Here is a 288,358-nt window from a genome sequence, read left to right on the forward strand (position 1 = left end):
ATACCAAAGGCCCAAAACTGGATAGTACAGCGATTTGACCCGTGGAACTGCGAAACCTCACTGGGATGTCGGGCCTACACAAGACTATTTTCAACAGATATATTTTTGTGTCACAACAGTCAGGAGACACTACTGTTTTTCTTTACGGAAAAAACTACCAAAAGCTGAATAATAGAGATTTTTAACCATGGGATGGCAAAACCACAGTTATTGTTTACTGGGGTATACCACACTTTTTTAAATAGAGATATTTGCGGCTGAACAGTGAGCGACACACTCAAACTGCTTTTTTTTAGATACCAAAGGCCCACAACTGGATAGTACAGCGATATGACCTATGGAACTGCGAAACCACACTGGGATGTCGGTCCTACACAAGACTATTTTCAACAGATATATTTTTGTGTCACAACAGTCAGGAGACACTACTGTTTTTCTTTACGGAAAAAACTACCAAAAGCTGAATAATAGAGATTTTTTTAGCGTGGGATGGCAAAACTACAGTTATTGTTTACTGGGGTATACCACACTTTTTTAAATAGAGATATTTGCGGCTGGACAGTGAGCGACACACTCAAACTGCTTTTTTTTTAGATACCAAAGGCCCAAAACTGGATAGTACAGCGATTTGACCCGTGGAACTGCGAAACCACACTGGGATGTCTGGCCTACACAAGACTATTTTCAACAGATATATTTTTGTGTCACAACAGTCAGGAGACACTACTGCTTTTCTTTACGGAAAAAACTACCAAAAGCTGAATAATAGAGATTTTTTAGCGTGGGATGGCAAAACTACAGTTATTGTTTACTGGGGTATACCACACTTTTTTAAATAGAGATGTTTGCGGCTGAACAGTGAGCGACACACTCAAACTGCTTTTTTTTTAGATACCAAAGGCACAAAACTGGATAGTACAGCGATTTGACCCGTGGAACTGCGCAACCACACTGGGATGTCGGGCCTACACAAGACTATTTTCAACAGATATATTTTTGTGTCACAACAGTCAGGAGACACTACTGTTTTTCTTTATGGAAAAAACTACCAAAAGCTGAATAATAGTGATTTTTTACCGTGGGATGGCAAAACCACAGTTATTGTTTACTGGGGTATACCACACTTGTTTAAATAGAGATATTTGCGGCTGAACAGTGAGCGTCACACTCAAACTGCTTTTTTTTTAGATACCAAAGGCCCAAAACTGAATACTACAGCGATTTTACCCGTGGAACTGCGAAACCACACTGGGATGTCGGGCCTAAACAAGACTATTTTCAACAGATATATTTTTGTGTCACAACAGTCAGGAGACACTACTGTTTTTCTTTACGGAAAAAACTACCAAAAGCTGAATAATAGAGATTTTTTTACCGTGGGATGGCAAAACCACAGTTATTGTTTACTGGGGTATACCACACTTTTTTAAATAGAGATATTTGCTGCTGAACAGTGAGCGACACACTCAAACTGCATTTTTTTAGATACCAAAGGCCCAAAACTGGATAGTACAGTGATTTGACCCGTGGAACTGTGAAACCACACTGGGATGTCGGGCCTACACAAGACTATTTTCAACAGATATATTTTTGTGTCACAACAGTCAGGAGACACTACTGTTTTTCTTTACGGAAAAAACTACCAAAAGCTGAATAATAGAGATTTTTTACCGTGGGATGGCAAAACCACAGTTATTTTTTACTGGGGTATACCACACTTTTTTAAATAGATATATTTGCGTCTGAACAGTGAGCGACACACTCAAACTGCTTTTTTTTTTAGATACCAAAGGCCCAAAACTGGATAGTACAGCGATTTGACCCGTGGAACTGCGAAACCACACTGGGATGTCGGGCCTACACAAGACAATTTTCAACAGATATATTTTTGTGTCACAACAGTCAGGAGACACTACTGTTTTTCCTTACGGAAAAAACTACCAAGAGCTGAATAATAGAGATTTTTTAGCGTGGGATGGCAAAACCACAGTTATTGTTTACTGGGGTATACCACACTTTTTTAAATAGAGATATTTGCGGCTGAACAGTGTAGCGTCACACTCAAACTGCTTTTTTTTTTAGGTACCAAAGGCCCAAAACTGAATACTACAGCGATTTGACCCGTGGAACTGCGAAACCACACTGGGATGTCTGGCCTACACAAGACTATTTTCAACAGATATATTTTTGTGTCACAACAGTCAGGAGACACTACTGTTTTTCTTTACGGAAAAAACTACCAAAAGCTGAATAATAGAGATTTTTTAGCCTGGGATGGCAAAACCACAGTTATTGTTTACTGGGGTATACCACACTTTTTTAAATAGAGATATTTGCGGCTGAACAGTGAGCGACACACTCAAACTGCTTTTTTTTAGATACCAAAGGCCCAAAACTGGATAGTACAGCGATTTGACCCGTGGATCTGCGAAACCACACTGGGATGTCGGGCCTACACAAGACTATTTTCAACAGATATATTTTTGTGTCACAACTGTCAGGAGACACTACTGTTTTTCTTTACGGAAAAAACTACCAAAAGCTGAATAATAGAGATTTTTTAGCATGGGATGGCAAAACCACAGTTATTGTTTACTGGGGTATACCACACTTTTTTAAATAGAGATATTTGCGGCTGAACAGTGAGCGACACACTCAAACTGCTTTTTTTTTTGATAACAAAGGCCCAAAACTGGATAGTACAGCGATTTGACCCGTGGAACTGCGAAACCACACTGGGATGTCGGGCCTACACAAGACAATTTTCAACAGATATATTTTTGTGTCACAACAGTCAGGAGACACTACTGTTTTTCCTTACGGAAAAAACTACCAAAAGCTGAATAATAGAGATTTTTTAGCGTGGGATGGCAAAACCACAGTTATTGTTTACTGGGGTATACCACACTTTTTTAAATAGAGATATTTGCGGCTGAACAGTGTAGCGTCACACTCAAACTGCTTTTTTTTTTAGGTACCAAAGGCCCAAAACTGAATACTACAGCGATTTGACCCGTGGAACTGCGAAACCACACTGGGATGTCGGGCCTAAACAAGACTATTTTCAACAGATATATTTTTGTGTCACAACAGTCAGGAGACACTACTGTTTTTCTTTACGGAAAAAACTACCAAAAGCTGAATAATAGAGATTTTTTTACCGTGGGATGGCAAAACCACAGTTATTGTTTACTGGGGTATACTACACTTTTTTAAATAGAGATATTTGCGGCTGAACAGTGAGCGACACACTCAAACTGCTTTTTTTTTAGATACCAAAGTCCCAAAACTGGATAGTACAGCGATTTGACCCGTGGAACTGCGAAGCCACACTGGGATGTTGGGCCTACACAAGACTATTTTCAACAGATACATTTTTGTGTCACAACAGTCAGGAGACACTACTGTTTGTCTTTACGGAAAAAACTACCAAAAGCTGAATAATAGAGATTTTTTAGCGTGGGATGGCAAAACCACAGTTATTGTTTACTGGGGTATACCACACTTTTTTAAATAGAGATATTTGCGGCTGAACAGTGAGCGACACACTCAAACTGCTTTTTTTTAGATACCAAAGGCCCACAACTGGATAGTACAGCGATATGACCCATGGAACTGCGAAACCACACTGGGATGTCGGTCCTACACAAGACTATTTTCAACAGATATATTTTTGTGTCACAACAGTCAGGAGACACTACTGTTTTTCTTTACGGAAAAAACTACCAAAAGCTGAATAATAGAGATTTTTTTAGCGTGGGATGGCAAAACTACAGTTATTGTTTACTGGGGTATACCACACTTTTTTAAATAGAGATATTTGCGGCTGGACAGTGAGCGACACACTCAAACTGCTTTTTTTTTAGATACCAAAGGCCCAAAACTGGATAGTACAGCGATTTGACCCGTGGAACTGCGAAACCACACTGGGATGTCTGGCCTACACAAGACTATTTTCAACAGATATATTTTTGTGTCACAACAGTCAGGAGACACTACTGTTTTTCTTTACGGAAAAAACTACCAAAAGCTGAATAAACTAACACACATAATCCCTTAAGGCCAGAAAACAGGGATTAATTGGAGACACAACACAATTGAAAGGTAAAAAAACATATTTTATTAATCAATTCATTAAAATTAGTGTACTTACACACATATATTTAAAAATTAAGCAGGAAAATGAATTTATCAGCAAAGCGGGGAACGCCCCCTGGAAGAAGCGTGGCGAAACGGCGTCGTCGGGGTGCAGCAGCAGGAACTGTGGGTCATAGGTTCTCTCTCCTTTTGGCGATAGGTAATGTCTCCTTGCTTTTTATGCCTTACTATGGTCCCGGTGTTTTGCCGGTTTTGAATCCACATGATTGTGGGCTTTCTATTAACTAGGACCTTCATGTTGGCAATATATCTGTCAAAAGGGTGGACTATATCATTTCTATTCATATTGATATGATTGTGGGCTTTCCAATAACTTTCCATTAACTAGGACCTTAATGTTGGCAATATATTCATTAAAAGGGTGGACTATATCAATAGGTAGTTTTATTCATACTGACCGATCAATAAGCATATGTGGTAACTTTATGTGCAATACTATAAACTCTGATGAACATACACTGGGCACTAGCACTTTATATATACTAGTCCATTATTTTGGGCTATAGAATAATATCCTATTTTTGAATATATATCTCTAGTTTGCCTGTTTAATATTACTAGCCCTTGCCTGGAGATCTATATATATATATATATTGAGTGCTAGCACTTTGTGTATTTTGGTCCAACATTTGGGCTGTAGAAGGATACCTTTAATATCTTTGAATATATGTCTTTAGTCTGCCTAGCCTATATAGCTAGCCTTTGGTTTGAGACCCACATATTTGTCCCTGCTTTGCTGATAAATTCATTTTCCTGCTTAATTTTTAAATATATGTGTGTAAGTACACTAATTTTAATGAATTGTTTAATAAAATATGTTTTTTTACCTTTCAATTGTGTTGTGTCTCCAATTAATCCCTGTTTTCTGGCCTTAAGGGATTATGTGTGTTAGTATATTAATTGTTTGGAGTGACTATATTCATTTTGTGACAGATGTTGGTCAAAAGCTGAATAATAGAGATTTTTTAGTGTGGGATGGCAAAACTACAGTTATTGTTTACTGGGGTATACCACACTTTTTTAAATAGAGATGTTTGCGGCTGAACAGTGAGCGACACACTCAAACTGCTTTTTTTTTAGATACCAAAGGCACAAAACTGGATAGTACAGCGATTTGACCCGTGGAACTGCGCAACCACACTGGGATGTCGGGCCTACACAAGACTATTTTCAACAGATATATTTTTGTGTCACAACAGTCAGGAGACACTACTGTTTTTCTTTATGGAAAAAACTACCAAAAGCTGAATAATAGTGATTTTTTACCGTGGGATGGCAAAACCACAGTTATTGTTTACTGGGGTATACCACACTTGTTTAAATAGAGATATTTGCGGCTGAACAGTGAGCGTCACACTCAAACTGCTTTTTTTTTAGATACCAAAGGCCCAAAACTGAATACTACAGCGATTTGACCCGTGGAACTGCGAAACCACACTGGGATGTCGGGGATAAACAAGACTATTTTCAACAGATATATTTTTGTGTCACAACAGTCAGGAGACACTACTGTTTTTCTTTACGGAAAAAACTACCAAAAGCTGAATAATAGAGATTTTTTTACCGTGGGATGGCAAAACCACAGTTATTGTTTACTGGGGTATACCACACTTTTTTAAATAGAGATATTTGCTGCTGAACAGTGAGCGACACACTCAAACTGCATTTTTTTAGATACCAAAGGCCCAAAACTGGATAGTACAGTGATTTGACCCGTGGAACTGTGAAACCACACTGGGATGTCGGGCCTACACAAGACTATTTTCAACAGATATATTTTTGTGTCACAACAGTCAGGAGACACTACTGTTTTTCTTTACGGAAAAAACTACCAAAAGCTGAATAATAGAGATTTTTTACCGTGGGATGGCAAAACCACAGTTATTTTTTACTGGGGTATACCACACTTTTTTAAATAGATATATTTGCGTCTGAACAGTGAGCGACACACTCAAACTGCTTTTTTTTTTAGATACCAAAGGCCCAAAACTGGATAGTACAGCGATTTGACCCATGGAACTGCGAAACCTCACTGGGATGTCGGGCCTACACAAGACTATTTTCAACAGATATATTTTTGTGTCACAACAGTCAGGAGACACTACTGTTTTTCTTTATGGAAAAAACTACCAAAAGCTGAATAATAGAGATTTTTAACCATGGGATGGCAAAACCACAGTTATTGTTTACTGGGGTATACCACACTTTTTTAAATAGAGATATTTGCGGCTGAACAGTGAGCGACACACTCAAACTGCTTTTTTTTTAGATACCAAAGGCCCAAAACTGGATAGTACAGCGATTTGACCCATGGAACTGCGAAACCACACTGGGATGTCGGTCCTACACAAGACTATTTTCAACAGATATATTTTTGTGTCACAACAGTCAGGAGACACTACTGTTTGTCTTTACGGAAAAAACTACCAAAAGCTGAATAATAGAGATTTTCAAGCCTGGGATGGCAAAACCACAGTTATTGTTTACTGGGGTATACCACACTTTTTTAAATAGAGATATTTGCGGCTGAACAGTGAGCGACACACTCAAACTGCTTTTTTTTAGATACCAAAGGCCAAAAACTGGATAGTACAGCGATTTGACCCGTGGAACTGCGAAACCACACTGGGATGTCGGGCCTACACAAGACTATTTTCAACAGATATATTTTTGTGTCACAACAGTCAGGAGACACTACTGTTTTTCTTTACGGAAAAAACTACCAAAAGCTGAATAATAGAGATTTTTTAGCATGGGATGGCAAAACCACAGTTATTGTTTACTGGGGTATACCACACTTTTTTAAATAGAGATATTTGCGGCTGAACAGTGAGCGACACACTCAAACTGCTTTTTTTTTAGATACCAAAGGCCCAAAACTGGATAGTACAGCGATTTGACCCGTGGAACTGCGAAACCACACTAGGATGTCGGGCCTACACAAGACTATTTTCAACAGATATATTTTTGTGTCACAACAGTCAGGAGACACTACTGTTTTTCTTTACGGAAAAAACTACCAAAAGCTGAATAATAGAGATTTTTTAGCGTGGGATGGCAAAACCACAGTTATTGTTTACTGGGGTATACCACACTTTTTTAAATAGAGATATTTGCGGCTTAACAGTGAGCGACACACTCAAACTGCTTTTTTTTTAGATAACAAAGGCCCAAAACTGGATAGTACAGCGATTTGACCCATGGAACTGCAAAACCACACTGGGATGTCGGTCCTACACAAGACTATTTTCAACAGATATATTTTTGTGTCACAACAGTCAGGAGACACTACTGTTTTTCTTTACGGAAAAAACTACCAAAAGCTGAATAATAGAGATTTTTTTAGCGTGGGATGGCAAAACTACAGTTATTGTTTACTGGGGTATACCACACTTTTTTAAATAGAGATGTTTGCGGCTGAACAGTGAGCGACACACTCAAACTGCTTTTTTTTTAGATACCAAAGGCACAAAACTGGATAGTACAGCGATTTGACCCGTGGAACTGCGAAACCACACTGGGATGTCGGGCCTACACAAGACTATTTTCAACAGATATATTTTTGTGTCACAACAGTCAGGAGACACAACTGTTTTTCTTTACGGAAAAAACTTCCAAAAGCTGAATAATAGAGATTTTTTACCGTGGGATGGCAAAACCACAGTTATTGTTTACTGGGGTATACCACACTTTGTTAAATAGATATATTTGCGGCTGAACAGTGAGCGACACACTCAAACTGCTTCTTTTTTTAGATACCAAAGGCCTAAAACTGGATAATACAGCGATTTGACCCTTGGAACTGCGAAACCACACTGGGATGTCGGGCCTACACAAGACTATTTTCAGCAGATATATTTTTGTGTCACAACAGTCAGGAGACACTACTGTTTTTCTTTACGGAAAAAACTACCAAAACCTGAATAATAGAGATTTTTTAGCGTGGGATGGCAAAACTACAGTTATTGTTTACTGGGGTATACCACACTTTTTTAAATAGAGATGTTTGCGGCTGAACAGTGAGCGACACACTCAAACTGCTTTTTTTTTAGATACCAAAGGCACAAAACTGGATAGTACAGCGATTTGACCCGTGGAACTGCGAAACCACACTGGGATGTCGTGCCTACACAAGACTATTTTCAACAGATATATTTTTGTGTCACAACAGTCAGGAGACACTACTGTTTTTCTTTATGGAAAAAACTCACAAAAGCTGAATAATAGAGATTTTTAACCATGGGATGGCAAAACCACAGTTATTGTTTACTGGGGTATACCACACTTTTTTAAATAGAGATATTTGCGACTGAACAGTGAGCGACACACTCAAACTGCTTTTTTTTTAGATACCAAAGGCCCAAAACTGGATAGTACAGCGATTTGACCCGTGGAACTGCGAAACCACACTGGGATGTCTGGCCTACACAAGACTATTTTCAACAGATATATTTTTGTGTCACAACAGTCAGGAGACACTACTGTTTTTCTTTACGGAAAAAACTACCAAAAGCTGAATAATAGAGATTTTTTAGCGTGGGATGGCAAAACTACAGTTATTGTTTACTGGGGTATACCACACTTTTTTAAATAGAGATGTTTGCGGCTGAACAGTGAGCGACACACTCAAACTGCTTTTTTTTTAGATACCAAAGGCACAAAACTGGATAGTACAGCGATTTGACCCGTGGAACTGCGAAACCACACTGGGATGTCGTGCCTACACAAGACTATTTTCAACAGATATATTTTTGTGTCACAACAGTCAGGAGACACTACTGTTTTTCTTTATGGAAAAAACTAACAAAAGCTGAATAATAGAGATTTTTAACCATGGGATGGCAAAACCACAGTTATTGTTTACTGGGGTATACCACACTTTTTTAAATAGAGATATTTGCGACTGAACAGTGAGCGACACACTCAAACTGCTTTTTTTTTAGATACCAAAGGCCCAAAACTGGATAGTACAGCGATTTGACCCGTGGAACTGCGAAACCACACTGGGATTTCAGGCCTACACAAGACTATTTTCAACAGATATATTTTTGTGTCACAACAGTCAGGAGACACTCCTGTTTTTCTTTAAGGAAAAAAACTACCAAAAGCTGAATAATAGAGATTTTTTACCATGGGATGGCAAAACCACAGTTATTGTTTACTGGGGAATACCACACTTTTTTAAATAGAGATATTTTCGGCTGAACAGTGAGCGACATAGTCAAACTGCTTTTTTTTTAGATACCAAAGGCCCAAAACTGGATAGTACAGTGATTTGACCCGTGGAACTGCGCAACCACACTGGGATGTCGGGCCTACACAAGACTATTTTCAACAGATATATTTTTGTGTCACAACAGTCAGGAGACACAACTGTTTTTCTTTACGGAAAAAACTTCCAAAAGCTGAATAATAGAGATTTTTTACCGTGGGATGGCAAAACCACAGTTATTGTTTACTGGGGTATACCACACTTTGTTAAATAGATATATTTGCGGCTGAACAGTGAGCGACACACTCAAACTGCTTTTTTTTTAGATACCAAAGGCCTAAAACTGGATAATACAGCGATTTGACCCTTGGAACTGCGAAACCACACTGGGATGTCGGGCCTACACAAGACTATCTTCAACAGATATATTTTTGTGTCACAACAGTCAGGAGACACTACTGTTTTTCTTTAAGGAAAAAAACTACCAAAAGCTGAATAATAGAGATTTTTTATCGTGGGATGGCAAAACCACAGTTATTGTTTACTGGGGTATACCACACTTTTTTAAATAGAGATATTTGCGGCTGAATAGTGAGCGACACACTCAAACTGCTTTTTTTTTAGATACTAAAGGCCCAAAAGTGGATAGTACAGCGATTTGACCCATGGAACTGCAAAACCACACTGGGATGTCGGGCCTACACAAGACTATTTTCAACAGATATATTTTTGTGTCACAACAGTCAGGAGACACTACTGTTTTTCTTTACGGAAAAAACTACCAAAAGCTGAATAATAGAGATTTTTTACCATGGGATGGCAAAACCACAGTTATTGTTTACTGGGGTATACCACACTTTTTTAAGTAGAGATATTTGCGGCTGAACAGTGAGCGACACACTCAAACTGCTTTTTTTTTAGATACCAAAGGCCCAAAACTGGATAGTACAGCGATTTGACCCGTGGAACTGCGAAACCACACTGGGATGTCGGGCCTACACAAGACGATTTTCAACAGATATATTTTTGTGTCACAACAGTCAGGAGATACTCCTGTTTTTCTTTAAGGAAAAAAACTACCAAAAGCTGAATAATAGAGATTTTTTACCGTGGGATGGCAAAACCACAGTTATTGTTTACTGGGGTATACCACACTTTTTTAAATAGAGATATTTGCGGCTGAACAGTGAGCGACACACTCAAACTGCTTTTTTTTTAGATACCAAAGGCCCAAAACTGGATAGTACAGCGATTTGACCCGTGGAACTGCGAAACCACACTGGGATGTCGGGCCTACACAAGACAATTTTCTACAGATATATTTTTGTGTCACAACAGTCAGAAGACAATATTGTTTTTCTTTACGGAAAAAACTACCAAAAGCTGAATAATAGAGATTTTTTACCGTGGGGTGGCAAAACCACAGTTATTGTTTACTGGGGTATACCACACTTTTTTAAATAGAGATATTTTCGGCTGAACAGTGAGCGACACACTCAAACTGCTTTTTTTTTAGATAACAAAGGCCCAAAACTGGATAGTACAGCGATTTGACCCATGGAACTGCAAAACCACACTGGGATGTCGGGCCTACACAAGACTATTTTCAACAGATATATTTTTGTGTCACAACAGTCAGGAGACACTACTGTTTTTCTTTACGGAAAAAACTACCAAAAGCTGAATAATAGAGATTTTTTTAGCGTGGGATGGCAAAACTACAGTTATTGTTTACTGGGGTATACCACACTTTTTTAAATAGAGATATTTGCGGCTGAACAGTGAGCGACACACTCAAACTGCTTTTTTTTTAGATACCAAAGGCCTAAAACTGGATAATACAGCGATTTGACCCTTGGAACTGCGAAACCACACTGGGATGTCGGGCCTACACAAGACTATCTTCAACAGATATATTTTTGTGTCACAACAGTCAGGAGACACTACTGTTTTTCTTTAAGGAAAAAAACTACCAAAAGCTGAATAATAGAGATTTTTTACCGTGGGATGGCAAAACCACAGTTATTGTTTACTGGGGTATACCACACTTTTTTAAATAGAGATATTTGCGGCTGAATAGTGAGCGACACACTCAAACTGCTTTTTTTTTAGATACTAAAGGCCCAAAAGTGGATAGTACAGCGATTTGACCCATGGAACTGCAAAACCACACTGGGATGTCGGGCCTACACAAGACTATTTTCAACAGATATATTTTTGTGTCACAACAGTCAGGAGACACTACTGTTTTTCTTTACGGAAAAAACTACCAAAAGCTGAATAATAGAGATTTTTTACCATGGGATGGCAAAACCACAGTTATTGTTTACTGGGGTATACCACACTTTTTTAAGTAGAGATATTTGCGGCTGAACAGTGAGCGACACACTCAAACTGCTTTTTTTTTAGATACCAAAGGCCCAAAACTGGATAGTACAGCGATTTGACCCGTGGAACTGAGAAACCACACTGGGATGTCGGGCCTAGACAAGACGATTTTCAACAGATATATTTTTGTGTCACAACAGTCAGGAGATACTCCTGTTTTTCTTTAAGGAAAAAAACTACCAAAAGCTGAATAATAGAGATTTTTTACCGTGGGATGGCAAAACCACAGTTATTGTTTACTGGGGTATACCACACTTTTTTAAATAGAGATATTTGCGGCTGAACAGTGAGCGACACACTCAAACTGCTTTTTTTTTAGATACCAAAGGCCCAAAACTGGATAGTACAGCGATTTGACCCGTGGAACTGCGAAACCACACTGGGATGTCGGGCCTACACAAGACAATTTTCAACAGATATATTTTTGTGTCACAACAGTCAGAAGACAATATTGTTTTTCTTTACGGAAAAAACTACCAAAAGCTGAATAATAGAGATTTTTTACCGTGGGGTGGCAAAACCACAGTTATTGTTTACTGGGGTATACCACACTTTTTTAAATAGAGATATTTTCGGCTGAACAGTGAGCGACACACTCAAACTGCTTTTTTTTTAGATAACAAAGGCCCAAAACTGGATAGTACAGCGATTTGACCCATGGAACTGCAAAACCACACTGGGATGTCGGGCCTACACAAGACTATTTTCAACAGATATATTTTTGTGTCACAACAGTCAGGAGACACTACTGTTTTTCTTTACGGAAAAAACTACCAAAAGCTGAATAATAGAGATTTTTTACCATGGGATGGCAAAACCACAGTTATTGTTTACTGGGGTATACCACACTTTTTTAAGTAGAGATATTTGCGGCTGAACAGTGAGCGACACACTCAAACTGCTTTTTTTTTAGATACCAAAGGCCCAAAACTGGATAGTACAGCGATTTGACCCGTGGAACTGCGAAACCACACTGGGATGTCGGGCCTACACAAGACGATTTTCAACAGATATATTTTTGTGTCACAACAGTCAGGAGATACTCCTGTTTTTCTTTAAGGAAAAAAACTACCAAAAGCTGAATAATAGAGATTTTTTACCGTGGGATGGCAAAACCACAGTTATTGTTTACTGGGGTATACCACACTTTGTTAAATAGATATATTTGCGGCTGAACAGTGAGCGACACACTCAAACTGCTTTTTTTTTAGATACCAAAGGCCTAAAACTGGATAATACAGCGATTTGACCCTTGGAACTGCGAAACCACACTGGGATGTCGGGCCTACACAAGACTATTTTCAGCAGATATATTTTTGTGTCACAACAGTCAGGAGACACTACTGTTTTTCTTTACGGAAAAAACTACCAAAACCTGAATAATAGAGATTTTTTAGCGTGGGATGGCAAAACTACAGTTATTGTTTACTGGGGTATACCACACTTTTTTAAATAGAGATGTTTGCGGCTGAACAGTGAGCGACACACTCAAACTGCTTTTTTTTTAGATACCAAAGGCACAAAACTGGATAGTACAGCGATTTGACCCGTGGAACTGCGAAACCACACTGGGATGTCGTGCCTACACAAGACTATTTTCAACAGATATATTTTTGTGTCACAACAGTCAGGAGACACTACTGTTTTTCTTTATGGAAAAAACTCACAAAAGCTGAATAATAGAGATTTTTAACCATGGGATGGCAAAACCACAGTTATTGTTTACTGGGGTATACCACACTTTTTTAAATAGAGATATTTGCGACTGAACAGTGAGCGACACACTCAAACTGCTTTTTTTTTAGATACCAAAGGCCCAAAACTGGATAGTACAGCGATTTGACCCGTGGAACTGCGAAACCACACTGGGATGTCTGGCCTACACAAGACTATTTTCAACAGATATATTTTTGTGTCACAACAGTCAGGAGACACTACTGTTTTTCTTTACGGAAAAAACTACCAAAAGCTGAATAATAGAGATTTTTTAGCGTGGGATGGCAAAACTACAGTTATTGTTTACTGGGGTATACCACACTTTTTTAAATAGAGATGTTTGCGGCTGAACAGTGAGCGACACACTCAAACTGCTTTTTTTTTAGATACCAAAGGCACAAAACTGGATAGTACAGCGATTTGACCCGTGGAACTGCGAAACCACACTGGGATGTCGTGCCTACACAAGACTATTTTCAACAGATATATTTTTGTGTCACAACAGTCAGGAGACACTACTGTTTTTCTTTATGGAAAAAACTAACAAAAGCTGAATAATAGAGATTTTTAACCATGGGATGGCAAAACCACAGTTATTGTTTACTGGGGTATACCACACTTTTTTAAATAGAGATATTTGCGACTGAACAGTGAGCGACACACTCAAACTGCTTTTTTTTTAGATACCAAAGGCCCAAAACTGGATAGTACAGCGATTTGACCCGTGGAACTGCGAAACCACACTGGGATTTCAGGCCTACACAAGACTATTTTCAACAGATATATTTTTGTGTCACAACAGTCAGGAGACACTCCTGTTTTTCTTTAAGGAAAAAAACTACCAAAAGCTGAATAATAGAGATTTTTTACCATGGGATGGCAAAACCACAGTTATTGTTTACTGGGGAATACCACACTTTTTTAAATAGAGATATTTTCGGCTGAACAGTGAGCGACATAGTCAAACTGCTTTTTTTTTAGATACCAAAGGCCCAAAACTGGATAGTACAGTGATTTGACCCGTGGAACTGCGCAACCACACTGGGATGTCGGGCCTACACAAGACTATTTTCAACAGATATATTTTTGTGTCACAACAGTCAGGAGACACAACTGTTTTTCTTTACGGAAAAAACTTCCAAAAGCTGAATAATAGAGATTTTTTACCGTGGGATGGCAAAACCACAGTTATTGTTTACTGGGGTATACCACACTTTGTTAAATAGATATATTTGCGGCTGAACAGTGAGCGACACACTCAAACTGCTTTTTTTTTAGATACCAAAGGCCTAAAACTGGATAATACAGCGATTTGACCCTTGGAACTGCGAAACCACACTGGGATGTCGGGCCTACACAAGACTATCTTCAACAGATATATTTTTGTGTCACAACAGTCAGGAGACACTACTGTTTTTCTTTAAGGAAAAAAACTACCAAAAGCTGAATAATAGAGATTTTTTACCGTGGGATGGCAAAACCACAGTTATTGTTTACTGGGGTATACCACACTTTTTTAAATAGAGATATTTGCGGCTGAATAGTGAGCGACACACTCAAACTGCTTTTTTTTTAGATACTAAAGGCCCAAAAGTGGATAGTACAGCGATTTGACCCATGGAACTGCAAAACCACACTGGGATGTCGGGCCTACACAAGACTATTTTCAACAGATATATTTTTGTGTCACAACAGTCAGGAGACACTACTGTTTTTCTTTACGGAAAAAACTACCAAAAGCTGAATAATAGAGATTTTTTACCATGGGATGGCAAAACCACAGTTATTGTTTACTGGGGTATACCACACGTTTTTAAGTAGAGATATTTGCGGCTGAACAGTGAGCGACACACTCAAACTGCTTTTTTTTTAGATACCAAAGGCCCAAAACTGGATAGTACAGCGATTTGACCCGTGGAACTGCGAAACCACACTGGGATGTCGGGCCTACACAAGACGATTTTCAACAGATATATTTTTGTGTCACAACAGTCAGGAGATACTCCTGTTTTTCTTTAAGGAAAAAAACTACCAAAAGCTGAATAATAGAGATTTTTTACCGTGGGATGGCAAAACCACAGTTATTGTTTACTGGGGTATACCACACTTTTTTAAATAGAGATATTTGCGGCTGAACAGTGAGCGACACACTCAAACTGCTTTTTTTTTAGATACCAAAGGCCCAAAACTGGATAGTACAGCGATTTGACCCGTGGAACTGCGAAACCACACTGGGATGTCGGGCCTACACAAGACAATTTTCAACAGATATATTTTTGTGTCACAACAGTCAGAAGACAATATTGTTTTTCTTTACGGAAAAAACTACCAAAAGCTGAATAATAGAGATTTTTTACCGTGGGGTGGCAAAACCACAGTTATTGTTTACTGGGGTATACCACACTTTTTTAAATAGAGATATTTTCGGCTGAACAGTGAGCGACACACTCAAACTGCTTTTTTTTTAGATAACAAAGGCCCAAAACTGGATAGTACAGCGATTTGACCCATGGAACTGCAAAACCACACTGGGATGTCGGGCCTACACAAGACTATTTTCAACAGATATATTTTTGTGTCACAACAGTCAGGAGACACTACTGTTTTTCTTTACGGAAAAAACTACCAAAAGCTGAATAATAGAGATTTTTTTAGCGTGGGATGGCAAAACTACAGTTATTGTTTACTGGGGTATACCACACTTTTTTAAATAGAGATATTTGCGGCTGAACAGTGAGCGACACACTCAAACTGCTTTTTTTTTAGATACCAAAGGCCTAAAACTGGATAATACAGCGATTTGACCCTTGGAACTGCGAAACCACACTGGGATGTCGGGCCTACACAAGACTATCTTCAACAGATATATTTTTGTGTCACAACAGTCAGGAGACACTACTGTTTTTCTTTAAGGAAAAAAACTACCAAAAGCTGAATAATAGAGATTTTTTACCGTGGGATGGCAAAACCACAGTTATTGTTTACTGGGGTATACCACACTTTTTTAAATAGAGATATTTGCGGCTGAATAGTGAGCGACACACTCAAACTGCTTTTTTTTTAGATACTAAAGGCCCAAAAGTGGATAGTACAGCGATTTGACCCATGGAACTGCAAAACCACACTGGGATGTCGGGCCTACACAAGACTATTTTCAACAGATATATTTTTGTGTCACAACAGTCAGGAGACACTACTGTTTTTCTTTACGGAAAAAACTACCAAAAGCTGAATAATAGAGATTTTTTACCATGGGATGGCAAAACCACAGTTATTGTTTACTGGGGTATACCACACTTTTTTAAGTAGAGATATTTGCGGCTGAACAGTGAGCGACACACTCAAACTGCTTTTTTTTTAGATACCAAAGGCCCAAAACTGGATAGTACAGCGATTTGACCCGTGGAACTGCGAAACCACACTGGGATGTCGGGCCTACACAAGACGATTTTGAACAGATATATTTTTGTGTCACAACAGTCAGGAGATACTCCTGTTTTTCTTTAAGGAAAAAAACTACCAAAAGCTGAATAATAGAGATTTTTTACCGTGGGATGGCAAAACCACAGTTATTGTTTACTGGGGTATACCACACTTTTTTAAATAGAGATATTTGCGGCTGAACAGTGAGCGACACACTCAAACTGCTTTTTTTTTAGATACCAAAGGCCCAAAACTGGATAGTACAGCGATTTGACCCGTGGAACTGCGAAACCACACTGGGATGTCGGGCCTACACAAGACAATTTTCAACAGATATATTTTTGTGTCACAACAGTCAGGAGACACTACTGTTTTTCTTTATGGAAAAAACTAACAAAAGCTGAATAATAGAGATTTTTAACCATGGGATGGCAAAACCACAGTTATTGTTTACTGGGGTATACCACACTTTTTTAAATAGAGATATTTGCGACTGAACAGTGAGCGACACACTCAAACTGCTTTTTTTTTAGATACCAAAGGCCCAAAACTGGATAGTACAGCGATTTGACCCGTGGAACTGCGAAACCACACTGGGATTTCAGGCCTACACAAGACTATTTTCAACAGATATATTTTTGTGTCACAACAGTCAGGAGACACTCCTGTTTTTCTTTAAGGAAAAAAACTACCAAAAGCTGAATAATAGAGATTTTTTACCATGGGATGGCAAAACCACAGTTATTGTTTACTGGGGAATACCACACTTTTTTAAATAGAGATATTTTCGGCTGAACAGTGAGCGACATAGTCAAACTGCTTTTTTTTTAGATACCAAAGGCCCAAAACTGGATAGTACAGTGATTTGACCCGTGGAACTGCGCAACCACACTGGGATGTCGGGCCTACACAAGACTATTTTCAACAGATATATTTTTGTGTCACAACAGTCAGGAGACACAACTGTTTTTCTTTACGGAAAAAACTTCCAAAAGCTGAATAATAGAGATTTTTTACCGTGGGATGGCAAAACCACAGTTATTGTTTACTGGGGTATACCACACTTTGTTAAATAGATATATTTGCGGCTGAACAGTGAGCGACACACTCAAACTGCTTTTTTTTTAGATACCAAAGGCCTAAAACTGGATAATACAGCGATTTGACCCTTGGAACTGCGAAACCACACTGGGATGTCGGGCCTACACAAGACTATCTTCAACAGATATATTTTTGTGTCACAACAGTCAGGAGACACTACTGTTTTTCTTTAAGGAAAAAAACTACCAAAAGCTGAATAATAGAGATTTTTTACCGTGGGATGGCAAAACCACAGTTATTGTTTACTGGGGTATACCACACTTTTTTAAATAGAGATATTTGCGGCTGAATAGTGAGCGACACACTCAAACTGCTTTTTTTTTAGATACTAAAGGCCCAAAAGTGGATAGTACAGCGATTTGACCCATGGAACTGCAAAACCACACTGGGATGTCGGGCCTACACAAGACTATTTTCAACAGATATATTTTTGTGTCACAACAGTCAGGAGACACTACTGTTTTTCTTTACGGAAAAAACTACCAAAAGCTGAATAATAGAGATTTTTTACCATGGGATGGCAAAACCACAGTTATTGTTTACTGGGGTATACCACACTTTTTTAAGTAGAGATATTTGCGGCTGAACAGTGAGCGACACACTCAAACTGCTTTTTTTTTAGATACCAAAGGCCCAAAACTGGATAGTACAGCGATTTGACCCGTGGAACTGCGAAACCACACTGGGATGTCGGGCCTACACAAGACGATTTTCAACAGATATATTTTTGTGTCACAACAGTCAGGCGATACTCCTGTTTTTCTTTAAGGAAAAAAACTACCAAAAGCTGAATAATAGAGATTTTTTACCGTGGGATGGCAAAACCACAGTTATTGTTTACTGGGGTATACCACACTTTTTTAAATAGAGATATTTGCGGCTGAACAGTGAGCGACACACTCAAACTGCTTTTTTTTTAGATACCAAAGGCCCAAAACTGGATAGTACAGCGATTTGACCCGTGGAACTGCGAAACCACACTGGGATGTCGGGCCTACACAAGACAATTTTCAACAGATATATTTTTGTGTCACAACAGTCAGAAGACAATATTGTTTTTCTTTACGGAAAAAACTACCAAAAGCTGAATAATAGAGATTTTTTACCGTGGGGTGGCAAAACCACAGTTATTGTTTACTGGGGTATACCACACTTTTTTAAATAGAGATATTTTCGGCTGAACAGTGAGCGACACACTCAAACTGCTTTTTTTTTAGATAACAAAGGCCCAAAACTGGATAGTACAGCGATTTGACCCATGGAACTGCAAAACCACACTGGGATGTCGGGCCTACACAAGACTATTTTCAACAGATATATTTTTGTGTCACAACAGTCAGGAGACACTACTGTTTTTCTTTACGGAAAAAACTACCAAAAGCTGAATAATAGAGATTTTTTTAGCGTGGGATGGCAAAACTACAGTTATTGTTTACTGGGGTATACCACACTTTTTTAAATAGAGATATTTGCGGCTGAACAGTGAGCGACACACTCAAACTGCTTTTTTTTTAGATACCAAAGGCCTAAAACTGGATAATACAGCGATTTGACCCTTGGAACTGCGAAACCACACTGGGATGTCGGGCCTACACAAGACTATCTTCAACAGATATATTTTTGTGTCACAACAGTCAGGAGACACTACTGTTTTTCTTTAAGGAAAAAAACTACCAAAAGCTGAATAATAGAGATTTTTTACCGTGGGATGGCAAAACCACAGTTATTGTTTACTGGGGTATACCACACTTTTTTAAATAGAGATATTTGCGGCTGAATAGTGAGCGACACACTCAAACTGCTTTTTTTTTAGATACTAAAGGCCCAAAAGTGGATAGTACAGCGATTTGACCCATGGAACTGCAAAACCACACTGGGATGTCGGGCCTACACAAGACTATTTTCAACAGATATATTTTTGTGTCACAACAGTCAGGAGACACTACTGTTTTTCTTTACGGAAAAAACTACCAAAAGCTGAATAATAGAGATTTTTTACCATGGGATGGCAAAACCACAGTTATTGTTTACTGGGGTATACCACACTTTTTTAAGTAGAGATATTTGCGGCTGAACAGTGAGCGACACACTCAAACTGCTTTTTTTTTAGATACCAAAGGCCCAAAACTGGATAGTACAGCGATTTGACCCGTGGAACTGCGAAACCACACTGGGATGTCGGGCCTACACAAGACGATTTTCAACAGATATATTTTTGTGTCACAACAGTCAGGAGATACTCCTGTTTTTCTTTAAGGAAAAAAACTACCAAAAGCTGAATAATAGAGATTTTTTACCGTGGGATGGCAAAACCACAGTTATTGTTTACTGGGGTATACCACACTTTTTTAAATAGAGATATTTGCGGCTGAACAGTGAGCGACACACTCAAACTGCTTTTTTTTTAGATACCAAAGGCCCAAAACTGGATAGTACAGCGATTTGACCCGTGGAACTGCGAAACCACACTGGGATGTCGGGCCTACACAAGACAATTTTCAACAGATATATTTTTGTGTCACAACAGTCAGAAGACAATATTGTTTTTCTTTACGGAAAAAACTACCAAAAGCTGAATAATAGAGATTTTTTACCGTGGGGTGGCAAAACCACAGTTATTGTTTACTGGGGTATACCACACTTTTTTAAATAGAGATATTTTCGGCTGAACAGTGAGCGACACACTCAAACTGCTTTTTTTTTAGATAACAAAGGCCCAAAACTGGATAGTACAGCGATTTGACCCATGGAACTGCAAAACCACACTGGGATGTCGGGCCTACACAAGACTATTTTCAACAGATATATTTTTGTGTCACAACAGTCAGGAGACACTACTGTTTTTCTTTACGGAAAAAACTACCAAAAGCTGAATAATAGAGATTTTTTACCATGGGATGGCAAAACCACAGTTATTGTTTACTGGGGTATACCACACTTTTTTAAGTAGAGATATTTGCGGCTGAACAGTGAGCGACACACTCAAACTGCTTTTTTTTTAGATACCAAAGGCCCAAAACTGGATAGTACAGCGATTTGACCCGTGGAACTGCGAAACCACACTGGGATGTCGGGCCTACACAAGACGATTTTCAACAGATATATTTTTGTGTCACAACAGTCAGGAGATACTCCTGTTTTTCTTTAAGGAAAAAAACTACCAAAAGCTGAATAATAGAGATTTTTTACCGTGGGATGGCAAAACCACAGTTATTGTTTACTGGGGTATACCACACTTTTTTAAATAGAGATATTTGCGGCTGAACAGTGAGCGACACACTCAAACTGCTTTTTTTTTAGATACCAAAGGCCCAAAACTGGATAGTACAGCGATTTGACCCGTGGAACTGCGAAACCACACTGGGATGTCGGGCCTACACAAGACAATTTTCAACAGATATATTTTTGTGTCACAACAGTCAGAAGACAATATTGTTTTTCTTTACGGAAAAAACTACCAAAAGCTGAATAATAGAGATTTTTTACCGTGGGGTGGCAAAACCACAGTTATTGTTTACTGGGGTATACCACACTTTTTTAAATAGAGATATTTTCGGCTGAACAGTGAGCGACACACTCAAACTGCTTTTTTTTTAGATAACAAAGGCCCAAAACTGGATAGTACAGCGATTTGACCCATGGAACTGCAAAACCACACTGGGATGTCGGGCCTACACAAGACTATTTTCAACAGATATATTTTTGTGTCACAACAGTCAGGAGACACTACTGTTTTTCTTTACGGAAAAAACTACCAAAAGCTGAATAATAGAGATTTTTTTAGCGTGGGATGGCAAAACTACAGTTATTGTTTACTGGGGTATACCACACTTTTTTAAATAGAGATATTTGCGGCTGAACAGTGAGCGACACACTCAAACTGCTTTTTTTTTAGATAACAAAGGCCCAAAACTGGATAGTACAGCGATTTGACCCGTGGAACTGCGAAACCACACTGGGATGTCTGGCCTACACAAGACTATTTTCAACAGATATATTTTTGTGTCACAACAGTCAGGAGACACTACTGTTTTTCTTTACGGAAAAAACTACCAAAAGCTGAATAATAGAGATTTTTTAGCGTGGGATGGCAAAACTACAGTTATTGTTTACTGGGGTATACCACACTTTTTTAAATAGAGATGTTTGCGGCTGAACAGTGAGCGACACACTCAAACTGCTTTTTTTTTAGATACCAAAGGCACAAAACTGGATAGTACAGCGATTTGACCCGTGGAACTGCGAAACCACACTGGGATGTCGGGCCTACACAAGACTATTTTCAACAGATATATTTTTGTGTCACAACAGTCAGGAGACACTACTGTTTTTCTTTATGGAAAAAACTAACAAAAGCTGAATAATAGAGATTTTTAACCATGGGATGGCAAAACCACAGTTATTGTTTACTGGGGTATACCACACTTTTTTAAATAGAGATATTTGCGACTGAACAGTGAGCGACACACTCAAACTGCTTTTTTTTTAGATACCAAAGGCCCAAAACTGGATAGTACAGCGATTTGACCCGTGGAACTGCGAAACCACACTGGGATGTCTGGCCTACACAAGACTATTTTCAACAGATATATTTTTGTGTCACAACAGTCAGGAGACACTACTGTTTTTCTTTACGGAAAAAACTACCAAAAGCTGAATAATAGAGATTTTTTACCGTGGGATGGCAAAACCACAGTTATTGTTTACTGGGGTATACCACACTTTTTTAAATAGAGATATTTGCGGCTGAATAATGAGCGACACACTCAAACTGCTTTTTTTTTAGATACCAAAGGCCCAAAACTGGATAGTACAGCGATTTGACCCGTGGAACTGCGAAACCACACTGGGATTTCAGGCCTACACAAGACTATTTTCAACAGATATATTTTTGTGTCACAACAGTCAGGAGACACTCCTGTTTTTCTTTAAGGAAAAAAACTACCAAAAGCTGAATAATAGAGATTTTTTACCGTGGGATGGCAAAACCACAGTTATTGTTTACTGGGGTATACCACACTTTGTTAAATAGATATATTTGCGGCTGAACAGTGAGCGACACACTCAAACTGCTTTTTTTTTAGATACCAAAGGCCCAAAACTGGATAGTACAGTGATTTGACCCGTGGAACTGCGCAACCACACTGGGATGTCGGGCCTACACAAGACTATTTTCAACAGATATATTTTTGTGTCACAACAGTCAGGAGACACAACTGTTTTTCTTTACGGAAAAAACTTCCAAAAGCTGAATAATAGAGATTTTTTACCGTGGGATGGCAAAACCACAGTTATTGTTTACTGGGGTATACCACACTTTGTTAAATAGATATATTTGCGGCTGAACAGTGAGCGACACACTCAAACTGCTTTTTTTTTAGATACCAAAGGCCTAAAACTGGATAATACAGCGATTTGACCCTTGGAACTGCGAAACCACACTGGGATGTCGGGCCTACACAAGACTATCTTCAACAGATATATTTTTGTGTCCAACAGTCAGGAGACACTACTGTTTTTCTTTAAGGAAAAAAACTACCAAAAGCTGAATAATAGAGATTTTTTTAGCGTGGGATGGCAAAACTACAGTTATTGTTTACTGGGGTATACCACACTTTTTTAAATAGAGATATTTGCGGCTGAACAGTGAGCGACACACTCAAACTGCTTTTTTTTTAGATAACAAAGGCCCAAAACTGGACAGTACAGCGATTTGACCCGTGGAACTGCGAAACCACACTGGGATGTCTGGCCTACACAAGACTATTTTCAGCAGATATATTTTTGTGTCACAACAGTCAGGAGACACTACTGTTTTGCTTTACGGAAAAAACTACCAAAAGCTGAATAATAGAGATTTTTTAGCGTGGGATGGCAAAACTACAGTTATTGTTTACTGGGGTATACCACACTTTTTTAAATAGAGATGTTTGCGGCTGAACAGTGAGCGACACACTCAAACTGCTTTTTTTTTAGATACCAAAGGCCCAAAACTGGATAGTACAGCGATTTGACCCGTGGAACTGCGAAACCACACTGGGATGTCTGGCCTACACAAGACTATTTTCAACAGATATATTTTTGTGTCACAACAGTCAGGAGACACTACTGTTTTTCTTTACGGAAAAAACTACCAAAAGCTGAATAATAGAGATTTTTTACCGTGGGATGGCAAAACCACAATTATTGTTTACTGGGGTATACCACACTTTTTTAAATAGAGATATTTGCGGCTGAATAGTGAGCGACACACTCAAACTGCTTTTTTTTTAGATACCAAAGGCCCAAAACTGGATAGTACAGCGATTTGACCCGTGGAACTGCGAAACCACACTGGGATTTCAGGCCTACACAAGACTATTTTCAACAGATATATTTTTGTGTCACAACAGTCAGGAGACACTACTGTTTTTCTTTACGGAAAAAACTACCAAAAGCTGAATAATAGAGATTTTTTACCGTGGGATGGCAAAACCACAGTTATTGTTTACTGGGGTATACCACACTTTTTTAAATAGAGATATTTGCGGCTGAATAGTGAGCGACACACTCAAACTGCTTTTTTTTTAGATACCAAAGGCCCAAAACTGGATAGTACAGCGATTTGACCCGTGGAACTGCGAAACCACACTGGGATTTCAGGCCTACACAAGACTATTTTCAACAGATATATTTTTGTGTCACAACAGTCAGGAGACACTCCTGTTTTTCTTTAAGGAAAAAAACTACCAAAAGCTGAATAATAGAGATTTTTTACCGTGGGATGGCAGAACCACAGTTATTGTTTACTGGGGAATACCACACTTTTTTAAATAGAGATATTTTCGGCTGAACAGTGAGCGACACACTCAAACTGCTTTTTTTTTAGATACCAAAGGCCCAAAACTGGATAGTACAGTGATTTGACCCGTGGAACTGCGCAACCACACTGGGATGTCAGGACTACACAAGACTATTTTCAACAGATATATTTTTGTGTCACAACAGTCAGGAGACACAACTGTTTTTCTTTATGGAAAAAACTTCCAAAAGCTGAATAATAGAGATTTTTTACCGTGGGATGGCAAAACCACAGTTATTGTTTACTGGGGTATACCACACTTTGTTAAATAGATATATTTGCGGCTGAACAGTGAGCGACACACTCAAACTGCTTTTTTTTTAGATACCAAAGGCCTAAAACTGGATAATACAGCGATTTGACCCTTGGAACTGCGAAACCACACTGGGATGTCGGGCCTACACAAGACTATCTTCAACAGATATATTTTTGTGTCACAACAGTCAGGAGACACTACTGTTTTTCTTTAAGGAAAAAAACTACCAAAAGCTGAATAATAGAGATTTTTTACCGTGGGATGGCAAAACCACAGTTATTGTTTACTGGGGTATACCACACTTTTTTAAATAGAGATATTTGCGGCTGAATAGTGAGCGACACACTGAAACTGCTTTTTTTTTAGATACTAAAGGCCCAAAACTGGATAGTACAGCGATTTGACCCATGGAACTGGAAAACCACACTGGGATGTCGGGCCTACACAAGACTATTTTCAACAGATATATTTTTGTGTCACAACAGTCAGGAGACACTACTGTTTTTCTTTACTGAAAAAACTACCAAAAGCTGAATAATAGAGATTTTTTACCGTGGGATGGCAAAACCACAGTTATTGTTTACTGGGGTATACCACACTTTTTTAAGTAGAGATATTTGCGGCTGAACAGTGAGCGACACACTCAAACTGCTTTTTTTTTAGATACCAAAGGCCCAAAACTGGATAGTACAGCGATTTGACCCGTGGAACTGTGAAACCACACTGGGATTTCAGGCCTACACAAGACTATTTTCAACAGATATATTTTTGTGTCACAACAGTCAGGAGACACTCCTGTTTTTCTTTAAGGAAAAAAACTACCAAAAGCTGAATAATAGAGATTTTTTACCGTGGGATGGCAAAACCACAGTTATTGTTTACTGGGGAATACCACACTTTTTTAAATAGAGATATTTTCGGCTGAACAGTGAGCGACACACTCAAACTGCTTTTTTTTTAGATACCAAAGGCCCAAAACTGGATAGTACAGTGATTTGACCCGTGGAACTGCGCAACCACACTGGGATGTCGGACCTACACAAGACTATTTTCAACAGATATATTTTTGTGTCACAACAGTCAGGAGACACAACTGTTTTTCTTTACGGAAAAAACTTCCAAAAGCTGAATAATAGAGATTTTTTACCGTGGGATGGCAAAACCACAGTTATTGTTTACTGGGGTATACCACACTTTGTTAAATAGATATATTTGCGGCTGAACAGTGAGCGACACACTCAAACTGCTTTTTTTTTAGATACCAAAGGCCTAAAACTGGATAATACAGCGATTTGACCCTTGGAACTGCGAAACCACACTGGGATGTCGGGCCTACACAAGACTATCTTCAACAGATATATTTTTGTGTCCAACAGTCAGGAGACACTACTGTTTTTCTTTAAGGAAAAAAACTACCAAAAGCTGAATAATAGAGATTTTTTAGCGTGGGATGGCAAAACCACAGTTATTGTTTACTGGGGTATACCACACTTTTTTAAATAGAGATATTTGCGGCTGAACAGTGAGCGACACACTCAAACTGCTTTTTTTTTAGATAACAAAGGCCCAAAACTGGATAGTACAGCGATTTGACCCATGGAACTGCAAAACCACACTGGGATGTCGGGCCTACACAAGACTATTTTCAACAGATATATTTTTGTGTCACAACAGTCAGGAGACACAACTGTTTTTCTTTACCGAAAAAACTACCAAAAGCTGAATAATAGAGATTTTTTTAGCGTGGGATGGCAAAACTACAGTTATTGTTTACTGGGGTATACCACACTTTTTTAAATAGAGATGTTTGCTTCTGAACAGTGAGCGACACACTCAAACTGCTTTTTTTTTAGATACCAAAGGCCCAAAACTGGATAGTACAGCGATTTGACCCGTGGAACTGCGAAACCACACTGGGATGTCTGGCCTACACAAGACTATTTTCAACAGATATATTTTTGTGTCACAACAGTCAGGAGACACTACTGTTTTTCTTTAAGGAAAAAAACTACCAAAAGCTGAATAATAGAGATTTTTTACCGTGGGATAGCAAAACCACAGTTATTGTTTACTGGGGTATACCACACTTTTTTAAATAGAGATATTTGCGGCTGAACAGTGAGCGACACACTCAAACTGCTTTTTTTTTAGATACCAAAGACCCAAAACTGGATAGTACAGCGATTTGACCCGTGGAACTGCGAAACCACACTGGGATGTCGGGCCTACACAAGACTATTTTCAACAGATATATTTTTGTGTCACAACAGTCAGGAGACACTACTGTTTTTCTTTACGGAAAAAACTACCAAAAGCTGAATAATAGAGATTTTTTACCGTGGGATGGCAAAACCACAGTTATTGTTTACTGGGGTATACCACACTTTTTTAAATAGAGATATTTGCGGCTGAATAGTGAGCGACACACTCAAACTGCTTTTTTTTTAGATACCAAAGGCCCAAAACTGGATAGTACAGCGATTTGACCCGTGGAACTGCGAAACCACACTGGGATTTCAGGCCTACACAAGACTATTTTCAACAGATATATTTTTGTGTCACAACAGTCAGGAGACACTACTGTTTTTCTTTAAGGAAAAAAACTACCAAAAGCTGAATAATAGAGATTTTTTAGCGTGGGATGGCAAAACCACAGTTATTGTTTACTGGGGTATACCACACTTTTTTAAATAGAGATATTTGCGGCTGAACAGTGAGCGACACACTCAAACTGCTTTTTTTTTAGATAACAAAGGCCCAAAACTGGATAGTGCAGCGATTTGACCCATGGAACTGCAAAACCACACTGGGATGTCGGGCCTACACAAGACTATTTTCAACAGATATATTTTTGTGTCACAACAGTCAGGAGACACAACTGTTTTTCTTTACCGAAAAAACTACCAAAAGCTGAATAATAGAGATTTTTTTAGCGTGGGATGGCAAAACTACAGTTATTGTTTACTGGGGTATACCACACTTTTTTAAATAGAGATGTTTGCGGCTGAACAGTGAGCGACACACTCAAACTGCTTTTTTTTTAGATACCAAAGGCCCAAAACTGGATAGTACAGCGATTTGACCCGTGGAACTGCGAAACCACACTGGGATGTCTGGCCTACACAAGACTATTTTCAACAGATATATTTTTGTGTCACAACAGTCAGGAGACACTACTGTTTTTCTTTAAGGAAAAAAACTACCAAAAGCTGAATAATAGAGATTTTTTACCGTGGGATAGCAAAACCACAGTTATTGTTTACTGGGGTATACCACACTTTTTTAAATAGAGATATTTGCGGCTGAACAGTGAGCGACACACTCAAACTGCTTTTTTTTTAGATACCAAAGACCCAAAACTGGATAGTACAGCGATTTGACCCGTGGAACTGCGAAACCACACTGGGATGTCGGGCCTACACAAGACTATTTTCAACAGATATATTTTTGTGTCACAACAGTCAGGAGACACTACTGTTTTTCTTTACGGAAAAAACTACCAAAAGCTGAATAATAGAGATTTTTTACCGTGGGATGGCAAAACCACAGTTATTGTTTACTGGGGTATACCACACTTTTTTAAATAGAGATATTTGCGGCTGAATAGTGAGCGACACACTCAAACTGCTTTTTTTTTAGATACCAAAGGCCCAAAACTGGATAGTACAGCGATTTGACCCGTGGAACTGCGAAACTACACTGGGATTTCAGGCCTACACAAGACTATTTTCAACAGATATATTTTTGTGTCACAACAGTCAGGAGACACTCCTGTTTTTCTTTAAGGAAAAAAACTACCAAAAGCTGAATAATAGAGATTTTTTACCGTGGGATGGCAAAACCACAGTTATTGTTTACTGGGGAATACCACACTTTTTTAAATAGAGATATTTTCGGCTGAACAGTGAGCGACACACTCAAACTGCTTTTTTTTTAGATACCAAAGGCCCAAAACTGGATAGTACAGTGATTTGACCCGTGGAACTGCGCAACCACACTGGGATGTCAGGCCTACACAAGACTATTTTCAACAGATATATTTTTGTGTCACAACAGTCAGGAGACACAACTGTTTTTCTTTATGGAAAAAACTTCCAAAAGCTGAATAATAGAGATTTTTTACCGTGGGATGGCAAAACCACAGTTATTGTTTACTGGGGTATACCACACTTTGTTAAATAGATATATTTGCGGCTGAACAGTGAGCGACACACTCAAACTGCTTTTTTTTTAGATACCAAAGGCCTAAAACTGGATAATACAGCGATTTGACCCTTGGAACTGCGAAACCACACTGGGATGTCGGGCCTACACAAGACTATCTTCAACAGATATATTTTTGTGTCACAACAGTCAGGAGACACTACTGTTTTTCTTTAAGGAAAAAAACTACCAAAAGCTGAATAATAGAGATTTTTTACCGTGGGATGGCAAAACCACAGTTATTGTTTACTGGGGTATACCACACTTTTTTAAATAGAGATATTTGCGGCTGAATAGTGAGCGACACACTGAAACTGCTTTTTTTTTAGATACTAAAGGCCCAAAACTGGATAGTACAGCGATTTGACCCATGGAACTGGAAAACCACACTGGGATGTCGGGCCTACACAAGACTATTTTCAACAGATATATTTTTGTGTCACAACAGTCAGGAGACACTACTGTTTTTCTTTACTGAAAAAACTACCAAAAGCTGAATAATAGAGATTTTTTACCGTGGGATGGCAAAACCACAGTTATTGTTTACTGGGGTATACCACACTTTTTTAAGTAGAGATATTTGCGGCTGAACAGTGAGCGACACACTCAAACTGCTTTTTTTTTAGATACCAAAGGCCCAAAACTGGATAGTACAGCGATTTGACCCGTGGAACTGCGAAACCACACTGGGATTTCAGGCCTACACAAGACTATTTTCAACAGATATATTTTTGTGTCACAACAGTCAGGAGACACTCCTGTTTTTCTTTAAGGAAAAAAACTACCAAAAGCTGAATAATAGAGATTTTTTACCGTGGGATGGCAAAACCACAGTTATTGTTTACTGGGGAATACCACACTTTTTTAAATAGAGATATTTTCGGCTGAACAGTGAGCGACACACTCAAACTGCTTTTTTTTTAGATACCAAAGGCCCAAAACTGGATAGTACAGTGATTTGACCCGTGGAACTGCGCAACCACACTGGGATGTCGGGCCTACACAAGACTATTTTCAACAGATATATTTTTGTGTCACAACAGTCAGGAGACACAACTGTTTTTCTTTACGGAAAAAACTTCCAAAAGCTGAATAATAGAGATTTTTTACCGTGGGATGGCAAAACCACAGTTATTGTTTACTGGGGTATACCACACTTTGTTAAATAGATATATTTGCGGCTGAACAGTGAGCGACACACTCAAACTGCTTTTTTTTTAGATACCAAAGGCCTAAAACTGGATAATACAGCGATTTGACCCTTGGAACTGCGAAACCACACTGGGATGTCGGGCCTACACAAGACTATCTTCAACAGATATATTTTTGTGTCCAACAGTCAGGAGACACTACTGTTTTTCTTTAAGGAAAAAAACTACCAAAAGCTGAATAATAGAGATTTTTTAGCGTGGGATGGCAAAACCACAGTTATTGTTTACTGGGGTATACCACACTTTTTTAAATAGAGATATTTGCGGCTGAACAGTGAGCGACACACTCAAACTGCTTTTTTTTTAGATAACAAAGGCCCAAAACTGGATAGTACAGCGATTTGACCCATGGAACTGCAAAACCACACTGGGATGTCGGGCCTACACAAGACTATTTTCAACAGATATATTTTTGTGTCACAACAGTCAGGAGACACTACTGTTTTTCTTTACGGAAAAAACTACCAAAAGCTGAATAATAGAGATTTTTTTAGCGTGGGATGGCAAAACTACAGTTATTGTTTACTGGGGTATACCACACTTTTTTAAATAGAGATATTTGCGGCTGAACAGTGAGCGACACACTCAAACTGCTTTTTTTTTAGATAACAAAGGCCCAAAACTGGACAGTACAGCGATTTGACCCGTGGAACTGCGAAACCACACTGGGATGTCTGGCCTACACAAGACTATTTTCAGCAGATATATTTTTGTGTCACAACAGTCAGGAGACACTACTGTTTTGCTTTACGGAAAAAACTACCAAAAGCTGAATAATAGAGATTTTTTAGCGTGGGATTGCAAAACTACAGTTATTGTTTACTGGGGTATACCACACTTTTTTAAATAGAGATGTTTGCGGCTGAACAGTGAGCGACACACTCAAACTGCTTTTTTTTTAGATACCAAAGGCCCAAAACTGGATAGTACAGCGATTTGACCCGTGGAACTGCGAAACCACACTGGGATGTCTGGCCTACACAAGACTATTTTCAACAGATATATTTTTGTGTCACAACAGTCAGGAGACACTACTGTTTTTCTTTAAGGAAAAAAACTACCAAAAGCTGAATAATAGAGATTTTTTACCGTGGGATAGCAAAACCACAGTTATTGTTTACTGGGGTATACCACACTTTTTTAAATAGAGATATTTGCGGCTGAACAGTGAGCGACACACTCAAACTGCTTTTTTTTTAGATACCAAAGACCCAAAACTGGATAGTACAGCGATTTGACCCGTGGAACTGCGAAACCACACTGGGATGTCGGGCCTACACAAGACAATTTTCAACAGATATATTTTTGTGTCACAACAGTCAGAAGACAATATTGTTTTTCTTTACGGAAAAAACTACCAAAAGCTGAATAATAGAGATTTTTTACCGTGGGGTGGCAAAACCACAGTTATTGTTTACTGGGGTATACCACACTTTTTTAAATAGAGATATTTTCGGCTGAACAGTGAGCGACACACTCAAACTGCTTTTTTTTTAGATACCAAAGGCCCAAAACTGGATAGTACAGCGATTTGACCCGTGGAACTGCGCAACCACACTGGGATGTCGGGCCTACACAAGACTATTTTCAACAGATATATTTTTGTGTCACAACAGTCAGGAGACACTACTGTTTTTCTTTACGGAAAAAACTACCAAAAGCTGAATAATAGAGATTTTTTAGCGTGGGATGGCAAAACCACAGTTATTGTTTACTGGGGTATACCACACTTTTTTAAATAGAGATATTTGCGGCTGAACAGTGAGCGACACACTCAAACTGCTTTTTTTTAGATACCAAAGGCCAAAAACTGGATAGTACAGCGATTTAACCCGTGGAACTGTGAAACCACACTGGGATGTCGGGCCTACACAAGACTATTTTCAACAGATATATTTTTGTGCCACAACAGTCAGGAGACAATACTGTTTTTCTTTACGGAAAAAACTACCAAAAGCTGAATAATAGAGATTGTTTAGCGTAGGATGGCAAAACTACAGTTATTGTTACTGGGGTATACCACACTTTTTTAAATAGAGATGTTTGCGGCTGAACAGTGAGCGAAACACTCAAACTGCTTTTTTTTTAGATACCAAAGGCACAAAACTGGATAGTACAGCGATTTGACCCGTGGAACTGCGAAACCACACTGGGATGTCGGGCCTACACAAGACTATTTTCAACAGATATATTTTTGTGTCACAACAGTCAGGAGACACTACTGTTTTTCTTTACGGAAAAAACTACCAAAAGCTGAATAATAGAGATTTTTAACCATGGGATGGCAAAACCACAGTTATTGTTTACTGGGGTATACCACACTTTTTTAAATAGAGATATTTGCGACTGAACAGTGAGCGACACACTCAAACTGCTTTTTTTTTAGATATCAAAGGCCCAAAACTGAATAGTACAGCGATTTGACCCGTGGAACTGCGAAACCACACTGGGATGTCTGGCCTACACAAGACTATTTTCAACAGATATATTTTTGTGTCACAACAGTCAGGAGACACTACTGTTTTTCTTTATGGAAAAAACTACCAAAAGCTGAATAATAGAGATTTTTTAACGTGGGATGGCAAAACCACAGTTATTGTTTACTGGGGTATACCACACTTTTTTAAATAGAGATATTTGCGGCTGAATAGTGAGCGACACACTCAAACTGCTTTTTTTTTAGATACCAAAGGCCCAAAACTGGATAGTACAGCGATTTGACCCGTGGAACTGCGAAACCACACTGGGATTTCAGGCCTACACAAGACTATTTTCAACAGATATATTTTTGTGTCACAACAGTCAGGAGACACTCCTGTTTTTCTTTAAGGAAAAAAACTACCAAAAGCTGAATAATAGAGATTTTTTACCGTGGGATGGCAAAACCACAGTTATTGTTTACTGGGGTATACCACACTTTTTTAAATAGAGATATTTTCGGCTGAACAGTGAGAGACACACTCAAACTGCTTTTTTTTTAGATACCAAAGGCCCAAAACTGGATAGTACAGCGATTTGACCCGTGGAACTGCGAAACCACACTGGGATGACGGGCCTACACAAGACGATTTTCAACAGATATATTTTTGTGTCACAACAGTCAGGAGATACTCCTGTTTTTCTTTAAGGAAAAAAACTACCAAAAGCTGAATAATAGAGATTTTTTACCGTGGGATGGCAAAACCACAGTTATTGTTTACTGGGGTATACCACACTTTTTTAAATAGAGATATTTGCGGCTAAACAGTGAGCGACACACTCAAACTGCTTTTTTTTTAGATACCAAAGGCCCAAAACTGGATAGTACAGCGATTTGACCCGTGGAACTGCGAAACCACACTGGGATGTCGGGCCTACACAAACAATTTTCAACAGATATATTTTTGTGTCACAACAGTCAGAAGACAATATTGTTTTTCTTTACGGAAAAAACTACCAAAAGCTGAATAATAGAGATTTTTTACCGTGGGGTGGCAAAACCACAGTTATTGTTTACTGGGGTATACCACACTTTTTTAAATAGAGATATTTTCGGCTGAACAGTGAGCGACACACTCAAACTGCTTTTTTTTTAGATACCAAAGGCCCAAAACTGGATAGTACAGCGATTTGACGCGTGGAACTGCGCAACCACACTGGGATGTCGGGCCTACACAAGACTATTTTCAACAGATATATTTTTGTGTCACAACAGTCAGGAGACACTACTGTTTTTCTTTACGGAAAAAACTTCCAAAAGCTGAATAATAGAGATTTTTTACCGTGGGATGGCAAAACCACAGTTATTGTTTAATGGGGTATACCATACTTTGTTAAATAGATATATTTGCGGCTGAACAGTGTGCGACACACTCAAACTGCTTTTTTTTTAGATACCAAAGGCCCAAAACTGGATAATACAGCGATTTGACCCGTGGAACTGCGAAACCACACTGGGATGTCTGGCCTACACAAGACTATTTTCAACAGATATATTTTTGTGTCACAACAGTCAGGAGACACTACTGTTTTTCTTTACGGAAAAAACTACCAAAAGCTGAATAATAGAGATTTTTTAGCGTGGGATGGCAAAACCACAGTTATTGTTTACTGGGGTATACCACACTTTTTTAAATAGAGATATTTGCGGCTGAACAGTGAGCGACACACTCAAACTGCTTTTTTTTTAGATAACAAAGGCCCAAAACTGGATAGTACAGCGATTTGACCCATGGAACTGCAAAACCACACTGGGTTGTCGGGCCTACACAAGACTATTTTCAACAGATATATTTTTGTGTCACAACAGTCAGGAGACACTACTGTTTTTCTTTACGGAAAAAACTACCAAAAGCTGAATAATAGAGATTTTTTAGCATGGGATGGCAAAACCACAGTTATTGTTTACTGGGGTATACCACACTTTTTTAAATAGAGATAATTGCGGCTGAACAGTGAGCGACACACTCAAACTGCTTTTTTTTAGATACCAAAGGCCCAAAACTGGATAGTACAGCGATTTGACCCGTGGAACTGCGAAACCACACTGGGATGTCGGGCCTACACCAGACAATTTTCAACAGATATATTTTTGTGTCACAACAGTCAGGAGACACTATTGTTTTTCTTTATGGAAAAAACTACCAAAAGCTGAATAATAGAGATTTTTTAGCGTGGGATGGCAAAACCACAGTTATTGTTTACTGGGGTATACCACACTTTTTTAAATAGAGATATATGCAGCTGCACAGTGAGCGACACACTCAAACTGCTTTTTTTTTAGATAACAAAGGCCCAAAACTGGATAGTACAGCGATTTGACCCATGGAACTGCAAAACCACACTGGGATGTCGGGCCTACACAAGACTATTTTCAACATATATATTTTTGTGTCACAATAGTCAGGAGACACTACTGTTTTTCTTTACGGAAAAAAATACCCAAAGCTGAATAATAGAGATTTTTTTAGCGTGGGATGGCAAAACTACAGTTATTGTTTACTGGGGTATACCACACTTTTTTAAATAGAGATATTTGCGGCTGAACAGTGAGCGACACACTCAAACTGCTTTTTTTTTAGATACCAAAGGCCCAAAACTGGATAGTACAGCGATTTGACCCGTGGAACTGCGAAAGCACACTGGGATATTGGGCCTACACAAGACTATTTTCAACAGATATATTTTTGTGTCACAACAGTCAGGAGACACTACTGTTTTTCTTTACGGAAAAAACTACCAAAAGCTGAATAATAGAGATTTTTTAGCGTTGGATGGCAAAACCACAGTTATTGTTTACTGGGGTATACCACACTTTTTTAAATAGAGATGTTTGCGGCTGAACAGTGAGCGACACACTCAAACTGCTTTTTTTTTAGATACCAAAGGCACAAAACTGGATAGTACAGCGATTTGACCCGTGGAACTGCGAAACCACACTGGGATGTCGGGCCTACACAAGACTATTTTCAACAGATATATTTTTGTGTCACAACAGTCAGGAGACACTACTGTTTTTCTTTACGGAAAAAACTACCAAAAGCTGAATAATAGAGATTTTTTACCGTGGGATGGCAAAACCACAGTTATTGTTTACTGGGGTATACCACACTTTTTTAAATAGAGATATTTGCGGCTGAATAGTGAGCGACACACTCAAACTGCTTTTTTTTTAGATACCAAAGGCCCAAAACTGGATAGTACAGCGATTTGACCCGTGGAACTGCGAAACCACACTGGGATTTCAGGCCTACACAAGACTATTTTTAACAGATATATTTTTGTGTCACAACAGTCAGGAGACACTCCTGTTTTTCTTTAAGGAAAAAAACTACCAAAAGCTGAATAATAGAGATTTTTTACCGTGGGATGGCAAAACCACAGTTATTGTTTACTGGGGTATACCACACTTTTTTAAATAGAGATATTTTCGGCTGAACAGTGAGCGACACACTCAAACTGCTTTTTTTTAAGATACCAAAGGCCCAAAACTGGATAGTACAGTGATTTGACCCGTGAAACTGCGCAACCACACTGGGATGTCGGGCCTACACAAGACTATTTTCAACAGATATATTTTTGTGTCACAACAGTCAGGAGACACTACTGTTTTTCTTTACGGAAAAAACTTCCAAAAGCTGAATAATAGAGATTTTTTACCGTGGGATGGCAAAACCACAGTTATTGTTTACTGGGGTATACCACACTTTTTTAAATAGAGATATTTGCGGCTAAACAGTGAGCGACACACTCAAACTGCTTTTTTTTTAGATACCAAAGGCCCAAAACTGGATAGTACAGCGATTTGACCCGTGGAACTGCGAAACCACACTGGGATGTCGGGCCTACACAAACAATTTTCAACAGATATATTTTTGTGTCACAACAGTCAGAAGACAATATTGTTTTTCTTTACGGAAAAAACTACCAAAAGCTGAATAATAGAGATTTTTTACCGTGGGGTGGCAAAACCACAGTTATTGTTTACTGGGGTATACCACACTTTTTTAAATAGAGATATTTTCGGCTGAACAGTGAGCGACACACTCAAACTGCTTTTTTTTTAGATACCAAAGGCCCAAAACTGGATAGTACAGCGATTTGACGCGTGGAACTGCGCAACCACACTGGGATGTCGGGCCTACACAAGACTATTTTCAACAGATATATTTTTGTGTCACAACAGTCAGGAGACACTACTGTTTTTCTTTACGGAAAAAACTTCCAAAAGCTGAATAATAGAGATTTTTTACCGTGGGATGGCAAAACCACAGTTATTGTTTAATGGGGTATACCATACTTTGTTAAATAGATATATTTGCGGCTGAACAGTGTGCGACACACTCAAACTGCCTTTTTTTTAGATACCAAAGGCCCAAAACTGGATAATACAGCGATTTGACCCGTGGAACTGCGAAACCACACTGGGATGTCTGGCCTACACAAGACTATTTTCAACAGATATATTTTTGTGTCACAACAGTCAGGAGACACTACTGTTTTTCTTTACGGAAAAAACTACCAAAAGCTGAATAATAGAGATTTTTTAGCGTGGGATGGCAAAACCACAGTTATTGTTTACTGGGGTATACCACACTTTTTTAAATAGAGATATTTGCGGCTGAACAGTGAGCGACACACTCAAACTGCTTTTTTTTTAGATGACAAAGGCCCAAAACTGGATAGTACAGCGATTTGACCCATGGAACTGCAAAACCACACTGGGTTGTCGGGCCTACACAAGACTATTTTCAACAGATATATTTTTGTGTCACAACAGTCAGGAGACACTACTGTTTTTCTTTACGGAAAAAACTACCAAAAGCTGAATAATAGAGATTTTTCAGCATGGGATGGCAAAACCACAGTTATTGTTTACTGGGGTATACCACACTTTTTTAAATAGAGATAATTGCGGCTGAACAGTGAGCGACACACTCAAACTGCTTTTTTTTAGATACCAAAGGCCCAAAACTGGATAGTACAGCGATTTGACCCGTGGAACTGCGAAACCACACTGGGATGTCGGGCCTACACCAGACAATTTTCAACAGATATATTTTTGTGTCACAACAGTCAGGAGACACTATTGTTTTTCTTTATGGAAAAAACTACCAAAAGCTGAATAATAGAGATTTTTTAGCGTGGGATGGCAAAACCACAGTTATTGTTTACTGGGGTATACCACACTTTTTTAAATAGAGATATATGCAGCTGCACAGTGAGCGACACACTCAAACTGCTTTTTTTTTAGATAACAAAGGCCCAAAACTGGATAGTACAGCGATTTGACCCATGGAACTGCAAAACCACACTGGGATGTCGGGCCTACACAAGACTATTTTCAACATATATATTTTTGTGTCACAATAGTCAGGAGACACTACTGTTTTTCTTTACGGAAAAAAATACCCAAAGCTGAATAATAGAGATTTTTTTAGCGTGGGATGGCAAAACTACAGTTATTGTTTACTGGGGTATACCACACTTTTTTAAATAGAGATATTTGCGGCTGAACAGTGAGCGACACACTCAAACTGCTTTTTTTTTAGATACCAAAGGCCCAAAACTGGATAGTACAGCGATTTGACCCGTGGAACTGCGAAAGCACACTGGGATATTGGGCCTACACAAGACTATTTTCAACAGATATATTTTTGTGTCACAACAGTCAGGAGACACTACTGTTTTTCTTTACGGAAAAAACTACCAAAAGCTGAATAATAGAGATTTTTTAGCGTTGGATGGCAAAACCACAGTTATTGTTTACTGGGGTATACCACACTTTTTTAAATAGAGATGTTTGCGGCTGAACAGTGAGCGACACACTCAAACTGCTTTTTTTTTAGATACCAAAGGCACAAAACTGGATAGTACAGCGATTTGACCCGTGGAACTGCGAAACCACACTGGGATGTCGGGCCTACACAAGACTATTTTCAACAGATATATTTTTGTGTCACAACAGTCAGGAGACACTACTGTTTTTCTTTACGGAAAAAACTACCAAAAGCTGAATAATAGAGATTTTTTACCGTGGGATGGCAAAACCACAGTTATTGTTTACTGGGGTATACCACACTTTTTTAAATAGAGATATTTGCGGCTGAATAGTGAGCGACACACTCAAACTGCTTTTTTTTTAGATACCAAAGGCCCAAAACTGGATAGTACAGCGATTTGACCCGTGGAACTGCGAAACCACACTGGGATTTCAGGCCTACACAAGACTATTTTCAACAGATATATTTTTGTGTCACAACAGTCAGGAGACACTCCTGTTTTTCTTTAAGGAAAAAAACTACCAAAAGCTGAATAATAGAGATTTTTTACCGTGGGATGGCAAAACCACAGTTATTGTTTACTGGGGTATACCACACTTTTTTAAATAGAGATATTTTCGGCTGAACAGTGAGCGACACACTCAAACTGCTTTTTTTTAAGATACCAAAGGCCCAAAACTGGATAGTACAGTGATTTGACCCGTGAAACTGCGCAACCACACTGGGATGTCGGGCCTACACAAGACTATTTTCAACAGATATATTTTTGTGTCACAACAGTCAGGAGACACTACTGTTTTTCTTTACGGAAAAAACTTCCAAAAGCTGAATAATAGAGATTTTTACCGTGGGATGGCAAAACCACAGTTATTGTTTACTGGGGTATACCACACTTTGTTAAATAGATATATTTGCGGCTGAACAGTGAGCGGCACACTCAAACTGCTTTTTTTTTAGATACCGAAGGCCCAAAACTGGATAATACAGCGATTTGACCCTTGGAACTGCGAAACCACACTGGGATGTCGGGCCTACACAAGACTATCTTCAACAGATATATTTTTGTGTCACAACAGTCAGGAGACACTACTGTTTTTCTTTAAGGAAAAAAACTACCAAAAGCTGAATAATAGAGATTTTTTACCGTGGGATGGCAAAACCACAGTTATTGTTTACTGGGGTATACCACACTTTTTTAAATAGAGATATTTGCGGCTGAACAGTGAGCGACACACTCAAACTGCTTTTTTTTTAGATACTAAAGGCCCAAAACTGGATAGTACAGCGATTTGACCCATGGAACTGCAAAACCACACTGGGATGTCGGGCCTACACAAGACTATTTTCAACAGATATATTTTTGTGTCACAACAGTCAGGAGACACTACTGTTTTTCTTTATGGAAAAAACTAACAAAAGCTGAATAATAGAGATTTTTTACCGTGGGATGGCAAAACCACAGTTATTGTTTACTGGGGTATACCACACTTTTTTAAATAGAGATATTTGCGGCTGAACAGTGAGCGACACACTCAAACTGCTTTTTTTTTAGATACCAAAGGCCCAAAACTGGATAGTACAGCGATTTGACCCGTGGAACTGCGAAACCACACTGGGATGACGGGCCTACACAAGACGATTTTCAACAGATATATTTTTGTGTCACAACAGTCAGGAGATACTCCTGTTTTTCTTTAAGGAAAAAAACTACCAAAAGCTGAATAATAGAGATTTTTTACCGTGGGATGGCAAAACCACAGTTATTGTTTACTGGGGTATACCACACTTTTTTAAATAGAGATATTTGCGGCTAAACAGTGAGCGACACACTCAAACTGCTTTTTTTTTAGATACCAAAGGCCCAAAACTGGATAGTACAGCGATTTGACCCGTGGAACTGCGAAACCACACTGGGATGTCGGGCCTACACAAACAATTTTCAACAGATATATTTTTGTGTCACAACAGTCAGAAGACAATATTGTTTTTCTTTACGGAAAAAACTACCAAAAGCTGAATAATAGAGATTTTTTACCGTGGGGTGGCAAAACCACAGTTATTGTTTACTGGGGTATACCACACTTTTTTAAATAGAGATATTTTCGGCTGAACAGTGAGCGACACACTCAAACTGCTTTTTTTTTAGATACCAAAGGCCCAAAACTGGATAGTACAGCGATTTGACGCGTGGAACTGCGCAACCACACTGGGATGTCGGGCCTACACAAGACTATTTTCAACAGATATATTTTTGTGTCACAACAGTCAGGAGACACTACTGTTTTTCTTTACGGAAAAAACTTCCAAAAGCTGAATAATAGAGATTTTTTACCGTGGGATGGCAAAACCACAGTTATTGTTTAATGGGGTATACCATACTTTGTTAAATAGATATATTTGCGGCTGAACAGTGTGCGACACACTCAAACTGCTTTTTTTTTAGATACCAAAGGCCCAAAACTGGATAATACAGCGATTTGACCCGTGGAACTGCGAAACCACACTGGGATGTCTGGCCTACACAAGACTATTTTCAACAGATATATTTTTGTGTCACAACAGTCAGGAGACACTACTGTTTTTCTTTACGGAAAAAACTACCAAAAGCTGAATAATAGAGATTTTTTAGCGTGGGATGGCAAAACCACAGTTATTGTTTACTGGGGTATACCACACTTTTTTAAATAGAGATATTTGCGGCTGAACAGTGAGCGACACACTCAAACTGCTTTTTTTTTAGATAACAAAGGCCCAAAACTGGATAGTACAGCGATTTGACCCATGGAACTGCGAAACCACACTGGGATGTCGGGCCTACACAAGACTATTTTCAACAGATATATTTTTGTGTCACAACAGTCAGGAGACACTACTGTTTTTCTTTACGGAAAAAACTACCAAAAGCTGAATAATAGAGATTTTTTACCGTGGGATGGCAAAACCACAGTTATTGTTTACTGGGGTATACCACACTTTTTTAAATAGAGATATTTGCGGCTGAATAGTGAGCGACACACTCAAACTGCTTTTTTTTTAGATACCAAAGGCCCAAAACTGGATAGTACAGCGATTTGACCCGTGGAACTGCGAAACCACACTGGGATTTCAGGCCTACACAAGACTATTTTCAACAGATATATTTTTGTGTCACAACAGTCAGGAGACACTCCTGTTTTTCTTTAAGGAAAAAAACTACCAAAAGCTGAATAATAGAGATTTTTTACCGTGGGATGGCAAAACCACAGTTATTGTTTACTGGGGTATACCACACTTTTTTAAATAGAGATATTTTCGGCTGAACAGTGAGCGACACACTCAAACTGCTTTTTTTTAAGATACCAAAGGCCCAAAACTGGATAGTACAGTGATTTGACCCGTGAAACTGCGCAACCACACTGGGATGTCGGGCCTACACAAGACTATTTTCAACAGATATATTTTTGTGTCACAACAGTCAGGAGACACTACTGTTTTTCTTTACGGAAAAAACTTCCAAAAGCTGAATAATAGAGATTTTTACCATGGGATGGCAAAACCACAGTTATTGTTTACTGGGGTATACCACACTTTGTTAAATAGATATATTTGCGGCTGAACAGTGAGCGGCACACTCAAACTGCTTTTTTTTTAGATACCGAAGGCCCAAAACTGGATAATACAGCGATTTGACCCTTGGAACTGCGAAACCACACTGGGATGTCGGGCCTACACAAGACTATCTTCAACAGATATATTTTTGTGTCACAACAGTCAGGAGACACTACTGTTTTTCTTTAAGGAAAAAAACTACCAAAAGCTGAATAATAGAGATTTTTTACCGTGGGATGGCAAAACCACAGTTATTGTTTACTGGGGTATACCACACTTTTTTAAATAGAGATATTTGCGGCTGAACAGTGAGCGACACACTCAAACTGCTTTTTTTTTAGATACCGAAGGCCCAAAACTGGATAATACAGCGATTTGACCCTTGGAACTGCGAAACCACACTGGGATGTCGGGCCTACACAAGACTATCTTCAACAGATATATTTTTGTGTCACAACAGTCAGGAGACACTACTGTTTTTCTTTAAGGAAAAAAACTACCAAAAGCTGAATAATAGAGATTTTTTACCGTGGGATGGCAAAACCACAGTTATTGTTTACTGGGGTATACCACACTTTTTTAAATAGAGATATTTGCGGCTGAACAGTGAGCGACACACTCAAACTGCTTTTTTTTTAGATACTAAAGGCCCAAAACTGGATAGTACAGCGATTTGACCCATGGAACTGCAAAACCACACTGGGATGTCGGGCCTACACAAGACTATTTTCAACAGATATATTTTTGTGTCACAACAGTCAGGAGACACTACTGTTTTTCTTTATGGAAAAAACTACCAAAAGCTGAATAATAGAGATTTTTTACCGTGGGATGGCAAAACCACAGTTATTGTTTACTGGGGTATACCACACTTTTTTAAGTAGAGATATTTGCGGCTGAACAGTGAGCGACACACTCAAACTGCTTTTTTTTTAGATACCAAAGGCCCAAAACTGGATAGTACAGCGATTTGACCCGTGGAACTGCGAAACCACACTGGGATGACGGGCCTACACAAGACGATTTTCAACAGATATATTTTTGTGTCACAACAGTCAGGAGATACTCCTGTTTTTCTTTAAGGAAAAAAACTACCAAAAGCTGAATAATAGAGATTTTTTACCGTGGGATGGCAAAACCACAGTTATTGTTTACTGGGGTATACCACACTTTTTTAAATAGAGATATTTGCGGCTAAACAGTGAGCGACACACTCAAACTGCTTTTTTTTTAGATACCAAAGGCCCAAAACTGGATAGTACAGCGATTTGACCCGTGGAACTGCGAAACCACACTGGGATGTCGGGCCTACACAAACAATTTTCAACAGATATATTTTTGTGTCACAACAGTCAGAAGACAATATTGTTTTTCTTTACGGAAAAAACTACCAAAAGCTGAATAATAGAGATTTTTTACCGTGGGGTGGCAAAACCACAGTTATTGTTTACTGGGGTATACCACACTTTTTTAAATAGAGATATTTTCGGCTGAACAGTGAGCGACACACTCAAACTGCTTTTTTTTTAGATACCAAAGGCCCAAAACTGGATAGTACAGCGATTTGACGCGTGGAACTGCGCAACCACACTGGGATGTCGGGCCTACACAAGACTATTTTCAACAGATATATTTTTGTGTCACAACAGTCAGGAGACACTACTGTTTTTCTTTACGGAAAAAACTTCCAAAAGCTGAATAATAGAGATTTTTTACCGTGGGATGGCAAAACCACAGTTATTGTTTAATGGGGTATACCATACTTTGTTAAATAGATATATTTGCGGCTGAACAGTGTGCGACACACTCAAACTGCTTTTTTTTTAGATACCAAAGGCCCAAAACTGGATAATACAGCGATTTGACCCGTGGAATTGCGAAACCACACTGGGATGTCTGGCCTACACAAGACTATTTTCAACAGATATATTTTTGTGTCACAACAGTCAGGAGACACTACTGTTTTTCTTTACGGAAAAAACTACCAAAAGCTGAATAATAGAGATTTTTTAGCGTGGGATGGCAAAACCACAGTTATTGTTTACTGGGGTATACCACACTTTTTTAAATAGAGATATTTGCGGCTGAACAGTGAGCGACACACTCAAACTGCTTTTTTTTTAGATAACAAAGGCCCAAAACTGGATAGTACAGCGATTTGACCCATGGAACTGCAAAACCACACTGGGTTGTCGGGCCTACACAAGACTATTTTCAACAGATATATTTTTGTGTCACAACAGTCAGGAGACACTACTGTTTTTCTTTACGGAAAAAACTACCAAAAGCTGAATAATAGAGATTTTTTAGCATGGGATGGCAAAACCACAGTTATTGTTTACTGGGGTATACCACACTTTTTTAAATAGAGATAATTGCGGCTGAACAGTGAGCGACACACTCAAACTGCTTTTTTTTAGATACCAAAGGCCCAAAACTGGATAGTACAGCGATTTGACCCGTGGAACTGCGAAACCACACTGGGATGTCGGGCCTACACCAGACAATTTTCAACAGATATATTTTTGTGTCACAACCGTCAGGAGACACTATTGTTTTTCTTTATGGAAAAAACTACCAAAAGCTGAATAATAGAGATTTTTTAGCGTGGGATGGCAAAACCACAGTTATTGTTTACTGGGGTATACCACACTTTTTTAAATAGAGATATATGCAGCTGCACAGTGAGCGACACACTCAAACTGCTTTTTTTTTAGATAACAAAGGCCTAAAACTGGATAGTACAGCGATTTGACCCATGGAACTGCAAAACCACACTGGGATATCGGGCCTACACAAGACTATTTTCAACATATATATTTTTGTGTCACAATAGTCAGGAGACACTACTGTTTTTCTTTACGGAAAAAAATACCCAAAGCTGAATAATAGAGATTTTTTTAGCGTGGGATGGCAAAACTACAGTTATTGTTTACTGGGGTATACCACACTTTTTTAAATAGAGATATTTGCGGCTGAACAGTGAGCGACACACTCAAACTGCTTTTTTTTTAGATACCAAAGGCCCAAAACTGGATAGTACAGCGATTTGACCCGTGGAACTGCGAAAGCACACTGGGATATTGGGCCTACACAAGACTATTTTCAACAGATATATTTTTGTGTCACAACAGTCAGGAGACACTACTGTTTTTCTTTACGGAAAAAACTACCAAAAGCTGAATAATAGAGATTTTTTAGCGTTGGATGGCAAAACCACAGTTATTGTTTACTGGGGTATACCACACTTTTTTAAATAGAGATGTTTGCGGCTGAACAGTGAGCGACACACTCAAACTGCTTTTTTTTTAGATACCAAAGGCACAAAACTGGATAGTACAGCGATTTGACCCGTGGAACTGCGAAACCACACTGGGATGTCGGGCCTACACAAGACTATTTTCAACAGATATATTTTTGTGTCACAACAGTCAGGAGACACTACTGTTTTTCTTTACGGAAAAAACTACCAAAAGCTGAATAATAGAGATTTTTTACCGTGGGATGGCAAAACCACAGTTATTGTTTACTGGGGTATACCACACTTTTTTAAATAGAGATATTTGCGGCTGAATAGTGAGCGACACACTCAAACTGCTTTTTTTTTAGATACCAAAGGCCCAAAACTGGATAGTACAGCGATTTGACCCGTGGAACTGCGAAACCACACTGGGATTTCAGGCCTACACAAGACTATTTTCAACAGATATATTTTTGTGTCACAACAGTCAGGAGACACTCCTGTTTTTCTTTAAGGAAAAAAACTACCAAAAGCTGAATAATAGAGATTTTTTACCGTGGGATGGCAAAACCACAGTTATTGTTTACTGGGGTATACCACACTTTTTTAAATAGAGATATTTTCGGCTGAACAGTGAGCGACACACTCAAACTGCTTTTTTTTAAGATACCAAAGGCCCAAAACTGGATAGTACAGTGATTTGACCCGTGAAACTGCGCAACCACACTGGGATGTCGGGCCTACACAAGACTATTTTCAACAGATATATTTTTGTGTCACAACAGTCAGGAGACACTACTGTTTTTCTTTACGGAAAAAACTTCCAAAAGCTGAATAATAGAGATTTTTACCATGGGATGGCAAAACCACAGTTATTGTTTACTGGGGTATACCACACTTTGTTAAATAGATATATTTGCGGCTGAACAGTGAGCGGCACACTCAAACTGCTTTTTTTTTAGATACCGAAGGCCCAAAACTGGATAATACAGCGATTTGACCCTTGGAACTGCGAAACCACACTGGGATGTCGGGCCTACACAAGACTATCTTCAACAGATATATTTTTGTGTCACAACAGTCAGGAGACACTACTGTTTTTCTTTAAGGAAAAAAACTACCAAAAGCTGAATAATAGAGATTTTTTACCGTGGGATGGCAAAACCACAGTTATTGTTTACTGGGGTATACCACACTTTTTTAAATAGAGATATTTGCGGCTGAACAGTGAGCGACACACTCAAACTGCTTTTTTTTTAGATACCGAAGGCCCAAAACTGGATAATACAGCGATTTGACCCTTGGAACTGCGAAACCACACTGGGATGTCGGGCCTACACAAGACTATCTTCAACAGATATATTTTTGTGTCACAACAGTCAGGAGACACTACTGTTTTTCTTTAAGGAAAAAAACTACCAAAAGCTGAATAATAGAGATTTTTTACCGTGGGATGGCAAAACCACAGTTATTGTTTACTGGGGTATACCACACTTTTTTAAATAGAGATATTTGCGGCTGAACAGTGAGCGACACACTCAAACTGCTTTTTTTTTAGATACTAAAGGCCCAAAACTGGATAGTACAGCGATTTGACCCATGGAACTGCAAAACCACACTGGGATGTCGGGCCTACACAAGACTATTTTCAACAGATATATTTTTGTGTCACAACAGTCAGGAGACACTACTGTTTTTCTTTATGGAAAAAACTACCAAAAGCTGAATAATAGAGATTTTTTACCGTGGGATGGCAAAACCACAGTTATTGTTTACTGGGGTATACCACACTTTTTTAAGTAGAGATATTTGCGGCTGAACAGTGAGCGACACACTCAAACTGCTTTTTTTTTAGATACCAAAGGCCCAAAACTGGATAGTACAGCGATTTGACCCGTGGAACTGCGAAACCACACTGGGATGACGGGCCTACACAAGACGATTTTCAACAGATATATTTTTGTGTCACAACAGTCAGGAGATACTCCTGTTTTTCTTTAAGGAAAAAAACTACCAAAAGCTGAATAATAGAGATTTTTTACCGTGGGATGGCAAAACCACAGTTATTGTTTACTGGGGTATACCACACTTTTTTAAATAGAGATATTTGCGGCTAAACAGTGAGCGACACACTCAAACTGCTTTTTTTTTAGATACCAAAGGCCCAAAACTGGATAGTACAGCGATTTGACCCGTGGAACTGCGAAACCACACTGGGATGTCGGGCCTACACAAACAATTTTCAACAGATATATTTTTGTGTCACAACAGTCAGAAGACAATATTGTTTTTCTTTACGGAAAAAACTACCAAAAGCTGAATAATAGAGATTTTTTACCGTGGGGTGGCAAAACCACAGTTATTGTTTACTGGGGTATACCACACTTTTTTAAATAGAGATATTTTCGGCTGAACAGTGAGCGACACACTCAAACTGCTTTTTTTTTAGATACCAAAGGCCCAAAACTGGATAGTACAGCGATTTGACGCGTGGAACTGCGCAACCACACTGGGATGTCGGGCCTACACAAGACTATTTTCAACAGATATATTTTTGTGTCACAACAGTCAGGAGACACTACTGTTTTTCTTTACGGAAAAAACTTCCAAAAGCTGAATAATAGAGATTTTTTACCGTGGGATGGCAAAACCACAGTTATTGTTTAATGGGGTATACCATACTTTGTTAAATAGATATATTTGCGGCTGAACAGTGAGCGACACACTCAAACTGCTTTTTTTTTAGATACCAAAGGCCCAAAACTGGATAATACAGCGATTTGACCCGTGGAACTGCGAAACCACACTGGGATGTCTGGCCTACACAAGACTATTTTCAACAGATATATTTTTGTGTCACAACAGTCAGGAGACACTACTGTTTTTCTTTACGGAAAAAACTACCAAAAGCTGAATAATAGAGATTTTTTAACGTGGGATGGCAAAACCACAGTTATTGTTTACTGGGGTATACCACACTTTTTTAAATAGAGATATTTGCGGCTGAATAGTGAGCGACACACTCAAACTGCTTTTTTTTTAGATACCAAAGGCCCAAAACTGGATAGTACAGCGATTTGACCCGTGGAACTGCAAAACCACACTGGGATTTCAGGCCTACACAAGACTATTTTCAACAGATATATTTTTGTGTCACAACAGTCAGGAGACACTCCTGTTTTTCTTTAAGGAAAAAAACTACCAAAAGCTGAATAATAGAGATTTTTTACCGTGGGATGGCAAAACCACAGTTATTGTTTACTGGGGTATACCACACTTTTTTAAATAGAGATATTTTCGGCTGAACAGTGAGCGACACACTCAAACTGCTTTTTTTTTAGATACCAAAGGCCCAAAACTGGATAGTACAGCGATTTGACCCGTGGAACTGCGCAACCACACTGGGATGTCGGGCCTACACAAGACTATTTTCAACAGATATATTTTTGTGTCACAACAGTCAGGAGACACTACTGTTTTTCTTTACGGAAAAAACTACCAAAAGCTGAATAATAGAGATTTTTTAGCGTGGGATGGCAAAACCACAGTTATTGTTTACTGGGGTACACCACACTTTTTTAAATAGAGATATTTGCGGCTGAACAGTGAGCGACACACTCAAACTGCTTTTTTTTAGATACCAAAGGCCAAAAACTGGATAGTACAGTGATTTGACCCGTGGAACTGCGAAACCACACTGGGATGTCGGGCCTACACAAGACTATTTTCAACAGATATATTTTTGTGTCACAACAGTCAGGAGACACTACTGTTTTTCTTTACGGAAAAAACTACCAAAAGCTGAATAATAGAGATTTTTTAGCGTGGGATGGCAAAACCACAGTTATTGTTTACTGGGGTATACCACACTTTTTTAAATAGAGATATTTGCGGCTGAACAGTGAGCGACACACTCAAACTGCTTTTTTTTTAGATAACAAAGGCCCAAAACTGGATAGTACAGCGATTTGACCCGTGGAACTGCGAAACCACACTGGGATGTCTGGCCTACACCAGACAATTTTCAACAGATATATTTTTGTGTCACAACAGTCAGGAGACACTATTGTTTTTCTTTATGGAAAAAACTACCAAAAGCTGAATAATAGAGATTTTTTAGCGTGGGATGGCAAAACCACAGTTATTGTTTACTGGGGTATACCACACTTTTTTAAATAGAGATATATGCAGCTGCACAGTGAGCGACACACTCAAACTGCTTTTTTTTTAGATAACAAAGGCCCAAAACTGGATAGTACAGCGATTTGACCCATGGAACTGCAAAACCACACTGGGATGTCGGGCCTACACAAGACTATTTTCAACATATATATTTTTGTGTCACAATAGTCAGGAGACACTACTGTTTTTCTTTACGGAAAAAAATACCCAAAGCTGAATAATAGAGATTTTTTTAGCGTGGGATGGCAAAACTACAGTTATTGTTTACTGGGGTATACCACACTTTTTTAAATAGAGATATTTGCGGCTGAACAGTGAGCGACACACTCAAACTGCTTTTTTTTTAGATACCAAAGGCCCAAAACTGGATAGTACAGCGATTTGACCCGTGGAACTGCGAAAGCACACTGGGATATTGGGCCTACACAAGACTATTTTCAACAGATATATTTTTGTGTCACAACAGTCAGGAGACACTACTGTTTTTCTTTACGGAAAAAACTACCAAAAGCTGAATAATAGAGATTTTTTAGCGTTGGATGGCAAAACAACAGTTATTGTTTACTGGGGTATACCACACTTTTTTAAATAGAGATGTTTGCGGCTGAACAGTGAGCGACACACTCAAACTGCTTTTTTTTTAGATACCAAAGGCACAAAACTGGATAGTACAGCGATTTGACCCGTGGAACTGCGAAACCACACTGGGATGTCGGGCCTACACAAGACTATTTTCAACAGATATATTTTTGTGTCACAACAGTCAGGAGACACTACTGTTTTTCTTTACGGAAAAAACTACCAAAAGCTGAATAATAGAGATTTTTTACCGTGGGATGGCAAAACCACAGTTATTGTTTACTGGGGTATACCACACTTTTTTAAATAGAGATATTTGCGGCTGAATAGTGAGCGACACACTCAAACTGCTTTTTTTTTAGATACCAAAGGCCCAAAACTGGATAGTACAGCGATTTGACCCGTGGAACTGCGAAACCACACTGGGATTTCAGGCCTACACAAGACTATTTTCAACAGATATATTTTTGTGTCACAACAGTCAGGAGACACTCCTGTTTTTCTTTAAGGAAAAAAACTACCAAAAGCTGAATAATAGAGATTTTTTACCGTGGGATGGCAAAACCACAGTTATTGTTTACTGGGGTATACCACACTTTTTTAAATAGAGATATTTTCGGCTGAACAGTGAGCGACACGCTCAAACTGCTTTTTTTTAAGATACCAAAGGCCCAAAACTGGATAGTACAGTGATTTGACCCGTGAAACTGCGCAACCACACTGGGATGTCGGGCCTACACAAGACTATTTTCAACAGATATATTTTTGTGTCACAACAGTCAGGAGACACTACTGTTTTTCTTTACGGAAAAAACTTCCAAAAGCTGAATAATAGAGATTTTTACCGTGGGATGGCAAAACCACAGTTATTGTTTACTGGGGTATACCACACTTTGTTAAATAGATATATTTGCGGCTGAACAGTGAGCGGCACACTCAAACTGCTTTTTTTTTAGATACCGAAGGCCCAAAACTGGATAATACAGCGATTTGACCCTTGGAACTGCGAAACCACACTGGGATGTCGGGCCTACACAAGACTATCTTCAACAGATATATTTTTGTGTCACAACAGTCAGGAGACACTACTGTTTTTCTTTAAGGAAAAAAACTACCAAAAGCTGAATAATAGAGATTTTTTACCGTGGGATGGCAAAACCACAGTTATTGTTTACTGGGGTATACCACACTTATTTAAATAGAGATATTTGCGGCTGAACAGTGAGCGACACACTCAAACTGCTTTTTTTTTAGATACTAAAGGCCCAAAACTGGATAGTACAGCGATTTGACCCATGGAACTGCAAAACCACACTGGGATGTCGGGCCTACACAAGACTATTTTCAACAGATATATTTTTGTGTCACAACAGTCAGGAGACACTACTGTTTTTCTTTATGGAAAAAACTACCAAAAGCTGAATAATAGAGATTTTTTACCGTGGGATGGCAAAACCACAGTTATTGTTTACTGGGGTATACCACACTTTTTTAAGTAGAGATATTTGCGGCTGAACAGTGAGCGACACACTCAAACTGCTTTTTTTTTAGATACCAAAGGCCCAAAACTGGATAGTACAGCGATTTGACCCGTGGAACTGCGAAACCACACTGGGATGTCGGGCCTACAGAAGACGATTTTCAACAGATATATTTTTGTGTCACAACAGTCAGGATATACTCCTGTTTTTCTTTAAGGAAAAAAACTACCAAAAGCTGAATAATAGAGATTTTTTACCGTGGGATGGCAAAACCACAGTTATTGTTTACTGGGGTATACCACACTTTTTTAAATAGAGATATTTGCGGCTAAACAGTGAGCGACACACTCAAACTGCTTTTTTTTTAGATACCAAAGGCCCAAAACTGGATAGTACAGCGATTTGACCCGTGGAACTGCGAAACCACACTGGGATGTCGGGCCTACACAAACAATTTTCAACAGATATATTTTTGTGTCACAACAGTCAGAAGACAATATTGTTTTTCTTTACGGAAAAAACTACCAAAAGCTGAATAATAGAGATTTTTTACCGTGAGGTGGCAAAACCACAGTTATTGTTTACTGGGGTATACCACACTTTTTTAAATAGAGATATTTTCGGCTGAACAGTGAGCGACACACTCAAACTGCTTTTTTTTAAGATACCAAAGGCCCAAAACTGGATAGTACAGTGATTTGACCCGTGAAACTGCGCAACCACACTGGGATGTCGGGCCTACACAAGACTATTTTCAACAGATATATTTTTGTGTCACAACAGTCAGGAGACACTACTGTTTTTCTTTACGGAAAAAACTTCCAAAAGCTGAATAATAGAGATTTTTACCATGGGATGGCAAAACCACAGTTATTGTTTACTGGGGTATACCACACTTTGTTAAATAGATATATTTGCGGCTGAACAGTGAGCGGCACACTCAAACTGCTTTTTTTTTAGATACCGAAGGCCCAAAACTGGATAATACAGCGATTTGACCCTTGGAACTGCGAAACCACACTGGGATGTCGGGCCTACACAAGACTATCTTCAACAGATATATTTTTGTGTCACAACAGTCAGGAGACACTACTGTTTTTCTTTAAGGAAAAAAACTACCAAAAGCTGAATAATAGAGATTTTTTACCGTGGGATGGCAAAACCACAGTTATTGTTTACTGGGGTATACCACACTTTTTTAAATAGAGATATTTGCGGCTGAACAGTGAGCGACACACTCAAACTGCTTTTTTTTTAGATACCGAAGGCCCAAAACTGGATAATACAGCGATTTGACCCTTGGAACTGCGAAACCACACTGGGATGTCGGGCCTACACAAGACTATCTTCAACAGATATATTTTTGTGTCACAACAGTCAGGAGACACTACTGTTTTTCTTTAAGGAAAAAAACTACCAAAAGCTGAATAATAGAGATTTTTTACCGTGGGATGGCAAAACCACAGTTATTGTTTACTGGGGTATACCACACTTTTTTAAATAGAGATATTTGCGGCTGAACAGTGAGCGACACACTCAAACTGCTTTTTTTTTAGATACTAAAGGCCCAAAACTGGATAGTACAGCGATTTGACCCATGGAACTGCAAAACCACACTGGGATGTCGGGCCTACACAAGACTATTTTCAACAGATATATTTTTGTGTCACAACAGTCAGGAGACACTACTGTTTTTCTTTATGGAAAAAACTACCAAAAGCTGAATAATAGAGATTTTTTACCGTGGGATGGCAAAACCACAGTTATTGTTTACTGGGGTATACCACACTTTTTTAAGTAGAGATATTTGCGGCTGAACAGTGAGCGACACACTCAAACTGCTTTTTTTTTAGATACCAAAGGCCCAAAACTGGATAGTACAGCGATTTGACCCGTGGAACTGCGAAACCACACTGGGATGACGGGCCTACACAAGACGATTTTCAACAGATATATTTTTGTGTCACAACAGTCAGGAGATACTCCTGTTTTTCTTTAAGGAAAAAAACTACCAAAAGCTGAATAATAGAGATTTTTTACCGTGGGATGGCAAAACCACAGTTATTGTTTACTGGGGTATACCACACTTTTTTAAATAGAGATATTTGCGGCTAAACAGTGAGCGACACACTCAAACTGCTTTTTTTTTAGATACCAAAGGCCCAAAACTGGATAGTACAGCGATTTGACCCGTGGAACTGCGAAACCACACTGGGATGTCGGGCCTACACAAACAATTTTCAACAGATATATTTTTGTGTCACAACAGTCAGAAGACAATATTGTTTTTCTTTACGGAAAAAACTACCAAAAGCTGAATAATAGAGATTTTTTACCGTGGGGTGGCAAAACCACAGTTATTGTTTACTGGGGTATACCACACTTTTTTAAATAGAGATATTTTCGGCTGAACAGTGAGCGACACACTCAAACTGCTTTTTTTTTAGATACCAAAGGCCCAAAACTGGATAGTACAGCGATTTGACGCGTGGAACTGCGCAACCACACTGGGATGTCGGGCCTACACAAGACTATTTTCAACAGATATATTTTTGTGTCACAACAGTCAGGAGACACTACTGTTTTTCTTTACGGAAAAAACTTCCAAAAGCTGAATAATAGAGATTTTTTACCGTGGGATGGCAAAACCACAGTTATTGTTTAATGGGGTATACCATACTTTGTTAAATAGATATATTTGCGGCTGAACAGTGAGCGACACACTCAAACTGCTTTTTTTTTAGATACCAAAGGCCCAAAACTGGATAATACAGCGATTTGACCCGTGGAACTGCGAAACCACACTGGGATGTCTGGCCTACACAAGACTATTTTCAACAGATATATTTTTGTGTCACAACAGTCAGGAGACACTACTGTTTTTCTTTACGGAAAAAACTACCAAAAGCTGAATAATAGAGATTTTTTAACGTGGGATGGCAAAACCACAGTTATTGTTTACTGGGGTATACCACACTTTTTTAAATAGAGATATTTGCGGCTGAATAGTGAGCGACACACTCAAACTGCTTTTTTTTTAGATACCAAAGGCCCAAAACTGGATAGTACAGCGATTTGACCCGTGGAACTGCAAAACCACACTGGGATTTCAGGCCTACACAAGACTATTTTCAACAGATATATTTTTGTGTCACAACAGTCAGGAGACACTCCTGTTTTTCTTTAAGGAAAAAAACTACCAAAAGCTGAATAATAGAGATTTTTTACCGTGGGATGGCAAAACCACAGTTATTGTTTACTGGGGTATACCACACTTTTTTAAATAGAGATATTTTCGGCTGAACAGTGAGCGACACACTCAAACTGCTTTTTTTTTAGATACCAAAGGCCCAAAACTGGATAGTACAGCGATTTGACCCGTGGAACTGCGCAACCACACTGGGATGTCGGGCCTACACAAGACTATTTTCAACAGATATATTTTTGTGTCACAACAGTCAGGAGACACTACTGTTTTTCTTTACGGAAAAAACTACCAAAAGCTGAATAATAGAGATTTTTTAGCGTGGGATGGCAAAACCACAGTTATTGTTTACTGGGGTACACCACACTTTTTTAAATAGAGATATTTGCGGCTGAACAGTGAGCGACACACTCAAACTGCTTTTTTTTAGATACCAAAGGCCAAAAACTGGATAGTACAGTGATTTGACCCGTGGAACTGCGAAACCACACTGGGATGTCGGGCCTACACAAGACTATTTTCAACAGATATATTTTTGTGTCACAACAGTCAGGAGACACTACTGTTTTTCTTTACGGAAAAAACTACCAAAAGCTGAATAATAGAGATTTTTTAGCGTGGGATGGCAAAACCACAGTTATTGTTTACTGGGGTATACCACACTTTTTTAAATAGAGATATTTGCGGCTGAACAGTGAGCGACACACTCAAACTGCTTTTTTTTTAGATAACAAAGGCCCAAAACTGGATAGTACAGCGATTTGACCCGTGGAACTGCGAAACCACACTGGGATGTCTGGCCTACACCAGACAATTTTCAACAGATATATTTTTGTGTCACAACAGTCAGGAGACACTATTGTTTTTCTTTATGGAAAAAACTACCAAAAGCTGAATAATAGAGATTTTTTAGCGTGGGATGGCAAAACCACAGTTATTGTTTACTGGGGTATACCACACTTTTTTAAATAGAGATATATGCAGCTGCACAGTGAGCGACACACTCAAACTGCTTTTTTTTTAGATAACAAAGGCCCAAAACTGGATAGTACAGCGATTTGACCCATGGAACTGCAAAACCACACTGGGATGTCGGGCCTACACAAGACTATTTTCAACATATATATTTTTGTGTCACAATAGTCAGGAGACACTACTGTTTTTCTTTACGGAAAAAAATACCCAAAGCTGAATAATAGAGATTTTTTTAGCGTGGGATGGCAAAACTACAGTTATTGTTTACTGGGGTATACCACACTTTTTTAAATAGAGATATTTGCGGCTGAACAGTGAGCGACACACTCAAACTGCTTTTTTTTTAGATACCAAAGGCCCAAAACTGGATAGTACAGCGATTTGACCCGTGGAACTGCGAAAGCACACTGGGATATTGGGCCTACACAAGACTATTTTCAACAGATATATTTTTGTGTCACAACAGTCAGGAGACACTACTGTTTTTCTTTACGGAAAAAACTACCAAAAGCTGAATAATAGAGATTTTTTAGCGTTGGATGGCAAAACAACAGTTATTGTTTACTGGGGTATACCACACTTTTTTAAATAGAGATGTTTGCGGCTGAACAGTAAGCGACACACTCAAACTGCTTTTTTTTTAGATACCAAAGGCACAAAACTGGATAGTACAGCGATTTGACCCGTGGAACTGCGAAACCACACTGGGATGTCGGGCCTACACAAGACTATTTTCAACAGATATATTTTTGTGTCACAACAGTCAGGAGACACTACTGTTTTTCTTTACGGAAAAAACTACCAAAAGCTGAATAATAGAGATTTTTTACCGTGGGATGGCAAAACCACAGTTATTGTTTACTGGGGTATACCACACTTTTTTAAATAGAGATATTTGCGGCTGAATAGTGAGCGACACACTCAAACTGCTTTTTTTTTAGATACCAAAGGCCCAAAACTGGATAGTACAGCGATTTGACCCGTGGAACTGCGAAACCACACTGGGATTTCAGGCCTACACAAGACTATTTTCAACAGATATATTTTTGTGTCACAACAGTCAGGAGACACTCCTGTTTTTCTTTAAGGAAAAAAACTACCAAAAGCTGAATAATAGAGTTTTTTTACCGTGGGATGGCAAAACCACAGTTATTGTTTACTGGGGTATACCACACTTTTTTAAATAGAGATATTTTCGGCTGAACAGTGAGCGACACGCTCAAACTGCTTTTTTTTAAGATACCAAAGGCCCAAAACTGGATAGTACAGTGATTTGACCCGTGAAACTGCGCAACCACACTGGGATGTCGGGCCTACACAAGACTATTTTCAACAGATATATTTTTGTGTCACAACAGTCAGGAGACACTACTGTTTTTCTTTACGGAAAAAACTTCCAAAAGCTGAATAATAGAGATTTTTACCGTGGGATGGCAAAACCACAGTTATTGTTTACTGGGGTATACCACACTTTGTTAAATAGATATATTTGCGGCTGAACAGTGAGCGGCACACTCAAACTGCTTTTTTTTTAGATACCGAAGGCCCAAAACTGGATAATACAGCGATTTGACCCTTGGAACTGCGAAACCACACTGGGATGTCGGGCCTACACAAGACTATCTTCAACAGATATATTTTTGTGTCACAACAGTCAGGAGACACTACTGTTTTTCTTTAAGGAAAAAAACTACCAAAAGCTGAATAATAGAGATTTTTTACCGTGGGATGGCAAAACCACAGTTATTGTTTACTGGGGTATACCACACTTATTTAAATAGAGATATTTGCGGCTGAACAGTGAGCGACACACTCAAACTGCTTTTTTTTTAGATACTAAAGGCCCAAAACTGGATAGTACAGCGATTTGACCCATGGAACTGCAAAACCACACTGGGATGTCGGGCCTACACAAGACTATTTTCAACAGATATATTTTTGTGTCACAACAGTCAGGAGACACTACTGTTTTTCTTTATGGAAAAAACTACCAAAAGCTGAATAATAGAGATTTTTTACCGTGGGATGGCAAAACCACAGTTATTGTTTACTGGGGTATACCACACTTTTTTAAGTAGAGATATTTGCGGCTGAACAGTGAGCGACACACTCAAACTGCTTTTTTTTTAGATACCAAAGGCCCAAAACTGGATAGTACAGCGATTTGACCCGTGGAACTGCGAAACCACACTGGGATATCGGGCCTACACAAGACGATTTTCAACAGATATATTTTTGTGTCACAACAGTCAGGAGATACTCCTGTTTTTCTTTAAGGAAAAAAACTACCAAAAGCTGAATAATAGAGATTTTTTACCGTGGGATGGCAAAACCACAGTTATTGTTTACTGGGGTATACCACACTTTTTTAAATAGAGATATTTGCGGCTAAACAGTGAGCGACACACTCAAACTGCTTTTTTTTTAGATACCAAAGGCCCAAAACTGGATAGTACAGCGATTTGACCCGTGGAACTGCGAAACCACACTGGGATGTCGGGCCTACACAAACAATTTTCAACAGATATATTTTTGTGTCACAACAGTCAGAAGACAATATTGTTTTTCTTTACGGAAAAAACTACCAAAAGCTGAATAATAGAGATTTTTTACCGTGAGGTGGCAAAACCACAGTTATTGTTTACTGGGGTATACCACACTTTTTTAAATAGAGATATTTTCGGCTGAACAGTGAGCGACACACTCAAACTGCTTTTTTTTTAGATACCAAAGGCCCAAAACTGGATAGTACAGCGATTTGACGCGTGGAACTGCGCAACCACACTGGGATGTCGGGCCTACACAAGACTATTTTCAACAGATATATTTTTGTGTCACAACAGTCAGGAGACACTACTGTTTTTCTTTACGGAAAAAACTTCCAAAAGCTGAATAATAGAGATTTTTTACCGTGGGATGGCAAAACCACAGTTATTGTTTAATGGGGTATACCACACTTTGTTAAATAGATATATTTGCGGCTGAACAGTGAGCGACACACTCAAACTGCTTTTTTTTTAGATACCCAAGGCCCAAAACTGGATAATACAGCGATTTGACCCGTGGATCTGCGAAACCACACTGGGATGTCGCGCCTACACAAGACTATCTTCAACAGACATATTTTTGTGTCACAACAGTCAGGAGACACTACTGTTTTTCTTTAAGGAAAAAAACTACCAAAAGCTGAATAATAGAGATTTTTTACCGTGGGATGGCAAAACCACAGTTATTGTTTACTGGGGTATACCACACTTTTTTAAATAGAGATATTTGCGGCTGTACAGTGAGCGACACACTCAAACTGCTTTTTTTTTAGATACCAAAGGCCCAAAACTGGATAGTACAGCTATTTGACCCATGAAACTGCAAAACCACACTGGGATGTCGGGCCTACACAAGACTATTTTCAACAGATATATTTTTGTATCACAACAGTCAGGAGACACTACTGTTTTTCTTTACGGAAAAAACTACCAAAACCTGAATAATAGAGATTTTTTAGCGTGGGATGGCAAAACCACAGTTATTGTTACTGGGGTATACCACACTTTTTTAAATAGAGATATTTTCGGCTGAACAGTGAGCGACAAACTCAAACTGCTTTTTTTTTAGATACCAAAGGCCCAAAACTGGATAGTACAGCGATTTGACCCGTGGAACTGCGAAACCACACTTTGATGTCGGGCCTACACAAGACTATTTTCAACAGATATATTTTTGTGTCACAACAGTCAGAAGACACTACTGTTTTTCTTTATGGAAAAAACTACCAAAAGCTGAATAATAGAGATTTTTTACCGTGGGATGGCAAAACCACAGTTATTGTTTACTGGGGTATACAAAACTTTTTTAAATAGAGATATTTGCGGCTGAACAGTGAGCGACACACTCAAACTGCTTTTTTTTTAGATATCAAAGGCCCAAAACTGGATAATACAGCGATTTGACCCGTGGAACTGCGAAACCACACTGGGATGTCGGGCCTACACAAGACTATCTTTAACAGATATATTTTTGTGTCACAACAGTCAGGAGACACTACTGTTTTTCTTTAAGGAAAAAAACTACCAAAAGCTGAATAATAGAGATTTTTTACCGTGGGATGGCAAAACCAGAGTTATTGTTTATTGGGTATACCACACTTTTTAAATAGAGATATTTGCGGCTGAACAGTGAGCGACACACTCAAACTGCTTTTTTTTAAGATACCAAAGGCCCAAAACTGGATAGTACAGTGATTTGACCCGTGGAACTGCGAAACCACACTGGGATGTCGGGCCTACACAAGACTATTTTCAACAGATATATTTTTGTGTCACAACAGTCAGAAGACACTACTGTTTTTCTTTACGGAAAAAACTACCAAAAGCTCAATAATAGAGATTTTTTACTGTGGGATGGAAAAACCACAGTTATTGTTTACTGGGGTATACCACACTTTTTTAAATAGAGATATTTGGGGCTGAACAGTGAGCGACACACTCAAACTGCTTTTTTTTTAGATACCAAAGGCCCAAAACTGGATAGTACAGCGATTTGACCCGTGGATCTGCGAAACCACACTGGGATGTCTGGCCTACACAAGACTATTTTCAACAGATATATTTTTGTGTCACAACAGTCAGGAGACACTCCTATTTTTCTTTAAGGAAAAAAACTACCAAAAGCTGAATAATAGAGATTTTTTACCGTGGGATGGCAAAACCACAGTTATTGTTTACTGGGGTATACCACACTTTTTTAAATAGAGATATTTTCGGCTGAACAGTGAGCGACAAACTCAAACTGCTTTTTTTTTAGATACCAAAGGCCCAAAACTGGATAGTACAGCGATTTGACCCGTGGAACTGCGAAACCACACTGGGATGTCGGGCCTACACAAGACTATTTTCAACAGATATATTTTTGTGTCACAACAGTCAGAAGACACTACTGTTTTTCTTTACGGAAAAAACTACCAAAAGCTGAATAATAGAGATTTTTTACCGTGGGATGGCAAAACCACAGTTATTGTTTACTGGGGTATACAAAACTTTTTAAATAGAGATATTTGCGGCTGAACAGTGAGCGACACACGCAAACTGCTTTTTTTTTAGATATCAAAGGCCCAAAACTGGATAATACAGCGATTTGACCCGTGGAACTGCGAAACCACACTGGGATGTCGGGCCTACACAAGACTATCTTTAACAGATATATTTTTGTGTCACAACAGTCAGGAGACACTACTGTTTTTCTTTAAGGAAAAAAACTACCAAAAGCTGAATAATAGAGATTTTTTACCGTGGGATGGCAAAACCACAGTTATTGTTTATTGGGGTATACCACACTTTTTAAATAGAGATATTTGCGGCTGAACAGTGAGCGACACACTCAAACTCCTTTTTTTTAAGATACCAAAGGCCCAAAACTGGATAGTACAGTGATTTGACCCGTGGAACTGCGAAACCACACTGGGATGTCGGGCCTACACAAGACTATTTTCAACAGATATATTTTTGTGTCACAACAGTCAGAAGACACTACTGTTTTTCTTTACGGAAAAAACTACCAAAAGCTCAATAATAGAGATTTTTTACTGTGGGATGGAAAAACCACAGTTATTGTTTACTGGGGTATACCACACTTTTTTAAATAGAGATATTTGGGGCTGAACAGTGAGCGACACACTCAAACTGCTTTTTTTTTAGATACCAAAGGCCCAAAACTGGATAGTACAGCGATTTGACCCATGGAACTGCGAAACCACACTGGGATGTCGGGCCTACACAAGCCTATTCTCAACAGATATATTTTTGTGTCACAACAGTCAGGAGACACTACTGTTTTTCTTTACGGAAAAAACTACCAAAAGCTGAATAATAGAGATTTTTTAGCATGGGATGGCAAAACCACAGTTATTGTTTACTGGGGTATACCACACTTTTTTAAATAGAGATATTTGCGGCTGAACAGTGAGCGACACACTCAAATTGCTTTTTTTTTAGATACCAAAGGCCCAAAACTGGATAGTACAGCGATTTGACCCATGGAACTGCGAAACCACACTGGGATGTCGGGCCTACACAAGACTATTTTCAGCCGATATATTTTTGAGTCACAACAGTCTGGAGACACTACTGTTTTTCTTTATGGAAAAAACTACCAAAAGCTGAATAATAGAAATTTTTTACCGTGGGATGGCAAAACCACAGTTATTGTTTACTGGGGTATACCACACTTTTTAAGTAGAGATATTTGCGGCTGAACAGTGAGCGACACACTCAAACTGCTTTTTTTTTAGATACCAAAGGCCCAAAACTGGATAGTACAGCGATTTGACCCGTGGAACTGCGCAACCACACTGGGATGTCGGGCCTACACAAGACTATTTTCAACAGATATATTTTTGTGTCACAACAGTCAGGAGACACTACTGTTTTTCTTTACGGAAAAAACTTCCAAAAGCTGAATAATAGAGATTTTTTACCGTGGGATGGCAAAACCACAGTTATTGTTTACTGGGGTATACCACACTTTTTTAAATAGAGATAATTGCGGCTGAACAGTGAGCGACACACTCAAACTGCTTTTTTTTTAGATACCAAAGGCCCAAAACTGGATAGTACAGCGATTTGACCCGTGGAACTGCGAAACCACACTGGGATGTCGGGCCTACACAAGAGAATTTTCAACAGATATATTTTTGTGTCACAACAGTCAGGAGACACTATTGTTTTTCTTTATGGAAAAAACTACCAAAAGCTGAATAATAGAGATTTTTTAGCGTGGGATGGCAAAACCACAGTTATTCTTTACTGGGGTATACCACACTTTTTTAAATAGAGATGTTTGCGGCTGAACAGTGAGCGACACACTCAAACTGCTTTTTTTTTAGATACCAAAGGCACAAAACTGGATAGTACAGCGATTTGACCCGTGGAACTGCGAAACCACACTGGGATGTCGGGCCTACACAAGACTATTTTCAACAGATATATTTTTGTGTCACAACAGTCAGGAGACACTACTGTTTTTCTTTACGGAAAAAACTACCAAAAGCTGAATAATAGAGATTTTTAACCATGGGATGGCAAAACCACAGTTATTGTTTACTGGGGTATACCACACTTTTTTAAATAGAGATATTTGCGACTGAACAGTGAGCGACACAATCAAACTGCTTTTTTGTTAGATACCAAAGGCCCAAAACTGGATAGTACAGCGATTTGACCCGTGGAACTGCGAAACCACAATGGGATGTCGGGCCTACACAAGACTATTTTCAACAGATATATTTTTGTGTCACAACAGTCAGGAGACACTACTGTTTTTCTTTACGGAAAAAGCTTCCAAAAGCTGAATAATAGAGATTTTTACCGTGGGATGGCAAAACCACAGTTATTGTTTACTGGGGTATACCACACTTTGTTAAATAGATATATTTGCGGCTGAACAGTGAGCGGCACACTCAAACTGCTTTTTTTTTAGATACCGAAGGCCCAAAACTGGATAATACAGCGATTTGACCCTTGGAACTGCGAAACCACACTGGGATGTCGGGCCTACACAAGACTATCTTCAACAGATATATTTTTGTGTCACAACAGTCAGGAGACACTACTGTTTTTCTTTAAGGAAAAAAACTACCAAAAGCTGAATAATAGAGATTTTTTACCGTGGGATGGCAAAACCACAGTTATTGTTTACTGGGGTATACCACACTTTTTTAAATAGAGATATTTTCGGCTGAACAGTGAGCGACACACTCAAACTGCTTTTTTTTAAGATACCAAAGGCCCAAAACTGGATAGTACAGTGATTTGACCCGTGAAACTGCGCAACCACACTGGGATGTCGGGCCTACACAAGACTATTTTCAACAGATATATTTTTGTGTCACAACAGTCAGGAGACACTACTGTTTTTCTTTACGGAAAAAACTTCCAAAAGCTGAATAATAGAGATTTTTACCGTGGGATGGCAAAACCACAGTTATTGTTTACTGGGGTATACCACACTTTGTTAAATAGATATATTTGCGGCTGAACAGTGAGCGGCACACTCAAACTGCTTTTTTTTTAGATACCGAAGGCCCAAAACTGGATAATACAGCGATTTGACCCTTGGAACTGCGAAACCACACTGGGATGTCGGGCCTACACAAGACTATCTTCAACAGATATATTTTTGTGTCACAACAGTCAGGAGACACTACTGTTTTTCTTTAAGGAAAAAAACTACCAAAAGCTGAATAATAGAGATTTTTTACCGTGGGATGGCAAAACCACAGTTATTGTTTACTGGGGTATACCACACTTTTTTAAATAGAGATATTTGCGGCTGAACAGTGAGCGAGACACTCAAACTGCTTTTTTTTTAGATACTAAAGGCCCAAAACTGGATAGTACAGCGATTTGACCCATGGAACTGCAAAACCACACTGGGATGTCGGGCCTACACAAGACTATTTTCAACAGATATATTTTTGTGTCACAACAGTCAGGAGACACTACTGTTTTTCTTTACGGAAAAAACTACCAAAAGCTGAATAATAGAGATTTTTTACCGTGGGATGGCAAAACCACAGTTATTGTTTACTGGGGTATACCACACTTTTTTAAATAGAGATATTTGCGGCTGAACAGTGAGCGACACACTCAAACTGCTTTTTTTTTAGATACCAAAGGCACAAAACTGGATAGTACAGCGATTTGACCCGTGGAACTGCGAAACCACACTGGGATGTCGGGCCTACACAAGACTATTTTCAACAGATATATTTTTGTGTCACAACAGTCAGGAGACACTACTGTTTTTCTTTACGGAAAAAACTACCAAAAGCTGAATAATAGAGATTTTTTAGCGTTGGATGGCAAAACCACAGTTATTGTTTACTGGGGTATACCACACTTTTTTAAATAGAGATGTTTGCGGCTGAACAGTGAGCGACACACTCAAACTGCTTTTTTTTTAGATACCAAAGGCACAAAACTGGATAGTACAGCGATTTGACCCGTGGAACTGCGAAACCACACTGGGATGTCGGGCCTACACAAGACGATTTTCAACAGATATATTTTTGTGTCACAACAGTCAGGAGATACTCCTGTTTTTCTTTAAGGAAAAAAACTACCAAAAGCTGAATAATAGAGATTTTTTACCGTGGGATGGCAAAACCACAGTTATTGTTTACTGGGGTATACCACACTTTTTTAAATAGAGATATTTGCGGCTAAACAGTGAGCGACACACTCAAACTGCTTTTTTTTTAGATACCAAAGGCCCAAAACTGGATAGTACAGCGATTTGACCCGTGGAACTGCGAAACCACACTGGGATGTCGGGCCTACACAAACAATTTTCAACAGATATATTTTTGTGTCACAACAGTCAGAAGACAATATTGTTTTTCTTTACGGAAAAAACTACCAAAAGCTGAATAATAGAGATTTTTTACCGTGGGGTGGCAAAACCACAGTTATTGTTTACTGGGGTATACCACACTTTTTTAAATAGAGATATTTGCGGCTGAACAGTGAGCGACACACTCAAACTGCTTTTTTTTTAGATACCAAAGGCACAAAACTGGATAGTACAGCGATTTGACCCGTGGAACTGCGAAACCACACTGGGATGTCGGGCCTACACAAGACTATTTTCAACAGATATATTTTTGTGTCACAACAGTCAGGAGACACTACTGTTTTTCTTTACGGAAAAAACTACCAAAAGCTGAATAATAGAGATTTTTTAGCGTTGGATGGCAGAACCACAGTTATTGTTTACTGGGGTATACCACACTTTTTTAAATAGAGATGTTTGCGGCTGAACAGTGAGCGACACACTCAAACTGCTTTTTTTTTAGATACCAAAGGCACAAAACTGGATAGTACAGCGATTTGACCCGTGGAACTGCGAAACCACACTGGGATGTCGGGCCTACACAAGACGATTTTCAACAGATATATTTTTGTGTCACAACAGTCAGGAGATACTCCTGTTTTTCTTTAAGGAAAAAAACTACCAAAAGCTGAATAATAGAGATTTTTTACCGTGGGATGGCAAAACCACAGTTTTTGTTTACTGGGGTATGCCACACTTTTTTAAATAGAGATATTTGCGGCTAAACAGTGAGCGACACACTCAAACTGCTTTTTTTTTAGATACCAAAGGCCCAAAACTGGATAGTACAGCGATTTGACCCGTGGAACTGCGAAACCACACTGGGATGTCGGGCCTACACAAACAATTTTCAACAGATATATTTTTGTGTCACAACAGTCAGAAGACAATATTGTTTTTCTTTACGGAAAAAACTACCAAAAGCTGAATAATAGAGATTTTTTACCGTGGGGTGGCAAAACCACAGTTATTGTTTACTGGGGTATACCACACTTTTTTAAATAGAGATATTTTCGGCTGAACAGTGAGCGACACACTCAAACTGCTTTTTTTTTAGATACCAAAGGCCCAAAACTGGATAGTACTGCGATTTGACGCGTGGAACTGCGCAACCACACTGGGATGTCGGGCCTACACAAGACTATTTTCAACAGATATATTTTTGTGTCACAACAGTCAGGAGACACTACTGTTTTTCTTTACGGAAAAAACTTCCAAAAGCTGAATAATAGAGATTTTTTACCGTGGGATGGCAAAACCACAGTTATTGTTTAATGGGGTATACCACACTTTATTAAATAGATATATTTGCGGCTGAACAGTGAGCGACACACTCAAACTGCTTTTTTTTTAGATACCAAAGGCCCAAAACTGGATAATACAGCGATTTGACCCGTGGATCTGCGAAACCACACTGGGATGTCGGGCCCACACAAGACTATCTTCAACAGACATATTTTTGTGTCACAACAGTCAGGAGACACTACTGTTTTTCTTTAAGGAAAAAAACTACCAAAAGCTGAATAATAGAGATTTTTTACCGTGGGATGGCAAAACCACAGTTATTGTTTACTGGGGTATACCACACTTTTTTAAATAGAGATATTTGCGGCTGTACAGTGAACGACACACTCAAACTGCTTTTTTTTTAGATACCAAAGGCCCAAAACTGGATAGTACAGCTATTTGACCCATGAAACTGCAAAACCACACTGGGATGTCGGGCCTACACAAGACTATTTTCAACAGATATATTTTTGTATCACAACAGTCAGGAGACACTACTGTTTTTCTTTACGGAAAAAACTACCAAAAGCTGAATAATAGAGATTTTTTACCGTGGGATGGCAAAAACACAGTTATTGTTTACTGGGGTATACCACACTTTTTTAAATAGAGATATTTGCGGCTGAACAGTGAGCGACACACTCAAACTGCTGTTTTTTTAGATACCAAAGGCCCAAAACTGGATAGTACAGCGATTTGACCCGTGGATCTGCGAAACCACACTGGGATGTCGGGCCTACGCAAGACTATTTTCAACAGATATATTTTTGTGTCACAACAGTCAGGAGACACTCCTATTTTTCTTTAAGGAAAAAAACTACCAAAAGCTGAATAATAGAGATTTTTTACCGTGGGTTGGCAAAACCACAGTTATTGTTTACTGGGGTATACCACACTTTTTTAAATAGAGATATTTTCGGCAGAACAGTGAGCGACAAACTCAAACTGCTTTTTTTTTAGATACCAAAGGCCCAAAACTGGATAGTACAGCGATTTGACCCGTGGAACTGCGAAACCACACTGGGATGTCGGGCCTACACAAGACTATTTTCAACAGATATATTTTTGTGTCACAACAGTCAGAAGACACTACTGTTTTTCTTTACGGAAAAAACTACCAAAAGCTGAATAATAGAGATTTTTTACCGTGGGATGGCAAAACCACAGTTATTGTTTACTGGGGTATACAAAACTTTTTTAAATAGAGATATTTGCGGCTGAACAGTGAGCGACACACTCAAACTGCTTTTTTTTTAGATATCAAAGGCCCAAAACTGGATAATACAGCGATTTGACCCGTGGAACTGCGAAACCACACTGGGATGTCGGGCCTACACAAGACTATCTTTAACAGATATATTTTTGTGTCACAACAGTCAGGAGACACTACTGTTTTTCTTTAAGGAAAAAAACTACCAAAAGCTGAATAATAGAGATTTTTTACCGTGGGATGGCAAAACCACAGTTATTGTTTATTGGGGTATACCACACTTTTTAAATAGAGATATTTGCGGCTGAACAGTGAGCGACACACTCAAACTGCTTTTTTTTAAGATACCAAAGGCCCAAAACTGGATAGTACAGTGATTTGACCCGTGGAACTGCGAAACCACACTGGGATGTCGGGCCTACACAAGACTATTTTCAACAGATATATTTTTGTGTCACAACAGTCAGAAGACACTACTGTTTTTCTTTACGGAAAAAACTACCAAAAGCTCAATAATAGAGATTTTTACTGTGGGATGGAAAAACCACAGTTATTGTTTACTGGGGTATACCACACTTTTTTAAATAGAGATATTTGCGGCTGAACAGTGAGCGACACACTCAACCTGCTTTTTTTTTAGATACCAAAGGCCCAAAACTGGATAGTACAGCGATTTGACCCATGGAACTGCGAAACCACACTGGGATGTCGGGCCTACACAAGACTATTCTCAACAGATATATTTTTGTGTCACAACAGTCAGGAGACACTACTGTTTTTCTTTACGGAAAAAACTACCAAAAGCTGAATAATAGAGATTTTTTAGCATGGGATGGCAAAACCACAGTTATTGTTTACTGGGGTATACCACACTTTTTTAAATAGAGATATTTGCGGCTGAACAGTGAGCGACACACTCAAACTGCTTTTTTTTTAGATACCAAAGGCCCAAAACTGGATAGTACAGCGATTTGACCCGTGGAACTGCGCAACCACACTGGGATGTCGGGCCTACACAAGACTATTTTCAACAGATATATTTTTGTGTCACAACAGTCAGGAGACACTACTGTTTTTCTTTACGGAAAAAACTTCCAAAAGCTGAATAATAGAGATTTTTTACCGTGGGATGGCAAAACCACAGTTATTGTTTACTGGGGTATACCACACTTTGTTAAATAGATATATTTGCATGTGAACAGTGATCGACACACTCAAATTGTTTTTTTTTTAGATACCAAAGGCCCAAAACTGGATAATACAGCGATTTGACCCGTGGAACTGCGAAACCACACTGGGATGTCGGGCCTGCACAAGACTATCTTCAACAGATATATTTTTGTGTCACAACAGTCAGGAGACAATACTGTTTTTCTTTAAGGAAAAAAACTACCAAAAGCTGAATAATAGAGATTTTTTACCGTGGGATGGCAAAACCACAGTTATTGTTTACTGGGGTATACCACACTTTTTTAAATAGAGATATTTGCGGCTGAACAGTGAGCGACACACTCAAACTGCTTTTTTTTTAGATACCAAAGGCCCAAAACTGGATAGTACAGCGATTTGACCCATGAAACTGCAAAACCACACTGGGATGTCGGGCCTACACAAGACTATTTTCAGCAGATATATTTTTGTGTCACAACAGTCAGGAGACACTACTGTTTTTCTTTACGGAAAAAACTACCAAAAGCTGAATAATAGAGATTTTTTACCGTGGGATGGCAAAACCACAGTTATTGTTTACTGGGGTATACCACACTTTTTTAAATAGAGATATTTGCGGCTGAACAGTGAGCGACACACTCAAACTGCTTTTTTTTTAGATACCAAAGGCCCAAAACTGGATAGTACAGCAATTTGACCCGTGGAACTGCGAAACCACACTGGGATGTCGGGCCTACACTAGACTATTTTTAACAGATATATTTTTGTGTCACAACAGTCAGGAGACACTCCTGTTTTTCTTTAAGGAAAAAAACTACCAAAAGCTGAATAATAGAGATTTTTTACTGTGGGATGGCAAAACCACAGTTATTGTTTACTGGGGTATACCACGCTTTTTTAAATAGAGATATTTTCGGCTGAACAGTGAGCGACACACTCAAACTGCTTTTTTTTTAGATACCAAAGGCCCAAAACTGGATAGTACAGCGATTTGACCCGTGGAACTGCGAAACCACACTGGGATGTCGGGCCTACACAAGACTATTTTCAACAGATATATTTTTGTGTCACAACAGTCAGAAGACACTACTGTTTTTCTTTACGGAAAAAACTACCAAAAGCTGAATAATAGAGATTTTTTACCGTGGGATGGCAAAACTACAGTTATTGTTTACTGGGGTATACAAAACTTTTTTAAATAGAGATATTTGCGGCTGAACAGTGAGCGACACACTCAAACTGCTTTTTTTTTAGATACCAAAGGCCCAAAACTGGATAATACAGCGAATTGACCCGTGGAACTGCGAAACCACAATGGGATGTCGGGCCTACACAAGACTATCTTTAACAGATATATTTTGGTGTCACAACAGTCAGGAGACACTACTGTTTTTCTTTAAGGAAAAAAACTACCAAAAGCTGAATAATAGAGATTTTTTACCGTGGGATGGCAAAACCACAGTTATTGTTTATTGGGGTATACCACACTTTTTTAAATAGAGATATTTGCGGCTGAACAGTGATCGACACACTCAAACTGCTTTTTTTTTAGATAACAAAGGCCCAAAACTGGATAGTACAGTGATTTGACCCGTGGAACTGCGAAACCACACTGGGATGTCGGGCCTACACAAGACTATTTTCAACAGATATATTTTTGTGTCACAACAGTCAGAAGACACTACTGTTTTTCTTTACGGAAAAAAACTACCAAAAGCTCAATAATAGAGATTTTTTACTGTGGGATGGCAAAACCACAGTTATTGTTTACTGGGGTATACCACACTTTTTTAAATAGAGATATTTGCGGCTGAACAGTGAGCGACACACTCAAACTGCTTTTTTTTAGATACCAAAGGCCCAAAACTGGATAGTACAGCGATTTGACCCATGGAACTGGAAACCACACTGGGATGTCGGGCCTACACAAGACTATTCTCATCAGATATATTTTTGTGTCACAACAGTCAGGAGACACTACTGTTTTTCTTTACGGAAAAAACTACCAAAAGCTGAATAATAGAGGTTTTTTAGCGCGGGATGGCAAAACCACAGTTATTGTTTACTGGGGTATACCACACTTTTTTAAATAGAGATATTTGCGGCTGAACAGTGAGCGACACACTCAAACTGCTTTTTTTTTAGATACCAAAGGCCCAAAACTGGATAGTACAGCGATTTGACCCATGGAACTGCGAAACCACACTGGGATGTCGGGCCTACACAAGACTATTTTCAACAGATATATTTTTGTGTCACAACAGTCAGGAGACACTACTGTTTTTCTTAACGGAAAAAAATACCAAAAGCTGAATAATAGAGATTTTTTACCATGGGATGGCAAAACTACAGTTATTGTTTACTGGGGTATATCACACTTTTTTAAATAGAGATATTTGCGGCTGAACAGTGAGCGACACACTCAAACTGCTGTTTTTTTAGATACCAAAGGCCCAAAACTGGATAGTACAGCGTTTTGACCCATGGAACTGCGAAACCACACTGGGATGTCGGGCCTACACAAGACTACTTTCAACAGATATATTTTTGTGTCACAACAGTCAGGAGACACTACTGTTTTTCTTTACGGAAAAAACTACCAAAAGCTGAATAATAGAGATTTTTTAGCGTGGGATGGCAAAACCACAGTTATTGTTTACTGGGGTATACCACACTTTTTTAAATAGAGATATTTGCGGCTGAACAGTGAGCAACACACTCAAACTGCTTTTTTTTTAGATACCAAAGGCCCAAAACTGGATAGTACAGCGATTTGACCCGTGGAACTGCGAAACCACACTGGGATGTCGGGCCTATACAAGACTATTTTCAACAGATATATTTTTGTGTCACAACAGTCAGGAGACAATACTGTTTTTCTTTACGGAAAAAACTACCAAAAGCTGAATAATAGAGATTTTTTACCGTGGGATGGCAAAACAATAGTTATTGTTTACTGGGGTATACCATACTTTTTTTAAATAGAGATATTTGCGGCTGATCAGTGGGCGGCACACTCAAACTGCTTTTTTTTTAGATACCAAAGGCCCAAAACTGGATAGTACAGCGATTTGACCCATTGAACTGCGAAACCACACTGGGATGTCGGGTCTACACAGGACTATTTTCAACACATATATTTTCGTGTCACAACAGTCAGGAGACACTACTGTTTTTCTTTACGGAAAAAACTACCAAAAGCTGAATAATAGAGATTTTTTACCGTGGGATGGCAAAACCACAGTTATTGTTTACTGGGGTATACCACACTTTTTTAAATAGAGATATTTGCGGCTGAACAGTGAGCGACACACTCAAACTGCTTTTTTTTTAGATACCAAAGGCCCAAAACTGGATAGTACAGCGATTTGACCCGTGGAACTGCGAAACCACACTGGGATGTCGGGCCTACACAAGACTATTTTCAACAGATATATTTTTGTGTCACAACAGTCAGGAGACACTCCTGTTTTTCTTTAAGGAAAAAAACTATAAAAAGCTGAATAATAGAGATTTTTTACCGTGGGATGGCAAAACCACAGTTATTGTTTACTGGGGTATAACACACTTTTTTAAATAGAGATATTTTCGGCTGAACAGTGAGCGACACACTCAAACTGCTTTTTTTTTAGATACCAAAGGCCAAAAACTGGATAGTACAGCGATTTGACCCGTGGAACTGCGAAACCACACTGGGATGTCGGGCCTACACAAGACTATTTTCAACAGATATATTTTTGTGTCACAACAGTCAGGAGACACTACTGTTTTTCTTTACGGAAAAAACTACCAAAAGCTGAATAATAGAGATTTTTTAGCGTGGGATGGCAAAACCACAGTTATTGTTTACTGGGGTATACCACACTTTTTTAAATAGAGATATTTGCGGCTGAACAGTGAGCAACACACTCAAACTGCTTTTTTTTTAGATACCAAAGGCCCAAAACTGGATAGTACAGCGATTTGACCCGTGGAACTGCGAAACCACACTGGGATGTCGGGCCTATACAAGACTATTTTCAACAGATATATTTTTGTGTCACAACAGTCAGGAGACAATACTGTTTTTCTTTACGGAAAAAACTACCAAAAGCTGAATAATAGAGATTTTTTACCGTGGGATGGCAAAACCACAGTTATTGTTTACTGGGGTATAACACACTTTTTTAAATAGAGATATTTTCGGCTGAACAGTGAGCGACACACTCAAACTGCTTTTTTTTTAGATACCAAAGGCCAAAAACTGGATAGTACAGCGATTTGACCCGTGGAACTGCGAAACCACACTGGGATGTTGGGCCTACACAAGACTATTTTCAACAGATATATTTTTGTGTCACAACAGTCAGGAGACACTACTGTTTTTCTTTACGGAAAAAACTACCAAAAGCTGAATAATAGAGATTTTTTACCGTGGGATGGCAAAACCACAGTTATTGTTTACTGGGGTATACCACACTTTTTTAAATAGAGATATTTGCGTCTGAACAGTGAGCGACACACTCAAACTGCTTTTTTTATAGATAACAAAGGCCCAAAACTGGATAGTACAGCGATTTTACCCGTGCAACTGCGAAACCACACTGGGATGTCGGGCCTACACAAGACTATTTTCAACAGATATATTTTTGTGTCACAACAGTCAGGAGACACTACTGTTTTTCTTTATGGAAAAAACTACCAAAAGCTGAATAATAGAGATTTTTTACCGTGGGATGGCAAAACCACAGTTATTGTTTACTGGGGTATACACACTTTTTTAAATAGAGATATTTGCGGCTGAACAGTGAGCGACACATTCAAACTGCTTTTTTTTTAGATACCAAAGGCCCAAAACTGGATAGTACAGCGATTTGACCCGTGGAACTGCGAAACCACACTGGGATGTCGGGCCTACACAAGACTATCTTCAACAGATATATTTTTGTGTCACAACAGTCAGGAGACACTACTGTTTTTCTTTAAGGAAAAAAACTACCAAAAGCTGAATAATAGAGATTTTTTACCGTGGAATGGCAAAACCACAGTTATTGTTTACTGGGGTATACCACACTTTTTTAAATAGAGATATTTGCGGCTGAACAGTGAGCGACACACTCAAACTGCTTTTTTTTTAGATACCAAAGGCACAAAACTGGATAGTACAGCGATTTGACCCGTGGAACTGCGAAACCACACTGGGATGTCGGGCCTACACAAGACTATTTTCAACAGATATATTTTTGTGTCACAACAGTCAGGAGACACTACTGTTTTTCTTTACGGAAAAAACTACCAAAAGCTGAATAATAGAGATTTTTAACCATGGGATGGCAAAACCACAGTTATTGTTTACTGGGGTATACCACACTTTTTTAAATTGAGATATTTGCGACTGAACAGTGAGCGACACACTCAAACTGCTTTTTTTTTTAGATACCAAAGGCCCAAAACTGGATAGTACAGCGATTTGACCCGTGGAACTGCGAAACCACTCTGGGATGTCTGGCCTACACAAGACTATTTTCAACAGATATATTTTTGTGTCACAACAGTCAGGAGACACTACTGTTTTTCTTTACGGAAAAAACTACCAAAAGCTGAATAATAGAGATTTTTTACCGTGGGATGGCAAAACCACAGTTATTGTTTACTGGGGTATACCACACTTTTTTAAATAGAGATATTTGCGGCTGAATAGTGAGCGACACACTCAAACTGCTTTTTTTTTAGATACCAAAGGCCCAAAACTGGATAATACAGCGATTTGACCCGTGGAACTGCGAAACCACACTGGGATTTCAGGCCTACACAAGACTATTTTCAACAGATATATTTTTGTGTCACAACAGTCAGGAGACACTCCTGTTTTTCTTTAAGGAAAAAAACTACCAAAAGCTGAATAATAGAGATTTTTTACCGTGGGATGGCAAAACCACAGTTATTGTTTACTGGGGTATACCACACTTTTTTAAATAGAGATATTTTCGGCTGAACAGTGAGCGACACACTCAAACTGCTTTTTTTTTAGATACCAAAGGCCCAAAACTGGATAGTACAGTGATTTGACCCGTGGAACTGCGCAACCACACTGGGATGTCGGGCCTACACAAGACGATTTTCAACAGATATATTTTTGTGTCACAACAGTCAGGAGATACTCCTGTTTTTCTTTAAGGAAAAAAACTACCAAAAGCTGAATAATAGAGATTTTTTACCGTGGGATGGCAAAACCACAGTTATTGTTTACTGGGGTATACCACACTTTTTTAAATAGAGATATTTTCGGCTGAACAGTGAGCGACACACTCAAACTGCTTTTTTTTTAGATACCAAAGGCCCAAAACTGGATAGTACAGCGATTTGACCCGTGGAACTGCGAAACCACACTGGGATGTCGGGCCTACACAAGACTATTTTCAACAGATATATTTTTTTGTCACAACAGTCAGAAGACAATACTGTTTTTCTTTACGGAAAAAACTACCAAAAGCTGAATAATAGAGATTTTTTACCGTGGGGTGGCAAAACCACAATTATTGTTTACTGGAGTATACCACACTTTTTTAAATAGAGATATTTTCGGCTGAACAGTGAGCGACACACTCAACTGCTTTTTTTTTAGATACCAAAGGCCCAAAACTGGATAGTACAGCGTTTTGACCCGTGGAACTGCGAAACCACACTGGGATGTCGGGCCTACACAAGACTATTTCAACAGATATATTTTTGTGTCACAACAGTCAGAAGACAGTATTGTTTTTCTTTACGGAAAAAACTACCAAAAGCTGAATAATAGAGATTTTTTACCGTGGGGTGGCAAAACCACAGTTATTGTTTACTGGGGTATACCACACTTTTTTAAATAGAGATATTTTCGGCTGAACAGTGAGCGACACACTCAAACTGCTTTTTTTTTAGATACCAAAGGCCCAAAACTGGATAGTACAGCGATTTTACCCGTGCAACTGCGAAACCACACTGGGATGTCGGCCTACACAAGACTATTTTCAACAGATATATTTTTGTGTCACAACAGTCAGGAGACACTACTGTTTATCTTTATGGAAAAAACTACCAAAAGCTGAATAATAGAGATTTTTTACCGTGGGATGGCAAAACCACAGTTATTGTTTACTGGGGTATACACACTTTTTTAAATAGAGATATTTGCGGCTGAACAGTGAGCGACACATTCAAACTGCTTTTTTTTTAGATACCAAAGGCCCAAAACTGGATAGTACAGCGATTTGACCCGTGGAACTGCGAAACCACACTGGGATGTCGGGCCTACACAAGACTATCTTCAACAGATATATTTTTGTGTCACAACAGTCAGGAGACACTACTGTTTTTCTTTAAGGAAAAAAACTACCAAAAGCTGAATAATAGAGATTTTTTACCGTGGAATGGCAAAACCACAGTCATTGTTTATTGGGGTATACCACACTTTTTTAAATAGAGATATTTGCGGCTGAACAGTGAGCGACACACTCAAACTGCTTTTTTTTTAGATACCAAAGGCACAAAACTGGATAGTACAGCGATTTGACCCGTGGAACTGCGAAACCACACTGGGATGTCGGGCCTACACAAGACTATTTCAACAGATATATTTTTGTGTCACAACAGTCAGAAGACAGTATTGTTTTTCTTTACGGAAAAAACTACCAAAAGCTGAATAATAGAGATTTTTTACCGTGGGATGGCAAAACCACAGTTATTGTTTACTGGGGTATACCACACTTTTTTAAATAGAGATATTTTCGGCTGAACAGTGAGCGACACACTCAAACTGCTTTTTTTTTAGATACCAAAGGCCCAAAACTGGATAGTACAGCGATTTTACCCGTGCAACTGCGAAACCACACTGGGATGTCGGCCTACACAAGACTATTTTCAACAGATATATTTTTGTGTCACAACAGTCAGGAGACACTACTGTTTATCTTTATGGAAAAAACTACCAAAAGCTGAATAATAGAGATTTTTTACCGTGGGATGGCAAAACCACAGTTATTGTTTACTGGGGTATACACACTTTTTTAAATAGAGATATTTGCGGCTGAACAGTGAGCGACACATTCAAACTGCTTTTTTTTTAGATACCAAAGGCCCAAAACTGGATAGTACAGCGATTTGACCCGTGGAACTGCGAAACCACACTGGGATGTCGGGCCTACACAAGACTATCTTCAACAGATATATTTTTGTGTCACAACAGTCAGGAGACACTACTGTTTTTCTTTAAGGAAAAAAACTACCAAAAGCTGAATACTAGAGATTTTTTACCGTGGAATGGCAAAACCACAGTTATTGTTTACTGGGGTATACCACACTTTTTTAAATAGAGATATTTGCGGCTGAACAGTGAGCGACACACTCAAACTGCTTTTTTTTTAGATACCAAAGGCACAAAACTGGATAGTACAGCGATTTGACCCGTGGAACTGCGAAACCACACTGGGATGTCGGGCCTACACAAGACTATTTTCAACAGATATATTTTTGTGTCACAACAGTCAGGAGACACTACTGTTTTTCTTTACGGAAAAAACTACCAAAAGCTGAATAATAGAGATTTTTAACCATGGGATGGCAAAACCACAGTTATTGTTTACTGGGGTATACCACACTTTTTTAAATAGACATATTTGCGACTGAACAGTGAGCGACACACTCAAACTGCTTTTTTTTTTAGATACCAAAGGCCCAAAACTGGATAGTACAGCGATTTGACCCGTGGAACTGCGAAACCACTCTGGGATGTCTGGCCTACACAAGACTATTTTCAACAGATATATTTTTGTGTCACAACAGTCAGGAGACACTACTGTTTTTCTTTACGGAAAAAACTACCAAAAGCTGAATAATAGAGATTTTTTACCGTGGGATGGCAAAACCACAGTTATTGTTTACTGGGGTATACCACACTTTTTTAAATAGAGATATTTTCGGCTGAACAGTGAGCGACACACTCAAACTGCTTTTTTTTTAGATACCAAAGGCCCAAAACTGGATAGTACAGTGATTTGACCCGTGGAACTGCGCAACCACACTGGGATGTCGGGCCTACACAAGACTATTTTCAACAGATATATTTTTGTGTCACAACAGTCAGGAGACACTACTGTTTTTCTTTACGGAAAAAACTTCCAAAAGCTGAATAATAGAGATTTTTTACCGTGGGATGGCAAAACCACAGTTATTGTTAACTGGGGTATACCACACTTTGTTAAATAGATATATTTGCGGCTGAACAGTGAGCGACACACTCAAACTGCTTTTTTTTTAGATACCAAAGGCCCAAAACTGGATAATACAGCGATTTGACCCGTGGAACTGCGAAACCACACTGGGATGTCAGGCCTACACAAGACTATCTTCAACAGATATATTTTTGTGTCACAACAGTCAGGAGACACTACTGTTTCTCTTTAAGGAAAAAAACTACCAAAAGCTGAATAATAGAGATTTTTTACCGTGGGATGGCAAAACCACAGTTATTGTTTACTGGGGTATACCACACTTTTTTAAATAGAGATATTTGCGGCTGAACAGTGAGCGACACACTCAAACTGCTTTTTTTTTAGATACCAAAGGCCCAAAACTGGATAGTACAGCGATTTGACCCGTGGAACTGCGAAACCACACTGGGATGTCGGGCCTACACAAGACGATTTTCAACAGATATATTTTTGTGTCACAACAGTCAGGAGATACTCCTGTTTTTCTTTAAGGAAAAAAACTACCAAAAGCTGAATAATAGAGATTTTTTACCGTGGGATGGCAAAACCACAGTTATTGTTTACTGGGGTATACCACACTTTTTTAAATAGAGATATTTTCGGCTGAACAGTGAGCGACACACTCAAACTGCTTTTTTTTTAGATACCAAAACCAAAAACTGGATAGTACAGCGATTTGACCCGTGGAACTGCGAAACCACACTGGGATGTCGGGCCTACACAAGACTATTTTCAACAGATATATTTTTTTGTCACAACAGTCAGAAGACAATACTGTTTTTCTTTACGGAAAAAACTACCAAAAGCTGAATAATAGAGATTTTTTACCGTGGGGTGGCAAAACCACAATTATTGTTTACTGGAGTAAACCACACTTTTTTAAATAGAGATATTTTCGGCTGAACAGTGAGCGACACACTCAACTGCTTTTTTTTTAGATACCAAAGGCCCAAAACTGGATAGTACAGCGTTTTGACCCGTGGAACTGCGAAACCACACTGGGATGTCGGGCCTACACAAGACTATTTCAACAGATATATTTTTGTGTCACAACAGTCAGAAGACAGTATTGTTTTTCTTTACGGAAAAAACTACCAAAAGCTGAATAATAGAGATTTTTTACCGTGGGGTGGCAAAACCACAGTTATTGTTTACTGGGGTATACCACACTTTTTTAAATAGAGATATTTTCGGCTGAACAGTGAGCGACACACTCAAACTGCTTTTTTTTTAGATACCAAAGGCCCAAAACTGGATAGTACAGCGATTTTACCCGTGCAACTGCGAAACCACATTGGGATGTCGGCCTACACAAGACTATTTTCAACAGATATATTTTTGTGTCACAACAGTCAGGAGACACTACTGTTTATCTTTATGGAAAAAACTACCAAAAGCTGAATAATAGAGATTTTTTACCGTGGGATGGCAAAACCACAGTTATTGTTTACTGGGGTATAAACACTTTTTTAAATAGAGATATTTGCGGCTGAACAGTGAGCGACACATTCAAACTGCTTTTTTTTTAGATACCAAAGGCCCAAAACTGGATAGTACAGCGATTTGACCCGTGGAACTGCGAAACCACACTGGGATGTCGGGTCTACACAAGACTATCTTCAACAGATATATTTTTGTGTCACAACAGTCAGGAGACACTACTGTTTTTCTTTAAGGAAAAAAACTACCAAAAGCTGAATAATAGAGATTTTTTACCGTGGAATGGCAAAACCACAGTCATTGTTTATTGGGGTATACCACACTTTTTTAAATAGAGATATTTGCGGCTGAACAGTGAGCGACACACTCAAACTGCTTTTTTTTTAGATACCAAAGGCACAAAACTGGATAGTACAGCGATTTGACCCGTGGAACTGCGAAACCACACTGGGATGTCGGGCCTACACAAGACTATTTCAACAGATATATTTTTGTGTCACAACAGTCAGAAGACAGTATTGTTTTTCTTTACGGAAAAAACTACCAAAAGCTGAATAATAGAGATTTTTTACCGTGGGATGGCAAAACCACAGTTATTGTTTACTGGGGTATACCACACTTTTTTAAATAGAGATATTTTCGGCTGAACAGTGAGCGACACACTCAAACTGCTTTTTTTTTAGATACCAAAGGCCCAAAACTGGATAGTACAGCGATTTTACCCGTGCAACTGCGAAACCACACTGGGATGTCGGCCTACACAAGACTATTTTCAACAGATATATTTTTGTGTCACAACAGTCAGGAGACACTACTGTTTATCTTTATGGAAAAAACTACCAAAAGCTGAATAATAGAGATTTTTTACCGTGGGATGGCAAAACCACAGTTATTGTTTACTGGGGTATACACACTTTTTTAAATAGAGATATTTGCGGCTGAACAGTGAGCGACACATTCAAACTGCTTTTTTTTTAGATACCAAAGGCCCAAAACTGGATAGTACAGCGATTTGACCCGTGGAACTGCGAAACCACACTGGGATGTCGGGCCTACACAAGACTATCTTCAACAGATATATTTTTGTGTCACAACAGTCAGGAGACACTACTGTTTTTCTTTAAGGAAAAAAACTACCAAAAGCTGAATAATAGAGATTTTTTACCGTGGAATGGCAAAACCACAGTTATTGTTTACTGGGGTATACCACACTTTTTTAAATAGAGATATTTGCGGCTGAACAGTGAGCGACACACTCAAACTGCTTTTTTTTTAGATACCAAAGGCACAAAACTGGATAGTACAGCGATTTGACCCGTGGAACTGCGAAACCACACTGGGATGTCGGGCCTACACAAGACTATTTTCAACAGATATATTTTTGTGTCACAACAGTCAGGAGACACTACTGTTTTTCTTTACGGAAAAAACTACCAAAAGCTGAATAATAGAGATTTTTAACCATGGGATGGCAAAACCACAGTTATTGTTTACTGGGGTATACCACACTTTTTTAAATAGACATATTTGCGACTGAACAGTGAGCGACACACTCAAACTGCTTTTTTTTTTAGATACCAAAGGCCCAAAACTGGATAGTACAGCGATTTGACCCGTGGAACTGCGAAACCACTCTGGGATGTCTGGCCTACACAAGACTATTTTCAACAGATATATTTTTGTGTCACAACAGTCAGGAGACACTACTGTTTTTCTTTACGGAAAAAACTACCAAAAGCTGAATAATAGAGATTTTTTACCGTGGGATGGCAAAACCACAGTTATTGTTTACTGGGGTATACCACACTTTTTTAAATAGAGATATTTGAGGCTGAATAGTGAGCGACACACTCAAACTGCTTTTTTTTTAGATACCAAAGGCCCAAAACTGGATAATACAGCGATTTGACCCGTGGAACTGCGAAACCACACTGGGATTTCAGGCCTACACAAGACTATTTTCAACAGATATATTTTTGTGTCACAACAGTCAGGAGACACTCCTGTTTTTCTTTAAGGAAAAAAACTACCAAAAGCTGAATAATAGAGATTTTTTACCGTGGGATGGCAAAACCACAGTTATTGTTTACTGGGGTATACCACACTTTTTTAAATAGAGATATTTTCGGCTGAACAGTGAGCGACACACTCAAACTGCTTTTTTTTTAGATACCAAAGGCCCAAAACTGGATAGTACAGTGATTTGACCCGTGGAACTGCGCAACCACACTGGGATGTCGGGCCTACACAAGACTATTTTCAACAGATATATTTTTGTGTCACAACAGTCAGGAGACACTACTGTTTTTCTTTACGGAAAAAACTTCCAAAAGCTGAATAATAGAGATTTTTTACCGTGGGATGGCAAAACCACAGTTATTGTTAACTGGGGTATACCACACTTTGTTAAATAGATATATTTGCGGCTGAACAGTGAGCGACACACTCAAACTGCTTTTTTTTTAGATACCAAAGGCCCAAAACTGGATAATACAGCGATTTGACCCGTGGAACTGCGAAACCACACTGGGATGTCAGGCCTACACAAGACTATCTTCAACAGATATATTTTTGTGTCACAACAGTCAGGAGACACTACTGTTTCTCTTTAAGGAAAAAAACTACCAAAAGCTGAATAATAGAGATTTTTTACCGTGGGATGGCAAAACCACAGTTATTGTTTACTGGGGTATACCACACTTTTTTAAATAGAGATATTTGCGGCTGAACAGTGAGCGACACACTCAAACTGCTTTTTTTTTAGATACCAAAGGCCCAAAACTGGATAGTACAGCGATTTGACCCGTGGAACTGCGAAACCACACTGGGATGTCGGGCCTACACAAGACGATTTTCAACAGATATATTTTTGTGTCACAACAGTCAGGAGATACTCCTGTTTTTCTTTAAGGAAAAAAACTACCAAAAGCTGAATAATAGAGATTTTTTACCGTGGGATGGCAAAACCACAGTTATTGTTTACTGGGGTATACCACACTTTTTTAAATAGAGATATTTTCGGCTGAACAGTGAGCGACACACTCAAACTGCTTTTTTTTTAGATACCAAAACCAAAAACTGGATAGTACAGCGATTTGACCCGTGGAACTGCGAAACCACACTGGGATGTCGGGCCTACACAAGACTATTTTCAACAGATATATTTTTGTGTCACAACAGTCAGGAGACACTACTGTTTTTCTTTACGGAAAAAACTACCAAAAGCTGAATAATAGAGATTTTTTACCGTGGGATGGCAAAACCACAGTTATTGTTTACTGGGGTATACCACACTTTTTTAAATAGAGATATTTGCGGCTGAACAGTGAGCGACACACTCAAACTGCTTTTTTTTTAGATACCAAAGGCCCAAAACTGGATAGTACAGCGATTTGACCCGTGGAACTGCGAAACCACACTGGGATGTCGGGCCTACACAAGACTATTTTCAACAGATATATTTTGGTGTCACAACAGTCAGGAGACACTCCTGTTTTTCTTTAAGGAAAAAAACTACCAAAAGCTGAATAATAGAGATTTTTTACCGTGGGATGGCAAAACCACAGTTATTGTTTACTGCGGTATAACACACTTTTTTAAATAGAGATATTTTCGGCTGAACAGTGAGCGACACACTCAAACTGCTTTTTTTTTAGATACCAAAGGCCCAAAACTGGATAGTACAGCGATTTGACCCGTGCAACTGCGAAACCACACTGGGATGTCGGGTCTACACAAGACTATTTTCAACAGATATATTTTTGTGTCACAACAGTCAGGAGACACTACTGTTTTTCTTTACGGAAAAAACTACCAAAAGCTGAATAATAGAGATTTTTTACCGTGGGATGGCAAAACCACAGTTATTGTTTACTGGGGTATACCACACTTTTTTAAATAGAGATATTTGCGGCTGAACAGTGAGCGACACACTCAAACTGCTTTTTTTTTAGATACCAAAGGCCCAAAACTGGATAGTACAGCGATTTGACCCATGAAACTGCAAAACCACACTGGGATGTCGCTCCTACACAAGACTATTTTCAACAGATATATTTTTGTGTCACAACAGTCAGGAGACACTACTGTTTTTCTTTACGGAAAAAACTACCAAAAGCTGAATAATAGAGATTTTTTACCGTGGGATGGCAAAACCACAGTTATTGTTTACTGGGGTATACCACACTTTTTTAAATAGAGATATTTGCGGCTGAACAGTGAGCGACACACTCAAACTGCTTTTTTTTTTAGATACCAAAGGCCCAAAACTGGATAGTACAGCGATTTGACCCGTGGAACTGCAAAACCACACTGGGATGTCGGGCCTACACAAGACTATTTTCAACAGATATATTTTTGTGTCACAACAGTCAGGAGACACTCCTGTTTTTCTTTAAGGAAAAAAACTACCAAAAGCTGAATAATAGAGATTTTTTTACCGTGGGATGGCAAAACCACAGTTATTGTTTACTGGGGTATACCACACTTTTTTAAATAGAGATATTTTTGGCTGAACAGTGAGCGACACACTCAAACTGCTTCTTTTTTAGATACCAAAGGCCCAAAACTGGATAGTACAGCGATTTGCCCCGTGGAGCTGCGAAACCACACTGGGATGTCGGGCCTACACAAGACTATTTTCAACAGATATATTTTTGTGTCACAACAGTCAGAAGACACTACTGTTTTTCTTTACGGAAAAAACTACCAAAAGCTGAATAATAGAGATTTTTTACCGTGGGATGGCAAAACCACAGTTATTGTTTACTGGGGTATACAAAACTTTTTTAAATAGAGATATTTGCGGCTGAACAGTGAGCGACACACTCAAACTGCTTTTTTTTTAGATACCAAAGGCCCAAAACTGGATAATACAGCGATTTGACCCGTGGAACTGCGAAACCACACTGGGATGTCGGGCCTACACAAGACTATCTTTAACAGATATATTTTTGTGTCACAACAGTCAGGAGACACTACTGTTTTTCTTTAAGGAAAAAAACTACCAAAAGCTGAATAATAGAGATTTTTTACTGTGGGATGGCAAAACCACAGTTATTGTTTATTGGGGTATACCACACTTTTTTAAATAGAGATATTTGCGGCTGAACAGTGAGCGACACACTCAAACTGCTTTTTTTTTAGATACCAAAGGCCCAAAACTAGATAGTACAGTGATTTGACCCGTGGAACTGCGAAACCACACTGGGATGTCGGGCCTACACAAGACTATTTTCAACACATATATTTTCGTGTCACAACAGTCAGGAGACACTACTGTTTTTCTTTACGGAAAAAACTACCAAAAGCTGAATAATGGAGATTTTTTACCGTGGGATGGCAAAACCACAGTTATTGTTTACTGGGGTATACCACACTTTTTTAAATAGAGATATTTGCGGCTGAACAGTGAGCGACACACTCAAACTGCTTTTTTTTTAGATACCAAAGGCCCAAAACTGGATAGCACAGCGATTTGCCCCGTGGAGCTGCGAAACCACACTGGGATGTCGGGCCTACACAAGAATATTTTCAACAGATATATTTTTGTGTCACAACAGTCAGAAGACACTACTGTTTTTCTTTACGGAAAAAACTACCAAAAGCTGAATAATAGAGATTTTTTACCGTGGGATGGCAAAACCACAGTTATTGTTTACTGGGGTATACAAAACTTTTTTAAATAGAGATATTTGCGGCTGAACAGTGAGCGACACACTCAAACTGCTTTTTTTTTAGATACCAAAGGCCCAAAACTGGATAATACAGCGATTTGACCCGTGGAACTGCGAAACCACACTGGGATGTCGGGCCTACACAAGACTATCTTTAACAGATATATTTTTGTGTCACAACAGTCAGGAGACACTACTGTTTTTCTTTAAGGAAAAAAACTACCAAAAGCTGAATAATAGAGATTTTTTACCATGGGATGGCAAAACCACAGTTATTGTTTATTGGGGTATACCACACTTTTTTAAATAGAGATATTTGCGGCTGAACAGTGAGCGACACACTCAAACTGCTTTTTTTTTAGATACCAAAGGCCCAAAACTGGATAGTACAGTGATTTGACCCGTGGAACTGCGAAACCACACTGGGATGTCGGGCCTACACAAGACTATTTTCAACAGATATATTTTTGTGTCACAACAGTCAGAAGACACTACTGTTTTTCTTTACGGAAAAAACTACCAAAAGCTCAATAATAGAGATTTTTTACTGTGGGATGGCAAAACCACAGTTATTGTTTACTGGGGTATACCACACTTTTTTTAAATAGAGATATTTGCGGCTGAACAGTGGGCGACACACTCAAACTGCTTTTTTTTTAGATACCAAAGGCCCAAAACTGGATAGTACAGCGATTTGACCCGTTGAACTGCGAAACCACACTGGGATGTCGGGCCTACACAAGACTATTTTCAACACATATATTTTCGTGTCACAACAGTCAGGAGACACTACTGTTTTTCTTTACGGAAAAAACTACCAAAAGCTGAATAATAGAGATTTTTTACCGTGGGATGGCCAAACCACAGTTATTGTTTACTGGGGTATACCACACTTTTTTAAATAGAGATATTTGCGGCTGAACAGTGAGCGACACACTCAAACTGCTTTTTTTTTAGATACCAAAGGCCCAAAACTGGATAGTACAGCGATTTGACCCGTGCAACTGCGAAACCACACTGGGATGTCGGGCCTACACAAGACTATTTTCAACAGATATATTTTTGTGTCACAACAGTCAGGAGACAATACTGTTTTTCTTTACGGAAAAAACTACCAATAGCTGAATAATAGAGATTTTTTACCGTGGGATGGCAAAACCACAGTTATTGTTTACTGGGGTATACACATTTTTTAAATAGAGATATTTGCGGCTGAACAGTGAGCGACACACTCAAACTGCTTTTTTTTTAGACACCAAAGGCCCAAAACTGGATAATACAGCGATTTGACCCGTGGAACTGCGAAACTACACTGGGATGTTGGGCCTACACAAGACTATTTTCAACAGATATATTTTTGTGTCACAACAGTCAGAAGACACTACTGTTTTTCTTTACGGAAAAAACTACCAAAAGCTCAATAATTGAGATTTTTTACTGTGGGATGGCAAAACCACAGTTATTGTTTACTGGGGTTTACCACACTTTTTTAAATAGAGATATTTGCGGCTGAACAGTGAGCGACACACTCAAACTGCTTTTTTTTTAGATACCAAAGGCCCAAAACTGGATAGTACAGCGATTTGACCCATGGAACTGCGAAACCACACTGGGATGTCTGGCCTGCACAAGACTATTCTCAACAGATATATTTTTGTGTCACAACAGTCAGGAGACACTACTGTTTTTCTTTACGGAAAAAACTACCAAAAGCTGAATAATAGAGATTTTTTAGCATGGGATGGCAAAACCACAGTTATTGTTTACTGGGGTATACCACACTTTTTTAAATAGAGATATTTGCGGCTGAACAGTGAGCGACACACTCAAACTGCTTTTTTTTTAGATACCAAAACCAAAAACTGGATAGTACAGCGATTTGACCCGTGGAACTGCGAAACCACACTGGGATGTCGGGCCTACACAAGACTATTTTCAACAGATATATTTTTGTGTCACAACAGTCAGGAGACACTACTGTTTTTCTTTACGGAAAAAACTACCAAAAGCTGAATAATAGAGATTTTTTACCGTGGGATGGCAAAACCACAGTTATTGTTTACTGGGGTATACCACACTTTTTTAAATAGAGATATTTGCGGCTGAACAGTGAGCGACACACTCAAACTGCTTTTTTTTTAGATACCAAAGGCCCAAAACTGGATAGTACAGCGATTTGACCCGTGGAACTGCGAAACCACACTGGGATGTCGGGCCTACACAAGACTATTTTCAACAGATATATTTTGGTGTCACAACAGTCAGGAGACACTCCTGTTTTTCTTTAAGGAAAAAAACTACCAAAAGCTGAATAATAGAGATTTTTTACCGTGGGATGGCAAAACCACAGTTATTGTTTACTGGGGTATAACACACTTTTTTAAATAGAGATATTTTCGGCTGAACAGTGAGCGACACACTCAAGCTGCTTTTTTTTTAGATACCAAAGGCCCAAAACTGGATAGTACAGCGATTTGACCCGTGCAACTGCGAAACCACACTGGGATGTCGGGTCTACACAAGACTATTTTCAACAGATATATTTTTGTGTCACAACAGTCAGGAGACACTACTGTTTTTCTTTACGGAAAAAACTACCAAAAGCTGAATAATAGAGATTTTTTACCGTGGGATGGCAAAACCACAGTTATTGTTTACTGGGGTATACCACACTTTTTTAAATAGAGATATTTGCGGCTGAACAGTGAGCGACACACTCAAACTGCTTTTTTTTTAGATACCAAAGGCCCAAAACTGGATAGTACAGCGATTTGACCCATGAAACTGCAAAACCACACTGGGATGTCGCTCCTACACAAGACTATTTTCAACAGATATATTTTTGTGTCACAACAGTCAGGAGACACTACTGTTTTTCTTTACGGAAAAAACTACCAAAAGCTGAATAATAGAGATTTTTTACCGTGGGATGGCAAAACCACAGTTATTGTTTACTGGGGTATACCACACTTTTTTAAATAGAGATATTTGCGGCTGAACAGTGAGCGACACACTCAAACTGCTTTTTTTTTTAGATACCAAAGGCCCAAAACTGGATAGTACAGCGATTTGACCCGTGGAACTGCAAAACCACACTGGGATGTCGGGCCTACACAAGACTATTTTCAACAGATATATTTTTGTGTCACAACAGTCAGGAGACACTCCTGTTTTTCTTTAAGGAAAAAAACTACCAAAAGCTGAATAATAGAGATTTTTTTACCGTGGGATGGCAAAACCACAGTTATTGTTTACTGGGGTATACCACACTTTTTTAAATAGAGATATTTTTGGCTGAACAGTGAGCGACACACTCAAACTGCTTCTTTTTTAGATACCAAAGGCCCAAAACTGGATAGTACAGCGATTTGCCCCGTGGAGCTGCGAAACCACACTGGGATGTCGGGCCTACACAAGACTATTTTCAACAGATATATTTTTGTGTCACAACAGTCAGAAGACACTACTGTTTTTCTTTACGGAAAAAACTACCAAAAGCTGAATAATAGAGATTTTTTACCGTGGGATGGCAAAACCACAGTTATTGTTTACTGGGTATACAAAACTTTTTTAAATAGAGATATTTGCGGCTGAACAGTGAGCGACACACTCAAACTGCTTTTTTTTTAGATACCAAAGGCCCAAAACTGGATAATACAGCGATTTGACCCGTGGAACTGCGAAACCACACTGGGATGTCGGGCCTACACAAGACTATCTTTAACAGATATATTTTTGTGTCACAACAGTCAGGAGACACTACTGTTTTTCTTTAAGGAAAAAAACTACCAAAAGCTGAATAATAGAGATTTTTTACTGTGGGATGGCAAAACCACAGTTATTGTTTATTGGGGTATACCACACTTTTTTAAATAGAGATATTTGCGGCTGAACAGTGAGCGACACACTCAAACTGCTTTTTTTTTAGATACCAAAGGCCCAAAACTGGATAGTACAGTGATTTGACCCGTGGAACTGCGAAACCACACTGGGATGTCGGGCCTACACAAGACTATTTTCAACACATATATTTTCGTGTCACAACAGTCAGGAGACACTACTGTTTTTCTTTACGGAAAAAACTACCAAAAGCTGAATAATAGAGATTTTTTACCGTGGGATGGCAAAACCACAGTTATTGTTTACTGGGGTATACCACACTTTTTTAAATAGAGATATTTGCGGCTGAACAGTGAGCGACACACTCAAACTGCTTTTTTTTTAGATACCAAAGGCCCAAAACTGGATAGTACAGCGATTTGCCCCGTGGAGCTGCGAAACCACACTGGGATGTCGGGCCTACACAAGAATATTTTCAACAGATATATTTTTGTGTCACAACAGTCAGAAGACACTACTGTTTTTCTTTACGGAAAAAACTACCAAAAGCTGAATAATAGAGATTTTTTACCGTGGGATGGCAAAACCACAGTTATTGTTTACTGGGGTATACAAAACTTTTTTAAATAGAGATATTTGCGGCTGAACAGTGAGCGACACACTCAAACTGCTTTTTTTTTAGATACCAAAGGCCCAAAACTGGATAATACAGCGATTTGACCCGTGGAACTGCGAAACCACACTGGGATGTCGGGCCTACACAAGACTATCTTTAACAGATATATTTTTGTGTCACAACAGTCAGGAGACACTACTGTTTTTCTTTAAGGAAAAAAACTACCAAAAGCTGAATAATAGAGATTTTTTACCGTGGGATGGCAAAACCACAGTTATTGTTTATTGGGGTATACCACACTTTTTTAAATAGAGATATTTGCGGCTGAACAGTGAGCGACACACTCAAACTGCTTTTTTTTTAGATACCAAAGGCCCAAAACTGGATAGTACAGTGATTTGACCCGTGGAACTGCGAAACCACACTGGGATGTCGGGCCTACACAAGACTATTTTCAACAGATATATTTTTGTGTCACAACAGTCAGAAGACACTACTGTTTTTCTTTACGGAAAAAACTACCAAAAGCTCAATAATAGAGATTTTTTACTGTGGGATGGCAAAACCACAGTTATTGTTTACTGGGGTATACCACACTTTTTTTAAATAGAGATATTTGCGGCTGAACAGTGGGCGACACACTCAAACTGCTTTTTTTTTAGATACCAAAGGCCCAAAACTGGATAGTACAGCGATTTGACCCGTTGAACTGCGAAACCACACTGGGATGTCGGGCCTACACAAGACTATTTTCAACACATATATTTTCGTGTCACAACAGTCAGGAGACACTACTGTTTTTCTTTACGGAAAAAACTACCAAAAGCTGAATAATAGAGATTTTTTACCGTGGGATGGCCAAACCACAGTTATTGTTTACTGGGGTATACCACACTTTTTTAAATAGAGATATTTGCGGCTGAACAGTGAGCGACACACTCAAACTGCTTTTTTTTTAGATACCAAAGGCCCAAAACTGGATAGTACAGCGATTTGACCCGTGCAACTGCGAAACCACACTGGGATGTCGGGCCTACACAAGACTATTTTCAACAGATATATTTTTGTGTCACAACAGTCAGGAGACAATACTGTTTTTCTTTACGGAAAAAACTACCAATAGCTGAATAATAGAGATTTTTTACCGTGGGATGGCAAAACCACAGTTATTGTTTACTGGGGTATACACATTTTTTAAATAGAGATATTTGCGGCTGAACAGTGAGCGACACACTCAAACTGCTTTTTTTTTAGACACCAAAGGCCCAAAACTGGATAATACAGCGATTTGACCCGTGGAACTGCGAAACTACACTGGGATGTTGGGCCTACACAAGACTATTTTCAACAGATATATTTTTGTGTCACAACAGTCAGAAGACACTACTGTTTTTCTTTACGGAAAAAACTACCAAAAGCTCAATAATTGAGATTTTTTACTGTGGGATGGCAAAACCACAGTTATTGTTTACTGGGGTTTACCACACTTTTTTAAATAGAGATATTTGCGGCTGAACAGTGAGCGACACACTCAAACTGCTTTTTTTTTAGATACCAAAGGCCCAAAACTGGATAGTACAGCGATTTGACCCATGGAACTGCGAAACCACACTGGGATGTCTGGCCTGCACAAGACTATTCTCAACAGATATATTTTTGTGTCACAACAGTCAGGAGACACTACTGTTTTTCTTTACGGAAAAAACTACCAAAAGCTGAATAATAGAGATTTTTTAGCATGGGATGGCAAAACCACAGTTATTGTTTACTGGGGTATACCACACTTTTTTAAATAGAGATATTTGCGGCTGAACAGTGAGCGACACACTCAAACTGCTTTTTTTTTAGATACCAAAGGCCCAAAACTGGATAGTACAGCAATTTGACCCGTGGAACTGCGAAACCACACTGGGATGTCGGGCCTACACAAGACTATTTTCAACAGATATATTTTTGTGTCACAACAGTCAGAAGACACTACTGTTTTTCTTTACGGAAAAAACTACCAAAAGCTGAATAATAGAGATTTTTTACCGTGGGATGGCAAAACCACAGTTATTGTTTACTGGGGTATACAAAACTTTTTTAAATAGAGATATTTGCGGCTGAACAGTGAGCGACACACTCAAACTGCTTTTTTTTTTGATACCAAAGGCCCAAAACTGGATAATACAGCGATTTGACCCGTGGAACTGCGAAACCACACTGGGATGTCGGGCCTACACAAGACTATCTTTAACAGATATAATTTTGTGTCACAACAGTCAGGAGACACTACTGTTTTTCTTTAAGGAAAAAAACTACCAAAAGCTGAATAATAGAGATTTTTTACCGTGGGATGGCAAAACCACAGTTATTGTTTATTGGGGTATACCACACTTTTTTAAATAGAGATATTTGCGGCTGAACAGTGAGCGACACACTCAAACTGCTTTTTTTTTAGATACCAAAGGCCCAAAACTGGATAGTACAGTGATTTGACCAGTGGAACTGTGAAACTACACTGGGATGTCGGGCCTACACAAGACTATTTTCAACAGATATATTTTTGTGTCACAACAGTCAGAAGACACTACTGTTTTTCTTTACGGAAAAAACTACCAAAAGCTCAATAATAGAGATTTTTTACTGTGGGATGGCAAAACCACAGTTATTGTTTACTGGGGTATACCACACTTTTTTAAATAGAGATATTTGCGGCTGAACAGTGAGCGACACACTCAAACTGCTTTTTTTTTAGATACCAAAGGCCCAAAACTGGATAGTACAGCGATTTGACCCATGGAACTGCGAAACCACACTGGGATGTCGGGCCTACACAAGACTATTCTCAACAGATATATTTTTGTGTCACCACATTCAGGAGACACTACTGTTTTTCTTTACGGAAAAAACTACCAAAAGCTGAATAATAGAGATTTTTTAGCATGGGATGGCAAAACCACAGTTATTGTTTACTGGGGTATACCACACTTTTTTAAATAGAGATATTTGCGGCTGAACAGTGAGCGACACACTCAAACTGCTTTTTTTTTAGATACCAAAGGCCCAAAACTGGATAGTACAGTGATTTGACCCATGGAACTGCGAAACCACACTGGGATGTCGGGCCTACACAAGACTATTTTCAACAGATATATTTTTGTGTCACAACAGTCAGGAGACACTACTGTTTTTCTTTAGGGAAAAAAATACCAAAAGCTGAATAATAGAGATTTTTTACCGTGGGATGGCAAAACCACAGTTATTGTTTACTGGGGTATACCACACTTTTTTAAATAGAGATATTTGCGGCTGAACGGTGAGCGACACACTCAAATTGCTTTTTTTTTAGATACCAAAGGCCCAAAACTGGATAGTACAGCGATTTGACCCATGGAACTGCGAAACCACACTGGGATGTCGGGCCTACACAAGACTATTTTCAGCCGATATATTTTTGTGTCACAACAGTCTGGAGACACTACTGTTTTTCTTTATGGAAAAAACTACCAAAAGCTGAATAATAGAGATTTTTTAGCGTGGGATGGGAAAACCACAGTTATTGTTTACTGGGGTATACCACACTTTTTTAAATAGAGATATTTTCGGCTGAACAGTGAGCGACACACTCAAACTGATTTTTTTTTAGATACCAAAGGCCCAAAACTGGATAGTACAGCGATTTGACCCGTGCAACTGCGAAACCACACTGGGATGTCGGGCCTACACAAGACTATTTTCAACAGATATATTTTTGTGTCACAACAGTCAGAAGACACTACTGTTTTTCTTTACGGAAAAAAATACCAAAAGCTGAATAATAGAGATTTTTTACCGTGGGATGGCAAAACCACAGTTATTGTTTACTGGGGTATAACACACTTTTTTAAATAGAGATATTTGCGGCTGAACAGTGAGCGACACACTCAAACTGCTTTTTTTTTAGATACCAAAGGCCCAAAACTGGATAGTACAGCGATTTGACCCATGGAACAACGAAACCACACTGGGATGTCGGGCCTACACAAGACTGTTTTCAACAGATATCTTTTTGTGTCACAACAGTCAGGAGACACTACTGATTTTCTTTACGGAAAAAAATACCAAAAGCTGAATAATAGAGATTTTTTACCGTGGGATGGCAAAACCACAGTTATTGTTTACTGGGGTATACCACACTTTTTTAAATAGAGATATTTGCGGCTGAACAGTGAGCGACACGCTCAAATTGCTTTTTTTTTAGATACCAAAGGCCCAAAACTGGATAGTACAGCGATTTGACCCATGGAACTGCGAAACCACACTGGGATGTCGGGTCTACACAAGACTATTTTCAGCCGATATATTTTTGTGTCACAACAGTCTGGAGACACTACTGTTTTTCTTTACGGAAAAAAATTCCAAAAGCTGAATAATAGAGATTTTTTACCGTGGGATGGCAAAACCACAGTTATTGTTTACTGGGGTATACCACACTTTTTTAAATAGAGATATTTGCGGCTGAACAGTGAGCGACACACTCAAACTGCTTTTTTTAAGATACCAAAGTCCCAAAACTGGATAGTACAGCGTTCTGACCCGTGGAACTGCGAAACCACACTGGGATGTCGGGCCTACACAAGACTATTTTCAACAGATATATTTTTGTGTCACAACAGTCAGGAGACACTACTGTTTTTCTTTATGGAAAAAAACTTCCAAAAGCTGAATAATAGAGATTTTTTACTGTGGGGTCACAAAGCCACAGTTATTGTTTACTGGGGTATACCACACTTTTTTAAATAGAGATATTTGTGGCTGAACAGTGAGCGACACACTCAAACTGCTTTTTTTTTAGATACCAAAGGCCCAAAACTGGATAGTACAGTGATTTGACCCGTGGAACTGCGAAAGCACACTGGGATGTCGGGCCTACACAAGACTATTTTCAACAGATATATTTTTGTGTCACAACAGTCAGAAGACACTACTGTTTTTCTTTACGGAAAAAACTACCAAAAGCTGAATAATAGAGATTTTTTACCGTGGGATGGCAAAACCACAGTTATTGTTTACTGGAGTATACCACACTTTTTTAAATAGAGATATTTGCGGCTGAACAGTGAGCGACACACTCAAACTGCTTTTTTTTTAGATACCAAAGGCCCAAAACTGGATAGTACAGCGATTTGACCCGTGGAACTGCGAAACCACACTTGGGATGTTGAGCCTACACAAGACTATTTTCAACAGATATATTTTTGTGTCACAACAGTCAGGAGACACTACTGTTTTTCTTTACGGAAAAAACTACCAAAGCTGAATAATAGAGATTTTTTAGCGTGGGATGGCAAAACCACAGTTATTGTTTACTGGGGTATACCACACTTTTTTAAATAGAGATATTTGCGGCTGAACAGTGAGCGACACACTCAAACTGATTTTTTTTAGATACCAAAGGCCCAAAACTGGATAGTACAGCGATTTGACCCGTGGAACTGCGAAACCACACTGGGATGTTGGGCCTACACAAGACTATTTTCAACAGATATATTTTTGTGTCACAACAGTCAGGAGACACTACTGTGTTTCTTTACGGAAAAAACTACCAAAAGCTGAATAATAGAGGTTTTTTACCGTGGGATGGCAAAACCACAGTTATTGTTTACTGGGGTATACCACACTTTTTTAAGTAGAGATATTTGCGGCTGAACAGTGAGCGACACACTCAAACTGCTTTTTTTTTAGATACCAAAGGCCCAAAACTGGATAGTACAGCGATTTGACCCGTGGAACTGCGAAACCACACTGGGATGTCGGACCTACACAAGACTATTTTCAACAGATATATTTTTGTGTCACAACAGTCAGGAGACACTACTGTTTTTCTTTACGGAAAAAAATACCAAAAGCTGAATAATAGAGATTTTTTACCGTGGGATTTCAAAACCACAGTTATTGTTTACTGGGGTATACCACACTTTTCTAAATAGAGATATTTGTGGCTGAACAGTGAGCGACACACTCAAATTGCTTTTTTTTTAGATACCAAAGGCCCAAAACTGGATAGTACAGCGATTTGACCCATGGAACTGCGAAACCACACTGGGATGTCGGGCCTACACAAGACTATTTTCAGCCGATATATTTTTGTGTCACAACAGTCTGGAGACACTACTGTTTTTCTTTATGGAAAAAACTACCAAAAGCTGAATAATAGAGATTTTTTACCGTGGGATGGCAAAACCACAGTTATTGTTTACTGGGGTATACCACACTTTTTTAAATAGAGATATTTGCGGCTGAACAGTGAGCGACACACTCAAACTGCTTTTTTTTTAGATACCAAAGGCCCAAAACTGGATAGTACAGCGTTTTGACCCGTGGAACTGCGAAACCACACTGGGATGTCGGGCCTACACAAGACTATTTTCAACGGATATATTTTTGTGTCACAACAGTCAGGAGACACTACTGTTTTTCTTTACCGAAAAATCTACCAAAAGCTGAATAATAGAGATTTTTTACCGTGGGATGGCAAAACCACAGTTATTGTTTACTCGGGTATACCACACTTTTTTTAAATAGAGATATTTGCGGCTGAACAGTGAGCGACACGCTCAAACTGCTTTTTTTTTAGATAACAAAGGCCCAAAACTGGATAGTACAGCGATTTTACCCATGGAACTGCGAAACCACACTGGGATGTCGGGTCTACACAAGACTATTTTCAGCCGATATATTTTTGTGTCACAACAGTCTGGAGACACTACTGTTTTACTTTACGGAAAAAAATTCCAAAAGCTGAATAATAGAGATTTTTTACCGTGGGATGGCAAAACCACAGTTATTGTTTACTGGGGTATACCACACTTTTTTAAAAAGAGATATTTGAGGCTGAACAGTGAGCGACACACTCAAACTGCTTTTTTTAAGATACCAAAGGCCCAAAACTGGATAGTACAGCGTTCTGACCCGTGGGACTGCGAAACCACACTGGGATGTCGGGCCTACACAAGACTATTGTCAACAGATATATTTTTGTGTCACAACAGTCAGGAGACACTACTGTTTTTCTTTACAGAAAAAACTACCAAAAGCTGAATAATAGAGATTTTTTAGCGTGGGATGGCAAAACCACAGTTATTGTTTACTGGGGTATACCACACTTTTTTAAATAGAGATATTTGCGGCTGAACAGTGAGCGACACACTCAAACTGCTTTTTTTTTAGATACCAAAGGCCCAAAACTGGATAGCACAGTGATTTGACCCATGGAACTGCGAAACCACACTGGGATGTCGGGCCTACACAAGACTATTTTCAACAGATATATTTTTGTGTCACAACAGTCAGGAGACACTACTGTTTTTCTTTATGGAAAAAACTACCAAAAGTTGAATAATAGAGATTTTTTACCGTGGGATGGCAAAACCACAGTTATTGTTTACTGGGGAAATTTTTAAAAAAGAGATATTTGCGGCTGAACAGTGAGCGACACACTCAAACTGCTTTATTTTTAGATACCAAAGGCCCAAAACTGGATAGTACAGCGATTTGACCCGTGGAACTGCGAAACCACACTGGGATGTCGGGCCTATACAAGACTATCTTCAACAGATATATTTTTGTGTCACAACAGTCAGGAGACACTACTGTTTTTCTTTAAGGAAAAAAACTACCAAAAGCTGAATAATAGAGATTTTTTACCGTGGGATGGCAAAACCACAGTTATTGTTTACTGGGGTATACCACACTTTTTTAAATAGAGATATTTTCGGCTGAACAGTGAGCGACACACTCAAACTGCTTTTTTTTAAGATACCAAAGGCCCAAAACTGGATAGTACAGTGATTTGACCCGTGAAACTGCGCAACCACACTGGGATGTCGGGCCTACACAAGACTATTTTCAACAGATATATTTTTGTGTCACAACAGTCAGGAGACACTACTGTTTTTCTTTACGGAAAAAACTTCCAAAAGCTGAATAATAGAGATTTTTACCGTGGGATGGCAAAACCACAGTTATTGTTTACTGGGGTATACCACACTTTGTTAAATAGATATATTTGCGGCTGAACAGTGAGCGGCACACTCAAACTGCTTTTTTTTTAGATACCGAAGGCCCAAAACTGGATAATACAGCGATTTGACCCTTGGAACTGCGAAACCACACTGGGATGTCGGGCCTACACAAGACTATCTTCAACAGATATATTTTTGTGTCACAACAGTCAGGAGACACTACTGTTTTTCTTTAAGGAAAAAAACTACCAAAAGCTGAATAATAGAGATTTTTTACCGTGGGATGGCAAAACCACAGTTATTGTTTACTGGGGTATACCACACTTTTTTAAATAGAGATGTTTGCGGCTGAACAGTGAGCGAGACACTCAAACTGCTTTTTTTTTAGATACTAAAGGCCCAAAACTGGATAGTACAGCGATTTGACCCATGGAACTGCAAAACCACACTGGGATGTCGGGCCTACACAAGACTATTTTCAACAGATATATTTTTGTGTCACAACAGTCAGGAGACACTACTGTTTTTCTTTACGGAAAAAACTACCAAAAGCTGAATAATAGAGATTTTTTACCGTGGGATGGCAAAACCACAGTTATTGTTTACTGGGGTATACCACACTTTTTTAAATAGAGATATTTGCGGCTGAACAGTGAGCGACACACTCAAACTGCTTTTTTTTTAGATACCAAAGGCCCAAAACTGGATAGTACAGCGATTTGACCCATGGAACTGCGAAACCACACTGGGATGTCTGGCCTGCACAAGACTATTCTCAACAGATATATTTTTGTGTCACAACAGTCAGAAGACACTACTGTTTTTCTTTACGGAAAAAACTACCAAAAGCTCAATAATAGAGATTTTTTACTGTGGGATGGCAAAACCACAGTTATTGTTTACTGGGGTATACCACACTTTTTTAAATAGAGATATTTGCGGCTGAACAGTGAGCGACACACTCAAACTGCTTTTTTTTTAGATACCAAAGGCCCAAAACTGGATAGTACAGCGATTTGACCCATGGAACTGCGAAACCACACTGGGATGTCGGGCCTACAGAAGACTATTCTCAACAGATATATTTTTGTGTCACCACATTCAGGAGACACTACTGTTTTTCTTTACGGAAAAAACTACCAAAAGCTGAATAATAGAGATTTTTTAGCATGGGATGGCAAAACCACAGTTATTGTTTACTGGGGTATACCACACTTTTTTAAATAGAGATATTTGCGGCTGAACGGTGAGCGACACACTCAAATTGCTTTTTTTTTAGATACCAAAGGCCCAAAACTGGATAATACAGCGATTTGACCCATGGAACTGCGAAACCACACTGGGATGTCGGGCCTACACAAGACTATTTTCAGCCGATATATTTTTGTGTCACAACAGTCTGGAGACACTACTGTTTTTCTTTATGGAAAAAACTACCAAAAGCTGAATAATAGAGATTTTTTAGCGTGGGATGGGAAAACCACAGTTATTGTTTACTGGGGTATACCACACTTTTTTAAATAGAGATATTTTCGGCTGAACAGTGAGCGACACACTCAAACTGATTTTTTTTTAGATACCAAAGGCCCAAAACTGGATAGTACAGCGATTTGACCCGTGCAACTGCGAAACCACACTGGGATGTCGGGCCTACACAAGACTATTTTCAACAGATATATTTTTGTGTCACAACAGTCAGGAGACACTACTGTTTTTCTTTACGGAAAAAACTACCAAAAGCTGAATAATAGAGATTTTTTACCGTGGGATGGCAAAACCACAGTTATTGTTTACTGGGGTATACACACTTTTTTAAATAGAGATATTTGCGGCTGAACAGTGAGCGACACACTCAAACTGCTTTTTTTTTAGATACCAAAGGCCCAAAACTGGATAGTACAGCGATTTGACCCGTGGAACTGCGAAAAGAACACTGGGATGTCGGGCCTACACAAGACTATTTTCAACAGATATATTTTTGTGTCACAACAGTCAGAAGACACTACTGTTTTTCTTTACGGAAAAAACTACCAAAGCTGAATAATAGAGATTTTTTAGCGTGGGATGGCAAAACCACAGTTATTGTTTACTGGGGTATACCACACTTTTTTAAATAGAGATATTTGCGGCTGAACAGTGAGCGACACACTCAAACTGATTTTTTTTAGATACCAAAGGCCCAAAACTGGATAGTACAGCGATTTGACCCGTGGAACTGCGAAACCACACTGGGATGTTGGGCCTACACAAGACTATTTTCAACAGATATATTTTTGTGTCACAACAGTCAGGAGACACTACTGTGTTTCTTTACGGAAAAAACTACCAAAAGCTGAATAATAGAGGTTTTTTACCGTGGGATGGCAAAACCACAGTTATTGTTTACTGGGGTATACCACACTTTTTTAAGTAGAGATATTTGCGGCTGAACAGTGAGCGACACACTCAAACTGCTTTTTTTTTAGATACCAAAGGCCCAAAACTGGATAGTACAGCGATTTGACCCGTGGAACTGCGAAACCACACTGGGATGTCGGACCTACACAAGACTATTTTCAACAGATATATTTTTGTGTCACAACAGTCAGGAGACACTACTGTTTTTCTTTACGGAAAAAAATACCAAAAGCTGAATAATAGAGATTTTTTACCGTGGGATTTCAAAACCACAGTTATTGTTTACTGGGGTATACCACACTTTTCTAAATAGAGATATTTGTGGCTGAACAGTGAGCGACACACTCAAATTTCTTTTTTTTTAGATACCAAATGCCCAAAACTGGATAGTACAGCGATTTGACCCATGGAACTGCGAAACCACACTGGGATGTCGGGCCTACACAAGACTATTTTCAGCCGATATATTTTTGTGTCACAACAGTCTGGAGACACTACTGTTTTTCTTTATGGAAAAAACTACCAAAAGCTGAATAATAGAGATTTTTTACCGTGGGATGGCAAAACCACAGTTATTGTTTACTGGTTTATACCACACTTTTTTAAATAGAGATATTTGCGGCTGAACAGTGAGCGACACACTCAAACTGCTTTTTTTTTAGATACCAAAGGCCCAAAACTGGATAGTACAGCGTTTTGACCCGTGGAACTGCGAAACCACACTGGGATGTCGGGCCTACACAAGACTATTTTCAACGGATATATTTTTGTGTCACAACAGTCAGGAGACACTACTGTTTTTCTTTACCGAAAAATCTACCAAAAGCTGAATAATAGAGATTTTTTAGCGTGGGATGGCAAAACCACAGTTATTGTTTACTGGGGTATACCACACTTTTTTAAATAGAGATATTTGCGGCTGAACAGTGAGCGACACACTCAAACTGCTTTTTTTTTAGATACCAAAGGCCCAAAACTGGATAGCACAGTGATTTGACCCATGGAACTGCGAAACCACACTGGGATGTCGGGCCTACACAAGACTATTTTCAACAGATATATTTTTGTGTCACAACAGTCAGGAGACACTACTGTTTTTCTTTACGGAAAAAACTACCAAAAGTTGAATAATAGAGATTTTTTACCGTGGGATGGCAAAACCACAGTTATTGTTTACTGGGGAAATTTTTAAAAAAGAGATATTTGCGGCTGAACAGTGAGCGACACACTCAAACTGCTTTATTTTTAGATACCAAAGGCCCAAAACTGGATAGTACAGCGATTTGACCCGTGGAACTGCGAAACCACACTGGGATGTCGGGCCTATACAAGACTATTTTCAACAGATATATTTTTGTGTCACAACAGTCAGGAGACACTACTGTTTTTCTTTACGGAAAAAACTACCAAAAGCTGAATAATAGAGATTTTTTACCGTGGGATGGCAAAACCACAGTTATTGTTTACTGGGGTATACCACACTTTTTTTAAATAGAGATATTTGCGGCTAAACAGTGAGCGACACACTCAAACTGCTTTTTTTTAGATACCAAAGGCCCAAAACTAGATAGTACAGCGATTTGACCCGTGGAGCTGCGAAACCACACTGGGATGTCGTGCCTACACAAGACTATTTTCAACAGATATATTTTTGTGTCACAACAGTCAGGAGACACTACTGTTTTTCTTTACGGAAAAAACTACCAAAAGCTGAATAATAGAGATTTTTTACCGTGGGATGGCAAAACCACAGTTATTGTTTACTGGGGTATACCACACTTTTTTAAAATAGAGATATTTGCGGCTGAACAGTGAGCGACACACTCAAACTGCTTTTTTTAAGATACCAGAGGCCCAAAACTGGATAGTACAGCGATTTGACCCGTTGAACTGCGAAACCACACTGGGATGTGGGGCCTACACAAGACTATTTTCAACACATATATTTTTGTGTCACAACAGTCAGGAGACACTACTGTTTTTCTTTACGGAAAAAACTACCAAAAGCTGAATAATAGAGATTTTTTAGCATGGGATGGCAAAACCACAGTTATTGTTTACTGGGGTATACCACACTTTTTTAAATAGAGATATTTGCGGCTGAACAGTGAGCGACACACTCAAACTGCTTTTTTTATAAATACCAAAGGCCCAAAACTTGATAGTACAGCGATTTGACCCGTGGAACTGCGAAACCTCACTGGGATGTCGGGCCTACACAAGACTATCTTCAACAGATATATTTTTGTGTCACATCAGTCAGGAGACACTACTGTTTTTCTTTAAGGAAAAAAACTACCAAAAGCTGAATAATAGAGATTTTTTACCGTGGGATGGCAAAACCACAGTTATTGTTTACTGGGGTATACCACACTTTTTTAAATAGAGATATTTGCGGCTGAACAGTGAGCGACACACTCAAACTGATTTTTTTTAGATACCAAAGGCCCAAAACTGGATAGTACAGTGATTTGACCCGTGAAACTGCGAAACCACACTGGGATGTCGGGCCTACACAAGACTATTTTCAACAGATATATTTTTGTGTCACAACAGTCAGGAGACACTACTGTTTTCTTTACGGAAAAAACTAAGAAAAGCTGAATAATAGAGATTTTTTACTGTGGGGTGGCAAAGCCACAGTTATTGTTTACTGGGGTATACCACACTTTTTTAAATAGAGATATTTGCGGCTGAACAGTGAGCGACACACTCAAACTGCTTTTTTTTTAGATACCAAAGGCCCAAAACTGGATAGTACAGTGATTTGACCCGTGGAACTGCGAAAGCACCCTGGGATGTCGGACCTACACAAGACTATTTTCAACAGATATATTTTTGTGTCACAACAGTCAGAAGACACTACTGTTTTTCTTTACGGAAAAAACTACCAAAAGCTGAATAATAGAGATTTTTTACCGTGGGATGGCAAAACCACAGTTATTGTTTACTGGGGTATACCACACTTTTTTAAATAGAGATATTTGCGGCTGAACAGTGAGCGACACACTCAAACTGCTTTTTTTTTAGATACCAAAGGCCCAAAACTGGATAGTACAGCGAATTGACCAGTGGAACCGCGAAACCACACTGGAATGTTGGGCCTACACAAGACTATTTTCAACAGATATATTTTTGTGTCACAACAGTCAGGAGACACTACTGTTTTTCTTTACGGAAAAAACTACCAAAAGCTGAATAATAGAGATTTTTTAGCATGGGATGGCAAAACCACAGTTATTGTTTACTGGGGTATACCACACTTTTTTAAATAGAGATATTTGCGGCTGAACAGTGAGCGACACACTCAAACTGCTTTTTTTATAGATACCAAAGGCCCAAAACTGGATAGTACAGCGATTTGACCCGTGGAACTGCGAAACCTCACTGGGATGTCGGGCCTACACAAGACTATCTTCAACAGATATATTTTTGTGTCACATCAGTCAGGAGACACTACTGTTTTTCTTTAAGGAAAAAAACTACCAAAAGCTGAATAATAGAGATTTTTTACCGTGGGATGGCAAAACCACAGTTATTGTTTACTGGGGTATACCACACTTTTTTAAATAGAGATATTTGCGGCTGAACAGTGAGCGACACACTCAAACTGCTTTTTTTTTAGATACCAAAGGCCCAAAACTGGATAGTACAGTGATTTGACCCGTGGAACTGCGAAACCACACTGGGATGTCGGGCCTACACAAGACTATTTTCAACAGATATATTTTTGTGTCACAACAGTCAGGAGACACTACTGTTTTCTTTACGGAAAAAACTACCAAAAGCTGAATAATAGAGATTTTTTACTGTGGGGTGGCAAAGCCACAGTTATTGTTTACTGGGGTATACCACACTTTTTTAAATAGAGATATTTGCGGCTGAACAGTGAGCGACACACTCAAACTGCTTTTTTTTTAGATACCAAAGGCCCAAAACTGGATAGTACAGTGATTTGACCCGTGGAACTGCGAAAGCACCCTGGGATGTCGGACCTACACAAGACTATTTTCAACAGATATATTTTTGTGTCACAACAGTCAGAAGACACTACTGTTTTTCTTTACGGAAAAAACTACCAAAAGCTGAATAATAGAGATTTTTTACCTTGGGATGGCAAAACCACAGTTATTGTTTACTGGGGTATACCACACTTTTTTAAATAGAGATATTTGCGGTTGAACAGTGAGCGACACACTCAAACTGCTTTTTTTTTAGATACCAAAGGCCCAAAACTGGATAGTACAGCGATTTGACCAGTGGAACCGCGAAACCACACTGGAATGTTGGGCCTACACAAGACTATTTTCAACAGATATATTTTTGTGTCACAACAGTCAGGAGACACTACTGTTTTTCTTTACGGAAAAAACTACCAAAAGCTGAATAATATAGATTTTTTACCGTGGGATGGCAAAACCACAGTTATTGTTTACTGGGGTATACCATACTTTTTTAAATAGAGATATTTGCGGCTGAAAAGTGAGCGACACACTCAAACTGCTTTTTTTTTAGATACCAAAGGCCCAAAACTGGATAGTAAGCGATTTGACCCGTGGAACTGCGAAACCACACTGGGATGTCGGGCCTACACAAGACTATTTTCAACAGATATATTTTTGTGTCACAACAGTCAGAAGACACTAATGTTTTTCTTTACGGAAAAAACTAACAAAAGCAGAATAATAGAGATTTTTTACCGTGGGATGGCAAAACCACAGTGATTGTTTACTGGGGTATACCACACTTTTTAAAATAGAGATATTTGCGGCTGAACAGTGAGCGACACACTCAAACTGCTTTTTTTTTTAGATACCAAAGGCCCAAAACTGGATAGTACAGCGATTTGACCCGTGGAACTGCGAAACCACACTGGGATGTCGGGCCTACACAAGATTATTTTCAACAGATATATTTTTGTGTCACAACAGTCAGGAGACACTACTGTTTTTCTTTACGGAAAAAAATACCAAAAGCTGAATAATAGAGATTTTTTACCGTGGGATGGCAAAACCACAGTTATTGTTTACTGGGGTATACCACACTTTTTTAAATAGAGATATTTGCGGCTGAACAGTCAGCGACACACTCAAACTGCTTTTTTTTTAGATACCAAAGGCCCAAAACTGGATAGTACAGTGATTTGACCCGTGGAACTGCGAAACCACACTGGGATGTCGGGCCTACACAAGACTATTTTCAACAGATATATTTTTGTGTCACAACAGTCAGGAGACACTACTGTTTTTCTTTACGGAAAAAACTACCAAAAGCTGAATAATAGAGATTTTTTACTGATGGGTGGCAAAGCCACAGTTATTGTTTACTGGGGTATACCACACTTTTTTAAATAGAGATATTTGCGGCTGAACAGTGAGCGACACACTCAAACTGCTTTTTTTTTAGATACCAAAGGCCCAAAACTGGATAGTACAGTGATTTGACCCGTGGAACTGCGAAAGCACACTGGGATGTCGGACCTACACAAGACTATTTTCAACAGATATATTTTTGTGTCACAACAGTCAGAAGACACTACTGTTTTTCTTTACGGAAAAAACTACCAAAAGCTGAATAATAGAGGTTTTTTACCGTGGGATGGCAAAACCACAGTTATTGTTTACTGGGGTATACCACACTTTTTAAATAGAGATATTTGCGGCTGAACAGTGAGCGACACACTCAAACTGCTTTTTTTTTAGATACCAAAGGCCCAAAACTGGATAGTACAGCGATTTGACCCGTGGAACTGCGAAACCACACTGGGATGTCGGGCCTACACAAGATTATTTTCAACAGATATATTTTTGTGTCACAACAGTCAGGAGACACTACTGTTTTTCTTTACGGAAAAAAATACCAAAAGCTGAATAATAGAGATTTTTTACCGTGGGATGGGAAAACCACAGTTATTGTTTACTGGGGTATACCACACTTTTTTAAATAGAGATATTTGCGGCTGAACAGTGAGCGACACACTCAAATTGCTTTTTTTTTAGATACCAAAGGCCCAAAACTGGATAGTACAGCGATTTGACCCATGGAACTGCGAAACCACAGTGGGATGTCGGGCCTACACAAGACTATTTTCAGCCGATATATTTTTGTGTCACAACCGTCTGGAGACACTACTGTTTTTCTTTACGGAAAAAACTACCAAAAGCTGAATAATAGAGATTTTTTAGCATGGGATGGCAAAACCACAGTTATTGTTACTGGGGTATACCACACATTTTTAAATAGAGATATTTGCGGCTGAACAGTGAGTGACACACTCAAACTGCTTTTTTTTTAGATACCAAAGGCCCAAAACTGGATAGTACAGCGTTTTGACCCGTGGAACTGCGAAACCACACTGGGATGTCGGGCCTACACAAGACTATTTTCAACAGATATATTTTTGTGTCACAACAGTCAGGAGACACTACTGTTTTTCTTTACGGAAAAAACTACCAAAAGTTGAATAATAGAGATTTTTTAGCGTGGGATGGCAAAACCACAGTTATTTTTTACTGGGGTATACCACACTTTTTTAAATAGAGATATTTGCGGCTGAACAGTGAGCGACACACTCAAACTTCTTTTTTGTTAGATACCAAAGTCCCAAAACTGGATAGTACAGCGATTTGACCCATGGAACTACGAAACCACACTGGGATGTCGGGCCTATACAAGACTATTTTCAACAGATATATTTTTGTGTCACAACAGTCAGGAGACACTACTGTTTTTCTTTACGGAAAAATCTACCAAAAGCTGAATAATAGAGATTTTTTACCGTGGGATGGCAAAACAACAGTTATTGTTTACTCGGGTATACCACACTTTTTTTAAATAGAGACATTTGCGGCTGAACAGTGAGAGACACACTCAAACTGCTTTTTTCTTTGATACTAAAGGCCCAAAACTGAATAGTACAGCGATTTGACCCGTGGAGCTGCGAAACCACACTGGGATGTCAGGCCTACACAAGACTATTTTCAACAGATATATTTTTGTGTCACAACAGTCAGGAGACACTACTGTTTTTCTTTACGGAAAAAACTACCAAAAGCTGAATAATAGAGATTTTTTAGCGTGGGATGGCAAAACCACAGTTATTGTTTACTGGGGTATACCACACTTTTTTAAATAGAGATATTTGCGGCTGAACAGTGAGCGACACACTCAAACTGCTTTTTTGTTAGATACCAAAGTCCCAAAACTGGATAGTACAGCGATTTGACCCATGGAACTGCGAAACCACACTGGGATGTCGGGTCTATACAAGACTATTTTCAACAGATATATTTTTGTGTCACAACAGTCAGGAGACACTACTGTTTTTCTTTACGGAAAAATCTACCAAAAGCTGAATAATAGAGATTTTTTACCGTGGGATGGCAAAACAACAGTTATTGTTTACTCGGGTATACCACACTTTTTTTAAATAGAAACATTTGCGGCTGAACAGTGAGCGACACACTCAAACTGCTTTTTTTTTAGATACCAAAGGCCCAAAACTGGATAGTACAGTGATTTGACCCGTGGAACTGCGAAAGCACACTGGGATGTCGGACCTACACAAGACTATTTTCAACAGATATATTTTTGTGTCACAACAGTCAGAAGACACTACTGTTTTTCTTTACGGAAAAAACTACCAAAAGCTGAATAATAGAGGTTTTTTACCGTGGGATGGCAAAACCACAGTTATTGTTTACTGGGGTATACCACACTTTTTAAATAGAGATATTTGCGGCTGAACAGTGAGCGACACACTCAAACTGCTTTTTTTTTAGATACCAAAGGCCCAAAACTGGATAGTACAGCGATTTGACCCGTGGAACTGCGAAACCACACTGGGATGTCGGGCCTACACAAGATTATTTTCAACAGATATATTTTTGTGTCACAACAGTCAGGAGACACTACTGTTTTTCTTTACGGAAAAAAATACCAAAAGCTGAATAATAGAGATTTTTTACCGTGGGATGGGAAAACCACAGTTATTGTTTACTGGGGTATACCACACTTTTTTAAATAGAGATATTTGTGGCTGAACAGTGAGCGACACACTCAAATTGCTTTTTTTTTAGATACCAAAGGCCCAAAACTGGATAGTACAGCGATTTGACCCATGGAACTGCGAAACCACACTGGGATGTCGGGCCTACACAAGACTATTTTCAGCCGATATATTTTTGTGTCACAACCGTCTGGAGACACTACTGCTTTTCTTTACGGAAAAAACTACCAAAAGCTGAATAATAGAGATTTTTTAGCATGGGATGGCAAAACCACAGTTATTGTTACTGGGGTATACCACACATTTTTAAATAGAGATATTTGCGGCTGAACAGTGAGTGACACACTCAAACTGCTTTTTTTTTAGATACCAAAGGCCCAAAACTGGATAGTACAGCGTTTTGACCCGTGGAACTGCGAAACCACACTGGGATGTCGGGCCTACACAAGACTATTTTCAACAGATATATTTTTGTGTCACAACAGTCAGGAGACACTACTGTTTTTCTTTACGGAAAAAACTACCAAAAGTTGAATAATAGAGATTTTTTAGCGTGGGATGGCAAAACCACAGTTATTTTTTACTGGGGTATACCACACTTTTTTAAATAGAGATATTTGCGGCTGAACAGTGAGCGACACACTCAAACTTCTTTTTTGTTAGATACCAAAGTCCCAAAACTGGATAGTACAGCGATTTGACCCATGGAACTACGAAACCACACTGGGATGTCGGGCCTATACAAGACTATTTTCAACAGATATATTTTTGTGTCACAACAGTCAGGAGACACTACTGTTTTTCTTTACGGAAAAATCTACCAAAAGCTGAATAATAGAGATTTTTTACCGTGGGATGGCAAAACAACAGTTATTGTTTACTCGGGTATACCACACTTTTTTTAAATAGAGACATTTGCGGCTGAACAGTGAGAGACACACTCAAACTGCTTTTTTCTTTGATACTAAAGGCCCAAAACTGAATAGTACAGCGATTTGACCCGTGGAGCTGCGAAACCACACTGGGATGTCAGGCCTACACAAGACTATTTTCAACAGATATATTTTTGTGTCACAACAGTCAGGAGACACTACTGTTTTTCTTTACGGAAAAAACTACCAAAAGCTGAATAATAGAGATTTTTTAGCGTGGGATGGCAAAACCACAGTTATTGTTTACTGGGGTATACCACACTTTTTTAAATAGAGATATTTGCGGCTGAACAGTGAGCGACACACTCAAACTGCTTTTTTGTTAGATACCAAAGTCCCAAAACTGGATAGTACAGCGATTTGACCCATGGAACTGCGAAACCACACTGGGATGTCGGGTCTATACAAGACTATTTTCAACAGATATATTTTTGTGTCACAACAGTCAGGAGACACTACTGTTTTTCTTTACGGAAAAATCTACCAAAAGCTGAATAATAGAGATTTTTTACCGTGGGATGGCAAAACAACAGTTATTGTTTACTCGGGTATACCACACTTTTTTTAAATAGAAACATTTGCGGCTGAACAGTGAGCGACACACTCAAACTGCTTTTTTTTTAGATACTAAAGGCCCAAAACTGAATAGTACAGCGATTTGACCCGTGGAGCTGCGAAACCACACTGGGATGTCGGGTCTACACAAGACTATTTTCAGCCGATATATTTTTGTGTCACAACAGTCTGGAGACACTACTGTTCTTCTTTACGGAAAAAAATTCCAAAAGCTGAATAATAGAGATTTTTTACCGTGGGATGGCAAAACCACAGTTATTGTTTACTGGGGTATACCACACTTTTTTAAATAGAGATATTTGCGGCTGAACAGTGAGCGACACACTCAAACTGCTTTTTTTAAGATACCAAAGGCCCAAAACTGGATAGTACAGCGTTCTGACCCGTGGATCTGCGAAACCACACTGGGATGTCGGGCCTACACAAGACTATTTTCAACAGATATATTTTTGTGTCACAACAGTCAGGAGACACTTCTGTTTTTCTTTACGGAAAAAACTACCAAAAGCTGAATAACAGAGATTTTTTAGCGTGGGATGGCAAAACCACAGTTATTGTTTACTGGGGTATACCACACTTTTTTAAATAGAGATATTTGCGGCTGAACAGTGAGCGACACACTCAAACTGCTTTTTTTTTTAGATACCAAAGGCCCAAAACTGGATAGTACAGCGATTTGACCCGTGGAACTGCGATACCACACTGGGATGTCGAGCCTATACAAGACTATTTTCAACAGATATATTTTTGTGTCACAACAGTCAGGAGACACTACTGTTTTTCTTTACGGAAAAAACTACCAAAAGCTGAATAATAGAGATTTTTTACCGTGGGATGGCAAAACCACAGTTATTGTTTACTGGGGTATACCACACTTTTTTTAAATAGAGATATTTGCGGCTGAACAGTGAGCGACACACTCAAACTGCTTTTTTTTAGATACCAAAGGCCCAAAACTGGATAGTACAGCGATTTGACCCGTGGAGCTGCGAAACCACACTGGGATGTCGGGTCTACACAAGACTATTTTCAACAGATATATTTTTGTGTCACAACAGTCAGGAGACACTACTGTTTTTCTTTACGGAAAAAACTACCAAAAGCTGAATAATAGAGATTTTTTAGCGTGGGATGGCAAAACCACAGTTATTGTTTACTGGGGTATACCACACTTTTTTAAATAGAGATATTTGCGGCTGAACAGTGAGCGACACACTCAAACTGCTTTTTTGTTAGATACCAAAGTCCCAAAATTGGATAGTACAGCGATTTGACCCATGGAACTGCGAAACCACACTGGGATGTCGGGTCTATACAAGACTATTTTCAACAGATATATTTTTGTGTCACAACAGTCAGGAGACACTACTGTTTTTCTTTACGGAAAAATCTACCAAAAGCTGAATAATAGAGATTTTTTACCGTGGGATGGCAAAACAACAGTTATTGTTTACTCGGGTATACCACACTTTTTTTAAATAGAAACATTTGCGGCTGAACAGTGAGCGACACACTCAAACTGCTTTTTTTTTAGATACTAAAGGCCCAAAACTGAATAGTACAGCGATTTGACCCGTGGAGCTGCGAAACCACACTGGGATGTCGGGTCTACACAAGACTATTTTCAGCCGATATATTTTTGTGTCACAACAGTCTGGAGACACTACTGTTCTTCTTTACGGAAAAAAATTCCAAAAGCTGAATAATAGAGATTTTTTACCGTGGGATGGCAAAACCACAGTTATTGTTTACTGGGGTATACCACACTTTTTTAAATAGAGATATTTGCGGCTGAACAGTGAGCGACACACTCAAACTGCTTTTTTTAAGATACCAAAGGCCCAAAACTGGATAGTACAGCGTTCTGACCCGTGGATCTGCGAAACCACACTGGGATGTCGGGCCTACACAAGACTATTTTCAACAGATATATTTTTGTGTCACAACAGTCAGGAGACACTTCTGTTTTTCTTTACGGAAAAAACTACCAAAAGCTGAATAACAGAGATTTTTTAGCGTGGGATGGCAAAACCACAGTTACTGTTTACTGGGGTATACCACACTTTTTTAAATAGAGATATTTGCGGCTGAACAGTGAGCGACACACTCAAACTGCTTTTTTTTTTAGATACCAAAGGCCCAAAACTGGATAGTACAGCGATTTGACCCGTGGAACTGCGAAACCACACTGGGATGTCGAGCCTATACAAGACTATTTTCAACAGATATATTTTTGTGTCACAACAGTCAGGAGACACTACTGTTTTTCTTTACGGAAAAAGCTACCAAAAGCTGAATAATAGAGATTTTTTACCGTGGGATGGCAAAACCACAGTTATTGTTTACTGGGGTATACCACACTTTTTTTAAATAGAGATATTTGCGGCTGAACAGTGAGCGACACACTCAAACTGCTTTTTTTTAGATACCAAAGGCCCAAAACTGGATAGTACAGCGATTTGACCCGTGGAGCTGCGAAACCACACTGGGATGTCGGGTCTACACAAGACTATTTTCAACAGATATATTTTTGTGTCACAACAGTCAGGAGACACTACTGTTTTTCTTTACGGAAAAAAATACCAAAAGCTGAATAATAGAGATTTTATAGCATGGGATGGCAAAACCACAGTTATTGTTTACTGGGGTATACCACACTTTTTTAAATAGAGATATTTGCGGCTGAACAGTGAGCGACACACTCAAACTGCTTTTTTTTTAGATACCAAAGGCCCAAAACTGGATAGTACAGCATTTTGACCCGTGGAACTGCGAAACCACACTGGGATGTCGGGCCTACACAAGACTATTTTCAACAGATATATTTTTGTGTCACAACAGTCAGGAGACACTACTGTTTTTCTTTACGGAAAAAAACTACCAAAAGTTGAATAATAGAGATTTTTTAGCGTGGGATGGCAAAACCACAGTTATTGTTTACTGGGGTATACCACACTTTTTTAAATAGAGATATTTGCGGCTGAACAGTGAGCGACACACTCAAACTGCTTTTTTGTTAGATACCAAAGTCCCAAAACTGGATAGTACAGCGATTTGACCCATGGAACTGCGAAACCACACTGGGATGTCGGGCCTATACAAGACTATTTTCAACAGATATATTTTTGTGTCACAACAGTCAGGAGACACTACTGTTTTTCTTTACGGAAAAATCTACCAAAAGCTGAATAATAGAGATTTTTTTACCGTGGGATGGCAAAACAACAGTTATTGTTTACTCGGGTATACCACACTTTTTTTAAATAGAGACATTTGCGGCTGAACAGTGAGCGACACACTCAAACTGCTTTTTTTTTAGATACTAAAGGCCCAAAACTGAATAGTACAGCGATTTGACCCGTGGAGCTGCAAAACCACACTGGGATGTCAGGCCTACACAAGACTATTTTCAACAGATATATTTTTGTGTCACAACAGTCAGGAGACACTACTGTTTTTCTTTACGGAAAAAACTACCAAAAGTTGAATAATAGAGATTTTTTAGCGTGGGATGGCAAAACCACAGTTATTTTTTACTGGGGTATACCACACTTTTTTAAATAGAGATATTTGCGGCTGAACAGTGAGCGACACACTCAAACTTCTTTTTTGTTAGATACCAAAGTCCCAAAACTGGATAGTACAGCGATTTGACCCATGGAACTACGAAACCACACTGGGATGTCGGGCCTATACAAGACTATTTTCAACAGATATATTTTTGTGTCACAACAGTCAGGAGACACTACTGTTTTTCTTTACGGAAAAATCTACCAAAAGCTGAATAATAGAGATTTTTTACCGTGGGATGGCAAAACAACAGTTATTGTTTACTCGGGTATACCACACTTTTTTTAAATAGAGACATTTGCGGCTGAACAGTGAGAGACACACTCAAACTGCTTTTTTCTTTGATACTAAAGGCCCAAAACTGAATAGTACAGCGATTTGACCCGTGGAGCTGCGAAACCACACTGGGATGTCAGGCCTACACAAGACTATTTTCAACAGATATATTTTTGTGTCACAACAGTCAGGAGACACTACTGTTTTTCTTTACGGAAAAAACTACCAAAAGCTGAATAATAGAGATTTTTTAGCGTGGGATGGCAAAACCACAGTTATTGTTTACTGGGGTATACCACACTTTTTTAAATAGAGATATTTGCGGCTGAACAGTGAGCGACACACTCAAACTGCTTTTTTGTTAGATACCAAAGTCCCAAAACTGGATAGTACAGCGATTTGACCCATGGAACTGCGAAACCACACTGGGATGTCGGGTCTATACAAGACTATTTTCAACAGATATATTTTTGTGTCACAACAGTCAGGAGACACTACTGTTTTTCTTTACGGAAAAATCTACCAAAAGCTGAATAATAGAGATTTTTTACCGTGGGATGGCAAAACAACAGTTATTGTTTACTCGGGTATACCACACTTTTTTTAAATAGAAACATTTGCGGCTGAACAGTGAGCGACACACTCAAACTGCTTTTTTTTTAGATACTAAAGGCCCAAAACTGAATAGTACAGCGATTTGACCCGTGGAGCTGCGAAACCACACTGGGATGTCGGGTCTACACAAGACTATTTTCAGCCGATATATTTTTGTGTCACAACAGTCTGGAGACACTACTGTTCTTCTTTACGGAAAAAAATTCCAAAAGCTGAATAATAGAGATTTTTTACCGTGGGATGGCAAAACCACAGTTATTGTTTACTGGGGTATACCACACTTTTTTAAATAGAGATATTTGCGGCTGAACAGTGAGCGACACACTCAAACTGCTTTTTTTAAGATACCAAAGGCCCAAAACTGGATAGTACAGCGTTCTGACCCGTGGATCTGCGAAACCACACTGGGATGTCGGGCCTACACAAGACTATTTTCAACAGATATATTTTTGTGTCACAACAGTCAGGAGACACTTCTGTTTTTCTTTACGGAAAAAACTACCAAAAGCTGAATAATAGAGATTTTTTACCGTGGGATGGCAAAACCACAGTTATTGTTTACTGGGGTATACCACACTTTTTTAAATAGAGACATTTGCGGCTGAACAGTGAGCGACACACTCAAACTGCTTTTTTTTTAGATACTAAAGGCCCAAAACTGAATAGTACAGCGATTTGACCCGTGGAGCTGCAAAACCACACTGGGATGTCAGGCCTACACAAGACTATTTTCAACAGATATATTTTTGTGTCACAACAGTCAGGAGACACTACTGTTTTTCTTTACGGAAAAAACTACCAAAAGCTGAATAATAGAGATTTTTTACCGTGGGATGGCAAAACCACAGTTATTGTTTACTGGGGTATACCACACTTTTTTTAAATAGAGATATTTGCGGCTGAACAGTGAGCGACACACTCAAACTGCTTTTTTTTAGATACCAAAGGCCCAAAACTGGATAGTACAGCGATTTGACCCGTGGAGCTGCGAAACCACACTGGGATGTCGGGTCTACACAAGACTATTTTCAACAGATATATTTTTGTGTCACAACAGTCAGGAGACACTACTGTTTTTCTTTACGGAAAAAAATACCAAAAGCTGAATAATAGAGATTTTATAGCATGGGATGGCAAAACCACAGTTATTGTTTACTGGGGTATACCACACTTTTTTAAATAGAGATATTTGCGGCTGAACAGTGAGCGACACCCTCAAACTGCTTTTTTTTTAGATACCAAAGGCCCAAAACTGGATAGTACAGCGTTTTGACCCGTGGAACTGCGAAACCACACTGGGATGTCGGGCCTACACAAGACTATTTTCAACAGATATATTTTTGTGTCACAACAGTCAGGAGACACTACTGTTTTTCTTTACGGAAAAAAACTACCAAAAGTTGAATAATAGAGATTTTTTAGCGTGGGATGGCAAAACCACAGTTATTGTTTACTGGGGTATACCACACTTTTTTAAATAGAGATATTTGCGGCTGAACAGTGAGCGACACACTCAAACTGCTTTTTTGTTAGATACCAAAGTCCCAAAACTGGATAGTACAGCGATTTGACCCATGGAACTGCGAAACCACACTGGGATGTCGGGCCTATACAAGACTATTTTCAACAGATATATTTTTGTGTCACAACAGTCAGGAGACACTACTGTTTTTCTTTACGGAAAAATCTACCAAAAGCTGAATAATAGAGATTTTTTTACCGTGGGATGGCAAAACAACAGTTATTGTTTACTCGGGTATACCACACTTTTTTTAAATAGAGACATTTGCGGCTGAACAGTGAGCGACACACTCAAACTGCTTTTTTTTTAGATACTAAAGGCCCAAAACTGAATAGTACAGCGATTTGACCCGTGGAGCTGCAAAACCACACTGGGATGTCAGGCCTACACAAGACTATTTTCAACAGATATATTTTTGTGTCACAACAGTCAGGAGACACTACTGTTTTTCTTTACGGAAAAAACTACCAAAAGCTGAATAATAGAGATTTTTTACCGTGGGATGGCAAAACCACAGTTATTGTTTACTGGGGTATACCACACTTTTTTAAATAGAGATATTTGCGGCTGAACAGTGAGCGACACGCTCAAATTGCTTTTTTTTTTAGATACCAAAGGCCCAAAACTGGATAGTACAGCGATTTGACCCATGGATCTGCGAAACCACACTGGGATGTCGGGTCTACACAAGACTATTTTCAGCCGATATATTTTTGTGTCACAACAGTCTGGAGACACTACTGTTCTTCTTTACGGAAAAAAATTCCAAAAGCTGAATAATAGAGATTTTTTACCGTGGGATGGCAAAACCACAGTTATTGTTTACTGGGGTATACCACACTTTTTTAAATAGAGATATTTGCGGCTGAACAGTGAGCGACACACTCAAACTGCTTTTTTTAAGATACCAAAGGCCCAAAACTGGATAGTACAGCGTTCTGACCCGTGGATCTGCGAAACCACACTGGGATGTCGGGCCTACACAAGACTATTTTCAACAGATATATTTTTGTGTCACAACAGTCAGGAGACACTTCTGTTTTTCTTTACGGAAAAAACTATCAAAAGCTGAATAATAGAGATTTTTTAGCGTGGGATGGCAAAACCACAGTTATTGTTTACTGGGGTATACCACACTTTTTTAAATAGAGATATTTGCGGCTGAACAGTGAGCGACACACTCAAACTGCTTTTTTTTTAGATACCAAAGGCCCAAAACTGGATAGTACAGTGATTTGACCCATGGAACTGCGAAACCACACTGGGATGTAGGGCCTACACAAGACTATTTTCAACAGATATATTTTTGTGTCACAACAGTCAGGAGACACTACTGTTTTTCTTTACGGAAAAAACTACCAAAAGCTGAATAATAGAGATTTTTTACCGTGGCATGGCAAAACCACAGTTATTGTTTACTGGGGTATACCACACTTTTTTAAATAGAGATATTTGCGGCTGAACAGTGAGCGACACACTCAAACTGCTTTTTTTTTTAGATACCAAAGGCCCAAAACTGGATAGTACAGCGATTTGACCCGTGGAAGTGCGAAACCACACTGGGATGTCGGGCCTATACAAGACTATATTCAACAGATATATTTTTGTGGCACAACAGTCAGGAGACACTACTGTTTTTCTTTACGGAAAAAACTACCAAAAGCTGAATAATAGAGATTTTTTACCGTGGGATGGCAAAACCACAGTTATTCTTTACTGGGGTATACCACACTTTTTTTAAATAGAGATATTTGCGGCTGAACAGTGAGCGACACACTCAAACTGCTTTTTCTTAGATACCAAAGGCCCAAAACTGGATAGTACAGCGATTTGACCCGTGGAGCTGCGAAACCACACTGGGATGTCGGGCCTACACAAGACTATTTTCAACAGATATATTTTTGTGTCACAACAGTCAGGAGACACTACTGTTTTTCTTTACGGAAAAAACTACCAAAAGCTGAATAATAGAGATTTTTTACCGTGGGATGGCAAAACCACAGTTATTGTTTACTGGGGTATACCACACTTTTTTAAATAGAGATATTTGCGGCTGAACAGTGAGCGACACACTCAAACTGCTTTTTTTTAGATACCAGAGGACCAAAACTGGATAGTACAGCGATTTGACCCGTTGAATTGCGAAACCACACTGGGATGTCAGGCCTACACAAAACTATTTTCAACACATATATTTTTGTGTCACAACAGTCAGGAGACACTACTGTTTTTCTTTACGGAAAAAACTACCGAAAGCTGAATAATAGAGATTTTTTAGCATGGGATGGCAAAACCACAGTTATTGTTTACTGGGGTATACCACACTTTTTTAAATAGAGATATTTGCGGCTGAACAGTGAGCGACACACTCAAACTGCTTTTTTTATAGATACCAAAGGCCCAAAACTGGATAGTACAGCGATTTGACCCGTGGAACTGCGAAACCTCACTGGGATGTCGGGCGTACACAAGACTATATTCAACAGATATATTTTTGTGTCACAACAGTCAGGAGACACTACTGTTTTTATTTAAGGAAAAAAACTACCAAAAGCTGAATAATAGAGATTTTTTACCGTTGGATGGCAAAACCACAGTTATTGTTTACTGGGGTATACCACACTTTTTTAAATAGAGATATTTGCGGCTGAACAGTGAGCAACACACTCAAACTGCTTTTTTTTTAGATACCAAAGGCCCAAAACTGGATAGTACAGCGATTTGACCCGTGGAACTGCGAAACCACACTGGGATGTCGGGCCTACACAAGACTATTTTCAACAGATATATTTTTGTGTCACAACAGTCAGGAGACACTACTGTTTTTCTTTACGGAAAAATCTACCAAAAGCTGAATAATAGAGATTTTTTACCGTGGGATGGCAAAACAACAGTTATTGTTTACTCGGGTATACCACACTTTTTTTAAATAGAGACATTTGCGGCTGAACAGTGAGCGACACACTCAAACTGCTTTTTTTTTAGATACCAAAGGCCCAAAACTGGATAGTACAGCGATTTGACCCGTGGAACTGCGAAACCACACTGGGATGTCGGGCCTACACAAGACTATTTTCAACAGATATATTTTTGTGTCACAACAGTCAGGAGACACTACTGTTTTTCTTTACGGAAAAATCTACCAAAAGCTGAATAATAGAGATTTTTTAGCGTGGGATGGCAAAACCACAGTTATTGTTTACTGGGGTATACCACACTTTTTTAAATAGAGATATTTTCGGCTGAACAGTGAGCGACACACTCAAACTGCTTTTTTTTTAGATACCAAAGGCCCAAAACTGGATAGTACAGTGATTTGACCCATGGAACTGAGAAACCACACTGGGATGTAGGGCCTACACAAGACTATTTTCAACAGATATATTTTTGTGTCACAACAGTCAGGAGACACTACTGTTTTTCTTTACGGAAAAAACTACCAAAAGCTGAATAATAGAGATTTTTTACCGTGGCATGGCAAAACCACAGTTATTGTTTACTGGGGTATACCACACTTTTTTTAAATAGAGATATTTGCGGCTGAACAGTGAGCGACACACTCAAACTGCTTTTTTTTTTAGATACCAAAGGCCCAAAACTGGATAGTACAGCGATTTGACCCGTGGAACTGCGAAACCACACTGGGATGTCGGGCCTATACAAGACTATTTTCAACAGATATATTTTTGTGGCACAACAGTCAGGAGACACTACTGTTTTTCTTTACGGAAAAATCTACCAAAAGCTGAATAATAGAGATTTTTTACCGTGGGATGGCAAAACCACAGTTATTGTTTACTGGGGTATACCACACTTTTTTTAAATAGAGATATTTGCGGCTGAACAGTGAGCGACACACTCAAACTGCTTTTTTTTAGATACCAAAGGCCCAAAACTGGATAGTACAGCGATTCGACCCGTGGAGCTGCGAAACCACACTGGGATGTCGGGCCTACACAAGACTATTTTCAACAGATATATTTTTGTGTCACAACAGTCAGGAGACACTACTGTTTTTCTTTACGGAAAAAACTACCAAAAGCTGAATAATAGAGATTTTTTACCGTGGGATGGCAAAACCACAGTTATTGTTTACTGGGGTATACCACACTTTTTTAAATAGAGATATTTGCAGCTGAACAGTGAGCGACACACTCAAACTGCTTTTTTTTAGATACTAGAGGCCCAAAACTGGATAGTACAGCGATTTGACCCGTTGAATTGCGAAACCACACTGGGATGTCGGGCCTACACAAAACTATTTTCAACACATATATTTTTGTGTCACAACAGTCAGGAGACACTACTGTTTTTCTTTACGGAAAAAACTACCGAAAGCTGAATAATAGAGATTTTTTAGCATGGGATGGCAAAACCACAGTTATTGTTTACTGGGGTATACCACACTTTTTTAAATAGAGATATTTGCGGCTGAACAGTGAGCGACACACTCAAACTGCTTTTTTTATAGATACCAAAGGCCCAAAACTGGATAGTACAGCGATTTGACCCGTGGAACTGCGAAACCTCACTGGGATGTCGGGCGTACACAAGACTATATTCAACAGATATATTTTTGTGTCACAACAGTCAGGAGACACTACTGTTTTTATTTAAGGAAAAAAACTACCAAAAGCTGAATAATAGAGATTTTTTACCGTTGGATGGCAAAACCACAGTTATTGTTTACTGGGGTATACCACACTTTTTTAAATAGAGATATTTGCGGCTGAACAGTGAGCGACACACTCAAACTGCTTTTTTTATAGATACCAAAGGCCCAAAACTGGATAGTACAGCGATTTGACCCGTGGAACTGCGAAACCTCACTGGGATGTCGGGCGTACACAAGACTATATTCAACAGATATATTTTTGTGTCACAACAGTCAGGAGACACTACTGTTTTTATTTAAGGAAAAAAACTACCAAAAGCTGAATAATAGAGATTTTTTACCGTTGGATGGCAAAACCACAGTTATTGTTTACTGGGGTATACCACACTTTTTTAAATAGAGATATTTGCGGCTGAACAGTGAGCAACACACTCAAACTGCTTTTTTTTTAGATACCAAAGGCCCAAAACTGGATAGTACAGCGATTTGACCCGTGGAACTGCGAAACCACACTGGGATGTCGGGCCTACACAAGACTATTTTCAACAGATATATTTTTGTGTCACAACAGTCAGGAGACACTACTGTTTTTCTTTACGGAAAAATCTACCAAAAGCTGAATAATAGAGATTTTTTACCGTGGGATGGCAAAACAACAGTTATTGTTTACTCGGGTATACCACACTTTTTTTAAATAGAGACATTTGCGGCTGAACAGTGAGCGACACACTCAAACTGCTTTTTTTTTAGATACTAAAGGCCCAAAACTGAATAGTACAGCGATTTGACCCGTGGAGCTGCAAAACCACACTGGGATGTCAGGCCTACACAAGACTATTTTCAACAGATATATTTTTGTGTCACAACAGTCAGGAGACACTACTGTTTTTCTTTACGGAAAAAACTACCAAAAGCTGAATAATAGAGATTTTTTACCGTGGGATGGCAAAACCACAGTTATTGTTTACTGGGGTATACCACACTTTTTTAAATAGAGATATTTGCGGCTGAACAGTGAGCGACACACTCAAACTGCTTTTTTTAAGATACCAAAGGCCCAAAACTGGATAGTACAGCGTTCTGACCCGTGGATCTGCGAAACCACACTGGGATGTCGGGCCTACACAAGACTATTTTCAACAGATATATTTTTGTGTCACAGCAGTCAGGAGACACTTCTGTTTTTCTTTACGGAAAAAACTACCAAAAGCTGAATAATAGAGATTTTTTAGCGTGGGATGGCAAAACCACAGTTATTGTTTACTGGGGTATACCACACTTTTTTAAATAGAGATATTTTCGGCTGAACAGTGAGCGACACACTCAAACTGCTTTTTTTTTAGATACCAAAGGCCCAAAACTGGATAGTACAGTGATTTGACCCATGGAACTGCGAAACCACACTGGGATGTAGGGCCTACACAAGACTATTTTCAACAGATATATTTTTGTGTCACAACAGTCAGGAGACACTACTGTTTTTCTTTACGGAAAAAACTACCAAAAGCTGAATAATAGAGATTTTTTACCGTGGCATGGCAAAACCACAGTTATTGTTTACTGGGGTATACCACACTTTTTTAAGTAGAGATATTTGCGGCTGAACAGTGAGCGACACACTCAAACTGCTTTTTTTTTTAGATACCAAAGGCCCAAAACTGGATAGTACAGCGATTTGACCCGTGGAACTGCGAAACCACACTGGGATGTCGGGCCTATACAAGACTATTTTCAACAGATATATTTTTGTGGCACAACAGTCAGGAGACACTACTGTTTTTCTTTACGGAAAAATCTACCAAAAGCTGAATAATAGAGATTTTTTACCGTGGGATGGCAAAACCACAGTTATTGTTTACTGGGGTATACCACACTTTTTTTAAATAGAGATATTTGCGGCTGAACAGTGAGCGACACACTCAAACTGCTTTTTTTTAGATACCAAAGGCCCAAAACTGGATAGTACAGCGATTTGACCCGTGGAGCTGCGAAACCACACTGGGATGTCGGGCCTACACAAGACTATTTTCAACAGATATATTTTTGTGTCACAACAGTCAGGAGACACTACTGTTTTTCTTTACGGAAAAAACTACCAAAAGCTGAATAATAGAGATTTTTTACCGTGGGATGGCAAAACCACAGTTATTGTTTACTGGGGTATACCACACTTTTTTAAATAGAGATATTTGCAGCTGAACAGTGAGCGACACACTCAAACTGCTTTTTTTTAGATACCAGAGGCCCAAAACTGGATAGTACAGCGATTTGACCCGTTGAATTGCGAAACCACACTGGGATGTCGGGCCTACACAAAACTATTTTCAACACATATATTTTTGTGTCACAACAGTCAGGAGACACTACTGTTTTTCTTTACGGAAAAAACTACCGAAAGCTGAATAATAGAGATTTTTTAGCATGGGATGGCAAAACCACAGTTATTGTTTACTGGGGTATACCACACTTTTTTAAATAGAGATATTTGCGGCTGAACAGTGAGCGACACACTCAAACTGCTTTTTTTATAGATACCAAAGGCCCAAAACTGGATAGTACAGCGATTTGACCCGTGGAACTGCGAAACCTCACTGGGATGTCGGGCGTACACAAGACTATATTCAACAGATATATTTTTGTGTCACAACAGTCAGGAGACACTACTGTTTTTATTTAAGGAAAAAAACTACCAAAAGCTGAATAATAGAGATTTTTTACCGTTGGATGGCAAAACCACAGTTATTGTTTACTGGGGTATACCACACTTTTTAAATAGAGATATTTGCGGCTGAACAGTGAGCGACACACTCAAACTGCTTTTTTTTTAGATACCAAAGGCCCAAAACTGGATAGTACAGTGATTTGACCCGTGGAACTGCGAAACCACACTGGAATGTCGGGCCTACACAAGACTATTTTCAACAGATATATTTTTGTGTCACAACAGTCAGAAGACACTACTGTTTTTCTTTACGGAAAAAACTACCAAAAGCTGAATAATACAGATTTTTTTACCGTGGGATGGCAAAACCACAGTGATTGTTTACTGGGGTATACCACACTTTTTTAAATAGAGATATTTGCGGCTGAACAGTGAGCGACACTCTCAAATTGCTTTTTTTTTTAGATACCAAAGGCCCAAAACTGAATAGTACAGCGATTTGACCCGTGGAGCTGCAAAACCACACTGGGATGTCAGGCCTACACAAGACTATTTTCAACAGATATATTTTTGTGTCACAACAGTCAGGAGACACTACTGTTTTTCTTTACGGAAAAAACTACCAAAAGCTGAATAATAGAGATTTTTTACCGTGGGATGGCAAAACCACAGTTATTGTTTACTGGGGTATACCACACTTTTTTAAATAGAGATATTTGCGGCTGAACAGTGAGCGACACACTCAAACTGCTTTTTTTAAGATACCAAAGGCCCAAAACTGGATAGTACAGCGTTCTGACCCGTGGATCTGCGAAACCACACTGGGATGTCGGGCCTACACAAGACTATTTTCAACAGATATATTTTTGTGTCACAGCAGTCAGGAGACACTTCTGTTTTTCTTTACGGAAAAAACTACCAAAAGCTGAATAATAGAGATTTTTTAGCGTGGGATGGCAAAACCACAGTTATTGTTTACTGGGGTATACCACACTTTTTTAAATAGAGATATTTTCGGCTGAACAGTGAGCGACACACTCAAACTGCTTTTTTTTTAGATACCAAAGGCCCAAAACTGGATAGTACAGTGATTTGACCCATGGAACTGCGAAACCACACTGGGATGTAGGGCCTACACAAGACTATTTTCAACAGATATATTTTTGTGTCACAACAGTCAGGAGACACTACTGTTTTTCTTTACGGAAAAAACTACCAAAAGCTGAATAATAGAGATTTTTTACCGTGGCATGGTAAAACCACAGTTATTGTTTACTGGGGTATACCACACTTTTTTAAATAGAGATATTTGCGGCTGAACAGTGAGCGACACACTCAAACTGCTTTTTTTTTTAGATACCAAAGGCCCAAAACTGGATAGTACAGCGATTTGACCCGTTGAATTGCGAAACCACACTGGGATGTCGGGCCTACACAAAACTATTTTCAACACATATATTTTTGTGTCACAACAGTCAGGAGACACTACTGTTTTTCTTTACGGAAAAAACTACCGAAAGCTGAATAATAGAGATTTTTTAGCATGGGATGGCAAAACCACAGTTATTGTTTACTGGGGTATACCACAGTTTTTTAAATAGAGATATTTGCGGCTGAACAGTGAGCGACACACTCAAACTGCTTTTTTTATAGATACCAAAGGCCCAAAACTGGATAGTACAGCGATTTGACCCGTGGAACTGCGAAACCTCACTGGGATGTCGGGCGTACACAAGACTATATTCAACAGAAATATTTTTGTGTCACAACAGTCAGGAGACACTACTGTTTTTATTTAAGGAAAAAAACTACCAAAAGCTGAATAATAGAGATTTTTTACCGTTGGATGGCAAAACCACAGTTATTGTTTACTGGGGTATACCACACTTTTTTAAATAGAGATATTTGCGGCTGAACAGTGAGCGACACACTCAAACTGCTTTTTTTTTAGATACCAAAGGCCCAAAACTGGATAGTACAGTGATTTGACCCGTGGAACTGCGAAACCACACTGGAATGTCGGGCCTACACAAGACTATTTTCAACAGATATATTTTTGTGTCACAACAGTCAGAAGACACTACTGTTTTTCTTTACGGAAAAAACTACCAAAAGCTGAATAATAGAGATTTTTTACCGTGGGATGGCAAAACCACAGTGATTGTTTACTGGGGTATACCACACTTTTTTAAATAGAGATATTTGCGGCTGAACAGTGAGCGACACACTCAAACTGCTTTTTTTTTAGATACCAAAGGCCCAAAACTGGATAGTACAGCGATTTGACCCGTGGAACTGCGAAACCACACTGGGATGTCGGGCCTACACAAGACTATTTTCAACAGATATATTTTTGTGTCACAACAGTCAGGAGACACTACTGTTTTTCTTTACGGAAAAAAATACCAAAAGCTGAATAATAGAGATTTTTTACCGTGGGATAGCAAAACCACAGTTATTGTTTACTGGGGTATACCACACTTTTTTAAATAGAGATATTTGTGGCTGAACAGTGAGCGACACACTCAAATTGCTTTTTTATTAGATACCAAAAGCCCAAAACTGGATAGTACAGCGATTTGACCCATGGAACTGCGAAACCACACTGGGATGTCGGGCCTACACAAGACTATTTTCAGCCGATATATTTTTGTGTCACAACAGTCTGGAGACACTACTGTTTTTCTTTACGGAAAAAACTACCAAAAGCTGAATAATAGAGATTTTTTACCGTTGGATGGCAAAACCACAGTTATTGTTTACTGGGGTATACCACACTTTTTTAAATAGAGATATTTGCGGCTGAACAGTGAGCGACACACTCAAACTGCTTTTTTTTTAGATACCAAAGGCCCAAAACTGGATAGTACAGTGATTTGACCCGTGGAACTGCGAAACCACACTGGAATGTCGGGCCTACACAAGACTATTTTCAACAGATATATTTTTGTGTCACAACAGTCAGAAGACACTACTGTTTTTCTTTACGGAAAAAACTACCAAAAGCTGAATAATAGAGATTTTTTACCGTGGGATGGCAAAACCACAGTGATTGTTTACTGGGGTATACCACACTTTTTTAAATAGAGATATTTGCGGCTGAACAGTGAGCGACACACTCAAACTGCTTTTTTTTTAGATACCAAAGGCCCAAAACTGGATAGTACAGCGATTTGACCCGTGGAACTGCGAAACCACACTGGGATGTCGGGCCTACACAAGACTATTTTCAACAGATATATTTTTGTGTCACAACAGTCAGGAGACACTACTGTTTTTCTTTACGGAAAAAAATACCAAAAGCTGAATAATAGAGATTTTTTACCGTGGGATAGCAAAACCACAGTTATTGTTTACTGGGGTATACCACACTTTTTTAAATAGAGATATTTGTGGCTGAACAGTGAGCGACACACTCAAATTGCTTTTTTATTAGATACCAAAAGCCCAAAACTGGATAGTACAGCGATTTGACCCATGGAACTGCGAAACCACACTGGGATGTCGGACCTACACAAGACTATTTTCAGCCGATATATTTTTGTGTCACAACAGTCTGGAGACACTACTGTTTTTCTTTACGGAAAAAACTACCAAAAGCTGAATAATAGAGATTTTTTACCGTGGGATGGCAAAACCACAGTTATTGTTTACTGGGGTATACCACACTTTTTTAAATAGAGATATTTGCGGCTGAATAGTGAGCGACACACTCAAACTGCTTTTTTTTTAGATACCAAAGGCCCAAAACTGGATAGTACAGCGTTTTGACCCGTGGAACTGCGAAACCACACTGGGATGTCGGGCCTACACAAGACTATTTTCAACAGATATATTTTTGTGTCACAACAGTCAGAAGACACTAATGTTTTTCTTTACGGAAAAAACTACCAAAAGCTGAATAATAGAGATTTTTTACCGTGGGATGGCAAAACCACAGTTATTGTTTACTGGGGTATAGCACACTTTTTTAAATAGAGATATTTGCGGCTGAACAGTGAGCGACACACTCAAACTGCTTTTTTTCTAGATACCAAAGGCCCAAAACTGGATAGTACAGCGATTTGACCCGTGGAACTGCGAAACCACACTGGGATGTTGGGCCTACACAAGACTATTTTCAACAGACATATTTTTGTGTCACAACAGTCAGGAGACACTACTGTTTTTCTTTACGGAAAAAACTACCAAAAGCTGAATAATAGAGATTTTTTACCGTGGGATGGCAAAACCACAGTTATTGTTTACTGGGTTATACCACACTTTTTTAAATAGAGATATTTGCGGCTGAACAGTGAGCGACACACTCAAACTGCTTTTTTTTTAGATACCAAAGGCCCAAAACTGGATAGTACAGCGATTTGACCCGTGGAACTGCGAAACCACACTGGGATGTCGGGCCTACACAAGACTATTTTCAACAGATAAATTTTTGTGTCACAACAGTCAGGAGACACTACTGTTTTTCTTTACGGAAAAAAATACCAAAAGCTGAATAATAGAGATTTTTTACCGTGGGATGGCAAAACCACAGTTATTGTTTACTGGGTATACCACACTTTTTTAAATAGAGATATTTGTGGCTGAACAGTGAGCGACACACTCAAATTGCTTTTTTATTAGATACCAAAAGCCCAAAACTGGATAGTACAGCGATTTGACCCATGGAACTGCGAAACCACACTGGGATGTCGGGCCTACACAAGACTATTTTCAGCCGATATATTTTTGTGTCACAACAGTCTGGAGACACTACTGTTTTTCTTTACGGAAAAAACTACCAAAATCTGAATAATAGAGATTTTTTACCGTGGGATGGCAAAACCACAGTTATTGTTTACTGGGGTATACCACACTTTTTTAAATAGAGATATTTGCGGCTGAACAGTGAGCGACACACTCAAACTGCTTTTTTTTTAGATACCAAAGGCCCAAAACTGGATAGTACAGCGTTTTGACCCGTGGAACTGCGAAACCACACTGGGATGTTGGGCCTACACAAGACTATTTTCAACAGATATATTTTTGTGTCACAACAGTCAGGAGACACTACTGTTTTTCTTTACGGAAAAAACTACCAAAAGCTGAATAATAGAGATTTTTTAGCATGGGATGGCAAAACCACAGTTATTGTTTACTTGGGTATACCACACTTTTTTTAAATAGAGATATTTGCGGCTGAACAGTGAGCGACACACTCAAACTGCTTTTTTTTTAGATACCAAAGGCCCAAAACTGAATAGTACAGCAATTTGACCCGTGGAGCTGCGAAACCACACTGGGATGTCGGCCTACACAAGACTATTTTCAACAGATATATTTTTGTGTCACAACAGTCAGGAGACACAACTGTTTTTCTTTACGGAAAATGTAATGCACATGCCCGGGCTGAGCGGCGTGTGCGTGTGATTGTAGTGATTCCACTGGACCGTGCCGGAGAGTGAATGCCTGGAGGGGCGTAACTAGGTATTCACCCGATCCGACCAGGGTCGCACGACGGCATACGACGCCAGTGCACCAAGGAGGAACCGAGCAGAGGGACCAGGTGCTACTCCAGGACAGACCCCGGACACGGCTGTTAACCCACACAGGGGAATAAAGGAACAGACTGGTAGGCTGGCACACAGACTGGTGGGTATAGGCAGGCACGACTGGTATGCAGGCAGGCGGGTATGCAGGCAGGGGGGTACAGGCAAGCACAGCTAGAGTGCAGACAGGGAGGCACTAGCAGGTAGGAACACAGGCGGGATAGGACCCAGTACACACTGGGACTCAGGAACAGAACCACAGATGTGGCGGACAAACACAGCAGAGTGAGGCCTCCCAGAGAGGTGAGCGAGAACAGGGCAGGACAAGGCCGCCTGGAGCGGTGAGCAAGAGTAGAGCAGGACAAGGCCGCCAGGAGCGGTGAACAAAGGGTCAGAGCTGAGCGAGACTGCCGGAGCAGTGAGCAAGAGTAAAGCAGGACGAGGCCATCTGGAGCGGAGAGCAAGAGTGGAGCAAGACTGCCGGAGCAGTGAGCAAAAGGATAAGAGCGGAGCGAGACTGCCGGAGCAGCGAGCAAAAGGTTCAGAGCGGAGCAAGGCTGCCGGAGCAGCGAGAAAAGGAGTCAGAGCAGGCTAGAACCGCCGGAGCGGTGAGCAAAGGAGTCAGAGCAGGCTAGAACCGCCGGAGCGGTGAGCAAAGGAGTCAGAGCAGGCTAGAACCGCCGGAGCGGTGAGCAAAGGAGTCAGAGCAGGCTAGAACCGCCGGAGCGGTGAGCAAAGGAGTCAGAGCAGGCTAGAACCGCCGGAGCGGTAAGCAAGGCAGAGCAGAGGGGACAGGGCTCTGTTCACACGGAACAGACAGGAAGAGAAAGGCAGAGCCAGATACCCACAGGATACTTGCAGTGAATTAGCGAGTGGACCACAAACTCACAAACGGGAGTACAGAGACAACAAGCAGGAGTTAGGTACGAGTTCAGACTCTGCAGAAAAAGGAAGGGAACGGACATAGAGGCAAAACAGGTAAAGGATAGGAAAGAGTTCAGACTGGAACTGAGTGTACAGAGGAGACCGACACTGCAGCGGGATACAGGAGCGGGTCTGGGAATACGGCCCCCAGAGAGGCGGGACGAACAGGCAAGGAGCGTGTTCAGACAGGACAGACAAGATACAGGAACAGGTCTAGGTAATCGGCCCCTAGAAGGCGGGAGGAACAGGCTAGGAGCGTGTTCAGACAGGACAGACAAGATACAGGAATGGGTCTAGGTAATCGGCCCCTAGAAGGCGGGAGGAACAGGCTAGGAGCGTGTTCAGACAGGCCTGGAAATACAGCCTCCAGGATAGGCAGACAAGAGAACACAGACAGGACTCAGTTCAGACACGGGAACTGATACCGCAAGGCAGGAGACATAGACAGGACTCAGTTCAGACACGGGAACTGATACCGCAAGGCAGGAGACATAGACAGGACTCAGTTCAGACACGGGAACTGATACCGCAAGGCAGGAGACAAAGAACGGGACCTGGCACCTACAGAGTGCAAGCACACACTGAATGAAACACTATGCTCAGGCAGGGATTGATTGCCGCAGCTGGGTTATATACCAGGTGACAGACAGCAATAGGCTGAGGACGCACAAGGGGTGTGACCCACAGCAGGTACAAAAAGCAGGAAGTGATCGGGCGCCGCCCTTAAGCAGCAGAAACAGACACAAACAGACAGCATGGAGGGAAGCCAGAGAGACATTCTGGACAGGAGATCAAGTGCGCGCTCTTGCACAGTGGGAGATGGACCACTATGCAAGGACGCCGCCAGGTATGTTACAGTACCCCCCCCCTTACGCCCCCTCTTCTTCAGGCCTGCCAGAATCTTCCGCAGGGAATTCGAGGGCCAATTCTTTACTTCGAAGAGATCACTTCCACTGTCCACCGGAAAAACTGGTCTCCTCTGGGTAGCTAGGATGCTACCTCCCATCCAGCCACCCTTAGCAACAGACGAAACGGGTGGAGTACCAGGAACAGCACACAAGGAAGTCTCTCTCCACATATTTTCAGGTGGCACCCCAGAGGGTACAGGAGACAACTGGAAGTCCTCCACCGGGTTGTAGGGGGACAGAGACTTGGGGGTAATCTCTGCTTCGAGGTACATCTTGTCAAGCTCACAGGAAGAAATAGACGGGTTATCAGGTACATAATGAGGAAAAGTCACTGTCTCTTTGTTATCTGGTGGTACCCCGGAGGATTCAGGAAACAATTGGAGGTCCTCCGCCGGGTCAGAAGAGTGCAGAGGCTCAGAGAAAACATCTCCTTCAGAGTACACTAGGTCGGACTCACTGGACGAAGCAGGCGAGGTATCAGGTACCGAGTATAGGAAAGTCTCTGTCCATTCACCACCAGGTGGCACCCCGAAGGGTTCTGGAGACAACTGGCGGTCCTCCGCCTGGTCAGAGGGGTGTAGAGACTCATGGTTAACCACTGCTTCGGAGTACACTAGGTTGGACTCAGTGGACGAAGCGAGCGAGGTATCAGGTACAGAGTATAGGAGAGTCTCTGTCCTTTCGCTACCAGGTAGCACCCCGAAGGGTTCTGGAGACAACTGGAGGTCCTCCGCCTGGTCGGAGGGGTGTAGAGACTCGGGAGTAACCTCTGCTTCGGAGTACACTAGGTTGGACTCACTGGACGAAGCGAGCGAGGTATCAGGTACAGAGTATAGGAGAGTCTCTGTCCTTTCGCTACCAGGTAGCACCCCGAAGGGTTCAGGAGACAACTGGAGGTCCTCCGCCTGGTCGGAGGGGTGTAGAGACTCGGGGGTAACTACCACTTTGGGGTACCCATTGTCAGGCTCACAGGACGAAGCGGACAAAGTATCGAGTACCGGGTGTAGAGAAGTCTCTCTCCATTTGTCATCGAGTGGTATCCCGGAGGATTCAGGAGGCAACAGGGGGTCCTCCACCAGGTAGTAGAGGTGCACAGACTCTGAGGTAACCACAGCTTTGGAGCATCCTTGGACATGCACACCGGTTAAAGTGGGTGAAGCATCTGATGCCGGGTGCAGGAAGTTCTCCTGTGTGGAGTCTGGATGGGCAGAAGTCTCTTCGGGCAGGAGAACTAGTGCACTACCCACGCACATTACCCGTTGGGGCTTCTCCGGGATACAGGGAGATGAAGCTTCAGTAGGGACTTCAAGGTTGGGGTCAGGAGGTCTCAGGGAGGACAGACCCTGGCGTGACGGCTTGCCTCTACGTCTAGCACGTCTGGACTGCCTCTTGAGGTTGGGAGAAGTATTCCGGAAAGCGTAGTCACCCTGTGAGGATTCTGGGTGGGCAGTAGTCTCATTGGGCTGGAGGACTATTGCGCTACCCACACACATTACCCGTCGGGGCTGCTCCGGGATATTGGGAAGTGAAGCTTCAGCAGGGGCTTCAGGGTTAGGGTCCTCGAAGACCATACGAAAGGCCACCAGGAAGGCCTGCAGGTCAAGGACGACAGGATCCCATGCTTCCCATAGGGGGGTGACAGATTTCAAGGCATCACCCGCTAGGTAGTCAATCATAAAGGCCACTTTAGCCCAATCGGAAGGAAAATAGAGAGGGTAGGCCTTAAAGTGTAGCATGCATTGCTCCACAAATGCACGACACTGTCTTGGATCCCCATAGTAACGTGGCGGATCCGCAGGAACGAGAGCTGATAGATCCATCTGGACGGTGCGTAATTCGCCTGGAACTCAGCTAAGGGAAAAAAAAAAAATTATTTATTTATTTTAATGCATGTATTCGCTGGAAAACTTCTCACAGAGCGAAGGCCGTGGGGCTCAACGGGAACCATGGCCTGAGCATGCTGTAATGCACACGCCCGGGCTGAGCGGCGTGTGCGTGTGATTGTAGTGATTCCACTGGACCGTGCCGGAGAGTGAATGCCTGGAGGGGCGTAACTAGGTATTCACCCGATCCGACCAGGGTCGCACGACGGCATACGACGCCAGTGCACCAAGGAGGAACCGAGCAGAGGGACCAGGTGCTACTCCAGGACAGACCCTGGACACGGCTGTTAACCCACACAGGGGAATACAGGAACAGACTGGTAGGCTGGCACACAGACTGGTGGGTATAGGCAGGCACGACTGGTATGCAGGCAGGCGGGTATGCAGGCAGGGGGGTACAGGCAAGCACAGCTAGAGTGCAGACAGGGAGGCACTAGCAGGTAGGAACACAGGCGGGATAGGACCCAGTACACACTGGGACTCAGGAACAGAACCACAGATGTGGCGGACAAACACAGCAGAGTGAGGCCTCCCAGAGAGGTGAGCGAGAACAGGGCAGGACAAGGCCGCCTGGAGCGGTGAGCAAGAGTAGAGCAGGACAAGGCCGCCAGGAGCGGTGAACAAAGGGTCAGAGCTGAGCGAGACTGCCGGAGCAGTGAGCAAGAGTAAAGCAGGACGAGGCCGTCTGGAGCGGTGAGCAAGAGTGGAGCAAGACTGCCGGAGCAGTGAGCAAAAGGATAAGAGCGGAGCGAGACTGCCGGAGCAGCGAGCAAAAGGGTCAGAGCGGAGCAAGGCTGCCGGAGCAGCGAGAAAAGGAGTCAGAGCAGGCTAGAACCGCCGGAGCGGTGAGCAAAGGAGTCAGAGCAGGCTAGAACCGCCGGAGCGGTGAGCAAAGGAGTCAGAGCAGGCTAGAACCGCCGGAGCGGTAAGCAAGGCAGAGCAGAGGGGACAGGGCTCTGTTCACACGGAACAGACAGGAAGAGAAAGGCAGAGCCAGATACCCACAGGATACTTGCAGTGAAGTAGCGAGTGGACCACAAACTCACAAACGGGAGTACAGAGACAACAAGCAGGAGTTAGGTACGAGTTCAGACTCTGCAGAAAAAGGAAGGGAACGGACATAGAGGCAAAACAGATAAAGGATAGGAAAGAGTTCAGACTGGAACTGAGTGTACAGAGGAGACCGACACTGCAGCAGGATACAGGAGCGGGTCTGGGAATACGGCCCCCAGAGAGGCGGGACGAACAGGCAAGGAGCATGTTCAGACAGGACAGACAAGATACAGGAACAGGTCTAGGTAATCGGCCCCTAGAAGGCGGGAGGAACAGGCTAGGAGCGTGTTCAGACAGGACAGACAAGATACAGCCTCCTGGATAGGCAGACAAGAGAACACAGACAGGACTCAGTTCAGACACGGGAACTGATACCGCAAGGCAGGAGACATAGACAGGACTCAGTTCAGACACAGGAACTGATACCGCAAGGCAGGAGACATAGACAGGACTCAGTTCAGACACGGGAACTGATACCGCAAGGCAGGAGACAAAGAACGGGACCTGGCACCTACAGAGTGCAAGCACACACTGAAGGAAACACTATGCTCAGGCAGGGATTGATTGCCGCAGCTGGGTTATATACCAGGTGACACAGCAATAGGCTGAGGACGCACAAGGGGTGTGACCCACAGCAGGTACAAAAAGCAGGAAGTGATCGGGCGCCGCCCTTAAGCAGCAGAAACAGACACAAACAGACAGCATGGAGGGAAGCCAGAGAGACATTCTGGACAGGAGATCAAGTGCGCGCTCTTGCACAGTGGGAGATGGACCACTATGCAATGACGCCGCCAGGTATGTTACAGAAAAAACTACCAAAAGCTGAATAATAGAGATTTTTTACCGTGGGATGGCAAAACCACAGTTATTGTTTACTGGGGTATACCACACTTTTTTAAATAGAGATATTTGCGGCTGAACAGTGAGCGACACGCTCAAATTGCTTTTTTTTTAGATACCAAAGGCCCAAAACTGGATAGTACAGCGATTTGACCCATGGAACTGCGAAACCACACTGGGATGTCGGGTCTACACAAGACTATTTTCAGACGATATATTTTTGTGTCACAACAGTCTGGAGACACTACTGTTTTTCTTTACGGAAAAAAATTCCAAAAGCTGAATAATAGAGATTTTTTACCGTGGGATGGCAAAACCACAGTTATTGTTTACTGGGGTATACCACACTTTTTTAAATAGAGATATTTGCGGCTGAACAGTGAGCGACACACTCAAACTGCTTTTTTTAAGATACCAAAGGCCCAAAACTGGATAGTACAGCGTTCTGACCCGTGGAACTGCGAAACCACACTGGGATGTCGGGCCTACACAAGACTATTTTCAACAGATATATTTTTGTGTCACAACAGTCAGGAGACACTACTGTTTTTCTTTACGGAAAAAACTACCAAAAGCTGAATAATAGAGATTTTTTAGCGTGGGATGGCATAACCACAGTTATTGTTTACTGGGGTATACCACACTTTTTTAAATAGAGATATTTGCGGCTGAACAGTGAGCGACACACTCAAACTGCTTTTTTTTTAGATACCAAAGGCCCAAAACTGGATAGTAGAGTGATTTGACCCATGGAACTGCGAAACCACACTGGGATGTCGGGCCTACACAGGACTATTTTCAACAGATATATTTTTGTGTCACAACAGTCAGGAGACACTACTGTTTTTCTTTACGGAAAAAACTACCAAAAGCTGAATAATAGAGATTTTTTATCATGGGATGGCAAAACCACAGTTATTGTTTACTGGGTTATACCACACTTTTTTTAATAGAGATATTTGTGGCTGAACAGTGAGCGACACACTCAAATTGCTTTTTTTTTAGATACCAAAGGCCCAAAACTGGATAGTACAGCGATTTGACCCATGGAACTTCGAAACCACACTGGGATGTCGGGCCCACACAAGACTATTTTCAGCCGATATATTTTTGTGTCACAACAGTCTGGAGACACCAATGTTTTTCTTTACGGAAAAAACTACCAAAAGCTTAATAATAGAGATTTTTTACCGTGGGATGGCAAAACCACAGTTATTGTTTACTGGGGTATACCACACTTTTTTAAATAGAGATATTTGCGGCTGAACAGTGAGCGACACACTCAAACTGCTTTTTTTTTAGATACCAAAGGCCCAAAACTGGATAGTACAGCGTTTTGACCCATGGAACTGCGAAACCACACTGGGATGTCGGGCCTACACAAGACTATTTTCAACAGATATATTTTTGTGTCACAACAGTCAGGAGACACTACTGTTTTTCCTTACCGAAAAAAATACCAAAAGCTGAATAATAGAGATTTTTTAGCGTGGGATGGCAAAACCACAGTTATTGTTTACTGGGGTATACCACACTTTTTTAAATAGAGATATTTGCGGCTGAACAGTGAGCGACACACTCAAACTGCTTTTTTTTTAGATACCAAAGTCCCAAAACTGGATAGTACAGCGATTTGAACGATGGAACTGCGAAACCACACTGGGATGTCGGGCCTATACAAGACTATTTTCAACAGATATATTTTTGTGTCACAACAGTCAGGAGACACTACTGTTTTTCTTTACGGAAAAATCTACCAAAAGCTGAATAATAGAGATTTTTTACCGTGGGATGGCAAAACAACAGTTATTGTTTACTCGGGTATACCACACTTTTTTTAAATAGAGATATTTGCGGCTGAACAGTGAGCGACACACTCAAACTGCTTTTTTTTTAGATACCAAAGGCCCAAAACTGAATAGTACAGCGATTTGACCCGTGGAGCTGCGAAACCACACTGGGATGTCGGCCTACACAAGACTATTTTCAACAGATATATTTTTGTGTCACAACAGTCAGGAGACACTACCGTTTTTCTTTACGGAAAAAACTACCAAAAGCTGAATAATAGAGATTTTTTACCGTGGGATGGCAAAACCACAGTTATTGTTTACTGGGGTATACCACACTTTTTTAAATAGAGATATTTGCGGCTGAACAGTGAGCGACACGCTCAAATTGCTTTTTTTTTAGATACCAAAGGCCCAAAACTGGATAGTACAGCGATTTGACCCATGGAACTGCGAAACCACACTGGGATGTCGGGTCTACACAAGACTATTTTCAGCCGATATATTTTTGTGTCACAACAGTCTGAAGACACTACTTTTTTTCTTTACGGAAAAAACTACCAAAAGCTGAATAATAGAGATTTTTTACCGTGGGATGGCAAAACCACAGTTATTGTTTACTGGGGTATACCACACTTTTTTAAATAGAGATATTTGCGGCTGAACAGTGAGCGACACACTCAACCTACTTTTTTTTTAGATACCTTAAGGCCCAAAACTGGATAGTACAGCGATTTGACCCGTGGAACTGCGAAACCACACTGGGATGTCGGGCCTATACAAGACTATTTTCAACAGATATATTTTTGTGTCACAACAGTCAGGAGACACTACTGTTTTTCTTTACGGAACAAACTACCAAAAGCTGAATAATAGAGATTTTTTTACTGTGGGATGGCAAAACCACAGTTATTGTTTACTGGGGTATACCACACTTTTTTTAAATAGAGATATTTGCGGCTGAACAGTGAGCGACACACTCAAACTGCTTTTTTTTAGATACCAAAGGCCCAAAACTGGATAGTACAGCGATTTGACCCGTGGAGCTGCGAAACCACACTGGGATGTCGGGCCTACACAAGACTATTTTAAACAGATATATTTTTGTGTCACAACAGTCAGGAGACACTACTGTTTTTCTTTACGGAAAAAACTACCAAAAGCTGAATAATAGAGATTTTTTACCGTGGGATGGCAAAACCACAGTTATTGTTTACTGGGGTATACCACACTTTTTTAAATAGAGATATTTGCGGCTGAACAGTGAGCGACACACTCAAACTGCTTTTTTTTAGATACCAGAGGCCCAAAACTGGATAGTACAGCGATTTGACCCGTTGAACTGCGAAACCACACTGGGATGTCGGGCCTACACAAGACGATTTTCAACACATATATTTTTGTGTCACAACAGTCAGGAGACACTACTGTTTTTCTTTACGGAAAAAACTACCAAAAGCTGAATAATAGAGATTTTTTAGCATGGGATGGCAAAACCACAGTTATTGTTTACTGGGGTATACCACACTTTTTTAAATAGAGATATTTGCGGCTGAACAGTGAGCGACACACTCAAACTGCTTTTTTTTTAGATACCAAAGGCCCAAAACTGGATAGTACAGCGATTTGACCCGTGGAACTGCGAAACCACACTGGGATGTCGGGCCTATACAAGACTATTTTCAACAGATATATTTTTGTGTCAAAACAGTCAGGAGACACTACTGTTTTTCTTTACGGAAAAAACTACCAAAAGCTGAATAATAGAGATTTTTTTACCGTGGGATGGCAAAACCACAGTTATTGTTTACTGGGGTATACTACACTTTTTTTAAATAGAGATATTTGCGGCTGAACATTGAGCGACACACTTAAACTGCTTTTTTTTAGATACCAAAGGCCCAAAACTGGATAGTACAGCGATTTGACCCGTGGAGCTGCGAAACCACACTGGGATGTCGGGCCTACACAAGACTATTTTCAACAGATATATTTTTGTGTCACAACAGTCAGGAGACACTACTGTTTTTCTTTACGGAAAAAACTACCAAAAGCTGAATAATAGAGATTTTTTACCGTGGGATGGCAAAACCACATTTATTGTTTACTGGGGTATACCACACTTTTTTAAATAGAGATATTTGCGGCTGAACAGTGAGCGACACACTCAAACTGCTTTTTTTTAGATACCAGAGGCCCAAAACTGGATAGTACAGCGATTTGACCCGTTGAACTGCGAAACCACACTGGGATGTCGGGCCTACACAAGACTATTTTCAACACATATATTTGTGCGTCACAACAGTCAGGAGACACTACTGTTTTTCTTTACGGAAAAAACTACCAAAAGTTGAATAATAGAGATTTTTTAGCATGGGATGGCAAAACCACAGTTATTGTTTACTGGGGTATACCACACTTTTTTAAATAGAGATATTTGCGGCTGAACAGTGAGCGACACACTCAAACTGCTTTTTTTATAGATACCAAAGGCCCAAAACTGGATAGTACAGCAGTTTGACCCGTGGAACTGCGAAACCTCACTGGGATGTCGGGCCTACACAAGACTATCTTCAACAGAGATATTTTTGTGTCACAACAGTCAGGAGACACTAATGTTTTTCTTTAAGGAAAAAAACTACCAAAAGCTGAATAATAGAGATTTTTTACCGTGGGATGGCAAAACCACAGTTATTGTTTACTGGGGTATACCACACTTTTTTAAATAGAGATATTTGCGGCTGAACAGTGAGCGACACACTCAAACTGCTTTTTTTTTAGATACCAAATGCCCAAAACTGGATAGTACAGTGATTTGACCCGTGGAACTGCGAAACCACACTGGGATGTCGGGCCTACACAAGACTATTTTCAACAGATATATTTTTGTGTCACAACAGTCAGAAGACACTACTGTTTTCTTTACGGAAAAAACTACCAAAAGCTGAATAATAGAGATTTTTTACCGTGGGATGGCAAAACCACAGTTATTGTTTACTGGGGTATACCACACTTTTTTAAATAGAGATATTTGCGGCTGAACAGTGAGCGACACACTCAAACTGCTTTTTTTTAGATACCAAAGGCCCAAAACTGGATAGTACAGCGATTTGACCCGTGGAGCTGCGAAACCACACTGGGATGTCGGGCCTACACAAGACTATTTTCAACAGATATATTTTTGTGTCACAACAGTCAGGAGACACTAGTGTTTTTCTTTACGGAAAAAACTACCAAAAGCTGAATAATAGAGATTTTTTACCGTGGGATGGCAAAACCACAGTTATTGTTTACTGGGGTATACCACACTTTTTTAAATAGAGATATTTGCGGCTGAACAGTGAGCGACACACTCAAACTGCTTTTTTTTAGATACCAGAGGCCCATAACTGGATAGTACAGCGATTTGACCCGTTGAACTGCGAAACCACACTGGGATGTCGGGCCTACACAAGACTATTTTCAACACATATATTTTTGTGTCACAACAGTCAGGAGACACTACTGTTTTTCTTTACGGAAAAAACTACCAAAAGTTGAATAATAGAGATTTTTTAGCATGGGATGGCAAAACCACAGTTATTGTTTACTGGGGTATACCACACTTTTTTAAATAGAGATATTTGCGGCTGAACAGTGAGCGACACACTCAAACTGCTTTTTTTTATAGATACCAAAGGCCCAAAACTGGATAGTACAGCAATTTGACCCGTGGAACTGCGAAACCTCACTGGGATGTCGGGCCTACACAAGACTATCTTCAACAGAGATATTTTTGTGTCACAACAGTCAGGAGACACTACTGTTTTTCTTTAAGGAAAAAAACTACCAAAAGCTGAATAATAGAGATTTTTTACCGTGGGATGGCAAAACCACAGTTATTGTTTACTGGGGTATACCACACTTTTTTAAATAGAGATATTTGCGGCTGAACAGTGATCGACACACTCAAACTGCTTTTTTTTTAGATACCAAAGGCCCAAAACTGGATAGTACAGTGATTTGACCCGTGGAACTGCGAAACCACACTGGGATGTCGGGCCTACACAAGACTATTTTCAACAGATATATTTTTGTGTCACAACAGTCAGAAGACACTACTGTTTTTCTTTACGGAAAAAACTACCAAAAGCTGAATAATAGAGATTTTTTACCGTGGGATGGCAAAACCACAGTGATTTTTTACTGGGGTATACCACACTTTTTTAAATAGAGATATTTGCGGCTGAACAGTGAGCGACACACTCAAACTGCTTTTTTTTTAGATACCAAAGGCCCAAAACTGGATAGTACAGCGATTTGACCCGTGGAACTGCGAAACCACACTGGGATGTCGGACCTACACAAGACTATTTTCAACAGATATATTTTTGTGTCACAACAGTCAGGAGACACTACTGTTTTTCTTTACGGAAAAAACTACCAAAAGCTGAATAATAGAGATTTTTTACTGTGGGGTGGCAAAGCCACAGTTATTGTTTACTGGGGTATACCACACTTTTTTAAATAGAGATATTTGCGGCTGAACAGTGAGCGACACACTCAAACTGCTTTTTTTTAAATACCAAATGCCCAAAACTGGATAGTACAGTGATTTGACCCGTGGAACTGCGAAAGCACACTGGGATGTCGGACCTACACAAGACTATTTTCAACAGATATATTTTTGTGTCACAACAGTCAGAATACACTACTGTTTTTCTTTACGGAAAAACTACCAAAAGCTGAATATTAGAGATTTTTTACCGTGGGATGGCAAAACCACAGTTATTGTTTACTGGGGTATACCACACTTTTTTAAATAGAGATATTTGCGGCTGAACAGTGAGCGACACACTCAAACTGCTTTTTTTTTAGATACCAAAGGCCCAAAACTGGATAGTACAGCGATTTGACCAGTGGAACTGCGAAACCACACTGGGATGTCGGGCCTACACAAGACTATTTTCAACAGATATATTTTTGTGTCACAACAGTCAGGAGACACTACTGTTTTTCTTTACGGAAAAAACTACCAAAAGCTGAATAATAGAGATTTTTTAGCGTGGGATGGCAAAACCACAGTTATTGTTTACTGGGGTATACCACACTTTTTTAAATAGAGATATTTGCGGCTGAACAGTGAGCAACACACTCAAACTGCTTTTTTTTAGATACCAAAGGCCCAAAACTGAATAGTACAGCGATTTGTCCCGTGGAGCTGCGAAACCACACAGGGATATCGGCCTACACAACACTATTTTCAACAGATATATTTTTGTGTCACAACAGTCAGGAGACACTACTGTTTTTGTTTACGGAAAAAACTACCAAAAGCTGAATAATAGAGATTTTTTACCGTGGGATGGCAAAACCACAGTTATTGTTTACTGGGGTATACCACACTTTTTTAAATAGAGATATTTGCGGCTGAACAGTGAGCGACATGCTCTAATTGCTTTTTTTTTAGATACCAAAGGCCCAAAACTGGATAGTACAGCGTTCAGACCCGTGGAACTGCGAAACCACACTGGGATGTCGGGCCTACACAAGACTATTTTCAACAGATATATTTTTGTGTCACAACAGTCAGGAGACACTACTGTTTTTCTTTACGGAAAAAACTACCAAAAGCTGAATAATAGAGATTTTTTAGCGTGGGATGGCAAAACCACAGTAATTGTTTACTGGGGTACACCACACTTTTTTAAATAGAGATATTTGCGGCTGAACAGTGAGCGACACACTCAAACTGCTTTTTTTTTAGATACCAAAGGCCCAAAACTGGATAGTACAGTGATTTGACCCATGGAACTGCGAAACCACACTGGGATGTCGGGCCTACACAAGACTATTTTCAACAGATATATTTTTGTGTCACAACAGTCAGGAGACACTACTGTTTTTCTTTACGGAAAAAACTACCAAAAGCTGAATAATAGAGATTTTTTACCGTGGGATGGCAAAACCACAGTTATTGTTTACTGGGGTATACCACACTTTTTTAAATAGAGATATTTGCGGCTGAACAGTGAGCGACACACTCAAACTGCTTTTTTTTTAGATACCAAAGGCCCAAAACTGGATAGTACAGCGATTTGACCCGTGGAACTGCGAAACCACACTGGGATGTCGGGCCTATACAAGACTATTTTCAACAGATATATTTTTGTGTCACAACAGTCAGGAGACACTACTGTTTTTCTTTACGGAAGAAACTACCAAAAGCTGAATAATAGAGATTTTTTACCGTGGGATGGCAAAACCACAGTTATTGTTTACTGGGGTATACCATACTTTTTTTAAATAGAGATTTTTGCGGCTGAACAGTGAGCGACACACTCAAACTGCTTTTTTTTAGATACCAAAGGCCCAAAACTGGATAGTACAGTGATTTGACCCGTGGAACTGCGAAACCACACTGGGATGTCTGGCCTACACAAGACTATTTTCAACAGATATATTTTTGTGTCACAACAGTCAGGAGACACTACTGTTTTCTTTACGGAAAAAACTACCAAAAGCTGAATAATAGAGATTTTTTACTGTGGGATGGCAAAACCACAGTGATTGTTTACTGGGTTATACCACACTTTTTTAAATAGAGATATTTGCGGCTGAACAGTGAGCGACACACTCAAACTGCTTTTTTTTTTAGATACCAAAGGCCCAAAACTGGATAGTACAGCGATTTGATCCGTGGAGCTGCGAAACACACTGGGATGTCGGGCCTACACAGGACTATTTTCAACAGATATATTTTTGTGTCACAACAGTCAGGAGACACTACTGTTTTTCTTTACGGAAAAATCTACCAAAAGCTGAATAATAGAAATTTTTTACCGTGGGATGGCAAAACAACAGTTATTGTTTACTCGGGTATACCACACTTTTTTTAAATAGAGATATTTGCGGCTGAACAGTGAGCGACACACTCAAACTGCTTTTTTTTTAGATACCAAAGGCCCAAAACTGAATAGTACAGCGATTTGACCCGTGGAGCTGCGAAACCACACTGGGATGTCGGCCTACACAAGACTATTTTCAACAGATATATTTTTGTGTCACAACAGTCAGGAGACACTACCGTTTTTCTTTACGGAAAAAACTACCAAAAGCTGAATAATAGAGATTTTTTACCGTGGGATGGCAAAACCACAGTTATTGTTTACTGGGGTATACCACACTTTTTTAAATAGAGATATTTGCGGCTGAACAGTGAGCGACACACTCAACCTACTTTTTTTTTAGATACCTTAAGGCCCAAAACTGGATAGTACAGCGATTTGACCCGTGGAACTGCGAAACCACACTGGGATGTCGGGCCTATACAAGACTATTTTCAACAGATATATTTTTGTGTCACAACAGTCAGGAGACACTACTGTTTTTCTTTACGGAACAAACTACCAAAAGCTGAATAATAGAGATTTTTTTACCGTGGGATGGCAAAACCACAGTTATTGTTTACTGGGGTATACCACACTTTTTTTAAATAGAGATATTTGCGGCTGAACAGTGAGCGACACACTCAAACTGCTTTTTTTTAGATACCAAAGGCCCAAAACTGGATAGTACAGCGATTTGACCCGTGGAGCTGCGAAACCACACTGGGATGTCGGGCCTACACAAGACTATTTTAAACAGATATATTTTTGTGTCACAACAGTCAGGAGACACTACTGTTTTTCTTTACGGAAAAAACTACCAAAAGCTGAATAATAGAGATTTTTTACCGTGGGATGGCAAAACCACAGTTATTGTTTACTGGGGTATACCACACTTTTTTAAATAGAGATATTTGCGGCTGAACAGTGAGCGACACACTCAAACTGCTTTTTTTTAGATACCAGAGGCCCAAAACTGGATAGTACAGCGATTTGACCCGTTGAACTGCGAAACCACACTGGGATGTCGGGCCTACACAAGACCATTTTCAACACATATATTTTTGTGTCACAACAGTCAGGAGACACTACTGTTTTTCTTTACGGAAAAAACTACCAAAAGCTGAATAATAGAGATTTTTTAGCATGGGATGGCAAAACCACAGTTATTGTTTACTGGGGTATACCACACTTTTTTAAATAGAGATATTTGCGGCTGAACAGTGAGCGACACACTCAAACTGCTTTTTTTTTAGATACCAAATGCCCAAAACTGGATAGTACAGTGATTTGACCCGTGGAACTGCGAAACCACACTGGGATGTCGGGCCTACACAAGACTATTTTCAACAGATATATTTTTGTGTCACAACAGTCAGAAGACACTACTGTTTTCTTTACGGAAAAAACTACCAAAAGCTGAATAATAGAGATTTTTTACCGTGGGATGGCAAAACCACAGTTATTGTTTACTGGGGTATACCACACTTTTTTAAATAGAGATATTTGCGGCTGAACAGTGAGCGACACACTCAAACTGCTTTTTTTTAGATACCAAAGGCCCAAAACTGGATAGTACAGCGATTTGACCCGTGGAGCTGCGAAACCACACTGGGATGTCGGGCCTACACAAGACTATTTTCAACAGATATATTTTTGTGTCACAACAGTCAGGAGACACTAGTGTTTTTCTTTACGGAAAAAACTACCAAAAGCTGAATAATAGAGATTTTTTACCGTGGGATGGCAAAACCACAGTTATTGTTTACTGGGGTATACCACACTTTTTTAAATAGAGATATTTGCGGCTGAACAGTGAGCGACACACTCAAACTGCTTTTTTTTAGATACCAGAGGCCCATAACTGGATAGTACAGCGATTTGACCCGTTGAACTGCGAAACCACACTGGGATGTCGGGCCTACACAAGACTATTTTCAACACATATATTTTTGTGTCACAACAGTCAGGAGACACTACTGTTTTTCTTTACGGAAAAAACTACCAAAAGCTGAATAATAGAGATTTTTTAGCATGGGATGGCAAAACCACAGTTATTGTTTACTGGGGTATACCACACTTTTTTAAATAGAGATATTTGCGGCTGAACAGTGAGCGACACACTCAAACTGCTTTTTTTTATAGATACCAAAGGCCCAAAACTGGATAGTACAGCAATTTGACCCGTGGAACTGCGAAACCTCACTGGGATGTCGGGCCTACACAAGACTATCTTCAACAGAGATATTTTTGTGTCACAACAGTCAGGAGACACTACTGTTTTTCTTTAATTAAAAAAACTACCAAAAGCTGAATAATAGAGATTTTTTACCGTGGGATGGCAAAACCACAGTTATTGTTTACTGGGGTATACCACACTTTTTTAAATAGAGATATTTGCGGCTGAACAGTGATCGACACACTCAAACTGCTTTTTTTTTAGATACCAAAGGCCCAAAACTGGATAGTACAGTGATTTGACCCGTGGAACTGCGAAACCACACTGGGATGTCGGGCCTACACAAGACTATTTTCAACAGATATATTTTTGTGTCACAACAGTCAGAAGACACTACTGTTTTTCTTTACGGAAAAAACTACCAAAAGCTGAATAATAGAGATTTTTTACCGTGGGATGGCAAAACCACAGTGATTTTTTACTGGGGTATACCACACTTTTTTAAATAGAGATATTTGCGGCTGAACAGTGAGCGACACACTCAAACTGCTTTTTTTTTAGATACCAAAGGCCCAAAACTGGATAGTACAGCGATTTGACCCGTGGAACTGCGAAACCACACTGGGATGTCGGACCTACACAAGACTATTTTCAACAGATATATTTTTGTGTCACAACAGTCAGGAGACACTACTGTTTTTCTTTACGGAAAAAACTACCAAAAGCTGAATAATAGAGATTTTTTACTGTGGGGTGGCAAAGCCACAGTTATTGTTTACTGGGGTATACCACACTTTTTTAAATAGAGATATTTGCGGCTGAACAGTGAGCGACACACTCAAACTGCTTTTTTTTAAATACCAAATGCCCAAAACTGGATAGTACAGTGATTTGACCCGTGGAACTGCGAAAGCACACTGGGATGTCGGACCTACACAAGACTATTTTCAACAGATATATTTTTTGTGTCACAACAGTCAGAATACACTACTGTTTTTCTTTACGGAAAAACTACCAAAAGCTGAATATTAGAGATTTTTTACCGTGGGATGGCAAAACCACAGTTATTGTTTACTGGGGTATACCACACTTTTTTAAATAGAGATATTTGCGGCTGAACAGTGAGCGACACACTCAAACTGCTTTTTTTTTAGATACCAAAGGCCCAAAACTGGATAGTACAGCGATTTGACCAGTGGAACTGCGAAACCACACTGGGATGTTGGGCCTACACAAGACTATTTTCAACAGATATATTTTTGTGTCACAACAGTCAGGAGACACTACTCTTTTTCTTTACGGAAAAAACTACCAAAAGCTGAATAATAGAGATTTTTTACCGTGGGATGGCAAAACCACAGTTATTGTTTACTGGGGTATACCACACTTTTTTAAATAGAGATATTTGCGGCTGAACAGTGAGCGACACACTCAAACTGCTTTTTTTTTAGATACCAAAGGCCCAAAACTGGATAGTACAGCGATTTGACCCGTGGAACTGCGAAACCACACTGGGATGTCGGGCCTACACAAGACTATTTTCAACAGATATATTTTTGTGTCACAACAGTCAGGAGACACTACTGTTTTTCTTTACGGAAAAAACTACCAAAAGCTGAATAATAGAGATTTTTTAGCGTGGGATGGCAAAACCACAGTTATTGTTTACTGGGGTATACCACACTTTTTTAAATAGAGATATTTGCGGCTGAACAGTGAGCAACACACTCAAACTGCTTTTTTTTAGATACCAAAGGCCCAAAACTGAATAGTACAGCGATTTGTCCCGTGGAGCTGCGAAACCACACAGGGATATCGGCCTACACAACACTATTTTCAACAGATATATTTTTGTGTCACAACAGTCAGGAGACACTACTGTTTTTGTTTACGGAAAAAACTACCAAAAGCTGAATAATAGAGATTTTTTACCGTGGGATGGCAAAACCACAGTTATTGTTTACTGGGGTATACCACACTTTTTTAAATAGAGATATTTGCGGCTGAACAGTGAGCGACATGCTCTAATTGCTTTTTTTTTAGATACCAAAGGCCCAAAACTGGATAGTACAGCGTTCAGACCCGTGGAACTGCGAAACCACACTGGGATGTCGGGCCTACACAAGACTATTTTCAACAGATATATTTTTGTGTCACAACAGTCAGGAGACACTACTGTTGTTCTTTACGGAAAAAACTACCAAAAGCTGAATAATAGAGATTTTTTAGCGTGGGATGGCAAAACCACAGTAATTGTTTCCTGGGGTACACCACACTTTTTTAAATAGAGATATTTGCGGCTGAACAGTGAGCGACAAACTCAAACTGCTTTTTTTTTAGATACCAAAGGCCCAAAACTGGATAGTACAGTGATTTGACCCATGGAACTGCGAAACCACACTGGGATGTCGGGCCTACACAAGACTATTTTCAACAGATATATTTTTGTGTCACAACAGTCAGGAGACACTACTGTTTTTCTTTACGGAAAAAACTACCAAAAGCTGAATAATAGAGATTTTTTACCGTGGGATGGCAAAACCACAGTTATTGTTTACTGGGGTATACCACACTTTTTTAAATAGAGATATTTGCGGCTGAACAGTGAGCGACACACTCAAACTGCTTTTTTTTTAGATACCAAAGGCCCAAAACTGGATAGTACAGCGATTTGACCCGTGGAACTGCGAAACCACACTGGGATGTCGGGCCTATACAAGACTATTTTCAACAGATATATTTTTGTGTCACAACAGTCAGGAGACACTACTGTTTTTCTTTACGGAAGAAACTACCAAAAGCTGAATAATAGAGATTTTTTACCGTGGGATGGCAAAACCACAGTTATTGTTTACTGGGGTATACCATACTTTTTTTAAATAGAGATTTTTGCGGCTGAACAGTGAGCGACACACTCAAACTGCTTTTTTTTAGATACCAAAGGCCCAAAACTGGATAGTACAGTTATTTGACCCGTGGAACTGCGAAACCACACTGGGATGTCTGGCCTACACAAGACTATTTTCAACAGATATATTTTTGTGTCACAACAGTCAGGAGACACTACTGTTTTCTTTACGGAAAAAACTACCAAAAGCTGAATAATAGAGATTTTTTACTGTGGGATGGCAAAACCACAGTGATTGTTTACTGGGTTATACCACACTTTTTTAAATAGAGATATTTGCGGCTGAACAGTGAGCGACACACTCAAACTGCTTTTTTTTTTAGATACCAAAGGCCCAAAACTGGATAGTACAGCGATTTGATCCGTGGAGCTGCGAAACACACTGGGATGTCGGGCCTACACAGGACTATTTTCAAAAGATATATTTTTGTGTCACAACAGTCAGGAGACACTACTGTTTTTCTTTACGGAAAAAAATACCAAAAGCTGAATAATAGAGATTTTTTACCGTGGGATGGCAAAACCACAGTTATTGTTTACTGGGGTATACCACACTTTTTTAAATAGAGATATTTGCGGCTGAACAGTGAGCGACACACTCAAACTGCTTTTTTTTAGATACCAGAGGCCCAAAACTGGATAGTACAGCGATTTGACCCGTTGAACTGCGAAACCACATTGGGATGTCGGGCCTAAACAAGACTATTTTCAACACATATATTTTTGTGTCACAACAGTCAGGAGACACTACTGTTTTTCTTTACGGAAAAAACTACCAAAAGCTGAATAATAGAGATTTTTTAGCATGGGATGGCAAATCCACAGTTATTGTTTACTGGGGTATACCACACTTTTTTAAATAGAGATATTTGCGGCTGAACAGTGAGCGACACAGTCAAATTGCTTTTTTTATAGATACCAAAGGCCCAAAACTGGATAGTACAGCGATTTGACCCGTGGAACTGCGAAACCTCACTGGGATGTCGGGCCTACACAAGACTATCTTCAACAGATATATTTTTGTGTCACAACAGTCAGGAGACACTACTGTTTTTCTTTAAGGAAAAAAACTACCAAAAGCTGAATAATAGAGATTTTTTACCGTGGGATGGCAAAACCACAGTGATTGTTTACTGGGGTATACCACACTTTTTTAAATAGAGATATTTGCGGCTGAACAGTGAGCGACACACTCAAACTGCTTTTTTTTTAGATACCAAAGGCCCAAAACTGGATAGTACAGCGATTTGACCCGTGGAACTGTGAAACCACACTGGGATGTCGGACCTACACAAGACTATTTTCAACAGATATATTTTTGTGTCACAACAGTCAGGAGACACTACTGTTTTTCTTTACGGAAAAAACTACCAAAAGCTGAATAATAGAGATTTTTTACTGTGGGGTGGCAAAGCCACAGTTATTGTTTACTGGGGTATACCACTCTTTTTTAAATAGAGATATTTGCGGCTGAACAGTGAGCGACACACTCAAATTGCTTTTTTTTTAGATACCAAAGGCCCAAAACTGGATAGTAAAGTGATTTGACCCGTGGAACTGCGAAAGCACACTGGGATGTCGGACCTACACAAGACTATTTTCAACAGATATATTTTTGTGTCACAACAGTCAGAAGACACTACTGTTTTTCTTTACGGAAAAAACTACCAAAAGCTGAATAATAGAGATTTTTTACCGTGGGATGGCAAAACCACAGTTATTGTTTACTGGGGTATACCACACTTTTTTAAATAGAGATATTTGCGGCTGAACAGTGAGCGACACACTCAAACTGCTTTTTTTTTAGATACCAAAGGCCCAAAACTGGATAGTACAGTGATTTGACCCGTGGAACTGCGAAACCACACTGGGATTTCGGGCCTACACAAGACTATTTTCATCAGATATATTTTTGTGTCACAACAGTCAGGAGACACTACTGTTTTTCTTTACGGAAAAAACTACCAAAAGCTGAATAATAGAGATTTTTTACCGTGGGATGGCAAAACCACAGTGATTGTTTACTGGGGTATACCACACTTTTTTAAATAGAGATATTTGCGGCTGAACAGTGAGCGACACACTCAAACTGCTTTTTTTTTAGATACCAAAGGCCCAAAACTGGATAGTACAGCGATTTGACCAGTGGAACTGCAAAACCACACTGGGATGTCGGGCCTACACAAGACTATTTTCAACAGATATATTTTTGTGTCACAACAGTCAGGAGACACTACTGTTTTTCTTTACGGAAAAAAATACCAAAAGCTGAATAATAGATATTTTTTACCGTGGGATGGCAAAACCACAGTTATTGTTTACTGGGGTATACCACACTTTTTTAAATAGAGATATTTGTGGCTGAACAGTGAGCGACACACTCAAATTGCTTTTTTTTAGATACCAAAGGCCCAAAACTGGATAGTACAGCGATTTGACCCATGGAACTGCGAAATCACACTGGGATGTCGGGCCTACACAAGACTATTTTCAGCCGATATATTTTTGTGTCACAACAGTCTGGAAACACTACTGTTTTTCTTTACGGAAAAAACTACCAAAAGCTGAATAATAGAGATTTTTTATCGTGGGATGGCAAAACCACAGTGATTGTTTACTGGGGTATACCACACTTTTTTAAATAGAGATATTTGCGGCTGAACAGTGAGCGACACACTCAAACTGCTTTTTTTTTAGGTACCAAAGGCCCAAAACTGGATAGTACAGTGATTTGACCCGTGGAACTGCGAAACCTCACTGGGATGTCGGGCCTACACAAGACTATCTGCAACAGATATATTTTTGTGTCACAACAGTCAGGAGACACTACTGTTTTTCTTTAAGGAAAAAAACTACCAAAAGCTGAATAATAGAGATTTTTTACCGTGGGATGGCAAAACCACAGTTATTGTTTACTGGGGTATACCACACTTTTTTAAATAGAGATATTTGCGGCTGAACAGTGAGCGACACACTCAAACTGCTTTTTTTTTAGATACCAAAGGCCCAAAACTGGATAGTACAGTGATTTGACCCGTGAACTGCGAAACCACACTGGGATGTCGGGCCTACACAAGACTATTTTCAACAGATATATTTTTGTGTCACAACAGTCAGGAGACACTACTGTTTTTCTTTACGGAAAAAACTACCAAAAGCTGAATAATAGAGATTTTTTACCGTGGGATGGCAAAACCACAGTGATTGTTTACTGGGGTATACCACACTTTTTTAAATAGAGATATTTGCGGCTGAACAGTGAGCGACACACTCAAACTGCTTTTTTTTTAGATACCAAAGGCCCAAAACTGGATAGTACAGCGATTTGACCCGTGGAACTGCGAAACCACACTGGGATGTCGGACCTACACAAGACTATTTTCAACAGATATATTTTTGTGTCACAACAGTCAGGAGACACTACTGTTTTTCTTTACGGAAAAAACTACCAAAAGCTGAATAATAGAGATTTTTTACTGTGGGGTGGCAAAGCCACAGTTATTGTTTACTGGGGTATACCACTCTTTTTTAAATAGAGATATTTGCAGCTGAACAGTGAGCGACACACTCAAACTGCTTTTTTTTTAGATACCAAAGGCCCAAAACTGGATAGTACAGTGATTTGACCCGTGGAACTGCGAAAACACACTGGGATGTCGGACCTACACAAGACTATTTTCAACAGATATATTTTTGTGTCACAACAGTCAGAAGACACTACTGTTTTTCTTTACGGAAAAAACTACCAAAAGCTGAATAATAGAGATTTTTTACTGTGGGGTGGCAAAGCCACAGTTATTGTTTACTGGGGTATACCACTCTTTTTTAAATAGAGATATTTGCGGCTGAACAGTGAGCGACACACTCAAACTGCTTTTTTTTTAGATACCAAAGGCCCAAAACGGGATAGTACAGTGATTTGACCCGTGGAACTGCGAAAGCACACTGGGATGTCGGACCTACACAAGACTATTTTCAACAGATATATTTTTGTGTCACAACAGTCAGAAGACACTACTGTTTTTCTTTACGGAAAAAACTACCAAAAGCTGAATAATAGAGATTTTTTACCGTGGGATGGCAAAACCACAGTTATTGTTTACTGGGGTATACCACACTTTTTAAATAGAGATATTTGCGGCTGAAAAGTGAGCGACACACTCAAACTGCTTTTTTTTTAGATACCAAAGGCCCAAAACTGGATAGTACAGCGATTTGACTCGTGGAAATGCGAAACCACACTGGGATGTCGGGCCTACACAAGACTATTTTCAACAGATATATTTTTGTGTCACAACAGTCAGGAGACACTACTGTTTTTCTTTACGGAAAAAAATACCAAAAGCTGAATAATAGATATTTTTTACCGTGGGATGGCAAAACCACAGTTATTGTTTACTGGGGTATACCACACTTTTTTAAATAGAGATATTTGCGGCTGAACAGTGAGCGACACACTCAAATTGCTTTTTTTTAGATACCAAAGGCCCAAAACTGGATAGTACAGCGATTTGACCCATGGAACTGCGAAACCACAGTGGGATGTCGGGCCTACACAAGACTGGTTTCAGCCGATATATTTTTGTGTCACAACAGTGTGGAGACACTACTGTTTTTCTTTACGGAAAAAACTACCAAAAGCTGAATAATAGAGATTTTTTACCGTGGGATGGCAAAACCACAGTTATTGTTTACTGGGGTATACCACACTTTTTTAAATAGAGATATTTGCGGCTGAACAGTGAGCGACACACTCAAACTGCTTTTTTTTAGATACCAGAGGCCCATAACTGGATAGTACAGCGATTTGACCCGTTGAACTGCGAAACCACACTGGGATGTCGGGCCTACACAAGACTATTTTCAACACATATATTTTTGTGTCACAACAGTCAGGAGACACTACTGTTTTTCTTTACGGAAAAAACTACCAAAAGTTGAATAATAGAGATTTTTTAGCATGGGATGGCAAAACCACAGTTATTGTTTACTGGGGTATACCACACTTTTTTAAATAGAGATATTTGCGGCTGAACAGTGAGCGACACACTCAAACTGCTTTTTTTTATAGATACCAAAGGCCCAAAACTGGATAGTACAGCAATTTGACCCGTGGAACTGCGAAACCTCACTGGGATGTCGGGCCTACACAAGACTATCTTCAACAGAGATATTTTTGTGTCACAACAGTCAGGAGACACTACTGTTTTTCTTTAATTAAAAAAACTACCAAAAGCTGAATAATAGAGATTTTTTACCGTGGGATGGCAAAACCACAGTTATTGTTTACTGGGGTATACCACACTTTTTTAAATAGAGATATTTGCGGCTGAACAGTGATCGACACACTCAAACTGCTTTTTTTTTAGATACCAAAGGCCCAAAACTGGATAGTACAGTGATTTGACCCGTGGAACTGCGAAACCACACTGGGATGTCGGGCCTACACAAGACTATTTTCAACAGATATATTTTTGTGTCACAACAGTCAGAAGACACTACTGTTTTTCTTTACGGAAAAAACTACCAAAAGCTGAATAATAGAGATTTTTTACCGTGGGATGGCAAAACCACAGTGATTTTTTACTGGGGTATACCACACTTTTTTAAATAGAGATATTTGCGGCTGAACAGTGAGCGACACACTCAAACTGCTTTTTTTTTAGATACCAAAGGCCCAAAACTGGATAGTACAGCGATTTGACCCGTGGAACTGCGAAACCACACTGGGATGTCGGACCTACACAAGACTATTTTCAACAGATATATTTTTGTGTCACAACAGTCAGGAGACACTACTGTTTTTCTTTACGGAAAAAACTACCAAAAGCTGAATAATAGAGATTTTTTACTGTGGGGTGGCAAAGCCACAGTTATTGTTTACTGGGGTATACCACACTTTTTTAAATAGAGATATTTGCGGCTGAACAGTGAGCGACACACTCAAACTGCTTTTTTTTAAATACCAAATGCCCAAAACTGGATAGTACAGTGATTTGACCCGTGGAACTGCGAAAGCACACTGGGATGTCGGACCTACACAAGACTATTTTCAACAGATATATTTTTTGTGTCACAACAGTCAGAATACACTACTGTTTTTCTTTACGGAAAAACTACCAAAAGCTGAATATTAGAGATTTTTTACCGTGGGATGGCAAAACCACAGTTATTGTTTACTGGGGTATACCACACTTTTTTAAATAGAGATATTTGCGGCTGAACAGTGAGCGACACACTCAAACTGCTTTTTTTTTAGATACCAAAGGCCCAAAACTGGATAGTACAGCGATTTGACCAGTGGAACTGCGAAACCACACTGGGATGTTGGGCCTACACAAGACTATTTTCAACAGATATATTTTTGTGTCACAACAGTCAGGAGACACTACTCTTTTTCTTTACGGAAAAAACTACCAAAAGCTGAATAATAGAGATTTTTTACCGTGGGATGGCAAAACCACAGTTATTGTTTACTGGGGTATACCACACTTTTTTAAATAGAGATATTTGCGGCTGAACAGTGAGCGACACACTCAAACTGCTTTTTTTTTAGATACCAAAGGCCCAAAACTGGATAGTACAGCGATTTGACCCGTGGAACTGCGAAACCACACTGGGATGTCGGGCCTACACAAGACTATTTTCAACAGATATATTTTTGTGTCACAACAGTCAGGAGACACTACTGTTTTTCTTTACGGAAAAAACTACCAAAAGCTGAATAATAGAGATTTTTTAGCGTGGGATGGCAAAACCACAGTTATTGTTTACTGGGGTATACCACACTTTTTTAAATAGAGATATTTGCGGCTGAACAGTGAGCAACACACTCAAACTGCTTTTTTTTAGATACCAAAGGCCCAAAACTGAATAGTACAGCGATTTGTCCCGTGGAGCTGCGAAACCACACAGGGATATCGGCCTACACAACACTATTTTCAACAGATATATTTTTGTGTCACAACAGTCAGGAGACACTACTGTTTTTGTTTACGGAAAAAACTACCAAAAGCTGAATAATAGAGATTTTTTACCGTGGGATGGCAAAACCACAGTTATTGTTTACTGGGGTATACCACACTTTTTTAAATAGAGATATTTGCGGCTGAACAGTGAGCGACATGCTCTAATTGCTTTTTTTTTAGATACCAAAGGCCCAAAACTGGATAGTACAGCGTTCAGACCCGTGGAACTGCGAAACCACACTGGGATGTCGGGCCTACACAAGACTATTTTCAACAGATATATTTTTGTGTCACAACAGTCAGGAGACACTACTGTTTTTCTTTACGGAAAAAACTACCAAAAGCTGAATAATAGAGATTTTTTAGCGTGGGATGGCAAAACCACAGTAATTGTTTCCTGGGGTACACCACACTTTTTTAAATAGAGATATTTGCGGCTGAACAGTGAGCGACAAACTCAAACTGCTTTTTTTTTAGATACCAAAGGCCCAAAACTGGATAGTACAGTGATTTGACCCATGGAACTGCGAAACCACACTGGGATGTCGGGCCTACACAAGACTATTTTCAACAGATATATTTTTGTGTCACAACAGTCAGGAGACACTACTGTTTTTCTTTACGGAAAAAACTACCAAAAGCTGAATAATAGAGATTTTTTACCGTGGGATGGCAAAACCACAGTTATTGTTTACTGGGGTATACCACACTTTTTTAAATAGAGATATTTGCGGCTGAACAGTGAGCGACACACTCAAACTGCTTTTTTTTTAGATACCAAAGGCCCAAAACTGGATAGTACAGCGATTTGACCCGTGGAACTGCGAAACCACACTGGGATGTCGGGCCTATACAAGACTATTTTCAACAGATATATTTTTGTGTCACAACAGTCAGGAGACACTACTGTTTTTCTTTACGGAAGAAACTACCAAAAGCTGAATAATAGAGATTTTTTACCGTGGGATGGCAAAACCACAGTTATTGTTTACTGGGGTATACCATACTTTTTTTAAATAGAGATTTTTGCGGCTGAACAGTGAGCGACACACTCAAACTGCTTTTTTTTAGATACCAAAGGCCCAAAACTGGATAGTACAGTGATTTGACCCGTGGAACTGCGAAACCACACTGGGATGTCTGGCCTACACAAGACTATTTTCAACAGATATATTTTTGTGTCACAACAGTCAGGAGACACTACTGTTTTCTTTACGGAAAAAACTACCAAAAGCTGAATAATAGAGATTTTTTACTGTGGGATGGCAAAACCACAGTGATTGTTTACTGGGTTATACCACACTTTTTTAAATAGAGATATTTGCGGCTGAACAGTGAGCGACACACTCAAACTGCTTTTTTTTTTAGATACCAAAGGCCCAAAACTGGATAGTACAGCGATTTGATCCGTGGAGCTGCGAAACACACTGGGATGTCGGGCCTACACAGGACTATTTTCAAAAGATATATTTTTGTGTCACAACAGTCAGGAGACACTACTGTTTTTCTTTACGGAAAAAAATACCAAAAGCTGAATAATAGAGATTTTTTACCGTGGGATGGCAAAACCACAGTTATTGTTTACTGGGGTATACCACACTTTTTTAAATAGAGATATTTGCGGCTGAACAGTGAGCGACACACTCAAACTGCTTTTTTTTAGATACCAGAGGCCCAAAACTGGATAGTACAGCGATTTGACCCGTTGAACTGCGAAACCACATTGGGATGTCGGGCCTAAACAAGACTATTTTCAACACATATATTTTTGTGTCACAACAGTCAGGAGACACTACTGTTTTTCTTTATGGAAAAAACTACCAAAAGCTGAATAATAGAGATTTTTTAGCATGGGATGGCAAATCCACAGTTATTGTTTACTGGGGTATACCACACTTTTTTAAATAGAGATATTTGCGGCTGAACAGTGAGCGACACAGTCAAATTGCTTTTTTTATAGATACCAAAGGCCCAAAACTGGATAGTACAGCGATTTGACCCGTGGAACTGCGAAACCTCACTGGGATGTCGGGCCTACACAAGACTATCTTCAACAGATATATTTTTGTGTCACAACAGTCAGGAGACACTACTGTTTTTCTTTAAGGAAAAAAACTACCAAAAGCTGAATAATAGAGATTTTTTACCGTGGGATGGCAAAACCACAGTGATTGTTTACTGGGGTATACCACACTTTTTTAAATAGAGATATTTGCGGCTGAACAGTGAGCGACACACTCAAACTGCTTTTTTTTTAGATACCAAAGGCCCAAAACTGGATAGTACAGCGATTTGACCCGTGGAACTGTGAAACCACACTGGGATGTCGGACCTACACAAGACTATTTTCAACAGATATATTTTTGTGTCACAACAGTCAGGAGACACTACTGTTTTTCTTTACGGAAAAAACTACCAAAAGCTGAATAATAGAGATTTTTTACTGTGGGGTGGCAAAGCCACAGTTATTGTTTACTGGGGTATACCACTCTTTTTTAAATAGAGATATTTGCGGCTGAACAGTGAGCGACACACTCAAACTGCTTTTTTTTTAGATACCAAAGGCCCAAAACTGGATAGTAAAGTGATTTGACCCGTGGAACTGCGAAAGCACACTGGGATGTCGGACCTACACAAGACTATTTTCAACAGATATATTTTTGTGTCACAACAGTCAGAAGACACTACTGTTTTTCTTTACGGAAAAAACTACCAAAAGCTGAATAATAGAGATTTTTTACCGTGGGATGGCAAAACCACAGTTATTGTTTACTGGGGTATACCACACTTTTTTAAATAGAGATATTTGCGGCTGAACAGTGAGCGACACACTCAAACTGCTTTTTTTTTAGATACCAAAGGCCCAAAACTGGATAGTACAGTGATTTGACCCGTGGAACTGCGAAACCACACTGGGATTTCGGGCCTACACAAGACTATTTTCATCAGATATATTTTTGTGTCACAACAGTCAGGAGACACTACTGTTTTTCTTTACGGAAAAAACTACCAAAAGCTGAATAATAGAGATTTTTTACCGTGGGATGGCAAAACCACAGTGATTGTTTACTGGGGTATACCACACTTTTTTAAATAGAGATATTTGCGGCTGAACAGTGAGCGACACACTCAAACTGCTTTTTTTTTAGATACCAAAGGCCCAAAACTGGATAGTACAGCGAATTGACCAGTGGAACTGCAAAACCACACTGGGATGTCGGGCCTACACAAGACTATTTTCAACAGATATATTTTTGTGTCACAACAGTCAGGAGACACTACTGTTTTTCTTTACGGAAAAAAATACCAAAAGCTGAATAATAGATATTTTTTACCGTGGGATGGCAAAACCACAGTTATTGTTTACTGGGGTATACCACACTTTTTTAAATAGAGATATTTGTGGCTGAACAGTGAGCGACACACTCAAATTGCTTTTTTTTAGATACCAAAGGCCCAAAACTGGATAGTACAGCGATTTGACCCATGGAACTGCGAAATCACACTGGGATGTCGGGCCTACACAAGACTATTTTCAGCCGATATATTTTTGTGTCACAACAGTCTGGAAACACTACTGTTTTTCTTTACGGAAAAAACTACCAAAAGCTGAATAATAGAGATTTTTTATCGTGGGATGGCAAAACCACAGTGATTGTTTACTGGGGTATACTACACTTTTTTAAATAGAGATATTTGCGGCTGAACAGTGAGCGACACACTCAAACTGCTTTTTTTTTAGGTACCAAAGGCCCAAAACTGGATAGTACAGTGATTTGACCCGTGGAACTGCGAAACCTCACTGGGATGTCGGGCCTACACAAGACTATCTGCAACAGATATATTTTTGTGTCACAACAGTCAGGAGACACTACTGTTTTTCTTTAAGGAAAAAAACTACCAAAAGCTGAATAATAGAGATTTTTTACCGTGGGATGGCAAAACCACAGTTATTGTTTACTGGGGTATACCACACTTTTTTAAATAGAGATATTTGCGGCTGAACAGTGAGCGACACACTCAAACTGCTTTTTTTTTAGATACCAAAGGCCCAAAACTGGATAGTACAGTGATTTGACCCGTGAACTGCGAAACCACACTGGGATGTCGGGCCTACACAAGACTATTTTCAACAGATATATTTTTGTGTCACAACAGTCAGGAGACACTACTGTTTTTCTTTACGGAAAAAACTACCAAAAGCTGAATAATAGAGATTTTTTACCGTGGGATGGCAAAACCACAGTGATTGTTTACTGGGGTATACCACACTTTTTTAAATAGAGATATTTGCGGCTGAACAGTGAGCGACACACTCAAACTGCTTTTTTTTTAGATACCAAAGGCCCAAAACTGGATAGTACAGCGATTTGACCCGTGGAACTGCGAAACCACACTGGGATGTCGGACCTACACAAGACTATTTTCAACAGATATATTTTTGTGTCACAACAGTCAGGAGACACTACTGTTTTTCTTTACGGAAAAAACTACCAAAAGCTGAATAATAGAGATTTTTTACTGTGGGGTGGCAAAGCCACAGTTATTGTTTACTGGGGTATACCACTCTTTTTTAAATAGAGATATTTGCAGCTGAACAGTGAGCGACACACTCAAACTGCTTTTTTTTTAGATACCAAAGGCCCAAAACTGGATAGTACAGTGATTTGACCCGTGGAACTGCGAAAACACACTGGGATGTCGGACCTACACAAGACTATTTTCAACAGATATATTTTTGTGTCACAACAGTCAGAAGACACTACTGTTTTTCTTTACGGAAAAAACTACCAAAAGCTGAATAATAGAGATTTTTTACTGTGGGGTGGCAAAGCCACAGTTATTGTTTACTGGGGTATACCACTCTTTTTTAAATAGAGATATTTGCGGCTGAACAGTGAGCGACACACTCAAACTGCTTTTTTTTTAGATACCAAAGGCCCAAAACTGGATAGTACAGTGATTTGACCCGTGGAACTGCGAAAGCACACTGGGATGTCGGACCTACACAAGACTATTTTCAACAGATATATTTTTGTGTCACAACAGTCAGAAGACACTACTGTTTTTCTTTACGGAAAAAACTACCAAAAGCTGAATAATAGAGATTTTTTACCGTGGGATGGCAAAACCACAGTTATTGTTTACTGGGGTATACCACACTTTTTAAATAGAGATATTTGCGGCTGAAAAGTGAGCGACACACTCAAACTGCTTTTTTTTTAGATACCAAAGGCCCAAAACTGGATAGTACAGCGATTTGACTCGTGGAAATGCGAAACCACACTGGGATGTCGGGCCTACACAAGACTATTTTCAACAGATATATTTTTGTGTCACAACAGTCAGGAGACACTACTGTTTTTCTTTACGGAAAAAAATACCAAAAGCTGAATAATAGATATTTTTTACCGTGGGATGGCAAAACCACAGTTATTGTTTACTGGGGTATACCACACTTTTTTAAATAGAGATATTTGCGGCTGAACAGTGAGCGACACACTCAAATTGCTTTTTTTTAGATACCAAAGGCCCAAAACTGGATAGTACAGCGATTTGACCCATGGAACTGCGAAACCACAGTGGGATGTCGGGCCTACACAAGACTGGTTTCAGCCGATATATTTTTGTGTCACAACAGTGTGGAGACACTACTGTTTTTCTTTACGGAAAAAACTACCAAAAGCTGAATAATAGAGATTTTTTACCGTGGGATGGCAAAACCACAGTTATTGTTTACTGGGGTATACCACACTTTTTTAAATAGAGATATTTGCGGCTGAACAGTGAGCGACACACTCAAACTGCTTTTTTTTTAGATAACAAAGGCCCAAAACTGGATAGTACAGCGTTTTGACCCGTGGAACTGCGAAACCACACTGGGATGTCGGGCCTACACAAGACTATTTTCAACAGATATATTTTTGTGTCACAACAGTCAGAAGACACTACTGTTTTTCTTTACGGAAAAAACTACCAAAAGCTGAATAATAGAGATTTTTTACCGTGGGATGGCAAAACCACAGTTATTGTTTACTGGGGTATACCACACTTTTTTAAATAGAGATATTTACGGCTGAACAGTGAGCGACACACTCAAACTGCTTTTTTTTTAGATACCAAAGGCCCAAAACTGGATAGTACAGCGATTTGACCCGTGGAACTGCGAAACCACACTGGGATGTTGGGCCTACACAAGACTATTTTCAACACATATATTTTTGTGTCACAACAGTCAGGAGACACTACTGTTTTTCTTTACGGAAAAAACTACCAAAAGCTGAATAATAGAGATTTTTTACCGTGGGATGGCAAAACCACAGTTATTGTTTACTGGGGTATACCACACTTTTTTAAATAGAGATATTTGCGGCTGAACAGTGAGCGACACACTCAAACTGCTTTTTTTTTAGATACCAAAGGCCCAAAACTGGATAGTACAGCGATTTGACCCGTGGAACTGCGAAACCACACTGGGATGTCGGGCCTACACAAGACTACTTTCAACAGATATATTTTTGTGTCACAACAGTCAGGAGACACTACTGTTTTTCTTTACGGAAAAAAATACCAAAAGCTGAATAATAGAGATTTTTTACCGTGGGATGGCAAAACCACAGTTATTGTTTTCTGGGGTATACCACACTTTTTTAAATAGAGATATTTGCGGCTGAACAGTGAGCGACACACTCAAACTGCTTTTTTTTTAGATACCAAAGGCCCAAAACTGGATAGTACAGCGTTTTGACCCGTGGAACTGCGAAACCACAATGGGATGTCGGGCCTACACAAGACTATTTTCAACAGATATATTTTTGTGTCACAACAGTCAGAAGACACTACTGTTTTTCTTTATGGAAAAAACTACCAAAAGCTGAATAATAGAGATTTTTTACCGTGGGATGGCAAAACCACAGTGATTGTTTACTGGGGTATACCACACTTTTTTAAATAGAGATATTTGCGGCTGAACAGTGAGCGACACACTCAAACTGCTTTTTTTTTAGATACCAAAGGCCCAAAACTGGATAGTACAGCGATTTGACCCGTGGAACTGCGAAACCACACTGGGATGTCGGACCTACACAAGACTATTTTCAACAGATATATTTTTGTGTCACAACAGTCAGGAGACACTACTGTTTTTCTTTACGGAAAAAACTACCAAAAGCTGAATAATAGAGATTTTTTACTGTGGGGTGGCAAAGCCACAGTTATTGTTTACTGGGGTATACCACTCTTTTTTAAATAGAGATATTTGCGGCTGAACAGTGAGCGACACACTCAAACTGCTTTTTTTTTAGATACCAAAGGCCCAAAACTGGATAGTACAGTGATTTGACCCGTGGAACTGCGAAACCACACTGGGATGTTGGGCCTACACAAGACTATTTTCAACAGATATATTTTTGTGTCACAACAGTCAGGAGACACTACTGTTTTTCTTTACGGAAAAAACTACCAAAAGCTGAATAATAGAGATTTTTTACCGTGAGATGGCAAAACCACAGTTATTGTTTACTGGGGTATACCACACTTTTTTAAATAGAGATATTTGCGGCTGAAAAGTGAGCGACACACTCAAACTGCTTTTTTTTTAGATACCAAAGGCCCAAAACTGGATAGTACAGCGATTTGACCCGTGGAACTGCGAAACCACAATGGGATGTCGGGCCTACACAAGACTAATTTCAACAGATATATTTTTGTGTCACAACAGTCAGAAGACACTACTGTTTTTCTTTATGGAAAAAACTACCAAAAGCTGAATAATAGAGATTTTTTACCGTTTGATGGCAAAACCACAGTGATTGTTTACTGGGGTATACCACACTTTTTTAAATAGAGATATTTGCGGCTGAACAGTGAGCGACACACTCAAACTGCTTTTTTTTTAGATACCAAAGGCCCAAAACTGGATAGTACAGCGATTTGACCCGTGGAACTGCGAAACCACACTGGGATGTCGGACCTACACAAGACTATTTTCAACAGATATATTTTTGTGTCACAACAGTCAGGAGACACTACTGTTTTTCTTTACGGAAAAAACTACCAAAAGCTGAATAATAGAGATTTTTTACTGTGGGGTGGCAAAGCCACAGTTATTGTTTACTGGGGTATACCACTCTTTTTTAAATAGAGATATTTGCGGCTGAACAGTGAGCGACACACTCAAACTGCTTTTTTTTTAGATACCAAAGGCCCAAAACTGGATAGTACAGTGATTTGACCCGTGGAACTGCGAAACCACACTGGGATGTTGGGCCTACACAAGACTATTTTCAACAGATATATTTTTGTGTCACAACAGTCAGGAGACACTACTGTTTTTCTTTACGGAAAAAAATACCAAAAGCTGAATAATAGATATTTTTTAGCGTGGGATGGCAAAACCACAGTTATTGTTTACTGGGGTATACCACACTTTTTTAAATAGAGATATTTGTGGCAGAACAGTGAGCGACACACTCAAACTGCTTTTTTTTTAGATACCAAAGGGCCAAAACTGGATAGTACAGCGATTTGACCCGTGGAACTGCGAAACCACACTGGGATGTCGGACCTACACAAGACTATTTTCAACAGATATATTTTTGTGTCACAACAGTCAGGAGACACTACTGTTTTTCTTTACGGAAAAAACTACCAAAAGCTGAATAATAGAGATTTTTTAGCGTGAGATGGCAAAACCACAGTTATTGTTTACTGGGGTATACCACACTTTTTTAAATAGAGATATTTGCCGCTGAACAGTGAGCGACACACTCAAACTGCTTTTTTTTTAGATACCAAAGGCCCAAAACTGGATAGTACAGCGATTTGACCCGTGGAACTGCGAAACCACACTGGGATGTTGGGCCTACACAAGACTATCTTCAACAGATATATTTTTGTGTCACAACAGTCAGGAGACACTACTGTTTTTCTTTATGGAAAAAAACTACCAAAAGCTGAATAATAGAGATTTTTTACCGTGGGATGGCAAAACCACAGTTATTGTTTACTGGGGTATACCACGCTTTTTTAAATAGAGATATTTGCGGCTGAACAGTGAGCGACACACTGAAACTGCTTTTTTTTTTATACCAAAGGCCCAAAACTGGATAGTACAGTGATTTGACCCGTGGAACTGCGAAAACACACTGGGATGTCGGGCCTACACAAGACTATTTTCAACAGATATATTTTTGTGTCACAACAGTCAGAAGACACTACTGTTTTTCTTTACGGAAAAAACTACCAAAAGCTGAATAATAGAGATTTTTTTACCGTGGGATGGCAAAACCACAGTTATTGTTTACTGGGGTATACTACACTTTTTTTAAATAGAGATATTTGCGGCTGAACAGTGAGCGACACACTCAAACTGCTTTTTTTTAGATACCAAAGGCCCAAAACTGGATAGTACAGCGATTTGACCCGTGGAGCTGCGAAACCACACTGGGATGTCGGGCCTACACAAGACTATTTTCAACAGATATATTTTTGTGTCACAACAGTCAGGAGACACTACTGTTTTTCTTTACGGAAAAAACTACCAAAAGCTGAATAATAGAGATTTTTTACCGTGAGATGGCAAAACCACAGTTATTGTTTACTGGGGTATACCACACTTTTTTAAATAGAGATATTTGCGGCTGAAAAGTGAGCGACACACTCAAACTGCTTTTTTTTTAGATACCAAAGGCCCAAAACTGGATAGTACAGCGATTTGACCCGTGGAACTGCGAAACCACAATGGGATGTCGGGCCTACACAAGACTAATTTCAACAGATATATTTTTGTGTCACAACAGTCAGAAGACACTACTGTTTTTCTTTATGGAAAAAACTACCAAAAGCTGAATAATAGAGATTTTTTACCGTTTGATGGCAAAACCACAGTGATTGTTTACTGGGGTATACCACACTTTTTTAAATAGAGATATTTGCGGCTGAACAGTGAGCGACACACTCAAACTGCTTTTTTTTTAGATACCAAAGGCCCAAAACTGGATAGTACAGCGATTTGACCCGTGGAACTGCGAAACCACACTGGGATGTCGGACCTACACAAGACTATTTTCAACAGATATATTTTTGTGTCACAACAGTCAGGAGACACTACTGTTTTTCTTTACGGAAAAAACTACCAAAAGCTGAATAATAGAGATTTTTTACTGTGGGGTGGCAAAGCCACAGTTATTGTTTACTGGGGTATACCACTCTTTTTTAAATAGAGATATTTGCGGCTGAACAGTGAGCGACACACTCAAACTGCTTTTTTTTTAGATACCAAAGGCCCAAAACTGGATAGTACAGTGATTTGACCCGTGGAACTGCGAAACCACACTGGGATGTTGGGCCTACACAAGACTATTTTCAACAGATATATTTTTGTGTCACAACAGTCAGGAGACACTACTGTTTTTCTTTACGGAAAAAAATACCAAAAGCTGAATAATAGATATTTTTTAGCGTGGGATGGCAAAACCACAGTTATTGTTTACTGGGGTATACCACACTTTTTTAAATAGAGATATTTGTGGCAGAACAGTGAGCGACACACTCAAACTGCTTTTTTTTTAGATACCAAAGAGCCAAAACTGGATAGTACAGCGATTTGACCCGTGGAACTGCGAAACCACACTGGGATGTCGGACCTACACAAGACTATTTTCAACAGATATATTTTTGTGTCACAACAGTCAGGAGACACTACTGTTTTTCTTTACGGAAAAAACTACCAAAAGCTGAATAATAGAGATTTTTTAGCGTGAGATGGCAAAACCACAGTTATTGTTTACTGGGGTATACCACACTTTTTTAAATAGAGATATTTGCCGCTGAACAGTGAGCGACACACTCAAACTGCTTTTTTTTTAGATACCAAAGGCCCAAAACTGGATAGTACAGCGATTTGACCCGTGGAACTGCGAAACCACACTGGGATGTTGGGCCTACACAAGACTATCTTCAACAGATATATTTTTGTGTCACAACAGTCAGGAGACACTACTGTTTTTCTTTATGGAAAAAAACTACCAAAAGCTGAATAATAGAGATTTTTTACCGTGGGATGGCAAAACCACAGTTATTGTTTACTGGGGTATACCACGCTTTTTTAAATAGAGATATTTGCGGCTGAACAGTGAGCGACACACTGAAACTGCTTTTTTTTTTATACCAAAGGCCCAAAACTGGATAGTACAGTGATTTGACCCGTGGAACTGCGAAACCACACTGGGATGTCGGGCCTACACAAGACTATTTTCAACAGATATATTTTTGTGTCACAACAGTCTGAAGACACTACTGTTTTTCTTTACGGAAAAAACTACCAAAAGCTGAATAATAGAGATTTTTTTACCGTGGGATGGCAAAACCACAGTTATTGTTTACTGGGGTATACTACACTTTTTTTAAATAGAGATATTTGCGGCTGAACAGTGAGCGACACACTCAAACTGCTTTTTTTTAGATACCAAAGGCCCAAAACTGGATAGTACAGCGATTTGACCCGTGGAGCTGCGAAACCACACTGGGATGTCGGGCCTACACAAGACTATTTTCAACAGATATATTTTTGTGTCACAACAGTCAGGAGACACTACTGTTTTTCTTTACGGAAAAAACTACCAAAAGCTGAATAATAGAGATTTTTTACCGTGGGATGGCAAAACCACATTTATTGTTTACTGGGGTATACCACACTTTTTTAAATAGAGATATTTGCGGCTGAACAGTGAGCGACACACTCAAACTGCTTTTTTTTAGATACCAGAGGCCCAAAACTGGATAGTACAGCGATTTGACCCGTTGAACTGCGAAACCACACTGGGATGTCGGGCCTACACAAGACTATTTTCAACAGATATATTTTTGCGTCACAACAGTCAGGAGACACTACTGTTTTTCTTTACGGAAAAAACTACCAAAAGTTGAATAATAGAGATTTTTTAGCATGGGATGGCAAAACCACAGTTATTGTTTACTGGGGTATACCAAACTTTTTTAAATAGAGATATTTGCGGCTGAACAGTGAGCGACACACTCAAACTGCTTTTTTTATAGATACCAAAGGCCCAAAACTGGATAGTACAGCAATTTGACCCGTGGAACTGCGAAACCTCACTGGGATGTCGGGCCTACACAAGACTATCTTCAACAGAGATATTTTTGTGTCACAACAGTCAGGAGACACTAATGTTTTTCTTTAAGGAAAAAAACTACCAAAAGCTGAATAATAGAGATTTTTTACCGTGGGATGGCAAAACCACAGTTATTGTTTACTGGGGTATACCGCACTTTTTTAAATAGAGATATTTGCGGCTGAACAGTGAGCGACACACTCAAACTGCGTTTTTTTTAGATACCAAATGCCCAAAACTGGATAGTACAGTGATTTGACCCGTGGAACTGCGAAACCACACTGGGATGTCGGGCCTACACAAGACTATTTTCAACAGATATATTTTTGTGTCACAACAGTCAGAAGACACTACTGTTTTCTTTACGGAAAAAACTACCAAAAGCTGAATAATAGAGATTTTTTACCGTGGGATGGCAAAACCACAGTTATTGTTTACTGGGGTATACCACACTTTTTTAAATAGAGATATTTGCGGCTGAACAGTGAGCGACACACTCAAACTGCTTTTTTTTTAGATACCAAAGGCCCAAAACTGGATAGTACAGCGATTTGACCCGTGGAACTGCGAAACCACACTGGGATGTCGGACCTACACAAGACTATTTTCAACAGATATATTTTTGTGTCACAACAGTCAGGAGACACTACTGTTTTTCTTTACGGAAAAAACTACCAAAAGCTGAATAATAGAGATTTTTTACTGTGGGGTGGCAAAGCCACAGTTATTGTTTACTGGGGTATACCACACTTTTTTAAATAGAGATATTTGCGGCTGAACAGTGAGCGACACACTCAAACTGCTTTTTTTTTAGATACCAAAGGCCCAAAACTGGATAGTATAGTGATTTGACCCGTGGAACTGCGAAAGCACACTGGGATGTCGGACCTACACAAGACTATTTTCAACAGATATATTTTTGTGTCACAACAGTCAGAAGACACTACTGTTTTTCTTTACGGAAAAAACTACCAAAAGCTGAATTATAGAGATTTTTTACCGTGGGATGGCAAAACCACAGTTATTGTTTACTGGGGTATACCACACTTTTTTAAATAGAGATATTTGCGGCTGAACAGTGAGCGACACACTCAAACTGCTTTTTTTTTAGATACCAAAGGCCCAAAACTGGATAGTACAGCGATTTGACCCGTGGAACTGCGAAACCACACTGGGATGTTGGGCCTACACAAGACTATTTTCAACAGATATATTTTTGTGTCACAACAGTCAGGAGACACTACTGTTTTTCTTTACGGAAAAAACTACCAAAAGCTGAATAATAGAGATTTTTTACCGTGGGATGGCAAAACCACAGTTATTGTTTACTGGGGTATACCACACTTTTTTAAATAGAGATATTTGCGACTGAACAGTGAGCGACACACTCAAACTGCTTTTTTTTTAGATACCAAAGGCCCAAAACTGGATAGTACAGCGATTTGACCCGTGGAACTGCGAAACCACACTGGGATGTCGGGCCTATACAAGACTATTTTCAACAGATATATTTTTGTGTCAAAACAGTCAGGAGACACTACTGTTTTTCTTTATGGAAAAAACTACCAAAAGCTGAATAATAGAGATTTTTTTACCGTGGGATGGCAAAACCACAGTTATTGTTTACTGGGGTATACCACACTTTTTTTAAATAGAGATATTTGCGGCTGAACAGTGAGCGACACACTCAAACTGCTTTTTTTTAGATACCAAAGGCCCAAAACTGGATAGTACAGCGATTTGACCCGTGGAGCTGCGAAACCACACTGGGATGTCGGGCCTACACAAGACTATTTTCAACAGATATATTTTTGTGTCACAACAGTCAGGAGACACTACTGTTTTTCTTTACGGAAAAAACTACCAAAAGCTGAATAATAGAGATTTTTTACCGTGGGATGGCAAAACCACAGTTATTGTTTACTGGGGTATACCACACTTTTTTAAATAGAGATATTTGCGGCTGAACAGTGAGCGACACACTCAAACTGCTTTTTTTTTAGATACCAACGGCCCAAAACTGGATAGTACAGCGATTTGACCCGTGGAACTGCGAAACCACACTGGGATGTCGGACCTACACAAGACTATTTTCAACAGATATATTTTTGTGTCACAACAGTCAGGAGACACTACTGTTTTTCTTTACGGAAAAAACTACCAAAAGCTGAATAATAGAGATTTTTTACTGTGGGGTGGCAAAGCCACAGTTATTGTTTACTGGGGTATACCACACTTTTTTAAATAGAGATATTTGCGGCTGAACAGTGAGCGACACACTCAAACTGCTTTTTTTTTAAATACCAAAGGCCCAAAACTGGATAGTACAGTGATTTGACCCGTGGAACTGCGAAAGCACACTGGGATGTCGGACCTACACAAGACTATTTTCAACAGATATATTTTTGTGTCACAACAGTCAGAATACAATACTGTTTTTCTTTACGGAAAAACTACCAAAAGCTGAATAATAGAGATTTTTTACCGTGGGATGGCAAAACCACAGTTATTGTTTACTGGGGTATACCACACTTTTTTAAATAGAGATATTTGCGGCTGAACAGTGAGCGACACACTCAAACTGCTTTTTTTTTAGATACCAAAGGCCCAAAACTGGATAGTACAGCGATTTGACCAGTGGAACTGCGAAACCACACTGGGATGTTGGGCCTACACAAGACTATTTTCAACAGATATATTTTTGTGTCACAACAGTCAGGAGACACTACTCTTTTTCTTTACGGAAAAAACTACCAAAAGCTGAATAATAGAGATTTTTTACCGTGGGATGGCAAAACCACAGTTATTGTTTACTGGGGTATACCACACTTTTTTAAATAGAGATATTTGCGGCTGAACAGTGAGCGACACACTCAAACTGCTTTTTTTTTAGATACCAAAGGCCCAAAACTGGATAGTACAGCGATTTGACCCGTGGAACTGCGAAACCACACTGGGATGTCGGGCCTACACAAGACTATTTTCAACAGATATATTTTTGTGTCACAACAGTCAGGAGACACTACTGTTTTTCTTTACGGAAAAAACTACCAAAAGCTGAATAATAGAGATTTTTTACCGTGGGATGGCAAAACCACAGTTATTGTTTACTGGGGTATACCACACTTTTTTAAATAGAGATATTTGCGGCTGAACAGTGAGCAACACACTCAAACTGCTTTTTTTTAGATACCAAAGGCCCAAAACTGAATAGTACAGCGATTTGTCCCGTGGAGCTGCGAAACCACACAGGGATATCGGCCTACACAACACTATTTTCAACAGATATATTTTTGTGTCACAACAGTCAGGAGACACTACTGTTTTTGTTTACGGAAAAAACTACCAAAAGCTGAATAATAGAGATTTTTTACCGTGGGATGGCAAAACCACAGTTATTGTTTACTGGGGTATACCACACTTTTTTAAATAGAGATATTTGCGGCTGAACAGTGAGCGACATGCTCTAATTGCTTTTTTTTTAGATACCAAAGGCCCAAAACTGGATAGTACAGCGTTCAGACCCGTGGAACTGCGAAACCACACTGGGATGTCGGGCCTACACAAGACTATTTTCAACAGATATATTTTTGTGTCACAACAGTCAGGAGACACTGCTGTTTTTCTTTACGGAAAAAACTACCAAAAGCTGAATAATAGAGATTTTTTAGCGTGGGATGGCAAAACCACAGTAATTGTTTACTGGGGTACACCACACTTTTTTAAATAGAGATATTTGCGGCTGAACAGTGAGCGACACACTCAAACTGCTTTTTTTTAGATACCAGAGGCCCATAACTGGATAGTACAGCGATTTGACCCGTTGAACTGCGAAACCACACTGGGATGTCAGGCCTACACAAGACTATTTTCAACACATATATTTTTGTGTCACAACAGTCAGGAGACACTACTGTTTTTCTTTACGGAAAAAACTACCAAAAGCTGAATAATAGAGATTTTTTAGCATGGGATGGCAAAACCACAGTTATTGTTTACTGGGGTATACCACACTTTTTTAAATAGAGATATTTGCGGCTGAACAGTGAGCGACACACTCAAACTGCTTTTTTTTTAGATACCAAAGGCCCAAAACTGGATAGTACAGTGATTTGACCCGTGGAACTGCGAAACCACACTGGGATGTCGGGCCTACACAAGACTATTTTCAACAGATATATTTTTGTGTCACAACAGTCAGGAGACACTACTGTTTTTCTTTACGGAAAAAACTACCAAAAGCTGAATAATAGAGATTTTTTACTGTGGGGTGGCAAAGCCACAGTTATTGTTTACTGGTTTATACCACACTTTTTTAAATAGAGATATTTGCGGCTGAACAGTGAGCGACACACTCAAACTGCTTTTTTTTTAGATACCAAAGGCCCAAAACTGGATAGTACAGCGATTTGACCAGTGGAACTGCGAAACCACACTGGGATTTTGGGCCTACACAAGACTATTTTCAACAGATATATTTTTGTGTCACAACAGTCAGGAGACACTACTCTTTTTCTTTACGGAAAAAACTACCAAAAGCTGAATAATAGAGATTTTTTACCGTGGGATGGCAAAACCACAGTTATTGTTTACTGGGGTATACCACACTTTTTTAAATAGAGATATTTGCGGCTGAACAGTGAGCGACACACTCAAACTGCTTTTTTTTTAGATACCAAAGGCCCAAAACTGGATAGTACAGCGATTTGACCCGTGGAACTGCGAAACCACACTGGGATGTCGGGCCTACACAAGACTATTTTCAACAGATATATTTTTGTGTCACAACAGTCAGGAGACACAACTGTTTTTCTTTACGGAAAAAACTACCAAAAGCTGAATAATAGAGATTTTTTAGCGTGGGATGGCAAAACCACAGTTATTGTTTACTGGGGTATACCACACTTTTTTAAATAGAGATATTTGCGGCTGAATAGTGAGCAACACACTCAAACTGCTTTTTTTTAGATACCAAAGGCCCAAAACTGAATAGTACAGCGATTTGTGCCGTGGAGCTGCGAAACCACACAGGGATATCGGCCTACACAACACTATTTTCAACAGATATATTTTTGTGTCACAACAGTCAGGAGACACTACTGTTTTTGTTTACGGAAAAAACTACCAAAAGCTGAATAATAGAGATTTTTTACCGTGGGATGGCAAAACCACAGTTATTGTTTACTGGGGTATACCACACTTTTTTAAATAGAGATATTTGCGGCTGAACAGTGAGCGACATGCTCTAATTGCTTTTTTTTTAGATACCAAAGGCCCAAAACTGGATAGTACAGCGTTCAGACCCGTGGAACTGCGAAACCACACTGGGATGTCGGGCCTACACAAGACTATTTTCAACAGATATATTTTTGTGTCACAACAGTCAGGAGACACTACTGTTTTTCTTTACGGAAAAAACTACCAAAAGCTGAATAATAGAGATTTTTTAGCGTGGGATGGCAAAACCACAGTAATTGTTTACTGGGGTACACCACACTTTTTTAAATAGAGATATTTGCGGCTGAACAGTGAGCGACACACTCAAACTGCTTTTTTTTTAGATACCAAAGGCCCAAAACTGGATAGTACAGTGATTTGACCCATGGAACTGCGAAACCACACTGGGATGTCGGGCCTACACAAGACTATTTTCAACAGATATATTTTTGTGTCACAACAGTCAGGAGACACTACTGTTTTTCTTTACGAAAAAAACTACCAAAAGCTGAATAATAGAGATTTTTTACCGTGGGATGGCAAAACCACAGTTATTGTTTACTGGGGTATACCACACTTTTTTAAATAGAGATATTTGCGGCTGAACAGTGAGCGACACACTCAAACTGCTTTTTTTTAGATACCAAAGGCCTAAAACTGGATAGTACAGTGATTTGACCCGTGGAACTGTGAAACCACACTGGGATGTCTGGCCTACACAAGACTATTTTCAACAGATATATTTTTGTGTCACAACAGTCAGGAGACACTACTGTTTTCTTTACGGAAAAAACTACCAAAAGCTGAATAATAGAGATTTTTTACCGTGGCATGGCAAAACCACAGTGATTGTTTACTGGGTTATACCACACTTTTTTAAATAGAGATATTTGCGGCTGAACAGTGAGCGACACACTCAAACTGCTTTTTTTTTTAGATACCAAAGGCCCAAAACTGGATAGTACAGCGATTTGACCCGTGGAACTGCGAAACCTCACTGGGATGTCGGGCCTACACAAGACTATCTTCAACAGATATATTTTTGTGTCACAACAGTCAGGAGACACTACTGTTTTTCTTTAAGGAAAAAAACTACCAAAAGCTGAATAATAGAGATTTTTTACCGTGGGATGGCAAAACCACAGTGATTGTTTACTGGGGTATACCACACTTTTTTAAATAGAGATATTTGCGGCTGAACAGTGAGCGACACACTCAAACTGCTTTTTTTTTAGATACCAAAGGCCCAAAACTGGATAGTACAGCGATTTGACCCGTGGAACTGCGAAACCACACTGGGATGTCGGACCTACACAAGACTATTTTCAACAGATATATTTTTGTGTCACAACAGTCAGGAGACACTACTGTTTTTCTTTACGGAAAAAACTACCAAAAGCTGAATAATAGAGATTTTTTACTGTGGGGTGGCAAAGCCACAGTTATTGTTTACTGGGGTATACCACTCTTTTTTAAATAGAGATATTTGCGGCTGAACAGTGAGCGACACACTCAAACTGCTTTTTTTTTAGATACCAAAGGCCCAAAACTGGATAGTAAAGTGATTTGACCCGTGGAACTGCGAAAGCACACTGGGATGTCGGACCTACACAAGACTATTTTCAACAGATATATTTTTGTGTCACAACAGTCAGAAGACACTACTGTTTTTCTTTACGGAAAAAACTACCAAAAGCTGAATAATAGAGATTTTTTACCGTGGGATGGCAAAACCACAGTTATTGTTTACTGGGGTATACCACACTTTTTTAAATAGAGATATTTGCGGCTGAACAGTGAGCGACACACTCAAACTGCTTTTTTTTTAGATACCAAAGGCCCAAAACTGGATAGTACAGTGATTTGACCCGTGGAACTGCGAAACCACACTGGGATTTCGGGCCTACACAAGACTATTTTCATCAGATATATTTTTGTGTCACAACAGTCAGGAGACACTACTGTTTTTCTTTACGGAAAAAACTACCAAAAGCTGAATAATAGAGATTTTTTACCGTGGGATGGCAAAACCACAGTGATTGTTTACTGGGGTATACCACACTTTTTTAAATAGAGATATTTGCGGCTGAACAGTGAGCGACACACTCAAACTGCTTTTTTTTTAGATACCAAAGGCCCAAAACTGGATAGTACAGCGATTTGACCAGTGGAACTGCAAAACCACACTGGGATGTCGGACCTACACAAGACTATTTTCAACAGATATATTTTTGTGTCACAACAGTCAGGAGACACTACTGTTTTTCTTTACGGAAAAAACTACCAAAAGCTGAATAATAGAGATTTTTTAGCATGGGATGGCAAATCCACAGTTATTGTTTACTGGGGTATACCACACTTTTTTAAATAGAGATATTTGCGGCTGAACAGTGAGCGACACAGTCAAATTGCTTTTTTTATAGATACCAAAGGCCCAAAACTGGATAGTACAGCGATTTGACCCGTGGAACTGCGAAACCTCACTGGGATGTCGGGCCTACACAAGACTATCTTCAACAGATATATTTTTGTGTCACAACAGTCAGGAGACACTACTGTTTTTCTTTAAGGAAAAAAACTACCAAAAGCTGAATAATAGAGATTTTTTACCGTGGGATGGCAAAACCACAGTGATTGTTTACTGGGGTATACCACACTTTTTTAAATAGAGATATTTGCGGCTGAACAGTGAGCGACACACTCAAACTGCTTTTTTTTTAGATACCAAAGGCCCAAAACTGGATAGTACAGCGATTTGACCCGTGGAACTGCGAAAGCACACTGGGATGTCGGACCTACACAAGACTATTTTCAACAGATATATTTTTGTGTCACAACAGTCAGAAGACACTACTGTTTTTCTTTACGGAAAAAACTACCAAAAGCTGAATAATAGAGATTTTTTACCGTGGGATGGCAAAACCACAGTTATTGTTTACTGGGGTATACCACACTTTTTTAAATAGAGATATTTGCGGCTGAACAGTGAGCGACACACTCAAACTGCTTTTTTTTTAGATACCAAAGGCCCAAAACTGGATAGTACAGTGATTTGACCCGTGGAACTGCGAAACCACACTGGGATTTCGGGCCTACACAAGACTATTTTCATCAGATATATTTTTGTGTCACAACAGTCAGGAGACACTACTGTTTTTCTTTACGGAAAAAACTACCAAAAGCTGAATAATAGAGATTTTTTACCGTGGGATGGCAAAACCACAGTGATTGTTTACTGGGGTATACCACACTTTTTTAAATAGAGATATTTGCGGCTGAACAGTGAGCGACACACTCAAACTGCTTTTTTTTTAGATACCAAAGGCCCAAAACTGGATAGTACAGCGATTTGACCAGTGGAACTGCAAAACCACACTGGGATGTCGGGCCTACACAAGACTATTTTCAACAGATATATTTTTGTGTCACAACAGTCAGGAGACACTACTGTTTTTCTTTACGGAAAAAACTACCAAAAGCTGAATAATAGAGATTTTTTAGCATGGGATGGCAAATCCACAGTTATTGTTTACTGGGGTATACCACACTTTTTTAAATAGAGATATTTGCGGCTGAACAGTGAGCGACACAGTCAAATTGCTTTTTTTATAGATACCAAAGGCCCAAAACTGGATAGTACAGCGATTTGACCCGTGGAACTGCGAAACCACACTAGGATGTCGGACCTACACAAGACTATTTTCAACAGATATATTTTTGTGTCACAACAGTCAGGAGACACTACTGTTTTTCTTTACGGAAAAAACTACCAAAAGCTGAATAATAGAGATTTTTTACTGTGGGGTGGCAAAGCCACAGTTATTGTTTACTGGGGTATACCACTCTTTTTTAAATAGAGATATTTGCGGCTGAACAGTGAGCGACACACTCAAACTGCTTTTTTTTTAGATACCAAAGGCCCAAAACTGGATAGTAAAGTGATTTGACCCGTGGAACTGCGAAAGCACACTGGGATGTCGGACCTACACAAGACTATTTTCAACAGATATATTTTTGTGTCACAACAGTCAGAAGACACTACTGTTTTTCTTTACGGAAAAAACTACCAAAAGCTGAATAATAGAGATTTTTTACCGTGGGATGGCAAAACCACAGTTATTGTTTACTGGGGTATACCACACTTTTTTAAATAGAGATATTTGCGGCTGAACAGTGAGCGACACACTCAAACTGCTTTTTTTTTAGATACCAAAGGCCCAAAACTGGATAGTACAGTGATTTGACCCGTGGAACTGCGAAACCACACTGGGATTTCGGGCCTACACAAGACTATTTTCATCAGATATATTTTTGTGTCACAACAGTCAGGAGACACTACTGTTTTTCTTTACGGAAAAAACTACCAAAAGCTGAATAATAGAGATTTTTTACCGTGGGATGGCAAAACCACAGTGATTGTTTACTGGGGTATACCACACTTTTTTAAATAGAGATATTTGCGGCTGAACAGTGAGCGACACACTCAAACTGCTTTTTTTTTAGATACCAAAGGCCCAAAACTGGATAGTACAGCGATTTGACCAGTGGAACTGCAAAACCACACTGGGATGTCGGGACTACACAAGACTATTTTCAACAGATATATTTTTGTGTCACAACAGTCAGGAGACACTACTGTTTTTCTTTACGGAAAAAAATACCAAAAGCTGAATAATAGATATTTTTTACCGTGGGATGGCAAAACCACAGTTATTGTTTACTGGGGTATACCACACTTTTTTAAATAGAGATATTTGTGGCTGAACAGTGAGCGACACACTCAAATTGCTTTTTTTTAGATACCAAAGGCCCAAAACTGGATAGTACAGCGATTTGACCCATGGAACTGCGAAATCACACTGGGATGTCGGGCCTACACAAGACTATTTTCAGCCGATATATTTTTGTGTCACAACAGTCTGGAAACACTACTGTTTTTCTTTACGGAAAAAACTACCAAAAGCTGAATAATAGATATTTTTTATCGTGGGATGGCAAAACCACAGTGATTGTTTACTGGGGTATACCACACTTTTTTAAATAGAGATATTTGCGGCTGAACAGTGAGCGACACACTCAAACTGCTTTTTTTTTAGATACCAAAGGCCCAAAACTGGATAGTACAGTGATTTGACCCGTGGAACTGCGAAACCTCACTGGGATGTCGGGCCTACACAAGACTATCTGCAACAGATATATTTTTGTGTCACAACAGTCAGGAGACACTACTGTTTTTCTTTAAGGAAAAAAACTACCAAAAGCTGAATAATAGAGATTTTTTACCGTGGGATGAGAAAACCACAGTTATTGTTTACTGGGGTATACCACACTTTTTTAAATAGAGATATTTGCGGCTGAACAGTGAGCGACACACTCAAACTGCTTTTTTTTTAGATACCAAAGGCCCAAAACTGGATAGTACAGTGATTTGACCCGTGAACTGCGAAACCACACTGGGATGTCGGGCATACACAAGACTATTTTCAACAGATATATTTTTGTGTCACAACAGTCAGGAGACACTACTGTTTTTCTTTACGGAAAAAACTACCAAAAGCTGAATAATAGAGATTTTTTACCGTGGGATGGCAAAACCACAGTGATTGTTTACTGGGGTATACCACACTTTTTTAAATAGAGATATTTGCGGCTGAACAGTGAGCGACACACTCAAACTGCTTTTTTTTTAGATACCAAAGGCCCAAAACTGGATAGTACAGCGATTTGACCCGTGGAACTGCGAAACCACACTGGGATGTCGGACCTACACAAGACTATTTTCAACAGATATATTTTTGTGTCACAACAGTCAGGAGACACTACTGTTTTTCTTTACGGAAAAAACTACCAAAAGCTGAATAATAGAGATTTTTTACTGTGGGGTGGCAAAGCCACAGTTATTGTTTACTGGGGTATACCACTCTTTTTTAAATAGAGATATTTGCGGCTGAACAGTGAGCGACACACTCAAACTGCTTTTTTTTTAGATAACAAAGGCCCAAAACTGGATAGTACAGTGATTTGACCCGTGGAACTGCGAAAGCACACTGGGATGTCGGACCTACACAAGACTATTTTCAACAGATATATTTTTGTGTCACAACAGTCAGAAGACACTACTGTTTTTCTTTACGGAAAAAACTACCAAAAGCTGAATAATAGAGATTTTTTACTGTGGGGTGGCAAAGCCACAGTTATTGTTTACTGGGGTATACCACACTTTTTTAAATAGAGATATTTGCGGCTGAACAGTGAGCGACACACTCAAACTGCTTTTTTTTTAGATACCAAAGGCCCAAAACTGGATAGTACAGTGATTTGACCCGTGGAACTGCGAAAGCACACTGGGATGTCGGACCTACACAAGACTATTTTCAACAGATATATTTTTGTGTCACAACAGTCAGAAGACACTACTGTTTTTCTTTACGGAAAAAACTACCAAAAGCTGAATAATAGAGATTTTTTACCGTGGGATGGCAAAACCACAGTTATTGTTTACTGGGGTATACCACACTTTTTTAAATAGAGATATTTGCGGCTGAACAGTGAGCGACACACTCAAACTGCTTTTTTTTTAGATACCAAAGGCCCAAAACTGGATAGTACAGCGATTTGACCCGTGGAACTGCGAAACCACACTGGGATGTTGGGCCTACACAAGACTATTTTCAACAGATATATTTTTGTGTCACAACAGTCAGGAGACACTACTGTTTTTCTTTACGGAAAAAACTACCAAAAGCTGAATAATAGAGATTTTTTACCGTGGGATGGCAAAACCACAGTTATTGTTTACTGGGGTATACCACACTTTTTAAATAGAGATATTTGCGGCTGAAAAGTGAGCGACACACTCAAACTGCTTTTTTTTTAGATACCAAAGGCCCAAAACTGGATAGTACAGCGATTTGACTCGTGGAAATGCGAAACCACACTGGGATGTCGGGCCTACACAAGACTATTTTCAACAGATATATTTTTGTGTCACAACAGTCAGGAGACACTACTGTTTTTCTTTACGGAAAAAAATACCAAAAGCTGAATAATAGATATTTTTTAACGTGGGATGGCAAAACCACAGTTATTGTTTACTGGGGTATACCACACTTTTTTAAATAGAGATATTTGCGGCTGAACAGTGAGCGACACACTCAAATTGCTTTTTTTTAGATACCAAAGGCCCAAAACTGGATAGTACAGCGATTTGACCCATGGAACTGCGAAACCACAGTGGGATGTCGGGCCTACACAAGACTGTTTTCAGCCGATATATTTTTGTGTCACAACAGTGTGGAGACACTACTGTTTTTCTTTACGGAAAAAACTACCAAAAGCTGAATAATAGAGATTTTTTACCGTGGGATGGCAAAACCACAGTTATTGTTTACTGGGGTATACCACACTTTTTTAAATAGAGATATTTGCGGCTGAACAGTGAGCGACACACTCAAACTGCTTTTTTTTTAGATAACAAAGGCCCAAAACTGGATAGTACAGCGTTTTGACCCGTGGAACTGCGAAACCACACTGGGATGTCGGGCCTACACAAGACTATTTTCAACAGATATATTTTTGTGTCACAACAGTCAGAAGACACTACTGTTTTTCTTTACGGAAAAAACTACCAAAAGCTGAATAATAGAGATTTTTTACCGTGGGATGGCAAAACCACAGTTATTGTTTACTGGGGTATATCACACTTTTTTAAATAGAGATATTTACGGGTGAACAGTGAGCGACACACTCAAACTGCTTTTTTTTTAGATACCAAAGGCCCAAAACTGGATAGTACAGCGATTTGACCCGTGGAACTGCGAAACCACACTGGGATGTTGGGCCTACACAAGACTATTTTCAACACATATATTTTTGTGTCACAGCAGTCAGGAGACACTACTGTTTTTCTTTACGGAAAAAACTACCAAAAGCTGAATAATAGAGATTTTTTACCGTGGGATGGCAAAACCACAGTTATTGTTTACTGGGGTATACCACACTTTTTTAAATAGAGATATTTGCGGCTGAACAGTGAGCGACACACTCAAACTGCTTTTTTTTTAGATACCAAAGGCCCAAAACTGGATAGTACAGCGATTTGACCCGTGGAACTGCGAAACCACACTGGGATGTCGGGCCTACACAAGACTATTTTCAACAGATATATTTTTGTGTCACAACAGTCAGGAGACACTACTGTTTTTCTTTACGGAAAAAAATACCAAAAGCTGAATAATAGAGATTTTTTACCGTGGGATGGCAAAACCACAGTTATTGTTTTCTGGGGTATACCACACTTTTTTAAATAGAGATATTTGCAGCTGAACAGTGAGCGACACACTCAAACTGCTTTTTTTTTAGATACCAAAGGCCCAAAACTGGATAGTACAGCGTTTTGACCCGTGGAACTGCGAAACCACAATGGGATGTCGGGCCTACACAAGACTATTTTCAACAGATATATTTTTGTGTCACAACAGTCAGAAGACACTACTGTTTTTCTTTATGGAAAAAAACTACCAAAAGCTGAATAATAGAGATTTTTTACCGTGGGATGGCAAAACCACAGTGATTGTTTACTGGGGTATACCACACTTTTTTAAATAGAGATATTTGCGGCTGAACAGTGAGCGACACACTCAAACTGCTTTTTTTTTAGATACCAAAGGCCCAAAACTGGATAGTACAGCGATTTGACCCGTGGAACTGCGAAACCACACTGGGATGTCGGACCTACACAAGACTATTTTCAACAGATATATTTTTGTGTCACAACAGTCAGGAGACACTACTGTTTTTCTTTACGGAAAAAACTACCAAAAGCTGAATAATAGAGATTTTTTACCGTGAGATGGCAAAACCACAGTTATTGTTTACTGGGGTATACCACACTTTTTTAAATAGAGATATTTGCGGCTGAAAAGTGAGCGACACACTCAAACTGCTTTTTTTTTAGATACCAAAGGCCCAAAACTGGATAGTACAGCGATTTGACCCGTGGAACTGCGAAACCACAATGGGATGTCGGGCCTACACAAGACTATTTTCAACAGATATATTTTTGTGTCACAACAGTCAGAAGACACTACTGTTTTTCTTTATGGAAAAAACTACCAAAAGCTGAATAATAGAGATTTTTTACCGTGGGATGGCAAAACCACAGTGATTGTTTACTGGGGTATACCACACTTTTTTAAATAGAGATATTTGCGGCTGAACAGTGAGCGACACACTCAAACTGCTTTTTTTTTAGATACCAAAGGCCCAAAACTGGATAGTACAGCGATTTGACCCGTGGAACTGCGAAACCACACTGGGATGTCGGACCTACACAAGACTATTTTCAACAGATATATTTTTGTGTCACAACAGTCAGGAGACACTACTGTTTTTCTTTACGGAAAAAACTACCAAAAGCTGAATAATAGAGATTTTTTACTGTGGGGTGTCAAAGCCACAGTTATTGTTTACTGGGGTATACCACTCTTTTTTAAATAGAGATATTTGCGGCTGAACAGTGAGCGACACACTCAAACTGCTTTTTTTTTAGATACCAAAGGCCCAAAACTGGATAGTACAGTGATTTGACCCGTGGAACTGCGAAACCACACTGGGATGTTGGGCCTACACAAGACTATTTTCAACAGATATATTTTTGTGTCACAACAGTCAGGAGACACTACTGTTTTTCTTTACGGAAAAAACTACCAAAAGCTGAATAATAGATATTTTTTAGCGTGGGATGGCAAAACCACAGTTATTGTTTACTGGGGTATACCACACTTTTTTAAATAGAGATATTTGTGGCAGAACAGTGAGCGACACACTCAAACTGCTTTTTTTTTAGATACCAAAGGGCCAAAACTGGATAGTACAGCGATTTGACCCGTGGAACTGCGAAACCACACTGGGATGTCGGACCTACACAAGACTATTTTCAACAGATATATTTTTGTGTCACAACAGTCAGGAAACACTACTGTTTTTCTTTACGGAAAAAACTACCAAAAGCTGAATAATAGAGATTTTTTAGCGTGTGATGGCAAAACCACAGTTATTGTTTACTGGGGTATACCACACTTTTTTAAATAGAGATATTTGCCGCTGAACAGTGAGCGACACGCTCAAACTGCTTTTTTTTTAGATACCAAAGGCCCAAAACTGGATAGTACAGCGATTTGACCCGTGGAACTGCGAAACCACACTGGGATGTTGGGCCTACACAAGACTATCTTCAACAGATATATTTTTGTGTCACAACAGTCAGGAGACCCTACTGTTTTTCTTTATGGAAAAAAACTACCAAAAGCTGAATAATAGAGATTTTTTACCGTGGGATGGCAAAACCACAGTTATTGTTTACTGGGGTATACCACGCTTTTTTAAATAGAGATATTTGCGGCTGAACAGTGAGCGACACACTGAAACTGCTTTTTTTTTTATACCAAAGGCCCAAAACTGGATAGTACAGTGATTTGACCCGTGGAACTGCGAAACCACACTGGGATGTCGGGCCTACACAAGACTATTTTCAACAGATATATTTTTGTGTCACAACAGTCAGAAGACACTACTGTTTTTCATTACGGAAAAAACTACCAAAAGCTGAATAATAGAGATTTTTTACCGTGGGATGGCAAAACCACAGTTATTGTTTACTGGGTTATACCACACTTTTTTAAATAGAGATATTTGCGGCTGAACAGTGAGCGACACACTCAAACTGCTTTTTTTTTAGATACCAAAGGCCCAAAACTGGATAGTACAGCGATTTGACCCGTGGAACTGCGAAACCACACTGGGATGTTGGGCCTACACAAGACTATCTTCAACAGATATATTTTTGTGTCACAACAGTCAGGAGACACTACTGTTTTTCTTTATGGAAAAAAACTACCAAAAGCTGCATAATAGAGATTTTTTACCGTGGGATGGCAAAACCACAGTTATTGTTTACTGGGGTATACCACACTTTTTTAAATAGAGATATTTGCGGCTGAACAGTGAGCGACACACTGAAACTGCTTTTTTTTTTATACCAAAGGCCCAAAACTGGATAGTACAGTGATTTGACCCGTGGAACTGCGAAACCACACTGGGATGTCGGGCCTACACAAGTATATTTTCAACAGATATATTTTTGTGTCACAACAGTCAGAAGACACTACTGTTTTTCATTACGGAAAAAACTAACAAAAGCTGAATAATAGAGATTTTTTACCGTGGGATGGCAAAACCACAGTTATTGTTTACTCGGGTATACCACACTTTTTTTAAATAGAGATATTTGCGGCTGAACAGTGAGCGACACACTCAAACTGCTTTTTTTTTAGATACCAAAGGCCCAAAATTGGATAGTACAGCGATTTGACCCGTGGAACTGCGAAACCACACTGGGATGTTGGGCCTACACAAGACTATTTTCAACAGATATATTTTTGTGTCACAACAGTCAGGAGACACTACTGTTTTTCTTTACGGAAAAAACTACCAAAAGCTGAATAATAGAGATTTTTTACCGTGGGATGGCAAAACCACAGTTATTGTTTACTGGGGTATACCACACTTTTTTAAATAGAGATATTTGCGGCTGAACAGTGAGCGACACACTCAAACTGCTTTTTTTTTTAGATACCAAAGGCCCAAAACTGGATAGTACAGCGATTTGACCGGTGGAACTGCGAAACCACACTGGGATGTCGGGCCTACACAAGACTATTTTCAACAGATATATTTTTGTGTCACAACAGTCAGGAGACACTACTGTTTTTCTTTACGGAAAAAAATACCAAAATCTGAATAATAGAGATTTTTTACCGTGTGATGGCAAAACCACAGTTAATGTTTACTGGGGTATACCACACTTTTTCAAATAGAGATATTTGTGGCAGAACAGTGAGCGACACACTCAAATTGCTTTTTTTTTGGATACCAAAGGCCCAAAACTGGATAGTACAGCGATTTGACCCATGGAACTGCGAAACCACACTGGGATGTCGGGCCTACACAAGACTATTTTCAGCCGATATATTTTTGTGTCACAACAGTCTGGAGACACTACTGTTTTTCTTTACGGAAAAAACTACCAAAAGCTGAATAATAGAGATTTTTTACCGTGGGATGGCAAAACCACAGTTATTGTTTACTGGGGTATACCACACTTTTTAAAATAGAGATATTTGCGGCTGAACAGTGAGCGACACACTCAAACTGCTTTTTTTTTAGATACCAAAGGCCCAAAACTGAATAGTACAGCTATTTGTCCCGTGGAGCTGCGAAACCACACTGGGATGTCAGGCCTACACAAGACTATTTTCAACAGATATATTTTTGTGTCACAACAGTCAGGAGACACTACTGTTTTTCTTTACGGAAAAAACTACCAAAAGCTGAATAATAGAGATTTTTTTAGCATGGGATGGCAAAACCACAGTTATTGTTTACTGGGGTATACCACACTTTTTTAAATAGAGATATTTGCGGCTGAACAGTGAGCGACACACTCAAACTGCTTTTTTTTAGATACCAAAGGGCCAAAACTGGATAGTACAGCGATTTGACCCGTGGAAATGCGAAACCACACTGGGATGTCGGACCTACACAAGACTATTTTCAACAGATATATTTTTGTGTCACAACAGTCAGGAGACACTACTGTTTTTCTTTACGGAAAAAACTACCAAAAGCTGAATAATAGAGATTTTTTAGCGTGGGATGGCAAAACCACAGTTATTGTTTACTGGGGTATACCACACTTTTTTAAATAGAGATATTTGCCGCTGAACAGTGAGCGACACACTCAAACTGCTTTTTTTTTTAGATACCAAAGGCCCAAAACTGGATAGTACAGCGATTTGACCCGTGGAACTGCGAAACCACACTGGGATGTTGGGCCTACACAAGACTATCTTCAACAGATATATTTTTGTGTCACAACAGTCAGGAGACACTACTGTTTTTCTTTATGGAAAAAAACTACCAAAAGCTGAATAATAGAGATTTTTTACCGTGGGATGGCAAAACCACAGTTATTGTTTACTGGGGTATACCACGCTTTTTTAAATAGAGATATTTGCGGCTGAACAGTGAGCGACACACTGAAACTGCTTTTTTTTTTATACCAAAGGCCCAAAACTGGATAGTACAGTGATTTGACCCGTGGAACTGCGAAACCACACTGGGATGTCGGGCCTACACAAGTATATTTTCAACAGATATATTTTTGTGTCACAACAGTCAGAAGACACTACTGTTTTTCATTACGGAAAAAACTAACAAAAGCTGAATAATAGAGATTTTTTACCGTGGGATGGCAAAACCACAGTTATTGTTTACTCGGGTATACCACACTTTTTTTAAATAGAGATATTTGCGGCTGAACAGTGAGCGACACACTCAAATTGTTTTTTTTTGGATACCAAAGGCCCAAAACTGGATAGTACAGCGATTTGACCGGTGGAACTGCGAAACCACACTGGGATGTCGGGCCTACACAAGACTATTTTCAACAGATATATTTTTGTGTCACAACAGTCAGGAGACACTACTGTTTTTCTTTACGGAAAAAAATACCAAAAGCTGAATAATAGAGATTTTTTACCGTGGGATGGCAAAACCACAGTTATTGTTTACTGGAGTATACCACACTTTTTTAAATAGAGATATTTGTGGCTGAACAGTGAGCGACACACTCAAATTGTTTTTTTTTGGATACCAAAGGCCCAAAACTGGATAGTACAGCGATTTGACCCATGGAACTGCGAAACCACACTGGGATGTCGGGCCTACACAAGACTATTTTCAGCCGATATATTTTTGTGTCACAACAGTCTGGAGACACTACTGTTTTTCTTTACGGAAAAAACTACCAAAAGCTGAATAATAGAGATTTTTTACCGTGGGATGGCAAAACCACAGTTATTGTTTACTGGGGTATACCACACTTTTTAAAATAGAGATATTTGCGGCTGAACAGTGAGCGACACACTCAAACTGCTTTTTTTTTAGATACCAAAGGCCCAAAACTGGATAGTACAACGTTTTGACCCGTGGAACTGCAAAACCACACTGGGATGTCGGGCCTACACAAGACTATTTTCAACAGATATATTTTTGCGTCACAACAGTCAGGAGACACTACTGTTTTTCTTTACGGAAAAAACTACCAAAAGCTGAATAATAGAGATTTTTTAGCGTGGGATGGCAAAACCACAGTTATTGTTTACTGGGGTATACCACACTTTTTTAAATAGAGATATTTGCGGCTGAACAGTGAGCGACACACTCAAACTGCTTTTTTTTTAGATACCAAAGGCCCAAAACTGGATAGTACAGCGATTTGACCCGTGGAACTGCGAAACCACACTGGGATGTCGGGCCTATACAAGACTATTTTCAACAGATATATTTTTGTGTCACAACAGTCAGGAGACACTACTGTTTTTCTTTACGGAAAAATCTACCAAAAGCTGTATAATAGAGATTTTTTACCGTGGGATGGCAAAACAACAGTTATTGTTTACTCGGGTATACCACACTTTTTTTAAATAGAGATATTTGCGGCTGAACAGTGAGCGACACACTCAAACTGCTTTTTTTTTAGATACCAAAGGCCCAAAACTGAATAGTACAGCGATTTGACCCGTGGAGCTACGAAACCACACTGGGATGTCAGGCCTACACAAGACTATTTTCAACAGATATATTTTTGTGTCACAACAGTCAGGAGACACTACTGTTTTTCTTTACGGAAAAAACTACCAAAAGCTGAATAATAGAGATTTTTTAGCGTGGGATGGCAAAACCACAGTTATTGTTTACTGGGGTATACCACACTTTTTTAAATAGAGATATTTGCGGCTGAACAGTGAGCGACACACTCAAACTGCTTTTTTTTTAGATACCAAAGGGCCAAAACTGGATAGTACAGCGATTTGACCCGTGGAACTGCGAAACCACACTGGGATTTCGGACCTACACAAGACTATTTTCAATAGATATATTTTTGTGTCACAACAGTCAGGAGACACTACTGTTTTTCTTTACGGAAAAAACTACCAAAAGCTGAATAATAGAGATTTTTAGCGTGGGATGGCAAAACCACAGTTATTGTTTACTGGGGTATGCCACACTTTTTTAAATAGAGATATTTGCGGCTGAACAGTGAGCGACACACTCAAACTGCTTTTTTTTTAGATACCAAAGGCCCAAAACTGGATAGTACAGCGATTTGACCCGTGGAACTGCGAAACCACACTGGGATGTTGGGCCTACACAAGACTATCTTCAACAGATATATTTTTGTGTCACAACAGTCAGGAGACACTACTGTTTTTCTTTACGGAAAAAACTACCAAAAGCTGAATAATAGAGATTTTTTACTGTGGGGTGGCAAAGCCACAGTTATTGTTTACTGGGGTATACCACACTTTTTTAAATAGAGATATTTGCGGCTGAACAGTGAGCGACACACTCAAACTGCTTTTTTTTTAAATACCAAAGGCCCAAAACTGGATAGTACAGTGATTTGACCCGTGGAACTGCGAAAGCACACTGGGATGTCGGACCTACACAAGACTATTTTCAACAGATATATTTTTGTGTCACAACAGTCAGAATACACTACTGTTTTTCTTTACGGAAAAACTACCAAAAGCTGAATAATAGAGATTTTTTACCGTGGGATGGCAAAACCACAGTTATTGTTTACTGGGGTATACCACACTTTTTTAAATAGAGATATTTGCGGCTGAACAGTGAGCGACACACTCAAACTGCTTTTTTTTTAGATACCAAAGGCCCAAAACTGGATAGTACAGCGATTTGACCAGTGGAACTGCGAAACCACACTGGGATGTTGGGCCTACACAAGACTATTTTCAACAGATATATTTTTGTGTCACAACAGTCAGGAGACACTACTCTTTTTCTTTACGGAAAAAACTACCAAAAGCTGAATAATAGAGATTTTTTACCGTGGGATGGCAAAACCACAGTTATTGTTTACTGGGGTATACCACACTTTTTTAAATAGAGATATTTGCGGCTGAACAGTGAGCGACACACTCAAACTGCTTTTTTTTTAGATACCAAAGGCCCAAAACTGGATAGTACAGCGATTTGACCCGTGGAACTGCGAAACCACACTGGGATGTCGGGCCTACACAAGACTATTTTCAACAGATATATTTTTGTGTCACAACAGTCAGGAGACACTACTGTTTTTCTTTACGGAAAAAACTACCAAAAGCTGAATAATAGAGATTTTTTACCGTGGGATGGCAAAACCACAGTTATTGTTTACTGGGGTATACCACACTTTTTTAAATAGAGATATTTGCGGCTGAACAGTGAGCAACACACTCAAACTGCTTTTTTTTAGATACCAAAGGCCCAAAACTGAATAGTACAGCGATTTGTCCCGTGGAGCTGCGAAACCACACAGGGATATCGGCGTACACAACACTATTTTCAACAGATATATTTTTGTGTCACAACAGTCAGGAGACACTACTGTTTTTGTTTACGGAAAAAACTACCAAAAGCTGAATAATAGAGATTTTTTACCGTGGGATGGCAAAACCACAGTTATTGTTTACTGGGGTATACCACACTTTTTTAAATAGAGATATTTGCGGCTGAACAGTGAGCGACATGCTCTAATTGCTTTTTTTTTAGATACCAAAGGCCCAAAACTGGATAGTACAGCGTTCAGACCCGTGGAACTGCGAAACCACACTGGGATGTCGGGCCTACACAAGACTATTTTCAACAGATATATTTTTGTGTCACAACAGTCAGGAGACACTGCTGTTTTTCTTTACGGAAAAAACTACCAAAAGCTGAATAATAGAGATTTTTTAGCGTGGGATGGCAAAACCACAGTAATTGTTTACTGGGGTACACCACACTTTTTTAAATAGAGATATTTGCGGCTGAACAGTGAGCGACACACTCAAACTGCTTTTTTTTAGATACCAGAGGCCCATAACTGGATAGTACAGCGATTTGACCCGTTGAACTGCGAAACCACACTGGGATGTCAGGCCTACACAAGACTATTTTCAACACATATATTTTTGTGTCACAACAGTCAGGAGACACTACTGTTTTTCTTTACGGAAAAAACTACCAAAAGCTGAATAATAGAGATTTTTTAGCATGGGATGGCAAAACCACAGTTATTGTTTACTGGGGTATACCACACTTTTTTAAATAGAGATATTTGCGGCTGAACAGTGAGCGACACACTCAAACTGCTTTTTTTTTAGATACCAAAGGCCCAAAACTGGATAGTACAGTGATTTGACCCGTGGAACTGCGAAACCACACTGGGATGTCGGGCCTACACAAGACTATTTTCAACAGATATATTTTTGTGTCACAACAGTCAGGAGACACTACTGTTTTTCTTTACGGAAAAAACTACCAAAAGCTGAATAATAGAGATTTTTTACTGTGGGGTGGCAAAGCCACAGTTATTGTTTACTGGAGTATACCACAATTTTTTAAATAGAGATATTTGTGGCTGAACAGTGAGTGACACACTCAAATTGCTTTTTTTTTGGATACCAAAGGCCCAAAACTGGATAGTACAGCGATTTGACCCATGGAACTTCGAAACCACACTGGGATGTCGGGCCTACACAAGACTATTTTCAGCCGATATATTTTTGTGTCACAACAGTCTGGAGACACTACTGTTTTTCTTTACGGAAAAAACTACCAAAAGCTGAATAATAGAGATTTTTTACCGTGGGATGGCAAAACCACAGTTATTGTTTACTGGGGTATACCACACTTTTTAAAATAGAGATATTTGTGGCTGAACAGTGAGCGACACACTCAAACTGCTTTTTTTTTAGATACCAAAGGCCCAAAACTGGATAGTACAACGTTTTGACCCGTGGAACTGCAAAACCACACTGGGATGTCGGGCCTACACAAGACTATTTTCAACAGATATATTTTTGTGTCACAACAGTCAGGAGACACTACTGTTTTTCTTTACGGAAAAAACTACCAAAAGCTGAATAATAGAGATTTTTTAGCGTGGGATGGCAAAACCACAGTTATTGTTTACTGGGGTATACCACACTTTTTTAAATAGAGATATTTGCGGCTGAACAGTGAGCGACACACTCAAACTGCTTTTTTTTTAGATACCAAAGGCCCAAAACTGGATAGTACAGCGATTTGACCCGTGGAACTGCGAAACCACACTGGGATGTCGGGCCTATACAAGACTATTTTCAACAGATATATTTTTGTGTCACAACAGTCAAGAGACACTACTGTTTTTCTTTACGGAAAAATCTACCAAAAGCTGAATAATAGAGATTTTTTTACCGTGGGATGGCAAAACAACAGTTATTGTTTACTCGGGTATACCACACTTTTTTTAAATAGAGATATTTGCGGCTGAACAGTGAGCGACACACTCAAACTGCTTTTTTTTTAGATACTAAAGGCCCAAAACTGAATAGTACAGCGATTTGACCCGTGGAGCTACGAAACCACACTGGGATGTCAGGCCTACACAAGACTATTTTCAACAGATATATTTTTGTGTCACAACAGTCAGGAGACACTACTAGTGTTGAGCCACCCCCGTAGTGTTCGAGTTCGGTTCGGTTCGTCGAACACCCGTGTGTTCGCCGAACTGTTCGTCGAACTGTTCGTCGAACACCTTCGAACACCGTTAAAACCAATGGCAGGCAAACAAAAACACATAGAAACACATAGAAAACACCTTCAAAGGTGTCCAAAAGCTGACAAACTGCTCAGAAGACACAACTAACACATGGAAAAGTGACAAGTACATATAGTCATGCGAAAAGAAAAGAGGTGGAGGAGTAAAAGGAGGGGGAGACACAGATATAGGCATGTCATGCCCTTCTAAAATCCAAAAAGTGAGAAGCCGAGACGGCCAGTCCGCTCCTGCCCGTGCCACCTCCGTGTCGCCGGGTTTGTGCCAGAGCCGCGGTGAACCCTGACGGCCAGCCCCCCTCTCCCAATACTGGTGCCTGTCCGCTGGTGGGTCGAGAGAGCCCCCCTGTGGTGGAGGCAGCTCTAAGCTTTTTAATTTAAATTGTCCCTCTAATTTGAATGAATACACTTTAAATCCATTTACAAGGATCTATTGGAGGGCAAGTCTCATGCCAGCAGCCGCGTAATTCCAGCTCCAGTAGCGTCCACTAAAGCTGCTGCAGTTAAAAAGCTTTTATAAGGATCGAGCTCGGCTGTCCACCGCAAGGCATCCTAGTGCCAGTCCCAGCCCCTATGCCTTGGGGTGCCTCCTGATGCTCTTCACTAAGTATCCCGTGGTCCCGAAGCATTTCCTTTGAAAAAATTAAGTGTACAAACTACAGGTGGTGTAGCTTGCTTAACAGCCGGGATAATCCGCTGACTAGCAGACCCTGCTACTAGGCACAAAGTATTTCCTGGGCTAGATGCAGTTAAAAATTTGTAAGTAGATACTCTCGTTGGATGCTGAGAAAGCATTCCATAGAGTCTCCTGGCATGCCATATATGATTCTCTTAAAAAGCTTGGGGTAGGGGTCTAGGGGACCCTTTTATAGCCAAAATCACGGCCCTGTATCACAATACGTCACCTAGGCTGAAGATAAATGGAACTGTAGCACCGAGGGCTCGGTTGCTACAGACGTATTGCACCTCACCCAGAGGTGTGATATCTCACTCTCAGATAAGGATGGAGTGTGGATCAGGACACGACACCTGCATGCATTACACCACATTGCCGTGGGGCAGGGCGACCAATATGCCCCTGAGATGGGCACGACAGTCCCTGTCCCTGGCTGGAGTGGGGGGAGGGAACACTGAGGAAGGGGAACCCTGCAGTGCAGGAGCAGGGAGGAAGCAGTTCCTGGGTGCATTGAGAAGGGAGTATAAAAGGTGGGCACCATCTTAGTTCAGTGCAGAGAAGTCTGAGCAGAAGTGGCAGGGAGCAGGGGCTCTGCATGAGCTCTGCTCCGGAGGCGGGCCTAGTAACAGAGGCCCAGGCCTGCAAGAGGGGGAAGGAAGGAAGAGGAGCGGAGAAGGCTCCAGGAACGAGGAATGAAGGGATCCCAGGGGTGCGGACGGGCGAGTCGCCACCGCACGCCCGAATCCACCTGCGTGGAGGGGTCAGGCCAAAGGGGGAGACCGGTCCCCGAACTAGTGGAGGCAGGAAACGACCCTCAGCTAGAAACCGGAGGCTCTGACATTTTATGTGGCGCAGCCCCTTGCTCCACCCGCTAGGAAGGCACCACATAGGGTCAGGGAAACTGGCGCCAAGTTTACCAAGAGGAGGCCCGAGGCAGCCGGACAGAAGTGTTGGTAAGAAAGGCCAGACAAAGGACACACAAAGGGGGTCCTGTGAAGCGCTCCAAAGTTATCTGGGAGTTGTCTGAGCCCCTCACCTGGTGAGCACAGTACGACGTGGGCAGCCGTTACCTTCAGACGTGGTCTGGATAATAAGAACTGTGAGTAAAGGCCCTGAACTGCATCACTGACTCCGTGTCGTTACTGCTGCTGCCCTGCACCATCACCCCCATCCTCCGCATACACTGCCCTGAGGCTATACTCCTCCCGTGGGGAGTTATGCTACGCTCTGCTGCACCCACAACACCAGCCTTAGCGGTCTGCCCTGTAGCGGCGGTTCACTCTGACCGCAATCCACGGGTGGCGTAGTCGGACATTTAAACATCAAAACCACATAAATAGTTCCGCCACTGGTTTGACCGCCCTGAGCCACGGAACCGGATCGCCGCCACGAAGACTACAACCACCAGCATCCACCAAAAAGGGTCCGGCTCCGGGTGTCCCAAGGCCCAGGGGGTGCGTCAGAACATTTTCATCACCTTTCACTATCACCAATGGGACAAGGCAGGGATGTCCTCTGTCCCCTCTCTTATACATCCTAGTGACGGAGCACCTGCTCTCATCAATTCGCCATAACCCCAATATTAGGTGGATTGAGGTGGGAGGCATCGAGTACAAGTGCTCTCTATTTGCTGATGATGTCCTAGTATATATCACTCAATCACATATATCCATCCCTGCTGTTATGGCTGAAATAGATCACTTTGTTACATGGTAAAATTTTAAAATCAATGCAGCGAAGTCTGAGGCCCTCGATGTCTCCCTCCCTAAATCCATATAGGATTCCATTCAGTCCAACTTTCCCTTTGCCTGGCCCTCACAGGGTATCAAATACTTAGGAATTCCTATTCAAAGAGACCTCTCCCATCTATGTTATCTTAATTTTGGGCCCTTTATTGAACAATTCCATACAGACCACGGTTGGCAAGTTAGAACTGTAAAATTCACTACGTGAACCACTGGTGTTTTGTGGAAAAGCACATGTACACCGCGTTCCAAATTATTATGCAAAAAGTGTTTAGGAGTGATAAGGGAAGAATTTGTTTGTTTGTCAGTTAAACTCATTGATGGTGATGTGTGTCAGGGCTCTTTATATCACTGTAAGCAATTGCAGACACCTGTGCTAATTAGTTAGGCAGGTGTGTCCAATGAAAGGCAAGACTACTTAAGAAGGCTCTCTCACATTATTAAGCAGCCTACATTTTCTGCCAAAATGGGAAAGAAAAAGGATGTGTCGGCTGCTGAGAAGCAACAAATTGTGGAGTGTTTAGGTCAAGGCATGACTACAATCAACATTGTGCGATGATCAGGATGAAGTGTCTTGGCAATCAAGAAGTATGTAGCTGATTCACAGTACACATGTGTGCGTGCTGATAAGGGCAAATTGAGGACTCTTTCCTACAGGCAATTACGTCAGGTTGAAAGAGCAGCGGCAAAAAAGCCTTGTCATAGCAGCAGACAAGTTTTTGAAGCTGCTTGTGCCTCCAACGTCCCCCGAACAACAAGATGCAGGGTCCTTCAGAGGTTTGCAGCTGTGCATACGCCATCCTGTCGACCTCCTCTATCCACTTCACACAAGCAGAAACGGCTCCAGTGGGCCAAACATTACATGAAGACTGATTTCAAAACTGTTTTGTTCACGGATGAGTGCCGTGCAGCGCTCGATGGTCCAGATGAATGGAGTGGAGGATGGCTGGTTGATGGACACCCCACGCAAACACGGCTACAGCGCCAACAAGGAGGAGGTGGAGTAATGTTTTGGGCTGGAATCATGGGGAGAGAGATTGTCGGCCCCTTTAGGATCCCTGAAGGCGCTAAAGATGAACTCCATAATGTATGTGGATTTTCTCAAACAGCACTTCCTGCCATGGTTCAAGAAGAAGAACCGTGTATTTCACAGCAAGATCATTTTTCTGCATGATAATGCACCATCTCATGCTGCACATAAAACATCTGCATCTCTGGCTGATATGGGCATAAAAGGGGACAAACTTATGGTGTGACCCCCATGCTCCCCTGACCTCTACCCCATTCAGAACCTTTGGAGCATCATTAAAAGGAGTGTCTATGATGGCGGGAGGCAGTTCACATCTAAGCAACAGCTCTGGGAGGGTATTCTGTCCTCATGCAAAACAATTGAAGCAGAAACCATCCAAAACCTGACAAATTCAATGGACGAGAGAGTTCAGAAGCTCCTTTCGAACAAGGGGTCCTATGTGAAAATGTAACATCACCTAGAATAAAGTTTTGAGTTGAAAACTGTTTGATTTCAGTTTCTAACAACCTGCTAATGCTTATAATTTCAAAAATGACCATTTTTTTGGTCTTTATTAAAATGAAAAGGTTGATCGAAAAGTTTGGGGGATCTAAGAGTGTGGCAACCCAGTAGTCATGATTACTTCGAATTCTGACAATATGAGGGTCATGCTGCAGGTAGTGCAGCAAGAAGGCACTTATGTGTCTTGCGCATCTCGGAGCCCCAAAATTATTTTCCGGGCTAGATGCAGCTAAAAATTATTTTTAATTTTAAATCTGGTGAAGCTTATTATAGATGGCCTAATAGGATCAGTGCTGCACACTGCTACAAAGCCCAAATTATTTTCCAGTCAAGATACAGATAAACATGATTAGTAATTTGAAAGCTTAAAACGGTTGGTAGGGTGATTTTAACCAATCATCAAGCTTTTACTCTCCCCAGGATGACACAGGGGTAGAAAAGTCGTTTCGGATCCATGATTTGTTCATCTTTATGAACGTGAGTCTGTCTACATTATCAGTGGAGAGCCGCGTGCGCTTATCTGTCAGCACACCACCAGCAGCGCTGAACACACGTTCAGACAGAACGCTGGCTGCGGGGCATGACAAGATCTCCAAGGCGTAAGTGGCTAGCTCCGGCCATTTATCCAGATTGGAAGCCCAAAAAGAGCAAGGGTCCAGTGACACAGTCGTGGCTTCAATGTTTACTTGGAGATACTCCTGTACCATCGTCTCTAGGCGTTGACTATGTGTCATACTTCTTGTCTCCTGTGGCCTTGCAAAGGATGGGCTAAAAAAGTGGTGAAATGATTCCGCAAAATTGATGTTACCAGCAGATACTGTGGTTCTGTTACGGTTTGAGTGCTGAACACTTGACGGTCCCACGGTTGGCAAGTTGGAACTGTGAGATTCACTACGTGCACCACTGGTATTTTGTGGAAAAGCACATGTAAGATTCTGCAACAGTCTCTGCTGATACTCCTGCATGCGTGCATCCCTTTCTATGGCAGGAATAATTTCTGCAAATTTACTTTTGTACCGGGGATCTAACAGTGTGGCAACCCAGTAGTCAGGATTATTTCTAATTCTCACAATTCGAGGGTCATGTTGCAGGTAGTGCAGCAAGAAGGCACTCATGTGTGTTGCGCATCCAGGAGCACCAAGTCCCTGTTGTGTTGGTGGCGAGGTAACAATCATGCTTCCTTCCTCTGTCCTCTCCCCCCAACCTCGCACAACAGAAATGTGATCAAGGTCTCCCTCATCTGATGAGTCTTCCATCAGTTCGTCCTCCACTTCTTCCTGGGCTCCTGCACCTTCCTCACTAGTTTGGCTGCTACCATGCGCCCTGGTAAAATCATCTCCCCCACCCTCACATGCCTGCCGCCCTGGTGCTGCCGACCGTCTGGACCTTGCAGATGTTAGCCCTTCCGCATACAACTCCTCCTCCTCTACTTCCTCCACCTCCTCTTGTGCCACCACCTGACTCCGAATTCTGTTTAACATGTGCTCCAGCATGTAAATCACCGGAATAGTCATGCTGATAATGGCATCGTCAGCACTAAACATCTTCGTCGCCATTTCAAAACTGTGCAGAAGGGTGCATAGGTCCCTGATCTGAGACCACTCCTCCAGCGTGATTTGCCCCACCTCTGAATCTCGTTGGCCCAGGCTATACGTCAGAACGTATTGCACCAGGGCTTGTCGGTGCTGCCACAGTCGCTGCAACATGTGCAGAGTTGAATTCCACCGGGTAGGCACATCGCATTTTAGCCGGTGAAGTGGCAGGCCCAACGACTTCTGTAGAGATGTAAGTCGCTGAGCTGCGGGATGCGAACGGCGGAAGTGAGCACACAGCGACCGTGCCCTCTGCAGAAGGCCATCTAGTCTGGGATAGTGGGCTAAAAATTGCTGGACAACCAGGTTCAACACATGAGCCATACAAGGCACGTGTGTGACATTGCCCCGGCGAAGGGCCGCACCCAGGTTTTCAGCATTGTCGCACACGGCCTTCCCTGGTTTCAGGTCCAGTGGAGACAACCATTCATGAAATTGGTTCTCCAGAGCTGACCACAACTCCTCAGCTGTGTGACTCACATTTCCCAGACATTTCAATGTAAAAACCGCCTGATGACGTTGAGCCCTACTGCCAGCATAGTAAGGAGGTGTGCAGGATCCCTTCTGCGCAGTTAGAAAGCTTGTGGCATGACCAGACAGGCTTTGGGTGCAGGTGGAAGACCGAGAGGAGGTTGAGGAGGCAGAAGCAGTGGAGGAAAAATGACATAAAGAGGATTGACGCACAACTCGTGGGGACGGCAAGACTTGGACAGCAGCCCCTTGTCCTGCTGTCACCATAGCTACCCAGTGCCCAGTCAGCGACATGTAACGCCCCTGTCCATGCCTACTCGTCCAAGTGTCTGTGGTGAAATGCACCCTGTCACACACAGAGTTTCTCAAAGAAGCGGTGATGTTGTGTGCGACATGCTGGTGGAGCGCAGGCACACCTTTCTTTGAGAAGTAGTGCCGACTGGGCATCTGGTACTGGGGCACTGCGACGGACATAAGGTCTCGAAAATCCTCTGTGTCCACCAGGCGGAAAGGCAGCATTTCTGTAGCCAAGAGCTTGCAGATGGTGAAATTCAACCTCTTAGCTTTCTCATGGCTAGGAGGAAATGGTCTTTTACTTGTCCACATCTGAGGGACCGAGGGCTGGCTATTGTGCTTAGACGGGGTTGATAAGGGTGTCCCCGGCAAACTGCCGGTCTGTGAGGAAGATGCAGGCGGACATGTTAGGTTGCCTTGATCCAAAGGTGGTGCTATCGATGTCGGACAGCGCTCAAGACCAGCTGGTGTTACCACCTCCAAAGAAAATGATGACCTGCCAATCACGCTGGCTGTTGCGGGTAAAGAGGTGGCAGGTCTGCGCCCCAAAACAGGTGTGACTGCTGTCCCCCCAGTCACAGAGGATGAAGAGGCCGCGGATGCACAAGATATGGCAGACGGTGGTTGGCCCGGCCGGCTAGACCGCATTGTAGCACACTGAGCTTCCCACTGCAACTTATGCTTCATGTCCATGTGCCGGTTCATGCATGAAGTACTCAAACTATGTATTTTTTGGCCTCTACTTAGCTTTTGCTGACAAATGTTACAGATAACACGAGTTGGGTCATCTTTATCGATCTGAAAAAATGCCCAGGCTATGCAAGGCTTAGCACCCATGCGACCTGAAGAGCCACCACGACTTGTGGTGAGAGGCAGAGTTGTGTTTGAGGATGCAGTTGTTGACGTGCTTCCAGTACTACGTCTCTGTCCAGGAAGGCGCAACCTGACCTCGTCGTCACTAGCATCTTCCTCCACCTCCTCTGCTGACCTCATCTCTTGGCTGACTGTGGGTTGACAGTAAGTGGGATCTCCGACCTCATCATCATCACCCTGTGCGTTATCACACCCGTCGTCCTCAGAGCCAACCTGTTCCTGCCCTGACAAAAAACTAAAGTTGTCGCTCCAATCAGGTATTTGAGTCTTATCATCGTCTTCCTCATTGTCTCCACCAACAGGAGTTACAGTTTGGGAATGAGGGTCTACATTATGGTCAGAACCTTCTGCGTCTGGTCCTGGATCCGACTCATAAAGATTCTGGGCATCAGTGCAGATCATTTCCTCGTCTGGATTCACAGAAGCGCTGGAGTCGACCTCTGATTCCCAGGCTATAGTATGAGTAAACAGCTCTGCAGACTCAACCATCTGTTCTACCTCATACTCAGACGGGCAGCTGGAGATTTGGGAGCTGTGAGGAAGCAAGTGCGATTTGGGTGACACCTTTGAGGACTGGAGTATTTGTGATGTTGAAGTTGATGTGGAGGAGAGCCCACTTAAAGGAGCACTTGATATCCGTTGAAGCACCTGCTGTTTTTGTGCCTCATCTGGAATTTGTAGCGATTGGCGTGGCCGTAAGAAAGGGATCTTATCACATTGTCCGCTAAAAGAAGTAGACATTTTAGTTTGGCTGGAAGATGGTCTTTCTTCTGCACCTACCCCACGGACACAACCTTTTTTCCCCATCCCAACACGCCTATTCCCCTTTCCACCAGCAGCAGGCCTTTTTCCACTCATTTTGGTGGTTAACTAATTCACAACTCTGGAGTTGTTTGCACAAAAAAACAATGGATGGTAACCGAGCAGAGCTGAGTGGCCAAACTGTGGTATTAGGCCAAAACTATTGGCTGGGTTAGATGCAGAAAAAAATTATTTTTAATTTGCAACCTGATGGAGGTCAGTATAGATGGACTAATAGACCAAGTCCCACACACCGCTAGAAGCCCAAATATTTTTTCAGAGCTAGATGCAGAAAATTTTTTTATTCAATTTGCAACCTGATGGAGGTCAGTATAGATGGACTAATAGACCAAGTCCCACACACTGCTAGAAGCCCAAATATTTTTTCAGAGCTAGATGCAGAAAAAAATTATTTTTAATTTGCAACCTGATGGAGGTCAGTATAGATGGACTAATAGACCAAGTCCCACACACCGCTAGAAGCCCAAATATTTTTTCAGAGCTAGATGCAGAAAAAAATTATTTTTAATTTGCAACCTGATGGAGGTCAGTATAGATGGACTAATAGACCAAGTCCCACACACCGCTAGAAGCCCAAATATTTTTTCAGAGCTAGATGCAGAAAAAAATTATATTCAATTTGCAACCTGCTGGAGGTCAGTATAGAAGGACTAATAGAACAAGTCCCACACACTGCTAGAAGCCCAAATATTTTTTCAGAGCTAAATGAAGAAAAAAATTATTTTTAATTTGCAACCTGATGGAGGTCAGTATAGATGGACTAATAGACCAAGTCCCATACACTGCTAGAAGCCCAAATATTTTTTCAGAGCTAGATGCAGAAAAAAATTATTTTTAATTTGCAACCTGATGGAGGTCAGTATAGATGGACTAATAGACCAAGTCCCACACACCGCTAGAAGCCCAAATATTTTTTCAGAGCTAGATGCAGAAAAAAATTCTATTCAATTTGCAACCTGCTGGACGTCAGTATAGAAGGACTAATAGAACAAGTCCCACACACTGCTAGAAGCCCAAATATTTTTTCAGAGCTAAATGAAGAAAAAAAATATTTTTAATTTGCAACCTGATGGAGGTCAGTATAGATGGACTAATAGACCAAGTCCCACACACTGCTAGAAGCCCAAATATTTTTTCAGAGCTAGATGCAGAAAAAAATTATTTTTAATTTGCAACCTGATGGAGGTCAGTATAGATGGACTAATAGACCAAGTCCCACACACCGATAGAAGCCCAAATATTTTTTCAGAGCTAGATGCAGAAAATTTTTTTATTCAATTTGCAACCTGATGGAGGTCAGTATAGATGGACTAATAGACCAAGTCCCACACACTGCTAGAAGCCCAAATATTTTTTCAGAGCTAGATGCAGAAAAAAATTATTTTTAATTTGCAACCTGATGGAGGTCAGTATAGATGGACTAATAGACCAAGTCCCACACACTGCTAGAAGCCCAAATATTTTTTCAGAGCTAGATGCAGAAAAAAATTATTTTTAATTTGCAACCTGATGGAGGTCAGTATAGATGGACTAATAGAACAAGTCCCACACGCTGCTAGATGCCCAAATATTTTTTCAGAGATAAATGAAGAAAAAAATTATTTTTAATTTGCAACCTGATGGAGGTCAGTATAGATGGACTAATAGACCAAGTCCCACACACTGCTAGAAGCCCAAATATTTTTTCAGAGCTAGATGCAGAAAAAAATTATTTTTAATTTGCAACCTGATGGAGGTCAGTATAGCTGGACTAATAGACCAAGTCCCACACACCGCTAGAAGCCCAAATATTTTTTCAGAGCTAGATGCAGAAAAAAATTATATTCAATTTGCAACCTGCTGGAGGTCAGTATAGAAGGACTAATAGAACAAGTCCCACACACTGCTAGAAGCCCAAATATTTTTTCAGAGCTAAATGAAGAAAAAAATTATTTTTAATTTGCAAGCTGATGGAGGTCAGTATAGATGGACTAATAGACCAAGTCCCACACACTGCTAGAAGCCCAAATATTTTTTCAGAGCTAGATGCAGAAAAAAATTATATTCAGTTTGCAACCTGATGGAGGTCAGTATAGATGGACTAATAGAATGATGCTATGCCCAAAAAATTTTACTTCACTAGGTGCAGTAAAAAAATTGGTATTCTATACACAGGTGGTATATCTTGCAACACAGATAGGCTACTCCACTGACTAACACACTCTGCAATAGGCCAAAAAGGATTAGCTTTGCTAGATTCAGCCAAATGCTGTGAAAAAAACTTGCACAGCACTGGCACAGACCTGCCTGGCAAAAACTGATAGGAACTGATGTAACCTAGTCCTGAAAAGGACTCCAATTACAATTAGTCTTTACTCCCACAATCTATCTATTTAAGAGCACAGACCTGCCTGATAAAAGTCGTAGGAAATGCTGTAACCTAGTCCTTAAAAGGACTGCAATCACAACTATTCCCTACTCCCAAGCTATCTGTATATTTGTGCGAAAATTGGCTTGAAATTAACAAGGTATAGCGCACACAGCAACAGCGGTGCCGTCTAACACGCAGCTGCAGCAGTGAGAAAATGGTGGCGACGGGGAAAATGGCTTGGTCTTATAGGGCAAGGACATGTGACATACACTGCCAATCACACATGCCCTTGCTTGTGTGAAAAAAAGCACTTCGCTCCGTGTGTGCGCTGCTGATAGGCTGACAGATTGCACCTCCCCACTGCAAATGCGGGAAACAGAAAAAAAAAATGGAGATCTTCATTGTTCCTGCAGAGATCCATCCCCTGCCCCTCCCCCCGCCCCGCTGTACACTCAAACTGCGTATTAACATTAATTTTCATCATTACTGAGAAAAAATCCAGTTATGATTTTGGTGCACGAACAGTTATCGAACATAACCTCGAACAGCCGAATTTTTCTCAAAATTGTTCGTGTTCGCCGACCGGCTCGAACACCGCCCAAAACAGCTCGAATTTGAGATTGGCGAACAGTTCGAGTAGAACAACGCTCATCTCTAGACACTACTGTTTTTCTTTACGGAAAAAACTACCAAAAGCTGAATAATAGAGATTTTTTAGCGTGGGATGGCAAAACCACAGTTATTGTTTACTGGGGTATACCACACTTTTTTAAAAAGAGATATTTGCGGCTGAACAGTGAGCGACACACTCAAACTGCTTTTTTTTTAGATACCAAAGGGCCAAAACTGGATAGTACAGCGATTTGACCCGTGGAACTGCGAAACCACACTGGGATGTCGGACCTACACAAGACTATTTTCAACAGATATATTTTTGTGTCACAACAGTCAGGAGACACTACTGTTTTTCTTTACGGAAAAAACTACCAAAAGCTGAATAATAGAGATTTTTTAGCGTGGGATGGCAAAACCACAGTTATTGTTTACTGGGGTATACCACACTTTTTTAAATAGAGATATTTGCGGCTGAACAGTGAGCGACACACTCAAACTGCTTTTTTTTTAGATACCAAAGGCCCAAAACTGGATAGTACAGCGATTTGACCCGTGGAACTGCGAAACCACACTGGGATGTTGGGCCTACACAAGACTATGTTCAACAGATATATTTTTGTGTCACAACAGTCAGGAGACACTACTGTTTTTCTTTATGGAAAAAAACTACCAAAAGCAGAATAATAGAGATTTTTTACCGTGGGATGGCAAAACCACAGTTATTGTTTACTGGGGTATACCACACTTTTTTAAATAGAGATATTTGCGGCTGAACACTGAGCGACACACTGAAACTGCTTTTTTTTTATACCAAAGGCCCAAAACTGGATAGTACAGTGATTTGACCCGTGGAACTGCGAAACCACACTGGGATGTCGGGCCTACACAAGACTATTTTCAACAGATATATTTTTGTGTCACAACAGTCAGAAGACACTACTGTTTTTCATTACGGAAAAAACTACCAAAAGCTGAATAATAGAGATTTTTTACCGTGGGATGGCAAAACCACAGTTATTGTTTACTGGGGTATACCACACTTTTTTAAATAGAGATATTTGCGGCTGAACAGTGAGCGACACACTCAAACTGCTTTTTTTTTAGATACCAAAGGCCCAAAACTGGATAGTACAGCGATTTGACCCGTGGAACTGCGAAACCACACTGGGATGTTGGGCCTACACAAGACTATCTTCAACAGATATATTTTTGTGTCACAACAGTCAGGAGACACTACTGTTTTTCTTTATGGAAAAAAACTACCAAAAGCTGCATAATAGAGATTTTTTACCGTGGGATGGCAAAACCACAGTTATTGTTTACTGGGGTATACCACACTTTTTTAAATAGAGATATTTGCGGCTGAACAGTGAGCGACACAATCAAACTGCTTTTTTTTAGATACCAAAGGCCCAAAACTGGATAGTACAGCGATTTGACCCGTGGAACTGCGAAACCACACTGGGATGTGAGGCCTACACAAGACTATTTTCAACAGATATATTTTTGTGTCACAACAGTCAGGAGACACTACTGTTTTTCTTTACGGAAAAAACTACCAAAAGCTGAATAATAGAGATTTTTTACTGTGGGATGGCAGAACCACAGTAATTGTTTACTGGGGTATACCACACTTTTTTAAATAGAGATAAATGCGGCTGAACAGTGAGCGACACACTCAAACTGCTTTTTTTTAGATACCAAAGGTTCAAAACTGGATAGTACAGCGATTTGACCCGTTGAACTGCGAAACCACACTGGGATGTCGGGCCTACACAAGACTATTTTCAACACATATATTTTTGTGTCACAACAGTCAGGAGACACTACTGTTTTTCTTTACGGAAAAAACTACCAAAAGCTGAATAATAGAGATTTTTTAGCATGGGATGGCAAAACCACAGTTATTGTTTACTGGGGTATACCACACTTTTTTAAATAGAGATATTTGCGTCTGAACAGTGAGCGACACACTCAAACTGCTTTTTTTTTAGATACCAAAGGCCCAAAACTGGATAGTACAGCGATTTGACCCGTGGAACTGTGAAACCACACTGGGATGTCGGGCCTACACAAGACTATTTTCAACAGATATATTTTTGTGTCACAACAGTCAGGAGACACTCCTGTTTTTCTTTAAGGAAAAAAACTACCAAAAGCTGAATAATAGAGATTTTTTAGCGTGGGATGGCAAAACCACAGTTATTGTTTACTGGGGTATACCACACTTTTTTAAATAGAGATATTTTCGGCTGAACAGTGAGCGACACACTCAAACTGCTTTTTTTTAGATATCAAAGGCCCAAAACTGGACAGTACAGCGATTTGACCCGTGGAACTGCGAAACCACACTGGGATGTCGGACCTACACAAGACTATTTTCAACAGATATATTTTTGTGTCACAACAGTCAGGAGACACTACTGTTTTTCTTTACGGCAAAAACTACCAAAAGCTGAATAATAGAGATTTTTTACCGTGGGATGGCAAAACCACAGTTATTGTTTACTGGGGTATACCACACTTTTTTAAATAGAGATATTTGCGGCTGAACAGTGAGCGACACACTCAAACTGCTTTTTTTTTAGATACCAAAGGCCCAAAACTGGATAGCACAGCGATTTGACCCGTGGAACTGCGAAACCTCACTGGGATGTCGGGCCTACACAAGACTATCTTCAACAGATATATTTTTGTGTCACAACAGTCAGAAGACACTACTGTTTTTCTTTAGGGAAAAAACTACCAAAAGCTGAATAATAGAGATTTTTTACCAGGGGATGGCAAAACCACAATGATTGTTTACTGGGGAATACCACACTTTTTTAAATAGAGATATTTGCGGCTGAACAGTGAGCGACACACTCAAACTGCTTTTTTTTTTTGATACCAAAGGCCCAAAACTGGACAGTACAGCGATTTGACCCGTGGAAGTCCGAAACCACACTGGGATGTTGGGCCTACACAAGACTATCTTCAACAGATATATTTTTGTGTCACAACAGTCAGGAGACACTACTGTTTTCTTTATGGAAAAAAACTACCAAAAGCTGAATAATAGAGATTTTTTACCGTGGGATGGCAAAACCACAGTTATTGTTTACTGGGGTATACCACACTTTTTTAAATAGAGATATTTGCGGCTGAACAGTGAGCGACACACTCAAACTGCTTTTTTTTTAGTTACCAAAGGCCCAAAACTGGATAGTACAGTGATTTGACCCGTGGAACTGCGAAAGCACACTGGGATGTCGGACCTACACAAGACTATTTTCAACAGATATATTTTTGTGTCACAACAGTCAGGAGACACTACTGTTTTTCTTTACGGAAAAAACTACCAAAAGCTGAATAATAGAGATTTTTTACCGTGGGATGGCAAAACCACATTTATTGTTTACTGGGGTATACCACACTTTTTTAAATAGAGATATTTGCGGCTGAACAGTGAGCGACACACTCAAACTGCTTTTTTTTTAGATACCAAAGGCCCAAAACTGGATAGTACAGCGATTTGACCCGTGGAACTGCGAAACCACACTGGGATGTTGGGCCTACACAAGACTATCTTCAACAGATATATTTTTGTGCCACAACAGTCAGGAGACACTACTGTTTTTCTTTCTGGAAAAAAACTACCAAAAGCTGCATAATAGAGATTTTTTACCGTGGGATGGCAAAACCACAGTTATTGTTTACTGGGGTATACCACACTTTTTTAAATAGAGATATTTGCGGCTGAACAGTGAGCGACACACTGAAACTGCTTTTTTTTTTATACCAAAGGCCCAAAACTGGATAGTACAGTGATTTGACCCGTGGAACTGCGAAACCACACTGGGATGTCTGGCCTACACAAGACTATTTTCAACAGATATATTTTTGTCTCACAACAGTCAGAAGACACTACTCTTTTTCATTACGGAAAAAACTACCAAAAGCTGAATAATAGAGATTTTTTACCGTGGGATGGCAAAACCACAGTTATTGTTTACTGGGGTATACCACACTTTTTTAAATAGAGATATTTGCGGCTGAACAGTGAGCGACACACTCAAACTGCTTTTTTTTTAGTTACCAAAGGCCCAAAACTGGATAGTACAGCGATTTGACCCGTGGAACTGCGAAACCACACTGGGATGTCGGGCCTACACAAGACTATTTTCAACAGATATATTTTTGTGTCACAACAGTCAGGAGACACTACTGTTTTTCTTTACGGAAAAAACTACCAAAAGCTGAATAATAGAGATTTTTTACTGTGGGATGGCAAAACCACAGTTATTGTTTACTGGGGTATACCACACTTTTTTAAATAGAGACATTTGCGGCTGAACAGTGAGCGACACACTCAAATTGCTTTTTTTTTAGATACCAAAGGCCCAAAACTGGATAGTACAGCGATTTGACCCATGGAACTGCGAAACCACACTGGGATGTCGGGCCTACACAAGACTATTTTCAGCCGATATATTTTTGTGTCACAACAGTCTGGAGACACTACTGTTTTTCTTTACGGAAAAAACTACCAAAAGCTGAATAATAGAGATTTTTTACAGTGGGATGGCAAAACCACAGTTATTGTTTACTGGGGTATACCACACTTTTTTAAATAGAGATATTTGCGGCTGAACAGTGAGCGACACACTCAAACTGCTTTTTTTAAGATACCAAAGGCCCAAAACTAGATAGTACAGCGTTTTGACCCGTGGAACTGCGAAACCACACTAGGATATCGGGCCTACACAAGACTATTTTCAACAGATATATTTTTGTGCCACAACAGTCAGGAGACACTACTGTTTTTCTTTACGGAAAAAACTACCAAAAGCTGAATAATAGAGATTTTTTAGCGTGGGATGGCAAAACCACCGTTATTGTTTACTGGGGTATACCACACTTTTTTAAATAGAGATATTTGCGGCTGAACAGTGAGTGACACACTCAAACTGCTTTTTTTTTAGATACCAAAGGCCCAAAACTGGATAGTACAGCGATTTGACCCATGGAACTGGGAAACCACACTGGGATGTCGGGCCTACACAAGACTATTTTCAACAGATATATTTTTGTGTCACAACAGTCAGGAGACACTACTGTTTTTCTTTACGGAAAAAACTAAAAAAAGCTGAATAATAGAGATTTTTTACCGTGGGATGGCAAAACCACAGTTATTGTTTACTGGGGTATACCACACTTTTTTAAATAGAGATATTTGCGGCTGAACAGTGAGCGACACACTCAAACTGCTTTTTTTTAGATACCAAAGGCCCAAAACTGGATAGTACAGCGATTTGACCAGTGGAACTGTGAAACCACACTGGGATGTCAGGCCTACACAAGACTATTTTCAACAGATATATTTTTGTGTCACAACAGTCAGGAGACACTACTGTTTTTCTTTACGGAAAAAACTACCAAAAGCTGAATAATAGAGATTTTTTACCGTGGGATGGCAAAACCACAGTTATTGTTTACTGGGGTATACCACACTTTTTTAAATAGAGATATTTGCGGCTGAACAGTGAGCGACACACTCAAACTGCTTTTTTTTTAGTTACCAAAGGCCCAAAACTGGATAGTACAGCGATTTGACCCGTGGAACTGCGAAACCACACTGGGATGTCGGGCCTACACAAGACTATTTTCAACAGATATATTTTTGTGTCACAACAGTCAGGAGACACTACTGTTTTTCTTTACGGAAAAAACTACCAAAAGCTGAATAATAGAGATTTTTTACTGTGGGATGGCAAAACCACAGTTATTGTTTACTGGGGTATACCACACTTTTTTAAATAGAGACATTTGCGGCTGAACAGTGAGCGACACACTCAAATTGCTTTTTTTTTAGATACCAAAGGCCCAAAACTGGATAGTACAGCGATTTGACCCATGGAACTGCGAAACCACACTGGGATGTCGGGCCTACACAAGACTATTTTCAGCCGATATATTTTTGTGTCACAACAGTCTGGAGACACTACTGTTTTTCTTTACGGAAAAAACTACCAAAAGCTGAATAATAGAGATTTTTTACTGTGGGATGGCAAAACCACAGTTATTGTTTACTGGGGTATACCACACTTTTTTAAATAGAGATATTTGCGGCTGAACAGTGAGCGACACACTCAAAATGCTTTTTTTAAGATACCAAAGGCCCAAAACTAGATAGTACAGCGTTTTGACCCGTGGAACTGCGAAACCACACTAGGATATCGGGCCTACACAAGACTATTTTCAACAGATATATTTTTGTGTCACAACAGTCAGGAGACACTACTGTTTTTCTTTACGGAAAAAACTACCAAAAGCTGAATAATAGAGATTTTTTACCGTGGGATGGCAAAACCACAGTTATTGTTTACTGGGGTATACCACACTTTTTTAAATAGAGATATTTGCGGCTGAACAGTGAGCGACACACTCAAACTGCTTTTTTTTTAGATACCAAAGGCCCAAAACTGGATAGCACAGCGATTTGACCCGTGGAACTGCGAAACCTCACTGGGATGTCGGGCCTACACAAGACTATCTTCAACAGATATATTTTTGTGTCACAACAGTCAGAAGACACTACTGTTTTTCTTTAGGGAAAAAACTACCAAAAGCTGAATAATAGAGATTTTTTACCAGGGGATGGCAAAACCACAATGATTGTTTACTGGGGAATACCACACTTTTTTAAATAGAGATATTTGCGGCTGAACAGTGAGCGACACACTCAAACTGCTTTTTTTTTTTGATACCAAAGGCCCAAAACTGGACAGTACAGCGATTTGACCCGTGGAAGTCCGAAACCACACTGGGATGTTGGGCCTACACAAGACTATCTTCAACAGATATATTTTTGTGTCACAACAGTCAGGAGACACTACTGTTTTTCTTTATGGAAAAAAACTACCAAAAGCTGAATAATAGAGATTTTTTACCGTGGGATGGCAAAACCACAGTTATTGTTTACTGGGGTATACCACACTTTTTTAAATAGAGATATTTGCGGCTGAACAGTGAGCGACACACTCAAACTGCTTTTTTTTTAGTTACCAAAGGCCCAAAACTGGATAGTACAGTGATTTGACCCGTGGAACTGCGAAAGCACACTGGGATGTCGGACCTACACAAGACTATTTTCAACAGATATATTTTTGTGTCACAACAGTCAGGAGACACTACTGTTTTTCTTTACGGAAAAAACTACCAAAAGCTGAATAATAGAGATTTTTTACCGTGGGATGGCAAAACCACAGTTATTGTTTACTGGGGTATACCACACTTTTTTAAATAGAGATATTTGCGGCTGAACAGTGAGCGACACACTCAAACTGCTTTTTTTTTAGATACCAAAGGCCCAAAACTGGATAGTACAGCGATTTGACCCGTGGAACTGCGAAACCACACTGGGATGTTGGGCCTACACAAGACTATCTTCAACAGATATATTTTTGTGCCACAACAGTCAGGAGACACTCCTGTTTTTCTTTAAGGAAAAAAACTACCAAAAGCTGAATAATAGAGATTTTTTAGCGTGGGATGGCAAAACCACAGTTATTGTTTACTGGGGTATACCACACTTTTTTAAATAGAGATATTTTCGGCTGAACAGTGAGCGACACACTCAAACTGCTTTTTTTTAGATATCAAAGGCCCAAAACTGGACAGTACAGCGATTTGACCCGTGGAACTGCGAAACCACACTGGGATGTCGGACCTACACAAGACTATTTTCAACAGATATATTTTTGTGTCACAACAGTCAGGAGACACTACTGTTTTTCTTTACGGAAAAAACTACCAAAAGCTGAATAATAGAGATTTTTTACCGTGGGATGGCAAAACCACAGTTATTGTTTACTGGGGTATACCACACTTTTTTAAATAGAGATATTTGCGGCTGAACAGTGAGCGACACACTCAAACTGCTTTTTTTTTAGATACCAAAGGCCCAAAACTGGATAGCACAGCGATTTGACCCGTGGAACTGCGAAACCTCACTGGGATGTCGGGCCTACACAAGACTATCTTCAACAGATATATTTTTGTGTCACAACAGTCAGAAGACACTACTGTTTTTCTTTAGGGAAAAAACTACCAAAAGCTGAATAATAGAGATTTTTTACCAGGGGATGGCAAAACCACAATGATTGTTTACTGGGGAATACCACACTTTTTTAAATAGAGATATTTGCGGCTGAACAGTGAGCGACACACTCAAACTGCTTTTTTTTTTTGATACCAAAGTCCCAAAACTGGACAGTACAGCGATTTGACCCGTGGAAGTCCGAAACCACACTGGGATGTTGGGCCTACACAAGACTATCTTCAACAGATATATTTTTGTGTCACAACAGTCAGGAGACACTACTGTTTTTCTTTATGGAAAAAAACTACCAAAAGCTGAATAATAGAGATTTTTTACCGTGGGATGGCAAAACCACAGTTATTGTTTACTGGGGTATACCACACTTTTTTAAATAGAGATATTTGCGGCTGAACAGTGAGCGACACACTCAAACTGCTTTTTTTTTAGTTACCAAAGGCCCAAAACTGGATAGTACAGTGATTTGACCCGTGGAACTGCGAAAGCACACTGGGATGTCGGACCTACACAAGACTATTTTCAACAGATATATTTTTGTGTCACAACAGTCAGGAGACACTACTGTTTTTCTTTACGGAAAAAACTACCAAAAGCTGAATAATAGAGATTTTTTACCGTGGGATGGCAAAACCACAGTTATTGTTTACTGGGGTATACCACACTTTTTTAAATAGAGATATTTGCGGCTGAACAGTGAGCGACACACTCAAACTGCTTTTTTTTTAGATACCAAAGGCCCAAAACTGGATAGTACAGCGATTTGACCCGTGGAACTGCGAAACCACACTGGGATGTTGGGCCTACACAAGACTATCTTCAACAGATATATTTTTGTGCCACAACAGTCAGGAGACACTACTGTTTTTCTTTATGGAAAAAAACTACCAAAAGCTGCATAATAGAGATTTTTTACCGTGGGATGGCAAAACCACAGTTATTGTTTACTGGGGTATACCACACTTTTTTAAATAGAGATATTTGCGGCTGAACAGTGAGCGACACACTGAAACTGCTTTTTTTTTTATACCAAAGGCCCAAAACTGGATAGTACAGTGATTTGACCCGTGGAACTGCGAAACCACACTGGGATGTCTGGCCTACACAAGACTATTTTCAACAGATATATTTTTGTCTCACAACAGTCAGAAGACACTACTCTTTTTCATTACGGAAAAAACTACCAAAAGCTGAATAATAGAGATTTTTTACCGTGGGATGGCAAAACCACAGTTATTGTTTACTGGGGTATACCACACTTTTTTAAATAGAGATATTTGCGGCTGAACAGTGAGCGACACACTCAAACTGCTTTTTTTTTAGTTACCAAAGGCCCAAAACTGGATAGTACAGCGATTTGACCCGTGGAACTGCGAAACCACACTGGGATGTCGGGCCTACACAAGACTATTTTCAACAGATATATTTTTGTGTCACAACAGTCAGGAGACACTACTGTTTTTCTTTACGGAAAAAACTACCAAAAGCTGAATAATAGAGATTTTTTACTGTGGGATGGCAAAACCACAGTTATTGTTTACTGGGGTATACCACACTTTTTTAAATAGAGACATTTGCGGCTGAACAGTGAGCGACACACTCAAATTGCTTTTTTTTTAGATACCAAAGGCCCAAAACTGGATAGTACAGCGATTTGACCCATGGAACTGCGAAACCACACTGGGATGTCGGGCCTACACAAGACTATTTTCAGCCGATATATTTTTGTGTCACAACAGTCTGGAGACACTACTGTTTTTCTTTACGGAAAAAACTACCAAAAGCTGAATAATAGAGATTTTTTACTGTGGGATGGCAAAACCACAGTTATTGTTTACTGGGGTATACCACACTTTTTTAAATAGAGATATTTGCGGCTGAACAGTGAGCGACACACTCAAACTGCTTTTTTTAAGATACCAAAGGCCCAAAACTAGATAGTACAGCGTTTTGACCCGTGGAACTGCGAAACCACACTAGGATATCAGGCCTACACAAGACTATTTTCAACAGATATATTTTTGTGCCACAACAGTCAGGAGACACTACTGTTTTTCTTTACGGAAAAAACTACCAAAAGCTGAATAATAGAGATTTTTTAGCGTGGGATGGCAAAACCACCGTTATTGTTTACTGGGGTATACCACACTTTTTTAAATAGAGATATTTGCGGCTGAACAGTGAGTGACACACTCAAACTGCTTTTTTTTTAGATACCAAAGGCCCAAAACTGGATAGTACAGCGATTTGACCCATGGAACTGGGAAACCACACTGGGATGTCGGGTCTACACAAGACTATTTTCAACAGATATATTTTTGTGTCACAACAGTCAGGAGACACTACTGTTTTTCTTTACGGAAAAAACTAAAAAAAGCTGAATAATAGAGATTTTTTACCGTGGGATGGCAAAACCACAGTTATTGTTTACTGGGGTATACCACACTTTTTTAAATAGAGATATTTGCGGCTGAACAGTGAGCGACACACTCAAACTGCTTTTTTTTTTAGATACCAAAGGCCCAAAACTGGATAGTACAGCGATTTGACCCGTGGAACTGTGAAACCACACTGGGATGTTGGTCCTACACAAGACTATTTTCAACAGATATATTTTTGTGTCACAACAGTCAGGAGACACTCCTGTTTTTCTTTAAGGAAAAAAACTACCAAAAGCTGAATAATAGAGATTTTTTAGCGTGGGATGGCAAAACCACAGTTATTGTTTACTGGGGTATACCACACTTTTTTAAATAGAGATATTTTCGGCTGAACAGTGAGCGACACACTCAAACTGCTTTTTTTTAGATATCAAAGGCCCAAAACTGGACAGTACAGCGATTTGACCCGTGGAACTGCGAAACCACACTGGGATGTCGGACCTACACAAGACTATTTTCAACAGATATATTTTTGTGTCACAACAGTCAGGAGACACTACTGTTTTTCTTTACGGAAAAAACTACCAAAAGCTGAATAATAGAGATTTTTTACCGTGGGATGGCAAAACCACAGTTATTGTTTACTGGGGTATACCACACTTTTTTAAATAGAGATATTTGCGGCTGAACAGTGAGCGACACACTCAAACTGCTTTTTTTTTAGATACCAAAGGCCCAAAACTGGATAGCACAGCGATTTGACCCGTGGAACTGCGAAACCTCACTGGGATGTCGGGCCTACACAAGACTATCTTCAACAGATATATTTTTGTGTCACAACAGTCAGAAGACACTACTGTTTTTCTTTAGGGAAAAAACTACCAAAAGCTGAATAATAGAGATTTTTTACCAGGGGATGGCAAAACCACAATGATTGTTTACTGGGGAATACCACACTTTTTTAAATAGAGATATTTGCGGCTGAACAGTGAGCGACACACTCAAACTGCTTTTTTTTTTTGATACCAAAGGCCCAAAACTGGACAGTACAGCGATTTGACCCGTGGAAGTCCGAAACCACACTGGGATGTTGGGCCTACACAAGACTATCTTCAACAGATATATTTTTGTGTCACAACAGTCAGGAGACACTACTGTTTTTCTTTATGGAAAAAACGACCAAAAGCTGCATAATAGAGATTTTTTACCGTGGGATGGCAAAACCACAGTTATTGTTTACTGGGGTATACCACACTTTTTTAAATAGAGATATTTGCGGCTGAACAGTGAGCGACACACTGAAACTGCTTTTTTTTTTATACCAAAGGCCCAAAACTGGATAGTACAGTGATTTGACCCGTGGAACTGCGAAACCACACTGGGATGTCTGGCCTACACAAGACTATTTTCAACAGATATATTTTTGTCTCACAACAGTCAGAAGACACTACTCTTTTTCATTACGGAAAAAACTACCAAAAGCTGAATAATAGAGATTTTTTACCGTGGGATGGCAAAACCACAGTTATTGTTTACTGGGGTATACCACACTTTTTTAAATAGAGATATTTGCGGCTGAACAGTGAGCGACACACTCAAACTGCTTTTTTTTTAGTTACCAAAGGCCCAAAACTGGATAGTACAGCGATTTGACCCGTGGAACTGCGAAACCACACTGGGATGTCGGGCCTACACAAGACTATTTTCAACAGATATATTTTTGTGTCACAACAGTCAGGAGACACTACTGTTTTTCTTTACGGAAAAAACTACCAAAAGCTGAATAATAGAGATTTTTTACTGTGGGATGGCAAAACCACAGTTATTGTTTACTGGGGTATACCACACTTTTTTAAATAGAGACATTTGCGGCTGAACAGTGAGCGACACACTCAAATTGCTTTTTTTTTAGATACCAAAGGCCCAAAACTGGATAGTACAGCGATTTGACCCATGGAACTGCGAAACCACACTGGGATGTCGGGCCTACACAAGACTATTTTCAGCCGATATATTTTTGTGTCACAACAGTCTGGAGACACTACTGTTTTTCTTTACGGAAAAAACTACCAAAAGCTGAATAATAGAGATTTTTTACTGTGGGATGGCAAAACCACAGTTATTGTTTACTGGGGTATACCACACTTTTTTAAATAGAGATATATGCGGCTGAACAGTGAGCGACACACTAAAACTGCTTTTTTTTAGATACCAAAGGTTCAAAACTGGATAGTACAGCGATTTGACCCGTTGAACTGCGAAACCAAACTGGGATGTCGGGCCTACACAAGACTATTTTCAACATATATATTTTTGTGTCACAACCGTCAGGAGACACTACTGTTTTTCTTTATGGAAAAAACTACCAAAAGCTGAATAATAGAGATTTTTTAGCATGGGATGGCAAAACCACAGTTATTGTTTACTGGGGTATACCACACTTTTTTAAATAGAGATATTTGCGGTTGAACAGTGAGCGACACACTCAAACTGCTTTTTTTTTAGATACCAAAGGCCCAAAACTGGATAGTACAGCGATTTGACCCGTGGAACTGCGAAACCACACTGGGATGTCGGGCCTACACAAGACTATTTTCAACAGATATATTTTTGTGTCACAACAGTCAGGAGACACTCCTGTTATTCTTTAAGGAAAAAAACTACCAAAAGCTGAATAATAAAGATTTTTTACCGTGGGATGGCAAAACCACAGTTATTGTTTACTGGGGTATACCACACTTTTTTAAATAGAGATATTTTCGGCTGAACAGTGAGCGACACACTCAAACTGCTTTTTTTTTTAGATATGAAAGGCCCAACACTGGACAGTACAGCGATTTGACCCGTGGAACTGCGAAACCACACTGGGATGTCGGACCTACACAAGACTATTTTCAACAGATATATTTTTGTGTCACAACAGTCAGGAGACACTACTGTTTTTCTTTACGGAAAAAACTACCAAAAGCTGAATAATAGAGATTTTTTACCATGGGATGGCAAAACCACAGTGACTGTTTACTGGGGTATACAACACTTTTTTAAATAGAGATATTTGCGGCTGAACAGTGAGCGACACACTCAAACTGCTTTTTTTTTTTGATACCAAAGGCCCAAAACTGGACAGTACAGCGATTTGACCCGTGGAAGTCCGAAACCACACTGGGATGTTGGGCCTACACAAGACTATCTTCAACAGATATATTTTTGTGTCACAACAGTCAGGAGACACTACTGTTTTTCTTTATGGAAAAAAACTACCAAAAGCTGAATAATAGAGATTTTTTACCGTGGGATGGCAAAACCACAGTTATTGTTTACTGGGGTATACCACACTTTTTTAAATAGAGATATTTGCAGCTGAACAGTGAGCGACACACTCAAACTGCTTTTTTTTTAGTTACCAAAGGCCCAAAACTGGATAGTACAGTGATTTGACCCGTGGAACTGCGAAAGCACACTGGGATGTCGGACCTACACAAGACTATTTTCAACAGATATATTTTTGTGTCACAACAGTCAGGAGACACTACTGTTTTTCTTTACGGAAAAAACTACCAAAAGCTGAATAATAGAGATTTTTTACCGTGGGATGGCAAAACCACAGTTATTGTTTACTGGGGTATACCACACTTTTTTAAATAGAGATATTTGCGGCTGAACAGTGAGCGACACACTCAAACTGCTTTTTTTTTAGATACCAAAGGCCCAAAACTGGATAGTACAGCGATTTGACCCGTGGAACTGCGAAACCACACTGGGATGTTGGGCCTACACAAGACTATCTTCAACAGATATATTTTTGTGCCACAACAGTCAGGAGACACTACTGTTTTTCTTTATGGAAAAAAACTACCAAAAGCTGCATAATAGAGATTTTTTACCGTGGGATGGCAAAACCACAGTTATTGTTTACTGTGGTATACCACACTTTTTTAAATAGAGATATTTGCGGCTGAACAGTGAGCGACACACTGAAACTGCTTTTTTTTTTATACCAAAGGCCCAAAACTGGATAGTACAGTGATTTGACCCATGGAACTGCGAAACCACACTGGGATGTCTGGCCTACACAAGACTATTTTCAACAGATATATTTTTGTCTCACAACAGTCAGAAGACACTACTCTTTTTCATTACGGAAAAAACTACCAAAAGCTGAATAATAGAGATTTTTTACCGTGGGATGGCAAAACCACAGTTATTGTTTACTGGGGTATACCACACTTTTTTAAATAGAGATATTTGCGGCTGAACAGTGAGCGACACACTCAAACTGCTTTTTTTTTAGTTACCAAAGGCCCAAAACTGGATAGTACAGCGATTTGACCCGTGGAACTGCGAAACCACACTGGGATGTCGGGCCTACACAAGACTATTTTCAACAGATATATTTTTGTGTCACAACAGTCAGGAGACACTACTGTTTTTCTTTACGGAAAAAACTACCAAAAGCTGAATAATAGAGATTTTTTACTGTGGGATGGCAAAACCACAGTTATTGTTTACTGGGGTATACCACACTTTTTTAAATAGAGACATTTGCGGCTGAACAGTGAGCGACACACTCAAATTGCTTTTTTTTTAGATACCAAAGGCCCAAAACTGGATAGTACAGCGATTTGACCCATGGAACTGCGAAACCACACTGGGATGTCGGGCCTACACAAGACTATTTTCAGCCGATATATTTTTGTGTCACAACAGTCTGGAGACACTACTGTTTTTCTTTACGGAAAAAACTACCAAAAGCTGAATAATAGAGATTTTTTACTGTGGGATGGCAAAACCACAGTTATTGTTTACTGGGGTATACCACACTTTTTTAAATAGAGATATTTGCGGCTGAACAGTGAGCGACACTCTCAAACTGCTTTTTTTTAGATACCAAAGGCCCAAAACTAGATAGTACAGCGTTTTGACCCGTGGAACTGCGAAACCACACTAGGATATCGGGCCTACACAAGACTATTTTCAACAGATATATTTTTGTGCCACAACAGTCAGGAGACACTACTGTTTTTCTTTACGGAAAAAACTACCAAAAGCTGAATAATAGAAATTTTTTAGCGTGGGATGGCAAAACCACCGTTATTGTTTACTGGGGTATACCACACTTTTTTAAATAGAGATATTTGCGGCTGAACAGTGAGCGACACACTCAAACTGCTTTTTTTTAGATACCAAAGGCCCAAAACTGGATAGTACAGCGATTTGACCAGTGGAACTGCGAAACCACACTGGGATGTCAGGCCTACACAAGACTATTTTCAACAGATATATTTTTGTGTCACAACAGTCAGGAGACACTACTGTTTTTCTTTACGGAAAAAACTACCAAAAGCTGAATAATAGAGATTTTTTACCGTGGGATGGCAAAACCACAGTTATTGTTTACTGGGGTATACCACACTTTTTTAAATAGAGATATATGCGGCTGAACAGTGAGCGACACACTAAAACTGCTTTTTTTTAGATACCAAAGGTTCAAAACTGGATAGTACAGCGATTTGACCCGTTGAACTGCGAAACCAAACTGGGATGTCGGGCCTACACAAGACTATTTTCAACATATATATTTTTGTGTCACAACCGTCAGGAGACACTACTGTTTTTCTTTATGGAAAAAACTACCAAAAGCTGAATAATAGAGATTTTTTAGCATGGGATGGCAAAACCACAGTTATTGTTTACTGGGGTATACCACACTTTTTTAAATAGAGATATTTGCGGTTGAACAGTGAGCGACACACTCAAACTGCTTTTTTTTTAGATACCAAAGGCCCAAAACTGGATAGTACAGCGATTTGACCCGTGGAACTGCGAAACCACACTGGGATGTCGGGCCTACACAAGACTATTTTCAACAGATATATTTTTGTGTCACAACAGTCAGGAGACACTCCTGTTTTTCTTTAAGGAAAAAAACTACCAAAAGCTGAATAATAGAGATTTTTTACCGTGGGATGGCAAAACCACAGTTATTGTTTACTGGGGTATACCACACTTTTTTAAATAGAGATATTTTCGGCTGAACAGTGAGCGACACACTCAAACTGCTTTTTTTTTTAGATATGAAAGGCCCAACACTGGACAGTACAGCGATTTGACCCGTGGAACTGCGAAACCACACTGGGATGTCGGACCTACACAAGACTATTTTCAACAGATATATTTTTGTGTCACAACAGTCAGGAGACACTACTGTTTTTCTTTACGGAAAAAACTACCAAAAGCTGAATAATAGAGATTTTTTACCATGGGATGGCAAAACCACAGTGACTGTTTACTGGGGTATACAACACTTTTTTAAATAGAGATATTTGCGGCTGAACAGTGAGCGACACACTCAAACTGCTTTTTTTTTTTGATACCAAAGGCCCAAAACTGGACAGTACAGCGATTTGACCCGTGGAAGTCCGAAACCACACTGGGATGTTGGGCCTACACAAGACTATCTTCAACAGATATATTTTTGTGTCACAACAGTCAGGAGACACTACTGTTTTTCTTTATGGAAAAAAACTACCAAAAGCTGAATAATAGAGATTTTTTACCGTGGGATGGCAAAACCACAGTTATTGTTTACTGGGGTATACCACACTTTTTTAAATAGAGATATTTGCGGCTGAACAGTGAGCGACACACTCAAACTGCTTTTTTTTTAGATACCAAAGGCCCAAAACTGGATAGTACAGCGATTTGACCCGTGGAACTGCGAAACCACACTGGGATGTTGGGCCTACACAAGACTATCTTCAACAGATATATTTTTGTGCCACAACAGTCAGGAGACACTACTGTTTTTCTTTATGGAAAAAAACTACCAAAAGCTGCATAATAGAGATTTTTTACCGTGGGATGGCAAAACCACAGTTATTGTTTACTGGGGTATACCACACTTTTTTAAATAGAGATATTTGCGGCTGAACAGTGAGCGACACACTGAAACTGCTTTTATTTTTATACCAAAGGCCCAAAACTGGATAGTACAGTGATTTGACCCGTGGAACTGCGAAACCACACTGGGATGTCTGGCCTACACAAGACTATTTTCAACAGATATATTTTTGTCTCACAACAGTCAGAAGACACTACTCTTTTTCATTACGGAAAAAACTACCAAAAGCTGAATAATAGAGATTTTTTACCGTGGGATGGCAAAACCACAGTTATTGTTTACTGGGGTATACCACACTTTTTTAAATAGAGATATTTGCGGCTGAACAGTGAGCGACACACTCAAACTGCTTTTTTTTTAGTTACCAAAGGCCCAAAACTGGATAGTACAGCGATTTGACCCGTGGAACTGCGAAACCACACTGGGATGTCGGGCCTACACAAGACTATTTTCAACAGATATATTTTTGTGTCACAACAGTCAGGAGACACTACTGTTTTTCTTTACGGAAAAAACTACCAAAAGCTGAATAATAGAGATTTTTTACTGTGGGATGGCAAAACCACAGTTATTGTTTACTGGGGTATACCACACTTTTTTAAATAGAGACATTTGCGGCTGAACAGTGAGCGACACACTCAAATTGCTTTTTTTTTAGATACCAAAGGCCCAAAACTGGATAGTACAGCGATTTGACCCATGGAACTGCGAAACCACACTGGGATGTCGGGCCTACACAAGACTATTTTCAGCCGATATGTTTTTGTGTCACAACAGTCTGGAGACACTACTGTTTTTCTTTACGGAAAAAACTACCAAAAGCTGAATAATAGAGATTTTTTACTGTGGGATGGCAAAACCACAGTTATTGTTTACTGGGGTATACCACACTTTTTTAAATAGAGATATTTGCGGCTGAACAGTGAGCGACACACTCAAACTGCTTTTTTTAAGATACCAAAGGCCCAAAACTAGATAGTACAGCGTTTTGACCCGTGGAACTGCGAAACCACACTAGGATATCGGGCCTACACAAGACTATTTTCAACAGATATATTTTTGTGCCACAACAGTCAGGAGACACTACTGTTTTTCTTTACGGAAAAAACTACCAAAAGCTGAATAATAGAGATTTTTTAGCGTGGGATGGCAAAACCACCGTTATTGTTTACTGGGGTATACCACACTTTTTTAAATAGAGATATTTGCGGCTGAACAGTGAGTGACACACTCAAACTGCTTTTTTTTTAGATACCAAAGGCCCAAAACTGGATAGTACAGCGATTTGACCCATGGAACTGGGAAACCACACTGGGATGTCGGGCCTACACAAGACTGTTTTCAACAGATATATTTTTGTGTCACAACAGTCAGGAGACACTACAGTTTTTCTTTACGGAAAAAACTAAAAAAAGCTGAATAATAGAGATTTTTTACCGTGGGATGGCAAAACCACAGTTATTGTTTACTGGGGTATACCACACTTTTTTAAATAGAGATATTTGCGGCTGAACAGTGAGCGACACACTCAAACTGCTTTTTTTTAGATACCAAAGGCCCAAAACTGGATAGTACAGCGATTTGACCAGTGGAACTGCGAAACCACACTGGGATGTCAGGCCTACACAAGACTATTTTCAACAGATATATTTTTGTGTCACAACAGTCAAGAGACACTACTGTTTTTCTTTACGGAAAAAACTACCAAAAGCTGAATAATAGAGATTTTTTACCGTGGGATGGCAAAACCACAGTTATTGTTTACTGGGGTATACCACACTTTTTTAAATAGAGATATATGCGGCTGAACAGTGAGCGACACACTCAAACTGCTTTTTTTTAGATACCAAAGGTTCAAAACTGGATAGTACAGCGATTTGACCCGTTGAACTGCGAAACCACACTGGGATGTCGGGCCTACACAAGACTATTTTCAACACATATATTTTTGTGTCACAACCGTCAGGAGACACTACTGTTTTTCTTTATGGAAAAAACTACCAAAAGCTGAATAATAGAGATTTTTTAGCATGGGATGGCAAAACCACAGTTATTGTTTACTGGGGTATACCACACTTTTTTAAATAGAGATATTTGCGGTTGAACAGTGAGCGACACACTCAAACTGCTTTTTTTTTAGATACCAAAGGCCCAAAACTGGATAGTACAGCGATTTGACCCGTGGAACTGCGAAACCACACTGGGATGTCGGGCCTACACAAGACTATTTTCAACAGATATATTTTTGTGTCACAACAGTCAGGAGACACTCCTGTTTTTCTTTAAGGAAAAAAACTACCAAAAGCTGAATAATAGAGATTTTTTACCGTGGGATGGCAAAACCACAGTTATTGTTTACTGGGGTATACCACATTTTTTAAATAGAGATATTTTCGGCTGAACAGTGAGCGACACACTCAAACTGCTTTTTTTTTTAGATATGAAAGGCCCAAAACTGGACAGTACAGCGATTTGACCCGTGGAACTGCGAAACCACACTGGGATGTCGGACCTACACAAGACTATTTTCAACAGATATATTTTTGTGTCACAACAGTCAGGAGACACTACTGTTTTTCTTTACGGAAAAAACTACCAAAAGCTGAATAATAGAGATTTTTTACCATGGGATGGCAAAACCACAGTGACTGTTTACTGGGGTATACAACACTTTTTTAAATGGAGATATTTGCGGCTGAACAGTGAGCGACACACTCAAACTGCTTTTTTTTTTAGATACCAAAGGCCCAAAACTGGATAGTACAGCGATTTGACCCGTGGAACTGCGAAACCACACTGGGATGTCGGACCTACACAAGACTATTTTCAACAGATATATTTTTGTGTCACAACAGTCAGGAGACACTACTGTTTTTCTTTACGGAAAAAACTACCAAAAGCTGAATAAAAGAGATTTTTTACTGTGGGGTGGCAAAGCCACAGTTATTGTTTACTGGGGTATATCACACTTTTTTAAATAGAGATATTTGCGGCTGAACAGTGAGCGACACACTCAAACTGCTTTTTTTTTAGATAACAAAGGCCCAAAACTGGATAGTACAGTGATTTGACCCGTGGAACTGCGAAAGCACACTGGGATGTCGGGCCTACACAAGACTATTTTCAACAGATATATTTTTGTGTCACAACAGTCAGAAGACACTACTGTTTTTCTTTACGGAAAAAACTACCAAAAGCTGAATAATAGAGATTTTTTACCGTGGGATGGCAAAACCACAGTTATTGTTTACTGGGGTATACCACACTTTTTTAAATAGAGATATTTGCGGCTGAACAGTGAGCGACACACTCAAACTGCTTTTTTTTTAGATACCAAAGGCCAAAAATGGATAGTACAGCGATTTGACCCGTGGAACTGCGAAACCACACTGGGATGTTGGGCCTACACAAGACTATTTTCAACAGATATATTTTTGTGTCACAACAGTCAGGAGACACTACTGTTTTTCTTTACGGAAAAAACTACCAAAAGCTGAATAATAGAGATTTTTTACCGTGGGATGGCAAAACCACAGTTATTGTTTACTGGGGTATACCACACTTTTTTAAATAGAGATATTTGTGGCTGAACAGTGAGCGACACACTCAAACTGTTTTTTTTTTAGATACCAAAGGCCCAAAACTGGATAGTACAGCGATTTGACCCGTGGAACTGCGAAACCACACTGGGATGTTGGGCCTACACAAGACTATTTTCAACAGATATATTTTTGTGTCACAACAGTCAGGAGACACTACTGTTTTTCTTTACGGAAAAAACTACCAAAAGCTGAATAATAGAGATTTTTTACCGTGGGATGGCAAAACCACAGTTATTGTTTACTGGGGTATACCACACTTTTTTAAATAGAGATATTTGCGGCTGAACATTGAGCGACACACTCAAACTGCTTTTTTTTTAGATACCAAAGGCCCAAAACTGGATAGTACAGTGATTTGACCCATGGAACTGCGAAACCACACTGGGATGTCGGGCCTACACAAGACTATTTTCAGCCGATATATTTTTGTGTCACAACAGTCTGGAGACACTACTGTTTTTCTTTACGGAAAAAACTACCAAAAGCTGAATAATAGAGATTTTTTACCGTGGGATGGCAAAACCACAGTTATTGTTTACTGGGGTATACCACACTTTTTTAAATAGAGATATTTGCGGCTGAACAGTGAGCGACACACTCAAACTGCTTTGTTTTTAGATACCAAAGGCCCAAAACTGGATAGTACAGCGTTTTGACCCGTGGAACTGCGAAACCACACTGGGATGTCGGGCCTACACAAGACTATTTTCAACAGATATATTTTTGTGTCACAACAGTCAGGAGACATTACTGTTTTTCTTTACGGAAAAAACTACCAAAAGCTGAATAATAGAGATTTTTTAGCGTGGGATGGCAAAACCACAGTTATTGTTTACTGGGTATACCACACTTTTTTAAATAGAGATATTTGCGGCTGAACAGTGAGCGACACACTCAAACTGCTTTTTTTTTAGATACCAAAGGCCCAAAACTGGATAGTACAGCGATTTGTCCCGTGGAGCTGCGAAACCACACTGGGATGTCGGGCCTACACAAGACTATTTTCAACAGATATATTTTTGTGTCACAACAGTCAGGAGACACTACTGTTTTTCTTTATGGAAAAAACTACCAAAAGCTGAATAATAGAGATTTTTTACGGTGGGATGGCAAAACCACAGTTATTGTTTACTGGGGTATACCACACTTTTTTAAATAGAGATATTTGCGGCTGAACAGTGAGCGACACACTCAAACTGCTTTTTTTAAGATACCAAAGGCCCAAAACTGGATAGTACAGCGTTTTGACCCGTGGAACTGCGAAACCACACTGGGATGTTGGGCCTACACAAGACTATTTTCATCAGATATATTTTTGTGTCACAACAGTCAGGAGACACTACTGTTTTTCTTTACGGAAAAAACTACCAAAAGCTGAATAATAGAGATTTTTTAGCGTGGGATGGCAAAACCACAGTTATTGTTTACTGGGGTATACCACACTTTTTTAAATAGAGATATTTGCGGCTGAACAGTGAGTGACACACTCAAACTGCTTTATTTTTAGATACCAAAGACCCAAAACTGGATAGTACAGTGATTTGACATGTGGAACTGCGAAACCACACTGGGATGTCGGGCCTACACAAGAATATTTTCAACAGATATATTTTTGTGTCACAACAGTCAGAAGACACTACTGTTTTTCTTTACGGAAAAAACTACCAAAAGCTGAATAATAGAGATTTTTTACCGTGGGATGGCAAAACCACAGTTATTGTTTACTGGGGTATACCACACTTTTTTAAATAGAGATATTTGCGGCTGAACAGTGAGCGACACACACAAACTGCTTTTTTTTTAGATACCAAAGGCCCAAAGCTGGATAGTACAGCGATTTGCCCCTTGGAACTGCGAAACCACACTGGGATGTCGGGCCTACACAAGACTCATTTCAACAGATATATTTTTGTGTCACAACAGTCAGGAGACACTACTGTTTTTCTTTACGGAAAAAACTACCAAAAGCTGAATAATAGAGATTTTTTACTGTGGGATGGCAAAACCACAGTTATTGTTTACTGGGGTATACCACACTTTTTTAAATAGAGATATTTGCGGCTGAACAGTGAGCGACACACTCAAATTGCTTTTTTTTTAGATACCAAAGGCCCAAAACTGGATAGTACAGCGTTTTGACCCGTGGAACTGCGAAACCACACTGGGATGTCGGGCCTATACAAGACTATTTTCAACAGATATATTTTTGTGTCACAACAGTCAGGAGACAATACTGTTTTTCTTTACGGAAAAAACTACCAAAAGCTGAATAATAGAGATTTTTTACCGTGGGATGGCAAAACCACAGTTATTGTTTACTGGGGTATACCACACTTTTTTAAATAGAGACATTTTCGGCTGAACAGTGAGCGACACACTCAAACTGCTTTTTTTTTTAGATACCAAAGGCCCAAAACTGGATAGTACAGCGATTTGACCCGTGGAACTGCGAAACCACACTGGGATGTCGGGCCTACACAAGAATATCTTCAACAGATATATTTTTGTGTCACAACAGTCAGGAGACATTACTGTTTTTCTTTACGGAAAAAACTACCAAAAGCTGAATAATAGAGATTTTTTAGCGTGGGATGGCAAAACCACAGTTATTGTTTACTGGGTATACCACACTTTTTTAAATAGAGATATTTGCGGCTGAACAGTGAGCGACACACTCAAACTGCTTTTTTTTTAGATACCAAAGGCCCAAAACTGGATAGTACAGCGATTTGTCCCGTGGAGCTGCGAAACCACACTGGGATGTCGGGCCTACACAAGACTATTTTCAACAGATATATTTTTGTGTCACAACAGTCAGGAGACACTACTGTTTTTCTTTATGGAAAAAACTACCAAAAGCTGAATAATAGAGATTTTTTATCGTGGGATGGCAAAACCACAGTTATTGTTTACTGGGGTATACCACACTTTTTTAAATAGAGATATTTGCGGTTGAACAGTGAGCGACACACTCAAATTGCTTTTTTTTTAGATACCAAAGGCCCAAAACTGGATAGTACAGCGATTTGACCCATGGAACTGCGAAACCACACTGGGATGTCGGGCCTACACAAGACTATTTTCAGCCGATATATTTTTGTGTCACAACAGTCTGGAGACACTACTGTTTTTCTTTACGGAAAAAAATTCCAAAAGCTGAATAATAGAGATTTTTTACGATGGGATGGCAAAACCACAGTTATTGTTTACTGGGGTATACCACACTTTTTTAAATAGAGATATTTGCGGCTGAACAGTGAGCGACACACTCAAACTGCTTTTTTTAAGATACCAAAGGCCCAAAACTGGATAGTACAGCGTTTTGACCCGTGGAACTGCGAAACCACACTGGGATGTTGGGCCTACACAAGACTATTTTCAACAGATATATTTTTGTGTCACAACAGTCAGGAGACACTACTGTTTTTCTTTACGGAAAAAACTACCAAAAGCTGAATAATAGAGATTTTTTAGCGTGGGATGGCAAAACCACAGTTATTGTTTACTGGGGTATACCACACTTTTTTAAATAGAGATATTTGCGGCTGAACAGTGAGTGACACACTCAAACTGCTTTTTTTTTAGATACCAAAGACCCAAAACTGGATAGTACAGTGATTTGACACGTGGAACTGCGAAACCACACTGGGATGTCGGGCCTACACAAGAATATTTTCAACAGATATATTTTTGTGTCACAACAGTCAGAAGACACTACTGTTTTTCTTTACGGAAAAAACTACCAAAAGCTGAATAATAGAGATTTTTTACCGTGGGATGGCAAAACCACAGTTATTGTTTACTGGGGTATGCCACACTTTTTTAAATAGAGATATTTGCGGCTGAACAGTGAGCGACACACACAAACTGCTTTTTTTTTAGATACCAAAGGCCCAAAGCTGGATAGTACAGCGATTTGCCCCTTGGAACTGCGAAACCACACTGGGATGTCGGGCCTACACAAGACTCATTTCAACAGATATATTTTTGTGTCACAACAGTCAGGAGACACTACTGTTTTTCTTTACGGAAAAAACTACCAAAAGCTGAATAATAGAGATTTTTTACTGTGGGATGGCAAAACCACAGTTATTGTTTACTGGGGTATACCACACTTTTTTAAATAGAGATATTTGCGGCTGAACAGTGAGCGACACACTCAAATTGCTTTTTTTTTAGATACCAAAGGCCCAAAACTGGATAGTACAGCGTTTTGACCCGTGGAACTGCGAAACCACACTGGGATGTCGGGCCTATACAAGACTATTTTCAACAGATATATTTTTGTGTCACAACAGTCAGGAGACAATACTGTTTTTCTTTACGGAAAAAACTACCAAAAGCTGAATAATAGAGATTTTTTACCGTGGGATGGCAAAACCACAGTTATTGTTTACTGGGGTATACCACACTTTTTTAAATAGAGACATTTTCGGCTGAACAGTGAGCGACACACTCAAACTGCTTTTTTTTTTAGATACCAAAGGCCCAAAACTGGATAGTACAGCGATTTGACCCGTGGAACTGCGAAACCACACTGGGATGTCGGGCCTACACAAGACTATCTTCAACAGATATATTTTTGTGTCACAACAGTCAGGAGACACTACTGTTTTTCTTTAAGGAAAAATCTACCAAAAGCTGAATAATAGAGATTTTTTTACCGTGGGATGGCAAAACCACAGTTATTGTTTACTGGGATATACCACACTTTTTTAAATAGAGATATTTGTGGCTGAACAGTGAGCGACACACTCAAACTGCTTTTTTTTTAGATACCAAAGGCCCAAAACTGGATAGTACAATGATTTGACCCGTGGAACTGCGAAACCACACTGGGATGTCGGGCCTACACAAGACTATTTTCAACAGATATATTTTTGTGTCACAACAGTCAGAAGACACTACTGTTTTTCTTTACGGAAAAAACTACCAAAAGCTGAATAATAGAGATTTTTTACCGTGGGATGGCAAAACCACAGTTATTGTTTACTGGGGTATACCACACTTTTTTAAATAGAGATATTTGCGGCTGAACAGTGAGCGACACACTCAAACTGCTTTTTTTTAGATACCAAAGGCCCAAAACTGGATAGTACTGCGATTTGACCCGTGGAACTGCGAAACCACACTGGGATGTCGGCCCTACACAAGACTATTTTCAACAGATATATTTTTGTGGCACAACAGTCAGGAGACACTACTGTTTTTCTTTACGGAAAAAACTACCAAAAGCTGAATAATAGAGATTTTTTACCGTGGGATGGCAAAACCACAGTTATTGTTTACTGGGGTATACCACACTTTTTTAAATAGAGATATTTGCGGCTGAACAGTGAGCGACACACTCAAATTGCTTTTTTTTTAGATACCAAAGGCCCAAAACTGGATAGTACAGCGATTTGACCCGTGGAACTGCGAAACCACACTGGGATGTCGGGCCTACACAAGACTATTTTCAACAGATATATTTTTGTGTCACAACAGTCAGGAGATACTACTGTTTTTCTTTACGGAAAAAACTACCAAAAGCTGAATAATAGAGATTTTTTACCGTGGGATGGCAAAACCACAGTTATTGTTTACTGGGGTATACCACACTTTTTTAAATAGAGATATTTGCGGCTGAACAGTGAGCGACACACTCAAACTGCTTTTTTTTTAGATACCAAAGGCCCAAAACTGGATAGTACTGCGATTTGACCCATGGAACTGCGAAACCACACTGGGATGTCGGGCCTACACAAGACTATTATCAACAGATATATTTTTGTGTCACAACAGTCAGGAGACACTACTGTTTTTCTTTACGGAAAAAACTACCAAAAGCTGAAGAATAGAGATTTTTTACCGTGGGATGGCAAAACCACAGTTATTGTTTACTGGGGTATACCACACTTTTTTAAATAGAGATATTTGCGGCTGAACAGTGAGCGACACACTCAAACTGCTTTTTTTTTAGATAACAAAGTCCCAAAACTGGATAGTACAGCGATTTGACCCGTGGAACTGCGAAGCCACACTGGGATGTCGGGCCTACAGAAGACTATTTTCAACAGATAAATTTTTGTGTCACAACAGTCAGGAGACACTACTGTTTTACTTTACGGAAAAGACTACCAAAAGCTGAATAATAGAGAATTTTTACCGTGGGATGGCAAAACCACAGTTATTGTTTACTGGGGTATATCACACTTTTTTAAATAGAGGTATTTGCGGCTGAACAGTGAGCAACACACTTAAACTACATTTTTTTTAGCTACCAAATGCCCAAAACTGGATAGTACAGCGATTTGACCCATGGAACTGTGAAACCACACTGGGATGTCGGGCCTACACAAGACTATTTTCAACAGATAAATTTTTGTGTCACAACAGTCAGGAGAAACTACTGTTTTTCTTTACGGAAAAAACTACCAAAAGCTGAATAATAGAGATTTTTTAGCGTGGGATGGTAAAACCACAGTTATTATTTACTGGGGTATACCACACTTTTTTAAATAGAGATATTTGCGGCTGAACAGTGAGCAACACACTCAAACTGCATTTTTTTTAGCTACCAAATGCCCAAAACTGGATAGTACAGCGATTTGACCCATGGAACTGTGAAACCACACTGGGATGTCGGGCCTACACAAGACTATTTTCAACAGATAAATTTTTGTGTCACAACAGTCAGGAGACACTACTGTTTTTCTTTACGGAAAAAACTACCAAAAGCTGAATAATAGAGATTTTTTACCGTGGGATGGCAAAACCACAGTTATTGTTTACTGGGGTATACCACACTTTTTTAAATAGAGATATTTGCGGCTGAACAGTGAGCGACACACTCAAACTGCTTTTTTTTTAGATACCAAAGGCCCAAAACTGGATAGTACAGCGATTTGACCCGTGGAACAGCGAAACCACACTGGGATGTCGGGCCTACACAAGACTATTTTCAACAGATATATTTTTGTGTCACAACAGTCAGGAGATACTACTGTTTTTCTTTACGGAAAAAAACTACCAAAAGCTGAATAATAGAGATTTTTTACCGTGGGATGGCAAAACCACAGTTATTGTTTACTGGGGTATACCACACTTTTTTAAATAGAGATATTTGCGGCTGAACAGTGAGCGACACACTCAAACTGCTTTTTTTTAAGATACCAAAGGCCCAAAACTGGATAGTACTGCGATTTGACCCGTGGAACTGCGAAACCACACTGGGATGTCGGCCCTACACAAGACTATTTTCAACAGATATATTTTTGTGTCACAACAGTCAGGAGACACTACTGTTTTTCTTTACGGAAAAAACTACCAAAAGCTGAATAATAGAGATTTTTTACCGTGGGATGGCAAAACCACAGTTATTGTTTACTGGGGTATACCACACTTTTTTAAATAGAGATATTTGCAGCTGAACAGTGAGCGACACACTCAAACTGCTTTTTTTTTAGATACCAAAGGCCCAAAACAGGATAGTACAGCGATTTGACCCGTGGAACTGCGAAACCACACTGGGATGTCGGGCCTACACAAGACTATTTTCAACAGATATATTTTTGTGTCACAACAGTCAGGAGACACTACTGTTTTTCTTTACGGAAAAAACTACCAAAAGCTGAATAATAGAGATTTTTTACCGTGGGATGGCAAAACCACAGTTATTGTTTACTGGGGTATACCACACTTTTTTAAATAGAGATATTTGCGGCTGAACAGTGAGCGACACACTAAAACTGCTTTTTTTTTAGATACCAAAGTCCCAAAACTGGATAGTACAGCGATTTGACCCGTGGAACTGCGAAGCCACACTGGGATGTCGCGCCTACACAAGACTATTTTCAACAGATAAATTTTTGTGTCACAACAGTCAGGAGACACTACTGTTTTTCTTTACGGAAAAAACTACCAAAAGCTGAATAATAGAGATTTTTTACCGTGGGATGGCAAAACCACAGTTATTGTTTACTGGGGTATACCACACTTTTTTAAATAGAGATATTTGCGGCTGAACAGTGAGCAACACACTCAAACTGCATTTTTTTTAGCTACCAAATGCCCAAAACTGGATAGTACAGCGATTTGACCCATGGAACTGTGAAACCACACTGGGATGTCGGGCCTACACAAGACTATTTTCAACAGATAAATTTTTGTGTCACAACAGTCAGGAGACACTACTCTTTTTCTTTACGGAAAAAACTACCAAAAGCTGAATAATAGAGATTTTTTACCGTGGGATGGCAAAACCACAGTTATTGTTTACTGGGGTATACCACACTTTTTTAAATAGAGATATTTGCGGCTGAACAGTGAGCGACACACTCAAACTGCTTTTTTTTTAGATACCAAAGGCCCAAAACTGGATAGTACAGCGATTTGACCCGTGGAACAGCGAAACCACACTGGGATGTCGGGCCTACACAAGACTATTTTCAACAGATATATTTTTGTGTCACAACAGTCAGGAGACACTACCGTTTTTCTTTACGGAAAAAACTACCAAAAGCTGAATAATAGAGATTTTTTACCGTGGGATGGCAAAACCACAGTTATTGTTTACTGGGGTATACCACACTTTTTTAAATAGAGATATTTGCGGCTGAACAGTGAGCGACACACTCAATTTGCTTTTTTTTTAGATACCAAAGGCCCAAAACTGGATAGTACAGCGATTTGACCCGTGGAACTGCGAAACCACACTGGGTGTCGGGCCTACACAGGACTATTTTCAACAGATATATTTTTGTGTCACAACAGTCAGGAGACACTACTGTTTCTCTTTACGGAAAAAACTACCAAATCCTGAATAATAGAGATTTTTTAGCGTGGGATGGCAAAACTACAGTTACTGTTTACTGGGGTATACCACACTATTTTAAATAGAAATATTTGCGGCTGAACAGTGAGCGACACACTCAAACTGCTTTTTTTTAGATACCAAAGGCCCAAAACTGGATAGTACAGCGATTTGACCCGTGGAACTGCAAAACCACACTGGGATGTTGGGCCTACACAAGACTATTTTCAACAGATATATTTTTGTGTCACAACAGTCAGCAGACACTACTGTTTTTCTTTACGGAAAAAACTACCAAAAGCTGAATAATAGAGATTTTTTACCGTGGGATGGCAAAACCACAGTTATTGTTTACTGGGATATACCACACTTTTTTAAATAGAGATATTTGCGGCTGAACAGTGAGCGACACACTCAAACTGCTTTTTTTTTAGATACCAAAGGCCCAAAACTGGATAGTACAGCGATTTGACCCGTGGAACTGCGAAACCACACTGGGATGTCAGGCCTACACAAGACTATTTTCAACAGATATATTTTTGCGTCACAACAGTCAGGAGACACTACTGTTTTTCTTTAAGGAAAAAACTACCAAAACCTGAATAATAGAGATTTTTCAGCGTGGGATGGCAAAACCACAGTTATTGTTTACTGGGGTATACCACACTTTTTTAAATAGAGATATTTGCGGCTGAACAGTGAGCGACACGCTCAAACTGCTTTTTTTTTAGATACCATAGGCCCAAAATTGGATAGTACAGCGATTTGACCCGTGGAACTGCGAAACCACACTGGGATGTCGGGCCTACACAAGACTATTTTCAACAGATATATTTTTGTGTCACAACAGTCAGGAGACACTACTGTTTTTCTTTACGGAAAAAACTACCAAAACCTGAATAATAGAGATTTTTTACCGTGGGATGGCAAAACCACAGTTATTGTTTACTGGGGTATACCACACTTTTTTAAATAGAGATATTTGCGGCTGAACAGTGAGCGACACACTCAAATTGCTTTTTTTTTAGATACCAAAGGCCCAAAACTGGATAGTACAGCGATTTGACCCGTGGAACTGCGAAACCACACTGGGATGTCGGGCCTACACAAGACTATTTTCAACAGATATATTTTTGTGTCACAACAGTCAGGAGATACTACTGTTTTTCTTTACGGAAAAAACTACCAAAAGCTGAATAATAGAGATTTTTTACCGTGGGATGGCAAAACCACAGTTATTGTTTACTGGGGTATACCACACTTTTTTAAATAGAGATATTTGCGGCTGAACAGTGAGCGACACACTCAAACTGCTTTTTTTTAGATACCAAAGGCCCAAAACTGGATAGTACTGCGATTTGACCCGTGGAACTGCGAAATCACACTGGGATGTCGGGCCTACACAAGACTATTTTCAACAGATATATTTTTGTGTCACAACAGTCAGGAGACACTACTGTTTTTCTTTACGGAAAAGACTACCAAAAGCTGAATAATAGAGATTTTTTACCGTGGGATGGCAAAACCACAGTTATTGTTTACTGGGGTATATCACACTTTTTTAAATAGAGATATTTGCGGCTGAACAGTGAGCAACACACTCAAACTACATTATTTTTAGCTACCAAATGCCCAAAACTGGATAGTACAGCGATTTGACCCATGGAACTGTGAAACCACACTGGGATGTCGGGCCTACACAAGACTATTTTCAACAGATAAATTTTTGTGTCACAACAGTCAGGAGACACTACTGTTTTTCTTTACGGAAAAAACTACCAAAAGCTGAATAATAGAGATTTTTTAGCGTGGGATGGCAAAACCACAGTTATTATTTACTGGGGTATACCACACTTTTTTAAATAGAGATATTTGCGGCTGAACAGTGAGCGACACACACAAACTGCTTTTTTTTTAGATACCAAAGGCCCAAAGCTGGATAGTACAGCGATTTGCCCCTTGGAACTGCGAAACCACACTGGGATGTCGGGCCTACACAAGACTCATTTCAACAGATATATTTTTGTGTCACAACAGTCAGGAGACACTACTGTTTTTCTTTACGGAAAAAACTACCAAAAGCTGAATAATAGAGATTTTTTACTGTGGGATGGCAAAACCACAGTTATTGTTTACTGGGGTATACCACACTTTTTTAAATAGAGATATTTGCGGCTGAACAGTGAGCGACACACTCAAATTGCTTTTTTTTTAGATACCAAAGGCCCAAAACTGGATAGTACAGCGTTTTGACCCGTGGAACTGCGAAACCACACTGGGATGTCGGGCCTATACAAGACTATTTTCAACAGATATATTTTTGTGTCACAACAGTCAGGAGACAATACTGTTTTTCTTTACGGAAAAAACTACCAAAAGCTGAATAATAGAGATTTTTTACCGTGGGATGGCAAAACCACAGTTATTGTTTACTGGGGTATACCACACTTTTTTAAATAGAGACATTTTCGGCTGAACAGTGAGCGACACACTCAAACTGCTTTTTTTTTTAGATACCAAAGGCCCAAAACTGGATAGTACAGCGATTTGACCCGTGGAACTGCGAAACCACACTGGGATGTCGGGCCTACACAAGACTATCTTCAACAGATATATTTTTGTGTCACAACAGTCAGGAGACACTACTGTTTTTCTTTAAGGAAAAATCTACCAAAAGCTGAATAATAGAGATTTTTTTACCGTGGGATGGCAAAACCACAGTTATTGTTTACTGGGATATACCACACTTTTTTAAATAGAGATATTTGTGGCTGAACAGTGAGCGACACACTCAAACTGCTTTTTTTTTAGATACCAAAGGCCCAAAACTGGATAGTACAATGATTTGACCCGTGGAACTGCGAAACCACACTGGGATGTCGGGCCTACACAAGACTATTTTCAACAGATATATTTTTGTGTCACAACAGTCAGAAGACACTACTGTTTTTCTTTACGGAAAAAACTACCAAAAGCTGAATAATAGAGATTTTTTACCGTGGGATGGCAAAACCACAGTTATTGTTTACTGGGGTATACCACACTTTTTTAAATAGAGATATTTGCGGCTGAACAGTGAGCGACACACTCAAACTGCTTTTTTTTAGATACCAAAGGCCCAAAACTGGATAGTACTGCGATTTGACCCGTGGAACTGCGAAACCACACTGGGATGTCGGCCCTACACAAGACTATTTTCAACAGATATATTTTTGTGGCACAACAGTCAGGAGACACTACTGTTTTTCTTTACGGAAAAAACTACCAAAAGCTGAATAATAGAGATTTTTTACCGTGGGATGGCAAAACCACAGTTATTGTTTACTGGGGTATACCACACTTTTTTAAATAGAGATATTTGCGGCTGAACAGTGAGCGACACACTCAAATTGCTTTTTTTTTAGATACCAAAGGCCCAAAACTGGATAGTACAGCGATTTGACCCGTGGAACTGCGAAACCACACTGGGATGTCGGGCCTACACAAGACTATTTTCAACAGATATATTTTTGTGTCACAACAGTCAGGAGATACTACTGTTTTTCTTTACGGAAAAAACTACCAAAAGCTGAATAATAGAGATTTTTTACCGTGGGATGGCAAAACCACAGTTATTGTTTACTGGGGTATACCACACTTTTTTAAATAGAGATATTTGCGGCTGAACAGTGAGCGACACACTCAAACTGCTTTTTTTTTAGATACCAAAGGCCCAAAACTGGATAGTACTGCGATTTGACCCGTGGAACTGCGAAACCACACTGGGATGTCGGGCCTACACAAGACTATTATCAACAGATATATTTTTGTGTCACAACAGTCAGGAGACACTACTGTTTTTCTTTACGGAAAAAACTACCAAAAGCTGAAGAATAGAGATTTTTTACCGTGGGATGGCAAAACCACAGTTATTGTTTACTGGGGTATACCACACTTTTTTAAATAGAGATATTTGCGGCTGAACAGTGAGCGACACACTCAAACTGCTTTTTTTTTAGATACCAAAGTCCCAAAACTGGATAGTACAGCGATTTGACCCGTGGAACTGCGAAGCCACACTGGGATGTCGGGCCTACAGAAGACTATTTTCAACAGATAAATTTTTGTGTCACAACAGTCAGGAGACACTACTGTTTTACTTTACGGAAAAGACTACCAAAAGCTGAATAATAGAGAATTTTTACCGTGGGATGGCAAAACCACAGTTATTGTTTACTGGGGTATATCACACTTTTTTAAATAGAGATATTTGCGGCTGAACAGTGAGCAACACACTTAAACTACATTTTTTTTAGCTACCAAATGCCCAAAACTGGATAGTACAGCGATTTGACCCATGGAACTGTGAAACCACACTGGGATGTCGGGCCTACACAAGACTATTTTCAACAGATAAATTTTTGTGTCACAACAGTCAGGAGAAACTACTGTTTTTCTTTACGGAAAAAACTACCAAAAGCTGAATAATAGAGATTTTTTAGCGTGGGATGGTAAAACCACAGTTATTATTTACTGGGGTATACCACACTTTTTTAAATAGAGATATTTGCGGCTGAACAGTGAGCAACACACTCAAACTGCATTTTTTTTAGCTACCAAATGCCCAAAACTGGATAGTACAGCGATTTGACCCATGGAACTGTGAAACCACACTGGGATGTCGGGCCTACACAAGACTATTTTCAACAGATAAATTTTTGTGTCACAACAGTCAGGAGACACTACTGTTTTTCTTTACGGAAAAAACTACCAAAAGCTGAATAATAGAGATTTTTTACCGTGGGATGGCAAAACCACAGTTATTGTTTACTGGGGTATACCACACTTTTTTAAATAGAGATATTTGCGGCTGAACAGTGAGCGACACACTCAAACTGCTTTTTTTTTAGATACCAAAGGCCCAAAACTGGATAGTACAGCGATTTGACCCGTGGAACAGCGAAACCACACTGGGATGTCGGGCCTACACAAGACTATTTTCAACAGATATATTTTTGTGTCACAACAGTCAGGAGATACTACTGTTTTTCTTTACGGAAAAAAAATACCAAAAGCTGAATAATAGAGATTTTTTACCGTGGGATGGCAAAACCACAGTTATTGTTTACTGGGGTATACCACACTTTTTTAAATAGAGATATTTGCGGCTGAACAGTGAGCGACACACTCAAACTGCTTTTTTTTAAGATACCAAAGGCCCAAAACTGGATAGTACTGCGATTTGACCCGTGGAACTGCGAAACCACACTGGGATGTCGGCCCTACACAAGACTATTTTCAACAGATATATTTTTGTGTCACAACAGTCAGGAGACACTACTGTTTTTCTTTACGGAAAAAACTACCAAAAGCTGAATAATAGAGATTTTTTACCGTGGGATGGCAAAACCACAGTTATTGTTTACTGGGGTATACCACACTTTTTTAAATAGAGATATTTGCAGCTGAACAGTGAGCGACACACTCAAACTGCTTTTTTTTTAGATACCAAAGGCCCAAAACAGGATAGTACAGCGATTTGACCCGTGGAACTGCGAAACCACACTGGGATGTCGGGCCTACACAAGACTATTTTCAACAGATATATTTTTGTGTCACAACAGTCAGGAGACACTACTGTTTTTCTTTACGGAAAAAACTACCAAAAGCTGAATAATAGAGATTTTTTACCGTGGGATGGCAAAACCACAGTTATTGTTTACTGGGGTATACCACACTTTTTTAAATAGAGATATTTGCGGCTGAACAGTGAGCAACACACTCAAACTGCATTTTTTTTAGCTACCAAATGCCCAAAACTGGATAGTACAGCGATTTGACCCATGGAACTGTGAAACCACACTGGGATGTCGGGCCTACACAAGACTATTTTCAACAGATAAATTTTTGTGTCACAACAGTCAGGAGACACTACTCTTTTTCTTTACGGAAAAAACTACCAAAAGCTGAATAATAGAGATTTTTTACCGTGGGATGGCAAAACCACAGTTATTGTTTACTGGGGTATACCACACTTTTTTAAATAGAGATATTTGCGGCTGAACAGTGAGCGACACACTCAAACTGCTTTTTTTTTAGATACCAAAGGCCCAAAACTGGATAGTACAGCGATTTGACCCGTGGAACAGCGAAACCACACTGGGATGTCGGGCCTACACAAGACTATTTTCAACAGATATATTTTTGTGTCACAACAGTCAGGAGACACTACCGTTTTTCTTTACGGAAAAAACTACCAAAAGCTGAATAATAGAGATTTTTTACCGTGGGATGGCAAAACCACAGTTATTGTTTACTGGGGTATACCACACTTTTTTAAATAGAGATATTTGCGGCTGAACAGTGAGCGACACACTCAATTTGCTTTTTTTTTAGATACCAAAGGCCCAAAACTGGATAGTACAGCGATTTGACCCGTGGAACTGCGAAACCACACTGGGTGTCGGGCCTACACAGGACTATTTTCAACAGATATATTTTTGTGTCACAACAGTCAGGAGACACTACTGTTTCTCTTTACGGAAAAAACTACCAAATCCTGAATAATAGAGATTTTTTTAGCGTGGGATGGCAAAACTACAGTTACTGTTTACTGGGGTATACCACACTATTTTAAATAGAAATATTTGCGGCTGAACAGTGAGCGACACACTCAAACTGCTTTTTTTTAGATACCAAAGGCCCAAAACTGGATAGTACAGCGATTTGACCCGTGGAACTGCAAAACCACACTGGGATGTTGGGCCTACACAAGACTATTTTCAACAGATATATTTTTGCGTCACAACAGTCAGGAGACACTACTGTTTTTCTTTAAGGAAAAAACTACCAAAACCTGAATAATAGAGATTTTTCAGCGTGGGATGGCAAAACCACAGTTATTGTTTACTGGGGTATACCACACTTTTTTAAATAGAGATATTTGCGGCTGAACAGTGAGCGACACGCTCAAACTGCTTTTTTTTTAGATACCATAGGCCCAAAATTGGATAGTACAGCGATTTGACCCGTGGAACTGCGAAACCACACTGGGATGTCGGGCCTACACAAGACTATTTTCAACAGATATATTTTTGTGTCACAACAGTCAGGAGACACTACTGTTTTTCTTTACGGAAAAAACTACCAAAACCTGAATAATAGAGATTTTTTACCGTGGGATGGCAAAACCACAGTTATTGTTTACTGGGGTATACCACACTTTTTTAAATAGAGATATTTGCGGCTGAACAGTGAGCGACACACTCAAACTGCTTTTTTTTAGATACCAAAGGCCCAAAACTGGATAGTACTGCGATTTGACCCGTGGAACTGCGAAATCACACTGGGATGTCGGGCCTACACAAGACTATTTTCAACAGATATATTTTTGTGTCACAACAGTCAGGAGACACTACTGTTTTTCTTTACGGAAAAGACTACCAAAAGCTGAATAATAGAGATTTTTTACCGTGGGATGGCAAAACCACAGTTATTGTTTACTGGGGTATACCACACTTTTTTAAATAGAGATATTTGCGGCTGAACAGTGAGCGACACACTCAAACTGCTTTTTTTTAGATACCAAAGGCCCAAAACTGGATAGTACTGCGATTTGACCCGTGGAACTGCGAAATCACACTGGGATGTCGGGCCTACACAAGACTATTTTCAACAGATATATTTTTGTGTCACAACAGTCAGGAGACACTACTGTTTTTCTTTACGGAAAAGACTACCAAAAGCTGAATAATAGAGATTTTTTACCGTGGGATGGCAAAACCACAGTTATTGTTTACTGGGGTATACCACACTTTTTTAAATAGAGATATTTGCGGCTGAACAGTGAGCGACACACTCAAACTGCTTTTTTTTAGATACCAAAGGCCCAAAACTGGATAGTACTGCGATTTGACCCGTGGAACTGCGAAATCACACTGGGATGTCGGGCCTACACAAGACTATTTTCAACAGATATATTTTTGTGTCACAACAGTCACGAGACACTACTGTTTTTCTTTACGGAAAAGACTACCAAAAGCTGAATAATAGAGATTTTTTACCGTGGGATGGCAAAACCACAGTTATTGTTTACTGGGGTATATCACACTTTTTTAAATAGAGATATTTGCGGCTGAACAGTGAGCAACACACTCAAACTACATTATTTTTAGCTACCAAATGCCCAAAACTGGATAGTACAGCGATTTGACCCATGGAACTGTGAAACCACACTGGGATGTCGGGCCTACACAAGACTATTTTCAACAGATAAATTTTTGTGTCACAACAGTCAGGAGACACTACTGTTTTTCTTTACGGAAAAAACTACCAAAAGCTGAATAATAGAGATTTTTTAGCGTGGGATGGCAAAACCACAGTTATTATTTACTGGGGTATACCACACTTTTTTAAATAGAGATATTTGCGGCTGAACAGTGAGCGACACACTCAAACTGCTTTTTTTTTTAGATACCAAAGGCCCAAAACAGGATAGTACAGCGATTTGACCCGTGGAACTGCGAAACCACACTGGGATGTCGGGCCTACACAAGACTATTTTCAACAGATATATTTTTGTGTCACAACAGTCAGGAGACACTACTGTTTTTCTTTACGGAAAAAACTACCAAAAGCTGAATAATAGAGATTTTTTACCGTGGGATGGCAAAACCACAGTTATTGTTTACTGGGGTATACTACACTTTTTTAAAAAGAGATATTTGCGGCTGAACAGTGAGCGACACACTCAAACTGCTTTTTTTTTAGATACCAAAGTCCCAAAACTGGATAGTACAGCGATTTGACCCGTGGAACTGCGAAGCCACACTGGGATGTCGCGCCTACACAAGACTATTTTCAACAGATAAACTTTTGTGTCACAACAGTCAGGAGACACTATTGTTTTTCTTTACGGAAAAAACTACCAAAAGCTGAATAATAGAGATTTTTTACCGTGGGATGGCAAAACCACAGTTATTGTTTACTGGGGTATACCACACTTTTTTAAATAGAGATATTTGCGGCTGAACAGTGAGCAACACACTCAAACTGCATTTTTTTTAGCTACCAAATGCCCAAAACTGGATAGTACAGCGATTTGACCCATGGAACTGTGAAACCACACTGGGATGTCAGGCCTACACAAGACTATTTTCAACAGATAAATTTTTGTGTCACAACAGTCAGGAGACACTACTCTTTTTCTTTACGGAAAAAACTACCAAAAGCTGAATAATAGAGATTTTTTACCGTGGGATGGCAAAACCACAGTTATTGTTTACTGGGGTATACCACACTTTTTTAAATAGAGATATTTGCGGCTGAACAGTGAGCGACACACTCAAACTGCTTTTTTTTAAGATACCAAAGGCCCAAAACTGGATAGTACTGCGATTTGACCCGTGGAACTGCGAAACCACACTGGGATGTCGGCCCTACACAAGACTATTTTCAACAGATATATTTTTGTGTCACAACAGTCAGGAGACACTAGTGTTTTTCTTTACGGAAAAAACTACCAAAAGCTGAATAATAGAGATTTTTTAGCGTGGGATGGCAAAACCACAGTTATTGTTTACTGGGGTATACTACACTTTTTTAAATAGAGATATTTGCGGCTGAACAGTGAGCGACACACTCAAACTGCTTTTTTTTTAGATACCAAAGTCCCAAAACTGGATAGTACAGCGATTTGACCCGTGGAACTGCGAAGCCACACTGGGATGTAGCGCCTACACAAGACTATTTTCAACAGATAAATTTTTGTGTCACAACAGTCAGGAGACACTACTGTTTTTCTTTCCGGAAAAAACTACCAAAAGCTGAATAATAGAGATTTTTTACCGTGGGATGGCAAAACCACAGTTATTGTTTACTGGGGTATACCACACTTTTTTAAATAGAGATATTTGCGGCTGAACAGTGAGCGACACACTCAAACTGCTTTTTTTTTAGATACCAAAGGCCCAAAACTGGATAGTACAGCGATTTGACCCGTGGAACAGCGAAACCACACTGGGATGTCGGGCCTACACAAGACTATTTTCAACAGATATATTTTTGTGTCACAACAGTGAGGAGACACTACCGTTTTTCTTTACGGAAAAAACTACCAAAAGCTGAATAATAGAGATTTTTTACCGCGGGATGGCAAAACCACAGTTATTGTTTACTGGGGTATACCACACTTTTTTAAATAGAGATATTTGCGGCTGAACAGTGAGCGACACACTCAAACTGCTTTTTTTTTAGATACCAAAGGCCCAAAACTGGATAGTACAGCGATTTGACCCGTGGAACTGCGAAACCACACTGGGATGTCGGGCCTACACAAGACTATTTTCAACAGATATATTTTTGCGTCACAACAGTCAGGAGACACTACTTTTTTTCTTTAAGGAAAAAACTACCAAAACCTGAATAATAGAGATTTTTCAGCGTGGGATGGCAAAACCACAGTTATTGTTTACTGGGGTATACTACACTTTTTTAAATAGAGATATTTGCGGCTGAACAGTGAGCGACACACTCAAACTGCTTTTTTTTTAGATACCAAAGTCCCAAAACTGGATAGTACAGCGATTTGACCCATGGAACTGCGAAGCCACACTGGGATGTCGGGCCTACAGAAGACTATTTTCAACAGATAAATTTTTGTGTCACAACAGTCAGGAGACACTACTGTTTTTCTTTACGGAAAAGACTACCAAAAGCTGAATAATAGAGATTTTTTACCGTGGGATGGCAAAACCACAGTTATTGTTTACTGGGGTATATCACACTTTTTTAAATAGAGATATTTGCGGCTGAACAGTGAGCAACACACTCAAACTACATTATTTTTAGCTACCAAATGCCCAAAACTGGATAGTACAGCGATTTGACCCATGGAACTGTGAAACCACACTGGGATGTCGGGCCTACACAAGACTATTTTCAACAGATAAATTTTTGTGTCACAACAGTCAGGAGACACTACTCTTTTTCTTCACGGAAAAAACTACCAAAAGCTGAATAATAGAGATTTTTTACCGTGGGATGGCAAAACTACAGTTATTGTTTACTGGGGTATACCACACTTTTTTAAATAGAGATATTTGCGACTGAACAGTGAGCGACACACTCAAACTGCTTTTTTTTAAGATACCAAAGGCCCAAAACTGGATAGTACTGCGATTTGACCCGTGGAACTGCGAAACCACACCGGGATGTCGGCCCTACACAAGACTATTTTCAACAGATATATTTTTGTGTCACAACAGTCAGGAGACACTACTGTTTTTCTTTACGGAAAAAACTACCAAAAGCTGAATAATAGAGATTTTTTACCGTGGGATGGCAAAACCACAGTTATTGTTTACTGGGGTATACCACACTTTTTTAAATAGAGATATTTGCAGCTGAACAGTGAGCGACACACTCAAACTGCTTTTTTTTTAGATACCAAAGGCCCAAAACAGGATAGTACAGCGATTTGACCCGTGGAACTGCGAAACCACACTGGGATGTCGGGCCTACACAAGACTATTTTCAACAGATATATTTTTGTGTCACAACAGTCAGGAGACACTACTGTTTTTCTTTACGGAAAAACCTACCAAAAGCTGAATAATAGAGATTTTTTAGCGTGGGATGGCAAAACCACAGTTATTGTTTACTGGGGTATACCACACTTTTTTAAATAGAGATATTTGCGGCTGAACAGTGAGCGACACACTCAAACTGCTTTTTTTTTTAGATACCAAAGGCCCAAAACAGGATAGTACAGCGATTTGACCCGTGGAACTGCAAAACCACACTGGGATGTCGGGCCTACACAAGACTATTTTCAACAGATATATTTTTGTGTCACAACAGTCAGGAGACACTACTGTTTTTCTTTACGGAAAAAACTACCAAAAGCTGAATAATAGAGATTTTTTACCGTGGGATGGCAAAACCACAGTTATTGTTTACTGGGGTATACTACACTTTTTTAAAAAGAGATATTTGCGGCTGAACAGTGAGCGACACACTCAAACTGCTTTTTTTTTAGATACCAAAGTCCCAAAACTGGATAGTACAGCGATTTGACCCGTGGAACTGCGAAGCCACACTGGGATGTCGCGCCTACACAAGACTATTTTCAACAGATAAACTTTTGTGTCACAACAGTCAGGAGACACTATTGTTTTTCTTTACGGAAAAAACTACCAAAAGCTGAATAATAGAGATTTTTTACCGTGGGATGGCAAAACCACAGTTATTGTTTACTGGGGTATACCACACTTTTTTAAATAGAGATATTTGCGGCTGAACAGTGAGCAACACACTCAAACTGCATTTTTTTTAGCTACCAAATGCCCAAAACTGGATAGTACAGCGATTTGACCCATGGAACTGTGAAACCACACTGGGATGTCAGGCCTACACAAGACTATTTTCAACAGATAAATTTTTGTGTCACAACAGTCAGGAGACACTACTCTTTTTCTTTACGGAAAAAACTACCAAAAGCTGAATAATAGAGATTTTTTACCGTGGGATGGCAAAACCACAGTTATTGTTTACTGGGGTATACCACACTTTTTTAAATAGAGATATTTGCGGCTGAACAGTGAGCGACACACTCAAACTGCTTTTTTTTAAGATACCAAAGGCCCAAAACTGGATAGTACTGCGATTTGACCCGTGGAACTGCGAAACCACACTGGGATGTCGGCCCTACACAAGACTATTTTCAACAGATATATTTTTGTGTCACAACAGTCAGGAGACACTAGTGTTTTTCTTTACGGAAAAAACTACCAAAAGCTGAATAATAGAGATTTTTTAGCGTGGGATGGCAAAACCACAGTTATTGTTTACTGGGGTATACTACACTTTTTTAAATAGAGATATTTGCGGCTGAACAGTGAGCGACACACTCAAACTGCTTTTTTTTTAGATACCAAAGTCCCAAAACTGGATAGTACAGCGATTTGACCCGTGGAACTGCGAAGCCACACTGGGATGTCGCGCCTACACAAGACTATTTTCAACAGATAAATTTTTGTGTCACAACAGTCAGGAGACACTACTGTTTTTCTTTCCGGAAAAAACTACCAAAAGCTGAATAATAGAGATTTTTTACCGTGGGATGGCAAAACCACAGTTATTGTTTACTGGGGTATACCACACTTTTTTAAATAGAGATATTTGCGGCTGAACAGTGAGCGACACACTCAAACTGCTTTTTTTTTAGATACCAAAGGCCCAAAACTGGATAGTACAGCGATTTGACCCGTGGAACAGCGAAACCACACTGGGATGTCGGGCCTACACAAGACTATTTTCAACAGATATATTTTTGTGTCACAACAGTGAGGAGACACTACCGTTTTTCTTTACGGAAAAAACTACCAAAAGCTGAATAATAGAGATTTTTTACCGCGGGATGGCAAAACCACAGTTATTGTTTACTGGGGTATACCACACTTTTTTAAATAGAGATATTTGCGGCTGAACAGTGAGCGACACACTCAAACTGCTTTTTTTTTAGATACCAAAGGCCCAAAACTGGATAGTACAGCGATTTGACCCGTGGAACTGCGAAACCACACTGGGATGTCGGGCCTACACAAGACTATTTTCAACAGATATATTTTTGCGTCACAACAGTCAGGAGACACTACTTTTTTTCTTTAAGGAAAAAACTACCAAAACCTGAATAATAGAGATTTTTCAGCGTGGGATGGCAAAACCACAGTTATTGTTTACTGGGGTATACTACACTTTTTTAAATAGAGATATTTGCGGCTGAACAGTGAGCGACACACTCAAACTGCTTTTTTTTTAGATACCAAAGTCCCAAAACTGGATAGTACAGCGATTTGACCCATGGAACTGCGAAGCCACACTGGGATGTCGGGCCTACAGAAGACTATTTTCAACAGATAAATTTTTGTGTCACAACAGTCAGGAGACACTACTGTTTTTCTTTACGGAAAAGACTACCAAAAGCTGAATAATAGAGATTTTTTACCGTGGGATGGCAAAACCACAGTTATTGTTTACTGGGGTATATCACACTTTTTTAAATAGAGATATTTGCGGCTGAACAGTGAGCAACACACTCAAACTACATTATTTTTAGCTACCAAATGCCCAAAACTGGATAGTACAGCGATTTGACCCATGGAACTGTGAAACCACACTGGGATGTCGGGCCTACACAAGACTATTTTCAACAGATAAATTTTTGTGTCACAACAGTCAGGAGACACTACTCTTTTTCTTCATGGAAAAAACTACCAAAAGCTGAATAATAGAGATTTTTTACCGTGGGATGGCAAAACCACAGTTATTGTTTACTGGGGTATACCACACTTTTTTAAATAGAGATATTTGCGGCTGAACAGTGAGCGACACACTCAAACTGCTTTTTTTTAAGATACCAAAGGCCCAAAACTGGATAGTACTGCGATTTGACCCGTGGAACTGCGAAACCACACCGGGATGTCGGCCCTACACAAGACTATTTTCAACAGATATATTTTTGTGTCACAACAGTCAGGAGACACTACTGTTTTTCTTTACGGAAAAAACTACCAAAAGCTGAATAATAGAGATTTTTTACCGTGGGATGGCAAAACCACAGTTATTGTTTACTGGGGTATACCACACTTTTTTAAATAGAGATATTTGCAGCTGAACAGTGAGCGACACACTCAAACTGCTTTTTTTTTAGATACCAAAGGCCCAAAACAGGATAGTACAGCGATTTGACCCGTGGAACTGCGAAACCACACTGGGATGTCGGGCCTACACAAGACTATTTTCAACAGATATATTTTTGTGTCACAACAGTCAGGAGACACTACTGTTTTTCTTTACGGAAAAAACTACCAAAAGCTGAATAATAGAGATTTTTTAGCGTGGGATGGCAAAACCACAGTTATTGTTTACTGGGGTATACTACACTTTTTTAAATAGAGATATTTGCGGCTGAACAGTGAGCGACACACTCAAACTGCTTTTTTTTTAGATACCAAAGTCCCAAAACTGGATAGTACAGCGATTTGATCCGTGGAACTGCGAAGCCACACTGGGATGTCGCGCCTACACAAGACTATTTTCAACAGATAAATTTTTGTGTCACAACAGTCAGGAGACACTACTGTTTTTCTTTACGGAAAAAACTACCAAAAGCTGAATAATAGAGATTTTTTACCGTGGGATGGCAAAACCACAGTTATTGTTTACTGGGGTATACCACACTTTTTTAAATAGAGATATTTGCGGCTGAACAGTGAGCGACACACTCAAACTGCTTTTTTTTTAGATACCAAAGGCCCAAAACTGGATAGTACAGCGATTTGACCCGTGGAACAGCGAAACCACACTGGGATGTCGGGCCTACACAAGACTATTTTCAACAGATATATTTTTGTGTCACAACAGTGAGGAGACACTACCGTTTTTCTTTACGGAAAAAACTACCAAAAGCTGAATAATAGAGATTTTTTACCGCGGGATGGCAAAACCACAGTTATTGTTTACTGGGGTATACCACACTTTTTTAAATAGAGATATTTGCGGCTGAACAGTGAGCGACACACTCAAATTGCTTTTTTTTTAGATACCAAAGGCCCAAAACTGGATAGTACAGCGATTTGACCCGTGGAACTGCGAAACCACACTGGGATGTCGGGCCTACACAGGACTATTTTCAACAGATATATTTTTGTGTCACAACAGTCAGGAGACACTACTGTTTCTCTTTACGGAAAAAACTACCAAATCCTGAATAATAGAGATTTTTTAGCGTGGGATGGCAAAACTACAGTTATTGTTTACTGGGGTATACCACAATATTTTAAATAGAAATATTTGCGGCTGAACAGTGAGCGACACACTCAAACTGCTTTTTTTTAGATACCAAAGGCCCAAAACTGGATAGTACAGCGATTTGACCCGTGGAACTGCAAAACCACACTGGGATGTTGGGCCTACACAAGACTATTTTCAACAGATATATTTTTGTGTCACAACAGTCAGCAGACACTACTGTTTTTCTTTACGGAAAAAACTACCAAAAGCTGAATAATAGAGATTTTTTACCGTGGGATGGCAAAACCACAGTTATTGTTTACTGGGGTATACCACACTTTTTTAAATAGAGATATTTGCGGCTGAACAGTGAGCGACACACTCAAACTGCTTTTTTTTTAGATACCAAAGGCCGAAAACTGGATAGTACAGCGATTTGACCCGTGGAACTGCGAAACCACACTGGGATGTCGGGCCTACACAAGACTATTTTCAACAGATATATTTTTGCGTCACAACAGTCAGTAGACACTACTTTTTTTCTTTAAGGAAAAAACTACCAAAACCTGAATAATAGAGATTTTTCAGCGTGGGATGGCAAAACCACAGTTATTGTTTACTGGGGTATACTACACTTTTTTAAATAGAGATATTTGCGGCTGAACAGTGAGCGACACACTCAAACTGCTTTTTTTTTAGATACCAAAGTCCCAAAACTGGATAGTACAGCGATTTGACCCATGGAACTGCGAAGCCACACTGGGATGTCGGGCCTACAGAAGACTATTTTCAACAGATAAATTTTTGTGTCACAACAGTCAGGAGACACTACTGTTTTTCTTTACGGAAAAGACTACCAAAAGCTGAATAATAGAGATTTTTTACCGTGGGATGGCAAAACCACAGTTATTGTTTACTGGGGTATATCACACTTTTTTAAATAGAGATATTTGCGGCTGAACAGTGAGCAACACACTCAAACTACATTATTTTTAGCTACCAAATGCCCAAAACTGGATAGTACAGCGATTTGACCCATGGAACTGTGAAACCACACTGGGATGTCGGGCCTACACAAGACTATTTTCAACAGATAAATTTTTGTGTCACAACAGTCAGGAGACACTACTGTTTTTCTTTACGGAAAAAACTACCAAAAGCTGAATAATAGAGATTTTTTAGCGTGGGATGGCAAAACCACAGTTATTATTTACTGGGGTATACCACACTTTTTTAAATAGAGATATTTGCGGCTGAACAGTGAGCGACACACTCAAACTGCTTTTTTTTTAGATACCAAAGGCCCAAAACAGGATAGTACAGCGATTTGACCCGTGGAACTGCGAAACCACACTGGGATGTCGGCCCTACACAAGACTATTTTCAACAGATATATTTTTGTGTCACAACAGTCAGGAGACACTACTGTTTTTCTTTACGGAAAAAACTACCAAAAGCTGAATAATAGAGATTTTTTACCGTGGGATGGCAAAACCACAGTTATTGTTTACTGGGGTATACCACACTTTTTTAAATAGAGATATTTGCAGCTGAACAGTGAGCGACACACTCAAACTGCTTTTTTTTTAGATACCAAAGGCCCAAAACAGGATAGTACAGCGATTTGACCCGTGGAACTGCGAAACCACACTGGGATGTCGGGCCTACACAAGACTATTTTCAACAGATATATTTTTGTGTCACAACAGTCAGGAGACACTACTGTTTTTCTTTACGGAAAAAACTACCAAAAGCTGAATAATAGAGATTTTTTAGCGTGGGATGGCAAAACCACAGTTATTGTTTACTGGGGTATACTACACTTTTTTAAATAGAGATATTTGCGGCTGAACAGTGAGCGACACACTCAAACTGCTTTTTTTTTAGATACCAAAGTCCCAAAACTGGATAGTACAGCGATTTGACCCGTGGAACTGCGAAGCCACACTGGGATGTCGCGCCTACACAAGACTATTTTCAACAGATAAATTTTTGTGTCACAACAGTCAGGAGACACTACTGTTTTTCTTTCCGGAAAAAACTACCAAAAGCTGAATAATAGAGATTTTTTACCGTGGGATGGCAAAACCACAGTTATTGTTTACTGGGGTATACCACACTTTTTTAAATAGAGATATTTGCGGCTGAACAGTGAGCGACACACTCAAACTGCTTTTTTTTTAGATACCAAAGGCCCAAAACTGGATAGTACAGCGATTTGACCCGTGGAACAGCGAAACCACACTGGGATGTCGGGCCTACACAAGACTATTTTCAACAGATATATTTTTGTGTCACAACAGTGAGGAGACACTACCGTTTTTCTTTACGGAAAAAACTACCAAAAGCTGAATAATAGAGATTTTTTACCGCGGGATAGCAAAACCACAGTTATTGTTTACTGGGGTATACCACACTTTTTTAAATAGAGATATTTGCGGCTGAACAGTGAGCGACACACTCAAATTGCTTTTTTTTTAGATACCAAAGGCCCAAAACTGGATAGTACAGCGATTTGACCCGTGGAACTGCGAAACCACACTGGGATGTCGGGCCTACACAGGACTATTTTCAACAGATATATTTTTGTGTCACAACAGTCAGGAGACACTACTGTTTCTCTTTACGGAAAAAACTACCAAATCCTGAATAATAGAGATTTTTTAGCGTGGGATGGCAAAACCACAGTTATTGTTTACTGGGGTATACCACACTATTTTAAATAGAAATATTTGCGGCTGAACAGTGAGCGACACACTCAAACTGCTTTTTTTTAGATACCAAAGGCCCAAAACTGGATAGTACAGCGATTTGACCCGTGGAACTGCAAAACCACACTGGGATGTTGGGCCTACACAAGACTATTTTCAACAGATATATTTTTGTGTCACAACAGTCAGCAGACACTACTGTTTTTCTTTACGGAAAAAACTACCAAAAGCTGAATAATAGAGATTTTTTACCGTGGGATGGCAAAACCACAGTTATTGTTTACTGGGGTATACCACACTTTTTTAAATAGAGATATTTGCGGCTGAACAGTGAGCGACACACTCAAACTGCTTTTTTTTTAGATACCAAAGGCCCAAAACTGGATAGTACAGCGATTTGACCCGTGGAACTGCGAAACCACACTGGGATGTCGGGCCTACACAAGACTATTTTCAACAGATATATTTTTGCGTCACAACAGTCAGGAGACACTACTTTTTTTCTTTAAGGAAAAAACTACCAAAACCTGAATAATAGAGATTTTTCAGCGTGGGATGGCAAAACCACAGTTATTGTTTACTGGGGTATACTACACTTTTTTAAATAGAGATATTTGCGGCTGAACAGTGAGCGACACACTCAAACTGCTTTTTTTTTAGATACCAAAGTCCCAAAACTGGATAGTACAGCGATTTGACCCATGGAACTGCGAAGCCACACTGGGATGTCGGGCCTACAGAAGACTATTTTCAACAGATAAATTTTTGTGTCACAACAGTCAGGAGACACTACTGTTTTTCTTTACGGAAAAGGCTACCAAAAGCTGAATAATAGAGATTTTTTACCGTGGGATGGCAAAACCACAGTTATTGTTTACTGGGGTATATCACACTTTTTTAAATAGAGATATTTGCGGCTGAACAGTGAGCAACACACTCAAACTACATTATTTTTAGCTACCAAATGCCCAAAACTGGATAGTACAGCGAATTGACCCATGGAACTGTGAAACCACACTGGGATGTCGGGCCTACACAAGACTATTTTCAACAGATAAATTTTTGTGTCACAACAGTCAGGAGACACTACTGTTTTTCTTTACGGAAAAAACTACCAAAAGCTGAATAATAGAGATTTTTTAGCGTGGGATGGCAAAACCACAGTTATTATTTACTTGGGTATACCACACTTTTTTAAATAGAGATATTTGCGGCTGAACAGTGAGCGACACACTCAAACTGCTTTTTTTTTAGATACCAAAGGCCCAAAACAGGATAGTACAGCGATTTGACCCGTGGAACTGCGAAACCACACTGGGATGTCGGGCCTACACAAGACTATTTTCAACAGATATATTTTTGTGTCACAACAGTCAGGAGACACTACTGTTTTTCTTTACGGAAAAAACTACCAAAAGCTGAATAATAGAGATTTTTTACCGTGGGATGGCAAAACCACAGTTATTGTTTACTGGGGTATACTACACTTTTTTAAATAGAGATATTTGCGGCTGAACAGTGAGCGACACACTCAAACTGCTTTTTTTTTAGATACCAAAGTCCCAAAACTGGATAGTACAGCGATTTGACCCGTGGAACTGCGAAGCCACACTGGGATGTCGCGCCTACACAAGACTATTTTCAACAGATAAACTTTTGTGTCACAACAGTCAGGAGACACTACTGTTTTTCTTTCCGGAAAAAACTACCAAAAGCTGAATAATAGAGATTTTTTACCGTGGGATGGCAAAACCACAGTTATTGTTTACTGGGGTATACCACACTTTTTTAAATAGAGATATTTGCGGCTGAACAGTGAGCAACACACTCAAACTGCATTTTTTTTAGCTACCAAATGCCCAAAACTGGATAGTACAGCGATTTGACCCATGGAACTGTGAAACCACACTGGGATGTCAGGCCTACACAAGACTATTTTCAACAGATAAATTTTTGTGTCACAACAGTCAGGAGACACTACTCTTTTTCTTTACGGAAAAAACTACCAAAAGCTGAATAATAGAGATTTTTTACCGTGGGATGGCAAAACCACAGTTATTGTTTACTGGGGTATACCACACTTTTTTAAATAGAGATATTTGCGGCTGAACAGTGAGCGACACACTCAAACTGCTTTTTTTTAAGATACCAAAGGCCCAAAACTGGATAGTACTGCGATTTGACCCGTGGAACTGCGAAACCACACTGGGATGTCGGCCCTACACAAGACTATTTTCAACAGATATATTTTTGTGTCACAACAGTCAGGAGACACTACTGTTTTTCTTTACAGAAAAAACTACCAAAAGCTGAATAATAGAGATTTTTTACCGTGGGATGGCAAAACCACAGTTATTGTTTACTGGGGTATACCACACTTTTTTAAATAGAGATATTTGCAGCTGAACAGTGAGCGACACACTCAAACTGCTTTTTTTTTAGATACCAAAGGCCCAAAACAGGATAGTACAGCGATTTGACCCGTGGAACTGCGAAACCACACTGGGATGTCGGGCCTACACAAGACTATTTTCAACAGATATATTTTTGTGTCACAACAGTCAGGAGACACTACTGTTTCTCTTTACGGAAAAAACTACCAAATCCTGAATAATAGAGATTTTTTAGCGTGGGATGGCAAAACTACAGTTATTGTTTACTGGGGTATACCACACTATTTTAAATAGAAATATTTGCGGCTGAACAGTGAGCGACACACTCAAACTGCTTTTTTTTAGATACCAAAGGCCCAAAACTGGATAGTACAGCGATTTGACCCGTGGAACTGCAAAACCACACTGGGATGTTGGGCCTACACAAGACTATTTTCAACAGATATATTTTTGTGTCACAACAGTCAGCAGACACTACTGTTTTTCTTTACGGAAAAAACTACCAAAAGCTGAATAATAGAGATTTTTTACCGTGGGATGGCAAAACCACAGTTATTGTTTACTGGGGTATACCACACTTTTTTAAATAGAGATATTTGCGGCTGAACAGTGAGCGACACACTCAAACTGCTTTTTTTTTAGATACCAAAGGCCCAAAACTGGATAGTACAGCGATTTGACCCGTGGAACTGCGAAACCACACTGGGATGTCGGGCCTACACAAGACTATTTTCAACAGATATATTTTTGCGTCACAACAGTCAGGAGACACTACTTTTTTTCTTTAAGGAAAAAACTACCAAAACCTGAATAATAGAGATTTTTCAGCGTGGGATGGCAAAACCACAGTTATTGTTTACTGGGGTATACCACACTTTTTTAAATAGAGATATTTGCGGCTGAACAGTGAGCGACACGCTCAAACTGCTTTTTTTTTAGATACCATAGGCCCAAAACTGGATAGTACAGCGATTTGACCCGTGGAACTGCGAAACCACACTGGGATGTCGGGCCTACACAAGACTATTTTCAACAGATATATTTTTGTGTCACAACAGTCAGGAGACACTACTGTTTTTCTTTACGGAAAAAACTACCAAAACCTGAATAATAGAGATTTTTTACCGTGGGATGGCAAAACCACAGTTATTGTTTACTGGGGTATGCCACACTTTTTTAAATAGAGATATTTGCGGCTGAACAGTGAGCGACACACTCAAACTGTTTTTTTTTTAGATACAAATGGCCCAAAATGGATAATACAGAGGTTTGAACCATGGAAGTGCAAAACAACACTTCTGTTTCTCTAGCCTACACCAGACTATTTTCAACAGTTATATTTGTGTCTGAAAAATCAGAGACACGCTTTTTTTTTGGGGGGGGGGGACACACCAAAAGGTTAATAAGACGGGTATTTGTACAGTGTGAAGGAGGAAAAAAAAGGAGGATTTAGATGAAAAAAAAAGGATTTTTCCTGACCCCCGACACCTGGTGCTAAGTCCAGCAATTTCAGCAACAGGAGCACACAGGACTGTAATGCAGCATTTGCTGGTATAACCACTGTGTCTTCTATACAGCCTGCCTGCCTGGTATCTGGGATGGATATTAGTCCTGAAAAGGACTGTTTGTTTGTTCTGGCAGCCTTTACAGACCCTACACTAATTATTTCGCAGTTTATATCTCTCCCTAAATCAGCAGCGCTGTCCCTACACTGTCTAATCCGGAGCAACTGTGTCCAAGATGGCGGCGCCCCATTTTAAATACTTGAGGTGATGCTGTGCGGCCAGCCAATCACTGTAATGCCCACAACCAACATGGCTGCAGCATTACAGTGACTGGCTGGCAATCCCTGCATGTTCATTGGCTCTGTAAAGAGTGCCAAACATGCAGGGCGGAGACCCGAGCTCCCACCCCAGTAACCCGGAAATGCTCGGTGCTCGCCGATCATCCCGATTAGCGTGATGCTCGGGCGAGTACCGAGCAATGTCGAGCATGTTCGCTCAACACTAAACGTAAGGTCAAAGAACTGTATGGAACTATATGACATGGATACGGAAAACTTAAGACCCCAAGGGTTGTGGTCCAAGGTAAAAAAGAAATCCCAGGCTGATTTCTCTGTGCCCTCCCAAATAAAAAACAGGTCATCAATGTAACGGCGGTAGAGTAAAATATGAGCCTGGGCTAAGGGTGAGGACGTGATAAACAAGAATTCAAAAAGTCCCATGAAGAGATTCGCGTAGCTAGGAGCTACCCTCGTCCCCATGGCACAGCCCTTTATTTGCTTATAGAAATTGTCTTCGAACATAAATACATTGTTATTTAATATGAATTCTATTGATTTTAAAATGAATTATTTTTGGGAAAGGGGGATACTATTATCCTTCATCAGGTAATGATGTACTGCTCCTAAACCCAAGTCATGGGCGATGTTACTATAGAGAACCGTAACGTCTGCTGTGATAAGAATACAATTTTTTACAGACGGTAGGCTCCTTATTGTGGTAATCAAGGAAGTGGAATCTTTGAGATAAGACTCCAATTCACACACATATTTCTGGAGGAACAGGTCAATGAAGTGGGAAAGGTTGGTCGTGATTGAATTAATCCCAGATATGATGGGACTACCAGGTGGATTGCATGGATCCTTGTGCAGCTTTGGTAAGAAATAAAAAACAGGAATCCGGTAACTGGGGATATTTAAAAATGTCTTTTCAGTCCTATTTAAAATGCCTTTCTCATGAACCTCCTTATTCAGGTAATTATAACTTACAAAAATGGAAATAGAGGGATCACTATCCAATTTTTCATAATATTGGTCGTCACTCAATATCCTGAGACCCTCGTTCTGATACCAAGATCTGTCCATGACCACAACCCCACCTCCTTTATCGGCACTTTTAATTATAATATTATTATTACTTCTCAAGGACTGTATAGCTTCCCTTTCACCTTTTCTTAGATTGCCCGACTTATCACATCTTTCAATTGATCGTAAATCTCTAAGTACCAGCTGTTGGGAGGATTCTATATGCGCACCTTTATGGTGCATCGGATAGAACTTACTAGAACCACCCCTAACTGCTATATGTTTATAATGATCAGACAGGATTACCTCCTCATCTGGTGACCTGGAGATCCTGTAGGTGAGGTGCGGGCTGGCAATTTCTTGACACGTTCTTCTATCAAAAAATGCCACTTGATGGTCAGTTTCCGAAAGAATTCATTCAGATCTAAATATAGATCAAAACTGTTCAATTCAGCATCTGGGCAAAATGATGGTCCCTTCGCTAACAAGGAAATCTCGCCTTCTGTTAATTCATGGCTTGAAAGATTGAATATCCCGAGGGTTCTCAAGTCATTAGTTTCCGAAATTTTAAAATTGGGTCCAAAATCACCTACACTTTTGTTTTCTTTGTCACTGTGGACTCTGATTTGGCAATGTTTGTCAGAGACTCCTCTGACTCCTCTACCTTCTCTGAATCCATGTGTCCTCTTTTTCTTTTCGGGTGGCGCCCCGGTGCCACCCGAAAAAATTGTGTGATCTTGGAGTCTTTCATTATTGATGGTGGCCTGACCTGGCCTGGTGGTGGTATAAGTCCCACCGCTGTATTAGCTGTCTCAGACATGGGTACAGTTAAGGATAAAGCAGAATTCTTAACCTCTAATAATGGTGTGCCCATAGGGATAGGAGCAATTTCCACAATGGATTCGACCTCTTGAGTGTTACTACATCCCGATTCAAATAGCTCCTGACTCATATCTGGCCCTGATGCCATATTACAATCTTGTGAAGTGGGATGGATCGTTAGAGATAGGGGGACTCCTTCGATGTTAGTATTAACAAGTACATATTCGTAACTTGGAGTAGGACCCATATTCAAGCCCATTCCAGGTTCCATGGTTAAGAGAGCAGTGTTACTCACATGTAATGAAGCCACTGATTCCATGGAATTCTGTGTGGCTCCATGTATGTCACATGTGATATTTACTCTACTCTCATCTGGGGTGGGGATATTGACTTTATTAGCGAGGTTACATAGGACATTTATATCATGTAACTCTGGGTTGGTAACTCCTGAGAGTGGCAAGGGTGCATTACCCATACTCAGGGGGTCTCCTGGATTACCTAGATTGACATTGCACTCAAAAACAGGAGATGGAGTCCGAGAATTTAACAAGGTAATCCCTTGTGTTGTGTGGTTAATGTCCTGCGTACCATGTTTAGCTGGCATTGTTCCTAATGAGGTAAAGGTTTCCATGGCCTTGATAGAAACCACATTCTTACCACGCAGCGTCTTCTTATGTTTATCATAATTGTCCCTTTGTACCTTTGTTTTAAAAGCACTAGATGGACCAGATATTGGTCTCCTTTCCTGTTTATCCTCTAATTTACTACATATATCTGCTTCCCTTGTGACATTACACACTGGAGATATAGCCAAGGGATCAAGAGGTGTAGAGTTCTCCATTTTATCTCTCAAATATTTGGTCCCTTTTTTCCTAATAATATCATCTTCAACTTCAACAGCCTGCATTTAAGAATGGGATCGAAATCCTGAAAATCCCTAAACCGGGAATACGATTCTAAGCTATTCCTCAAACAGCACATATCACCAATGGCCTTATCAGCTAAGGCTATTCTTTTCTTAATCAGGAGCTTCATAAGATTCATTGAACAATCAATGAGACATTCATCCCACTATTTAGTAAAATCTATATCTTGGGGAAAGGAGGATGGTACCTTCACCCTTAAACCCCTAGGCGTTATTCTGCTTAGTATATATTGTTTAAGAAACAATATATCTAATTTATTTAAAATTTCGATCTTAGATGTATTTTCGAACTCTAGAAACAAATCATACATGCGCCTTTTATCTGCCTCACCCAAATTATCATTATGTGTGATTGGGGCTCCATCTGTATGGGGACTATTTGGGGTGTTAATGGCCACCAACATGAGCCTCTCCCTCCTGGATTCCCCATTGAGTAGAAAATCCATGTTAGCTAACCTGATGTGTGTGAACAAACACAAGTGTTATATAGTGATCAGTATAAACTGCAGGGTTAAACCAGAGTATTTACCTATTTAGACCAGATGATAACAATTTTTTTATATATATATAACAATGAATTATACTACCATGAAAGTGTGCAAGAAATATACACTGATGTTAAAGCATAGATAATGTTCAAAAAGCAGAATAAGATTAATGTCCTTCTATATAGTCCATGTATGATCAAAATGAAATCATACCAAGTCAGTGGATGTGACCACAACCATAAAGGTGAGGCCTTAGTTGCTGGAAGCTTCTTGAGGTGTGATGTAAGATTCAGTGCCCAAGAATAACGCATACGGGGAATATAAAGCACACAAGACTGCAGCTTGTCCTGGAAGTCGCAACTTCCCACATACAGGATGTGTAAGCATGTAAAACAAAGAGAGGGTGCGGTGGAGAAGCGCTGTGCCTGTGTCAACCTGATAGATAATGGAATTGCTATGCGATTAATGGTAGGCTGCTCACCTTTGGGGCGTTGTGCAAACCACACAACCCAGGTATGGAAGCCTCTGATGTAAAAGGTAGTTGCTGCCGCATATGGTGCGTGGCCTCTGATGACCGCTGTCTTCTGCCGATCACGTGGTACCAGGTACGGATCACGTGGGCAGTGACGTCATCAAGGTCCTGGTTCCAGCGAGCGCATACAGTTCCCTGCAGCTCCGAGCCACAAATCCCAACGGGGAATACAGAAAGTGCACAGATAGATTGTGGTCAAATTCGGGCTCCAGGAACTGGGAAAATGACTGCAAGGATATTTAAAAGAAAACGAACCTCTTTATTCGACAATCTTATACCCACAACGCGTTTCTGCAGCGATCTGCTGCCTTCATCAGGTGGAGTTACGAGGAAAAAGATAGATTAGGGCACTTTTTAAACAAAATGGAGGAACTCAGTGGAAGGATTTAGACAATCAATCAATTCACCTTAACCCCTTGATTACTTTTCAACCCAAAAAAACTGTGTGAATTAGCAATCAAAAGAACCAAAGGCCCTCTAAAAACAAACAATAATACATTATAAATCTACTAATAACAACATCAAATAATGACGATGATAACAATCATGATAAAATATAATAATAATTTACACTCAATCACAAAAATAATTAAAAATATTAAAAAGTAATAAAAGAACTCATTAATAAATCATGCATGTAAAATCCTGACAACTTCACTTATTTCTAATGTAGAGAGTACACATGCATCATCTGCAAACGTTGTCAATCGCTAAATATAACCCTTCAGTATATAGTGTACCTAATTTGAAGATCCAAAAATTCTCTCTCTTCATAAGGTATTTATACCGATTCACCATATTTTCAGAAATTTGTTCCAAAATTGTCACTTTCAGATCACTAGGATCCTTCTGGTGAGTAGTCAGAAAATGTTTGGATACACTATGCAGTAAATAACCATTCTTAATATTGGAACGATGTTTATTGAGGCGGGCATGCATTCTTTGTATAATCCGGCCCACATATTGCAAACCACATCCACATTGTAACATGTAGATCACATAATCAGAATGGCAATCCACCCTACACGAAATTTAAAATTGCTCCCCCGTGGTCTGTGAGGTAAAAATGGTGGCACCATTGGTGATGGCCCTACAACATAAACATCCAGGGGATCCGCAGGCAAAACAGCCTATTTCTTCCTGTTTTTGTTTCTCGGATTTTCGTGTTAAGGTTATAGGTTTCAGCATCGTGTTGCTGGGTGATATGAAAGACCTTAAATTCCGATTTTTTTCTATAAATAATCCTAGGCTTACTTGGTAGGTGCTTATGTAGGATCGAGTCACCCAAGAGGACACACCAATAACGATTTATCAATTTCTGTATGTTCATTCTAGATTTATTGAAAGTTGTCACTAGACTCCAATCTCTAAGTCGTGTGCTTGTGCTCACACATTCCCGTGCCAAACATGATTCTTGACTGAGCAGCTTAGTTCTTTTATACCCATCTCTAATCAGTTTCTTAGGGTATCCCTTCCTCAAAAATCTTTTTTGAAGAACATCAGCCTCATTGACAAAGTCACCATTATGTGTGCAGTTTTTCCGTATACGCCAATACTGGCCATACGGAATGTTCTTAATCCACCTAGGAAGGTGGCCACTGTCAAATCTGAGATAGCTATTCACGTCCACAGTTTTGAAATGAGTGGACGTGAAGAAATTCCCCATGTCATCCAGTTTCAACATAAGGTCAAGGAACTGTATGGAACTATATGACATGGATACGGAAAACTTAAGACCCCAAGGGTTGTGGTCCAAGGTAAAAAAGAAATCCCTGGCTGATTTCTCTGTGCTCTCCCAAATGAAAAATAGGTCATCAATGTAATGGCGGTAGAGTAAAATATGAGCCTGGGCTAAGGGTGAGGACGTGGTAAACAAGGATTTAAAAAGTCCCATGTAGAGATTCGCGTATTAGGAAAAATGGGACCAAATATTTGAGAGATAAAATGGCGAACTCTACACCTCTTGATCCCTTGGCTATATCTCCAGTGTGTAATGTCACAAGGGAAGCAGATATATGTAGTAAATTAGAGGATAAACAGGAAAGGAGACCAATATCCGGTTCATCTAGTGCTTTTAAAACAAAGGTACAAAGGGACAATTATGATAAACATAAGAAGACGCTGCGTGGTAAGAATGTGGTTTCTATCAAGGCCATGGAAACCTTTACCCCATTAGGAACAATACCAGCTAAACATGGTACGCAGGACATTAACCACACAACACAAGGGATTACCTTGTTAAATTCTCGGACTCCATCTCCTGTTTTTGAGTGCAATGTCAATCTAGGTAATCCAGGAGACCCCCTGAGTATGGGTAATGCACCCTTGCCACTCTCAGGAGTAACCAACCCAGAGTTACATGATATAAATGTCCTATGTAACCTCGCTAATAAAGTCAATATCCCCACCCCAGATGAGAGTAGAGTAAATATCACATGTGACATACATGGAGCCACACAGAATTCCATGGAATCAGTGGCTTCATTACATGTGAGTAACACTGCTCTCTTAATAATGGAACCTGGAATGGGCTTGAATATGGGTCCTACACCAAGTTACGAATATGTACCGGGTAATACTAACATCGAAGTAGTCCCCCTATCTCTAACAATCCATCCCACTTCACAAGATTGTAATATGGCATCAGGGCCAGATATGAGTCAGGAGCTATTTGAATCGGGATGTAGTAACACTCAAGTGGTCGAGTCCATTGTGGAAATTGCTCCTATCCCTATGGGCACACCATTATTAGAGGTTAAGAATTCTGCTTTATCCTTAACTGTATCCATGTCTGAGACAGCTAATACAGCGGTGGGACTTTTACCACCACCAGGCCAGGTCAGGCCACCATCAATAATAAAAGACTCCAAGATCACACAATTTTTTCGGGTGGCACCGGGGTGCCACCCAAAAGGAAAGAGAGGACATGTGGATGCAGAGGAGGTAGAGGAGTCAGAGGAGTCTCTGACAAACGTTGCCAAATCAGAGTCCACAGTGACAAAGAAAACAAAGGTATAGGTGATTTAGGACCCAATTTAAAAATTTCGGAAACTAATGACTTGAGAACCGTCGGGATATTCAATCTTTCAAGCAATGAATTAACAGAAGGTGAGATTTCCTTGTTAGCGAAGGGACCATCATTTTGCCCAGATGCTGAATTGAACAGTTTTGATCTATATTTAGATCTGAACGAATTCTTTCGGAAACTGACCATCAAGCGGCATTTTTTGATAGAAGAACGTGTCCAGAAATTGCCAGCCCCCACCTCACCTACAGGATCCTCCAGGTCACCAGATGAGGAGGCAATCCTGTCTGATCATTATAAATATATGGCAGTTAGGGGTGGTTCTAGTAAGTTCTATCCGATGCACCATAAAGGTGTGCATATAGAATCCTTCCATCAGCTGGTACTTAGAGATATACGTTCAATTGAAAGATGTGATAAGTCGGACAATCTAAGAAAAGGTGAAAGGGAAGCCATACAGTCCTTGAGAAGTAATAATAATATTATGATTAAAAGTGCCGATAAAGGAGGTGGGGTTGTGGTCATGGACAGATCTTGGTATCAGAATGAGGGTCTCAGGATATTGAGTGACGACCAATATTATGAAAAATTGGATAGTGATCCCTCTATTTCCATTTTTGTAAGTTATAATTACCTGATTAAGGAGGGTCATGAGAAAGGCATTTTAAATAGGACTGAAAAGAAATTTTTTGATATCCCCAGTTACCGGATTCCTGTTTTTTATTTCTTACCTAAGCTGCACAAGGATCCATGCAATCCACCTGGGCGTCCCATCACATCTGGGATTAATTCAATCACGTCCAACCTTTCCCACTTCATTGACCTGTGCCTCCAGAAATATGTGTGTGAATTGGAGTCTTATCTCCAAGATTCCACTTCCTTGATTACCACAATAAGGAGCCTACCGTCTGTAAAAAATTGTATTCTTATCACAGCAGACGTTACGGCTCTCTATAGTAACATCGCCCATGACTTGGGTTTAGGAGCAGTACATCAGTACCTGATGAAGGATAATAGTATCCCCCTTTCCCAAAAATAATTCATTTAAAAATCAATAGAATTCATATTAAATAACAATGTATTTATGTTCGAAGACAATTTCTATAAGCAAATAAAGGGCTGTGCCATGGGGACGAGGGTAGCTCCTAGCTACGCGAATCTCTTCATGGGACTTTTTGAATCCTTGTTTATCACATCCTCACCCTTAGCCCAGGCTCATATTTTACTCTACCGCCGTTACATTGATGACCTGTTTTTTATTTGGGAGGGCACAGAGAAATCATCCAGGGATTTCTCTTTTACCTTGGACCACAACCCTTAGTGTATTAAGTTTTCCGTATCCATGTCATATAGTTCCATACAGTTCCTTGACCTTATGTTGAAACTGGATGACATGGGAAATTTCTTCTTGTCCACTCATTTCAAAACTGTGGACGTGAATAGCTATCTCAGATTTGACAGTGGCCACCTTCCTAGGTGGATTAAGAACTTTCCGTATGGCCAGTATTGACGTATACGGAAAAACTGCACACATAATGGTGACTTTGTCAATGAGGCTGATGTTCTTCAAAAAAGATTTTTGAGGAAGGGATACCCTAAGAAACTGATTAGAGATGCGTATAAAAGAACTAAGCTGCTCAGTCAAGAATCATGTTTGACACGGGTCTCTGAACGGGAATGTGTGAACACAAACACACGACTTAGAGATTGGAGTCTAGTGACCACTTTCAATAAATCTAGAATGAACATACAGAAATTGATAAAGCGTTATTGGTGTGTCCTGTTGGGTGACCCGATCCTACATAGGCACCTGCCAAGTAAGGGGGTTTAAGGTGAATTGATTGATTGTCTAAATCCTTCCACTGAGTTCCTCCATTTTGTATAAAAAGTGTCCTAATCTATCTTTTTCCTCGTAACTCCACCTGATGAAGGCAGCAGATCGCTGCAGAAACGCGATGTGGGTATAAAATTGTCGAATAAAGAGGTTCGTTTTCTTTTAAATATCCTTGCAGTTGTTTTCCCAGTTCCTTTCGCCCGAATTTGACCACAATCTATCTGTGTACTTTCTGTATTCCCCGTTGGGATTTGTGGCTCGGAGCTGCAGGGAACTGTAGACGCTCGCTGGAACCAGGACCTTGATGACGTCACCGCCCACGTGATCCGTACCTGGTACCACGTGATCGGCAGCAGACAGCGGTCATCAGAGGCCACGCACCATATGCGGCAGCAACTACCTTTTACATCAGAGGCTTCCATACCTGGGTTGTGCGGTTTGCACAACCACCCAAAGTTGAGCAGCCTACCATTATTCGCATAGCAATTCCATTATCTATCGGGTTCACACAGGCACAGCCCTTCTCCACCCCACCCTCTCTTTGTTTTCCAACCTTTCATGAGGACATATAGAGCGAGGACAGCAGCACACAGGGGGAGGGAGATGTAGCACCACAATAGGCAGGAAGAATCCAGTGTCGTGGCCATTTCCCGTAACACCAACAATATGGATGTTGCCAGTACAACTGCAAGGTCTTCCTGAGTCTGGCAGTTTTTTAAAGACTCTGCTGATAACCCCAAAAATGCCATTTGTACCACCTGCCAGCATCAACAGGGGTAGCAAAACTAACAGCCTGACCACCACCAGCATGACCAGGCACATGGCAACAAAGCACCCGACTAAGTGGGCCACACCCAAGGATCGAGGAACAGTGTCTGCAGGTGGCACCAATGCTTCTTCTGCTGTTATGCGTGCAAGCAAATCCCCTGTCCATGTCATATGCGAAGATGCCTCCTGCCCTGCACCTGTCGTTGCACACTCTCAACTAGCACCATCAGCAAGCACGTCCACGTCCTTGTTCCAGCGCAGCGTTCAGTTGTCCCTACCCCAGTCCTTGGAATGACAGCGCAAATACGCAGCCAATGCCCCACAGGCCTCCCTACTAAATTCACACATTTCACGACTACTTGCGCTCAAAATGTTGCCTTTCAGGCTTGTGGAGACAGAAACTTTCCGCAACCTGCTGGCAGCGGCCGTCCCTCGGTACTCAGTCCCCAGCCGCCACTATTTCTCCCGGTATGCCATTCCCGCATTACACGAGCACGTGTCCGACAATATTAGCCGTGCCCTCAACAATGCAGTTACTGGGAAAGTCCATCTAACCACAAACACATGGACAAGGGCTTGTGGGCAGGGATGGTACATGTCGCTGATGGCACACTGGGTTAACATAGTGGAATCTAGGACCCAGTCGGACCTTGGGATGGAACACGTCCTCCCATTGCCGAGCATTGTGGGCCCTGGGTCAATCAGGGTTGCACCCACAGTCTACGTCTCCTGCACCTCATCCTCCTCTTCAGCATCCATCTCTGAAATTACCACATCATTCGCAAGCTGGAAGCACTGCAGCACTGCCTCAGCCAAATGGCAACAGGCTGTGCTGAAGCTAATATGCTTAGGTGAAAAACCACACAACGTGGAAGAGATGTGGACAGCTCTGAAAGAGAAGGCAGAACTGTGGCTGGCACCGCTAAACCTACAGCCAGGTATGGTCGTGTGTTACAATGGCCAGAACCTGGTGGTGGCTCTGAGGTGAGGTGAGCTCACACATGTACCATGCCTGGCCCATATGCTTAACCTCGTGGTTCAGCAGTTTCTTAAAACCTACCCAGAGTTTCTGGATCTGCTTGTCAAAGTACACCACCTGTGTGCTCATTTTAGAAAATCACTTACAGCTTCCGCTGCCCCTGCTGTGTTTCAGCAGCTTCCAGCTCACTGACTGATCTTCAATGTCCCCACTCATTGGAACTCTACATTGCAGATGTTGGGAAGGATTTGTGAGCACAAGAGGGCAGTTATTGACTACCAGCATCATCGAGGCCATCGGTATTCAGTTCAGACTCCACACATAAGACCTCAGGAGTGGACATGGATGTCAGACATATTTACCATCCCCAAAACTTTGAGGACTCCACCAAGATGATGAGCGGCGATGACGACATAATTAGCGTCACCATCCAGCTTCTCTGTCTTCTGAAATGCTCTCTGCTCACAATCAAAGAGGATGCATTGAAGGCGGAGCAAGATGAGATGGAGCAAGGAACCATACAGGGTGATTACACACAGCCCAGCCTCATTTCATCCCAATGGGGATTGGGTGACAATGAGGTAGAGGAGGAAGAGGAAGAGCTAGTTTCATGCGCTATAGACGATACTACCTGCACAATTGTCATACCGTCTGTTCAGCATGGATGCCCTGAGGATAGGGTGGAGGAGGAGTTCATTGTCAGTCGTCCTCTTGGTGAGGACACAGAAGTCTTGCCTGTTAGCAGTCTGGAACGCATTGCTGAGTTTATGCTCCGCTGCCTTTTCCATGACCCTTGCGTTCTCAAAATTTTGTGTGACAGTCATTTCTGGTTGGTGACACGTCTAGACCTATGCTACAAGGAGAACTTTCTATCTCTTTTTCCCGAGCCGTCAGGTCTACTAAAATGGGGCAGTACCAGAAGGCCCTTGTTGCTGAATTATTAAAAAAAAATTCCCATCCGGAAACGCTGGCGGCAGAGGTCACAGTTCGTTGGAAAACCAAGGGGTACAGGCGAGAGAGACACAACTCCATTCCAGCAGAGGCAGGGGAACACTGTCAAAGTTCTGGGACAGTTTTCACAGACTCTCCCATTGCATAGGCCCTGAGGCGCAGGGTACTCTCACAAGGAGTTTTGGAAGATGGTGGGGGAGTACCTTGCCGCTGTACCAACGTCCTCCGTGATTCCTCTGTACCTTATAATTACAGGGTATCCAAGCTGGACATGTGGAATGAACTGGCTCTCTATGCCTTGGAGGTCCTGGCCAGTGCTGCCACTAGCGTTTTATCAGAGCGGGTTTTTAGTGCTTCCAATGGAATTATAATAGTGCTGCCTGGGGCATTATAACTGACAGGCGAATCCGCCTGTCAACTGAAAATGCTGACAGGCTGACTCTTATCAAAATGAACAAGGGATTGATTGGGCCAGACTTCTCAACACCACCGAATGATAGCAGCGTAATATAAACTCAAATCCAGCATCGTTTTTTGCGAGGTCTATTTCCATGCACCTCTTCACACCTACACGTGGGTATACGCTTCCTGATTTTGTCTATTAGCTCTTGTCCTCCTCCTTCTCCACTTCCTCATCCTCCACCACCAAATCACCACCATATGTACCATGTCAAGTATATATCTACTTATCTTGCAAGGGGCATTGGAGTTCCTTCAAAGTTTTGGCAGCCATTGGTTCACTGCATAGGCAAACAGTATGGGAGACACACTTCCTAATAATGGGAACATTTTTTTTAGGAGGCTCTCTGACCTCTACATCTCTTGCAAAGGCCACTGGAGTTCCTCCAAATTTTTGGCAGCCGTTGCTTCACTGCATAGGCAAACACTATGGGAGACCCACTTCCTAATAATGGGAACATTATTTTTAGGAGGCTCTCTGACCTCTACATCTCTTGCAAGGGGCATTAGAATTCCTCCAAATTTTTGGCAGCCGCTGCTTCACTGCATAGGCAAACACTATGGGAGACCCACGTCCTAATAATGGGAGCATTTTTTGCTGGAGGCCCTCTGCCTCTATGTCTCTTGCAAGAGGCATTACAAGGGCCTTCTCGTACTGCCCCATTTTATTAGGCATGTCCTGCAAAGGAATAAGAGACATAAAGTTCTCCATGTAGCATTGTAGCATAGGTCTAGAAGCGTCACCAACCAGTAATGACTGTCACCCAAAACTTGAACAACGCGAGGGTCACGGGAAAGGAAGCCATGAGACTATGAGCTGTCCCAGGCTGAAGGTGTAGATGCAGAAGAGCAGGGGTCGTACAACTGAACCTTGGGGGATAATGACACATAGAGGGTGAGATGAGGAGGTGGTGTGTGAGTATGAGACACTAAATGTCCTGTCTGTAAGGTGTGAAAAATCCAAGACAGGGCAAAGTTTGTGATGCCGAGAGATGAGAGTCTGTAGTAAGAGGGAATGGTCTACTGTGTCAAAAGCAGATGACAGGTCAAGGAGGAGGGTTAATAGTAATATATAAACTTGGCATTTCCAATGCATTTCCTTTGGTTTGTTTGCTTATTTCTTTTCTTTTCTGTAGTACACTGATGAAGGTCTGTTATGACTGAAATGTCTGTTGTTTTGTACCACATTTTTCATTAAAAAATAAAAAAAAAATTATTTTGAGTCATATGAGTGCCAAGTTTATATATTACGATTTATCCGGGTTGGGCGCTTACTTGTGCACCACTTCACCGGGAGTGCAGTAGTTTTTTCCAAAGTAGGAGGAGGGTTAGGCTTGGGAAGAAAGCTGTGATACAGTTTGGAATGAGGGGGATGGTATTGGGTCAAGTTTACAGGTGGTGAGATGTGATTTGGAGAGTAACTTCTGTGATGGTGGAGAAGCTGGTTTTGGAGGAGGAGAGTTAAGTAGTTATGAGGAGGAGCTGTTGAGACTTCAAGCAAATGCTTTGCCCTATGTAGTCAATCTGCTTGAAGAATGAGGCTAGAGCTCCCATCACACTAAGCGAGATCGCTAGCGAGATCGCTTCTGAGTCACAAGGTTTGTGACGCAACAGCGACCTCAGCTGCGATCTCGCTACGTTTGACACGTAGCAGCGACCAGGCCCCTGCTGTGAGATCGCTGGTCGTGTCGAAATGGCCTGGACCATTTTCTAATCATTGAGGTCCCTCTGGGTAGCATGCATCGGTGTGTTTGACACCTTACCAACGACCTCGTTGGCGACTCAGAACTGAGACACATAGGCGTGCATTTGCGTTGCATCGTTATACAGGTCACTACGGGTCGCCATATCGTTGCTGCGTCTTTGGGAAGATCTGACTGTTTGACATCTCACCAGCGACCATATAGCGACGCAGCAACGATCCCTGCCAGGTCGTATCGTTGTCGGGATCGCTGTAGTGTCGCTAAGTGTGACAGTACCTTTAGTCGTCAGCTGAGATGAGAGGAGAGGGAGGGAGAGCAGGTGGACAGAGGAGGGACTTGAAAGTACTGAATAGCTGTTTAGGGTTGTGAAACACTTATGATATGAGAGATGAGAAGTAGGTGTGTTTTGCTGCAGTGAGCAATTGTGGAGCATTTTGAAAACTTCTGTTCCTGGACTCCACTCCCTTTCTTTGGCAGTTGCACAGTGGTATGCCTTTTAGATGAGGGGCAGGAAGAACATGTGCTCCAGTAGATGACAAGTGCTGCCTCTGCTCTTCTTCCTCCACCTTAACATCACACACAATACAGTCCTCAGAGGTGGCACCCCAATTACCCTTGTTTTCACCCGAGTCACAACTCTCCAACAGCCCAACTGACTGTGGGGAAGCATAGATGGGCAAGTCTGCAGACCTGTTTACACATTCTACTCTGGGGAATCAGAAGTCTGATCCAAAGCTTCACAGACTCAAGAGGGGGAAAGCATGTGTAGCGATGCCCAAATTTTTTTTCAGTTGATCTGGGCCCGAAGTAGAGTCCGAGAAAAACCCAAACCCTCCTCACCAGACGTTAACCCCTGGGGGTGGGCATGGATGGGTTGGAAAATGAAATAAATACACACCAGAACCTTTAGAACTAAACTAATGTACAACAGGGGATGGAGAACTATACCACTAGACATGTGAACATGGAGAATTAAACTAATAGACAACAGGGGTTTGAGAACTAAACTACTAAACAGCTAAGGTTGGAGAATGAAACAAATACACACCAGAACATGGAGAATTGAACTAATAGAAAACAGGGGTTGGAGAACTAAACTAATAAGACAACAGGGGTTGGAAAACCAAACTACTACACGCCAGGCGATGGAGAACTAAACCACTAGATACCAAGGTGTCACTAGAGAGCAAGTGTTGGAATCCCCAAGGCTTGTGGAACAAACCTCTGTATCTAGCACTTCCTCCAGTGCTTCTGCATCCTCCACCTCCTCTAGGGCCTCCACCTGCACCCTCAACCTCTGCCTGAAAGAGACACACGTTCCAACAGTACAGAGAGAATCACCTCCACCTCCGTACTGTGCAGCCAGGGCTCACCGAAATCAGGCAGTGTTAAAATAATATGCAATGGAGATCGCAGTCACACAGCTGATGAGTTGTGGACAGCTCTCCAGGCCGAATTTGAGCAATGGCTGTCTCCACTGAACCTGGATCAAGGGAAGGCTGTGTGCGATAATGGTGCAAACCTGGTGGCTGCCCTACGCCGGAGCAACCTCAGACACATGCCTTGCATGGCTCGCATCCTCAACCTGATGGTACAGCAATTTCTCTGCCACTCTCCTGGCCTGGATCCACTGCTGCAGAAAGCATGGTCTCTGTGTGCTCACTTAAAACTATAAAAATGAGCAGGATCTTTAGTATACAAGCCAGACTACTAGACAACGAACAGAATCATTCATGATGATAGAGGCCACCATCTCCTTAGCTTGCTGGTACTTTTCTGTGGGAATGAGCTGGTCTCCAACCAGCCAGGAATATACAGTGAGTGGCACGCCACAGTTTGATATTAGCACCCAGCACCAAAAGCAAAGCCATCCACAATTTCCATACCTCAGGAATTTTATTTAGTAGACTGGCTGCCCAAACAATAGTTTCTGTAGTGCCGGCATCTCTGCCTCCTGCCCGGCAGAGATGCCGACTCCCTTACCGCCAAGGCTCTGCTCAGGCGTCCTCCGCTCCTCTGGCTGTGTGCGCTTGGGGTGTGCGCACCGCGCGCAGATCCCCGGGCACTGTGCTTAGGGCGTGCACGTATGCTCCCTGCTTCTTAATGGGGCCGCGTGCTGGTCAGAGGAAGATGCTTCTGTCAATTTCCCGACATTACTGGTGGCTGACTCTGCGCAAGATTGTTGCGGATTTTGTCTCTGCTTGCTCTTCCTGTGGCCGTAACAAGATGCGTAGTCAACTTCCAACTGGTCGACTTCTTCCTCTACCCGTGCCTTCTGCTCCATGTCAACACATTGCAATGGATTTCATCACGGATCTTCCTGTATCTGCCGGTTGTACTTTCATTTGGGTGGTCGCTGACCGCTTCTCCAAGATGGCTCACTTCATTCCCTTGCTATGTCTTCCATCTGCCCCAGTGCTTGCAAAGGACTTCATCCTTCACATCTTCCGCCTCCAAGGCCTACCTCTCCATATTGTCTCGGATAGGAGTTCACTTCACGCTTCTGGAGAGCCACATGCAAGCTGCTGAATGTCGTTTTGGACTTCTCTTCGGCCTATCATCCTCAGTCCAATGGTCAGGTAGAGCATATCAATCAGATCCTCACTAGTTTCCTTTGGCATTTTGTCAACGGTCACCATAGTGACTGGGTGGAGCTCCTACCTTTGGACGAATTTTCTTACAATAACCATGTGAGTGCATCCTCATCCAAATCTCCATTCTTTGTGGTGTACGGTCAGCATTCCAATACTCCGTTTCCTGTTTCTACTTCGGTGGACAATCCTGCTGCGGAGTCTCTCGTCAGAAACTTTTCGGTGATTTGGGAGGACAATAAAATGGAATTGCCACAATCCTCTGAGTGGATGAAGAGACATGCTGACAAGAGACGTCTGGACCCACCTCTATTCCATCCAGGGGACAATGTATGGCTTTCCTCTAAGTATGTGGATGTCAAGATGCCTTCTTACAAGTTGGGTCTGTGATTTATTGATCCGTTCGAGATTCTGAGCCAAATTAATCCAGTGGCATACAAGTTGAAACTCCCTGCCTCGCTACAGATCCCCAATTCCTTCCATGTGTCTCTCCTTAAGCGTGTTGTCCTCAATTCTTTCTCTGATGATTCAGGAACTGTTCTGCTCCAGTCTGTGATGAGGACATTTTTGAGGAAGAGAGCTTTTTGGCCTCCAAGATGGTAAAAGGAAAAAATTTCTTTCTAGTGGATTGGAAGAGGTTTGTTCCTGAGGAAAGGTCATGGGAGCCCAGGAAGAACATTAATGGTCCTTTTCTTCTGGAATGATTTCTACAGGCTTGAAGAAGAGGGGACGTAAAGGAAGGGTACTGTAGCGCCGTCGTCTCCGCCGTCCTTACCGCCATGGCTCTGCTCTGGCGTCCTCCGCTCCTATGGCTGTGTGTGCTTGGGGTGCAAGCACCGCGCGCAGATCTCCGGGCACTGTGCTTAGGGCGTGCGTGCGCACGCTCCCTGTTTCTTAAAGGGGCCCTGCGCACCGTCCTAATAGGTCCCTGGCCAATGGCCAAAGGACAGTCAATATTTTAGGTACCTCCTCCAACATGGAGGTGCCTGTGCAATGTTGTCGTTTGTGTGCTAACACTCTCTCCAGCCCACAGGTCCAGCGGTGTCCATCAGCTGTGTCCACCAGCCTGCCTATCAGCCGTGCCCACCAGCCTGCCTATCTGCCGTGCCCACCAATCAGCCTACCAGCCGAGCCTGTTTGTCAGTCAGCTCTGTCCGCCTGCCTACCAGCCATGCACATCTGCCTGCCCAACAGTCGTGCCAGTCTGATTCGACTATCAGAGCGTGGGAGTCGCCTGCTCTCAGACTAGGTCGGTCCCAGAGTGGCACCTGGTTCACCTTCCCAGTCCCTCCTTGGTTCATGGAGTCGACTAAGCCGCCGTTGTTAGAACTCTCCTGTTAGGTTTTTTCTATCTTGCTGGTCACATGACCTTTTTTGCCTATTTAATCCTGCTTCACCCTCCTGGCCTTGCTGGACTTCATTGTAATTTCTACTCTTAAGTTAGCCTGGTGCATAGTTACCTTTCTCAGTCAGTTTTGCAAGGTCTTCGGACCTTTATGTTCTATGTTGTGTGTTTGTCTTTTACTGCTACAATTTCTTCTAGGAGGTGTCCAACTTTATCCCAGTCCCTAGTTCGTGTAGGGATCACTCCCTTGCATCTATAGGTCTTCGTACAGACTAGACGAGGACTTTAGCGGGTCTGATCGCAGGATCAGGTTCCCCATTACATCGTAGGGATCTAGCTTAGTTCTATTGTAGGGACAGATTTCCTTTCTTTCCTTAGTGCTTGTAGCAGATCATAACAGTAAGTCCAGCCCAAAAATATCTCTAAGGAAAGACTTCCAGTTTCCATCATGGTGTCGGTTCAGGATTTGGCTCAACGCCTGCTGGGACTCTCTCTGGAGGTGGCCGAGCTCCAACAGCACGTGAGTAGCTGTTCTGGAGCACATTTTGTGGAGCCAAAGGTACGTTTGCCTGATTTATTTTTTGGTGATCAAGAAGAATTTTTTTCCTTTAAAAATGCTTGTTTGTTGTATTTTCGTTTGAGACCCAGATCCTCTGGTGATGAATCACAGCGCATAGGGTTCATAATGTAACTTTTGCGCAAAGAACCTCGGGGATGGGCCTTTTCTCTCCAACCTAGTGATCCATGCTTTAGATCAGTGGATAGTTTTTTTTCTGCTTTGGGTTTGTTGTATGATGATCCTGATCGTGTCTCATCAGCTGAGACTGAATTGAGACGTTTGAGGCAGGGATCAGGTAAAGTGGAAAAATATTGTTCTCACTTCCATCGGTGGTCTGCCCACGTGGGGTGGAATGATTCAGCTTTGAAAAGTTTGTTTCTTGTGGGGCTAGGTGAAAGGGTTAAGGATTGCTGATTGCTTATCCCACACCTGGAAACTTGCAGGAGGCAATGCAATTAGCTATACGGGTGGACAGGAGACTGCGTGCAAGGGTTAATGAGAGTAAATCCTCTGCCATGTCAGCTCCAAGTCTTGAGAGGGTCTGTACTGACACTGGAGAGCCGATGGAGATTGGGGCGATGGCACCCCGCTCTCAGGAAAAAGACCGCAGATCTTCTGAAGGTTTGTGCTTTTATTGTGGGAAATCTGACCATTTTATTAAGAGCTGTGTGCTGCGTATGAACAAAGAAAAAAAAAAGGTCAGTTACGCCCGTATTGCCTGTTTAAATTCTAAGGGGGTATTTCTTTCTGCTACTACTGCTGCTCAGTGAGAGACAGAAACACAGATGCAAACAACACAGTGAAGATAAATCTAATCCCAATGGACCCATGTTATTGCATATAGGACTAATAAAGAGAACGGGCCATCATCTTGTAACAGTAAAGGAAAGGGGGGATTGTTCCTCTGTGAAGCAGAGAAACAAAAAGATGGCCACACAAGTTCAAAATTGTAAAGAAGTAAGAAAATTCCTTTATTAACACATGTAGTAAACACAAATTACAAAGATAAATGCGGACGACAGAGTGGACACAGAGTGCTGGATCCACATGAATAAAACAATGTTAAAAACTGTGACACAGCGCCCGAAAGGTCAGCCGATATAGCAAGTGGAAATATAAGGTGGACAGCAACAGGGTCACGTGTATTAATAAATATATACCACCCATCAAGAATACCTTTTCCAAATTGTATCCCCAAAACAATAATATCCCATCACAATCAAAATACCCAGAAACAAAAGGGTTAAAACCCTTATACAGATGGAAGTAATACAAACAATTGGTCATAAATAAGCTAAAATAGCTATGTACCTGGGTAAGGCCACCAGACATGCTCTGCTACCGTCACCCCAGGAAGAATTAATTGAATTTCGGATATTTGTGGATTGTGGTTCTACTCTGAATGTGATTGATGGGGGGTTCTTGGAAAAACTTAAATTAAAACCCAAACCTTTGTCATCCCCTATTGCTGTGGTTTCTATCAATGGCTCCCCCTTGAAGAGTGTTACTCACAAGGTCTGTGAATTTCCCCTCACTATTAATGGTATTCACCAAGAAAATTTGGATTTGGTGGTATTAAATAATTTGCCTTCTCCAGTAATTTTGGGGTTACCCTGGTTAAAATTGCACAATCCTGTACTGGATTGGTCTACCAATGAAATTAAGTCCTGGAGCCCTAAGTGTTATGACAAGTGTTGTAACGGACGTATTGCTGCGGTGGAAAAAGGGGAATTACCTGTACCTATTCAGGATTTTTGGAGAGTTTTTTCTGAGGAGGAGTCACAAATTTTGCCTCCCCATAGAGACTATGATTGTACCATTGAATTTGTCCCTGGAGCGACTCTTCCAAAAGAGTCGTTTATTTAATCTTACTATTCCTGAGAGAAAGGCTTTGGAGGAATACATACAGACAAGCTTGGCCGCCGGTCACATTAGGCCTTCCAAGTCTCCTGTGGCTGTTGGATTTTTTTTGTTAAAAAAAAGGACGGCGGTTTACGTCCTTGTCTGGATATTCGTGAGATTAATCAAATTACTGTACGCAATCCTTACCCACTGCTATTGATTCCTGATTTGTTTAACCAGTTAGTGGGGGCCAAGTGGTTCTCTAAAATTGATCTCCGGGGGGCATACAATTTGTTGCGCATGAAGGAGGGTGATGAATGGAAGACTGCTTTTAACACTCCTGTGGGTCATTTTGAGAACCTGGTTATGCCTTTTGGTCTTACCAATGCTCCAGCATTTTTTCAGAATCTTATTAATGACATCCTTAGACCTTTGATCGGCAAAAATGTGGTTGTGTATTTGGATGACATTTTGATTTATTCGCCTGATCTGGAGTCTCATTGGCAGAGTGTACGTGAGGTATTACAGTTATTAATTGACAATTCGCTTTTTGCTAAGCTGGAGAAATGTGAGTTCGCTGTACAGAGAATTCGTTTTTTGGGCTACATTATCTCCAGCAAGGGCTTTGCGATGGACCCTGTGAAGGTTCAGGCGGTTCAGGAATGGCCTAGGCCTATTGGTTTGAAATCGACACAGAGTTTTTTGGGTTTCGCCAATTATTACAGAAAATTCATTAAAAATGTTTCTATTATTGTCAAACCACTGACCGATCTCACCAGGAAAGGTGCTAATGCGGTTCAGTGGACTACTGAGGCCATTGAAGCTTTTGTGTTTCTAAAGGAGAGGTTCAGCTCTGCTCCCATCTTTATGCAGCCTGATTTGACTAAGCCGTTTTTGGTTGAGGTTGATGCTTCTTCGGTGAGGGTCGGTGTGGTGTTGTCTCAGAAAAACAAGGATGGAGTACATCCCTGTGCTTTTTTTTCAAAGAAATTTTCTGAGACTGAACTTAATTACGATATTGGTAATCAGGAATTGCTGGCTATTAAACTCACACTTGAACACTGGCGTCATCTCTTGGAAGGTGCTGAATTTCCCATTCAGGTTTTCACTGATCATAAAAATCTGATCTATCTTGATGCTGCCAAGCGTTTGAATGCCCGTCAGGCTAGGTGGGCACTTTTTTTCTCGCAGTTTAATTTTTCCGTTACTTACATCCCGGGCACCAAGAAGGTTAAAGCTGATGAATTGTCTCGCAGCTTTTCTCCCATGGTCGGTGCTGAGGAGGAAGGAAGCATTTTACAAGAAAGTGTTGTGATTGCGGCATTGGACTCCGTTTTGGAAGATGAGATTCTTAAAGCACAGGAGAATGCCCCATCTAACACTCCCCATGGGAGGTTGTTTGTGCCTAGGACCTTTAGGAGAGATTTGTTTGCTGAGTGTCATGAGTCTCGGTTGGTAGGTCATCCAGGAATTTCTGAGACCAAGAGACTTGTGGGTCGCAGTTTTTGGTGGCCTGGATGGCAGAAGGAAGTCATTAAGTGGGTGCGTCAATGTACGGTGTGTGCTAGATCTAAGTCTTCACATACTCCTGCAGCGGGGTTGCTTTGGCCTCTGGAGGTTCCTAGTAGAGATGAGCGTTGTTCTACTCGAACTGTTCGCCAATCTCAAATTCGAGCTGTTTTGGGCGGTGTTCGAGCCGTTCGGCGAACACGAACAATTTGATAAAAATTCGGCTGTTCGAGGTTATGTTCGATAACTGTTCGTGCACCAAAATCATAACTGGATTTTTTCTCAGTAATGATGAAAATTAATGTTAATACGCAGTTTGAGTGTACAGCGGGGTGGGGGGAGGGGCAGGGGATGGATCTCTGCAGGAACAATGAAGATCTCCATTTTTTTTTCTCTTTCCCGCATTTGCAGTGGGGAGGTGCAATCTGTCAGCCTATCAGCAGCGCACACACGGAGCGAAGTGCTTTTTTTCACACAAGCAAGGGCATGTGTCATTGGCAGTGTATGTCACATGTCCTTGCCCTATAAGACCAAGCCATTTTCCCCGTCGCCACCATTTTCTCACTGCTGCAGCTGCGTGTTAGACGGCACCGCTGTTGCTGTGTGCGCTATACCTTGTTAATTTCAAGCCAATTTTCACACAAATATACAGATAGCTTGGGAGTAGGGAATAGTTGTGATTGCAGTCCTTTTAAGGACTAGGTTACAGCATTTCCTACGACTTTTATCAGGGAGGTCTGTGCTCTTAAATAGATAGGTTGTGGGAGTAAAGACTAATTGTAATTGGAGTCCTTTTCAGGACTAGGTTACATCAGTTCCTATCAGTTTTTGCCAGGCAGGTCTGTGCCAGTGCTGTGCAAGTTTTTTTCACAGCATTTGGCTGAATCTAGCAAAGCTAATCCTTTTTGGCCTATTGCAGAGTGTGTTAGTCAGTGGAGTAGCCTATCTGTGCTGCAAGATATACCACCTGTGTATAGAATACCAATTTTTTTACTGCACCTAGTGAAGTAAAATCTTTTGGGCATAGCATCATTCTATTAGTCCATCTATACTGACCTCCATCAGGTTGCAAATTAAAACTAATTTTTATCTGCATCTACAGTACCTCTGAAAAAATATTTGGGCTTCTAGCTGTGTGTGGGGGACTTGTTGTATTAGTCCATCTATACTGACCTCCATCAGGTTGCAAACTGAATATATTTTTTTCTGCATCTACCTCTGAAAAAATATTTGGGCTTCTAGCTGTGTGTGGGTCTTGTTCTATAAATCCATCTATACTGACCTCCATCAGGTTGCAAACTGAATATAATTTTTTTCTGCATCTAGCTCTGAAAAAATATTTGGCCTTCTAGCAGTGTGTCGGACTTTCTCTATTAGTCCATCTATACTGACCTCCATCAGGTTGCAAATTAAAAATCATTTTTATCTGCATCTACAGTACCTCTGAAAAAATATTTGGGCTTCTAGCTGTGTGTGGGACTTGTTGTATTAGTCCATCTATACTGACCTCCATCAGGTTGCAAATTAAAAATAATTTGTATCTGCATCTACAGTACCTCTGAAAAAATATTTGGGCTTCTAGCTGTGTGTGGGACTTGTTGTATTAGTCCATCTATACTGACCTCCATCAGGTTGCAAACTGAATATATTTTTTTCTGCATCTACCTCTGAAAAAATATTTGGGCTTCTAGCTGTGTGTGGGACTTGTTGTATTAGTCCATCTATACTGACCTCCATCAGGTTGCAAATTAAAAATAATTTGTATCTGCATCTACAGTACCTCTGAAAAAATATTTGGGCTTCTAGCTGTGTGTGGGACTTGTTTTATTAGTCCATCTATACTGACCTCCATCAGGTTGCAAATTAAAAATAATTTTTATCTGCATCTACAGTACCTCTGAAAAAATATTTGGGCTTCCAGCTGTGTGTGGGACTTGTTGTATTAGTCCATCTATACTGACCTCCATCAGGTTGCAAACTGAATATATTTTTTTCTGCATCTACCTCTGAAAAAATATTGGGCTTCTAGCTGTGTGTGGGTCTTGTTCTATTAATCCATCTATACTGACCTCCATCAGGTTGCAAACTGAATATAATTTTTTTCTGCATCTAGCTCTGAAAAAATATTTGGCCTTCTAGCAGTGTGTCGGACTTTCTCTATTAGTCCATCTATACTGACCTCCATCAGCTTGCAAATTAAAAATAATTTTTATCTGCATCTACAGTACCTCTGAAAAAATATTTGGGCTTCTAGCTGTGTGTGGGACTTGTTGTATTAGTCCATCTATACTGACCTCCATCAGGTTGCAAACTGAATATATTTTTTTCTGCATCTACCTCTGAAAAAATATTTGGGCTTCTAGCTGTGTGTGGGTCTTGTTCTATTAATCCATCTATACTTACCTCCATCAGGTTGCAAACTGAATATAATTTTTTTCTGCATCTAGCTCTGAAAAAATATTTGGCCTTCTAGCAGTGTGTCGGACTTTCTCTATTAGTCCATCTATACTGACCTCCATCAGGTTGCAAATTAAAAATAATTTTTATCTGCATCTACCTCTGAAAAAATATTTGGGCTTCTAGCTGTGTGTGGGACTTGTTGTATTAGTCCATCTATACTGACCTCCATCAGGTTGCAAATTAAAAATAATTTGATTCTGCATCTACAGTACCTCTGAAAAAAGATTTGGGCTTCTAGCTGTGTGTGGGACTTGTTGTATTAGTCCATCTATACTGACCTCCATCAGGTTGCAAATTAAAAATAATTTGTATCTGCATCTACAGTACCTCTGAAAAAATATTTCGGCTTCTAGCTGTGTGTGGGACTTGTTGTATTAGTCCATCTATACTGACCTCCATCAGGTTGCAAATTAAAAATAATTTTTATCTGCATCTACAGTACCTCTGAAAAAATATTTGGGCTTCTAGCTGTGTGTGGGACTTGTTGTATTAGTCCATCTATACTGACCTCCATCAGGTTGCAAACTGAATATATTTTTTTCTGCATCTACCTCTGAAAAAATATTGGGCTTCTAGCTGTGTGTGGGTCTTGTTCTATTAATCCATCTATACTGACCTCCATCAGGTTGCAAACTGAATATAATTTTTTTCTGCATCTAGCTCTGAAAAAATATTTGGCCTTCTAGCAGTGTGTCGGACTTTCTCTATTAGTCCATCTATACTGACCTCCATCAGGTTGCAAATTAAAAATAATTTTTATCTGCATCTACAGTACCTCTGAAAAAATATTTGGGCTTCTAGCTGTGTGTGGGACTTGTTGTATTAGTCCATCTATACTGACCTCCATCAGGTTGCAAATTAAAAATAATTTGTATCTGCATCTACAGTACCTCTGAAAAAATATTTGGCCTTCTAGCTGTGTGTGGGACTTGTTGTATTAGTCCATCTATACTGACCTCCATCAGGTTGCAAACTGAATATATTTTTTTCTGCATCTAACCCAGCCAATAGTTTTGGCCTAATACCACAGTTTGGCCACTCAGCTCTGCTCGGTTACCATCCATTGTTTTTTTGTGCAAACAACTCCAGAGTTGTGAATTAGTTAACCACCAAAATGAGTGGAAAAAGGCCTGCTGCTGGTGGAAAGGGGAATAGGCGTGTTGGGAAGGGGAAAAAAGGTTGTGTCCGTGGGGTAGGTGTTAAAGCAACAGTAACATCTGCAGAAGTAAGACCATCTTCCAGCCAAACTAAAATGTCTACTTCTTTTAGCGGACAATGTGATAAGATCCCTTTCTTACGGCCACGCCAATCGCTACAAATTCCAGATGAGGCACAAAAACAGCAGGTGCTTCAACGGATATCAAGTGCTCCTTTAAGTGGGCTCTCCTCCACATCAACTTCAACATCACAAATACTCCAGTCCTCAAAGGTGTCACCCAAATCGCACTTGCTTCCTCACAGCTCCCAAATCTCCAGCTGCCCGTCTGAGTATGAGGTAGAACAGATGGTTGAGTCTGCAGAGCTGTTTACTCATACTATAGCCTGGGAATCAGAGGTCGACTCCAGCGCTTCTGTGAATCCAGACGAGGAAATGATCTGCACTGATGCCCAGAATCTTTATGAGTCGGATCCAGGACCAGACGCAGAAGGTTCTGACCATAATGTAGACCCTCATTCCCAAACTGTAACTCCTGTTGGTGGAGACAATGAGGAAGACGATGATAAGACTCAAATACCTGATTGGAGCGACAACTTTAGTTTTTTGTCAGGGCAGGAACAGGTTGGCTCTGAGGACGACGGGTGTGATAACACACAGGGTGATGATGATGAGGTTGGAGATCCCACTTACTGTCAACCCACAGTCAGCCAAGAGATGAGGTCAGCAGAGGAGGTGGAGGAAGATGCTAGTGACGACGAGGTCAGGTTGCGCCTTCCTGGACAGAGACGTAGTACTGGAAGCACGTCAACAACTGCATCCTCAAACACAACTCTGCCTCTCACCACAAGTCGTGGTGGCTCTTCAGGTCGCATGGGTGCTAAGCCTTGCATAGCCTGGGCATTTTTTCAGATCGATAAAGATGACCCAACTCGTGTTATCTGTAACATTTGTCAGCAAAAGCTAAGTAGAGGCCAAAAAATACATAGTTTGAGTACTTCATGCATGAACCGGCACATGGACATGAAGCATAAGTTGCAGTGGGAAGCTCAGTGTGCTACAATGCGGCCTAGCCGGCCGGGCCAACCACCGTCTGCCATATCTTGTGCATCCGCGGCCTCTTCATCCTCTGTGACTGGGGGGACAGCAGTCACACCTGTTTTGGGGCGCAGACCTGCCACCTCTTTACCCGCAACAGCCAGCGTGATTGGCAGGTCATCATTTTCTTTGGAGGTGGTAACAGCAGCTGGTGTTGAGCGCTGTCCGACATCGATAGCACCACCTTTGGATCAAGGCAACCTAACATGTCCGCCTGCATCTTCCTCACAGACCGGCAGTTTGCCGGGGACACCCTTATCAACCCCGTCTAAGCACAATAGCCAGCCCTCGGTCCCTCAGATGTGGACAAGTAAATGACCATTTCCTCCTAGCCATGAGAAAGCTAAGAGGTTGAATTTCACCATCTGCAAGCTCTTGGCTACAGAAATGCTGCCTTTCCGCCTGGTGGACACAGAGGATTTTCGAGACCTTATGTCCGTCGCAGTGCCCCAGTACCAGATGCCCAGTCGGCACTACTTCTCAAAGAAAGGTGTGCCTGCGCTCCACCAGCATGTCGCACACAACATCACCGCTTCTTTGAGAAACTCTGTGTGTGACAGGGTGCATTTCACCACAGACACTTGGATGAGTAGGCATGGACAGGGGCGTTACATGTCGCTGACTGGGCACTGGGTAACTATGGTGACAGCAGGACAAGGGGCTGCTGTCCAAGTCTTGCCGTCCCCACGAGTTGTGCGTCAATCCTCTTTATGTCAAAGTTCCTCCACTGCTTCTGCCTCCTCAACCTCCTCTCGGTCTTCCACCTGCACCCAAAGCCTGTCTGGTCATGCCACAAGCTTTCTAACTGCGCAGAAGGGATCCTGCACACCTCCTTACTATGCTGGCAGTAGGGCTCAACGTCATCAGGCGGTTTTTACATTGAAATGTCTGGGAAATGTGAGTCACACAGCTGAGGAGTTGTGGTCAGCTCTGGAGAACCAATTTCATGAATGGTTGTCTCCACTGGACCTGAAACCAGGGAAGGCCGTGTGCGACAATGCTGCAAACCTGGGTGCGGCCCTTCGCCGGGGCAATGTCACACACGTGCCTTGTATGGCTCACGTGTTGAACCTGGTTGTCCAGCAATTTTTAGCCCACTATCCCAGACTAGATGGCCTTCTGCAGAGGGCACGGTCGCTGTGTGCTCACTTCCGCCGTTCGCATCCCGCAGCTCAGCGACTTACATCTCTACAGAAGTCGTTGGGCCTGCCACTTCACCGGCTAAAATGCGATGTGCCTACCCGGTGGAATTCAACTCTGCACATGTTGCAGCGACTGTGGCAGCACCGACAAGCCCTGGTGCAATACGTTCTGACGTATAGCCTGGGCCAACGAGATTCAGAGGTGGGGCAAATCACGCTGGAGGAGTGGTCTCAGAACAGGGACCTATGCACCCTTCTGCACAGTTTTGAAATGGCGACGAAGATGTTTAGTGCTGACGATGCCATTATCAGCATGACTATTCCGGTGATTTACATGCTGGAGCACATGTTAAACAGAATTCGGAGTCAGGTGGTGGCACAAGAGGAGGTGGAGGAAGTAGAGGAGGAGGAGTTGTATGCGGAAGGGCTAACATCTGCAAGGTCCAGATGGTCGGCAGCACCAAGGCGGCAGGCATGTGAGGGTGGGGGAGATGGTTTTACCAGGGCGCATGGTAGCAGCAAAACTAGTGAGGAAGGTGCAGGAGCCCAGGAAGAAGTGGAGGACGAACTGATGGAAGACTCATCAGATGAGGGAGACCTTGATCACATTTCTGTTGTGCGAGGTTGGGGGGAGAGGACAGAGGAAGGAAGCATGATTGTTACCTCGCCACCAACACAACAGGGACTTGGTGCTCCTGGATGCGCAACACACATGAGTGCCTTCTTGCTGCACTACCTGCAACATGACCCTCGAATTGTGAGAATTAGAAATAATCCTGACTACTGGGTTGCCACACTGTTAGATCCCCGGTACAAAAGTAAATTTGCAGAAATTATTCCTGCCATAGAAAGGGATGCACGAATGCAGGAGTATCAGCAGAGACTGTTGCAGAATCTTACATGTGCTTTTCCACACAATACCAGTGGTGCACGTAGTGAATCTCACAGTTCCAACTTGCCAACCGTGGGACCGTCAAGTGTTCAGCACTCAAACCGTAACAGAACCACAGTATCTGGTGGTAACCACAATTTTGCGGAATCATTTCACCACTTTTTTAGCCCATCCTTTGCAAGGCCACAGGAGACAAGAAGTCTGACACATAGTCAACGCCTAGAGACGATGGTACAGGAGTATCTCCAAGTAAACATTGAAGCCACGACTGTGTCACTGGACCCTTGCTCTTTTTGGGCTTCCAATCTGGATAAATGGCCGGAGCTAGCCACTTACGCCTTGGAGATCTTGTCATGCCCCGCAGCCAACGTTCTGTCTGAACGTGTGTTCAGCACTGCTGGTGGTGTGCTGACAGATAAGCGCACGCGGCTCTCCACTGATAATGTAGACAGACTCACGTTCATAAAGATGAACAAATCATGGATCCGAAACGACTTTTCTACTCCTGTGTCATCCTGGGGAGAGTAAAAGCTTGATGATTGTTTAAAATCACCCTACCAACCGTTTTAAGCTTTCAAATTACTAATCATGTTTATCTGTATCTTGACTGGAAAATAATTTGGGCTTTGTAGCAGTGTGCAGCACTGATCCTATTAGGCCATCTATAATAAGCTCCACCAGATTTAAAATTAAAAATAATTTTTAGCTGCATCTAGCCCGGAAAATAATTTTGGGGATCCGAGATGCGCAAGACACGTAAGTGCCTTCTTGCTGCACTACCTGCAGCATGACCCTCATATTGTCAGAATTCGAAGTAATCATGACTACTGGGTTGCCACACTCTTAGATCCCCCAAACTTTTCGATCAACCTTTTCATTTTAATAAAGACAAAAAAAATGGTCATTTTTGAAACTATAAGCATTAGCAGGTTGTTAGAAACTGAAATCAAACAGTTTACAACTCAAAACATTATTCTAGGTGATGTTACATTTTCACATAGGACCCCTTGTTCGAAAGGAGCTTCTGAACTCTCTCGTCCATTGAATTTGTCAGGTTTTGGATGGTTTCTGCTTCAATTGTTTTGCATGAGGACAGAATACCCTCCCAGAGCTGTTGCTTAGATGTGAACTGCCTCCCGCCATCATAGACACTCCTTTTAATGATGCTCCAAAGGTTCTGAATGGGGTAGAGGTCAGGGGAGCATGGGAGTCACACCATAAGTTTGTCCCCTTTTATGCCCATATCAGCCAGAGATGCAGATGTTTTATGTGCAGCATGAGATGGTGCATTATCATGCAGAAAAATGATGTTGCTGTGAAATACACGGTTCTTCTTCTTGAACCATGGCAGGAAGTGCTGTTTGAGAAAATCCACATACATTATGGAGTTCATCTTTAGCGCCTTCAGGGATCCTAAAGGGGCCGACAATCTCTCTCCCCATGATTCCAGCCCAAAACATTACTCCACCTCCTCCTTGTTGGCGCTGTAGCCGTGTTTGCGTGGGGTGTCCATCAACCAGCCATCCTCCACTCCATCCATCTGGACCATCGAGCGCTGCACGGCACTCATCCATGAACAAAACAGTTTTGAAATCAGTCTTCATGTAATGTTTGGCCCACTGGAGCCGTTTCTGCTTGTGTGAAGTGGATAGAGGAGGTCGACAGGATGGCGTATGCACAGCTGCAAACCTCTGAAGGACCCTGCATCTTGTTGTTCGGGGGACGTTGGAGGCACAAGCAGCTTCAAAAACTTGTCTGCTGCTATGACAAGGCTTTTTTGCCGCTGCTCTTTCAACCTGACGTAATTGCCTGTAGGAAAGAGTCCTCAATTTGCCCTTATCAGCACGCACACGTGTGTACTGTGAATCAGCTACATACTTCTTGATTGCCAAGACACTTCATCCTGATCATCGCACAATGTTGATTGTAGTCATGCCTTGACCTAAACACTCCACAATTTGTTGCTTCTCAGCAGCCGACACATCCTTTTTCTTTCCCATTTTGGCAGAAAATGTAGGCTGCTGAATAATGTGAGAGAGCCTTCTTAAGTAGTCTTGCCTTTCATTGGACACACCTGACAAACTAATTAGCACTGGTGTCTGCAATTGCTTACAGTGATATAAAGAGCCCTGACACACATCACCATCAATGAGTTTAACTGACAAACAAACAAATTCTTCCCTTATCACTCCTAAACACTTTTTGCATAATAATTTGGAACACAGTGTACATGTGCTTTTCCACAAAACACCAGTGGTTCACGTAGTGAATCTTACAGTTCTAACTTGCCAACCGTGGTCTGTATGGAGTTGTTCAATAAAGGGCCCAAAATTAAGATAACATAGATGGGAGAGGTCTCTATGAATAGGAATTCCTAAGTATTTGATACCCTGTGAGGGCCAGGCAAAGGGAAAGTTGGACTGGATGGAATCCTATATGGATTTGGGGAGGGAGACATCGAGGGCCTCAGACTTCGCTGCATTGATTTTAAAATTTGACCATGTAACAAAGTGATCTATTTCAGCCATAACAGCATGGATGGATATATGTGATTGAGTGATATATACTAGGACATCATCAGCAAATAGAGAGCACTTGTACTCGGTGCCTCCCACCTCAATCCACCTAATATTGGGGTTATGGCGAATTGATGAGAGCAGGTGCTCCGTCACTAGGATGTATAAGAGAGGGGACAGAGAACATCCCTGCCTTGTTCCATTGGTGATTGTGAAAGGTGATGAAAATGTTCTGACGCGCCCCCTGGGCCTTGGGACACCCGGAGCCGGACCCTTTTTGGTGGATGCTGGTGGTTGTAGTCTCCGTGGCGGCAACCCGGTTCCGTGGCTCAGGGCGGTCAAACCAGTGGCGGAACTATTTATGTGGTTTTGATGTTTAAATGTCCGACTACGCCACCCGTGGATTGCGGTCAGAGTGAACCGCCGCTCCAGGGCAGACCGCTGAGGCTGGTGTTGTGGGTGCAGCAGAGCGTAGCATAACTCCCCACGGGAGGAGTATAGCCTCAGGGCAGTGTATGCGGAGGATGGGGGTGATGGTGCAGGGCAGCAGCAGTAATGACACGGAGTCAGTGATGCAGTCCAGGGCCTTTACTCACAGTTCTTATTATCCAGACCACGTCTGCAGGTAACGGCTGCCCACAACGTACTGTGCTCACCAGGTGAGGGGCTCAGACAACTCCCAGATAACTTTGGAGCGCTTCACAGGACCCCCTTTGTGTGTCCTTTGTCTGGCCTTTCTTACCAACCCTTCTGTCCGGCTGCCTCGGGCCTCCTCTTGGTAAACTTGGCGCCAGTTTCCCTGACCCTATGTGGTGCCTTCCTAGCGGGTGTAGCGAGGGGCTGCGCCACATAAAATGTCACAGCCTCCTGTTTCTAGCTGAGGGTCGTTTCCTGCCTCCACTAGTTTCGGGGACCGGTCTCCCCCTTTGGCCTGACCCCTCCACGCAGGTGGATTCTGGCGTGCGGTGGCGACTCGCCCGTCCGCACCCCTGAGATCCCTTCGTTCCTCGTTCCTGGAGCCTTCTTCGCTCCTCTTCCTTCCTTCTCCCTCTTCCAGGCCTGGGCCTCTGTTACTAGGCCCGCCTCCGGAGCAGAGCTCATGCAGAGCCCCTGCTCCCTGCCACTTCTGCTCAGACTTCTCTGCACTGAACTAAGATGGTGCCCACCTTTTATACTCCCTTCTCAATGCACCCAGGAACTGCTTCCTCCCTGCTCTTGCACTACAGGGTTCCCCTTCCTCAGTGTTCCCTCCCCCCACTCCAGCCAGGGACAGAGACTGTCGTGCCCATCTCAGGGGCATATTGGTCGCCCTGCCCCACGGCAATGTGGTGTAATGCATGCAGGTGTCGGGTCCTGATCCACACTACATCCTTACCTGAGAGTGAGATATCACACCTCTGGGTGAGGTGCAATACCTCTGTAGCAACCGAGCCCTCAGGGTGCTACAGTTCCATTTATCTTCAGCCTAGGTGACGTATTGCGATACAGGGCCGTGATTTTGGCTATAAAAGGGTCCCCTAGACCCCTACCCCAAGCTTTTTAAGAGAATCATATATGGCGTGCCAGGAGACTCTATGGAATGCTTTCTCAGCATCCAACGAGAGTATCTAATTATAAATTTTTAACTGCATCTAGCCCAGGAAATACTTTGTGCCTAGTAGCAGGGTCTGCTAGTCAGTGGATTATCCCGGCTGTTAAGCAAGCTATACCACCTGTAGTTTGGACACTTCATTTTTTCAAAGGAAATGCTTCGGGACCACGGGATACTCAGTGAAGAGCATCAGGAGGCACCCCAAGGCATAGGGGCTGGGACTGGCAGTAGGATGCCTTGCGGTGGACAGCCAACCTCGATCCTTATAAAAGCTTTTTAACTGCAGCAGCTTTAGTGGACGCTACTGGAGCTGGAATTACGCGGCTGCTGGCATGATACTTGCCCTCCAATAGATCCTTGTAAATGGATTTAAAGTGTATTCATTCAAATTAGAGAGACAATTTAAATTAAAAAGCTTAGAGCTGCCTCCACCACAGGGGGGCTCGCTCGACCCACCAGCGGACAGGCACCAGTATTGGGAGAGGGGGGCTGGCCATCAGGGTTCACCGCGGCTCTGGCACAAACCCGGCGACACGGAGGTGGCACGGACAGGAGCGGACTGGCCGTGTCGGCTTCTCACTTTTTGGATTTTAGAAGGGCATGACATGCCTATATCTGTGTCTCCCCCTCCTTTTACTCCTCCACCTCTTTTATTTTCGCATGACTATATGTACTTGTCACTTTTCCATGTGTTAGTTATGTCTTCTGAGCAGTTTGTCAGCTTTTGGACACCTTTGAAGGTGTTTTCTATGTGTTTCTATGTGTTTTTGTTTGCCTGCCATTGGTTTTAACGGTGTTCGAAGGTGTTCGACGAACAGTTTGACGAACAGTTCGGCGAACACACGGGTGTTCGACGAACCGAACCAAACTCGAACACTACGGGGGTGGCTCAACACTAGTTCCTAGTGCACCTTGGACACATCTGGCTATGTACTTTAATTCTGACTTTCCCCCCTCTGAGGGTTTCACAGTCATCTGGGTGGTCGTGGACCGTTTTAGCAAGATGTGTCACTTGATTCCCTTCATCAAACTGCCCTGCGCTAAGACTATCGCTAAGGCCTTTGTCAAGGAAATTGTCAGACTACATGGCGTTCCTACTGACATTGTTTCGGATAGGGGACCTCAGTTCGTGGCTCGTTTTTGGCGTGCTTTTTGTGACAGGTTGGGAGTTCATTTGTCGTTTTCATCCGGATATCATCCTGAGTCTAATGGCCAGACAGAAAGGAAGAATCAGGATGTTGAGCAGTTCTTGCATTGTTTTGTGGCAGACAATCAGGAGGGGTGGTCTGAGTTTCTTCCACTTGCTGAGTTTGCTCTTAACAACCATACATCCTCTTCTGCTGGTTGTTCGCCTTTTTTTTGTTGTTCTGGGAGACATCCGTCTTTTGGGTCATTCTCCAAATTGGTAGTGGCTGTGCCTGAGGAGGAGAGTTTTTCCGGTGATTTGGAGAGAGTTTGGACGGATGTGCGTGGTAATCTTCAGGAGGCTAACAAAAAATCTAAGAGGTACTTTGATAGGAAGCGGCAAGAGGTTTTGTTTGCTATTGGTGACATGGTTTGGTTGTCCTCTAAGAATCGGCGGTTGAGGATTCCTTCTAAAAAATTGGGTCCCAAGTTTGTAGGGCCCTTTAAGGTGCTTCAGGTAGTTAACCTATCTGCTGTTAGGTTGGAGGTTCCTACCTCCTGGACGATTAATACGGTGTTTCATGTTTCTCTGTTGAAAAGAGCTTATGTGTTGGATGGAGACACCTCTGCCACTGTTCCTCCGGTGGTGGAGGACGGGGAATACGAAATTTTCCGCATCT

Source organism: Phyllobates terribilis, unplaced genomic scaffold, assembly GCF_046119375.1.
Source record: "Phyllobates terribilis strain yellow unplaced genomic scaffold, ASM4611937v1 Scaffold_8__6_contigs__length_399053987, whole genome shotgun sequence".
Taxonomy (NCBI): domain Eukaryota; kingdom Metazoa; phylum Chordata; class Amphibia; order Anura; family Dendrobatidae; genus Phyllobates; species Phyllobates terribilis.